The sequence below is a fragment of the Dendropsophus ebraccatus genome, chromosome 3 (genome assembly GCF_027789765.1).
Source record: "Dendropsophus ebraccatus isolate aDenEbr1 chromosome 3, aDenEbr1.pat, whole genome shotgun sequence".
In the NCBI taxonomy this organism is placed as follows: Eukaryota; Metazoa; Chordata; class Amphibia; order Anura; family Hylidae; genus Dendropsophus; species Dendropsophus ebraccatus.
The window spans coordinates 26,866,019-27,154,376 of record NC_091456.1 but is presented as its reverse complement, the minus strand read 5'-3'; positions in this window follow the sequence as shown (position 1 = coordinate 27,154,376).

The window sequence follows — 288,358 nt, the reverse complement described above, 5'->3', positions numbered from 1 at the left end:
TTTTACTGGCCAATTTTGAATACTTTCCTCTAATACCTGTGGGGCCAAAATGCTCATCCTACCCCAAGATGAATTCTTTTAGGGGTGTACTTTCCGAAATGGGGTGACTTTTGGGGGGATTCTATTCTGTAGACACTACAGGGGCACTACAAATGCACCTGGTGCTCAGAAACTTCTTCAGAAAAATCTGCAGAGAAAATGCTAATTGGCGCTCCTTCCCTTCTGAGCCCGGCTGTGTGCCCATACAGTGATTTATGCCCACATATGGGGTACCGTTCTACTCAGGAGACCCTGCGTTACAGATTTTGGGGTGAATTTTCTTTCCTGTTCCTCGTGAAATTGAGAAATTTCCAACTAAAGGAACATATTATTGGAAAAATTCGAGTTTTTCATTTTTACTGTCTACTTTTCAATACTTTCCTCTAATACCTGTGGGGTCAAAATGCTCACCACACACCAAGATGAATTCTTTGAGGGGTGCACTTTCCAAAATGGGGTGACTTATGGCGAGATTTTACTCTGCTGACACTACAAGGGCACTGCAAACCCACCTGGCGCTCAGAAACTTCTTCAGCAAAATCTGCATTGAAAAAGCTAATTGGCGCTTCTTCCCTTCTGAGCCCTGATGTGTGCCCATACAGTGGTTTATACCGACAAATGAGGTACCTTTTTACTCAGGAGAACCTGCGTTACAAATTTTGGGGTACTTTTTTTCTCTTGTTCCTCGGGAAATTGAGACATTTTAAACTAAACGAACATATTATTGGGAAAATTTGAGTTTTTCATTTTTACTGTCTACTTTTGAATACTTTCCTCTAATACCTGTGGGGTCAAAATGCTCACCACACCCCAAAATGAATTCTTTGAGGGGTGCACTTTCCAAAATGGGGTGACTTATGGCGAGATTTTACTCCGCTGGCACTACAGGGGCTCTGCAAACCCACCTGGCGCTCAGAAACTTCTTCAGCAAAATCTGCATTGAAAAAGCTAATTGGCGCTCCTTCCCTTCTGAGCCCCGCTGTGTGCCCATGCAGTGGTTTATGCTCACATATGAGGTACCGTTGTACTCATGAGAACCTGCGTTACAAATTTTGGGGTACTTTTTTCTCTTTTTCCTCGTGAAATTGAAAATTTTCAAACTAAAGGAACATATTATTGGAAAAAATTTGAGTTTTTCATTTTTACTGTCTAATTTTGAATACTTTCCTCTAACACCTGTGGGGTCAAATTGCTCATCCTACCCCAAGATGAATTCTTTGAGGGGTGTACTTTCCAAAATGGGGTGACTTATGGGGTTTTTTCTCTCTGCTGACACTACAGGGGCACTGCAAATGCACCTGGCGCTCGGAAACTTCTTCAGCAAAATCTGCAATGGAAAAACTAATTTGCGCTCCTTCCCTTCTGAGCCCTGCTGTGTGCCCATGCAGTGGTTTACGCCCACATATGGGGTACCGTAGTACTCAAGAGAACATGTGTTACAAATTTTGGGGTGCTTTTTCTCTCATGTTCCTTTTGAAAATGAGAAACTTTAATCTAAATGTATATATTATTGGAAAATTTAAATTTTTCATTTTTTTACAGCCTAATGGTGAATACTTTCCTCCAGCCCCTGTAGGGTTAAAATGCTCATTATACCCCTAGATTAATTCTTTAAGGTGTCTAGTTTCCAAAATGGGGTCACTTATGGGGGTTTCCAGTATACAAACCTCCTAAATCAACTTAAAATAAGAACTGGTCCCTAAAAAAAATCAGTTTTGGAAACTTTCACGAAAATGTGGTAATTTGCTGATACATTTCTAACCCCCGTAACACCCTAAAAAAGTAAAATATGTTTATGAAATGAAGCCAGAATAAAGAGGACATATCGGTAATGTGACTTAGTAACTAATTTATGTAATACAACTTTCTTTTTTTAGAAGCAGAGAATTTCAAAGTTCATAAAATGCTAATTTTTTCAATTGTTTAATAGTGACCAAATTTTGCCACTAATATAAAGTGCCATATGTGACGAAAAAAACAATCTCAGAATCGCTAGCATACGTTAAAGCATCACTGAGCTATAAGCGCATAAAGTGAGACAGGTCAGATTTTGAAAAATGAGCCTGGTCTTTTAGGTGCAAATAGGCTTGGTCTTGAAGGGGTTAATAGTAAAAACGGAGAAAGGACGATGAAAAAAGAAAGACTGTGTGTGAACAACAAAAAATAACGTCCGCTGTTTGTAATAGACATCCAAAAATAATTGACATGATCGTAATTTTTTCTTCTGCGCAGATAATGTCTGTTATCTTATACATTGTGTGCATTTGGACATTTGTGTGCATCCGCATTCTATTGACTTCAATGCATTGCAAACAGTTAAATGGTTAAAATCTTTTTAAATAGAAAAATTTGACGCCTTTTCTCATTTTTTTTATGTTGTGTGAACATAGCCTTATGGTAAATTTCTGCATACAGTACCTGAATTATTAATTTATAACAGCAGAATATATTAAAAGGGTGGTGTCACAAAGAAAACTAGGTTTATCCTTATACATTACATTAAATCAAACATATTTCAAATTTACTAGCATTTTTATTAAATGTACCATTTGAAAAATATAGACTCACAAATGTGTCTGCTTTGCTTGATAACTTGCTGCCCTTGGTTAAGGCCTGCCACTATCTTGGGCCACTCATGCTTAATCAAATCGCAGTCACATGATCTGTCCCATTAGTACTGTTTGTTGGTTTTCACTTCACATGCAAGCAAGTGGGATTGTGGGAAAGTGTCTGGACTGTTACATGGCAACAGCGGGGTCACAGTTCAGAGAAGAAACCAGGAAGAAATCATATGCATAGGGAGAAAGAATGGTCCAGTGATATAAGTTATTTAACTAAAAACAGCCCAATTGTTCCCCTTTACATATATGTATGTGGTACACATCTGATTATACCTTTTTTCCTTTGTGGCACCACCCCTTTAAGTCCACCGTCTTAAATTATTTTTGGATACATCATTATAATTAGTTCTTAATATTTCTAAGAAATATATATATATATATATATATATATATTTATTTTATTTGTTGAAATGTCCTGTTATGACATTCAGACAGTATGACACTGTCTACTTCATACAATGTAAAGGTTACAAGGACAATCAAGTCTGATACATTGCTGTTACAAAATTGAAGCAAATTGGGTAAGTAATTATATTTGTTCCCAAAAGAATATCTACTTACAGAGTCCCGCAAAATTCTGTAAGAAGAGATAACCAAAGTAGGTCAGAGTCAGTGAAAAATAACAATGGGATGCAAGTTTGTTTGGAATGCTGCACTGTCGAAGCAAATATTTCATCAATCATTTATAGACAACACTAAAGATTCCTTATGCTGAAATAAAACATTTCTGTACATACTCCATCTCAGGATATATCCAAATCCAATTATCTAGCAAAGGGAGCAAGTATATTTGATAATATCATTGGGTACAATCTAATTACAGCTCTAGAGCGAGTAGTGAAATATTCGAAACCTCGAAATTCGACAGGTGTTTTACTGCTGTCTATGAGGCGCAGAGTGCTAAAAAACTCAGAGGAACTTAATTTTTTTTTTTGTTCAACTATGGATACACAGGGGTATATACTTTATCTCAATATTTACGTGTGCCAACAGGAGCCAGGTGGTTTTACTGCTTTCAATGAGGCGCAGAGGGCAATCAACTACTGTGACAATTACTAACTAGGACAAAATAGTCAGACACAAGTCTATGCAAGACAATTATAAGCTGTGTGACTGCCTGTCTGTGTCACTATCTGATATGCTGCTAAACAGTCTATGCATGCTTAATGGAGGAAGCAGCTATATGCTGTCTGTGCCCTGTAGTAGCCCTGATAAGGGTGTTTATGGTCTCTCCTGCCTACAATCTTCTAAAATCCTCATTGTTCCTACTCCAAAAAAGCAGTGATTTTTTGAAAAAAAATGGCAGAACTGTAGCCAGGAGACAATACACAAATGAAAGTATAAGTCTTTTTGGGTGGCGACGGGCCTCCCAGGAGCTCTGGGCCCCGAGCTTCAGCCTGAAACAGACCTATTGTAATCCGCTACTGCTCCCCGCTCCATCCTCTCTCCCTCACTACCTTCAAGATGGCATCTGATGACAAGCAGGAAAAGCTAAGTTCTTATACTCTGGAGGTCACATGAGTAAGCCAGCCAATGAATGTAGAAGCTGTTGTTGCAATGCCAGCGTGCTCCTAGGGCCTGTCACACTCCACCTGCACAGTTATTGGATAGAAATAGGTGCCAGGGAAGGTGGGAGGAGAAACTAATTTTTACTGCATTTTCGGGGTATGCTCAATCTAAAACAAGTATTTCGAATACTCGATCGAGTACTACTCACTTATATCTATACAGGAAGAGTATTGTGATATTTTAATAAATCAGATAAGTCTAAAATAATTTCCAAAATGGGAAAGGGATCATTTCAACTTTTACTGGGGGAGGGGCTTTGTAGTATTTTTAAAAATCTCCTTGCTCTTTTTTTATACAATTTTTAGTCCACCCAGGGTACTGATAAAACAATCAATATATATATATATATATATATATATATATATATATATATATATATATATATATATATTTGTTTTATCAGTACCCTAGGTGGGCTAAAAAGTTTTATAAAAAAAAAGAACACAGAGGTTTTCAAAAATTTCTCTTTTTGTCTGTGTATATAAATATATATATATATATATATATATATATATATAGACAAAAAGATGAAGGTGCTGCTGCACCTCACACCGGCAGCTGGCCACACTTAAAAACCAATGCCAGGATGTTGCTATATAATGCGTAGGTCCCCTGGTTCACATGAGTCCCCACACAAACTCAACACTGTGTCGGTCAGCGACTGCCAACACTGGAAAGCGAGTGCAAGCAGGGAAGAGAGGCCATAGAATGGCCCTGCAACCTTAATGTCACAGGACCAAACCCCAAGGCCCCCCCCCCAAACCCAGTAGGCGCCGCCGGCAGAGAAAGTGGCCACCAAGCAGCACAAGTGTAAACATGGTCCTACTTCTCACCATTGCTCCTGAAGGTAGAATGGAAAGAATAGGAGGTACTTGCCATGTGTGCACAGGTGCTTCCTGCTAATTGGGGTCACATGAGTCTTACAAAGGAGGAATGCTAGTCACTCAGAAAAGGGAGACAAGTAAAATACGGACAAAAAGAGAAAGGAGCTGCTGCACCTCACACCCACGGCCACCAATGCCTCCCGGCCACACATAAAGACCTGCAAGTGGTACATGAGGCAATATGGTTTGATCAAATTATATACCAACATCCGGGCATTGATTTTTAAATGTAGCCAAGAGGCATTAGTGTCAGCCATAGGTGTGATAGTGTCAGCCATAGGTGTGAGGTGCAGCAGCTCTTTACTCTTTTTATATATATATATATCTCGAATAAAATGTAATTTTTAATATACAGCTGTAACTAAATTTATATAAATACTTTATACCCTTACTGACATTTGTCTAACCTCGAGCTGTTTGGCAATGTAACAAAATGACAGGCTTTTTAAACATACTAGACAATTTAGTATTACTATATTAATCTTTTTATATTAGAGGGAAAATAAATTCATATGATGTTTTGCGCATTGTTTTTATGTCGACAATAGAATTTGTTGGGCTGCAATAATCATCTTCTTATGTTCCTCTTGTCTTTTCCATGGTCCGTCAGAACTCATTCCACTGAAAAGAGCAAACGATGATATAAAGATTAGTTATTATTAACGACATATCAACCAAAAAATAAAAAAAAATCTGTTCTTCTAAATCTACTGAATAATGTATGATAGAATAGCTAGTGAAAAATCTAAAACTCAATAATAATAATAATAATAATAATAATAATAATAATAATAATATTTATTTGTATAGCCCCAACAGATTTCACAGCGCAACTCTGAATATTATTATTAAATGGCTTCATGGCAGCAGCAAATAATTGAAATATTTGCCTGTTTTCCCATAGTATGGACCTCATGGCTTTGGCCAAAAATAATGACTAGAATAGTGAGCAAATATTGAGTAAAATAACCCAGCTAAAGCATGCTACTTGCAATGTACAGTTTAATATAGAAAAATCACAGTGAGGAGTTTTTCTCACAAACACTACAGATGGCAGAAAATATCAGGCTGACTATAAATGTTCGGACAGTGAGCACAACCATCATATATGTTGAGAGGCTCAAGTCTAATATGTGTTCATTATACCAAACAGAAGATGTAGAGAATGTATTATCTGAGCTGAAATACTAAAGCAAACCAATTATAAGGTCACCTTCTGATCCAATGGGACAATAAAACCCTGGCTATTGCTGCACATTTAGTGTCTAATTTATCAGAAGTACATCAGCTCTATAAACCATAATCAATATTTCCCCAATGCAAGATAATGTCTTTGGACATTACACATTCATTACAGTAGTTCAGTGCATTTATATCTAAACACAAGGGAGGAGATTTATCAAACAAGGTGTAAAGTGAAACTGGCTTAGTTGCCCCTAGCAACCAATCAGATTCCACCTTTCCAAAAAGTCTGTGAGGAATTAAGGTGGAATTTGATTGGTTGCTAGGGGCAACTGAGCCAGTTTCACTTTACACCATGTAGTGATGAGCGAATACTATTCGATCGAATACATATTCGATCGAATAGTGATTGTTCGAATATTCGATATTCGTTCAAATCCCCCAGCTTCCGGTTTTACCATCCAAATGGTCAAATAGATTTTTTTCACTAATTGAATACTGGTTCCCATAGACTTTAATGGGATCGTATATATTCGCACGAATATTGAATATTCGAATATCTCACTATTCGCTCATCACTAACACCATGTTTGATAAATCTTCCCCAAGATGTGCAATGGGTCAAGTAAGGAGGTAACATCCCCATCAAGGTTTTACAGCAGGGATGGGGAACCTTCGGCCCTTGCAAAATGACAATTCCCATCATGCCTGGACAGCCAAAGCTAAAGCTTTGGCTGTCCAGGCATGATGGGAATTGTAGTTTTGCAACAGCTGGAGAGCCGAAGGTTCCCCATCCCTGTTTTACAGGAAGATTTCTATTCTGCATGAAAAGCAATAGAATCCTACCAGGTAGGCAGACAATGATCTCTAGTGTTAGGGTCCTATTACACGTCCTTATAAACTGTAAACAAACGCCGATTTTCTGAGCAATTACATGGGCCAACTATTGAGCAGCAAGGGCTGTACGGACATTGTTAGCGATTAATAATAAGCATAAAATAATAAAGCAATAACTCACCTTACCACATTCCAGGGTGTCCTCAGGCCTTTTCCGGTGTCTTTATAGGCCATCCCCAGGGTCTGCACCTCTACCTTCTCTGCAGGGACGATTCTGATGCCTGAGATGAAATCTGAAATGCGCCCCCCTTCACCCGATGCCCTTTTAACCCACCGCCACCCCCGCCCAAGCCTATTGAAAATCAAAAATAAGGCGTGTGTGCAGAAAATCTGCAGCTTAAAATAAAAGAGCTGCAGACAACAGGGAAGGCCTCCAAAGACATGTGGTAAGGGAAGTTTTTACTTTATCTTTTTATACTACAGTCAGCAGCCATTGGGCACGCATGGCTATTACACGTAGCGTTGCGTGCCCGATGATTTTAGGTCAGGACCTAAAGAAACGATCAGCCAATGATCGTTTCTTCTTTGGTTGATCGTTCTCTCTATTACACAATGCAATCTTTGAAAGGGAGGTGTCATCTATATTTTTTAATTGCTATTTACTTGATTTTCCTTATAAAAATTTGGCTTATTTAATAAATGTTGTAGTAGTAATCATTGCCATCTTTCCCCGGTTTTGGCCGAAGTACATACCAATAGACACAGAAAGCATTAAAAAAATGGTATATAAAACCATTTTGCCATCATTTTCCTTTAAATAAGTTAAATATACCTACTGTATAAACACTGGTGAGGTGGAATAATTTGCCAGTTGTAACTCTAACAGTATTTTTTAAATATTCATACGGTTTTATGTATTTGAGGGACCAGTGACCGTAATTCATAATCAAGTATAGTATTTATTTAGTTTTTTTTTTTTTTTTTACATCCAAAGAAATAAAAGTCAGTAACTACAACAGATGTCTTTCTATTTATAGCAGGTAGAAAAATAATGAGTTTCTCGAGGATTATAACTAATGAAGAATTCATGGAATAATCCATCACTTTATTTATTATGTTTTTGAATGGTAAATATTATTGGAATCCTGATTTTTGAATGCATTCATGTAAATGTTTATATAAACAGGTTATTTGTTACAGATATACAATGAATAAGCAATTGTCATTCATATATACATATAGGCTATGTTCACACAACGTTTTTTCAGCTCCGTTTAAAATTACGTCCATTATTTTGAGTCTAAAAGAACAGACGTCATTTAGCAGCCTGGCCTCCCCTTAGTGCAATGATTTGTGCAATGACGGCTGTTGGTACATTATTCGAGTTTGGGGTTACTGATTAAACTTTGGGTGTGGCTTAATTGAAAAGTCCATTGAATTTAATAGTAAAAACAGAGAACGAATGGTGGAAAAAGAAAAACTGTGTGTGAACAACTAATAAAAAACGTCTGCTCTTTGCAAAAGACGTCCGAAAATAATGATTATGTTCGTTATTTTGACGTCCGTGGTAAAAATATCCGTTATTCAATGCATTGTGTGCATTGGACGTCCGTCTTCCCATTGACTTCAATGCATTGCCATTGCAGTCAGTTAAATCGCGGCAAAAACGTACGTTATTTTAAATATCAAAATCATTCGCCTTTTCTCTATTTTGACGCTGTGTGAACATAGTCATATGAAGACGAAGGAAAATGTTTCCACAAACTGCTATATATAGTATGTGCTCTATGACTTTGTAATGTCTACACCTTTTACATTGGCATTGCAAAATTTTTTAAAAAATGTTTTGTGTTATAAAAGGCATAACTGGCTGAGGTCAGAAGGGATTAATGCATTTAAAGGGGTTACCCAAGATTAGATACAGAAACACCACTCTTGTCCTCAGATTGTGTTGAGTACTACCACTTAGTTCCACTGAACTACACCTCACATGGTAGAAAACGTTGGGAACCTCTGGGTTCAATAAATCTGTTATTGTAAAAGTCAGTTTGGTCTGAAGGTTCATAGGGCAGATTGATGAATTTTGCAAAAAAAAAAAAAAAAAAAAAGGAATATTTAATTTTATCAATGTTTCAAATACAAATGTGTGCGAATTTGTGTGTACTCTGGTGTTTTTTTTTTAACTGGTGTCAAAAAGTTATAAAAGCTTGTAATCTTTTATGTAAAAGTCTCAAGTCTTCGAGTACTTATCAGCTGCTGCATGCCCTGCATGAAGTGATATATTCTTTCCAGTCTGAGGCTATGTTCAGCTAAAATGAGGACCGTTATTTTGAGTCTAAAATAACGGATGTTTTTAGAAGCCTGGCATCCCCTTAGTGTAATGACGGGTGTTTGCACATTATTTCAGTTTGGGGTTACTAAATGCCCTTTGGTTGTGGCTTAATTGAAAAATCCATTGAATTTAATAGTAAAAACAGAGAAAAAACTGTGACAAAAGAAGAACTGTGTGTGAACTATTAATAAAAAACATCCGCCATTTGCAAAAAACGTCCAAAAATAATGTTCATGTTCATTATTTTGACACCCGCGGCAAAAACGTCAGTTTTTCAATGCATTGTGCGCATTGGACGTCCGTCTTCCCATTGACTACAATGCATAGCCATTTCAGTCAGGTAAATTGCAGCAAAAATTGAAGTTTTTTAAATAGCGAAATCGGGCATTTTTACTCCATTTTTGATGTTGTGTGAGCATAGCCTGACACAGTTCTCTCTGCTGCTACTTCTGTGACAGGAACCATCCAGAACAGGAAAAGTTTTCTATGGTGATCTTGCCCGGTAGCCTCCCCTCCGGGTTTTGTATATAGGGATTTACAGAGGGGAAGGGGCTGTGCTCTGTATAGCCCTGGGGCACAGCGCTAGATCAAAGCAAGGGATCAGTAACTGAAGGGCTTAGATAGCCCTGCAGTTCCCGACACAAGCTTTGGTGGCTGCAGAAAAGGCCTCCTCACCCCTTACTGCTGCCAGTCAAAAATATACATAAAAAGGGAAAATGTACATGAAAAGTATATATTTTTTTGTTTTAAATAATGTTATATTAAAAAGCAATATTCACTTACCTCGTGCATACATTCTCTTAAATTTCTAATGGAAGCCATATTGTTGTAATTGACCTGTCACATGAACGATCTGGTGAAGTGATACTGATAATTAGAGGATTCACAGAAGGGGGTGCACAAACAATATATAAAACCTAACGTTTAATAAATAACAATAAAATTATACCCCACTTAAACAGACCAATACACAACACGAAACAAAAAATAATCTGCAATCACTGTTATTAATGGTATACACCCAGAACCATAGGCTGTTGTCTAAATATTCTGTTTCAGCTATGGTTATGGGTTTCCTAATAACACCAGGGTAGAAGGATACATACGGGGTAGGGACCTTGTAACCCTAGTATGCCCTCACCGAGTGGTATGTATATACTACCCCTACTCGCACAGGGGGGAGCGGGGCACTCGCCCTAAGAAGGGCGACCCCTACCCTGGTCTACCCCTTGGTGAATCAACACCCTGTTATGCCCTAAAAGCAATAATGCTGGTCCCTTACCCTCCGACGCGTTTCCTCCAGGTGGCTGGATTTCTCAAGGAGGCAAGGTACAATACAGGGAATAGTTATGGCTGGGGCTTAACTGTTAAAGCAAGAAATACAAACACAGTATAAGTACACTCCATTCGTCATAAGCAGACTGGCAACAACATGTCTAGAAAGGGGTACACTCACCGGCTGCTGCAGTGGCAGGCAAGACCGTGATACACTCCGTGCAGGTGTGCACGCTGAGTGTGTGTCTAGGAGCAGTGGCTGCAGACATATGCAGTCCTGGTCCGGGGGGTGATATACGCCATTGCCGCGCGCTTCCGCCTACACGCGACGTCACTTCCGGTCATGTGACATGCCGCGTCGGTCAGCTGAGCGCAGCGGCATTGCCCTGGTTACGCTGTAAACAATGTAACAGCGTTCCTGGGTCAATGTAAACTGCTCAGATGAGGAGGATTAGTATAGTGGTTTAGATGCTGTATCAGTGCTCTATCGCTAATAATCACAGAAAAAAGGGGGGGAGAAGCTGAAGATGTAAATAGCGACCCACATCAGTACTGGAGGGCTATGCAGTTATATACATGCAGTGCATTATTTACAATATTTACAAAAACGGTAAGACAAACGGGATACTGTATATTGACCCCAAATCATGGTTTACAACGGGGGGGGGGGGGGATCACAGAAAACAAGCAAAGTTTAATTGTTCATTAAGCCCCATGTGAGCTGTGGTCTTCATCCTGAAGATCCATTCGCATTCCTTTTTAAGGATCAATTTGTCCCAGTCCCCTCCTCTCACTGAGGGCCGCACCAATTCCAGGCCCACAAATGACAGTCCTGTCACCCTGCCCATATGACATGCATTGATATGGCGGGCTATGGGTTTGTCTGTCTTGTTAATCACATCCCTCAGGTGTTCCCCTATCCTTCTACGGAATTCTCTCATCGTTTTACCGATGTATTCCATACCACACTCGCATGTGGCCTTATAGATCACCCCACGAGATCTGCAGTTAATGAAATTTCTTATTTCATACTCCTGTCCTGTGATATTGCTTTTGAACACTCGTGTGCGTTCCACGTGTTGGCATGCAATACACCCACTACATCGATGGCACCCTGGTTTTTGACGGGTTAGCCATGTTTGTCCTGTGTCGGGGGGAGTGAAGTGACTCTTGACCAGACGGTCCCTCAGGCTACGTCCCCTTCTGTATGTTACTTGGGGGGTTGTTCCTATTTTGTCCCTGAGGTCCGGGTCGAGTCTCAGTATGTCCCAGTGTTTTTGTAATATCTGTCTCACCTGTGTAGCTCCTGAATCATATGTTGATAATTAGAGGAGAGGGAATCTACAGTAGGAACGAAGCAAAGCACTTCATTCCTATCTGTATTCTGCTTATCAGGCTGCAGGCTTTGAAGTCTTCTCCGCTCCGGGCCGCTCCTCTCCAGGTGCTGGGATAAGATGGATCCAGTCCTGGGAATCTTTTCTCAGTTTCCCAGGACTGGATCCATCTTTTCCCAGCACCTGGGGTAGAGTGGCACGGAGTGGAGCAGACTACAAAGCCTGAAGCCTGATAAGCTGAATACAGATAGGATCAAAGCACTTTGTTTCGTTCCTACAGATTGGCTTATCTCTATTGGTAATGATTGAATCTGCCCCAATTTCTCTAAAGTCATTTTAAAGGGAAAAAAAAATAAGGCATGAATAGTGATGCATGGTGTACTATATTTTTCTAAATTCTCAAGAGACCCCAAAGAAATTCCTTTTCTCAAGTGTGAACATAACCTTTTCTGTTTAAAACTTACACGTCTGTAAGGCTGACATTCCAAAAAGAGAAGGTTAAAAAAAAATGAAATATGATTTGTTACTTAAAATTTTAATTGGTGATTTGAAAAAAAAAAAAAATTCTATTTCAATCTCTACTTTATGTCGATTTATTTTATTCTAACCAAAGATGTGAAGACAAAATAACACCTATTGTTTTCTGCACTTGAAAAATCATCTAGCTGCCTTTAAGCCGCTAAAAGCAAACACCGACTCGCAGTCACCACATTCAGAAAAAAGACATATAAAGGAAACAAAAAATCTAAATGGCATTTCTTACCGTTCAACCAGTATTGGGTTATTTGACATGGTGTTTCAAATGGATATTAAGTATCATTGATTGTGACCAAGATTTAATAGGAACAAAGGCTCAAGATAGAATGCCCAGGGTTATAAGACTTCTGATTAAAGTGGAGCCTTAGAATGTAGTGCTGTAATTTGTTATTCTGGTGCATCAACTCTTTTGTGAGGTTTTAAGGCCAGACAGCTCTTTCAAGGCTGTTGGCTGATTCATTCTAAGTAGGTTTTACCCTTGAGAATTTGTCTGTTTCGTATTGATTAATGTAGTGTCTTATACCTCCAGATTTTGTTCTGAAGAGAGTAGCTAGTTTCACAATTGGTCTTAATTACTGAGTTTATATGAAACAAAAAAATGCAGTTTACAGCAAGTAGGTGGCTGCAGTTCATTAAGAACAAAGGCTGATTTTCCTATTAACCTATAAAGCGGAATGCCTAGTAATTTAAATTAGACTTGATGTATACACAGTACCAATAGATACATCACTTATTACTCAGTGTTTACATTGTATTCTGTTTGCATTATAAATAAAAAAAAAAGCAAATTAAGGGAGTTTTCACTGTAATATAAAAAATAGAAAAAGTCACCTGTAGATTCCTTTAATTCATGGATGTGTCATCTTTAATGGTTGCTATTAGAGTTGAGTGAAGATTTTCTCACCAGTGGTTTTTTTTTTTCTTAGTGTTATCTAATCTGTCCTTCAGTTTTGATTACAGTGAAAAATTAATATATGAAATGCACATAAACATATGGATGAAAGTATGCATATTTATACTGGGGATGACAGTCTATTTATGATTCATCGGTGCGAGGAAAGAAGCAGAAGACAGATGTGTTGGCATCTAGGAAGAGCAAGTGTTATAACTAGACTAGTAGCTCATCTCCCTTGCCTTTTTGTGGGTGGTACAACTGCAGATGTTCATCCTTGGGTATCGGGTGGTTTGTTCTAGAAAGAGATGAGGGAAGCAGTAGAAATTTGTTTCGGGAGCTTCGTGAATTTGGGTCAAACTTGTTAAGATTCACAAATCAAATCTTAACGAATTTCATTAAAACAGCCAAAACTATAGTAGCTACAATACTGCGGCTATTGCAGAAGGGCAAATTTGTTAAAGCAGGTTGTTGTAAAAGTGTCAAAAATTGGAAAATCACAATTTAAACTAAATGTCAATCAGCCAGTCAATCATCCAATTTCCGCTATGGACAGCAGTTCAAGTTCAGTAATAAAACCCAACTTGTATAAAACAGAAGGAACGGAGAGCAAGCACTGATTATGTAAGGCACTTACTCAGTTCAGTAATGAACCCAAACTTGTATAACACAGCATGAGTGGAGTGCGACCACTGTTTATGTGAGTCGTACACTCAATTCACTGATCCCAGTATATCGGCATAACTAAATAGAAGTTTACAGTGCCCAGTGAGTAAATGATATGGACTGTGCTTTTACTGGTCCAAGTGAAATAGTATAGGCACCCAGTTACTTGGTAAACTGGACACTTGGTTGGCAGCTACAACAATCACCCACAATCTGCCCTCTTATCCTCTCCTCTCTATCCCTATATCACTCTGTTAGTCTCTCCTTGCTCTGCTCTAACTGCCTGCTGTCATCCTGCTCTCTCCTCCACACACAGCCGACTGGCCACCTCCATTACCAAACTGCCTTATATAGAGGGGGAGGGGGAGGTGCTGACATCACAGAGGGGTCTGCAGCTGACTGGACGGACGCAAGGCGCATGGTTAATCCCTTTTTTCCAGCCAGTAATGCTCCAGACAGCATGGGCTGCTGCCATTTTATTTTTTGTTTCTTTGCATTAATTCTCTTAACAAATGGGCATACAGTGAACCTCATTGAGAAGACTATTCAAGATTGCATTGAGAAGTAGCCTTCTATGGGGGTGGTCTACTAAGGGAACTAACAATCTAAAAAGGTTAAGTTGACAGGTTACAGCAAGAATGAAGAACCGTTGGAAGTCCAGGCAGGACAACACAGGATGCAATATGGGAAGATCCCTATCTCCTTCTCTACATAATGGTAACAATGGTAAACACAGGTAAGAGAATAATGTAATAAGTAAAATAACTGAATATTCAGTACAAATCCCTAGTAATAAACCATAAATGAAATGTAAACATGAAAATAATGCGCCAAAGTGCACAATAGAATCATAATAAATATGTACCGATAGTAAAAAAAAAAAAAAATTCTCACTGTTGCCCAAAATCCTAACCAGTTTATCCCCCAAAATAATGAAGGTATAAGAAAAAAAAGAGAGCGGTCCCAGGACACACAACCCTTCCCCACACGTTACAAACTACTTGGAAATGATGGTAAGAAACTTTCCTTTGATCCTCTTATCTTATACACAAACTAGACATATCAGCAGGTTAAAATCATCTAACTTGCTAATAGCTCCCTATAGCTCAGAGGGTGCTGAGGATGAAGGTATGCCTCTTACATTTAACCTCACCGGCATTCCTGGCAGTTTTAGTGTAGTCCTCTGTCCGGTAAGGTTGTTTGGAGCACTTCCCCACCCCTAGAGCAACCCCCAGCCATCCCACTCCACTGATAATCTTTAGTAGAGGCTGGCCAGCCGGCACTCTGAGGTTGGGGCAGTGCTCTAAATGGCCTTACTGGACAGAGGACTACATTAAAACTCTACGGTAATAGCTCAGAGGATGAAGGTAAGAAACACCTCCATCCTCTGTGCCCGTGCCCAATAGGGAACTAAAAGCATGGTAGATTCGTCTAACCTACTGATAGTTCCCCTTTCTCCCTGAAGCCTGCCTCTTTGGAATTAAACCTTCCAGACTTCCCTATTTTAAGTTGAAGCAGTATATATATTTTGGCAGCAAGAATACATGTTGCTTCATGTTGGAAGCAGTCCTCGTTGCATTTAAAGTGTTCGGGCAAATAAATAGTATAATGTTGTCTGAAAAGATTGCTGCTCTTATGGGTGATATGGTGGAAGCGGTCGAAAAAACCTGTGCACCATGGTATCAATCGGTCCATGAAGCGGACTTTTCTTATTACATAAAATCTAGATTGCTCTATGTTTTGAATCTTGTTTGGGTATCCTTTCCTATATGTGAGTTGTCACATTGCATTCTGCATACTTGACATCTGAAAATTGGCTTGTATGTTGTATACATTGCCATCTGTTGCAACTCAATAAAAAAAAATAATAATTTGCGAAGGTTCACTTACCTCTGTTGTGTACATTCTCTTAAATTTCTAATGGAATCTATGTTGTTGTAAAGGACCTGTCGCATAAAACATCTAGTTATACTGGTCATTGCCAGTAGGGGTGAATCTGCACTCTGGGGTTGAGGAAGTGCTCCAAATGGCCTTAGTGGACAGACAACTTAAGTATGGTAATGGTACAGAGGATGAAGGTAAGAGACACCCCCCATCCTCAGGGCCCAATGCCCAATAGGGAACTATAAGCAGGGTAGATTAGTCTAACATGCTGATAGTTCCCCTTTAAGGCTTTCTCTCTAAACTCCAAAAATATAATCATAAATTTCTGCAGATAAAAGTCTTGTCTCAACAGAGCTGTAAAACAAAATTGACAAGGCCTAAAAAAGAAAAAATTACAAGCTGATTAAATGAATTATCTCCTATATCTGTGAAGATCTCACATTCTTATAATGAATGAACGCTGCGTTTAAAGAGAAAATGAAATAACTGCAATTATATTTATGTTTTATGAAATGTATTCATTTAGTAACCAAATACCAAAATGTATATATTTTCATGAACAATATAGAAGAAAAAAACAAAAAAGAGTTAACTATATCAATTTCAAAAGCAACTGGTAGCATTATATTGCCCTGTCTATGTGTCTGTTACCAAATGCTTTTTACATTGATGCAATTGCTCTACAATATTGTCTTCCATTTTGATACATTTTGTATTTATTGGTTTTCCTTTCCAGCTCCAATGATATACACAGTAGACAGCACAAAGCAATTATTTCCCATTCTTTGTCAGATACATACAGAAAATACACTTGCATCCTGTCTCCTCAAACCCATCCTAGCCTTGGTTCAAGAAATCTATGCACTCTTTTCATTTAATGCCGTTGTCCTCAATCTATTTGTTAAATTAAATTAAACAACACGAGATAAGGGAGCGGATGACAAAGAGGACAAAGAAAGATACATTTGTTTCATCTATTCTCTATGTATTTTAGTTGACATAGATGGATAAATTTTTATATCTTCTTCTACATTAATAAAACAATGTACATCTAATTCCGTGTAAGCCGCAGCCCCAGTTCTGAAGCATTAGGCACATTCTCACAATCTGATATAATTACCTACTGTACATTTTTATACAAAAGACCACAGGATACTGAACTGCAAAAGGTTGTTCCTGTAACATACCATCTGTTATGACTGATAATGACCAATGCCTAGGGTGAAGTTATACCAGAGATTACGATTGGCCTTAAATTCCGTTCCTGGTTTATATATGTTCCTTGTTTTTGTCTTTGCTTCAGTTGACTGTTTCATGTTTTTCAGTTCTCCCTGCACTTACATTTGCCGCTGCCTTATTGCTAATTGTCTCTGATGGGCTTTGATGGACAGGTCTCCTCTCCTCTGTCCTTCTGTGTTTCTCTGCCTGGACTCATGAGCTTTTTGTCCAGGACTTAAGTTTCCCCTATAGGTATCTCTCTTCTTTCTTTCCAGTGCTCTTTTCCAGCGTAGTCCTGTTCAACCTGAGCTAGCATTTTGTCTTGCATTTAGTGTTTCTGTTTCCCTAATCTTTTGCCTGTTTAAAATACCATTCTCTGGCCTTATTCACACGTCCCATAAAATTGTCCATGGTCACAGATCTGCCACCATGGACAATTTTGTGCATTCACACCATCCGTGCTGTCACCCGTGCCGTAATCCTTGCCGCGAAAAAATAGGACAGGTCATAGTGTGGACGGCGGCACTGATGCCTCTCCCCGCTTCTGTTACTGGCTCCCCTCTCCCCCACTTCCATCTCCCACGCACCTGTCACTGGCTTCCATCTCCCCCACTCCTGTCACCCGCTCCCATCTCCCCTGCTTCTGTCACTTGATCCCATCTACCCCACTCCTGTCACTGGTCCCATCTCCCCTGCTCCCATCTCTCACCGCTCCTATCTGTCCTGCTCCCATCTCTACCCATTTTTGTCAGCCTCTCCATCATGCCCACGGACAATATCAGCGCCTCCTGATACCCAGCCCCATGCATCCAAATGGATGCAATTAACAGATGTCCAGTGTTTTTCACAGAGTAGATAAAATCCCGCTCCTTGAAAAACACTGGACATGTGAATGAGGCCTCTGTCTATCAGCTCCTGTACCTTGCTTTTTCCACCATTTATCTCGCTACCATCTCTGGCATTTGATCACTGCTTGTTTTGTCCACAGTTTATCTTGCTACTGGCTCCAGCTTTTTCCTCTAGTTGCCTGTTTCTTACTACCCGTTCTCTTTCTTGCCATGTACCTCGCTGCCTTCTTGGTTTTGACCTCTGCCTATTTTTTGTGACTACACCCTTATCTGCTGTATTGTACTAAGTTGCTTGTCTGGTATTGACCCTGACTAGTCTATTCCGTGTCTTTTGCCTGTGTTTTGTTTGTATTTTGTCTGTCCGTGTTTTGTCCTGTTTATCCACTTAGTTCAGAGCAGGGACTGATGCCCAGTTGTTTAGAACCTGCTCTGCAAGTAGGCATGGACAGCATGGGGGGGTGGGGGGGCGGGTGCTAGCCTTAGGGCCCATTTGTTCTATTTTATTTTCCCTGTGACCCTGACACCATCCCTTTGCTGGTTCAGTATCATATATACGCTGGTAACATCCAGTTATCAGTCCCTCCATCTTCTAACCTAATCCTGTCACCTACATCTGGAAGACACCTCAAGAATCCACAAATTTCTTATAGTTAAAAACAGCTAAAATTTTTGTTCTTTTGATGTAACTTTTAAAGCGAACCTGTCAGCACGGCCGCAGCCGGATCGACTGTGATTTCCTTTCTTCATCTGCAAGTTCAAGTCTCCATGGATACGTGCAAGCAACAAGACTGTAATGCTCGCGGCCCCCATTGTATCAGAATGGGGGTAGTGCTCATTACAGTCTTATTGCGTGTTTGTTTCCATGGAGACCCAAACTTTTGGATGAAGAGAGAGGAAATCACTGCTGATCCAGCAGCGGCCGTGCTGACAGGTACACTTTAACAACTTGGTATTCTATTCTCTAAATTCTCCCTTCTTCAGTCTATCATGAATGCAGCAGCTAAGCCTTTCTTCCTGCTCAGCCAATACGCTGATAGCCCACCTTTGAGAGTCTTCTGGTTGAAGATTCTACTTAGAATACAAGTTAAATTCCCAATTCTTATCCACAAAGCCCTCCACAGCATAACATCTTCCCACATATTCTCCCTCATTTCTGTCTACCATTTTACCCATGTCCTGGATTCTGCTAGTGATGTAACGCTAACATCTTCAATAATCCAAACATTTCAATCCCATTTAAGACTTTTATTGCGTTGAACCAGTTCTTTGCAGTTCAATATCCCAGATAATTTCCAACAACCACTATTGTATGTGTGAGATGGGGACTGTGTATAGTAATATGAGTAATATATGGCTTTAAAATAACATTCTGCAACTGACCACAAGATGTCGCTCTTTTGCAGTACACAGCCTGTGTTGTTAAGGCTATGTTGTTGTCAATGGAGACAAAGGAGCAGCCATTTTGAGAGGGCTGGCTGTAGTAGAGGCAGACTGAGACACCTGATGCCATCTATGTGAAGCATATATCTTCTGGGACCCCCCAACTGCTATGGAGAGCAGCTATACTAATCTGTGACTGGGTCCTGTTGAAAGGAATGTCTGTGGTTCACGGGAGGCACTAGCATGACAACTCTGCCACCTGACATAATGTATACAGTGCACTACTGCACCCAGCTTGCCCTCCACTACCCATCTGTTGCAGTCCATTGTGCTCACTAGTATAACTGCTAACTTATTTATATTGGGAGCCTTGTCTGCAGCTCCACTTAGGGCCAAGAAGGCAATGGAGGTCAATGTAAAGCTACAGAGGAGGCACAGTGAGGAGTATTGTCACATGGTCCTCCAGTCCTTAAGGCAGTCATGTATAGATGGATTCAGAGACTAGGACTGAATGGGTCAGATCTACAATTTTACTCAGAGTGGGGCTGCTATAGTTTTGTAAAGAACAAATCCAAATCAACCCCTTCAATATTGTTCATACTCCCTATGGCCCAGTTCACACTGAGCAAAAACATCAGAGTTTTTTCGGCGGAGATCCCGTGATCAATATCCTGCAGTGAGCTAATGAGAGGGTGCGCGTGTGTCTGCTTCCTCCCCACTCCGCCCAAAGAATTGACATGTCAATTCGTTGAGCAGAGAGCAGCGGGAGCGGATGCGCGCGCCCTCTCATTCACTCACTGAAGGACACTGATCACGGCGGGATTCTGCGGCAGAGAGCTTCCTCTGTTTTTTCTCAGTGTGAACTGAGCCTATCAGGGAAACTGTAAGCTAGGATAGAGAAACGCTAACAGTCAGGTGGTCTCACATTGGCAGACCTATGCTGTCCAAACATTTACTTGGTTGTTATATGCCAATTTCACAGTTTTCACCTGTATACTGAATGCTGGACGAACACATGTGATATACAAACACAAGGGCAATGTCAAAGTGGGGGAAAACATTCAATGTAATATATAGAACTCTTCTTTACTGTGCTCTTAAAGCGAATGTACCAGCAGTACATTCGCTTTAAAAATTTTTACATGGATAGAGTGGCACTGTGGCAGGGAAGCCGATGGGGCGGTCCTTTTTTTGAACCATGGCCTGATTCCTGCGTATGGCGCCTTTCTATTTCCGGGCACTGAAACACCGGAGATAGGCTGGGCCCACCCCCAGGGGGAGGAAACCCCCGCCCCTCAGACTAGAAAAAATACACCAGAGCAGCTGATAAGTACTAGATAACTTCAGATTTTAAATAGAAATTACAAATCTTTATAACTTTTTGACATGGGTTAGTTCAATGTATAGATAGATAGATAGATAGATAGATAGATAGATAGATAGATAGATAGATAGATAGATATTTTTCATGCTGGAATACTCCTTTAAGACCTCCATAAACCTTCATTCCGGCCAATTTTCTTTCATTTAGAGGGGGAAGCGTGTGAAAGACATGTATGTATGTGCAATCATTGTTTGGATTAGAAACCATTCAGTGTAACAAATTTGTTACTTGTGATTTGTGGAAATACTTCACATTACCATACACATAGGCACAATTACTTTGCTGTGTGAAACATGCTTTATTAACACACCTGCTATCTGTAGTCTTGAAGGAATACAATTTGGTCTGTTCAGTCATTGCATAAAGGGATAATTTATTATCTAATTTTCTTCAAGTAGATTTAAATTAAGTTAACCTGTTGACAGCTGTCACAGCAACACTTATGCCTAAGCTGGAAATAAATGTCATTGTATTGTGACTTGATACGGTTTCAGAAGACAAATTCACCGTGATTTCAACAACGCGGTGATTGTTTTTGAAGGATGTATTAAGGAGATGTTACTGATATATTCTTATTAGCTTTGGCCAAGGCAGCATTGCCATACGTTTGCCGTATTCTGAAATTTTAACTGAAACCCAAATTATGCATAGTGTACTGTATGATGAATGGATGGATGGAACAAAACTGAACAATGTAGTGTGGCCAATCATACAAATTTCTGACAGCAGTGTGCTGTGCTGTTTTAAAGGGGTTGTCCAGCAAAACTCTCCTTCTTTTAAATCAACTGATATCAGAAAGTTATATAGATTTGTAATTTACTTTCTATTAAAAAATCTCAAGTCTTCCCATACTTATTAGCTACTATATGTCCTGCAGGAAATGTTGTTTCATTTTCAGTCTGACGCAGTGCTCTCTGCTGACATCTCTGGCCGAAACAGGAACGGTCCAGAGCAGGAGAGGTTTTCTATGGGGATTCATAGAAAACCGAGACACAGTTCCTCTCTTGGCCAGAGATGTCAGCAGAGAGCACTGTCAGACTGAAAATAAAACAACATTTCCTGCAGGACATATAGTAGCTAATAAGTATGGAAAGACTTGAGATTTTTTTAATAGAAGTAAATTACAAATCTATATAACTTTCTGATATCAGTTGATTTGAGGAAAAAAAAAAAAAAGATTTTCGCTGGACAACCCCTTTAACATATCCAGTGTCTTTCACTTTTTGCTGTGTCTTCAATTGCAAAGGTGCCACAAATTGAAACCTATACTGTGTCTAGTTGTGGAGACCATATGTCAGGACGGGGCAAGTAGGGACATAGTAGGGCAAGTAGGGAGCCCTGACGTTGAACCCCCCAACTGTCCCTACCTACTTGCCTCAAACGGCCCTAGGCGGCCGTGGACAACCACATTGACGTTCCCTGTGCTGAATATGTGCACACAGAACAAGACAGACAAGCAAACACAAAATGGGATAGTCAAACAGGCCGGGTCAAAACCGTGTCAAATAGTCAGACGAGAGGTCAGATAAAAAGTCGAGCAAAAACAGAGGGATTAGGAACGAAAAAAAACAGCAGTGGGCACAGGGAAGCTGGGATCCATGTATTAACTGTATAGCCAGCAGAGAAGTGAGCAGCTAGCTGTTATTTATCCAGGATCAGAGGCTAGTTCCAGCAGCTGATTGGACCAGCCCTGATCCCAGCACCAAGTTCAGCTGAAACATTCAAATCCTGCAGAGCTCAGGTTAACTCCTACATTGTTTGATGGAAAGCAATCGGGTGTGTCAGAACAAACAAGGCCCAGTTCACACCAGGCTACCGCACATTCCTGACACCATACCTGCAAAAAGATATTGATAAAATAGAACGAGTCCAAAGATGTGCTACAAAATGGTGGAGGGTGACAGGCCTAAAACATATCAGGAAAGACTTAAGGATGTGAATCTGAATAGTCTGAAGGAAAGAAGGGAAAGTGGGGACATGATCGAAACCTTTAAAATGTTAATCGACTATATAAGGTTCAGGAGGGAGAGAAGTGTTTTTAATTAAGAAAAAAAAGAAACTGAACTCAAGAACAGGAGGACACAGTGAGAGCTTAGTTGGGGGAAAGATCAGAAGCAACATGAAAAAATATTACTGTACTGAAAGAGTAGTAGATGCTTGGTACAAACTTCCAGCATATGTGGGAGGTAAATCTACAATAACAAAATGTAAACCTGCCAAGGATAAACAAATATCCAGAGGGCAGACTAGATGGACCCTGTGGTCTTTTTCTGTCGACAATCTTCTAGGTTTCTAGTAGAAATGAGGGAAGCAAGATTATCTGCGACCCCACTGTCAATTCGCTTAGTTCAGCTATCAAATTCACAGTGATTCGTTAAATTCGATTCACTAAACATGTCGGCTGCACATGTTAGCCCACTGTACTGTCATTTGGCGGGAGCAAGGAATTATCCATAATCTCTTGCACCGTCCAATCAGCTGCAAACCCCACTGTGATGTCATCACCCCCTCTTTATAGGGTGATTGACTTCCTAGAGATGGCCAGTCGGCTGTGAATAGTGGAGAGTAGGTTGCAGCAGGAATTTAGAGCCGGGAAAGCTTTCCCTCCACTGCAAGTATGTAATCTCATGGAAAGTGACAGTGAAGGGATCCGCAACGGATTTCGCTGCGAACTTGCAGCGTGAAATCTGCTGCGGATACATTATGTGTGAACTCCCTCTCACAGATTATTTAGGACTGAATTAGTTGCTTGTTGCTATAGCTCCTTGTTCACTTTCTTTACTTATATGTATTACATGGCAATAGACAATTTCTTATACAGTGCAATATACATGTTAACAGGGATTCTTTGAAGCTTGACTGCAAGCAAGTTCTCATATCCTTTTCGAAAGACTAAAATTAAATGCCAGATCCTTCAGACGTCTTTTTATCGATCTCTCTCTCAATCAACTGTCTGAGGAAGCCATTTAAACTGCATGTCATTCAGAACAGACAGTCCTGACACACATCTGATTAAATAGTCAGGCTATGCAAAAAGATTATCAACTGTTTAATTGTTTCAATGTGAGATCATCAAACCAGTCCACCATTGAATCCACATGACCTTTGTTTCCTTAGTTTAAAATAAGATGAAAATACATTTTTTTATTTTCATTTTTTTACCCAAACATACTGTGCTTTTGCTTCATACATTTTATCTGGTTATTATATTAGGTAAGCATGTCTCTGGTAGAAAATAATGAGGCCAAATGGGAATGGAAAGGCCCTTAAAAAAAAGGAAAATAGTATTTTGCTGCAATAGTTTCAATTAGGCTAGCAGCGAAATCAAAGGCATGTTTCTTCGCGGTAGGTGGTAGTACTGTGTCAACTGGTGAACTGTCCACCAATATAAATATAAAAAGAAAAATATCACTTTATCATCCATTTGGCTGCTTCCAAAATACAAAGCTCTCATCTTGTATTTTTTTCAGATGCATAATAATTGTGTGCTCCCTGCGCTCCGCATTGTCTAGGGCTTTTAACAAAATAAAACCCACTGGTATTAAATAAAACAGGCACTTTGTTATAGAACTTTATTATAGAATTTACGTTCATGGCTTTTTGTCAGTGTTTCAATCAGATATAGAAGCATTTGCTTACGAGCTGTTAAATATGTTATTCACTTATAACAACTGTCTTCTAAAGCTATTTCACTGGCCGGGGTTTGAATGGACTAGAGTACCTCCAGCCCACCATAGGAAATCATTCTTGGGTTCCATTCATGAGCCCTATGTAATTTATTATACTTATCTACTTATACAAAATTTTTGGTTGAATACTTAAAAAAAATATGCTATTTAAGGGAACCAATCATTTACAAAATCACTATTAGGCTATGTTCACACTTGGTTTAGCAGCGTCCGTTGGATAGCAATGGACACTGTCAAACTGCCGTCCGCCGGGCTGCATTCGGCACGTTCTTTTTTTACAATTGACTTGCGGCACCTTTGGGTTCGCCCGCAAATCAACTTACCATTAACTTTGCCGCCGGCCAACTTTACACTGTGTGAACAGCTATTGTTTCCGAATGCTGTTCGGTTGTCAGTGTCTGAAAATAATAGGTAGGTACATCATTGAATCACTGGCGTTAAAATAATGATGTATGAAAAGAGTGGACAGCATGGCATTGACTTCAATACAATGCCGCCCCTGCAGTAAAGAATGGATGCTGATTCTGTTGCAATGAGCGTCCGTTCTTTAGTGAAAGAATGTAGTGTGGACATAACCTACAGCTAACAAACATTGCTAATACACCTAAGCACGCACGGCCCAAAACTATATCTGTTGCCTAGCTCCCTATCTATTATGCCCTGAAAATGTACTTTGATGAACTCCCAGCCTGTATGGAAATTTAGTTAAAGTAGGCTCCCTAGATCCTGGGACTGGCCAGGACTGTAATCACATCTCTCTGAGCGTGACTCACAGCACTGTGTAATCGTTGTGAGACACAGAGGCGGGCCTGGATTGGTATATCTCGGTCAATCAGGACCAGAGAGACGTGATTACATCACAAACCAACCCGAGGACCATGACTACTTTGGCTCCAGGGACTACCCAATGCCAACCTGAGCCTACTAGAGCGTGGGAGTTCATCAAAGTACGTTTTCAGGGCATAGTGAGCAAGGTCCCAGGCAACAGATATACATTTGGGCAGTGTGCGCTTAGGTGTATTAGCAATGTTTTCTAGCTTTAGAGCCCTATTACAAGGGCCGATTATCGTGCGAAAAATCGTTATATCGTTTGAATTTAGAAATTTGAAAATTGCAGACGTTTGAAAAATCGCTCTTATGTCGTTGATTGTTCATTTACATCTGAACCTAAAATTAATCGTTCGCTGTAATTCCACATTCGCTCAAGTTCCGCATTCGTTCACTAATTGTTCAGTGTAATTGCACATTGTTCATTGTTTTGCTGGGATCAGAAGGAATAAACGATCATAGTAACAATCGCAATAATGATAGTAGAAACTATCGTAACTAACGACCATCGTTCTGTGTAATATGGGAAACGATTTCAGGTTAACGATTTGCGATCATTTATCGTTAGTCATTAATTGTTAAAAATCGCTCTGTGTAATAGGACCCTTAGGCTTTGTTCGCACAACATACTATTTTTGAAAAGAGTGGCTTTTGTTTTCCATTAAAACAACGGCTATTCTTTTTATACTTCAATATATTGTGTGACAACATCGGCCATTGTTCCATTAACTTCAATGCATTTCATTGCAGTATGAAAAATTGTTTTAAATGGAAAACAATGGCCGTTCTTTCCAAAAATAGTACATTGTGTAAACATAACCTAATAGCAGTTTTGGACATGATTGGTTCCCTTTAAATCAAAGTATTTTTGGGATATTGCTTAGAATGTCCATAGTCCTGTTTAGAAACCAAGGTTATTTTATTTTCCATTGCTTTACCACTACTATTGAATCTGTTGTATAGTACATCAGAAATGCAGCAGATAAGGTAGAATGAACTTCTTATAAAATTCCTATTAGCTCAAGCTCAAAATTAATGTGGGAAATCACTTTCATGGTTCCTCATAATTCAGTGACAGTGACCTTCTCCTTACCTTTGCAGTAAGTCATTCACTCACAGCTTATATCTTACATCTGCTATAGTGTTTTTCGGTAAATTATGTGCCCTTTGGTAAGTCTACTTATAGAACTGCAATTTCATCTGTTTTTAAAAAAAATTAAATGTATTCTGAAATGTTTTATAGGCTCAACATGAAAATAACACAATCTAGCTAAAGCATACAGTTACACAGTTGGAGGAATGAAAGAGTGTACAGATTCTAGGTAGACTGACTTTAAATAAGTTACTAATGCCAGAGGCAAGTAAACATAGGGCCACATAGTGATATCTGAACTTTGACCTCCCAACTGTGCAAGAATTGGTTAATAAAATGAACCTCACAATTAGATTAGAATGTAACGTAAACTTGAAAAGGAATTGCATTAATATGGAAAGACGGCCCAGGTCTGCCCAGCGGGGCGCTATTAGACATCAGACAGAACCTTTCCTATATAATGGAGAGCCATGAGATAACACTCCATTCCTCAGATGTCCATAAACAAAGAAAGACACTAACATATCACACTAATCTTTAATATTCTCCTACATTCAGATGAATACACTGTGCGTTTGTCAATTGATAAGGAATTTAGCTTGACTGTCCTATGCAACAATTCGTAATGTTAACTAACTGGTCATGTCTCCAGAGGGGAATAGGTGAGGTGGGGTTGAATGTTATTGTTCTATGCGGAGGCAGAGAATAGGGTTTGTAGTTTTAATCCTCCTTTCCCCTTCTAAGCGGAAAAAATAAATAAATAGAATAAATAAAAAAAAATAAAGAAAATAATAATAGAAAAATACAGTTCAGCAACTTTTTTTTTTGGGGGGGGGGATTTTTTTGTTTTTACAATATGCGCTTTATGGTAAAACTGACACATTGGGGAACATTTATCAAGTCGGAACCTCCCACTCCCGCCTCCAAGTCTTCTCTCGTGCTGCACCAGTTCTCTGGAATGCCCTACCCAAAGAGCTCAGACTTATTCCCAACACCCACAGTTTCAAGCGTGCCCTGGAGACTCATCTCTTCAGGTGTGCTTATAAGATTCCCTAATCTCGACTCCCTCTCTGCTATCCCTTTTCCATCCTCTCTATAACCTCTTCAGTGCCATCTACATTGAACTTGCTACCTAAACTCAGAAAATGGCGTGTGACTGGCTCACCCAATCATCTAAAGGGACTTTGAGACTTTATGTACAATGACTGGAACATTAACAAATAAAGCACTTGTTGCCTCTTGTGTCACCCCCAGTCCTCCTAGTCTGTATGCTCTTGTGAAAAGGTATCTAATTCTGTATAATTTTTATTTTAATTTATTTATTGTATAATTTCATATAAATATAACCTGTATTGCACTTATATGTTTTTTAAAAAGTGCTGCGGAATCTGTTGGCACAACAGAAATAGATATAGATATAGTTGAATCTTCTAACCTGTGTTGGAGCTGTGGGGTTAAGCACAGCAATAACAGTTTGTTTTTTATAGTTACATATTGTAACATTAAGGAGCTGAAGGTAAAATAATATTTGTCTCAAGAATGGAGATCCTGATATCCTTGCTGACTGGATCTGCAGGGCACACATGCTATGTCTTAAAAAAGTAAAGACACGTCATTTGAATGATGTCAAGATAAACTACCCATATTGTAAATGGGAATTATTAATTAATTTATGTAGCATGACTATCTTACGGCTCTCTTTATTGGCTCCATAAAGAACAAATGGAGTGATAGTATGCACAAGCAGACTGTAGCTCCATTCAGCGGGAATTTCAGAGTGCCGGTTCTTAAGCAGCCCCAGCAGTTAGACACCCCCCTGCAATCTCTAAGTTATACCATATCCTGTGCATACTACGGATAGGGCATATCTACACCAGATAGTAATACCACTTTAATGCCCAATAAGGAAAAGCTAATAACTGATTTTTTTTTTGTTGTTGTTGTTAATTCCTTCATTTTTTTCCCTCAACACTTGAATTAAATAAAAAACGGTAGGGTGTCTTCATATACACATTGGATTTCTTGCTGCGAACTCGCAGCTAAATCCGTTGCGGATCCTTGCCCATGCATTTCAATGGGCTGACATACTCGCAGCAGGGGTTAACGGCGGTGAGTTTAACATACTTGCAACTGGATGACAATCCCGCGGCGAGTATGTCAGCCCAATGAAATGCATGGGCAAGGATCCGCAACGGATTTCGCTGCGAGAAACCCTTAAAGGTAATCTGTCAGCACCTAGGCTGGTCCCGAGGTGCTGACAGTGTAGTGAAGGTGTGTCCATAATTGTGTGTGGTACCTTTCTTGTAGCCAATCATGCCATACTTTTTTCATAATCTAGCCCGTAACTTGTGATCCAAGTTTTAAAGATGAATACTTCGGCACGCCTTAGCACGCCTCCTCCTCCTTCTTTTCATTGTATATTGATTCAAGGCCGGCCTCCTGTGTCCCGATTTTCAGGGGGGAATGCCAGTCTGCGCACTCCTGAGGCCGGATTCACGCATGCGCTGCAGTGCTGAGGAGCGCCGCAGGCGCACTAAGGGTACCAGCTGAGGGCTTTGCCTTCAGCCCTCAGCACGCCTGCGCCACTCCTCGGTGCTACAGCGCACGCATCAATCCGGCCTCAGGAAAGTGCAGACTGGCAGTTCCAGGGCGCATGCGTCCCTGAAGATTACGTCACCGGGACACAAGAGGCTGGTCCTGAATCCATATGCAACGAAAAGAAGGAGGAGGAGGCGTGGTAAGGCATGCCGAAGTGTGGCACAGTTGGCTACAAGAAAGGTACCACACACAATTATGGGCACACACCTTCACTACACTGTCAGCACCTCGGGACCAGTCCAGGTGCTGACAGATTCCCTTTAATCTGTTTCATAGATGTTTCAAGAAACCAGAATGTTCAACTCTATATACTCTCATTTAGCCTTACTGAAATCCATTTTAGAATTTACCTACCCTTTGAAGCTGATAAGATTTTTTTTTTTTTTTTTTTTTTTTTACAGGATAGGAATTTCAAAAGCCTTTGCTGTCATGTTGAGATACTCCGGGATAGTATTCCGTAAAACAAACAAACAAAAGGGGGAAAAAAAACTTGTTTTGTTCCCAAGATACAGTATGTGTAGTTGTAATAATAAACATAAGGAATTGAAGACTAACATTTCTTATTGGCTTTAAATGGGCACTCTCACTTTGAAAAAAATTTACTACAGTATGTTACATGGACATGTCAAAAGTTTTAATCATTTGGGGTCTATGTACTGAAGCAATCACCAGTACAGCTGTGAACTAAGATTCTCTCTCAGTTTCTTAGAAAATCTATGGAACCAGTCACCTAAACTGATTTGTGGTTGGTAACCCCTCAAGGTTTTCACTTGATTCACTAACCCATATATTAGTTTTGGGCACTTACCCTTTACCTTGGACTAAAAGATGGGGGGGTTATCTTTACCAATAATGTAACCATATTTGGACTGTGCGCCAGTGCCAGTAACCCGAACAAGCATTTAGAATAACATTTATGGAGAAACAATGGTATTGTAATAACATCCTTAATTAGAATAATTGGATTCCCTTTAAAGTTTTAGGCTATGTTCACATGCTATATAAGAACGCCGTTACGTGATCTGGCCAGGAACGCCGATGAGTTCTGATGAGGGCGCATCCGTGCATGCCCGCATCAGAACTCCCCACTGCACACCATGGAGCATGCGGCCCGAGCCGCTCACTCCATAATGTGCACTGACAGGGTTTTCTTTGTCCGCTATTCAATGATATATCAGTTTTCAACGGAGTGTATACCATGTGTATGCACTACGGCCGGGATTCCTTCAGCCTACAGCACTACGTAAGTTCCATACCAATCACGGCCGTTGCAACAACGGCCGTGATTAGTACGGAACTAATGTTGTGTGAACATGGCCTAATATGTTTCACAACAGAGTGTCTGCTTCACCTTAACTATGTAAGCCTGTATCTCATCTCTCAGTTTGTGTAAGGTTTAACTTTGTACAAAAGATAGACAACAGATAGATAGATAGATAGATAGATAGATAGATAATGTATGTAGACAGATTTCCCTCCATATGACTGAGATTAGTATGCATTATAAAGGTAAACTGTTCTATGTTTTCACAGTGATACTGTTTGAAATATCGAGGACCTTCAAACAGAATTGCACATTCATTGGTATGCTGCTTCTTTTTCTAAAATGTATCAATTATTTATCAAGTTCAAAATGCAGACCATGCATTCTACTGCATTTTAGATCGTGTCATATACACTAAGGTTTCAAAAATACTATTATTCTGAAACTGCTAGTTCTATTGCCAAGTCTGCAGTTATTAATGTGATCATACATGCATAAAATATTTTCCTCTGCTAATATAATTATTATTATTGTTATTATTATTATTAGAGGCTTAACCTGTTGGCAACATTGGATAATGTTAGATTAAATTAGCTGTAAATGTATATCACAAAGGGAAAGAAGATTGTATTAAAATAGAAAGACCCTGCTTTGCAGCAAGAGTATTGTATGAATAGGATAAAACAGCTGAGATTGGATGGAAGTCTGATCCCGGTAGTTGCAGGCAAGTGGCAGTTGTATGCAGGGGCGGGTCATAATGTGGGCGGTTCAGATGGCCGTCCCATGCCCGAGGCTTCTGGGGGGCTTACAGCTGTCCAAACTGCAAAAATCTGATCTTATCACTAGCTCACTAAAGGATCAAAGCATCCTATGGTGGGCCCACAAGTGATGTGCTGACAGGCGCTGCTGCAAAGAAAAAGCAATGTGGGAGGTGAGATGTTTTTTTTTCCCCATCATTTATTGTGATCAGGGGGGCACAGGGTGCCATCTGCTAAAGGGGGGACTACATAGGTGGGCATGTACTAAAAGGGGACTACACAGAGGGGCATGTACTAAAAGACACATGAAGCCTCGGGAGCACCTGTAAATCTAAAGACCCACACCTGTGGGAGCACTCCTAAATGTGCACTGCTACGGCTTTACTGAAAACCAAGTTTTGAAATGCTAGTCTGAGGCTATGTTCAGACATAATTAGCATTCAATTAGTGTCAATTAGCACTATTTTACAGTTTATTATAATTTGCAGTAAAATAGCAATAATTATGTTAAATGCATATTAAACATAATGTGTAAACCTAGACTTTAAAAAATTCCCCCATTAACCCCTAGACGACCCTGGACGTAGGGTTACGTCATGGAAGTCTGTCCCCAGACGACCCATGGCGTAACCTTACGTCCTGGGTGTTTTTCCCGCTATGAAGCGCGCTCCGGAGCGGAGCGCGCTTCATAGCAGGTGGGGGCCGGCTGCAATCAGCAGCCGGGACCTCACCGGTAATGACACGCTGCAGCGATCGCGCTGCCGCGTGTCATTAACCCCTTAAACGCCGCGATCGCGGCGTTTAAGTGACAGGGGGAGTCCCCTGTCACTTACCGATTGGGACCCCCGCAGTGTGACTGCGGGGGTCCCGATCGTTGAAACGGACTGCCGGAGGTCTCTCACCTGCCTCCGTGCAGTCCGATCGGCGATCTGCTACACTGAGCCTGCACAGGCAGGCTCAATGAGCAGATCGCCGATAACACTGATCAATGCTATGCCTATGGCATAGCATTCATCAGTGTAGAAATCAAAGTAATGTATGTAGAAGTCCCCCAAAGGGACTTCAAAAGTGTAAAAAAAAAAAGTTCAAAACACTAACACACTACCCCAAAACCCCTCCCCCAATAAAAGTCTAAATCACCCCCCTTTCCCATTATATAAATAAAACATATAAAAATGAATAAATAGATAAACATATAATATACCGTAGCGTGCGTAATTGTCCGATCTATTAAAATAGAACAAGCGTCATTGCGACCGGTAAACGGCGTAGACGAAAAGAGGGGAAAAAGTGCACGGATTACAGATTTTATGTTACATTATATATTAAAAAAAAATCAATAAAAAGTGATCAAAACGTCCTATCTTCACAAATATGGTATTAATAAAAACTAGAGATCATGGCGGAAAAAATGACACCCCATACAGCCCCGTAGGTGAAAAAATAAAACCGTTATAAGCGTCACAATAGGCCCATTTTATGAATATTTAATTGCCAAAAAAAAGGATTTCATAAAAAAAAAAATATATAACATTAGAGAATCTGTGTAACCTGCATATGGTTGTGTTCGGACTGACCTATAGAGTAATAGTATCATGTCGCTGTTACCATATAGTGCATTACGTAGACACAGGAACCCCCCAAACGTTACCATATTGCATTCTTTCTTACGATTTCACCTATTTATATCTTCATAAATAATATATTTGGAATTCCATCATACATGTTATGGTAAAATGAAAGACGCCATTACAAAGTACAACTATTCCTGTAAAAAACAAGCACTTACATGGCCTGTAGATAGAAAACTGAGAGTGCTAGAGCTCTTAGAAGGGGAGGAGGGAAAAACGAAAGCACTAAGATCAAAATTTGCGCGGTCCACTGGGTCATTTTGGGCCTGGTCCTCAAAGGGTTAATATTACTTTGTTGATGTTTTTTTTATTTGGAAGCTATGAATGAAGTCAGGCTACCTGTATTCTACTTTCTATCATCCGTATGTAAAACATCCTGACCCATTTACATACATGTGCTACTGCCAGACCTTACCAAAAGCTTTACTTTAGACCCCGTGTTCCTTTAAGACATAAGTCACAAACAAAACAAAGAAAAATAAGTAGAAAGTAACTTTTCTGGAAGTAAAAAGTATCTTGAAGGGATTTGAACAAATATAGTTTATGTTATATTTCTCTGGACTATTCTTGCTATAGTCTCAAGAGATATAATATAACTAATGCAATTCGGAGTTTTAGGAATCCATGACCCAGAGGGAAAAGAGATTTTTGAGATTTTAGACTTTTAGTGAAACAACCTTTATCTAAAACATAATTTAAAGTCTTACTACTGGTATTTGTCCTTTAACCCAAAAATATATATTAATTTTTTTTTTTTTTTTTTTTTTTTTACTCTACAAAAATTTGAAATGTTGAAGTAATAGACTATGTTCACACACCATCTTTTCTGGGCCTCTTGACGGACATCTTTTAAGGCATACGTCATTTTGAGGCTAAATAACAGCAAATATTTTACATTGACGGTCGTTATTTGTAGAATCGCAACCGTCATTATGAAATAAAGGCCATTATTTGGCCTCAAAATCACAGCCGTCTGTCTATCAGTAAAAAAAAAAAAATGATGGGGTGTAAAAATAGCCTTAGTTTATGTTTCCGATTTGGGATTTTAGTGCAAAATGACAGCCTGTTGATAACAGCTGCAAATAATGTTCATGATCATTATTTATGGCCATCATTATCAATAGATGGCCATCATTTTATGCAAAGATCCTGTAGTGGGAACAAAGCCATATAGTGTGAAATAAATATACCTTATATTTTCAATGGATTACACTGTGTGTTGTCTGTTTTTAGTTTATTTATTAAATAAATAAGAAAATAAATATTTGATACACTGCCGATTGCAAATTTTCCCACCTGAAAATAAGGTGTGTAATTTTTTATTGTAGGTACACTTCAACTGTTAGAGACAAAATCTTCTAGGAAACCACATTGTATGATATTTAAATCATTAATTTGCATTTTGTTGTATGAAATAGGTATTTGATCACCTACCAACCAGCAAGAATTATGGCTCTCACAGACCTGTTTTTCTTTAGGAAGCTCCTTCTACTTTGCACTCATTAACTGCACTTGTTTGAACTCAATATCTGTATAAATAAAATACCAATGCACACACTTCAACCTCTCCACCATGACCAAGACCTAAGAAATGTCTAAAGACACCATGGACAACATTGTAGACCTACACAAGGCTTGGATGGGCTACAGGATAATAGGCAAGCAGCTTGGTGAGAAGGCAACATTAATTAGAAAATGGTAGAAACACAAGATGACTATCAATCTTCATTGGTCTGTGGCTCCATGCAAGATCCCACCTCATTGGGTAAGGATGATTCTAAAAAAAAGGGTCCGGAATAAGTCCAGAACTACACTAGATGACCTGGTCAATGACTTGAAGAGTGCTGTGATCACAGTCTCAAAGATTACCATTAGTAACTAACTACACATGCAAGGTCACGCTAACACATATTATTCCCCTTTGAAGTTTACCATCAACAATCTGGATGATTAAGAGGAGGCATGTGAGAAAAATATGTGGTCAGATGTGACCAAAATACAACTTTTTGGTATTAACTCCAAGTTTAGAGGGAAAAGATGGATATGTACTACTGCAAAAACACAGTCCCAAACATGAAGCATGTGGGTGTAAACATCATACTTTAGGGGTGGCTTTTAGCATAGGGTTTAGAAAGACAGTACCATATTGAAGGGAGGATGGATGGACTATGTATTACTACGTAGATTTGGTAAACAGCCTCCTTCCCTTAGCAAGAACATTGAAGATGGTTCATGGCTGATTCTTCCAACATGACAATGATCCAAAACACACAGCCAGGGCAACTAAGGAGTGGCTCCATAAGTAGCATTTCAAGGCCTTGCTGGTCTAGAGGTCTGACCTCTAATTGCAAACAATGGTTTCTGTAGCAAATATTAAGTTATTTTTTTCTATTCAGTATGTCCAAACTTTCAAAATCTAATGTTATTTATAGAATTTGGTGAACACTATCCAAAAAAAACCATAGCAGAATTGCTGTTTTATTGTTTCCTTGACTCTACCTCGATGGAAAAATAAAACAGTCATGGCTCTTAGAAGGAGATGGCGGCAAATTAAAAGCAGGAAAACAAAGATTGCTACAGCATTTGCAGTTCATCACACACGCATTACTGTATTTAGGAAAGTAAATATTTTGTACGTTTTCACATGTAAGAGCCTTGGAATCTGAAGTACGTGCTTTTAACTCAACTAATTGATTTTAACCCTACACATTTTTGCATGTGTTTGTGTAGGTGCAATTGTCATTCTGCTGATGTTTTGTAACATGTACTGTAGCTCTGAGGTGAATGTCTTCATTTAGTACATTGTAATCAAGGACACTCCATTCTCTTACGTTACATCCAGTTCTAGAAAGATTGTGTGAATTATAAACTTAAATAAACTCTAAAAGTTGCCATTGATGAGTGTAAGGCAATTATTACATGGACAAACCCATGCCTTGATGAGTGTTGGTCAATTAATACAAGGGGCGAAACCATGCCTGATTGAGTGCTGATCAAGCAGATCGATGGATCTATAATTCTGTCCTTTACTTCTGTCATGTTGGCTGTACATCTCCTATTACATTGGGAGATGTGCAGCAAATGTTCTAGTCCAATCAAACAATAGATTTAGGAGTTGGCACTACCAATTTAGCCAAGCATATAGCATTGTATCATATTCACTCCGGTACATTCTAAATAGACGTTCTGTATATAGTGGTGCTCACTTTGGTGGTACAGTTTCACAGAATGCAAAGAAGTCCAAGGGGACTCCCTCATGGGTACAGAGTTTTTAAATATCAGAGACACCAACACCCAACAACAGCTGTTTCGCACATCTAAGCGTGCTTTTTCTGAGGTCTAGGTGCCATTCATTATTTAATCCTCCACCTGTTTCCCACATCGCGTTTTCTTAATATACAAATGATGTCACTTGCACTGGAGGTGGGCCCAGTGGCCCCAGTGCAAGGATATCTTCTCCCCTGAATGACGTCTGCCCTCTAAATGAAGTCCAGCCCCAGCCTGACTGTGCCTCAGCATGTCACCCAGGGAAAGGAAATTGGTGCACTGAGGGTGCTTTGTGCACTGGAAGTGGGTCCTGTGCCCCCAATGCCCCGATATCCCCTCCTCTGGGTTACGTGTGCCTTCTGAATGAAGTCCAGCCCCAGCCTGGCTCTGCCTGAGCGTGTGCACTGGAAGGGGGTCCAGTGCCCCCCGTGCACCGATATCCCCTCCTCTGGGTTACGCGTGCCTTCTGAATCAAGTCTGGCCCCAGCCTCTCTCAGCTTTAGCACGCCACCCAGGGGAGAAGAATCGGTGCACTGACGGCGCTGGGCCCACCTCCAGTGCACCAAGTGACCTCATTTGCATTTAAAAAAAAACTGTGGCACCCAGAAGGTCATATGAAAAGCTTAATGAGTTTAATAATAACTACTTAATAGGATATTGGTCAGATAAACAGATTTAGTGTTCACTCTTTATTAGTATTAAGCCTAATTACACTTTATTAATATTGAGCCTATTTAGTACTTTTTTGCAGTTAATTAATTTGCACAAAATTATAACATTATTGTATTATTATTGTGATTATGCATTTTATGTCATATGTCAGGTATGCAGAAATTTTATGTGAAAGATTCTTTTATTCTTTCATGTATTATTATAGAACTTTACATTGTTCAGCCCAATGTTTGCATTTGTGGCTTATTTTTTTCTGCCTGGGATTGCAAGTGACAGTTATAAGAGTCTTCTATCATGTTTCTTATCAGGAGTAGGTTACGTGGGAAGTGTTTAAGTGCCGTGCTACGAAATCATAGGTCAATGTCTAACTCTTCAAGGACAGAAATATGAACAATAGTAATAAATCCATTTTCAATTCTCAACAAGCAATTTACACTTGAATGCGGATGCTTATTGTTTACTGGGAAAATCGGGAAAGATAATGCAAATGAAGTATAAAATTGGCCCTCTCTCTAAAGAATACAACCTTAATTAGAATGCCCCTTTGGCTCAGTATTTGACAAGCTGAACGAATTGCTGATGACTAGGTGCTGATCCAGTTTCAAAGAATCTGTTTTGAAAGAGATGTGTGGGTGGCACAAATATTGTGTATGGAGCATCTGAGATTCAGAGATTGTTAATATAATTACATAACATTAGTTTTGCTTTTCTATTTGAAAATTGAAAAAAAAAAAGGATCTTACGAATTTAGAAATATGGTAATGATGATCAACACATAAAGAAGGGTATAGGTTACAAATCTCCTAACATTGTCTAATCTTTGATAAAAGCAAACAGCTGTCAAGAAACACACTTGAATGTGTGTCAAACAATAAACAGCTACGTTCTATTTAGAATGGTAGATACTGCGCATTCTGAAATGTTACATGTTTTGCGAACTGTCAGTAGTATTATTTTATATATAGCTCTGCTGCCTAGAAGAGAAAAGTAGTCTGTGTTGTATATGGAAGCTATATGGCAAATTAAATTAAAAAAAATAAAATAAAAATATCATATTCTTTATTTTATAAGGCACTAAGTTTACACTAAGGGAGAGATTTATCAGAGTGGTGTAAAGTAGAATTGTCTTAGTTGCCTCTAGCAACCAATCAGATTCCACCTTTCATTCATCACAGATTCTTTGAAAAATGAAAAGTGGAATCTGATTGGTTGCTAGGGGTAAATAAGACAATTCTACTTTACACCAGTTTGATAAGTCTCCCCCTAAGTTTTTTTTTCATGTTTTTTTTTTTCATCATTTTTTTTTTTCACACGTTTTTGCAAAACAAAAAAGGATGGGAAAACAGATGTGTTTGTGTGCAACTGTTTTGATCCGTTTTTCCATTGACTACCATCATTAAAAAAAAATCAAGATCAAAATGCATCCTTTTTTTAAACATATACAAAAATAAAGTCAACTAAATTTTTATGTGCGTTAAAAAAAACTGTGTTTTGATCCGTTTTTTTTTTCATAATGGAAGTCAAAGAAAAGACGGATCAAAATGGATGGACACAAATGCATCTGTTTTGCCATCCATTTTCCATGCTTTTTTTTTTGGGGGGGGGGGGAGAAAAAAACATAGGGGAGATTTATCAAACATGGTGTAGAGTGAAACTGGCTCAGTTGCCCCTAGCAACCTATCAGATTAAACCTTTCATTTTCCAAAGAGTCTGTGAGGAATGAAAGGGGGAATCTGATTGGTTGCTAGGGGCAACTGAGCCAATTTCACTTTACACCATGTTTGATAAATCTCCCCAATAGTGTGAACCCAGCCTTAGACAGCCTATCCACATTAAGTAAACTCGGTGGAACTCTGCGGCAGAGCTCTCCGCCGCGGAATCCTACTGGCCTCGGTGTATTGTAGACACGGTTGCCTGACAATGTACGACACCCTGACTGCTTCCCTTATGCTCAGGGAAAGTGCTGAAGTGTCCTGCAGGAGAGGAATCTGAGGGTCATGAGAAGCACCTCTACATTCCTGCATGTAAAAGCCCCATCTGAGAACTTACCCAGAACAGAGCTGGACATGTAGGACCTTCAGTGATGTCACAGTCATGAGATTAGTCAGACTGTTAAAGGTATTTTTTGGAACCTAAAAGTAATTTAACCTAGATAGGAGATATAAGCTAGAAATAGATCCTGCAACAGTGTCCACTTCCATATAATTAAGGCTATGTTCACATAACTTAGTTTTTAGACCAGAACCATTTGTACCATTGGACAGCTGCTTTTAATCCAAGATCTGTCCGGGGGTTCGTTTGGCAGGTTATTGTCCTAAAAAACAATTTTTAAACTTGCAGCCCTGTGTGACATTGCCGTGGCCTAAAAAAAGTTTGTTGTTGGATAATTACGGCAGTTAATAATTAGAAATGTCAATTTTGCTTCCTTCTGCTAAGCGAATTCCTGCCTATTCGTTTAGAAAATTTGCAAAAAAAAAAAGGCAGCCGCAAATGCTGTCTTGGAGGGAGAAATGGATTAACCATAAACCCTAGCGCCCGTCCAATCAGCTGCACCCAATCTGTGATGTCAGCCCCTCCCCCTCTATAGATGCATACTGGTTCTGAGGAAGGGATAGTCTTTTCCCGAAACATGTTAACCTCATGCTTTGTTTTGTAAATAAATCCTCTAATATCTTAACTATCGGAATCCTGTGATGGTCCTACGGTAGCAGCGCTGGAGTCACTGTACCTGTGTTTTTTATCACTTTCTCTGCATCACCCCTCTATATAAGGCGGTTCAGTAATGGCGGTGGCCAGTCGGCTGTGTGTTGAGGAGAGAGCAGGATGGCAGTAGGCAGTTATAGCAGAGCAGGAAGAGACAGACTGATATAGAGACAGAGAGGAGAGTAACAAAGCAAATTGAATGGTTGACTTGCTGATTGATATAAGAGTTTGACCGAAAGTTCGCGGAGCTCACAAAACCAATTTCCGGCTGCTTCGCTCATCTCTATTAATAATGATCATTATTTAGGACCGTGGTTATAAAATATCAACAATTGTTTTTAAAATGACGTCCCTTATTTTACCTTCTTGAATTTAACACACCGATAGATCGGCACCGTCATGGGGAAGCCATTGCCGCGGACCGTTTTCCAAACCGCGGCCTGGTTCCCGTGTACGGTGCCTTTCTATCCAGTGGTACCGGGCCATGCTGAGGCACTGGAGGTCGGCCAGCCCACCCCCAGTGGGAGGGAATTCCCTCCCCTCTATGACGCCGCTCAATTCTTCCGAACAGAGAGGCGCGGAAAGAAGAGGTGAGAGAGCCCTCCCATAGACTGCCTGTATGACACGGAGGCTGACTGCGTAGGTTAAGGGTCAGTTAACATGGAGTAAAACTGGCAGAATTTCGGGGTGGAACTCTCCACCGCAGAATTCCGCCAGTTTTATTCCATGTGAACTGGCCCTAAACCAACCCACAACCTCAGATAGAAAGTTATACCCTAGCTATGTTAACTCTTTAAATGCCAAGGTAACCTTGTAGATACTAAATCTTCAGCATGTGCTATCTGCATTAAAAAGAATGAGTCATTTTGTTGATTTTAATAGGTGTGGCAGAGAGACATTTGTTTTGATGTGTGGATTGGTTTTGATTATTTTTTTGCTTAATCATCAGATAGAAATGACAGCATAGGACTTGGCGGTCTAGATGCATATTGTTTCAGATTTACATAATTGACACCTTTGCGTTATGTTCCAGTATTTTCTAGTACATGCTGTGCATATTTTATCACATGGATACATTCTAAAACATAATTTTTTTGTTATAATGAGGGTAACAAATTACCAAAAAAAAAAAGTTCTTTCATCCATCATGAAAAAAGCAAAACAAAAAAACAAGTGCAGTATCATTTCACTATTTATTATAATTCATGATATGCAGTAATGTCTTTAATACACAAACATTTTGTAGCCTGCAGGAGATCAGTAACACAAGAAATCACTGAAAGGAACAAAGAGATTGCAAATATCAAAGGCATTTAACCTGGGCAATTACCTGATTACCTCACGTGTACAGGATCCGCAGCAGAATTTGATGGGTCCGCTTAATTTATCATTTGCAATATTGCAAATGATACTGCAATATCAGACAATATCATGGACATAGGTATGGTGACCTCCTTAGTGTCCTATATGATAATGTCCTCACTAGTAAAGGCCCAATTGTGCCTTTCTCCCACTTATTATGCTTATACTTTAATAACATTCACAAATAATTTGTGTCCCCATGTAACGCCTGGAGTAGTGGATCCACTGGACCGTCACCAGCGATGGCACTAACCTCACCAGGGAGCGGAGTCTAAGGGGCCGCTGGTTTTCACCAGAGCCCGCCGCAAGGCGGGATGGACTTGCTGCGGCAGGCGACCCCCAGGTCGCTACCCCTGGCTTGGTTGCTGGTGATGGCAGGCGAGGCGTGGCAGGAGCAGTAGGCAGGAGATGGTAGTGGCAGAGGTCTGTAGTCGTGACCGGAGGAGACAGGCTGAAGACAGGAGCAATAGAGTAACGGGGAAGCAGGAACCAGGAACAAGGACTAGGGACCAGGTAGTGGACAGGAATCAGGAACAACAGGGAGCTGGGCCAAACGCTATGGGAAGCATGTAGAGGCTCCAACGCCTGTAGTGGGGCAGGGCTGGAATTTATAGGGAGTGATTGTGCACATGGACCAATTAGGAGAGCACTGCCCCTTTAAATCTGAGACAGCCGGCGCGCGCGCGCCCTAGGAGGCGGGGACGCACGCGCCGGCCGGCACAGCGACGGACAGGAGCGTGGAGAGGTAAGGCGCCCCCCGGGGCCGAAGTGACAGCAGCGCCGGGTCCCTGCCTACGGACACCGGCTGCTGCATGGGGCAGTGGGGAGTCGCGGCGGCGGCCCGGAGCACGGGACACCGCCACGGCCGTGACACCCCACTCATTAATAATGCCCTTTGCGTCCCTTTGTAGTGGCCCCATACCCTTTTCTCCAATGTAGAAGTGATGCCCACTGAGCCCAAAAAGAATAGTAGTGCTGTATACAGCAATAATTCCCCATTTGTACCAGTAGTAATGCCCCCAAAGAATAATAATGTTCCATACATAAATAATGCCCTTCAGGGCCTCAATACAGTTAAAACGACGCTCTGTGTATTCACCGTGCCCTCCGTGCCGCTATACAGTAACAGTTCCTCATGTGCTACCATATTGTAATACTGTCTCTTATGCCTTCATTCAGTAACAGAGCCTTGTGCCCCCATATAGTAATAATTCCCCCTATCCCAATATAGTAATAATGTCACTTGTGCCACCATATAAAAATAATGCCTCCCGTGCCCCCATAAAGTAATAATGACCCCGTACTAATTATGCCCGATTTTTGTTTAGTTCAGGCTCTATCCCTCTCTTTAGGCTTGTGAGCAACAGGGACAGAATCCTGGGACAGGTGCAATGACATCATACAGCCAATGTAAGTATTGCATCTGGGCTAGTTGCAAGTTGCAAACATGAAGGGCCTGCAGCCTGTATATGAATGTTGGAGTGGAGAACTGACAGCTTCCACTCTTCCATTCTATTTCACTGCATCTGCGTTGAGAGGCGTCTTAATACCGAAAGTCTTAGATATAATGTAATTCAGATACTTTGTTTCTCTGCCTGCAGTTGCTTCTTCATATTAAGAATAAAATACTTATGTTCCAAGATAAAATTACATGTCCCCTATCCACAGAATGGGGGACAAGTAAGAGATTTTGGGGTCTCCAACCTCGGCCCTCGGGGTCTCCGTATCGGCCCGTATCAGAGTTGAATGCAGTATTTGTCTCTCTCCAGTGCCTCCATAAGGAATAAATGGAGCCACTGGAAAGAGCAGAGTACAGCATTCGGCTCTTGCCGACGTCTCCACAGAAATTAATAGAGCGACAGGTCACAAGCTGTACCCGCAGCTCTATTCAAAACAAATGGGTCATGGGCCGATACGGAGATCGACAGGGGGTATGGAGGTCAGATGCCACGCAATCTCTTACTTGTCCCCTAACTTGTGGATAGGGGAGGGACAAATTATATTTATCTTGGAATAACCCTTTAAGGAAAGCAAAGTATATAAAACTTAGAAAAATAACATTCATTTTTTTGTAAACACAGGAATGGCCAACACTGAGAGTACAGCTTTACATAATATCCTTTACAAACTAGTCTAGTAATTCAGGTGATATCAAGAGCAACAGTGAAATCCTCTAGCAAGTGCATTTAATGTAATTCACAACAATGCTCAGAACACTATCTATGTTTTCCTTCTAATGATAAAACATAAAGAAACTGTCTTGGTTGAAGATGAAAGAGCAACTTGAAAAAGCTGCTGCTCCTTCAAGAAGATTTGAGGTTTTTCTTAAAATATTTCTGACAAGGAGGATATGGTCACGTCTTTTTCAGTGTTCTGCTAGCAACACAAAGCTACATTGCTCACAGCACAAAGGAAGAAGGTGAAGGAGCACAAGTATCAGGGAAAGTTAAAATAATAAAAAAAAAAGTAAAATTCTCTTAGATCTAGCCTTTTTGTTGAGTGTGTGTGTGTGTGTGTGTGTGTGTGTATATTTCCTGGAATTAAAAATAAATGAAACTGATAAAGTCGATGGGAAATTCAGTCCTGTCCATAGGTAAAGAATCAAATAATTGTTTGCATTAAAGCAAAGAAAGATTTGCATACGGTTGTGAGGCTTCTAGGGTTAAAAAAACAAAAAAAACTTTAGGCTATGTTCACACTATGTAAAAACAATGGCTGTTTTTCATAACAATGGCCATTGTTGTGCAACAATGGCCATTGTTTCAAAAATAATGGCTGTTTTTTTGCACAATGGCCATTATTATGAAATACGGCCGTTGTTTTTACATAGTGGGAACATAGCCTTAGGCTGGTTTTAAACAGGCTTAAATTCTAGCAAAAACACACAAAAACACAACCAAAGCATTTTTTAAGCAAAAACGCTGCAGTCAGATGTCAGCTGTGAGTCAATGGAATTTTATGAGATGCCTTACGTTTTTCTCTCCTTTTTTTTGGCTCTGTGGAAGTTCTCCAATTTTTTTGGAGGCCAGAAAAACGCCTCCAAAAAATAAAGCTGTGTCTGGGAGCACCCTGAATATGTTATCGTCCCGTGTTTTGAGACTCGCAACCAAGGCACCACGGACTCTTGTTTTGAATATTTAAATTTTGGGGGCATTAATGGAGACTCTTGATTGAGTACTTCATTGGATTTTTTTACTGATCTCTTTGAGTTCAGTGATTACTGTGTTTTGTTGGTTGATTTGTTATTGCCCCAACTAGCCAGAATCCTACTCCACACTGACGAGGGGCAAATACCCCGAAACGGCTGTCTGTGGATAGATGCCTGCCTTGGCAAGCACTTGTCATGTCGCGATACTGAGTTGGACTTTGACACAAAAGGGGCCACCCTGTTGTTTCCCTATTTGTGTTTCTTGAGTTCAGTGATTACTGTGTTTTGATGGTGAGGGTTTGGCATTTCTTTCTGCAAACTGTAGCATTTTTCTCCAATAAAATTCAATGAATTTACTTTTTCTCAAAAACTTCAAAGGCAATAAATAAATAAAAAATAAAGCCATTCACACCGTATGTTAAAAACGCCCAGGAAAAAAAAGCCAAGATAATCTTTGGCAGTTTTTCTGTAATTTTTTTGTAATTTTTGGAGTCCAGAAAAACGCTACAATAAACTGTGTCTGGGAGCACCCTGAATATGTTATCTTCCAAAAGACAAAATAAACAAAACATCACCGCTCCTATCTTCAGGTTGGGTGTGGTAATGTAACTCTGCTCCATTCACTTTAATAGAACAGAGTTGCAATCAAACACACTCCCACCAAGTGGTGTTGTTTATGGTAAAGCAGGTTGTTTTTCTTTTTTTTTTATTAACCTTCTAGAATTAAGGAGCATAGTAAAATGTACAGGATATAAATTAGGTAACTTTTACGTTATCTGGACATGTATTGAATGGTTTATCCTGGTGATAACAAGTAACGTCAGAGAAGCTGAACCTACAGCAATCAACTGAAAAGAGAATATCATTGTTAGTCAGCTCCCCTATGAATTTAAGTTAAAAAGTATCTGCAAACAGCTTGTTCAGCTGATAATTGCTCCGTATTATAGAGCCTTTACATTGCTCATTTCTGCTATGTGAGTAGAACTATGCGCTGAAACACAGTAGAACCATATCATCTGGATTATATTTACATACAACTTAATAAACATATATAGTTTGGATGGGTCCCTCTTGGGGGTCTAAATACTATGTAAAGGCACAAAGGGACCTATCTACTAATTACAGAGTGACCTAACTACATTAATTTGGGCACAAAGGACCAATCTTCTATATTTGGGTTCAAAGGGACCTAACTACTGTATGTGGGCACAGAGTGATCAACTACTTCATGGGGGCAAAGAGTAACCTATCTACTATATGGGAGCACAAAGAAGTCTAGCTACTAGATGGGTCACAAAGAAGGTTTAATTACTATAAAGGGCATACATGGGAGCTTTTCTACTATATGTGAACATAGAGTAGGTCTGTCTGTTCGAGGGAACACAGGGGCTTAATTAATACATGGGGGCAGAAAGTGGGCACTGTTACTGTATGGAGCAATACAGATAAGAAATTTATATAGAGATGAGCATGGTGCTGGAGCAAAGAGCTTAATGTTCTATCCCCTATTAGTTCTGTTCTGAGGTCACTTCCACACCATGAGCCCCCACAGAACTTTTTACTCTGGTCTTCCACGAAGCATCCATTGTACAAAGCATTTAGGATCCTCCAACGTCAGCAGCTGGAAACCTTCAGTATATGCTGGGAGTTGTGGCTGCAAACACTGCAACTCTCAGCATTTGCTGATGGTCTACATCCAAGGATATGCTAGGATTTAAAGTACAAATGAACAGACAATTTTCTGATAACCACTGGCACTGTGGAAAGATGTTGTGACCTTCAGGGCTGGTGGTTGTGACCCACAGATTGCAGCCACCAAGAGCCTTTACACCAAAGCTTTTCAGCTCCAGTCCCGAGGTTCCTCGAACAGGTCATGTTTTGAAAATTTGAATAGAATAGGAATAATAGAAGAACAATATAAGTTACACTCATACCAAAAGGTGGTACTGAATGGTCATTTTATGTGGAATGCAAATATTGTCAAAGGAGAGCCAACTGGTATTCTTCATTTCCCTTTTCCATCCTCCCACAACTGCACACATGTGGAAGAGGTATGTTCCCCAAAACTTTTACATGATGTGGTACTAATGAAGAGTCTTCTTCTGTGTTGTTACTTAAAAAGAATCTGTCAGCACCTGGGCTAGTTTAGAGTAGGTGACTAGGGTTGAGCGAACTGGCCGAGGTTCGGGTACATATGAACCTGAACTCTCGGCTTCTGATTCCCGCTGTCTGCCCGCTTCGTAGAGAGGGTGGATACAGCCTGAGGACCGCCTAGAAAACTGGGATACAGCCTATGGCTATGGCTGTATCCCAGTTTTTCAGGCGGTCCTCAGGCTGTATCCACCCTCTGTTAAGAAAAAGAAGTCGGTAATCCAGCACTTAAAGCAGAGAGATTCTTTTATTTTTCCAATGCCAAATATACAAGCAGCACCTAAGTGCAGTGACCCCACAGGACGCGTTTCAAGCACATGTGCGCTCTTGATCAAGAGCGTGCATGCGCTTGAAACGCGTCCTGTGGGGTCACTGCACTTAGGTGCTGCTTGTATATTTGCCATTGGAAAAATAAAAGAATCTCTCTGCTTCAAGTGCTGGATTACCGACTTCTTTTTCTGAACTGTAGTATCACGCATTTGGCAGATGCGAATCCGGGGCACCAGAGAGTTCTTGGTCGGTGAGCTGACAATTACACTTTTTTTGTATCCACCCTCTCCACGGAGCGGGTAGACAGCGGGAAACACAAGCTGAGAGTTCAGGTTCATACGAACCCGAAACTCGGCCGGTTCACTCATCTCTAGTGGTAACAGTGTAGTGTAGATGTGTGTCCCCTAATGTAGATTTTCCACAATCTTGTCCAATACATTTGAAACGAGTGTCAAAGATGAGTAGCGGTGAGGTGTTTGTGTTGCACTTTTGCACGCCTCACCACTACTTTCTCCTTCCTGCTTCCTGGTGATGTCATCTTCAGGCGTGCATATGCTGTTGCTTGCCAGGGTCGCACACGCCCACTTGCCAGTTCACGTCTGTGCCCTGGATCTGCTCCAGACGACAAAATCGCACATGTGCCGTAGTGCGGAGGAGCGGTGCAGGCGTGCTCAGGGCATTGACTTGAAGCCCTCCAGGTGCCTCCACACTACGGCACATGCGTGATTCCAGTGTCATGAGCAGACAAATCCAGGGGGCAGACACGAACTGGCAAATGGGGGTGTGCGGCCCTTGCTAGCAACTGCGCATGTGCATCACACATCAATATGCATGACAAACAGGGAGGAGGACGTAGTGGTAAGGTAGGCCAAAGTGTTACACAAACACCTCACCGCTACTCCTATTTGACTCTCATTTCAAATGTATTGGGCAAGATTTTAGAAAAATCTACAGCATCGATGGCTTCAAGAAAGGCAACAAACATAATAGGGGACACACATCTACACTTCACTGTCACCACCTCGGGACCAGTCCAGTTGCTGACAGATTCCCTTTAAATTTTTCCATTTATAAGAAAAATGGAGATATTTTCACATGGTTAGCTATTGGATTAAATATATTAACATTAACATTGTATATTTTGTCACTGCTTTATAGCTAATGCAAACACAATTTCCTTGATTAAGAAAAAATGTTGCATAGTTTATTTTTATCTTTTACTTTTCACAATATTGAAGCTAAACTCACCCATCTAAGAGCAACATTTTAAAGGTCATTCCTTACTTACAATAGATACATATAAATATATAAAACAATCGGCATTTTAAGGCTATTAAAAAGAAAATTAATGCTTGCATATAAATGAGACTTTAAATTGGCATTGTTATCTATTTGTACCATAAGCATGACCTATTGGATGCATGGTGATAGAGATCGGGCAGTTTCCGGAGAGTTGTTCCTAGTATACGATATATATGAGAGGAATCGACAAAACACAATAACATAAAATAATAAATGATGTCTGAGTTCATGCAACTTTTCTGTCTGACTTATGTTGATCTTTTATTTATCTTCAACTTTTATCATCCTTTAGGCACTTAATGTTTCTTCTGCTTGAACCAAGGGCTGACGTAGATTGCCTCCAGGGTCTCTAGTGTTACATCAATTTAAGGTAACCTTTTAACATGAAAGGCAACTATGCAATCTAATGTTAAGGGAAGTTACAATAGGACGCCATGCTGTTTTGTCAGGAATAATTCCTGTATCAGACAAATGGATGTTTCCAAATACACTACTTACTAACTTTTTAACCTTGAAACTATGAACTGTGAATAAAAGACTCTTCCAGAAGGCACTTTACACTTAAAGTTTGCCTTGCAGTTTCAGCCATATAAGTACGGTTGTCAGTTTACCTTCGAGCTCCCCCCCCACCCCTTTGCATCACAGCTTCATCAAGAGCTGCTGCACCTCGTCGCTGAGGTTGTATGTGTGCTATCTGTGTGTACTACATATCTACCAGTTTCATACATGTTATTATTAGTGATGAGCAAACACGTTCCTAAATGTCCGTATGTTCGTACGAACATGACGCTAATTGTTCGTGTTAGCCGATCCCAAAACATTTCTTCGATGATTGGAATGGTTATAACGATAATTTTCGAACATATTCAAACTTGGGTACGTTTATCTTGCGATGTACTTTGCTTTGCACGTGATAATCTGTACACATGTGTGTATACTGAAATGTACGGTACGTTCGTTATTTGTTCATGAATGTTAAGCGAACCGTTCTGATTGGGATAAATTTTTATATGTTTGTGTTCAGGATCCGAACCGAACATTGGGATGCTCGAGTCGATCCGAACCCGAACTTTCGGCATTTGATTAGCGGTGGCTGCTGAAGTTGGATAAAGCCCTAAGGCTATTGGTCATTGGCTGTATCCATGTTTTCCAGGCAACCTTTAGAGCTTTATCCAAGTTCAGCAGCCCCAGCTAATCAAATACCGAACGTTCGGGTTCGGATCGACTCGAACCCGAACCCAGTTCGCTCATCTCTAGTTATTATTCGACTAGGATTGTACCTAGCTAAGGTCTGGAGCATTGTATGAGTATATTGTGCTCTGTAGCAGTGAGGCACGCCCTTAATTGCTTGGATGATGCATTTTTTATGTTTTTAAATGATTTTAATGATATAGCCACCATTATAAAGCAATTTTATATTTATCCTTGGTGTGCACTGTGAGTTATTATGTTCTAGTGTTTTATACTTATAGGGGGAGATTTATCAAAGGGTGTAAAATTAAGACTGGTGCAAACTGCCCACTGCAACCAATCACAGCTCAGCTTCCAGCTCTGGTGAAAGAAAAAAGGAGCTGTGATTGGTTTATGTGGCAAGTTTGCACCAGTCTAAATTTTACACCCTTTGATAATCTCCCCCCTAGTGTATTTATAGAGCATAGAATATGTACCCTGTTGTAATTACTTTATTGGTGGTGCCCACTTTCCTCTTAATCCATCATTAGGGGACGCCCCTCTCTGATGCAGCAGGCTTGTAGACTGAGAATCACGCCAACTGGGGCGTGATTTCGGCCACTTCTTTTGGCCCTGAGGACCGCCCTGATGCGGGGGATAACAGGAACGCTGACAAACAGCACTTTTATGGTTGGAAAGAGTACAAGCAATAGTATCCTATATTGATAAGTTATGTATTGTTTTCCAGGTGATTGGTTCCCCTTAAGTAAAAAACGTAATAAATTGTGGAATATATCATTGCCACCTGATTAAGCTTGATCCCTAATTTATGTGATGTAATATTGTGGGGCAACCATTATCACAACACCAGTGCCCATAGAGGAAGTGATCCAGTAGTATGACAACCCCAGAGCTACCAGACTAAGCCCTCTGGCCCTGGGCCAGCCATCCTCACAGACACAGTGCCAGAGAAAAACGGCTATCCCGCCGCACCTCACCAGTGTGAATAGATCACTAAGCTCACCTTTTCATGTCTTTCCAGTCAACAGAGTGAAGGAAGCTAGCTATTAACCCTTATAAAGTTCCTGGTAATGATAAAGGCCATGTACAGTAGGTGGACTGTTAGAACCAAAGCAAACGGAAAAATGAGGGGACTAATAAGTGGTGGTCGCCACTTAGCACTACTCAATGTAGGTTTGGGACCCAGCTAAATCAGATGGCTGTAAAGTGAAAAGAACCACATCAGCGTACAATATGTGGATGTGCAGCCATGTCTTTCCTTCTAAATTTTTGTGTACATGGACTGGCTAACCCTAGGCTCTTGCCATGCTGGTACATAATAATGAAAAGGCTTACATCTTGGTGCTGGAAAAGACTATGGATTTTTTTTTTATTAAAGGTATGCATTAAATCCTGATAAGCCCTGTCTAGCCATGGGCTTACTGTTATCCCTGTTTATCTGCTGACTTTCACTTTAATTCATTCATAGAGCATAGAAAGCTGTATCACTTGTATTGCTTCATACCTTGCATTGACTTTATTCTGTGAACTATGCAATAACAAGTGATGCAACTTTTTATTTTCATTGAATGGACTGTATTCGAGACTTTATTCTTGCTGAGCTCCACTATAAATCTTTAATAAGGTCCCAGTGAGCCCATTTTGTAAATGGTGGATGTAAGCATGCGGGCAATGTAGGCTTTTTGCAGAACTTTCAGTTTAGATTATATTGCAATTAATGTGTAGCTTTTCACTTTTTGGCTATGTTCCCACATAGCATTTTGGTCAGTATTTTTCAGCAAAAACAGGGAGTGAATTGAAAACACAGAAAGGCTATGTTCACACAGTGTTGAAATTCAAGCCATGGCAAATAATTCCATTTATTTTGAAACAATGACCATTGTTTTGAAATAACAGCAATTATTTGACATTAAATGACCGCCATCCACTCAATTTCAGCAGTGTGTGAACATAGCCATTCAGTGTTTTCAATCCACTCCTGGGTTTGGTTGAAAAATACTGACCGAAATATTAAGCAAAAATACAGTGTGGGGACATAGACTTGGAAAACATTCCTAAGGCCAAGACGACAAAATGTCTTTTTTTGGCCATTTGATGCATGTTGTTTTGGACAGCCGTCATTTTGCACCCAAATTACAGTCACTTTTTCAAACCAGGGGGCATTATTTTTTAAATAACATTCGTTGTTTTGAATTAACAAAAAAAATTGTGTGGTCGTTGCCTAATAGTGAACAGTAATAATTTTTTTTACGTTGTAAGGCTATGCTCACACTACGTAAAAGTACGGCCATTGTTGCAATCAGCAACAACGGCTGTACTTTGCATGTATATACACATTGCCTTTCCTTCTATGGGATTCCGGCCGGAGCTTATACACATTGTATATGCTCTGGCCGGGATCCCTTGCAGCGCCGCAAGGAACTGGCATGTCGTTTTTTTCAGTGAATAGCGGCCGTAGAAAACCATGTCAGTTCACACTATGACGCGAGCGGCTCTGGCATCAGCACGCGCCCGCATCAGATCTCTATAGCAGGAAAGATCATCTTTGCAGAGACCAGCCGTTCCATGACCCGGACGTGTCATGGAATGGCCGGTCCAATGCGCCGTGTGAACATGGCCTTATGCCACATTTCATTATCAACTACATTTAAAGCAAATGTACCATCAGGTACATTCACTTTAATTGAAGCCACGGATAGATCAGCGGCGGTGCAGGGAAGCCAGTCCCGCTGTCCAATTTTTTAACCATGGCCCGGTTTCTGTGTATGGCACCGTTCTATCCATAAGTCAGGGCTTAAGCACTGGAGGCGGTCCGGCCCGCCCTCAGTGTCGGAATCCTCCGCCCCTCTATGACCTGGCTCCGTTAGAATCAATGGAGCCGCATCATAGAGGGGCGGGGTATTCTGTCCACCGGAGGCCCGCCTCCAGTGCTTCAGCTCTGGCCCGTTACCCGCGGATAGAACAGCGCCACACACGGAAATCGGGCCATGGTTCAAAAAACGGACCGCGGGACCGGCTTCCCCTTGCCGGCGCCTATCTATCTGTGGGTCAAATTAAAGCAAATGTACCTGATGGTACATTGGCTTTAACCCCTTTGCTTTTTCCATTTTATGTTTAAAAAACTATAGCGCTTGGATTTTTTCACCTAAAGACTTATATGAGCAATTTTTTTTTGCAAAACCAATTGTACTTTGCAATGGCAGGGATTATTTTCTCATAAAATATGCTGCGAAAATCATTTGGGCTGTCAAATTAAAAAAAAAAAAACGAATTTGTTTTGATTTCGGGGAGTTTGGCATTTACGCCGTTCGCCCTATGGTATAACTGACTTGTTATGCATGTTCCTCAAGTTGTTACAATTACAATGATATGTAACATGTATAACTTATATATTATCTGATGGCCTGTAAAAAATTCAAACCATTGTTAACAAATATATGTTCCTTAAAATCGCTCCATTCCCAGGCTTATAGTGCTTTTATCCTTTGGTCTATGGGGCTGTGTGAGGTGTCATTTTTTGCGCCATGATGTGTTCTTTCTATCGGTGGCTTTATTGCGCATATACAACTTTTGATCACTTTTTATTACATTTTTTCTGGATATGATGCGACCAAAAATGCGCAATTGTGCACTTTGGATTTTTTTTTTTTTTGCGAGATCAGGAATGTGATAATTTAATAGTTCTGGCGATACCAAATATGTTTATTTATTTGTTTATTTATTAATTTATATTTATAAAATGGGAAAAGGGGGGTGATTTGGACTTTTATTAGGGGAGGGGATTTATAATAACAAAAACACTTTTTTACTTTTGACATAAACTAGAAGTCCCCCTGGAGGACTTGTATATACACAGCACTGATCTCTCATAGAGATCAATGCTGTGTATATACACAGCAAAGATTCATCAGATCGGTCATAGATTGCTTTGGCCTGCTGCACGTCATTGCGACGCTGAGGCCCGGCACTAGCAGAAGAATGGATCCGTCCCACTAGGCACCAGGGACGTGAGGTCTGAAGCCCTTCAATGCAGCTGTCAGGTTTGACAGCTGCATTGAAGTGCTTGATTAGCCGGCACGGCAACGGGACCCACGCCGGCTTATAGAGGCACTGCCCGGCTGCAGATTGCAGCCGGGAGCGGTGCCGTTCCGAGCGGGGTCCCGGCGGGACCCCGCTCTGAACACCCCCCGCGGCACCATGACGTACCAGGTAGGTCATGGGTCGCTATGGGGTTAAGGCTATGTTCTCATGCAGTTATATTTTAACTTTGTGTAAACATAGCCTTTCTGTGTTTTCAATCCACTCCTGGTTTTGATTGCAAAAATTTTTTATCACAATACTGAGCTAAAATACTGTGTGGGAACATAGCCTTAGGCTGGGTTCACACTACGTATATTTCAGTCAGTATTGTGGTCCTCATATTGCAACCAAAACCAGGAGTGGATTAAAAACACAGGCTCTGTGCGCACAATGTTGAAATTGAGTGGATGGCCGCCATATAACAGTAAATAACTGCCACTATTTCAATATAACAGCCGTTGTTTTAAAATAACAGCAAATATTTGCCATTAAATGGCGGCCATCCACTCAATTTCAGCATTGTGTGAACAGATCCTTTCTGTGTTTTTAATCCACTCCTGGTTTTGGTTGCAATATGAGGACCACAATACTGACTGAAATATACGTAGTGTGAACCCAGCCTCAGACTGTAAATACATTTTCTAATATTGGATTTAAAACTAACATCATGCTGAAATACAGTAGACCTATAATCTCATTTTTTTTCTTTACACATAAATGGTCATCCACTACAGTTAAGCTCCTATTTACCTTAATACTGCACATTAGAAGATGTGGCTCAATCTGTGTTTTCATTGAAAGTGGCCGAACACTTCTCCCATCAAGTCATTGACAAAGTGAAGATTAGAGTCCGTTTTTTACTTGGATTATTTCTGGTCTGTAGAGATAAAGAATGGTAAATCTATTGTCAGACAGGAGAGAAAATTAGGTAAAGTTTGCGATTATCCTATTCACCTGGCTGGGGCTTTCAGTAATCCATGCTTGCTTTAGAAATAGCCCCATGCAGACAAACAGAATAGATTTTCAATTTCAGAAATTTCCACAATACATCTGCTGTGTAGAAATATATCCATAGTAAAAGAGGTCATTTCAATAAATTGATCAATTTGGCAGTTTATTAAAGTTTTGCATATACTATAGGGCACGTTACCTTCTATCCTTAATGTCACTACAGAGAAAAATATCACAAAATAAGGGACAGGGAAGCCTTAGGCCTAGTTTACACAACGTAAAAATAATGGCAAAATATAGCTATATTTGGATAAATACGGCCTGAAATAAAGAATATGATAATTAATTCAGGCCGTATTCATTTAAATACGGCCCTATTTTATCCTTATTTTTTCGTTGTGCAAGCTAGGCCCTGATCTGAGAACCACTTTAAGCATATGGATTTTGGCAAGTCTCCAAAGGGTTAAACTGGTTATCCCACCATTATCTCCAAGTTATCTCCTATCCATAAGAAAGGGAAAACTAATCACAGAATAGAATAGAGGAGATCCCTGGATCAACGTATCACCTGAAATCTAATGACCAAAACTTGTAATATTATATTTTTGAAGAAAAGCATCCAGGCCTCCCTTCGACTCACCTGACGTGGCAGTGACTTCCATAGTCTCACTGCTCCTACAGTAAAGAATCCGCAGCGATGCTGATGGTGAAATCTTCTTTCCTCTAGAAGTAGATGAAGCCCCCTTGTCATGGTTACAGACCTAGAAGTAAAAAGACCACTACAAAGATCTCTATACTGTCCATTCATATTTTTGTACATTGTAATCAGATTGTCCCTAAGACCTCTTTTTTTCTAGTGTAAATAACCCCCAAGCTTGATAACCTGTCCTTGTACTGTAACCCACCCATTCCCTTAATGACCTTTGTACCTGCTCCAGTTCAGCTGTGTCCTTCTTATATACCGGTGCCCAAAACTGTACACAGTATTCCATGTGAAGTCTGATCAGTGATTTATAAAGAGGAAAAACTATGTTCTTATCTTTAGCATCTATGCCTCTTTTGATGCATCCCATTATTTTATTAGCCTTGGCAGCTGCCTGGCACTGATCACTAAAGTTGAGTTTACTGTCAACCAATACCCCCAGGTCCTTTTCCGAAGCAGTTTAACCAGCTGTTTGATACTTAAAATAACAACCGTTGTTCTCGATCTTCAATTATTTCCATTTAAGTCTATGGAAACAACAGCTGTTTGATCACACAATGCATAGAATAACGGCCGTTGTTTCCAGCGGCTGTCAATTCAATGTTCTGGGCCTTTATTGGCGTTAATTAGTTTATAACATCCGTTATTTTAAGTTGTTCAAACACAGAATTTTTTTTTTTGGGGGGGGGGGCCATACCTTTCACTGTCTTTTCAACAAAATTCAATTAACTTTTTAAAAAGAGCCACACCCAAAAGGGTGTTGAAAGTGGCCATCATTCAACATAAATTTATGTACCAACGGCCGTCATTGCTTAAAAAATGGACCATTATTTTGAGTATCAATTAATGGCTGTTGAAAATCGTTGTGTGAACATAGCTCAATGCTGAATATTGCTCTAATCTTCTATCCCACAAGGCCAGCATCTACTATTGCAAATCTAGTGAGTAGTCAATCTTTTACCCCTGTGATATGACATTCATCCATATCTTTCTTGATCTAAATAAGATGTGATGCCAAAAAGCATGAAAACATAAAATTCCACCAATTTCTTTTTTCAAATTCATTTGCTTAAAGAGTAAGACTTAATAATTAATTTTTACTAAAGATTTACTTAATTACTTATTGAGAGAATTTATCGAGACCAGCGTATCCATTCGCCGCTCTTACATAAAGGCCCACCTTCATGCCTTATGCTGGATTTACTAAGAGATGCATGCCTCTCAGTAAATCTGGTCAAGTCTAAGGCTGTCAGGCGGCAGTTGCAGAAGTCTACACTAGCTCTCAGGCATAAATCATGATAAATCAGGCATGGTAAGTGGTCAGGCCTTCTTCCTGCCTTACAAAGACCCCTAAGCTTCATCCACAAATAGATTTAAATATTATCTCTAACCTTGGATATGATTGAATTGGATTCCGCTGCGGGGAGCTCCGCTGCAGAGTTTCACCTGTTTTGCTCAGTGTGACAATACCCTTAAAGTGACTCTGTACCCACAATCTAACCCCCCCAAACCGCTTGTACCTTCGGATAGCTGCTTTTAATCCAAGATCTGTCCTGGGGTCCGTTCAGCAGGTGATGCAGTAATTGTCCAAAAAACTACTTTTAAACTGGCAGCCCCGTGCCCAATGGCCGGGGCTTAGACTGTGTATGCATTAGGCTGGCACTACCTCTCTGTCCCTCCTCCCCACCCTCCTCATCATTGGGAATGCTCCAGGCACATTGTCTGCTATTCCTCAGCTGTGTGAATACTGAACATGGACTGGATCGTTAAGGCACCTGTGCAATATTCAGACAGGAGAAAATGTTCCAGTGGCATTTCTAATGATGAAGAGGGTGGGGAGGAGGGATGAAGGGGTGGTGCAAAGTTAGGGCACAGATACTCCTGTTGGGCACGGGGCTGCAAGTTTAAAAGTTGTTTTTTAGGACAATAACTGCATCAACTGCCAAACCGACCCCACGATAGAACTTCGATTAAAAGCAGCTATCTGAAGATACAAGTGGTTCGGGGGGGTCAGATTGTGGGTACAGAGTCATTTTAAACAGCAATTCATTGTTTTCCACAATTGGGTTAGCTTTTTTACAACCTCTCCATTTTGAAACATTTTGAATTTGTACAATATCATAAATTTAAGGTTTGACACGGCTTGGCCTCATCCTTTATAAAAGGTTCAAAAAGACACTAGCGATATTTCCACTAGTATGTCAGGTATCATTAAACGGTAACAGGTAAAGCAAGTAAGAGGGTTTCTTTATATAAGATTACGGGGCCTAATTATCACTTTATCAATTTTTTTACACTTTTGCAAAAACTCACAGACCTTGCTTAAAATTTATCATTAGACTCACAGGCCTTGATGAATCTTTTTTGTGTGTTTGCACAATTGTTTTTGAGTGGTTTCTTTGGCTTAAAAATTGGCTAAAAACTGCGCCAGGGTCTAACTGTAGTGCAATTTTTTTTGTGCAAATAAAAAAAAAGCTCATGTTGAATCTGGCTAAAACTGAAAAAAAAGGTGTAGCCAGCGTGAAATGCTTAAAAATAGCGCAAACTGCTTTATAAATAAGAAGTCCGGCGTTTTCTAAAACCCAGCACCCTGCAGGGGGGGGGGGGGGGGGGGGAATTGATCACAATTGCTAACTTACCTCTCAATGTGCCTGTGGTGAGAGGCAGGACCAGCCGATCTCCAGTGTGTCCACGTCACGACCCAGCTAATGGACTGGCTGCTCAGCCAATCAGTGACTGGGGTGGGAAACAGCTCCAGTCACTGATTGACTGAGCGGCCAGTTCAGCAGCACACAACCCAGGGAAAGATTACTTCCAGAGGGTGCCCCTTAGCATTTGCCACTGCTGACTGCAGGCAAGAGGGGAGGTAACTTTGTAATTGTGATTATTTCCCCCCTCCCCGGGGTTTTAGAAACACCATACTTCTCCTTTAATTTTACACTCGGCACAAAAACACAAAATATGCCAGAATAATGGCACAAAAAGTATGATATATTAAATACATGAAACTTTGGTATGTTATAATTCCTATAGGATATACAATCCATCATTGACATATACAATACACGGATTTTAGTTCATTCTATTTTTGCTAATGTGAACTTGGGATTATAATTGCTGTTCACCATGTATCTTCTTGCTGATCTCCTATACTCCCCTAATAGAGAGCTATGTCCTGCAAGTGTTGATCTTTTCTTCTTTCATCTCCTGTTAGCATCCATGAGATGCTCAACGTCTCCAAGTGCTCAAACATTCTCTCAAGACTCACCTTTTAGACTTTGCACATTATCAAGAGTCCCCTATCACCTCATCCATGTGCACAATATTATAATTTGTTTTTCTATTTCCATTATGGCCAAGGTATTACTTTCATAAGTGCTTTCTCTTACTAAACCATTAAAACAGTTTGTAAGGGAAGCAAGCCTCAAATTTCGACTGTTTAATTTTCGTTAACGTTAGGCTACATGCAGATCAGGAAAAAAGTTATTTTACTAACCGAATTGAATTTTATTGAATAAAATATTCTTATAACTTCACACAGCTCCCATAGTCTCTAAATCATATTGCATATTATATTACAATTTCAGCTTTTCTCCCTGAATACATGACAACTCTGATGCTTGAGAAACATATTTATTTCTTCCATCTTTTTATGGCCTTTGTGGCTCTGAGGAGCTTTTTCCTATATTATATTTGTTCTCTCCTTTGATTAAATAAGATCCCTCACCTTACTTTTTCACACAAACCAAAGTATCAGCTTTTATAGACATTTTATATATTACAGTACTTAAAAAATAATTAACTCCTTCATGTCAGCCATATGGCTATATACATTCCAACTGCCCATGCCCTGTGCAGTTGGAAGGAATATATACTATGGAGGGGATTTTAATGTATGGGCAGTGCTCAATGTCTGCTTCAGTGTGAGCAGTGCTGCACTTTCCCATCTGCTGGTTCTCTCTACAAGTGCCAGCAGCCAGTACTCAATGACAGACACCAGTGATCACACTGTCTGCCATGAACCCCTTCAATGTTGTGATCTATAGCAATCATGGTTTTTAAATGTGTCATTGACAGGAGCTGAGGTTTTAAATCTTGGTCCCTGACAGACAGAGGTCTTTTACTTAACTCTGCACTGTCCAATAGGCAATCTCCTCCTAGAGTCTGCCTCAGGCAGACTCTATTGGTTAATCAATGGTACACAATAACATAACATTGACAAGTAAAAGCAATTACTGCTTAGAAATGTCCCCTGGGGGTACTTAAATGGTGTTAAAAATGTATATGTATATACATATTTTTTTAAAGTATTACAAAGCTTCTCCTCAATAAAAGTTACAATCACCCTGTAAATCACATTAGTAAAGGATAGATATGTCGACAGTGTGAAGAGAACTTTAATGTATGGGCAGTGCTCAATGCTTCAGTGTGAACAGTGCCACACTTTTCTGTCTGCTGGTTCTATCCACAAGTGCCAGCAGGCCATACTCAAGGAAAGACACCAGCAAACACACTGATATCTGCCATTAACCTCTTAAATGCTGCAATCTATAGCAATTGTGTAGTGTGCTGAATTCTCCAAACTACTCAAAAATAATGATATTGTTTGAACACCGTGAGCAGTGTAAACCAAAAGCAGAAAAAAAAAAAACATTTTGTATCAGGGAAAATAATGATAAAAATCTAAAATTCTTATCTACATCAACATTGTACCAATGAAAGGTATAGATTAGGGTGCAAAAAAATGAGCTCCCAAACAGTCCTGTAGGTTTAAAATAAAAGAGTTATAACTCTTGGAAAGCTAACAGGAGAGCACTACTTCAGTGTAACCTGGACATACAAGCAGCAATAGAAACATTCCAGGTGAAACCAACATACAATATTATGTCTGAAATAGTGTATAAGGAGCAGTACAGCGAAAACCCCATGTGTCACTTCTTTTAGCTAGGCGAAAAATTGTTCACTTTCTGTATAGTCCAAAAAAGGAAAAGTTTCGAGGCACCAAAGCCTCTTCCTTATGTTTACAGGACATGAGTCATGAGCTTAAAAGAGAAAGACCTCAGCACCTCAAAAAAACATTAATTTTTTAACAATAAAATGAAAGAGTTTAACAGAGTTTGTGATATTGGCACCAGGGAGATGACAATTTTATTCCTAGCACTGTGGATCCAAGTGTCTAAAGGAACCACAATGGTTTTCCATTAGTTTTCCAATTGCTTTGGAGTAGTATCGCATTTAAAAGAAAGGGCAGCTTTACTGCCATCTTTTTACATGCCTTTGGGGATAAATAGCAGTCTGCCTACCTGAGCACAACAATAAAAGTTGGGTATAAATGATTTATCTATTTCAATATCTGTTTCAAACATTCACCCTATGGGCGCTTTTTGGTATTTCTCTTGCCTGGTCTCTGATTCTCCATGTCAGACTAATAACACCTGTTCCTTTACAAAGTGATATAATCAGATACACAGCACCTTTTATCTTTGAGAGACTGGAAAAATCATTCTCCACTCTTGCTTCATATCTGAGGAATCCACAGCTTTTTGTGTGTCCATATTCTCGTAACGTAATGCCGTGGATCAAAAACACAGTGTGGCTTTCAAGAAGTAATAACTACTAGAAATAATAGAGGGAAAATTAACCAGAACAAAACTTAAGTATATTTTTTAATGTTTGGCAATAATTTCTGAATTTCTCCTAAAAACAAGGCAAAATTTCTATGGCACCAAAGAAATGAAATCTCTGTGAGCCACGCGTACAAGCATTGGTCAACTATAGTGTTAAGTCAGGTTTGGGGATTGATTGAAGTCATAATGAATGCTGAAATGTACTAACAATATTAATACATTATACTAGAATATGATTAGCAACAGGATCAATTCTATAGCAGGATAATGATCCCAAACACATTGCCGAAAAAATCAAGATAAACGTACCCACTATGTACCTACTACTTGTGTTGTTCATTTGAATCATGACAGCTGTCCCTAGGGTAAGGTACACCGTCTACCCCTGCTTGGGGAACCAACAGGTTTGTCACCCTAAAAAGGGCAGACCCTGCCCCACCCCACCCCTACACTCACCCTGTCCAGCTGCTTTCTACGCGTTTCATCCAATTGGAATCATCAGGGGAGAAAAAAGACGCTGGGTGTAAATTTTCACACACGAGAAAAATTGACTGACCTAAAAAGAAGAACGCTCTACAGCAGTGGCTGCACGTGGATACATGAGCGGAATGGCGCCTGGAGCTAGCAGCATATGCCTGTCCACATCCTATGCTCAACGAAGGAGATTTGAACGTACCGCTACATACTCCCGCCTACCTATTCCGCCCACATCCATATCATGCATTCCATTCTACATGAAGCCGGAGAGAGGGCGTACTCACACAAAAGGTGTGCGTTCTGTTGCTAGGCAACATACTGTGACACTAGCTAGAACAGAGAGTTCTAGGCAGATCAGCATGCTGAGAAGGATAATACTAACAGTCATTACATACACTTATCTGGTGTCACAATATAACCACCCCAACCACAATGTACACTATATACAATTAACACAGAAAGACGAATGCAGAACTGGCTGGCTAACAAGGCGCTTATGAGAACCACAGAAAACAAGCAAAACTAAGCTGCTCATTTAACCCCCTCGGCGTCACAGTCTTCATTCGAAAGATCCATTCAGATTCTTTCTGTAGGACGCCTGTCCCAATTGCCTCCTCGCTCAGGGGTCTGATTAATTCTAGACCCACAAACTTAAGACATGACACCTCTCCATTGTGTACGGTTTTAATATGGCATGATATGGGTTTATCTGCCCCATTAGAGACATCCCTCACATGCTCTCCAATACGTCGTTTAAACTCCCTGTTGGTCTTGCCAATATACTCCAATCCACAAATATATGTGGCTTTGTAAATGATCCCTTTTGATCTACAATTAATATAATCTCATATCTGTGTCCAATGATGTAACTGGTAACATGTTTAGTGATGTCCATAAATTTACATGCTATACAGCCCCTACATCTGTAATTTCCAACTGTTTTTCTAACCAACCAGATATCTGTTGCCCTGGGTGGGATAAAGTGACTCCTCACCCATCTGTCTCGTAAATTAAGACTTCTCCTATACGTGATCTGGGGCTTTTATGAGATCTTATCCCTAATATTAGGGTTTGGTTGGAGAATACTCCAATGTTTCTCAAGTATATGACATACTAGGGCAGTTAATAGAATCCCATGGCTTTAAATACCATTTCTGTGCTGATGTTATTCAAATCTACTGCTCTGGTCCAGACATCTTCTCTCGGCCAGGATTCCAGAGACTCTATTAGCTATAACTTCCTTTTTTTCCCCCTGCTTTCATAAACTTAACATGGACAAAACAGAATTAATAGTATTTCCCCATCTCCCCCCCCCTTTCACCCCCCTCTCTTACCACCTCTTGCTGCGAACACCTTAAAAACATTTCCTGAATCTGCAATTCTCAAATGGTCCTATCATATCCGACTTGGAAAACTAAAACATCCTTCTGGCTTTTAACTCAGTCTGCCCCTTTTTTGAAATGATAAACTTGATCAACATCTTTAAGCTTTCAAAATAATCAAAATGATCAACATCTTTAACCTTTTTCCCTCTTCTACAAACAATAAAAGCCTAGGTAATTCAATATTCTATGCATTTAACATGGTCATTCTACTCAACTATTATACAGTACTTATTCAGAGCTTTACTAATTAACTTCCTATTTTTTTTATTATTATCAGAACAGAGTTTATAGACATTCTTCAAAAGCAGACTAAATAGGGGACTAGAGTTCGCAATCCAAACGAAAAAGTCCATGTGAGGCACTCCGTCCCATAAAATCATATACCTTTATTAAATGCACACCAGTATAAAATCCACATAAATAGTGTATAAAGCAACGCGTTTCGACGCAACCTTCTTTATCACAGCATAACAGGTTATGCTGTGATAAAGACGGTTGTGTCGAAACGCGTTGCTTTATACACTATTTATGTGGATTTTATACTGGTGTGCAGTTAATAAAGGTATATGATTTTATGGGACGGAGTGCCTCACATGGACTTTTTCGTTTGGATTGCTGATGCTGACCTAGCAAGCTCCTAGGTGTAGAGTGCACCTCCCTGGATACCTTTGGAACACGGCTAGAACAGGTTTGCACATGTATGATCTCGCAGCACATAATTTTTGGTCGATGCGGTGAACTTTGCATTTTGTTAGGGGACTAGAGTTACCTGATATCAACGATTACTGTTTGACAACCCAGATCTCTGCTCCTTGGGTATACATAGAAAGCTGCTTGGACCTTGGGCCAAACTCTCTTCTAAAGGGGCTATTTATTATTAGAAAAGCCTAGATACTTTCTTACAAAAACAGCACCACACCGGTCCCCCAAACTAAGGATATTAGGGGTTATTATTGGAAGAATTTGCCATGTTTTTCTAAGCCTTAAAATCTCATTTAATGTCCATGTTATTTGCATGCTTTTTTTTATTAAACTTTAAATCCTTCCACGCTAAATACCACACGTTTGTTTCTCATCAAAGGAATACCTATTGATATAGAGATGTGTCATATTTTAACACATCTTGAAATGCAAAGCATGAGATTATATAGGCTCCTATTGGGGGGGGGGGAGTATACATGTGATGGATGCCCCTTGAGCCAACAGTCATCCATAGAGTTCCATGTTTAAAAAAACATTGTAAGGTTAACATGTTTTTTACTGGAGGACTGGGGCTAACAAGTTTTAGGCTATGTTGTTTTTATGAATACATCAGCCATTTTTTTCAATTTACACCACAGCCGTTCTTTTCATAATGCAATGATTTGCATAAATGTCAATGCAAACTACAGCCATTGTTTCATACAATGTATTGAACAGCAGCTGTTGTTCGCTATGGCTGTCAAAATAATGATCATGTCAATTATTTCCGACCGTTGTCCATAGACTTCAATGCAATTTTCAGTTAAAACAATGGCCATTTTTTATACTTTGTGTGAACATAGCCTTAATAAGAATGTATACATGTTTTGTTGAATAGTGAAAAAATTTATTTATTAATGTATTTAGTATTCTAAGAAATAAGAGCGCCTAATGAAATTTAAGCAAAGTTAACTCATCTTAGAAATCCTTATTCTAAACTTAGACATCTCAGACTGGAAACAGAAAGGCCTTATCCAGATTCTGCAGCTGTGCAAAAAACTCTCAGTTGATACAGTTCAATTCCCTTCATCACAGCTTCCTAATATCCTGCAAAGAATTTTATAATTATTTCCATATACTGTATGACAAATCCTTCACTCCTCTAACTTATTATCAATTGAAGCCAACTTAACGGTTCTTGAGGCTACATCCAGGCCTCTTTCTATGTCAAACGGTTTATTGAACTTACGTGACCTCACAGGAAGCAATAAAGATTTCTCAAAATGCATTGGTTTGCTATGTAACTCAAAAAGGAGATATTCCATGAAACTTATGTAATGTTCCTCTTTCACTGTTCTACCCACTACTACATAATAATGAAAACAATGATGAGATGAAATGCATTACAAAGAATCCTTAATATTTCCTGGCAATGCCCAAAACTGCTTTCTTTGTGTCCAACATTTTCTCCATAATACATAATATCACCAGGAACCCAGTTATGATTTCCTAACATTGGCATTATTAGACATTAGACATGGAAATAAAAAAGCTCTTATTCCTAAATGTAGATAACATTACATAAACATTGGCAAAATTCAGCAATTTTTTAGGAAATGATCAATTGTCCAATGTGGGGACTTTGACTTTTCCCCATGACTTTTCCCCTTTTATTCATAAAGGAGTAGTCCGTCAATTAGAATAAATAAATAAATAAATAAATAAATAAATGAGTTCCAAAGTTATACACATGTCTTACCATCAATCTTAGCGGGATGGGAAAATATTGGGGAAATGTCACAGTCTTGTTAAAAAGATGGCTGCAAATAAATAACATGATCTTAGCGGCCGTCTATTTAAAGGGGTACTCCGGCCTGGGGTATTTTTAAGCTATGGCAGGTGAGGGGGGTGATTATGGACGGCGGAGGTCACTTATCTCGCCGGTCCAGCGTGGGGTCTCCGATTGCGCCACCCGGTACACACATCCTGCAGCCTCTTCCTGGTGTGACCACCCCTCCCCGGCCATAGTTTGAAAATACCCCCTGGCTGGAGTACCCCTTTAACGAGAAGGCAGCATTCCTCTGATATGTTCCTAAAGTGGGAACAAACAGTATGTAGCTGCCCGGTTATCTTCCTTCCTGGTCTTCTTCCCAGTGAAAACATATAAAATTAGCTTGTCTAACAGATATGTAAAGTGTATGGCTAGCTTTACTCCTTTTTATTCTGGGGATATGGGGGGACAACCGTAACATATGTTTTGATATAAAGTTATGTTACACCCTCTACACATATAGAAAGCATGCTACGTAATTGTCAGTCATGTTAAAAATTCTAAATATTTATTATAATACTTGATAATAATGCACATAGAACTGAGCCTAAAACAATTCACTATAATTACAGTGTCCCATTGGGATCCCCATGGGGTCTGTAGAGCTTGGTCTAATACAGTTGAGGGAAACAAGATTTAGTCCGTCAACAACAAGCCTCTTTAGTGAGAGGCCATGCCGAGACCACTTTCTGTCGAGAGGTGAGAAAGTCAGCCTCTGTATGTGAGAAGCAAATGATTTTTTTCAGTGGAGAATAGCTGCTGACAGCTCAGGACTATGAGAGCTCCTGCTCAGAATCTGCTAAGATTTCCCTCCAAGGCATTCTCCTACCTAGCCCTGTTCTATAAGTGGGTGGAGAGTAGAAATGAGTATTCACCATTACATGCCAATAATGAGTTGTGCATCAGTGATTTGTTATACCACATTTGAGCTCTACCAGAATTCAGTTACTGCACTTTCCAGAAAGAAAACCAGACACTAGAGATATGAAGGGGTAGAGTAAAGTGGACCAGCTCTGAGTACTTTAGGAATACCAACATTTAAGGTTGAATCCTCCAGTGAAGAGACTGACCGTTTGTTCATATTAAAATCTTGAATCTTGTTTTTTCCAATAAAGGGAATGAGTTGTTGAAGTGTATAAATATGTTTGGCCTTAACCAGTACATGGAGAGTGCCTGGTAAAATAACATTGCCATAATCACTAGTGCTGCCTCTCTTTAACTCTGCCCACCTAGGAGAGAACAGGAGGACTAGTGAAAGACCTCAAGATATTGCAACCACTAAGAACTGCACCATGACCATTGAGGACTACTAGCTTAACCAACTCAGTATTTCCTACTCATCCTCCAGCCTTTGCACACTTTATCCCCTGGCTTCAACAAAAGATGCTGAGGTTACTTTCATTATAACAACAGGGCAAAATGGTATTCCCTACATGAAAAGTTGTTCCCTATCTACAGAATAACATAACACGGCAATCACTGAGCTCAGGGAGATAAGTGGAAAAAAAAAATCAATGAAGTACTCACTCAAGAGTCTCCGTTGCTAGATTGCTCCTTATAAATTTAAATATGCAAAAAATGGGTCATTGGAGAATCGGTTGCGAGTCTCAAAACACAGGAATAGCCAGTTATCCCTCCAGGGAAGAAAAACCTGTTGCCAAGAGGTGCCTCGCAGTGGGGAGAACACCAAGCCACCCTGATACGTAGCCCCTTAAGTCCCACTCAGTTGCAAGTATTGAGACAAAATAGTCAGTGTGGCCCCTTTTCTGTGAAATTCTAACTCAGTTGTGAGTATTGCAACATGACAAGGGTTTATCAAAGCCAGGCACCCATCCACAGACAGCTGTTTCAGGGTATTGCCTCTCGTCAGTGTGGAGCAGGATTCTGGCTAACGAGGGCAATGAAAAGTAGACAAACACAACAATCACTGAGCTCAGGGAGATCAGTGAAAAAAAATCTATAATGAAGTACTCACTCCTGAGTCTCCATTGATACATTGCGGGATGGATGGGAATCTCAATAATTGGACCCACACTGATCAGTTATCCAATATTCTGTAGATGGAATAAAACCTTTGATGTTGGACAAAATTCTACATACAAAGTTTTCTAGATAACTACTCACAAAGCACCATCCCTACATTGAAGTACACCATTCATCTATGACTTAGCCCCAGAGGCTCATTATATCAGAACACCAAAAGACTACACCATGCTGTGTAACATTATATTTTATAAATTTTTTTGCTCACTTTCTCGTTTTTATTACCTTACATTATTTCTGTGTTTAACCCTTAGAGGACCGGGCCAATTTAAATTTTTGCTTTTTCGTTTTTTCCTCCTTGTGCTTAAAAGGCCATAGCACTTGCATTTTTTCACCTAGAAACCCACATGTGCCCTTATCTTTTGTGTCACTAATTGTACTTTCCAAAGACAGGCTGAATTTTTTCATAAAGTACACTGCGAAAGTAGAAAAAAATTCAATGTGTGGTGAAAATGAAAAACAAACAAACATTTATTTTATTTGGAGGGTATTTTTTTTTTTTTACGCCATTCGCCCTGTTGTAAAACTGACATGTTATATATGTTCCTCAAGTCGTTACAATTACAATGATATGTAACATGTATAACTTTTATATTATGTGATGGCTTGTAAAAAATTCAAACCATTGTTAACAAAAATATGTTCCTTAAAATCGCTCCATTCCCATGCTTATAGCGCTTTTATCCTTTGGTTTATAGGGCTGTGTGAGGTGTCATTTTTTGATGCGATCAAAAATGCGCAGTTTTGCACTTTGTGATTTTTTTGCGCTTACGTCGTTTACCGTATGAGTTTGGGAATATGATTAATTAATAGTTCGGGCGATTACGCACTTACAAAACATGTTTATTTATTTATTTTTATTTATAGCATGGGAAAAGGTGGGTGATTCACACTTTTATTAGGGGAGGGGGCTTTTTACTAATAATAACACTTTTTTTTTTTACTTTTACACTTATACTAGAATCCCCCCCTGGGGGACTTCTAGTATAAGTTCACTGATCTCTCATTGAGTTCTATGCTGCATAGATATTGAGCATACTGTAGATCGATGAGATAGGCACTCAATTGCTTCCGGCTGCTGCAGCCGGAAGCAACCCAATGCCGAGCCGGGATCAGCGTCATTACGGCGCAGACCCTAGTCGGGACAAGACACAGGAATCGCTCCTCTGGGACACCGCCCCGAGGGGCGATCTCCGCCACTAGACACCAGGTAACGGCTGCATCAGGTAATCGGATGCAGATGTCATCTTTGACAGCTGCATCTGATTATCTAATTAGCGGGCATGGCGATCGGACCGCTACATGCAGAACCCGGGGCCGCGACGGTTCAGAGTGCGGCCACCGCGGTCCTGCTCTTGTCACCTGTGGGCGGCCCTGGACGTACGGATACTTCCAGGATTGCCTAAGGGTTAAAGCGACTCTGTACCCACAATCTGACCCCCCCCCCCCCCAAAACCACTTGTACCTTCGGATAGCTGCTTTTAATCCAGGATCTGTCCTGGGGTCCGTTTGGCAGGTGATGCAGTTATTGTCTTAAAAAACAACTTTAAGGGTCTGTCCACACGTACAGACTCGCAGCATAAATCTTGTTGCGAGTCTGGCAGGTCCTGGCAGTTCTCTGTCACTACATGTTACTGATTGGCTGGGCGGGAGAGCAGTACGCCGGGGCCCGTACAGCAAGGAGAGGTAATGAATACACACAGCAGAGCGGAAGCCGAAGGGGTTGAGTGGGTGGCAGAATTACATACTCGCAGCGGTCTTTTAGACAGCTGCGAGTATGTAGTGACAGGGAACTGTCAAGACCTGCCAGACTCGCAGCGAGATTTATGTGTGTGTGTGTGGACAGACCCTGAAACTGGCAGCCCCATGCCCAACGGCCGGGGCTTTGATTGTGTATGCATTAGGCTGGCACAACCTCTCTGTCCCTCCTCCCCGCCCTCCTCATCATTAAGAATGCTCCAGGCAGATTGTCTCCTATTCATCACCTGTGTCAGCACGGCACATTAGCTGGATCATTAAGGCCCCTGTGCAATGTTCAGACAGGAGAAAATGTTCCAGTGGCATTCCCAATGATGAAGAGGGTGGGGAGAAGTGACGGAGAAGTGGTGCAAAGTTAGGGCACAGATACTCTAAGCCACGGCCGTTGGCCACGGGGCTGCAAGTTTAAACATTTTTTTTAGGACAATAACTGTATCACCTGGTGAACGGACCCCAGGACAGATCTTGGATTAAAAGCAGCTATCCGAAGGTACAAGTGGTTTGGGGGGGTCAGATTGTGGGTAAAGAGTCGCTTTAAGTGTGTAACTTGTAAAAAAAATATAATAGAAAAATGTATTGTCGAATGAAAACAGGAAAAGTCTCTGACAATTTTTTCCTTAATAAAGAGAAGAGAATATTTTTCTCTAACTCAGGTTAGTAGCTTCAATTTACATATTCCCTGGTGAGATTTTCAACTGTGCTAAGAGGGTGATCACTCTTTATAGCCTTTGTTAAGGTTTCTGTAAATCATCCCCTCATCTGCTCACCAAGCCGACTGAGTCTATCTGACCTTAGCGAGGCTTCCTCACTGTGCTATTGTTACTGTAATATATTTTTCATTTGGTCTTTGAACATCAAGCATTTATTATTAAATGTCCAACAACTCACTTGGGAACGAATGCTAAATATCTTTATGTCATTAGACGCCTTGTTCTTTGTACATTTCTAATTAACTCTTTTTTTGTCATTTGATCATATCAACTTTAATGAAAAGAAACTTGCTCCCGGCTTTACAGATGGTATAGAAATGAAAAACGCAAGGACATAACTAGTGAGATCAAAGGTAATAAGTTGTGTCTTCATCCCTTTCAGCCAAGCACAGCTGGGCTGCTATTGTACATTTACAAGACCTCATATGCCAAAATACATCAATATCATAATATAACACTATTTGTATGTCATCCAATTGTTGATGAATTGCCTGTATTACTTGAGCCTGTTGCTTAGTCCTTTTCAGCCATACGCTGCATGACTTCTCTTGTGCCCCAGAAAACATTTATGTTCTGTGCTGTATTATTTCTGATATACCTTTTTCTACTTGCATTTTAAAGGAATGGTCACATAATAATGCACAATCTGTTCTTTTTTTTTTTTAGAATCTATTATCAAATTCGTCCCTGGAAACCTCTAATGATTTATTATGGTCTCTTCCCAAAGATCACATCACTGTTGTATTGCAAATAGCTCCTTACTAGGCATAAGCAAGAATGTTTGCATGTTTTGTTTTAAAATTATATTCTCACCTGTCCGCGCTCCCCTGGTGTCCTCTCCCGTGCTTCACTGCCTCCAGTCAGCTCAGCCAGAGACAGGACAGCTCCGCAGACAGTGATTGGCTGAGCGGGCTGTCATTCTCCAGACATGAGTGACAGCCTGTTTAGCTAATCCCTGGCTGTGGTCCTGTCCCATCTCAGTCATTAACTGATTGGCTTAGAGGGCTTTCACTCTCATCTCTGGAATGACAGGCTGCTCAGCCAATATGTGACTGACTTAGACAGGACTCTTCTCTGGAGAGTGACAGCCCACTCAGCCAGTCACCTGCTGCAGGGCTGTCCCGTCTCTTTCAGTAATTGGCTGAGCGAGCTGGCAGCATGGGGGCGCGAAAGAGGAACCCAGGGGAGTGCAGACAGATAAGTTGCGCACCAAAACTGCTTAATAAAAGCTAAATAATTGTTTAGTTTCTTAACCCCTTCATGCCAAAGGTCATTGATGCATGGATGTCCAGGTCAAATACAAGCAATGTTCCTCCTCGCCTTCTAAAAACCATAATGCTTTTATTTTTCCACCTACGGGGCTGGTTGGTTCGTCATTTTTTGTGTCATGATCTTTAATTTTTAAAGGTATCATATTAATGTAAAGGAAACATTTTGATTGCTTTTAAATTTTTTTCTGATATATAATTAAAAAAAAAAAAACAGCAATCCTTTTGGGTTGTTTTCTCTTTTCATTTACGCTGTTCACCATGTGGGAACAATATTGTTATATTTTAATAGATCAGACAATTCCACACGTTATGATATATATATATATATATATATATATATATATATATATATATATATATATATATTGTTTTATGTTTTTATTTGTATAATGGAAAAAAGGTGATTTAAATGTTTACAGGGGCTTTATTTTATAAGGGTTTTTCAAAAATATATTTTAAAACATAGAGTCTGCACAGATCGCTGATCCGACAAGCAGGTGTTTTACCTCCCCTCTTTCTGTGTAAGTTATTGAGCCATGCTGTGGGGGTCCAGATCAGTTAGGTGCTTATCCTGTCACTGATTTAAATGCCCTGATCGCTATGCATCGCAGCATTTAACAGTGTGCGGTACGCAGCCTGCATACATTAAAAGCTATTCACTGCAGGAACATATATATGTTTTTACTGCACGGGGTATGTGCAATAGGAATGTTTATATACAGATTGCTGGTGTGAAGGGGTTAAGTACTATTCGTTAAGGTTCGGTTAGCAAGTTTGCAAATTTAACGCCAAGAATTCACAAACCGAATTTTTCATAATTTCGCTTATCTCTAGTCTTTAAACTACTTCTACTTTACAGCAAGCACATCACCCGTACTGTAGGCTAATGGGTTAATTGTACTGTATACACTAGAATACACTAGCTTGAGCTTTTTATGAAAGCACCGTTTAATTTTTTTTTTTTTTTTAATATAAGAGTCCCAGGAAAAATAACCCTTGACTGTCATCTTAGTTTTCCAGAAGGGAATAAGTAACAGCTGGCTAATTAAGAACACAAAATTGTTGTCAGGCTTTCAAAAGCCACTTATAAAATAAATTATACATTGAGAAAACCCCAGGCAAATTTTCATAATCATGTTAAATGACCCTAGTAGCTCCATTTTACTGCCAGGGACATGAATTCTTTCATCCTGGTCCCTCAACTGTGGGTTTCAAGGGTGCTCTGTACACAATGAATCCTTAAACACACAGAGCACAACTAAACACAACTAAATGGAGGTATGTTACTGGGCTGTGCAAGTGAAAACCACAAGATTATTCTTCCTTTTCTGTCATTCTTCAATGCTATTGGCTACTGGCTGCACTTAAATGGTTTGTATGGGATTAGAAAAACCTGGCTGCTTTCTTTACAGAATCACATCTGCCCACAGATTATATAGTATCTGTTACTACTTGATCCTTTCACAATAATTTTTTTACTTTAGCTAATGGGGTCCTACGAGCTGAAGTCCCTATCTCTGCCCCCTGCCGCTCTTAGAAGCTTGTAACAGTGACAGGGGAGAAAGGGGAAGGGTAAAGCTTGAGGCCGCATGCCCAAGCCGGCCATACCTCCCTCCCTTCCCCGCCGGCCTCCATAGCCAGGACACCAGAAGACTAAGGCTTCCGGGGTCTGTGGCTACCATCGGGACTCTGCAATCACATCGCAGAGCCCCAATGGTTACCAGACAGAGATTTTTTCTTTATAAAGGGATACTTCTCTGTCTGAAGTCCTATAGATGCTGCTGATCAACACCACAGAGAAGCTTCTATATAATTAAATTTTTTTAAGTAGTATACCTATCTGGGACACTTTTCCACAGGATATGCCATGAGAGTCTCCTAGATGCAGGTCCCACCTTTGGAACACAAACCTATCTTCAGATTGAAGGCTTTTTTGGTCCCCTTCAGCCTATGTCTGGCCACTAGAGGTGGACAAAAAGCTGAAAACAGGCAAGTTATGCAATTTGCATATATCTGTGTATTGCGTAATCGCAAGGCCACAAGGCAACACAAGGACACAAGGCGGCACTTCTGCGTCTAGGGTGATGCTCGCAGTAAGAAAAAAATCCAACAGTATTGTAAAAGTTCATTCTCGGCACTCATCTTCATGCTTTATAAATTTTATTTTAGAAAAAAATCATCAGAAAAATATGTATACGGGCATTTCGGCGTCAAGCCAGTTGAGGAAGGCTTGACGCCGAAACGTCCTGTTGCCGTTGTACATATTTTTCTGATGATTTTTTCTACAATAAAATTTATGAAGCATGATGGTTAGTGCTGAGAATGAACTTTTATAAAGATGTAATTAAAAACACAAATCCCCTGTCGTTACTGGTTGTCACTTGGTGTTCTCAGTTGTACGACCATCTCAAATCGTGATCACCTACGAGATACCGAGTGGGAGATTTATCAAACATGGTGTAAAGTGAATCTGGCTCAGTTGCCCCTAGCAACCAATCAGATTCTACTTTTCATTCCTCACAGACTCTTTGGAAAATGAAAGGTGGAATCTGAGCCAGTTTCCCTTTGCACCATGTTGGATAAATTTTCCCCGTAGACTTAAAGTGTCACTGTCGTTATAAGTTTCAAAATATAAATTAACAGTAGATGTGAAATCAAGTTTGCAATATACATTCATTTTTGTTGTTGTTATCATGCTGTAAAACAAAGCTGAACTCACCAGAAATCCAGGTCCACTCTCCGGAAGGCAGATTTTTAGTCTTCTGCTGGTTGTTGGCTCAATGTGTCCATCAATCACATGACTGCCTTCTCTCTTTGAGCACTCAGATGGCCTGGGATACACAAGACTTCCTGTCTCTGACTCTGAGAAAAAAAAAAAGAGTCAGAAAACAGGAAGTGACAATATAACGACGGTGACAATTTGAGGGAGTACTGCTAATTATAGCCTCTTCAAGAAGCTAAAAGAGATATGCAGACACCAAAGGGTGAAATCCTGGAGAAAGGTGATGAAAACAGAAGCACTTAGATTTTCTCCCCTTATGATGTTGTACTCAGAGCACAACCTCTAAAAACTCTCTCAGTGAAGAAAATGATGGAGTTCGGAGCAGCCACAAGTTTCTAGGTTGCTGGGATCCTAAGCCACTGGGTCCCAGCAGGTAATGCAGAATGATGAGGTGTCGAGTCCCCGCAGTTGGCAGCGGTGGATGTTGATTAAACCTTTACAGGTGCTGGCCGATAGTAGATATAGGAAAAAGCCCAAAGCAGGTGCTTATAAAAACACATTTATTTGTCTCAAGGGACAAATAAATGTTTTTTTGTAGTACCTGCTTTGGACTTTGCCAACTGCGGAGACTCAACACCCCACCATTCTTCCTCATGTTTTTCATCTACATAAGGACATCAGGAATCACTGCTATCTACATGCCCTATGATCTTGAGACCTTTTTATAACGGCGGACACTCAAGATCATGAGGCAGGTTTATAGCAGTGCTTCCTCATGAGGTAGTTAATTCAACAAAACGTAGAGGAGGCTATAGTGACACTTACTTTTTTCAAAAAGTGTGGCTGTTTTCATAAGAAAATTGCAAGGATATCGGTCAAAATTTACTACTAAGTACTAACCTAAAGTACAGTGTGTCATTAAAAAACTCACTTGGATAATTTAAAGCATCATGGAGCTAATACTGCATAAAGTGAGACAGGATTTAAAAACTGTTGGGATCTGAACGTGATTACGGACCCAACAGTTGAGGATTGTGCCCGGCTAACATTGACAGCTGGGACCTGATGCAGATGGCACAGACATAGCTTTGGCACTTCCATATGCAGAAACGGGCCAGCAGGAAAGGGGTTAAGTTTTCTGCTATCACATGTCTAAGCACTGTAATACTGTAGGATATTCCTCTGTTTTTCTTTTCAGTTTCAATTATTGGAATGCTACACTGATAGGACAATGTAACCCTCAGGCATTTCTGAACTATTTCCTGCTATCCATTAATTTCTTAAGCTGGGAGAATGTTTAGGGAAATCTTCCTACCACCACTATTGATTAACTAAGCATTACGAACATTAAGTGAGTGGCAGATATCTATAGTACCCTTGTTCCTAACTATCTGTTATTTGGAAACTCAACTGAAATGGCATTGTGGTTTGCAGCCATGGGGTCTCAGTTTACATCCTATTAAGGGCAACAACTTCAAGGAGTGTGTATGTTCCTACTCGTGTTTGTTCAAATTTACTCCAGTTTCCTTCCACACTCCAAAAACATACTGATGAATTAAGATGGTGAGCCCCAATGGGGACAGGGACTAACTTGAGTGATGATGAGTTATGCAAAATTCTGCAAAATAAGTTGGTGCTGTATAATTAAAGGAATTATTAATGTTATTAAAGGAAATGTCAAATAGACACAGTAACCGGCACAGCAGTATACCTCTAGTCAGGGCCGTATTTGTCACTAGGCACCCGTGGTCCGGTGCCTAGGGAAGCGCCCTGGGGGGGGCGGCACCCGCAGGGAACACTTTTTTTATTATAAAAAAAAAACGTCCGTAGGCACCGGCCCATGGGTGCCTAGTCCGCGCCGGGGGGGGGGGGAGGTGTGACGGAGCGGCCGGGAGAAGGATGGGCTGGCAGGCTGGTTCCCTCCCCCCATGCAGCGCCGAGGTCCGAGATCCGGGGTCCGGGGTGCAGGGCTGGTGTTGAGCTTCCGGCACACACAGTGTGACAGAGGCCGGAAGCTCCCAGCTGCAGCCCCGCGGTCCCGGGTCTTCTCTCCTGCTCGGCGGCGCTCACGTGATGTGACGTCATCGCCTAGCAGGAGAGAAGATCCAGGAACGCGGGGCTGCAGCTGGGAGCTTCCGGCCTCTGTCACACTGTGTGTGCCGGAAGCTCAACACCAGCCCTGCACCCCGGACCCCGGACCTCGGACCTCGGCGCTGCATGGGGGGAGGGAACCAGCCTGCCTGCCCATCCTGCTCCCGGCCGCCCCGTCTCCCCCCGGCCCCCCTGCAGCCTCTCCCCTGCCCCCCCAGCCTCTCCGCCTCTCACCTGCCCCCCCAGCCTCTCACCTGCCCCCCCAGCCTCTCACCTGCCTCTCAGCCTCTCACCTGCCCCCCCAGCCTCTCACCTGCCCCTCAGCCTCTCACCTGCCCCCCCAGCCTCTCCCCTGCCCCCCAGCCTCTCCCCTGCCCCCCCAGCCTCTCCGCCTCTCACCTGCCCCCCAGCCTCTCCCCTGCCCCCCTGCAGCCCCTCCCCTGCCCCCCCAGCCTCTCCGCCTCTCACCTGCCCCCCCAGCCTCTCCCCTGCCCCCCCAGCCTCTCCGCCTCTCCCCTGCCCCCCCAGCCTCTCACCTGCCCCTCAGCCTCTCACCTGCCCCCCCAGCCTATCACCTGCCCCTCAGCCTCTCCGCCTCTCACCTGCCCCCCCAGCCTCTCACCTGCCCCTCAGCCTCTCACCTGCCCCCCCAGCCTCTCACCTGCCCCTCAGCCTCTCACCTGCCCCCCCAGCCTCTCCCCTGCCCCCCAGCCTCTCCCCTGCCCCCCAGCCTCTCCCCTGCCCCCCCCAGCCTCTCCGCCTCTCACCTGCCCCCCAGCCTCTCCCCTGCCCCCCTGCAGCCTCTCCCCTGCCCCCCCAGCCTCTCCGCCTCTCACCTGCCCCCCCAGCCTCTCCCCTGCCCCCCCAGCCTCTCCGCCTCTCCCATGCCCCCCCAGCCTCTCACCTGCCCCTCAGCCTCTCCCCTGCCCCCCCAGCCTATCACCTGCCCCTCAGCCTCTCCGCCTCTCACCTGCCCCCCCAGCCTCTCACCTGCCCCTCAACCTCTCACCTGCCCCCCAGCCTCTCACCTGCCCCCCAGCCTCTCACCTGCCCCCCCAGCCTCTCACCTGCCCCCCAGCCTCTCACCTGCCCCCCAGCCTCTCCACCTAACCATCAGCCTCTCACCTGCCCCTCAGCCTCTCACCTGCCCCTCAGCCTCTCACCTGCCCCCCCAGCCTCTCACCTGCCCCCCAGCCTCTCACCTGCCCCCCAGCCTCTCACCTGCCCCCCCAGCCTCTCACCTGCCCCCCCAGCCTCTCACCTGCCCCTCAGCCTCTCACCTGCCCCCCCCAGCCTCTCCCCTGCCCCCCAGCCTCTCCCCTGCTCCCCCAGCCTCTCCGCCTCTCACCTGCCCCCCAGCCTCTCCCCTGCCCCCCTGCAGCCTCTCCCCTGCCCCCCCAGCCTCTCCGCCTCTCACCTGCCCCCCCCAGCCTCTCCCCTGCCCCCCCAGCCTCTCCCCTGCCCCCCCAGCCTCTCCGCCTCTCCCCTGCCCCCCCAGCCTCTCACCTGCCCCTCAGCCTCTCACCTGCCCCCCAGCCTATCACCTGCCCCTCAGCCTCTCCGCCTCTCACCTGCCCCTCAGCCTCTCCCCTGCCCCCCTGCAGCCTCTCCCCTGCCCCCCCAGCCTCTCCACCTCTCCCCTGCCCCCCCAGCCTCTCACCTGCCCCTCAGCCTCTCACCTGCCCCCCCAGCCTCTCACCTGCCCCTCAGCCTCTCACCTGCCCCTCAGCCTCTCACCTGCCCCCCAGCCTCTCACCTGCCCCTCAGCCTCTCACCTGCCCCCAGCCTCTCACCTGCCCCCCCAGCCTCTCACCTGCCCCTCAGCCTCTCCCCTGCCCCCCTGCAGCCTCTCCCCTGCCCCCCCCAGCCTCTCCCCTGCCCCCCCAGCCTCTCCGCCTCTCACCTGCCCCTCAGCCTCTCACCTGCCCCCCAGCCTCTCCCCTGCCCCCCTGCAGCCCCTCCCCTGCCCCCCCAGCTTCTCCGCCTCTCACCTGCCCCCCAGCCTCTCCCCTGCCCCCCTGCAGCCTCTCCCCTGCCCCCCCAGCCTCTCCGCCTCTCACCTGCCCCCCAGCCTCTCCCCTGCCCCCCTGCCCCCCAGCCTCTCCCCTGCCCCCCTGCAGCCTCTCCCCTGCCCCCCCGCAGCCTCTCCCCTGCCCCCCAGCCTCTCCGCCTCTCACCTGCCCCCCCAGCCTCTCACCTGCCCCCCCAGCCTCTCACCTGCCCCTCAGCCTCTCACCTGCCCCCCAGCCTCTCACCTGCCCCCCAGCCTCTCCCCTGCCCCCCCAGACTCTCCCCCTAACCCTCAGCCTCTCCCCTGGTCCCCAGCCTCTCCCCTGGTCCCCAGCCTCTCCCCCCTGCATTCTCAGCCTCTCCCCTGCCCCCAGCCTCTCTCCCCTGCATTCTCAGCTGCTCCCCAGCCTCCCAGCCCCTTCCCCTGACCCACAGCTTCTCCCTCTGACCCCAGCCTCTCCCCCTGAATCCCAGCTTCTTCCCTGCCCCCCTACCGCTCCCCCTGACCCCCAGCCTCTCCCCCTGAGCCCCAGCCCCCCCTGAACCCCAGCTTCTCCCCTGCCACCCTAGCTGCCCCTCCCTGCTGGTCCCCTGCCCCCCAGCTGCTCTCCCTTTCCCCCAGCTGCTCTCTCTTTCCCCCAGCTGCCTCCCTTCCCCAGTCACCCCCAGTTGCCTCCCTTCCTCAGTCACCCCTAGCTGCCTCCCTTCCCCTGTCACCCCCAGCTGCCCCCCTTCCCCAGTCCCCCTGTCGCCCCAGCTGCCTCCCTTTCCCAGTCACCCCCAGCTGCCTCCCTTTCCCAGCCCCCCCCCAGCTGCCCTCCTGCCCCAGTCACCCCCAGCTGCCCCTGCAGACAAGTTGTGGTCGGAGAAGTCTTCATGATGCTGCGCCAGATGGAGAAGAAAGCAAAAAGTTAGCGACAGCAATTCGAGAAGACGTCACCTGTGAGTCATTAGTAACTGCACTGTAATCACTTCTATAGTGTGCAGAGCCTGTGTACCATTGGGGTCTATAAGGGTCAGTTTATTGTTTGCGGTAGTGTACTGACACAGCCCTGCGGTCACTACAGTACACTAGTGCAAACTTTTAAACTAGGACCCAACTACAAGAGCTGCAGGCACTACAACTCCCAGCATATCCTGAGGGCTGCAGACTGTCAGTACTTGCTGGGAGTTGTAGTGCCTGGAGCTGTTGTAGTTGGGTCCTAGGTGCATCATACACTGGATGCTTTGTGGCATATAAGAATACATAGATCTGTGGGGGCTCAGTGTGTGGAAGTGACCCCAGAACATCACTAATAGGGGATAGAACAACAACATCTCCCCCTACCATATTAGTGATGTTCTGGGGTCACGTCCCTGCACTGAGCCCCCACAGATCTATGTATTCTGATCTCCCGCAACGCCTCCAGGACCCAACTACAACAGCTGTAGGCACTACAACTCCCAGAACAGTCTGCAGCCCTCAGGATATGCTGGGAGTTGTAGTGCCTGCAGCTGCTGTAGTTGGGTCCTAGGTGCATCATACACTGGATGCTTTGTGGCATATAAGTATACATAGATCTGTAGGGGCTCAGTGTAGGGAAGTGACCCCAGAACATCACTAATAAGATATTGGGGGAGATGTTTTTGTTCTATCCCATATTAGTAATGTTCTGGGGTCGCTTCCCTGCACTGAGCCCCCACAGATCTCTTTATTCTTATATGCCACAAAGCATTCAGTGTATAGGACCCAACTACAACAGCTGCAGGCACTACAACTCCCAGCATGTACTGACAGTCTGCAGCCCTCAGGATATGCTGGGAGTTGTAGTAAAGTACAATCCTATGATAACTGCGGCTGTAGACAGATGTATTGCTGGACCCTCAGGGCTGATGGTTGTCACCCACAGATTGCAGCCACCAGGAGACTCTGCACACAGTGATTTATTACAGGGTTGTCCTCTCAGAGACTACAACTCCCAGCATACACTGAGAGCTGTATAAATGTAGGGATTTGTCACAGATACAGATGAATTCAGGAAAGGAGCGGGTCAGCATGTCGTGTCTCACTGGTTGTATATTGGTGGCTCCAGGTCCCCCAGTCCAACACTGGACAGAACCAGTCCCCCGGCCTCCTTCCTTCCTCCATCACGTCTGTTTGATGAGAACAGCGGGCATCAAGCAGAGCGGCACCCAAGTGCCAGGGTATATACCATGCATGTACAGTAACGGCGCGGCGGGGGGGGGGGGGTGAGGGGGGGCGCCTCTGCGTGCAAAGTGCCTAGGGCAGCATGAACTCTAAATACAGGCCTGCCTCTAGTTCCAGAGACTTGCTTTCAATAGCATGTGAGAGATCCACTTGTGCAGGTTATTGAGGGCTATTAACCCCTAGTGTTTTGCTCAGCCTTAGAAATATTCAACAGGTAGCTTAACCCCTTAATGACCGCTGGCGTATATTTACCTCGCCTGGGACCACGGCTATTACCGGCCGTGCCCGCTAATCAGAATTTTAAATGCAGCTGTCAAAGTTGACAGCTGCATTTAAAATGCTTGCTGTCCCACTCCCTGTCTGTAATGGCGCCGATCCCGGCTTGGCTGCAGCCGAAATGCAAACAGCAGAGATCATTGATTCTAATGGAGCCACATCACAGAGGGGACAGGGTTTCCTCCAACTGGGGGCAGGCCGGCCTGCCTCTAGTGCTTCAGCCAGTGATTGGTAATAGACTGCGGTTCCGAAAAGGCATGCGTCACTGGCTTTCCTGTGCCAGAGCCTTTCTATTCATGTGCAACACTTAAAGCGAATGTACCTTATGGTACATTTGCTTTAACTACTTTTTGGTAAAAAGTTAGGTAAATTTTGTAAAAAATTTTATGTTTCTTAATTTAGTAGAACATAACAAAAGCTGTACAAAGTTGGTAGAATTGTAATCTTCCAGAGTGGAGGGATACCTATGACATGTCAGTTTTACTGCATGATGTAGAGCTTAAAAACAAACCCCCTCCACATTTGTGGAATTTAACTTTACAAATATTTTTCTTTCCAGTTTTTGCATTATAAGTAAAATGTAAGGTGTTATTACAATTTACAAAACAATCTTCTAATGTGGACCTGTAGATGATTGAAAGTGATTGAACAGTTATGGCTCTTAAAAGGAAAAAAAAAAAACAAGAATGCAAAAATGAAAATCTGCCGGTCCTAAAGGGGGTTAAATATGAAGAAATATATATTTTTTTAAAATCTAATTTGCAAACTACTTATTCTTCCTAAAAATATATTAGATTTTTAAAATTATTTTTATTGAATTATCAGTAAATCAATAAAATATTCAATCAATATAAACAAATACATGTATCCTGCAGTGCTTATTCATAATACATTGCTTTATGGAACCAGTTAGCATAACCAGTTTGAATTGTAAATGCATGTTCACAATTACCACTAAAATGCATCTATAGGAAGGACCCTTTAATTGATAATAACATTGCTATAGGGTATTCCTCATGGGACTACTTTTGCATTTTGGTAATTGCAATGTATTGATTCTCTTTTATCATTACATTGACGGACTAAATAGGTACAGAGACGAAAAATTTCCTGTTCAATTCGGAAGGGGGGGGAATAACGTTCACTAAATGTAACCGTGGGATAAAGATCAACCCTCCTAAAGGGTAAAGATTAGAGATGAGCGAACCTCGAGAATGCTCAAGTCGATCCGAACCTGAACTTTCGGCATTTGGTTAGCGGTGGCTGCTGAACTTGGATAAAGCCCTAAGGCTATGTGGAAAACATGGATATAGTCATTGGCTGTATCCATGTTTTCCAGACAACCTTAGAGCTTTATCCAAGTTCAGCAGCCCCAGCTAATCAAATACCAAACGTTCGGGTTCGGATCGGCTCAAACCTGAACCCGGTTCGCTCATCTTTAGTAAAGATGATTTTACCATTACCATAGATGGTTTCTCTTCTCTAACTGCCACAGGATTATGTGAAGGTTGATTCCATTGAAAAAGTCTGGATGTCTACCCTGATAGACATAGCATTACAACCTTTTGGTATTTAATTGCTAAGATAGGCTGCTTATTGTTTGTACAAGATTTTGTCTTTTTTTTATGACACAGGATTTTTACCCCTTATGTCTGGCAATTTGCAATTGCTAGAGATGAGCAAATAGTGAAATGATCGAAAATTCGAAATTGTTTCGAATACCCCCACCATATTCGTATATTCGATCAAATATCGAATTCCATTATAGTCTCTGGGAGAAAAATACTCGGGACTTTGAAATCAATATTCGACCACTTGGAGGTCAGCAAGTCCAAAATGACACCTCAGGAAATGATGCCAAAACCTCTAGAATGCATCTGGGACACCAGGGGAAGCATGCCTGGGTGCATCTAACTTTTGGTGGTCCCTTCCTACTTAAGGGCCCTATTATACAGAAGAATTATAGTTTGCTAACTATTGGTTGCTAATCTTTCGCTGTAATTCCACATTCATTCGCTCAAGTTCTGCATTTGTTCACTACTCGTTCAGTGTAATTGCACATTGTTCATTGTTTTGCTGGGTTCAAATAATGTTAGTACTAACGACTATAGTTCTGTGTAATATGGTGAACGATTTCAGGTTAACGATAAACAATCTTGTTTGAAATCATTTATTATTTGTCGGTAAACGTTAAAAATCGCTTTGTCTAATAGGACCCTGCACACACTCTCAAAAACACCTTCTGAATCTCTGCTTTCTATACTTTTAGCCCTAACAAGGGATTTTGGGGGTCCCTCCCTACCTAACCTCCCCCAAAAGCTTTCGCTCCCTGGTATACAGTCTGTCCCTCTCTAGCTCCAACCAGCAAGTGACACAAATCTGAAATCACCTATGGCTGGTTACCAAGGGGCCTATGCCCTGAGCCGCCCATATTCCTAGCGGCGCCCACTCCATCTTCCAGACCCTAGGCCTGTGCAGTGGGTCTTTCAACTGTGAGCTTAAAAACTGTGCCTCCATGCCACCATGCAAGTAAAGAATACACAGGCTTTTTATGCTAATGTACATGTTTAAAATACTGACAAATTATGCTCATAAATAAATTTTTTCCTGTACTTCATAAATCCAAGTTACTTTGTGCATCTTATAAAGCATTATAACATCCCTCGATAATCGGATCACTATCAAGAAATGATGCAGTTTTCTGTAGTACAGGTTAATTCCAGAAGATGGCAACACCATGCCAGCATGGCCAAAAAAAGGGTAATCAATTAAACTTGGTAAACAAACAAAAAAAATCATAGCTAAGTAAAATATATAAATTCATTTATACATTGTACTTTGTTTTTCATACATAAGGGTATAAATAGCAGCAACTGTTATTATGAAAAAACTTATTTAAAAAAAAGGTGCGGAAAAAATCAAGATGATAAATGGTATTAATAGACAGCTGGTAAAAGGTTTTAGACAGAAATTAAAATAATTATTTAGTTTTCACATTTGGGTGTTTATTTGTCTTTTTTTATATGAATTTAAATTTGTCAAATAAAATGTCACTAAATAATCTTTCCAAGAACACTTTAGATCACAACTTCAGTGATGGATTTACATAGCATCTGTAATACAAGTATATATAAGTGGAACTAACAACACAGCACATTGCTTAATTATTAACTCCTTAAGGACCCATGACATACTGGTACTTCATGGCATCCCTAAGGGGGTAAAGAGCGGGCTCACAATGCACCACGCTGCCCCTGGCTGATATCAGCAGCCAGGGACTGATGCTATTAGCGTAGGTATGGGAGTACCAACTGTTGAGGCCAATTGGCAGGAAACTTACGTTGAGGTCGAAGTGGGAGGCTAGCGTTGGGTCGTTTAATCAAATACGGTTACCTTTTTTGTTGTCACAGGCTACATTGGTAAATATACCTGTGGGTATTATTGTGCTGCTCTTTATGCTGGTACATTTTGGGAGGCTTTATTGGCACTGTTACCCTATTTTTGTTATAGCGCTTACCTGGGAAGTTATTACAGTTAACATTTATACCTTTTTGTATTCATGCTCTTTTATTTGATTATGTTATAACTCTGTTTGTTTTTTATGCATTTTAATCTTTTTATGTTGAAAAGCATGTCTATAACAAAGTATTTGGATTTATACTGTATCTCTCATGTTGTGTAGAGTCTCATTTTGAGTGGGGGTTGTCATTAAAGCTTACATTTTAATTATCTACTTCAATTGTAGTTGACATGACATCCTTAAAGAGTACCTGTCATTAAAAATAACTTTTGACATGATTAGGGATGTCAAAATTGTTTGATCACATTGGGTCTCAATCCACAGCCGCTTTTTAATTTCATCAGCGTAGCCTCATGAACGTACATACAATAGTTAGAATTAGCTGATGGGGACATATAGGCAAGGGGTGGATAGCACTGTCACCGTGCTCTCTCTCTGGCTATATCTCCTGATCACAGCGCATCTCAGCAGTGAGACCCACTGCAATCAATAGCTTTTAAATTGGTGCTCAGCCTGAGACATAAATGTGCAGATCCAAAGAATCAGAATCAGAAATATGACAGCCAGGCCTTTTGCTAGCTAAGGAGGAGAGGGTTGGGAAAAATGGTAGAATGATCTGGAGATCATGTTTTACCTCACAAAGATGATGCCAGTGTCTGACCACGCACCCCTCCTCACATACACACACACAAACACACACAAAAAGTAGTTAGGAAGGTATACTGAAGCCTTAGCAACCAATATGATTACTACTTTCATTTTCAAAGGGAGCTGGAATCTGATTGGTTGCTAGGAGAGATGAGCAAATTTGCCGAAGTTTTGGTTTGTATGAACCTGAACTATCGGCTTCTTATTCCCGCTGTCTGCAGCCTCCGTAAACAGGGTGGATACAGCATAAGGACCGCCTGGAAAACTGGAAAAGCCAATGCCAATGTCTGTATCCCAGTTTTCCAGGCGATCCTTACGCTGTATCCACCCTGTTTACGGAGGCTGCGGAAGCCGATAATTCAGGTTCATACGAACCCGAACTTCGGCAAATTCGCTCATCTCTAGTTGATAGGGGTGGCTTCCTCAAAACAGACCAATAGAAATAAATGGTAGAATGTTCTGGAGATCACATTTTAACTCACAAAGATTATATCAATCTCTGACCTCACACCCCTTCTCACACACGCACACATACACACACACAAACACCCACACACCACACAAGCACACTAATGGTAGTTGGGACGGTATAATTACCACATCGACACTTTACACCATGGCATTGCCAGGTACGTTTTCTAGTGTACTATAAATACGGCTAAAAATCAATTTCACATAAACCCCACCTTTTTATACCAAAGCCATTCCCCTCATGCATAGAAGGTGTAAATGTGACTAAGATCCAGAAAAGTCCCACATTTTGGGGCAAAATGAAACTTGTGCCAAAGCTTGTCTTTTTTTACTTTGATAAATTCCTCTTAAAAGTTGTTTCTAATTTGGTTATTTAAACAATAAATAATTTTGATTTGTAATTTAGTATTTACAAACTGGTGAAACAAGTATTCTATGCTTTTTTTTTTGTTGTTGGTTGGTTGGTTGACTAGATAAATGAACAAACATTGTAGTACTGATAACTATTAACAATACATTTACAAACTTATTTTCCCTCACAGTTTGCATTATATGATTGGAATTCTCTAGCTGTTTATGTAAATGTAAACATTACAATAGAGCATACATCATTTAACTTAATTTCTATTGGTCCTTCAAAACAAAAATATAAATTCATGGCCTTTTTTTAAAGAATTTTTATTATGACATTACTATGCACTGAGTGTAGGCAAACGGACTGAAGCATAACTTGCAATCAGTTCCTTTTAATGAAAAATCCTCCAATTGGATTAATTTTGTAAGTACCTCGGGGTTCTGTTCGGGGTCTACTTCATTTTAATTTGTTTGGTAATTACCTGAAAGTAACAGCCTTTCAGTACTGACAATTAAATATAACAACTGAACCATATATGAATTGTCCTTGGTAAAAAAATGCATAATACATGCTTGGTTAAAAGTGAAAAGTGAAAAAGAGATGGTATAACCAATTTGACAAAAATGTATTGGGGAAAAAAATCACATAGAATCACAGAGAAAACTGATAATACTGAATACAGAAAACATGATATTTCAATTCCAAAACAGGAGTAAAGGGAAGTCAGTTTTAATATCATTTGTAGTAAGAAACACTGACCAAAAAGCCTGATAGCTTTGTGTTAACATTGAAAAAAATATATATTTTTTTTTTCTTTTTTGGTAATGTTTTTTTTTTTTTGTACTATATTTCATACCAAGCCATCAACACAGAAGGTAACCCTTCCATTAAGCCCAAATTTCTTGTATTTTGACTGAAAGAACAGCATAGGGATTATTCTGATTACCATTGGAGTCGGGAAGAAATTCTCTCCCTGTGATGGGGCAATTGTCATCTGCCTCATAGAGGTTTTTGCCTTCCTCTGGATTAACACAGTAGGGTTTCCCTAGGTTGCACCTGATGGACTCTTGTCTTCTTTCAACCTTATTGACTATGTTACTATGTTACTATAGCCTGTAGTCATACTTGTTCATAAAAAAAACTTGCAACCAAGAATACATGCGCAGAATAAATTAAACACCAACACTATAAATCTTGCTTAACTTCATACTGCAAAGTCCATCACAGAATGCCTTATACAGTACATTTTATAGTCATCTGTAGGGATGAGCGAACCGGCCGAAGTTCGGGTTCATATGAACCTGAACTATCGGCTTCTGATTCCTGCTGTCTGCCCACTCCGTGGAGAGGGTGGATACAGCCTGAGGACCGCCTAGAAAACTGGGATACAGCCTATGGCTATGGCTGTATCCCAGTTTTCCAGGCGGTCCTCAAGGTTGTATCCACCCTCGGCCGGTTCGCTCATCCCTAGTCATCTGGTTCATGTCATATCATTTTGTAGTGCCATTGCATTAGGCGCTCATTAGCATGTATAGTTAAATAAATAGATGCCCCTTAGGTAATCACTTAAACAGTTCCTTATTTCTGCTAGTTAGTGCAGGCTCCACTAATGGGGTAGGAAACTGTCAGTGTGTGGAGTCAGCATGGATTTTAGTGATCACAACTCCATTAACCGTAACTAACAAGAAAGTAACCTCCAAACCCCCTTCCCGAACCACCATGTCTGTTTTTGCAGGCTGGGGGAACGAATGAGAAAGAAATTAGTAATAAAAAAGTCTTGCATTGACCATTTTATTAAAAAGAATAGTCCTCTCGTCATTGACGTAGTCCACAGAATCTGAAGTGGTCCTCAGGACACTGATATCTAAAAAACAAAAAGAAAAGACACAAAAATGTTCCTTACAATATGCAGCATCTCTACAGATTAGAGGAGAATGGCTTAGTGCACAAAAAGGAGCCAAAGAGTGAAGACACTGGGGATGTGAGTTAACTCCCTCCCAAAATGGCACAGTTTGGCCCCCAGAAGGTTAAATGGGGAGGATATGCATTCTCACTTGACCTCTTGAAGGCCAGACTGCACAATCTGCCCCCATGCGATAAGTCAGGATTAGAGATGAGCGAACCGGGTTCGGGTTCGAGTCCATCCAAACCCGAACTTTCGGCATTTGATTAGCTAGGGCTGCTGAACTTGGATAAAGCTCTAAGGTTGTCTGGAAAACATGGATACAGCCAATGACTATATCCATGATTTCCACATAGCCTTAGGGCTTTATCCAAGTTCAGCAGCCACCGCTAACCAAAGTTTGGGTTCGAATGGACTCGAGCATGCTCGAGGTTCGCTCATCTCTAGTCAGGATGAATAGCATCCCTACATAACCCACTGGGTGCCAGACTGTGCCATTTTGGGAGGGAGTTAACTCACATCCCCAGTGTCTTCACTCTTCGACTCCTTATTCTGCAGTCAATCAGCTGCTAAGGCGGGATACTGCTAAAGCTGCTGATTTGCTGAGCAGAAACTATAGTAGTCTCAGCCAATCAGCAGCTGCATCTTTGTCAGCCACACATTGGCTCATTGCAGAACAAGGAGCCAAAGAGTGAAGATGTGGCCAAGAGATTCAGATGGTAAGTATAACCCCCCAAATGGAAAACAGTCTGACCCCCAGGAGGTTAATCCAGTCATTGTGCCTCTGCATGAACAATTTTCATGGATGACAATGCTCCAGCTCATCGAGGTTGCATTGTATTGGAGACTACCTTAAGTGAGGAAGTGTAAAAGGTGTAGTAAGTGTCGGAGGAAACTAAAATAGATAAAAGTAGAACAAACAAACTTTATGCAGATTTGGCTCTTGGTCAGATTTAAACCCTGGACCCCCAGGCTGCAAGACAACAGTGAAATGGCAGAACGCCAAGTGACCGAGAAACTCTGCACACTTTGAGTATATTACTATATTCCCATTTCCATCAAATACAGTAATGTTAAATTTTGTATCACTGCTTATTTGTACACCAAGTTGCAATTGGGTTATATTAGTGCCGACCAAGCAGTCTCCCATATAAAGCTTTGTATACTTCATTGAGGAAACATCCAGACTGATGACTAACCCTCATGACTTATGCTAAAAAGGTTCTACTGTACCTTCCCTATTTGTAATGAATGACGTTTTAATGTCTCTTACAGAATGCCCTAGCCAGAGTCAGCAGGGGGTTATCATAATAATTCCAATAAAGACTTAATTAACTTGACTTGCCAATGCAGTAAAGATTAAGAAGCAATTTGATTGTAGAGAAACAGATTTTCTGTTATAGAGTGATAGCTTCTCTACACAGTTTTTCAGCTTCGTATAAATTTTCACAAATACTAATTGCATCATAGCTAAAATATACACACACACACAGACACACACATATAGATAGATAGATAGATAGATAGATAGATAGATAGATAGATAGATAGATAGATAGATAGATAGAGATATATATATACAGCCTGTGGATTTGTCTTGAAGTAGGTCCGGAATGACATTATGTCGAATGAACAGTAACCAGACCAAATAATCAAACCTGTTTTCCCCTTTATTACTCCTCTTAAAAGGGGCATCATCCGGCAGGACTACTAGTTTATTTTCTTGGAATAATAATCCTATGATGTATATCTGTCGCTGCAGCCAATCATTGTCATTAGCAGTTATGTGCCATACATCGACGCTGAGGTCATTGCTGCAAAAAAAAAAAAAAAGAAAATACCCTATTTTCCTTAACTAACCAGATTCAAACTAAGTAGTAACAGCCTGAACCCACTTGAGCGGGAAGATCCATTTGCATTGGCCTCCCCAGTCTAATAATGCCAGCCTGTTACCACCCCTGACTCCTCCCAGTACACCTGTGGCAGTGGGTACTGGTGTAATAAGGGGTGGCTAGTGTTCTTTTTATGATCTAATGCCCCAGCTTCATAATGGATGCCATCTAGCAAACAATATCCACTATTAATCCACAAACAAACAGTTGCTACAAGTTGCTACAAGCCAGTGCTTAAGACAGCATAATTGGCTTGTGATAGTTTGGGCAGACAGTTTGAGCTACTGACAGTAAAATAGGGATTATAAGGAATCTCTAGTTTACTGTAAACACTGTGACATGGTTTGAGTGCAGTGTATCCAGCCTGGGAATCTAATCTACAGTACACCGTGCTACACAAGGTGCATAGGTGAGTTGTGTACAGACATTACAAACCCTTACTATACACCCAGTTCAGCTAAATGTACACATAGAGCTCCGCTTCTCTCTCACACACACACACACACACACACACACACACACACACACACACACACACACACACACACACACAGCAATGCCATACTAAACAAACCTGGTTCTATCCATACACATTAGTGCTGCACCTATAGTATGTGAAATGCATATGTATGATACCAACATCTGCTATATATATGCCCACCCAAAGATTTATTTTTAATACAGAAATGTTCCTGCTACTAGTACTAAGTAGTTGGGAGTCTGTGATTCCTTCCCTAGCATGTGACCAATCACATGTTGATGGCATCATGGAATGTCCTGCGGCTGTGAAGGACATGTGTCTTCTGGCTTGGTATTTTACATCTGGGTGTCCTTTTGCTGTTGTGGTCATTGCTGGGTCCTCCATCAGGCCAAATGAGTTTATTACTCAGGGTGGCAGCTCTGTAGAGTCTCTCAGGGGTGTCATGTTCTGTGAAGTGGCCATAAATTATACTGTCTGCTACACACTATTGACTTCATGGACCCCATGACATGCAAATGATAGCCGGACACAGACACAGAATACAAGTCAACACTGCAAATACTTTACTGGTATTGTTATTGTTAAGTGATACTACCCCATTATATGGAGAACAAGGCGTAATGGTAGGATGAATATAAAGAGGTTCACCATAAGTACTCACAATGTATTGACTCTTATATATGTCAAGCCCTTTAAAGACTTGTGTACTCTCTTGGAATTGGAAACTTTGAAACTTTTTCTGTCTTGTCCTTATCAAGGATAGAAGGTAGTGCTTAAACAGGGCAATTTATGGAAGTGTTGGGTTACGCATGCACTTATTATTACAAGCTGCTGATTTTTTTGTACACATGCTTTACTTATGATTTTAAATAGGCTGGGGGGTGGGGTGGGGGGGTAATGGGGTGGGGTGGGTGACACCATTTCAGGTTTCGCCTCTATCAGCAGAAAACCTAGAAACAGCCCTGGTCGAGGGAAGCTGGATACTAGGTACATTTTGCATCCAGCTTCCTCTCCTACCTGGCACTGAACTGAGTGCCCAGCAGGGGGAAAATGACTATACAGCTATGAATAGCTGCACAGTTCAATATGTTTTAGCCTTCCACTCAGTTATCTAATTACATTGTGGCAGTATTTCAATTGCCAACTGACACAGGACGCACTGAGACATATACATAGTAGATTCACATGTTGTGTTAACATTAAACAATAAACACTACGTGTAATAATAGAAGCTCAATATAGAATAAACATGGCCTATTTTTCCTTTCCTACCCTTTGAATTTAACTCCTTGAACAATTTATGATTTCTTAATGTATTTTGCTATTTGCTCTTCATTGTGCTTTTATAAAACAAATATTAGTCCTGCTAAGTTCAAACTAGATGCGATAGTATGCTGCTGCAGAATGCAGTGTTACGCATGCTAGTTAAGGGCACCTTGAAATAAGAAAACAAACAAAAATAAAAATCACCAACAGTGTCACTAACAAAGCACCCCAACATCATCACATCGCCTCTATGCATTAAATTGCAGATGATACAGTTATAATCCATTCACTCACATTTACTGCGTCTCACAAAGTTATGATGGTTAAAAACAAAAATCTCAACATTTGACTAAAAAACATATCAGTGTTAATTGAAAAACATTCCATTTGACTACCTAATGAAGCTGAGAGAATACCTAGAGTTACAAAAGCTGCCACGAAGGCAAAAGTGGGCTACTTTAAGGCTATGTTCACACATTTCACTGCTGTTTTTTTTTTTTTTGTGAACGTCATTATGGAGCCAAAACGTGTCCGGTTTAGGCAAATGCCGTCGAAAAAAAAAAGCCTGAAACAGTAAAATTTAAAACATATTCTGATTTGTGCCTCCCTATTTCATCTGTATTTCCATACACGAATGTGAACAAACACTAAGGCCATGTTCACAAGTTTTTTTGCTTGATTAGAAACCAGATACCTTTAAAACAGGCTACAGCATTTTGTTTTAATACCCATCAAAAAACATCTAAACAGGATGCAAAAAGTGTATAAAACTTGTTTTACTAATGTAATGGTGAACATGTTCAGATAAAAAGACAGGATTCAATGTATAAGCAAATAGTGTAAGATCCAAATATGATATTGTTACACATTGTTCTGAATACATATATATTTTAACAATTTGAATATAGAGAAAACAGTTATTTTTTTTAGGAAACAAAAATATGCTCTTATTTTATGTTGTCATGGAAAACTAGCATTTTTGTCATTGTAATGTTTAAAAACGTTGTAACTGAGCTCATTTTAAATGAAAGGGTAACTATAGTCTTTTAGGCTGGGTTCACACTACTTATAACACCGGCTGTTCTGGGACAGCCGGATGATCTTCGTATCTGGTGAATTCGGAAGGGGGCGCCTTCATGTGGGCCCGTATCCCAATTCACTGCTGCACACAAAGGAGCGTGCGATTGGAGCCGCATGCTCCATTGTGTAAACTGACATGTTCTGTGCGGTCGATATTCAATGAATAGCAGCCGCAGAAAACTGACATGTCAGGTTTTTGTGCGACCGGATGGAATCCTGACCAGAGCGTATACTATGGGGGACATTTATAAAACTTCCGCCAGAGGTGTACGCCAGGGAGAAGGTACAGATTCACCCCTTCTCCCTGGCGTATGCCTGCCGTAAGCCCTGCTCCCCCGAAGGGTGGGCTGGGAGAGCTTGGGGGGGCGTGACAAGGCGGGGAGGAGGTGGCCTCCTCCCACGCCTCATTTATCATGATTTACGCCTGCTCACAGGCGTAAATCATGATCCAAAATAACACCTGCTGGAAGCAGGTGTAGATGTAGTACGCCGGGCTCAGGTTTGGGCGCCCGGCTGGATTTACTAAGAGGCACATGCCGGGGAAAAGGGGGAGGGGTGTAGTATAAGACCAGCGTAAAAATAACTGCCACTGCGCTCCAGCTGTACTCCTGCCACGATCCCAATGCAGACATGCGCCTGATACAGATTCTTTCCAGCATCACAATCAACTGCTCTGCTGGAAGGAATCCTTATCTGGTGAATGCCTGCATCAGGAACGTGGCTGGAGCACAGTGGCAGATTTTTTGATAATGTATCCTGCAGCCCACTAAAGATTGTAGTTAGCCTTTCAGTGTGTGCATGGAATGGGCAGCATGGCATTGATTTAATTGAAAAACAGCGGCTGTTATTTTCCAAAAAAGTACATTGTGTGAACATACATACATCTGTAGCCTTAAAGCGACTCTGTACCCACAATCTGTTCTCCCCCAAACCGCTTGTACCATCATATAGCTGCTTTTAATCCAAGATCTGTCCTGGGGTCCGATCGGCAGGTGATGCAGTTATTGTCCTAAAAAACAACTTTTAAACTGGCAGCCCTGTACCCAACAGCCATGGTCTAGATTGTGTATGCATTAGGCTGTCCCTCCTCATCATTAGGACTGCGTCAGGCAGATTTTCTACTATTCATCACCTGTGTCAGCACGTCGTTAAGGCACCTGTATAGTTTTCACTGCAGAGAAATAGGAAAAATGGTGATGAGGGCGGGGAAGAGGGACGGAGGGGTGGTGCAAAGTTAGGGCACAGATACTCCAAGCCACGGCCATTTGCCACAGGGCTGCAAGTTGATTTTTAGGACAATAACTGCATCACCTGCCGAGCGGACCCCAGGACAGATCTAGGATTAAAAGCAGCTATCCGAAGGTACAAGTTGTTTGGGGGAAAGATTTTGGGTACAGAGTCGCTTTAATGCTATGAACATCTTTAACATTTATTTATTTTAGATTTTTACTTAATATGATGCAAAAAAAAAAAAAAGCAACAAAAAATCTGCTCATCCCTTGGCTTCCTGCTCTATTTTTGCAAATGACTTCCTGTGTGTTGTCCTTTCTCCAAGTAGCAGCTAAATGGTAGAAATGTTTTAATAAATAAGAAGGTATTACACAATTATTTTTAATTGTTCTTATTTTCACAATCATTCTTATTTTTGTTCATACATTTTTTATTATTATTATTATTATTATTATTATTATTATTATTATTTTTACTGGTGACATTTTCTCTGTAGTGTTTTAAAGTTTTTATTTTCTGTTATATTTCGGAAGTTACACCTGATTGTATTCTGCAATCCTGTACATCCATTATTTATTATTTATATTGACCTTTTGCTCTTATTCATATTTATGATTACAGAGGTATCTTGAGGACGAAACACTTTGTTATTTTTATCAATTTGTATTGGTTAGCAAAGGTAAAGCCATTATAGTTGTCTCAATCCTCCTGAGAAGTTTGTGAGCTGCACCCATAGCTGCTATTAGGATAGTTGTTTAACCCCTTAAGGAAATATCCAATTTCCATTTTTGCGCTTTCGTTTTTCTTCCTTGTGCTTAAAAGGCCATAGCACTTGCATTTTTTCACCTAGAGACCTACATGAGCCCTTATTTTTCAAGTCACTAATTGTACTTTGTAGAGACAGGCTTAATTGTTGCATAAAGTATACTGCAATAGCAGGAAAAAAAAAATTTAAAACTGACTTGTTGTGCATGTTCCTCAAGTTGTTACAAAATGTAACTTGTGTAACTTTTATTTTATTTGATGGCTTTTTAAAAAATTAAAACCTTTTTAAAAAAGTAAATGTTTCTTAAAATTGCTCTATTCCCATGCTTATAGAGCTTTCATTCTTTGGTCTATGGGGCCATGTGATTTTTGAGCCATGATCTGTACTTTCTATCGGTACCTTGATTGCGCATATGCAACTTTTTGATTGCTTTTTATCACATTTTTTTCTGGATTTGATACGACCAAAATGCACAATTTTGCACTTTGAATCTTTTTGGGCGCTAACTCCATTTACCGTGAGAGATCAGGAATGAAATAAATTAATAGTTTGGGCAATTACGTACACGGCAATACCAAATGTTTATTTATTTAATTTTATTTATACAATGGGAAAAGGGGGGGTGATTCAAACTTTTATTAAGGGAGGGGATTTTTTTTTTTACACACATACTAGAAGTCCCCCTGGGGGACTTCTAGTATTACTAGTCTGATCTCTTATTAATATCTTTGCAGTATAGATATACTGCATAAATCAATGAGATAGGCATTCTATTGCTCTCAGCTGCTGTAGCCGAAAGCAACAGAATGCCGGGCTGGGACCAGCGCCATTACATCGCATTACATCACCATTACATTACACTCCGACCCGGTAAAGATTCAGGGATCGCTCCTCTGTGAGGACACTTGGGGGGCTGGCAACTATTTGGGTACTACTGGGAGGGCTGGCTACTATTTTGGGCAATTTTGGTTGGTTTGGCTACTACATGGGGCAATATTGGGGGGCTTGGCTATTACATGGGTTGGGGTTTAATCATATCATATAGCTATTTATTATGTCATTTATCATAGTGTTCAGAGCTGGGAGATGCACACCAATGACAGTGCCAGGACCGCCGCATTCGCACTTCAATAATTATCTAGATTGGCTCATGACTTTGTCCAATTTTTTAAGTAGAGGGACATTTACTAAGCAGTCTAATGTGTGCAACTATTCTAATGGAGATTGGTGTGTATTTTGTTCCAATCTCTTTTGACTGATTTATTAACATGTAGCACTGCCATAGTAAATGTATCTAAGTAAAAAGACACAAAAAAGTCGCACAAAAAGTCACAAAAATTGCAAAGGGCATATTCACCTGGTACTGACCACACGTAAGCCTGCACCTGTTTTGTTTGGATAAATTGGGCGCTAATCCAGGATTATGCAAACTTTTGGGTGAATACTCAAAACAGGCAGATTAAAAAAAAAGTTTCATCTAAAAAATATTCGCCTGTCGAATACTGGTTCATAAATAGAACTTAGACTAAAACTGGACGAACAATCCAATTATTCACTTAAAAATAGACGCAAAGCCCTTGATAAATTACCCCCTTAGTACATAGACACTACAAACCAGATAATAGACCCGGCACTACTCCTCCACTGGATCCAAACTGACAAATGGACTCTATAGTGCTCACAGAGACCATCATTGACAGCAAGTGGTGCAAGGTTAAGGGTTCAAACCCACTTGCCGGATCTGCAGAGAGTCTCCTTGCTGCGTTTTTGCAGCGAGACTCGCTGCAGATCCCAGCCCTATAATTTCATTAGCAGAGAAACTCACAGCAGGGATGTACATCCCTGCTGCGATTTTGTCTGCAGCCCTCCCCAATAACCCCATAGCCGCCGGACATTATACATTACTGGGTCCCCGTTCCTGCTTGTTTCGGGGGTCCCGGTGTCTTCACGGCCCGCCCGGCCAATCAGTGTGCTGCAGCGGGGCAGCGCACTGATTGGCCGGGCGGAACGTGCCGGGAGCCGCCAAAGCAAGCAGGAGCCGGGATCAGGTAATGTATATCCTGCCCGCCCCCCTGCAGCCCCAATCGCCCCCAGCCCCTGGCCGCATGATCGCCCCCCGCACCCCCCCGCCGCACGATAGCCCCCCGCAGCCCCCGGCCGCACGATCGCCCCCCCGCAGCCCCCGGCCGCACGATCGCCCCCCCGCAGCCCCCGGCCGCACGATTGCCCCCCCGCAGCCCCCGGCCGCACGATCGCCCCCCCGCAACCCCCGACCGCACGAAATCCCCCAGCCCCGGGCCGCACGATCGCCCCCCGCAGCCCCGGACGCACGATCGCCACCTTCCCCCCAGCACTGATTGCTCCCCTGCAGCTCCGATCGCGCGGCCGGGGGCTGAGGGGGCGATTGTGCAGCCGGGGGCTGCGGGGAGCGATTGTGCGGCCGGGGGCTGCAGAGGGCGATCGTGTGGCCGGGGGCTGCGGGGGGCGATCAGTGCTGCTGAGGGGGTGATCGGGGCAGCGGGGGGGCGGCCAGACTATACATTACCAGGTCCCGAAGCAAGCAGGAGCGGGGACCCGGTAATGTATAATGTCCGGCGGCTGGGGGGTTAATGGGGCGGGTTGCAGACAAAATCGCAGCAGGGATGTACATGACAACAGTCACTTCAAAAAGTGAACAAGAAAAAACAGCACTCAACTGATAGCTGTAGCATCAATCTTTATTGGGGTGTCTTTGCAGGGGAAGGGAAGACAGGTAGCCAGTGGGTCCCACTAGCGACGACTGTTTCACGCATGATCACACTTCTTCTGGCTCACAATGCATAGAGTTGTCATAGTTCTTTTATAAAACTCTTTATATATTCATTCTAGGTTTTATTAGCCGGAGTTAAGAACTTGTTTGTGTAACAACCACAAATAACTTTGCAAACAGGAAAACTCTTTCAATATTCATCCACTTAGTATAAGCTGTTCCTTATGTTCATTATTCCAAATAATCTATTTCCTTGTAGATACTATTGCACTTTAGCAATAATTTCAATGAAATGAAACATTGTGACAAGATAATAGCCTTCTATTTCCCTATTTTCAGTGTTTTTTTCAGTGGGAGATCATTACCCTGTCACAACATTTCCTTGAAAATTACTTTTTTCTATTACATGAAATGATTTAAGGTTTGCAACAAGAATGTAAGTAAAATAATGATGCCAATAATAAAAAAAAAATTGAATAGCTCTAGGTCTCCACAGTCATCCCCCCCCCCAAAAAAAAAGGCCCAAAAAGAGTAAGCTATTCTCCGCTAATGAGATTTCCTGTGTATTCTGATGGCGCAAAAAGGCAATTTTGTCTTTTCATGTTTTGAGGGGTATATTAGAACTATTGTTTACCATATATTACAGATCAATGTGTCGATGATGTTTTGAAATTCTTTCCTGAAATAGGTCTCAATATTGCAACTTAGGGTTTTTGTTTTTTTTAGTATTAGTTTACTTTAATATAAGAAAAAAAATCATTTTAAGGCTATGTTCACACAACGTTTTCTTCAGCTCCATTTAAAATGCCGTCCGTTATTTTGAGTCTAAAATAACAGACGTTTTTCGAAGCCTGGCATCCCCTTAGTGCAATGACGGGCTTTTGCACATTATCTTAGTTTGGGGTTACTAATTGTCCTTTGGTTGTGGCTTAATTGAAAAATCCATTGAATTTAATAGTAAGAATGGAGAAAGAACAGTGACAGTAGAAGAACTGTGTGGGAACAACTAATACAAAACATCCGCTATTTGCAAACAACGTCTGAAAATAATGTTCATGATCAATATTTTGACATCCGCTGCAAAAACGTCCGTTTTTCAATGCATTGTGGGCATAGGACGTCCGTCTTCCCATTGACTTCAATGCAATTGCATTGAAGTCAGTTAAATTGCTGCAAAAACGGACGTTTTTTTAAATAGCGAAATCGCATGTTTTTTCTCCATTTTTGACGTTGTGTGAACATAGCCTAACATATACAAGAATAAAAGAGAAAAGCAGGCTCCTATATCTTTCTACTTACTTTCCCCAGCTGTAGGCTTTGAAAACACTGAGGTCTTAGTCTCCATTATATTGCTAAGCATAGTAGTCCTCTATAATCATTATTATGTCCTGATGTCAATAGAGTTGGGATTGTGGAAAGTCTTTGTGACAAGTTTTTTTTTTTTCTTTTAATGATATGTATGCTTTAAATCCCCACTGGCACTTAAAGTGAAGACAATTTCAAGTATCAAAGAGTCTCTTACTGGTCCATAGTGCTATGTCTTTTAGAAGTTATACCAACACACATGCTGCTATAGTCCTTCAATCTTTACATAGACATACAACAGGAATATACATAGTTAAAGAAACACCCATTTTTTGTTCCCCTTGGGGCATTTCGTTACCTTTGTAGGACATATTTTGATTATTGGTATGTTTCCTAGAAATGATGAACTTTGTTTCATAAGTACATATAGCATACAAGTGAAATAAAAATAATTTAATATAATAAAGGACACAATAAAGTCTATGGACCAATGCACACAACCATGGACGCCACTAACACTTAAACAACTGTCAACAAAGGGATTTGCTGAATATTTTTATTTTCTCACTAAAAGAGATAAATTTTAGCAAACAATGGAGAGGCGTGAGCACCTAGTTGAAAACGATATGATTGTGAAACAGTGATGCCTCCTTGAACGCGGCTTTGTGAGTGTCCTAGATCCCTGGCATAGTTATGCTCAGCCAATTGCGGCTGAGCAGCTTATGACGCGCTAGAGGGGATCCGGCATGAGGGAGGGCTGGAGCGGTCCGGCCTACTGAAGATGACGTCATCGTCCCAAGATCGCGGCCGGGGTAGACAGCGATTCCGTAAGTATAATGCACCACACTTCTGGGTCTAGCGTGGGTGGGGGGAAACATGGGGAAGGAGGCCATTTACTTAAATAACACAAATTACAAAGTTGTATAACTATAACTGTTGAATAAAACATTAAACAAAACATGGGAAGTGAAATCCCGTGGTATTGTATGCAATATAACACAATATTTCATGCGCGTATAATACAATGAAAAATGTCGATTTTCGCCACATTCGAACATTTTAGGATGGTAGAATTCTTACACCTCCCAGTAACTGTTCTTTATTTACTTCAGTATAGATGTTACATACAGATAATTAGAAGTGTAAATGGATTTATCAATTACTTGTTTCTCTGCATGTAGCCACCTCCTTGGTTCTCACAGTCTGCTGGATAATGTACCTGCCAATTCCAATTACACAAATGTTTTGCTGCCAAATCAGGGAACAAAGCTCTCGCTAATATGGACACTCTGAAACATTTCCTCTATACATGCCAGTGATTGAATCTTTATGGGCTCAAGAAATGTAAATTCAATCCTGAACAGGAATAACATCATAGCTGTTGGTAAGGAAACAATGCTAAATGAAAGGAAGTTAAAGCTATTTAAGTCTAAACACAAGGTGGGAAGCTGCTGTACTTGGCATAAGATTCTTTTTGTTTGTTTTTTTGTTTATTTATAGTGGCTTCATTATTGTCTTGTAGTTTCCGTATAGACATATAAGCTTATGTGTGTCCCATGCCACCATCTTAACCTCTGGCGATCTCATTCTTAGTTTGCTACCGGTTGATATTATATTCCCTGCAAACCTTTTAACCATTTTATTATGAACTGACTTACACTCATTAATGCATAATATTTAATAATAATGAAAAGTATATCAAAACTAGAGATGAGGAAAAGTTTGGTTGGCAGGTTCACCAAACTTTAATGTAAGGTTTGGGTTCCTGCCAAACCGAACTTTAACCAACCGCCACTTCCTATATTTACATGTCCCTCTAGGCCCTTCTTCTCCGGTCCTGTCCTGTCGTCTCCCTAAGACGAGTGACAGCCCGCTCAGCCAGTAAGAAGCTGATTAGGACAGCACAGCACCGCAGTCTGTGTTTGGCTTAGCAGGCTGTCACTCCTGAGACAAGTGTGACAGCCCACTCAGCCAATCAGGGGCTGCAGTGCTGCCCTATCCTAGTCAGCCTGTGATTGGCTGAGCAAGCTTTCACCACAGAAGACATGGATAAGGACCTTGGATATGTAAAAACATTTTTCTTTTTCTTTTTCTTTTTTTTTACATGAGTGGTGTGATTTGGCCAAACCCTTCTGAATGTTGCAGAGAATTCAGTTCGGTAGCAAACCAAATTTTTTGTAAAGTTCAAAACGAATCTTGGTTTGGCAGATTTGGTTAGCCAACCTCAAATCAATACTAGTGCATTTAAAACACCACATTGGAGAATAAGGCTAAATCTTTAAGAATTAAACCAACTTTACACTAGTATGATAGGGAAACAATATTAACGTCACCAAACTTTTGTTTCTGCCTCGATAAATCATAGTGTAGTAGTCTTATTTTGAATGGTATGAATACCCAAGACTATTTTTATAGAGAATCTGTTATCCAACTAGGATTTTTTTATATTTATTAAATTCAGTCCGAGCAGGAGTGTGCGGCATTTGATTAGAAGTGGTTGTAGATGTTGGATGCAGCCCTAGGGGGGGTACAAGAAAACATGGATACAGCTTATAGCTATGTTCCCACTTATTGGGCAATAGCAGCCAACTCGTTATATAGACGGCCGCTAATAATGATCATAATCATCCTGAATGGGAGCCTATGGCTGTATCCATGTTTTCCCTAAATTCCCAACTTCAGCATCCAACAGTATTGAAATGCAACACACATGGGTTCGGAAGAAGAACTCAAGAACTCAAAGTTTTCTCAACTCTTAACTATAAACTTACATTTACTTAAAATTGTTTGCATACAGTAAGACACCTCTAAAGAGACTTCAGTCTTTTGACCATAGGCATCATATGTGTTATAAACACAGTTACACATTTTAACATTTGCAAAATGTTACATTTAACCTTAATGTATAAAACCTTTCTGTTGTGTCTAATAACATGCTGCCACTGTCAAGTCAGCTTTCGGTTTCAAGATGTATGTCCCTGCAGTTCTATCTTGCATATGAAATCATTTATAAATAAGTCATGGTTAGACAAAATCCCTTACAAAGTTAAGCTTTGAAATTCAAAGAGCAGTCATAAGTCAGATCCAAAATCTGCACATGAACATTAAAGGCTTTAATCTTTTCCCAAACAGTACAAAGTGCACTTACTGATCCCATTTTACTTTAAGAAGAAGTAACAAATAAAGCAGACAAAAAGCACAAATTGACACGTGAAGTCCCACTGTAGAGAATACCTTGAGACTCCTTGTCTAACACATACGTCTACTTATACTTAGGGGATAGCAGGAAATAAACAGAATAATAGGAACCTTCATGCTAAAAGTTAAAATGTTAAATTAATTTTATAGTATTGAGAAACTTTTGAAATTGAGCATTTAACCCTTTAGATACAGTGGTCAATAATTAAAAAAAATATATATTTTTATTAGTATTTAGAACTGATGCAATCATGGTGACCTATAAAATACATACCATTTGTTATTTTTAACTCCTTCGCATCAGCCATATAGCTATATACCTTTCTATTGAAAACACCCTCTGCAGTAGGAATGAAAGGGGTTTCAATGTGTGTGTGGCTGCCAGTGAGACCACTGTACCAGGAGCCAGAGATACTGACAGGTAGCTGCCTGTTATTAACCCCTTAAATGTCATGATTTATAAAGATCTTGGCATTTAAGGGAGTCAGGAAAAGGAGAAGTATTTGTCATTAACTGATTAGGACCTCCGTAGGGTGACTGCGAGGGTCCCAAACTCTTTTCCTGACAGGCAGAGGTGTAATGCCTACCACCATCCTGTCAGATCAGGGATCTTCTCATAGAGCCTTTCTTAGGCAGAAGAGGCTTATGAGAAGAGTGGCGATAATACTGATCAATGCTATGCAATAGCATGGCATTGATCAGTATATGCAATCTAATTATTGCATATACACAGTAAGTCCCCTAAAATAACTCATTGGTACGCTGGTCTTATATAAGGCCCCGCTCCTTTTTCCCCAGCAGGATTAACTAAGAGGCGCACGCCTCTTAGTGAATCCGGCTGGCCGGGCACCCGAACCTGCACCTGGAGTACTAAATCTACACCTGCTTGAAGCAGGTGTAGATTTGGATCATAATTTACGCCTGCGAGCAGGCATAAATCATGATAAATTAGGTGCTGGATGAGGCCATGCCTTCTTCCCGCCTCGTCACGCCCCCCCTAAGCTCCCCCCAGCTCGTCCATCAGGTACAGTAGGCGTACACAGGGAGAAGGGGCGAATCTGCACCTTCTTGCTGGCGTACGCCTGGGCGGACGTTTCCTAAATGTACCCCATAAAGTTTAAAAGAAATGTTTTAAAAAATATTACAAAACCTCTCCCCAATAAAAGTTTTAATTACCCTCTGTCCCATTACACAAATAAAATATGTAAATAAATAAATAAACATATTTGATATTGTAGTGTGTGGATTGTCTGTTATATCAAAATATATAAATGTATATATTATATATTATTGGGTGGGGGAATGGTGTAAACAAAGATAATATATTATTATGTTCAAGGCTATGTTCACGTTTTTTTTTTTCCCAAATGGCCATCCTTTTGAAACCAAAAAAGGCTGTATTTTCATAATTAGGGCAATAAATAATAATCAAGCTCTTTATCTGCAGCCATAATTATCAAAATATGGCTGCATTTTCACCTCAAAATGACAGAAATCCAAAAATACCGCCACAATAAAGAAGCTTGTGTGAACATACCCTAAACAGTAAAACTTTTTTTGTAGAAAAAAAACTATAATTATTACCTTATTATAAAATTACCTTATTGTGACTTTTATAATTATTTTATTTTTCCATCTTTTCAAATAGGTTAATTTTTTGCATCATGATTAGAGATGGGCAAACCTCGAGCATGCTCGAATCCATCCGAACCCGAACTTTCGGCATTTGATTAGCGGTGGCTGCTGAAGTTGGATAAAGCCCTAAGGCTTTGTGAAAAACATGGATATAGTCATTGGCTGTATCCATATTTTCCAGACAACCTTAGAGCTTTATCCAAGTTCAGCAGCCGCCACTAGTCAAATGCCAATCGTTCGGGTTCGGATGGACTCGAATCTGAACCCGGTTCGCTTATCTCTAATCATGATCTATAGGCTTAAGTGGTATCATATTGGAGTAAATGGAGTAATTTTTTTCTGATATAGGCTGGGTTCACACACAGTATATTTGAGGCTGTATTTGTGAGGCTGTATAGCAACCAAAACCAGGAGTGGATTGAAAACACAGAAAGGCTATGTTCACATAATGTTGTAATTGAGTGGATGGCCGTCATTTAATGGCAAATTTTTGCTGTTATTTTAAAACAACGGCTGTTATATTGAAATGATGGCAGTTATTTACCGTTATATGACGGCCATCCACTCAATTTCAACATTGTGTGAACAGAGCCTTTCTGTGTTTTCAATCCACTCCTGGTTTTGGTTGCTATGAGGACCTGACTTGAGGACCAAATACTGCCTGAAGTATACAGTGTGTGAACCCAGCCTTATAATGTAAAAAATCATCAATCCTGGCCTCCCCCCCTCTTTATATAAAATTTTATTAGGCAATTGATCAGGACCCTCATAGGTTTTAATCGGACAGTAAATCCAACCTCTATAACCTTTTTTTTTTTTTTTTTTCCATATGTGACATTTTCAACTGCCTTTAGGTTCAAATGAGCCCACTTTGTTCCAGCCCAAATCACCCACTTCCAATGAAGTTGCAAAAACTCTTCTTTTTAGGATGCTGAAATGTAAAGCTTGGGACATAGGGGGGAATTTCTCATTACTACTCTGTGGAAGTGCAGAGTAGTAAAATTGTTCAAGATTTTTCCCCTGATCTACAGCACATCACAGAAAACTTTGTTTCGGGTTAAGAGGCAGCCCTTGTAGATTAGACCCCTTTTTAAAGTATATTTTGTATGATTTAATTCTAGATTTCAAACTCAAGATATATGAGACATGTTTTTATATCACAATTAGAGATGAGTGAACCAAATCTTCTGACCTGAGATTCATACTGAACTTTGCATTGAAGTTTGAGTTCATAAAGATGTCAGCCCCTCATCTTTAACCCTTTGAGGACCAGGCCCAAAATGACCCAGTGGACCGTGCAAATTTTGATCTTAGTGTTTCCATTTTTCCCTCCTCCCCTTCTAAGAGCTCCAGCACTCTCAGTTTTCTATCTACAGGGCCATGTAAGGGGTTATTTGTTACAGGAATAGTTGTACTGTGTAATGGCGTCATTCATTTTACCATAACATATATGATGGAATTCCAAATATATTATTTATGAAGATATAAATTGGTGAAATCGCAAAAAAGAATGCAATATGGTAACGTTTGGGGGGTTCCTGTGTCTACGTAATGCACTATATGGTAACAGCGACATGATACTATTACTCTATAGGTCAGTCCGAACACAACCATATGCAGGTTTACACAGATTCTCTAATGTTATATATTTTTTTAAATGAAATCCTTTTTTTTGGCAATTAATTATAAATAAAATGGGACTATTGTGATGCTTATAACGGTTTTATTTTTTCACCTACGGGGCTGTATGGGGTGTCATTTTTTCCGCCATGATCTCTAGTTTTTATTAATACCATATTTGTGAAGATCGGACGTTTTGATCACTTTTTATTAATTTTTTTTTATATATAATGTAACATAAAATAGGTAATGTGCGCACTTTTTCCCCTCTTTTCATGTACGCCGTTTACCGTTCGCAATGACGCTTGTTATATTTTAATATATCGGACAATTACGCACGCTACGGTATATTATATGTTTATTTGTTTATTTATTTCTATATGTTTTATTTATATAATGGGAAAGTGGGGTGATTTCAACTTTTATTGGGGGAGGGGTTTTGGGGTAGTGTGTTAGTGTTTTTAACTTTTTTTTTTTTTACACATTTGAAGTCCCTTTGGGGGACTTTTACATAGATTAGTTTGATTTCTACACTGATGAATGCTATGCCATAGGCATAGCATTGATCAGTGTTATCGGTGATCTGCTCATTGAGCCTGCCTGTGCAGGCTCAGTGTAGCAGATCGCCGATCGGACCGCACGGAGGCAGGTGAGAGACCTCCGGCGGCCCGTTTTACCGATCGGGACCCCCGCAGTGTGACAGGCGGTAAGTGACAGGGGACTCCCCCTGTCACTTACACTTAAACGCCGCGGTCACGCCGCGATTGCGGCGTTTAAGGAGTTAATGTCACGCGGCAGCGCTATCGCTGCAGCGTGTCATTACCGGTGAGGTCCCGGCTGCTGATTGCAGCCGGCCCCCACCTTCTATGAAGCGCTCTCCGCTCCGGAGCACGCTTCATAGCGGGAGAAACACCCAGGGCGTACAGTTACGCCCTAGGTCGTCTGGGGACAGACTTCCATGGCGTAACTATACGCCCTGGGTCGTCTAGGGGTTAAAAAAAAAAAAGTTGCGTTCACCTGGCCGCTGTCCCCTGGTGTCCTCCGAGTCTCCGGTGTCTCTAGTCGCCTCAAGCCCACTCATCCAATCACTGAGTGAGACAGGACAGCGCTAAAGCTCTGGCCAGTGATTGACTGAGCAGGCTGTCTCTTTTGTCTCAAGAGTGCCAGTCCGCTCAGCCAATCATTGGCTGCAAAGAAAAACAAGGGACAGCGCTTCATGGCACGGATCAGATGGACTAAAAGAGGTGAAGGGATAGAATATGGTAACCCTCACCTGATAGAGTTGTGCTGAACAGGAGGCACAACTCTCGGAATAGCATGAAAAGTATAAACCTGCGAACCGCAGCCACTCCCGAGCTCCACCAAATGAATAATGTTAAACTATAAAAGTTTGTTAAAAAGACCCTAGGGGTCTTTTTATTAAACTTTTATTGTTTTACATTATTCATCTGGTCACCATTAGTCAGACCTGCGCCTGGATCCCCGTTGTTGGAGTTTGATGTTGTTTTCCTCAATCATTGGCTGTGGTGCTGTCCTGTCTCAGTCAGTCAGTGATAGGCTGAACTTGTAATAACTTTCCTTCCGGAAAGCTTAGTTTATTTATAAGAAATTTTTTCTAGGGCAGGAATCACATTTCATTAGTAGAACCTAATTATTTTAAGAAAAAAACACCTCACTTTTCCTGGAACATTTTTGGGTTGTCTGCATCTGTATTTTTCTCCTAAACTTGCATGATTCTGCATTTAACATTTCAATGCCGGTGCATTATTGTAACATTGTTTTAACCGATCCTATATGATTGATCACCTGTGAAGCACAAAGAAACAGGCTGAGATGGGAGTGGTCGCCTTTATTGCTTTGTCATTTGTCACTTCACCTAAAACATATTAAACATGGGAAGACAAAGCACAGAATTCACTCTGAATTTACTCTGAATCCTCCTCTTCTGAGAGAATTCCAAACTGGAATAACCCCTTAGAAAGAGTCCACCCTAAAGGCCGTATTACATGGCACAATATTGAGGAGGAAGTAAGCACCAACCTGTCAGATCCGCACTCGGTTCTTCCTTGTTCCTCATTTGCTGCCTGTTCTCTTACATGCACGGAAAGAGAGTCGGGGGGGGGGGGGGGAGGGGGTCTGTGGAAAGTGGCTATCCAGGCAATCCTTAGATAGGTAGCCTATTAAAGTAAGCGGCGGTCTGCTTCTGTCCCTCCTATTACATGGAGCAACAAGTAGCAGACCGTTCCTGCATTAGTCGGACCATTTTAACATGTTTAAAGACGACAATCAGGCGACATTGTGCATGTTGACTCATTGTGGACTTTCGTGGTCATGTGCTCTTACACCAAACAATTATCAGCTGGAATGGCCGGTGATCGGCCAAGTATGAATGATAATGGTTTGGTGTAATAGGGCCTTTACACAGACGAGGTCATCAGCCTATTATCACAGAATTGATGGGCCTTTTTAAGCCTAGCAGATCGTTATCTCTATTCTGTACTAGTATCGAATAAGTCCTCATAACTAGGCTTGATCGAACAGCGGAAGAAGCATCGAACTTGAACCTAGCCGGACATTTTACATTTGATTCCTGATGCCTTCCTGGTCCGTGCGGAAGGAGGAGACATCCTGGGAACCGTTGGTATTCCAGGATTCAGCCTAGGTAATAGGCTGTATTTTGGAATTCCAGGCGGTCCTCGGGCAGTCTCCTCCTTCCACATGGACCGGGAAGGCATCAGCAATTAAATGCAGAAGGCCCGGCTAGGTTCGAGTTAAATCAAACCTAGCTTTTTCCGCTGCTTGATCAAGACTATTCATAACCAGTTATAGTTATATTCAAAACATACTCTATATACGTTTTTTTTTTTATCTTGCTACTGTGAATGTCTTTTTTTCTTACATATTTTTGCTTAGTAGTGGGGTCACCTCACAACCTCTAATAAGCTAGACTTTAATGTTAACATTTAAAAAGTCTAGAACAAATCCTCCATTGTTAGCAAGGCATGCAATTCTCCATGAGGTACTGGGAAGAGTCAGGTACTGTCAAGTCATGAGCCTAAAAATGAGGACTGGAGTCTTGGACGGCGGCCATCTGGTATTTTTAGGCTGGTGAGAATCAAATAAAAGTGCCTTTCCCACAGGTAGTACTAAGCTGTTGCAAGTTTTGGAAATAGGAGTGAGCCCTACTTTTTTTTAGCAGTATAATTATTATTTTAAATAAAAAATGTGTAAATTTTTTTAATCCTACCATATAACTAATAATAATGATAATATTAATACTAGAACCTGAAAAATTGCAATTGGCACTATTGGTTCTAATACTTTCTGTTTGTTGAAGTTATTTTCAGCTAAGAGTTTTTTTCTCTTTAGGAAAAAAAAAACATTTGGATTAGCCACTTAGTTTTTTATTCTCTCAACCATCACAAATACACATATTACCTGTTTACATGTCTGATATATCACTGATTTGAAGTATTATGAATTAGGTCAAGATCAGATTTACAAATTTCTTTTTGATCCTATACAGAATAACATTTATGAAAATTCTGTATCATTGAATTGTTCACACTACATTGTTATACTTACATTGCTATATTACACCACTGTAATAAATACAGCATGGAATTTATATATACTAGTGGAAAAAAGTAAATGAAAAGGTTAAATGTTCTATACATGTTTTGATATATGTCAACTTGCCTACTGTTTTAATATGCTCTTTGAAGTGTGTTTCACAATGTGTATGATGATGGATACAAACAAAAATGTTATACTGTGCAACTCATTTAAGAAAAACTGTCAGTGTCTTTAGTCTGGTCAGCAATACAACCAGTACAATGGAAAAAAAAACCCTGTCTAGACAATTTTTTATGTGTGAAGGGTAAGATCCTCTTAACAGGAATTTTACATTATTTTTAGTTGACAGCATTCTCTAATATTGAGGATACTGACTACGTATATACAGTACACTGAATTATAAAGCACATATATTATTGTTGGCATTATTAAAGTCCCTTCTTACAGTACATGTGGTTATACAGTGCTGTTAAAACAGACTAGCCTCCTTTAACACTTAGGCGACCCTGGATGTACCCGTACGTCAAGGGCCGCCTCCATGCGTTCAGACACTGAATCGCAGAGGTCCCGGGTGCCGATCGTAGTCCGGGACCGCAGCTATTAGCTGCGTGCCCACTAATACTTGATGCAGCCGTTCCCTGGTGTCTAGTGGGGAGGATCGCTCCTCCGGGACAATGTCCCGGAGGAGTGATTCACACATCCTACCCTGTCCGGGGTCAGCGCCGTAATGGCGCTCATCCCGGCTCGGCACTCGATTGCTTCCGGCTGCAGCAGCCGGAAGCAATCAATGTGCCTATCTAATCGATCTATGCTGCATCTCTATGCAGCAGAGATCTGTATGAGAGATCAGTGTACTTAAAAACAAAAATGCAAAAATCAAAATTGATCCGGTCTTTAAGGGGTTAAACAAAACGTTTTTCATTCAGGCATTTTCAATTAAAACGACTTGACTGTTTTAACCTCTTAAGGACCCATGTCGTACCGGTACGTCATGGATCACTGTCACTTAAGGACCCATGACGTACCGGTACGCGGGTCCTTTAAGAGGGCGCCGCAGACCGGCCGCATGCGATCGGGAGAGATGGCCTGCAGAAATACACTGCAGGCCATCTCTCCCTGTCGGCATGGGGGGTTGTTAACCCCCCCCATGCCGACGATCGCCGCTATTGGCTTATCAGTTCAGATCAGCCAATAGCGGTGATCGGAACCTTTCCGGGTCATCGGTGACCTGATGACCCGGAAAAAATGGCGGTCGGTGCTGTCCGAGGACGGCACCGACCGCCATTACTGTAAAAAGTAATGGTGGCCGGGTGCCACCGGCCTGATCGCCGTGAACGGCCGGCCGCTACCGGCCGGCCGTTCACGGCGATCAAAGTCCCCAAAAGTTATAAATACCTGCTCCGGACCCCTCAGCTAGGTAGCTGAGGGGTCCAGAGCAGGTATTCGTACATTACTCACCTGTCCCGGGGTCCTGATCGGCGTCTTCCGGGTTCGCGGCGTCCTCGTGGTCTCGTTCGGGTCTTTGGCTTCTTCTGTGACGTCACGTTCGGCTATTTTCGGCTCCAGCGTCGGGTTTTCGGGATTTTCCGCTCTGCTGCCCTCTAGCGGCTGATATGTGTAATACACTGATCAGCAGCTATAGGGATGTTCAGTATGTAATAAAGTTTTTTTTTTTGTTTTGTTTTTTTTTCTATTTTTTTTTTCTATTTTCCGCACCCTATCGCCGCTGAGTGTTGATCAGCATCGCACGAAAGTGCGCTGCTAATCAGCAACTCCTCCTTTTTGGCGTAGGGTGTTTTTTTTCTCTATCCTACTGCCACGGTCTGCTGATAAGTGCCGCACATAAGTGCTTCATTTATCAGCAACACCATTTTTGGAGTAGTTTTTTTTTTTTTATACTTACTGTAAAAAAACACGTAAAAAACACTACATTACACCACACTACACTGCATTGAATAAAGTTTGACACTACACCACTACATACCCCATATACTAGTCCCCGTATAAAGATGACCCCAAGGGTGTTTTCGGCGTCAGAGGGATACGTTATTATTGCCTCCGACACCGAAACAGCCAGTGAGGATAAATGGGGGGATCCTTCGTTCCTCCATTCATCCTCATCATCCAGTGACGTGTCTGGGGGTAGCGTAGCGTACGCTGCCCCCCAGACACGTCTTTTCCGCCAGTACCATCCCAATAAGAGATCACGGTATGGCGTAAAATTCTACTAACTCTGTGAGCGTACCTCAGGGTACTCTTACAGATTTAGGGTAGGTGCACACTGCGCAATGGCGAAGATAAACCTTTGTGCATTCCGCAGCTGGCACCCACCGGAGGACTGATGCAGGCGCGCGTCTCCACCCGTGTCATAGACTCCATGTTATGCACAGGCGGATTCCATCGTCCGTCCAAAGAATGAATACGTTGGACAGAGAGCGGAATCCGCCCGTGCATAGAATGGATGCGCGCCTGCATCAGTCCGCCGGTGGGTGCCAACTGCGGAATGCACGAAGGGTTATCCTTCGCCATTCCGCAGTGTGCACGTACCCTTAGAGTGTATGAAGGAAGGGACACCCGAATGCAGCCCCCAGATGCCCCCAGATGCCCCCCCCATCCTCGGAACAAGTGGGAAGATCGTCCGGGAACTGATCTTCCCACTGCTGGATAAAGGTTACCACCTGTACGGGGATAACTTTTATACCAGCACCCCCCTCTTCCGGTCCCTCGCTGCCTGAGCTACTGTAGCTTGCGGCACGATCCGAACATATTAGAAGTAGTAATAGGGCCCTAATATTTAGCAGCCATGGAGCGGACCCAGCACTTCTGGATGTGAGGGACCCCGTATCGCACCAGGACAACATTTTCCAGGTGACGTCCCCCACACTGGAGAACGGGAGACCCCAGAAGAAGTGCAGAGTGTGGTGTAACAGGGGGATCAGGAAGGACACCATTTTCCCGTGTGACACCTGTCCTGATCCCCCCGGCCTCTGCATACTGGATCGCTTCAAGGCGCACCACACGTCATTGGGGTTCTACATTATCTAAATTCTGTCCCTTATTCCTATTTCAGGGGTCACGTTGATCCAGGGATTATTCTGATCGCCATTATGGAGTCAGGAAGTAATTTTTTCCCAGTGATGAGGCTACTGTCGTGTGCCTCACGAGGGTTTTTTGCCTTCCTTTGGATCAACACAGGTTGAGTTTGATGGACACCTGTCATTTCCAACCTTATAAACTAATAATTGGCCTAATACCCCCAAATAAATTAGAATTGTCCCTTTTCCCCAGCTAAATAGGTATGGCCGCCATTCCCATTAGAGGATGCCATGATGCAATTACAAAGCCTCTGTGCGGCCAGGACAGTAGAAACCCCCCACAAGTGACCCCATTCTGGAAACTACACCCGATAAGGAATCTAACAAGGGCAGCGGGGATATGGCCCCCTGGTGACGGCCACATTTGGGACGTGAAAATGAAAAAAATTGTATTTTTTATTTTCACGGCACATGTTCTACACATGTGCCCGTCACCAAGGGGGTCCATATCCTCACTGAATCCTTAGTTAGATTCCTTATGGGGTGTAATTTCCAGAATGGGGAAACTTGTCGGGGGTTTCTACTGTCCTGGCAGCACAGGAGCTTTGTAATTGCGACGTGGCCTCCATCCTCCATTCAAGCCTCTAAATGGCACTCTGTCCCTTTGGTGGCTTGCCCTGTGCCCATATGGCACATTATGTCCACATGTGGGGTATTTTCGTACTCAGGGGAAATTACCCTACACGTTTTGTGTTCATTTTCTTTTTTAACCCCTTGAGGAAATGGAAAAAAATTTACTCTAAATAATTAATCTTGTCATGATTTTTTCATTTTCACAAGGGGCTAAAACGTAAAAAAAACACTAAATGTGTAGCGCAATTTCTCCTGAGTACGGAAATACCCCACATGTGGACATAAAGCGCCATGCAGGTGCAGGGTAAGCCTCCAAAGGGAAGGAGAGCCATTTGGTTTTTTGAGGCTGGATTTGGCTGGATTGGATTTCGAGGGGCCATGTTGCATTTAAAAGGCCATTGTGTTGCCAAGACAGTTGAAACCCCCCACAAGTGACCCCATTATGGAAACTACACCCCTCAAGGAATGTAACAAGGGGTGTAGTGAGCATATGGACCCCACTGGTTAGATTCCTTGAGGGGTGTAGTTTCCAGAATGGGGTCACTTGTGGGGGGTTTCCAGTGTTTTGGCAGCACGAGGGCTCTGTAAATGCGATGTGGCCCTTGAAATCCATTCCAGTGAAATCCAGCTTCCAAACGCTCCTTCCCTTTGGAGTCTCGTCCTGCGCCCGCTTGGCACTTTATCGCGCCACTTTATCGGGGTATTTCTGTACTCGGGAGAAACTGTGCTACACTTTTTGTGTCTTTTTTTTTTCCTTTTATCCCTTTGTAAAAATGAAAAATTGAAGGCTAGAACAACGTTTTAGTGTAAAAAATACTTTTGTCTTTTTTCACGCCACATTGTTCGGAAAATCTGTGAAGCACCTGTGGGGTCCAAATGCTCACCGCACCCCTTGTTACATTCCTTGAGGGGTTTAGTTTTCTAAATGGTGTCCCTTTAGGGGTGTTTCTTATGTTTTGGCACCCCAGAGCCTCTGCCAACCTGAAGTGGTACAGTCAGAAATGACCAAATATAATGGAGCCATTGAAATTCACTATGCGCTCCTTTATATCTGAGGCTTGTGGTTGCGTCAAATAGCGCAATAGGGCCACATATGGGGTATTTCTATAAACTGAAGAAACGGGGCAATAATTATTGGGGTGCATTTCTCTGGTAATAGGGTTATAATTATGAAAAATATTGGATTACAATAAAATCTCTGCACAGAAAATAAAAATTTTCAAATTTCTTACACACTTAGCTTTTATTTCTGTGACTCCCCTAAAGGGTTAAAAAACTTTCTGGATGTGCTTTTGCAGAGTTTGGGGGGTGCAGTTTCTGAAATGGGGTGCTTTGTGGGGCTTTCTAACACACAGTCCTCTCAAATACACTTTAACTTATAAACCTGAACAGGTCCCTAAAAATATCTGATTTTGAAATTTTACTGAAAATTTGGAAATTTGCTGCTAATGTTTTACGCTTTCTATTGTTTAAAAAAAATGAAAGATAGTTTAATAAATGCCGCCAACATAAAATAGACATGTTGCTAATGCTATTTAATATATAATTTATGTGATATAACCATTTTCTGTATAAGCAGAAAAGTTTTAAAGTTTGAAAAATGCATTTTTTCACAATTTTTCACGCTATTTTGTTTTTTTCATAAAGATTTGTTATAAGTATCGACTCCAATTTACTAGAAATGTGAAGTACAATATGTCACGAGAAAACATTCTCAGAATCAGCCGGATAGGTAAAAGCATCCCGAAGTTATTAATGAATAAAGTGACACTGGTCATATTCATAAAATTTACTCCGGTCCTTAAGGCCATTTCAGGCCCGGTCCTTAAGGGGTTAACTAAAGATTTTATGCCTTTAGGAAAATTTCACGCTGGGAAAGCTCCAACTTTTCTGCACATAGATCTAGAGGGACAAATTGTGCAGATTATAGTGAGGATTTTCCACAATAAATATAGGAGCAGGTACAGTATATTAATAAAAGAAAACAACAAATCAATGTATTTAAAATTTACAGTTGCAGAATTTTCTACAACATAATCTGCAATGCTATGGATTTTTACTTCCGTGTCAATGGGGAAAATCTACATTAAATCTGCAGCAGACCTGGAACATAAATCGACTTGCTATGAATATAAAATCTGCACCATAGGTCAATTTTATTGTGGATTTATGTGTAAAACGTCTCTGCAGCATGTGAAAGAGATTTCTTAAAATCTCATTTACAATACTGGTACTGTAATATGCTATGGATTTCCTGCATGCTTAATACCTTACAACCTATGAGAAACCCAGGAGTGACAACAGGGAGACTTGCTTTGTACAGTGGTTCAACAGCTTTTATACTAAATAGATTAGTACACATAAAGCTCCATAATCCAATCCCCCAGCCAGTATCTGTGTATGTTCAAACATGAATTGCATAAGGGTACAAGACACCTTAGTGAGAAGAGTGGAAAAATGACATTACAGAGAAGGTTAATCTTAGAGTGGGTGCTAAAAATAGTAAAGGAGGAGATACAGGATGGTGCAGCCTTATGGAGAGTCTTATGATTGAGCTTAAAGGGGTTATCCAGTGCTACAAAAACATGGCCACTTTTCCCCTTCTCTTGTGTCCAGTTCAGGTGTGGTTTGCAATTAAGCTCCGTTTACTTCAATGGAACTGAGTTTGAAACCACACCCAATCTGGAGACAAGAGAGGGGAAAAAGTCACAATTTTTTTTGTAGCGCCGGATAACCCCTTTAATATGTTTTCATCAGGCCAAAATGAGTGATATTTTTCCTTAAGGGGCGGTACCCTAAAGATATAAAGACGTTAGGGTATGGTGGCTCACTGGTTAGCACTATAGCCTTGCAGCACTGAGGTCATGGATTCAAATCCCACCAAGGGCAGCATCTGCAAAGAGCTTGTATGGGTGGGTATCCTCCGGGTACTCTGGTTTTCTCCCACACCCAAAACATACAGATAGGTAAATTTATATTGTGAGCCCTAATGGGGACAGGAACCAAAATTGACAAAAACTATGTAAAGTGCTGCCGAATCAGTTGGCGCTATAAAAAAAAAAAAAAAAAAAAAGGACTTAGGTGGACATTTACTAAGGACTCTAATGTGTGCAATTCTTCTAATTGGGATTGGTGAATATTTTGTTACAATATCTTGTGACTGATTTATTAAAATGTAGTACTGCCATAGTGAATTTATCTAAGTAAAAAGACGCAGAAAAAGTCGCAAATCTTGCACAAGCATATTCACCTGGTACTGAAAAGACGTAAGCCTGCACCTATTTGTGCAACTTTTGCAAATGATAAATTGGGCACTAATCCTGGATTATGCAAACTTTTGGGGGAATCCTCAACACAGGCAAATTAAAAAAAATTCACATCTAAAAAATATTTTCCAGTCGAACACTGGTTTGTAAATAGGACTTAAAATAGGTACACAGCTCTTCCCCCTTAGAGACTAGATATGAGCGAGTATTTGCTCGAGTATCGGGCTACTCGAAAGTACTAAATACTAAAGTGAGTATTGCATGGGGCTTCGATGCTTTTTAACAAAAAGCTTATTAAAAGGCTGTTTTTCCGCAGCCTTGGGCCATGTTCCCACAATGTAATACACATTGATTGATTAATACACAGCTTACACGCACTGCATTCTGAGGGAATCCCTGCCGGAGTGTATACACATAGTAAACGCTGCGGCCAGGATACCTAGTGGCTGGACAAAAAAATGACATGTCAGTTTTGTGCGACTGCTATTCATTGTGTTCAATGGTGAATTGGGATGCGGGCGCACATGGATGCGCCGGCATCTCAATTCAGCACAAATGAAGATCATCTGGCTGATATTGCATACCGGCGGGATAATCTTCACTAACACCGGCTTTTGTATGACCCGGCCGGGTCACAGAACAACCGGTGTTTCATGATGTGTGAACATGGCCTTAAAATTTACCTGTCAAGATCGGCCCTTCCGGATCAGCAGTAAGATTATCTGCTAATCCAGAAGGTCAGGTCTCCATGGATACCGATACGCAATCGGACAAAAATGCATTATAGTCTGACTGCATTTCCGTATCCATGGAGACCAGACCTTCCGTATCAGCAGAGGATCTCACTGCTAATCAGAAAGGTACACTTAGTGACAGGTACATTTTAAACTGTGTAAGGGGAGCATGGGAAAATTATACTTAACTGGAGTCTTCTATATGTCTTCACTATTGTCACTCGGTCAGTATGAAGCTGAGACAGGAGAACTTAATCCCCAGGGGGCCAGATTGTCGTGTTCATATCAAACAGACCCTACGCTCTATCGAGCGGGGGGGGGGGGGGGGGGACTGGTTAAATACTCTAATCTGCCATTGTTTTCAAAGGGACATTGAAAATTTATCGCCTCAAGCAACAAGTGCTCAATTATGTTGTTGCTATTAGAAACCATTCATGCTCCAATTGGGAATTTAGGTAAGAGAACTTGCAAATAGGTTCCCTTTTACCACCTTTTCAAGGTATTTTTCCCCTCAAGTCACTGCTTCACACCACCTAAGAGTTTTCAACAATGCCAATTCAAAGATCGCTCTAGAAGGGGGGAAAAGTGTGCAGTTTTAGGGCACTGACTGTTGAGAGCTAAATTTTATATAATAAAAATGCAATCATAGAGATAGAAGAAAGCTTAACACTAGTAATATCCTTAAAGTCAAAAGTGGGAGGGAATATGATCACTAAAACAAAAGATGAGCCTAGCGATTTCTTCTGTGATTGGTTCAAATATTGAAAGCGTGGGAGTGAAGGATATTGATGGTATTTAGGAATGGAAAACAGCTTCATTAAATGGGTATTCTCAGCTGCCAAACTTACTCCTCTTCGTGCTTGCTTTCACTTCTTGCTTTGGGTGGAGGGCAGGCACCTCCACAGTCATTGGCTATTTTGGCTAGCAGCACCTCTGCCCTGCACTTTGCTGTTCTGTGTTCACCTCAGCTGTGCTAAGTCCCATCCTGACAGCACTATGGGCTGGGAGTCGTCAGTGTGAAGATGGATTACTGCAGATAAGGTGGCTGGGCAGGGAGCCAACCAGTAATGATGCGTTTACACATAACGATTATCGTTCGAATTTTCGCATAAACAATCGCATTGGAGAGATAATCATACCGTGTAAACACAGCAAACGATCAAACAACGAGCCAGAAATCGTTCATTTTGATCTTTCAGCATGTTCTTAAATCGTCGTTCGTCGTTCGCTGAAAATTCGCAGATCGCTTCATGTAAACAGTCTTTCACCGATCTACCCTATGTAAAAAATAGGTTTAAGCGATCTTAAAAACGAGCGCAATAATGATTTTTCTTACGAATTTTCAAACAATTTTTCTAACGATTTATTCGTCTAAACGCTGATCATTATAAAAACCAAATTGTTGCTTCAAAATCGTTAACTGATCGATTGGGCGAATTATCGCTCCGTGTAAATGTAGCATAAGATATAGTTATTTTGATGAAAATACCACACAAAACATTCTGGGTGGTTCACAGGAGTCTATGTAAGCACATAATATATGAATACATTGCTCTGCCAGAAGTTTTCAACAGTTTCCATAAAAAAAAACAATTCTAATAATTAAAAAATATATATGTGTGTGTGTGTGTGTGTGTGTGTGTGTGTGTGTGTGTGTGTGTGTGTGTGTGTGTGTAAAAATATATGTTGTTTTTTACATAAACAAGTAATTGTGTTTGTCCTCCTGTTGGCCATTTTTCTGGCTCTATTTAAAATGTTTGTATATCCTGTAGACTTCATTTGCTTATCAATACAGTATATTGACAAAAGAAAAAAAAAACTTCTGAGTACCTTGCATAGTAGTGATAAAAGAATGAAAGTTCTAAGTCATTGATATTTTATAATGGTAACTGGAAAAAATGATGACAAATGTAAGCTTTCATAACTACCTTAGTCTTGTCCTCGAGCATGGTATAACACAATAACTGAAGGATCACATATTTACACAACAAAAAGGACATAGAATTAAACAAGTTAGAAAAGTGATGGAAAGGAGAAAAATGATGGTTCTGCTTCCATAACATATCTATTCCTGTGTCCTTTTGTATCAATATATTGACATTCTTTTGACTCATAATTTCTAAAGCCACCAGAAAATTCCTAATGACTCAATAGAACTCCGTTTGTGTCAGGACGGGGAAGGTAGGGGCAAGACACGAAAGTGAGCCCTGACGCTGAACCCACCAACTGTCCCTACCTACTTGCCTCTACCGGACCTAGGTGGCCGTGGACCACCGAAATGGCATTCCCTGTGCTGAATATGTGCACACAGAACAAGACAGAAAAACAAACACAAAATGGGATAGTCAAACAGGCAGGTTTCAAACCTAACTGGCAACGCAGTACAAAAACAAGTAACAATTGGATAGTCAAAAGTCAAAGCCAGAGGTCAGGTAACACAGTCGAGCAAGCAAAGGGAGTTAGGACGGGGATCGCAGGAGTAGACAAGGGGGAGCTGGGACCAGGGTAGTAACCTAATAGCAAGCACTGGGAGACTGCATCAGCTTTGTTTTATGCTGACCAGGAGCCCGGTCCGGATCCTCATATGACTGGTGCTCTGATCTCCCAAGCTCCATACAGGCAGAGGAATCTGTCAGTCAAGGAACATTGCTCAGCTGAAACAATCAAGGCCAGTAGTGAGCAGTGCAACCCTTGCACTGCCAGGATGCTGAAAGGAAAGCGGGTGTGTCAGACAAAAGATAAAACAAGCCCAGTTCACACCAGGCTTCAGTGCACGTTCTTGACAGTTTTATTGACCTTCTTAATAAACTAAACCTTAAAGCAACTCTGTACCCACAATGTGCCCCCCCCCCCTTCAAAAAAAAAGAAAAAAAATGCTTGTACCCTGTCCTGGGGTCCATTCGGCAGGTGATGCAGTTATTGTCTTAAAAAAACTTTTGAACTTTTAAACTTGCGGCCCTGTGTCAAACTGGCGTGGCCTAAAGTGTCTGTGTCCTAAGCATGCAACGCCTCTGTCCCTACTCCCCACCCTGTTCATCATTAGGAACACCCCTGGGCAGGATTTCTCCTATTCATCACTTGTCTAAACACTGCACGTGTGCCTTAATGATCCAGCTCATGTGTACCGCTTAGACAAGTGATGAATAGGAGAAATCTTCCTAGAGGCGTTCCTAATGGTGAAGAGGGCGGGGAGGAGGGACGGAGAGGTGGTGCATGGCTAGGGCATAGGCCACGCCAGTTTTGCACAGGGCTGCAAGTTTGAAGGTTGTTTTTTAGGACAATAAGTACATCACCTGCCAAACAGACCCAAGTACAGATCTTGGATTAAAAGTAGCTATTGGACGGTACAAGAGGTTTGGGGGGGCTGGGGGCAGATTGTGGGTACAGAGTCACTTTAAACAATTAAAGACACTATTACCTGTAAGATGTATACTGTATCCAAAAAAGAAATTACAGATATTTCTCCTCTGCATTCCACTTTCTGGTATTGGGTTTGGCATGACACTTTACTGTTTGGCAAATCACTGGCGGCAGCGTTGTGCTGCTTCAGACAGTGATTGGCTTAGTGGTAATTCCTTGTGCCAACCTTAAAACCAGGACATTTAGCACAGCAGAGACCAGGTGATGTGATAATTTTTTGTCTTGATGAAGAAAGATGGGGGCTTGATTTTTATGGAAAAACTTGTAACATAGTAACATAGTAACATAGTAAATAAGGTTGAAAGAAGACAAGAGTCCATCAGGTTCAACCTAGGAAAATCCTACTGTGTTGATCCAGGAAGGCGAAAAACCCCTATGGGGCAGAAGACAAACGCCCCACCACAGGGAGAAACTCCCCCCCCCCCCCCCCCCCCTCTTCCGACTGCAATGGCAACCAGAACAATCCCCGGATCAACGTATCACCAGAAATCTAATGCCCATAACTTGTAATATTATATTTTTCAAGAAAAGCATCCAGGCCTCCCTTGAACTTATTTACTGAATCAGCCATGACAACATCATGTGGCAGAGAGTTCCACAGTCTTACCGCTCGTACAGTAAAGAACCCGCGTCGATGCTGATGATGAAATCTTCTTTCCTCTAGACGTAGAGGATGCCCCCTTGTCATTGTTACAGACCTAGGAGTAAAAAGACCACTACAAAAATCTCTGTACTGTCCATTCATATATTTGTACATTGTGATCAGATCGCCCCTAAGACGTCTTTTTTCTAGCGTAAATAACCCCAAGCGTGATAACCTGTCCTGGTACTGTAACCCACCCATTCCCTTAATGACCTTTGTTGCCCTCCTCTGCACCCGCTCTAGGTCAGCTGTGTCCTTCTTATATACCGGTGCCCAAAACTGTACACAGTATTCCAAGTGTGGTCTGACCAGTGATTTATAAAGAGGCAAAACTATGTTCTCATCTTTAGCATCTATACCTCTTTTGATGCATCCCATTATTTTATTAGCCTTGGCAGCTGCTGCCTGGCACTGATCACTAAAGTTGAGTTTACTGTCCACCAATACCCCCAGGTCCTTTTCGGAAGTAGTTTTACCCAGTGTTTTATTATTTAGCACATAACTGTACTTATTATTTCTATGGCCCAAATGCATAACCTTACATTTATCCACATTAAACTTCATTTGCCATTTCTCGGCCCAAGCCTCTAGCTTCTCCAAATCCCTCTGTAATATGATATTATCCTCCTCTGTACTGATTACTTTACCCAGTTTAGTATCATCTGCAAAAATGGAGATTCTGCTCTGTAGCCCCTCTACAAGATCATTAATAAAAATATTAAAAAGAAGTGGACCCAACACTGACCCCTGTGGTACCCCACTAGTAACTAAAACCCAATCTGAATATGTTCCATCAATGACCACCCTCTGTTTTCTATCACACAACCAGTTACTTACCCATTTGCATACGTTTTCCCCGAGTCCCAGCATCCTCATTTTGTAGACCAACCTTTCATGCGGCACAGTATCAAATGCCTTTGAAAAGTCCAGATACACAACATCCACAGCCTCCCCCAGGTCCAGTCTATAACTTACCTCTTCATAGAAGCCGATCAGATTAGTCTGACAGGACCGATCCCTCATAAATCCATGCTGGTGCTGAGTCATAAGATTATTTTCATTAAGATACTCCAGTATAGCATCTCTTACAATCCCCTCAAATACTTTACCTACTATAGATGTTAGACTTACGGGCCTGTAGTTTCCAGGATCACTCCTTGACCCCTTCTTGAATATTGGTACCACATTAGCTATGCGCCAGTCCTGTGGAAGAATCCCTGTCGTAATAGAATCTTTAAATAATAGGAATAACGGTCTGTCTAACACAGTATTTAATTCTTGCAAAACTCTAGGATGGATACCTTCTGGGCCCGGTGACTTATGGATTTTAATATTTTTAAGGCGTTTCCCCACTTCTTGTTGTGTTAGGCAGGTGAGATTTATGGGAGGATTAACATTATCCCTAGTCATATCGTCTGTTATGGGATTCTCCTCTGTGAATACAGTAGAGAAGAATGTATTTAGTAGATTGGCCTTTTCCTCTTCCCCCTCCACCGTTACACCCAGATTATTTTTGAGGGGACCAACATTTTCGGTTTTAAGTCTTTTGTTATTTATATAGGTGAAGAACATTTTGGGATTTGTTTTACTTTCTTTGGCTATCCTTCTTTCTGTTGCTATTTTTGCTTCTTTTATTTGCGTTTTACACATTCTATTCTTCTGTCTATAGTTGCTCAATGCTTCCCCACTACCTTCTTGTTTTAGTTGTCTGAATGCTTGTTTCTTATCATTTATTGCACCCCTTACAGCTGTAGTTAACCACATTGGATTTCTCTTATTTCTACTACGTTTATTCCCATATGGTATGTGTCGTTCACACGATTTACACAGGATGCTCTTAAATATGTCCCATTTCTCTTGTGTACTTTTATTTCTGAAGGCATTGTCCCAGTCTATGTTCCCAAGGTCCTCTCTTAGTTTTTGGAAATTAGCCTTCCTGAAATTTAATGTTTTTGTAGCCCCTCTGCTAATCATTTTATTGAAGGATAATTGAAAACTTACTATGTTATGGTCACTATTACCTAGGTGACCCCCCACCTCTATTTTTGATATTCTGTCGGGCCTATTGGTTAAGATCAGGTCCAGAAGGGCCCCCCCTCTTGTTGGTTCCTCTACTAGTTGGGAAAGGTAATTATCTTTTACTATTTCCAAAAACACGCTTCCCTTCCTGGAGCTGCAGGTTTCTGCTTTCCAGTTGATATTTGGGTAGTTAAAGTCCCCCATAATAATGACTTCCCCCTGCTTCGCTGCCGCATCTATTTGTCTTATAAGAAGATTTTCTGATTCTTCCACTATACTTGGCGGTTTATAAATCACTCCTATAAGAATTTTATTATTCTTCGTCCCTCCCCTTATTTCTACCCAAAGAGACTCCACATTATCATCACATATATCCTCCCGCAGAATAGGCTTAAGGCATGATTTAACATATAGACAGACCCCTCCCCCTTTCTTATTTTTACGGTCATTTCTGAATAGACTATAACCCTGGATATTAACGGCCCAGTCATAGGTCTCATCCAGCCATGTCTCGCTTATCCCCACTATATCATATTTCTCTTCAACCATTATGAGTTCTAATTCCTCAGCTTTATTAGTGAGGCTTCGAGCATTAGTATACATACATTTAATATATTTGTCCATATTCCCTTTCCTTTTATCACTAGTGACTATTCTAACCCCTCCCGCCGCTCCACCCCCAGTTCCATAATCTAGGCCCAGCTCTCCATCTACTCTGTCTTTACTTACTATATTGTAGTTGCCCTCCCCCCCGGTCCCTAGTTTAAACACTCCTCCAACCTCTTAGCCATCTTCTCCCCCAGCACGGCTGCACCCTCCCCATTGAGATGCAGCCCGTCCCTACCGTAGAGCCTGTAACCGACCGAGAAGTCGGCCCAGTTCTCCATGAACCCAAACCCCTCTACCCTACACCAGCTCTTGAGCCACTTATTTACCTCCCTAATCTCCCGCTGTCTCTCAGGTGTGGCTCGTGGTACAGGTAATATTTCGGAAAATATCACCTTGGAGGTCCTAGTTTTAAGCTTCCTGCCTAAGTCCCTGAAATCATTTTTAAGGACCCGCCACCTACCTCTAACTTTATCATTGGTGCCAATGTGCACCATGACTGCTGGGTCATCGCCAGCCCCTCCCAGTAATCTGTCAGCCCGATCCGCGATGTGACGAACTCGAGCGCCAGGAAGGCAACACACTGTTCGACGATCCCGGTCTTTGTGACAGATTGCCCTGTCTGTCCCCCTAATAATTGAGTCCCCCACTACCAGTACCTGCCTGGCCTGCCCTGAACTCCTGTTTCCCACCTTACTGGAGCAGACACCCCCCTGGCTTTCAGAGGCAGTGTCCTGCTGCAGCAATGCCACCCCTGAATCAACATCCCCCTCATCCGCCAATTTGGCAAACTTGTTGGGGTGTGCCAGATCAGGACTGGCCTCCCTCACACTCTTCCCTCTACCCCTTTTTCTAACTGTGACCCAACTAGCTGCCTCTTCCTCCTGTACCTCCATGCTATCACACTCTCCCCCATCTACCCCTTGGAGTGCTTGCTCAGTCAGAAGCAGACCCCTTTCCAGTTTGCCAATGCATCTCAATCGTTGCAGCTGCTCATTTAGATCCAGGATCTGGGCTTCCAAACCAGCAACATGCACACATCTCCCACAATGGTATGCACCCTCGATCGGTTGATCAAGGATTGCATACATCGCACAAGATGTACATTGGGCCGCATTGTCAAACATGGCGCTCATTTATATGGGGATATTATGTATAAAGAAAGAAAAAACAAACAAGCAACAAAAGCAAACAATGTGTTCAAAAGCAAATAAACAATTTGTTTTCCTCTAAAACTCCCCGAATCTAAAGTCCCAGAATATTAAAGTCCCACACTTGAGACAAAAACACACTTTAGATCAAAAACTCGCACGCTCCAAAACTCGCTCACAATACAATATAGAAGTACTTAGCTTGCAGAGTTTGTTGCTTCTGGCTCCTGTGTTGTAGTTTTTATTGGTATTATTTTCTAGTTAAGAATTTACCATGCAGGATAAAAAAAATGGTACAATCCTATAGTTTCTGTTCTTCCAGACGTGGCAATTATTTTTTTTTTTAAAGAGGAATCCATTTCTTTTTTTTTTTTTGGGGGGGGGGGGGGGAGTGGGGTCAAGTAAGTCCAGTTAATAATTTGTTACTAGCATCTGATTGCTGATATAATACACTTCCATTGTAGTTCAGTGTATTATGCCTATCAGCATTCTGCTGACAGGCAATCTATACAGTTGTGCTCTGAAATCCTTGTATGCATAATGCATGCACAAAACTAAGCCTTTCCAACAACATTGGTTGTCCCCGACGCCCACCATAATACAATATGTCTTTTGATTATGTATGTGAATTTCATGTATATGAATTTGTTTGCTTTCTTTTTTACCTTTATTGTAGATTCTGTCTGATGTTCTAGTGATAATTTACACTCCTATCTATATTTCATGCTATGCACTGCATTACGAGGCATGTACTGTACAATATTACTGAATCTGTTGTATTTGTGTACCAATGACAACTTTTTTTTTTACATTATTAAAACTAAATTTCAAAATAAAGTCTAAGTAAAAAATAAATAAATAAATAAAAATATATTTATTTATTTTATATGTGAATTAAACTTAGTAACTTAATTACTATAGACCTACCATAAAAATGTTCATATACTTTACGCTAAAAATCACCGTACGAAAACAGAGGGAACTAGAAAACCTATTTTCCTGTATACATTTTAAGTGACTTGATTGATATACTTAAAATGCACTACTATCCTGCCTACTTTGAAATATTTACAAGTCATTTCATTTAAGCTTTACATTTTTTACTGCTAAATAAATGCTATTTCAGCTAAATCTGCTTAGGCGAACATCTGGTGGTTAGGTTATTAACTTTCATTTCTTTTCTATGAATCTACAATGCATGGTTATGCTATCATTCATCTAAAACAGGAGGCAGATTTGAATTATATCCCCTGAGACATCTTTACATTCTATAAAACTAAATAATTCATATATCATACTCTAAGGCACTTAGTTTTTTTTGTCTTTTAAATTGTTTTTGTTTTAGAAATTCAGAGATTATTGAGAAAGTGTGTTGGTTGTTTAGGTTAGCTAAGTCAAAATATATTGATATAATGCTATTTTTTATGGCTGGATAAATCTAGTCTACATTGGAATGAGAAACAAGAAAATGCTGTACAAATATGCCAATACTGTACATACCATTCAACATGGGTTCAAGACAGTCATTTTAAATGTTCAGCTCCATTGAAAAATAATTTTTGTGTGCTCATGGATCCACAATACCTTTGGAGAGAAACATTGCTGGATAAGGTCCTGTGTTTTCAGATATAAGCTGTGTTTTTAAAGGGGTACTCTGGGCAAATGTAAAGAATCCACCACTGCTCATGGTCCCTTACCCATTTCCTGGATCTCCTGGTCATGTGATCTCATGACTGGGCTCAGAAATGCCAACTTAGCTAGTCAGTGAGTGACGCAGGACATACCTGTCACGTGCCGTCTCGTCTCCGATCTTCAGTCTGCGAAGTTGTCTTTGGACGGCCGAGCCGAATCCCTCCGAGCTTCCTGAGTGCCGGCCGCCCTCTTCAGCATCATCAGATGCTCAGCCGCGATTGACTGAGCACAGTTATGCTCAGCCAATCACAGCAGAGGGCGGCCGGCACTCAGGACGGACAGTGGGATTCGGCCGAAGACAACATCGCTGACTGAAGATCGGAGACGAGTCGGCACGTGACAGGTATGTATAGCGCACCACACTTCCGGGTACACGGGCGGGGGTGGTGGGACACGGGGAAGGGGGCCATTCACAGACATAACATACATTACAAAGTTGTATAACTTTGTAATGTGTGTTATTCTGTGAATAATTGTTTACCGCCGCACTACCCCTTTAAGTTCACCAAAGACCATCTGGTAGATTCAGGAAAGGTATGGGAGGAGGGCATGAGGTCAGATGAGACCAAAATAGAACTTTTTGATGACTCCACTCATCATGTTTGGAGGAAAATGATGCATGAGTACAACCCCACGAACACAGTCCAAACTATGAAGCATGTTAGTGTAAACACCATACTTTGAGGATGCTTTTCTGAAAAGGGGAAATGACGACTGCACTGTATTGAAGAGAAGATGGATGGGGCCATGTATTGCAAGATTGTAGCCAACAACCAACTTTCATTAGTAAACATTGAAGCTAGGTTTTGGCTGGGTCTTCCAGCATTACAATGACCCGAGGCCCACAGCCAGGGCAACTAAGTAGTGGTTCCATAAGAAAAGTTTCAAGGTCCTGGAGTGGCCCAGCCAGACTCCTGACCTGAATCGAATAGAAAATCTTTGGAAGGAGCTGAAACTCAATGTTGCTCAATGACAGCCCTGAAATCTAAAAGATTGGAGAAGATCTGTATGGAGTAGTTGGACAAAACCCCTGCTGCAATGTGTGAAAACTTGGTCAGAAACTACGGGAAACATCTAATCTAAACTTAGTTTTCTGTACTAAATATTAAGTTCTGTTTTTCTTGTGCATCAAATACCTATTTTAATAAAATGCAAAATAATTATTTAAACATCAATCAATGTGATTTTCTGGAATTTATTTGTAAAATTGAAATGTACCTATGATAAAAATACAGAACTCTCTATTCTTTGTAGGTGGGAAAATTAGCAAAATTGACAGCGTTTCAAATAATTTTTTTCCCCTTACTGTATATCTTCATATGCCAATACTGTACATTTTATAAACACTTTTTGGCCCAAAGTATGTGCACACATGGCCCTCGATCCTTTATGAAATCACTGTATCTATCAAAATCATAGGTATTTTTACAACACCCTTCACTCTTCGGAAGCTAGTCACAAGATTTTAGATATCTGTGGGAATTTGTGTCCTGTTCATGTACACTGTATACCTTTATAGCTCTTAAGCTCATGGCCCAGTGGGAATATGTCTCTATGGTACAGTGTATTTTGTTTTGCGTGAATTAGGATTTTATGGCCACTTCAGATATAGTCATACACATTGCCAAAAGCTTCACCACTTACTTAAGAGAGACTGTACAGGAGTAAGGACTTCCTTTAACAGAGGCAACGGCGCCTATATATATTTTTTGGGGTACCCTATGCTATTTGTGTACCATGGAAAGTGCCAACACAAGCGCTGTGGTCTGTCATTTCTAGATTGGGATTGTTTCCCAACAATGCAATCTTAAGGTGCTGATCTGTTGTCAAGGCAGCCTGGACTAAATGTAGTAGATAAAGAAAAAATTTTTTTTAGAACAGATATGTAACGGTAAGTTGAATTTATTGGTGTCAAGATCTTGGAAGAATTTCTCCAGTTTTCTTTTGTTTGTTTTTTAGCTTCATCCCAAATCAGGATGATGTTAAGGTTATATTTTTGTCAAAGGACTAGGTGAATCCTCAGTTTTTGAAAAGGCATGCTTTTTCACCTATAAATGGCTCATGCATTTAAATGGGAACTATCAGCAGGTTTGACGAATCTAACCTGTTGATAGCCCCCTATTGCACACGAGGCACTGTAGATGAAGATACATTTCTTACCTTTATTCTCAGTGCTGTTCCCATGCAGTTTTAGGCTATGTTCACACTACGTAAAAGTACAGCCTTTTTGCCGATGGCAACAACGGCCATACTTTTACCGCGGTGTAACAATGCCTGTTAATCTATGGGATCCCGGCCCATAAGTTCACACAGTGAAGCGATCGGCTCGCTTCACTGTGGGCTATGGGAAGCTCTGATGCGGGCGCGTGCTGATGCGCCCGCATCAGAGCTCTGCGGCCGAAAGATCATTCAGCTGATACTTAAGTACCGGCCGAGATGATCCGGCCAGAGACCGGCCGTTCCGTGACCCGGCCGGGGTCACGGAACGGCCGGTCTCTTACGTAGTGTTAACATAGCCTTAATGTAGTCCTCTTCCTGTTAGGGCCATTTGGAGCACTGTCCTGCCCCAGGAGCGCCAATCCGCCCCCGGCCAGCCTGCCCCTTCTATTCATTATCATTGGAGTGGGCAAGCCAGGGGCAGGCCAGATTGGTGCTCTGAGGGAAGGACAGATCTCCAAACAGCCTTACCGGACAGAGGACTACATTGAAACTGCTCAGGAATTGAGCCAAGGATGAAGGTAAGAGACATACCTTCATCCTCAGCTCCCCGTGCACAATGGGGAGCCAATTAGGTTAGATTCATCTGACCTGCTCATAGTTCCCCTTTAATTGTTGCAAATAAAAGTTTACCACAATCAATAGCTTAGTGAGAGAAGGGGAGAAGAGGGGCGCTTCCTTGTGTAGTATGAGGGAGTCAGGTGTGTGGTAGTAGATGACTACAAGGATCCACTCACCTGGAGGAGTTGTGCAAGGTTAGGCACAACTCTATTGAAGGCAAATATGTACTCCGCAGCTATTCCAGGGCATCACCACCAGAGGTGGGAGAGAGATATGTAGAGAGTGTAACCAACTGATTACAGGTCCAGAGCAGGAACCCTGTGTAACTTGAATCAGCACAGAAGTACTGTAGTATGTACGTGGCGGTACAAGCCAACTTCGTATACTCACGGAAGATCTATTCCAACCACAGAGGGTGTAGTAAAATGAATACTTTTATTGCATTAAAAGTATTCGTTTTACTACACCCTCTGTGGTTGGAATAGATCTTCCGTGAGTATACGAAGTTGGCTTGTACCGCCACGTACATACTACAGTACTTCTGCGCTGATTCAAGTTACACGGGGTTCCTTCTCTGGTCCTGCAATCAGTTGGTTACACTCTCTACAAATCAATAGCTTAAGGACTGCTATTTGTTTCAATTGTTTAACCCTTTCCCGCATGAGGACGTAACTGTACGTCCTCGCGCGGGTGCGGGCGTTCAGAGCGGGGCCGCGCGGTGACCCAGCTCTGAACCGCCACGGTCCCGGGTGCCTCATGTAGCCAGGGGCCGCGGCTATTAGCGGGCATGGTCCGATCGCCGTGCCCGCTAATAAGGTAATCAGATGCAGCTGTCAAAGATGACAGCTGCATCCGATTACCGGATGCCGCACTTCCCTTGTGTCTAGTGGCAGTGGTCGCATCAAATCCAGAAAAATTATAATACAAATCGATTAAAAAGTCGCATATGTGCAATCAAGGTACCGCTAGAAAGAACACATCATGGCGCAAAAAATGACACCTGACACAGCCCCATAGACCAAAGGATAAAAGCGCTATAAGCCTGGGAATGGAGCGATTTTAAGGAACATACTGTATATTCGGTAACAATGGTTTGAATTTTTTACAGGCCATCAGATACAATAAAAGTTATACATGTTACATATTGTTGTAATCTTAATGACTTGAGAAACATATATAACATGTCAGTTTTTCCATAGGACACACGGCGTAAAAACGAAACTCCCCCAAAGAAAAAGAATTGTGGGTTTTTTTTCAATTTCACTGCGCATATAATTTTTTTCTGGTTTCGCAGCATATTTTATGCAAAAGTTCAGCCTGTCATTGCAAAGTACAATTAGTGACGCAAAAAATAAGGGCTAATGTGGGTCTGTAGGTGTAAAAATGCAAGTGCCATGCCAAGGAGGAAAAAATGAAAAAGCAAAAACGAAAATTAGCCTGGTCCTGAAGGAATTAAAGTATATATGTACTCTTAGGCTATGTTCACACTACCTATATTTGAGGCTGTATGTTTGAGGCTGTATAGCAACCAAAACAAGGAGTGGATTGAAAACACAGAAAGGCTATGTTCACATAATGTTGTAATTGAGTGGATGGCCGTCATTTAATGGCAAATATGTGCTGTTATCTTAAAACAACAAACAGCTGTTGTATTGAAATAATGGAAGTTATTTACCGTTATATGGCAGCCATCAACTCAATTTCAACATTGTGTGAACAGAGCCTTTCTGTGTTTTCAATCCACTCCTTGGTTGCAATATGAGGACCTGAAATGAGGACCAAATACAGCCTCAAATATACATGGTGTAAACCCAGCCTTAGGCTGCGTTCACACTACGTATATTTCAGTCAGTATATTTCAGTCAGTATTGCAACCAAAACCAGGAGTGGATTAAAAACACAAAAAGGATCTGTTCACACAATGTTGAAATTGAGTGGATGGCCGCCATATAATGGCAAATATTTGCTGTTATTTTAGAACAACGGCTGTTGTATTGAAATAATGGCAGTTATTTACTGTTATATGGCGGCCATCCACTCAATTTCAACATTGTGTGAACAGATCCTTTCTGTGTTTTTAATCCACTCCTGGTTTTGGTTGCAATACTGACTGAAATATACGTAGTGTGAACGCAGCCCCCAACACCAGAAGGGTGTTCCTCGGCATCCTTGACCAAAACCCTTTTAGTGGGCTGAACCTTTTTGCTAATTGAGTAACCAATAATAAAGTGATACAATCACTACTGTACATGAGATAAGTATACCGCTAGCTTGTGTGTTGTCCACTGGAACAGTATATAAGTTCTGTCCATTTCCTTGTTGTATTGTATACAGTTAAATAGTATATCTTAAAAAATACTAATTTGCCATTAAAGTGTTCTTCAGCTCTAATTATTTCTAGAAAATGTGACTAGTAAGCCTGGGATTAGGACTGACACAGTGTTATTTCAGCCAAGCTGCTTTTCCCAAGTTATGTTGTCAGCATATTGTCAATCTAGCTTTGAAAGATTTCACTTTTGCTTATTTCAGCTCATTATTATTAATTGGTATTCCTGTAACCAAAGTTTCCGGAGTCTTCAAAAAGTTTAGTCCTCTTATTCTGTGATCTACCTGCCAGGGCCTTAGCTTAAGGCTCATGGGCCTGGGTGCAAAACCTATGATTTCTACCCCTTTCTAGAGATGAGCGGCATCAGCGCTCTCTCATCATGCCTTTGATCCCAGCCGGATATTCCAGGGATTCCCTGGAATATCCTGGCCACATATTCCCGTGAGCGCAAGTAAGCGGCCGGGATGAAAGGCATGATGAGAGAGCGAACTGCTTTAGAACCAAAAGTCCGAGTAGTTCGCTCATCTTTACCCTTTTCATCACTAAGCTTTCAATATATGTAAATGCTCTACTAAAGATGAGCGAAAATGTTTGTTCAGTTATAAGTATAACCTGAAAATATTAGTATTATTTATTTCTGCTTTACACATATGGCTGAGAGTTTCCTTGAGTGCCGGATTGCTTTTTTCTAATCATTACATGTAAACACTAAAATGAAAATTGGCAAAATCCACTCTGTCCAAAACGTATTGTTTAATATGTTATTACATAAGGAAAGTTAGACAAATTCGTAATGTACATTATTTATGGGAAGTGCACATATAGTGCTAATTCCCTTAATTTAGTAGAACAGGCAGGCTTAAAAAAATTTAAAAAACCATGACATCACGAATCAGGTGTGATTCAAATGAAGTGTCCAGCAGGGGGCTCATTGTATGTAGAAGACTATACAGTGTATTGTCTATGAAATTCTATGAAGTGTATTTTCTATGAAAGACTATGTAGTTTAGTGTTAGTGAGATGATTTATTACAGTACACTATCCTTTTTTGATTTTTATGGAATACTTGGGAAACAAGGATGCTTGCATCTCTCTCTCTCTCTCCCTCCCTGTGCTGCCAATGAAAAGCGCTTACACCGGGACAGAGGCAGATGGATGGCACCGAGCAGGCAGGGAGAAGGGTGCCGTACATCTAACTACCTCCCCCCTTCCTCCCTGCACGTGCCATAGAACAGATACATGCTTTACTACTCCCCCATCATCTGCTCATACTATGTGCGCTCCTGACCTGTGCTTAGCCCGGAGGCCACTAGGCAGCGCGGGGAGGGAGGGGGGAAGATAGTTAGATGAATGGGCATCTTTATTCCTCCCTACCCGGTGCTGTGTGGGCTGAGCATGGGTCAGTAGCGCTCATAGTATGAGCAGATGATCGGGGAGTAGAACAGTAATATCTGGCCCACGGCACTTTGCAGAGAGGGAGGGGGTAGGTAGTTAGATGCATGGGCCCTCTCTCCCTCCTTGCTCTGTGCTGTCCGTCTCCCTCTCTGCTGGTGTAAGCGATCTTCATCGGCAGCACAGGGAGGGAGAGAGAGAAATGCAAGTGTCCTTGCTCCGCAAAGTTTTCCATAAAAATCAATAAAGGATAGTGTACTGTAACAAATCATCTCACTAACACTCGCATATGCGCAATCAAGGTACCGATAGAAAGAACACATCATGGCGCATAAAATGACACCTCACACAGCCCCATAGACCAAAGAATAAAAGCGCTATAATCCTGGGAATAGAGCGATTTTAAGGAACAAATACTTGTTAACAATGGTTTGAATTTTTTACAGGCCATCAGATACAATAAAAGTTATACATGTTATATATCGTTGTAATAGTAACGACTTGAGGAACATATATAACAAATCAATTTTACCCCAGGGCTAACGTTTTTTTTTTTTTCTGTTTTCGCAGTGTACTTTATGAAAAATAAGGGCTCATGTGGGTTTCTAGGTGAAAAAATGCAAGTGCTATAGCCTTTTAAGCACAAGGATGGAAAAAGGAAAATGCAAAAATTGAAATTGGCCCGGTCCTCTAAGGGTTAAAGGAGAAGTCTGTCAGGGAAGTAAAAAATCATTACTGCCAGGGATGGGGAGGGGAATAAAAAAAAGTTAGTCACCTGTCCTGCTGCCCACATAGAGCGGCGTCCTGCTTCTGAAACACAATGACTGTCTTCTGAGCTCGCCGGTAGATATGTCAAGACCCAGCTGATGGATGCCCCTCTCAACCAGTCAGTGACTGGGGCGGAACACCGCTGCAGTCACTGATTGGCTGAGCAGGCTAAATCTCACCAGTCTATGACGTACCCAGAACTGGGAAGAAGATGATAACTGGCAAGGTCTGAGAGCTCTGTGATGCGGCGCATCGTGGGCCAGAGGAGTGGTAAGCATATTTGCTTTTTCAATTTCCCCCCACCCCCTGCCCATTATGTATTCTGCAAACGTAAGGCAGATATATCATCAACTTTAACAAAAAATCTGTAGTTTACATTTGTAAAAATAATTTTAGCAAAGCTTTCTTACCAAGGTAGTGACACTGCATACCAGACCTCTATGATTGCTTTTTATGTGTTTGATTTAAATTTGTATGTTACATATATTTTAAATTGTAGATTGTAGCGATAAGAAAGTATCAAAGCAGAAGAGGGAATTAAACACCTTAAATCATTATCACTATGAAAACTGAGAAGCCCATGAAGAAGACTAATGTCTAAGCAACTGCTAGAATCTGCATTTTGCTGTAGTTTTGCTGTAGAATTTTAATAGAGATTATGTATCAAATAAATATCTGCTCATTAAACACATTCATCTTATTGATTCACATATCTTAATCCGCACAGTATCTGCAATTCCGGTGCTTATTAGGCACTATTGCTCATACAGCACAGGATAGCTAGGTTAGTAAGCACTAAGCAGTAAGAAACTAATTTTCCTACAGACATCAAACATTAAAACGCCATTGCACCATTTGATGAGAAAACTATTTTTTCTTTATTTCCACTTTTGTAGCTTTGTTGCCTATATTTGTCTGCGTAGGATGTAGTATACAAATATACAGAATACAGACTTTAATGCTCTGCACTGTACATGAACTGGTGGGGCTGTGCGTACAGTATGTAATACCAGGTGAGTATTGGCTGCTAAAAGCAGCCAGCACTCACCCCTAATGACTGGCATCAAGGCCCGGACTGGCCTTCCTGGAAGCTGGGGAATTTCCTCTGGGTCCCTGAGCCCACAAGTTTATGGTCCTCCCTGTTTAGGAGCTCACAGCCTAATATTAGCCCTTTCCTCACAGTATTGCTACATAAACTGCCTTCCTGTTTTGTTGGTCACTGCGTCCACACAGTAAACAGACACAGTGACCTAGATCAGTGTTTATCAACCCCCCCCCCCCCCACACACACACACACATTTAACAGAAAAAAGGGGGGGTGGGGAATGGCAGCACCTCTATGCCTCTGTTCACACTGTTTACACTGCAGTTTAATGTGGGGTGTGTGGCTACCTCCTGTTGGCTTGCACTCCACGCATGTCCCAAGGGTGCTATAAAAAGAGATTATTTGGATCCTATTTGCCCAGTTGTAGGCTTGTTCAGCCCAGGAGAGGTCATTGCTAGTGTGAAAATGCTATAGTAGGGACCATGTCTCTGGGACCCCTTAACGTGGTGATATTATACACTGTTTGATCAAATAGTTTGCTAAGATCCTTATTTTTTAATATCTACAGAGCAGGTTTGTATTGTGTGTACACTGGGGGGGGGGGGGGGGGGGGAGTATATACAGTAAGCGCTTGAACCTGTGGGTTGCTGTTGCACTTCTGTACTTAAGCCACATGCAGCGTGCAACCTGCAGTGTGAACAGAGGTAGAGATGCTGTATTTTTTTCTTTTTCTCTGATTGCAGATTAGTCCTCTTTAAGCAGTTTTAATCTGAAAGAAACACTCAAATATAGTTGAATCTCCTATCTAAGGTGTTTTGGAGCTGTGGTCCAGGGATAGCCTATAGCAATTTGTTTTCCTGGGTTCAATTCCCCTGGTTAAAATGAAATATAGTTTTCTTTTCTCATCATTGTATAAAAAAATAATTAAAACTGATTTGGACCTGATTGGGAATTCTTTGTAGTTTATAAAATGATATAATAATGTAAAAAAAGGAAAAAAATAGATAAATATATTTCATTTCCATCAGGGGAATCAAAAAACTGTTGCTGGTCTCTAGACAGGTGATTTACCCCTGGACCATAGCTCCAACACAGGTTAGGAAACTCCACTATATCAGATTGCAGATCAGTCCTCTGTTGGCAGATACTGACTGACAGCTGAGAGAGCAGTAGGCCAGGCAGCATTGATTATTCATGAACCCCTTAACGACGGATGACGTACATTTCCGCCATCTCATCATCGCTCTGAACTGCCGTGATCCCGTCTGCTACCAGGCTATTAACGGGAGCGACCGGTTGCTGCTAACGCTAATTACGACTGTTAAATGCAGCTGTCAAACATGACAGCTGCATTTAAAAGTCTTCTGTGTGCTTTCCCCGGGTGTCTAGTGGGGGGAACACCTTCCGTGATCGCGGAGGGGGGATCCCTTTATCTTACCGGCCCGAGCCTCAGCATCGGAATGTTGTGATCCCATCTTGGTATTCTATTGATCTGGTCTGCAGTGGTCATTGATTGGTGCTGTATAAAGCATACATCACTGATCTCTATGAGAGATCAGTGTAGTTATACAGTAATTAGAAGTAACCCTGGGGGACTTTTAATATAAGTTAAAAAGGGGGGGGGGGGTTATTAATAAAAAAAAATCCCCTCCCCTAATTAAAGTTTGAATCACCCCCCTTTTCCCATTTTATAAAAATAAATAAACATATTTGGTTTCTCCATGTGCGTAATCACCCGCACTATTAAATTATACCATTCCTGATCTTGCACAGTAAACGGCATCAGTGCGAAAACCCGCCAAAGTGCAAAATTGCGTGTTTTTGGTTGCATCAAATTCATAAAAAATTGTAATAAAAAGCGATCAATAAGTCAGATATACACAATCAAGGTACTGATAGAAAGTACAGATCATGGCGCAAAAAAAAAAACCTCCTCACACAGCCCCATTGACCAAAGGATAAAAGGGTTAGAGGCATGGTCATAGAGCGATTTTAAGCAATGTTTATTTTCTGTAAAAGGTTTTATTTTTTTAAAAGCCACCAAATAATATAAGTTATGCAAGTTCCATATCGTTTTAATCATACCAACTTGAGGAATATATATAACATTTCAGGGCGAACAGCGTAAAAATCCGCCCCAAATAAAATTAATTGCATTTTTCTTTTTTATTTTATCTCACTGCTCATATAATTTTTTTTTTCAGGTTTCGCAGCGTTTAAAATCCGCAGGTTTCGCATTGTATGCAAAAAGTAAGTCTGACATTGCAAAGTAAAATTAGTGGCGCAAAAAATAAGCGCTCATGTGGGTTTGTAGGTGAAAAAAAAGTGCTATGGCAAACGCAAAAACGAAAAGTGGCTCTGTCTTTACTGGGTCAAGAAGAGGAAGGAGAAAGGAATAGTGAGGTGTGGCAGAGTAAGGCACAAAAGCTGAGCCACAACTCTTCATTGACTCTTCATTACAGTAGGAGACCCAAGATAATCCACATGAATAATCCACTTCACAGACAAATTACCAAAAGGGAACATGCTCACAAGGGGACTGCCAACTACAGAACACTGCCAGCACCTTGGATAGGACCGAGGTGCTGATAAATTCCCTTTTAAATGGGCACTGACACTACAAATAATGTTTTACATGTCATCAGATTTAGCTGTGAAAAGATCGCAGTAGAGCCATGCACTCCACGGTTGACCATGCATTTCCATTATTTTTTTCTCATAGACTTACAGTACATTGAAAAAAAATGATGGACTGCACAGCCAGCCAGGTAGTGGATCAGACCCCCACAATCTCTCTGCAGCTTTATCTCCTGATCAGAGTGGGTCTCAGCTGTGAGATCCACTGCGTTCAATAACTTAAAGAGGTTTTCCGGTTATGAAAAAACTATGTTGAATCACCCCCCCCCCCCACACACACACACACACCCATGCAGACTAACAAATCATTCCATACATTTAATTACCGCATCTGTCTCCTTCCCCCAGTTTGTAGCATGCTGCTGCTTTTGAGCATGCTGCTTTCTGTTTTTTGGCTTTCTCACATAGAAAATTGTGTGAGAGTTGCTGACTCACTTCCCTTCCTGCTGATGTAAACAACTCCCTATCTGCAACATTGTAGCAACCTTGTAAGAAGGTAGAGATAATCATAGTAAGTTTATCCACAACTTGACCTTAGATTAACCCTCCTAGCTGTATAAAGAAGCTACAATGTTGTGGAGAAGAGGAGGTTGAGAGCAGAAACTGATTAAACAGCTCTCACATAGTTTTTTGTGACTTTAGCAAAATACATTATGTTCAAAACTGATGTAAGTAAACAGATAAGATAATTACATATATGGAATGAATTGTTAGTCTCCAGGTGAGGGGATGAATTATCATTTTACTTAAAGCCCCTATTACACGGGCCAATGGTAAGGAGCAAGCAAGCTGTCAGATCAGCGCTCGCTTGCTTCTCATTCCCCACTCGCTGCTGACGCTATTACACAAGCCAACAGTGAGCAAGTCAGAGTGGCGAGGGCCACGGGGGGCTGCAAGAGGGGCTCCTCAAATTAGATTGTCCAAAAAACAAATAGGATACAATGGTGATCTGCTGCTGATTGTTGCCTTTTAACAGGAGCTATTATTGCTTGGTGTAAAAGGGCCTTAAAGTGACTCTGTACTCACAATCTGCCCCCCCCCCCCCCCAAACCGCTTGTACCTTCAGATAGCTGCTTCCAAGATTTGTCCTGGAGTCCGTTCGGCAGATGATGCAGTTATTGTCCTAAAAAACAACTTTTAAATTTGCAGCCCTGTGCCGAACAAGCGTGGCCTAGAATGTGTATGCATTAGCCTCCCCGCCTTCCTCATCATTAGGAATGCTCCAGGCAGATTTTCTACTATTCATCACCTGTGTCAGCCTGGCACATGGGCTGGATTGTTAAGGCACCTGTGCAATGTTCAGACAGGAGAAAATGTTCTAGGGGCATTCCTAATGATTAAGAGGGTGGGGAGGAGGGACGGAGGGGTGGTGCAAAGTTAGGGCACAGATACTCCAAGCCACGGCTGTTTGACACAGGGCTACAAGTTTAAAAGTTGTTTTTTTGGACAATAACTGCATCACCTGCCGAACAGACCCCAGGACAGATCTTGGATTAAAAGCAGCTATCCGAAGATACAAGTGGTTTGGGGGGTCAGATCGTAGGTACAGAGTCGCTTTAACTGGATAACCCCTCTAAGTTATTAAATTAACTTAAATTTAATGTAGTATAAGGTATGCTTGAAACTTCTACTCTAAAGCTAGTATGTTTGTAAGAAAGCAAAATGTTATGTTTTAGAAAATCTATTTTTATATCATTGGTGATTATGACCCAAATTTATCAAGCTACCTAGAAACCCACATTGTTGGTATCTGGCACTTTTATAGACATATAGGACTAGATTTATCAAAGGCAGAATCCAAATAAATGGGGTCTCAGAAAGCAAAAAATATGACTTGCTCCATGGAATGCAGTACAGGCCTAGCTTCTGAAGCCGTGCTTGGCGATTCTAACACACTAAGCCTGTACAGACTCTTTATAGAGCTATAAATGTCTGTGCAATGCCTTACAGAAAATATGCCCATAGCTCTGCTATGCATATAGATTCTTATACCTACTAAAAACAAATATTAACTATCCGCCAGAGAGTCATCTGCATAATCTTCACTGATCACCACCATTATATACCCTAACCTTGACATTTGCTCAGTGCTTTCTGAAAAGCATCTTTTGAAAGTTTGCATTAAAAAAAAATCACAGCCTAGGAGGACTTTGAGAATATAATTAAATTTTTCGATGTAGACCTGTAACCTTCCAGATATAACAGCTATCTTATATACATGGTAAAAGGCCAAGCATTGAAATATTGATCTATATCATTCCGATATTACAGAACCTTTAGTTAAAAATATCTACAGATCTTTATGTCTTTTTTTAAACTGTTACTTAACTGATAAGCATTTTTTTTTCCCGTTACAACTTAACACTGCTTACTTTTTACTTTTCCACCTGATTCAGCAAAGACAAATAAGCAGAAAATAGTTTACTAATGGCAGGAAAAGGTCAAGTGGTGAAGCACATATGACAGGGGAGCTGATTAAACACTGATAATGGAGCAAAGATTTGGCAAAAGTATTGAGTCTTAGTAATTTCAAGAACATTATACCAAGCAGTTACCCTTAAAAAAGTTTAACAGGGCACATATTATAGGGGGGTATAAATCCCTGATATCATTGTGTATTCTTTGATCAGTGCTGTGGTCATTTATAAGTTCAGCCAGGCTCAGACTTGCCTACCAGGGAGTACTGCTGCACAGTCCTGTCACCCAGGTCACTCACTGCCTCTATATAGTAATTTGGGTTTTTAACAACAGAATGGAAGTAGACAAATGGATGGTTTTCAAAGACGCTCGCACCTCCAAGAAAAGCTGAGTCCAACAGAAAGTGAACAGCAATTATTTTATTGGTAAAATGAACAGCGCATTCGAAGGACTTATCGGTGCCCTCTTCATCAGGTTTTAGTTGCCGCTTTTTGTTTACACCATTCACTGTGCGGGAACAATATTGTTTTATTTTAATAGATCGGACAATTACACATGCTATGGTATATAATCTTAATTTTTATGTGTTTTATTTATAAAATGGGAAAGGGGGTGTGATTTGATTGGAGGAGGGGCAAAGGTGTTTTTTTTTTAACTTTTTACATTATTTTATTTTACACTTTTTAAGTCCCCTTAAGGGATTTTAATATTTTTACATTAAATTTTACACACTGAGTATTGCTATGCCATAGCATAGCATTGATCAGTGTTATCTGCAATCATTGCATAGAGCCTGCCTGTGACAGACTCTATACATTGATCGCCCATCTGACTGCTGGGAGGAAGGTAAGGGCCCCCGGGCAATCTGATACAATGATCGGAACCCGATCACACAGCGAAGTTCCTGTCACTGCATTAAGTGCCCTTAATTAACTGCCCCGTCATTAACAGTGAGGACCCTGCTGCATGTAGCAACCAGTACCCATGTGCTATAAAGTGAGCTAAGCTCCTGAGCTCATTTCAAAGTGCCGCCTGACCCACTGGTGTACCGGTACGTCATGGGTCCTTAAGTGACAGGATCCCATGACGTACTGGTGAGACTGGACCTGATCTTCTGTAAAGTATAGCCTTGTTTTACAGCATGATAACTGAAATAAATAAATAAATTGCAAACTTGCTTTATATCATATCTACTCTTGATTTAAATTTTTCAAGTTATACCGACAGTTACACTTCAAGTTGTGTTTTCCAGGACTCCTTAGGGCTTCTTCAGCCTTTAATTTGACAAACAATCAAACTCAAGCATGCTCAAGTTGTCCTCTTTTCTACTAAGAAACCTTTACCAGGAAGTTTATTTAAGTAAGTTTATTTATTTAAGTTTAAATAAGTTTATTTATCATGAAAGTGCAACCACTGTGCAGACTTTAGCGCAATAGGCTCCACATTTCTGGAGGAAATGTTATATGTTATCATTGTTTCTTAACAGATACATTTCCCTTAAAATGTTTTTAATATTCAGCAGCTCTATTCCAGCTATTTTTATTTTATAGACGAAATACAATTTAGAGCTACAGCACTCAGCACCCAAGAACCATTGTCATTTGCTGCAGATCGATACATAACTTAATGTGACCATATTTAACATACTAGAGCTTACTCAGGAATAATTTAATTTTGACTGGAATATGACTGCAACTTATTTTCTAAAGAAATCAGCATTGATTATTGCATTAAAAACAAATTTATGAAAGAAATTGATGTTAACCTGCATATAAGTAATTGTAATTCTTTCAGTAAATTACAAAGAGGAGAAACTATAAAAGTTAATATCGGTTTCTCCATTTATTTACTACTTAAGTCTAGACTAGAGGGAAATTATAATAGTGTTGAGATTTAAAAATCAAATGCAACCATGGGTAAAACAATACATTATGTTTTTAGCTTCTTTGATTAGTAAAATAGATTTTTTTTAAATTTCAAATTTGCTTTATCATTACCTTAATCTACTTTTTATATATATATTTTTTTCTGCTTGGTCTCTCTAAAGTAGACTACTTGACAAGAGAATACTTTTTGGGGGAGATTTATCAACAATTTATGCTTTTTTTTTTTTTTTTTTGAGTGAAAATGTCTCAAAATGTTGCGCACCTGCTTAGCTGCGTAAAATTTTGCGACATTTCACTGACTTTGGCTGATCATGCCTACTTCAGCTTATCATGTGCGACTATCTAAAATAGTCGCACATGTGTCGCAAACTCACTCCACACTACAGGTGGTGTATTTCACCACCTATAATATGGAGCCGGTATGCTCCGTGGGTCGGGTGCAGTGCACCCGGTCCACGGAGTGTAAAGGGTTAAGTAGTGATGCAGCAGCATCACTACTAACCCCCTCGGGATGTACAGTAAGGAGGGGTGCTTAGCACACCCCTCCTTGCAGTACAGGAGCTGGGAATCCCTTAATTAAGCCGGGATTCCCTGCCTACAGGGTTTCCCACCCAAAAGCAGAAAGCAGTCTGCTTCTCGGTGGGAAATGTAAAATCCCGGCACAGAAGTTACAGTCTGGCTCCCATGGGCTTAAGCCCTTGGGAGCCAGACTGTAACTCCCATGCCCATGCTAGAGGTCACCCAACTTTCCAAGTATCCTGTAAATTTAACCCTTACAGGATGCTGGGAAAGTTGGGTGACCTCCAGCATGGGAATGGGAGTAACAGTCTGGCTCCCAAGGACTTAACCCCCTGGGAGTCAGACTGTTCTGGCACTGCATCTGCACCAGCAAAGAAGGTGGTTAAGTGTCCACTTCCTTGCTGGAGCAGATGCACTGCCCTCTCCAATGGGGGGGGGGGGGTGAGAGGGGCTGGGGGGTTACCTGTTCTTGCTTCCTCGTCTGTCCTGGTAGGCTCCACCTCCATAACAGTAAGCCCCACCCCCCATTGCGGGCCGTTACGGAGGCGGGGCTTACCGGGACTGCAGGTAACTCCCAGCCCCTACCATCACCCTTCCCCCTCGGAGAGTGCACTGCACCGGCAAGGAAGGGGGTTAAATGCCCCTTCCTTGCTGGTGCAGTGCACTCTCCGTGGTGGTGGTGGGGTGATGGTAGGGGCTGGGAGTTACCTGCTGCTTCCTCGGCAGTCCCGGTAAGCCCCGCCCCTGGATCGACCTGCGATGGGGCTTACTGTCATGGAGGCGGAGCCTACCGGGTCAGCCGAGGTATCAGGAGCAGGTAACCCCCAGCCCCTATCATCCCCCCCATTGGAGATCGCACTGAATCTGCCCCAGGAAGGAAGGGGGCCTTTCCTTGCTGGTGCAGGTGCAGTGCCAGAACAGTCTGGTCCCCAGGGGGTTAAGTCTCTGGGAGCCACAATGTAACTCCCATTACGGTGCTGAAGGTCACCCAGCTTTCCCAGGATCCTGTAAGGGTTAACCTTACAGGATGCTGGGAAAGCTGGGTGATCTCCAGCTTGGGCATGGGAGTTACAGTCTAGCTCCCAGGGGGTTAACCCCTTACTTGTTGTTTGTTTTTGCTTGTGTTTTTTCTTTTTTTTTTTCCCAGATACCGGCATGCAGAGGATTGCAGCGGATTTGTTTGGACTACGTCGATGATCGGCGGAGTTTAACCCCTTAAGGACAGAGTCTGAAATGGCCTTAAGGACAGAGACAAATTTTATGAATTTGACCACTGTCACTTTATTCATTAATAACTTCGGGATGCTTTTTCCTATCTGGCTGATTCTGAGAGTGATTTCTCGTGACATATTGTACTTTACATTTCTGGTAAATTGTAGTCGATACTTATAACAAATCTTTATGAAAAAAACCAAAATAACGTGAAAAATTGAGAAAAAATGCATTTTTCCAACTTTGAAACTTTTTTGCTTATACAGAAAATGGTTATGCCACATAAATTATATATAAAATAGCATAAGCAACATGTATACTTTATGTTGGCGGCATTTATTAAACTATCTTTCATTTTTTTTAGAAAATAGAAAGCTTAAAACATAAGCAGCAAATTTCCAAATTTTCAGTAAAATTTCAAAATCAGATATTTTTAGGGACCTGGTCAGGTGGGTCAAAGTGTATTTGAGGGTCCTGTATGTGAGAAAGCCCCACAAAACACCCCATTTCAGAAACTGCAGCCCCCACACTCTGCAAAAGCACATCCAGAAAGTGTTTTAACCCTTTAGGGGAGTCACAGAAATAAAAGCTAAGTGTGTAAGAAATTTGGAAATTTTTATTTTCTGTGCAGGGATTTTATTGTAATCCAATATTTTTCATAATTATAAACCTATTACCAGAGAAATGCACCTCAATAATTATTGCCCCGTTTCTGCAGTTTATAGAAATACACCATATGTGGCCCTATTGCGCTATTTGACACAACCACAAGCCTCAGATACAAATGAGCGCCTAGTGAATTTCAACGCCTCTGTTATACTTCATCATTTTTGACTGTACCACTTCAGGTTGGCAGAGGCTCTTGGGTGCCAAAACATAAAAAACACCCCTAAAGGGACACCATTTAGAAAACTACACCCCTCAAGGAATGTAACAAGGGGTGCGGTGAGCATTTGGACCCCACAGGTGCTTCACAGATTTTCCGAACAATATGGCGTGAAAAAAGAAAAATTTATTTTTTAAACTAAAACGTTGTTCTAGCCTTCATTTTTCATTTTCACAATAGGATAAGAGGAAAAAAAATCACAAAACGTGTAGCGCAGTTTCTCCCGAGTACGGAAATACCCCACATGTGGACATAAAGCGCCAAGCGGGCGCAGCATGAGCGTCCAAAGGGAAGGAGCGCCAATTGGTTTTTGGAAGCTGGATTTCACTGGAATGGATTTTAAGGGCCTTGTAACATTTACAGAGCCCTTGTGCTGCCAAAACACTGTAAACCCCCCACAAGTGACCCCATTCTGGAAAAAACACCCCTCAAGGAATCTAACAAGGTGTGCAGTGAGCATATAGACCCCACTGGTGACGGGCACAAATGTGGAACAATGTGACGTGAAAGTGAAAAGTTTCATTTTTTCACTTTTACGGCACAAATGTGCCCGTCATCAAGGGGTCCATATCCTCATTGCACCCCTTGTTAGATTCCTTGAGGGGTGTAGTTTCCAGAATGGGTTCACTTGTGGGGGGTTTTCAGTGTTTTGGCAGCACGAGGGCTCTGTAATTGCGACATGGCGTTCATCATCCATTCTAGCCAAATCCAACCTCCAAAATCCAAATGGCGCTCCTTCCCTTCGGAGGCTTGCCCTGCACCCACATTGCGGTTTATGTCCACATGTGGGGTATTTACAGACTCGGGGAAAATTGCTCTACACATTTTGTGTTTTTTTTCTCTTTTAACCCCTTGTGAAAATGATAAATTCAAGGCTAAACCAACATTATAGTGTAAAAAATGTAATATTTCATTTTCACGCCACATTGTTCCACATTTGTGCCCGTCACCAGTGGGGTCCATATGCTCACTACACCCCTTGTTACATTCCTTGAGGGGTGTAGTTTCCATAATGGGGTCACTTGTGGGGCGTTTCAACTTTCTTGGCAACACAGGGGCCTTTTGAATGCAACATGGACCCTCGAAATCCATTCCAGCCAAATCCAGCCTCAAAAAACCAAATGGCGCTCCTTCCCTTTGGAAGCTTACCCTGCACCCTTTGGAAGCTTACCCTGCACTTTATGTCCACATGTGGGGTATTTTCATACTAAGGGGTAATTTCTCTACACATTTTTTTTTTTTTATCTTTTAGCCCCTTGTGAAAATGAAAAAATCAAGACAAGATCAATGATTTAGATTAAAAATTTTAAAAAAATTTACACTAAATGTTGGTCTAGCCTTGATTTTTTCCATTTCCACAAGGGGTTAAAAAAGAAAATAAATGCAAATCGTGTAGGGTAATTTCCCCTGAGTACGAAAATACCCCACATGTGGACATAATGTGCCATATGGGCACAGGGCAAGCCACCAAAGGGACAGAGCGTCATTTAGAGGCTGGAATGGAGGATGGAGGCCATGTCGCAATTACAAAGCTCCTGTGCTGCCAGGACAGTAGAAACCCCCCACAAGTGACCCCATTCTGGAAACTACACCCCATAAGGAATCTAACAAGGGGTGCACTGAGGATATGAACCCCACTGGTGACGGGCACTTATGTAGAACATGTGGTGTGAAAATAAAAAATAATTTTTTTTTCATTTTCACGGCACAAATGTGCCCGTCACCAGGGGGCCATATCCCCGCTGCCCCCCTTGTTAGATTCCTTATGCGGTGTAGTTTCCAGAATGGGGTCACTTGTGGGGGGGGGGTTCTACTGTCCTGGCTGCACAGAGGCTTTGTAATTGCAACATGGCATCCTCTAATGGGAATGGCGGCCATACCTATTTAGCTGGGGAAAAGGAACAATTATTAATTTATTTGGGGGTATTAGGCCAATTATTAGTTTATAAGGTTGAAAATGACAGGTGTCCATCAAATTCAACCTGTGTTGATCCAGAGGAAGGCAAAAAACCCTCATAAGGCAGACGACAGTAGCCTCCTCACAGGGAAAAAATTCCTTCCCAACTCCATAATGGCAATCAGAATAATCCCCAGATCAAAGTGACCCCTGAAATAGGAATAAGGGACAGAATTTAGAAAATGTAGAACCCCAATGATGTGTGGTATGCCTTGAAGCGATCCTATGTGCAGAGGCCGGGGTGATCAGGACAGGTGTCATACTGAAAAATGGTGTCCTTCCTGATCCCCCTGTTCCGCCACACTCTGCACTTCTTCTGGGGTCTCCCGTTCTCCAGTGTGGGGGACGTAACCTGGAAAATGTTGTCCTGGTGCGATACGGGGTCCTTCATATCCAGAAGCGCTGGGTCCGCTCCATGGCTGCAAAATATTAGGGCTTTATTACAGCTTCTGATATTTTCGGACTGTGCCGCAAGCTACAGTAGCTCAGGCAGCGACGGACCAGAAGAGGGGGTGCTGGTATAAAAGTTATCCCCGTACAGGTGGTAACCTTTATCCAGCAGTGGGAAGATCAGTTCCCAAACGATCTTCCCACTAACTCAGAGGATTGGGGGGAGGGGCCATCTGGGGGCTGGATTCGGCTGTCCCTTCCTTCATACACTCTAAGGGTACATGCACACTGCGGAATGGAGAAGAATAACCCTTTGTGCATTCCGCAGCTGGCACCCACCGGCAGACTGATGCGGGCGGGCGTCTCCACACATGTCTCCATTCTATGTACAGGCGGATTCCGCTCTCCGTCCAACGTATTCATTCTTTGGATGGACGATGGAATCCGCCCGTGCATAGAATGGAGTCTATGACACGGGTGGAGATGCACGCCTGCATCTGTCCACCGGTGGGTGCCAGATGCGGATTGCACAAAGGGTTATCCTTCACCATTCCACAGTGTGCTCGTACCCGAAATCTGTAAGTGTAGCCTGAGGTACTCTCACAGAGTTTGTAGAATTTCACGCCATACCGTCATCTCTTATTGGGACGGTACTGGCGGAAAAGGCATGTCTGGGGGGCAGTGTACGCTACGCTACCCCCAAACAGTAAGTACAGTAAGTATAAAAAAAAACAACTACGCCAAAAATGGTGTTGCTGTTAAATGCCGCACTTATGTGCAGCCCTTATCAGCAGACCGTGGCGGTAGGACATAGGAAAAAAAACACCCTACGCCAATGCTGATCAACACTCAGCGGCGATAGGGTGCGGAAAATAGAAAAAAAAAAAAACTTTTGCTACATGCTGAACATCCCTGTAGCTGCTGATAAGTGTATTACACATATCAGCCGCTAGAGGGCAGCAGAGCGCAAAATCCGGAAAAAGACGACGCTGGAGCCGAAAAAGCCGAAAGGGACCCCACGGAAGAAGCCGAAGACCCGACGAGGACGCCACGAACCTGGAAGACACCAATCGGCACCCCGGGACAGGTGAGTAATGTACAAATACCTGCTCTGGACCCCTCAGCTACCTAGCTGAGGGGTCCAGAGCAGGTATTTATTACTTTTGACCTTGATTGTCGTGCCACCGGCCCGATAATAATAATAATAATAATATTTATTTGTATAGCGCCAACAGATTCCGCAGCGTGAACGGCCGGCCAGTACCGGTCGGCGGTTCACAGCGATCGGGCTAGTGGCACCATGACCACCATTACTTTTTACAGTAATGGCAGTCTGTGCCGTCCTTGGACAGCACCAACCGCCATTTTTTTCTGAGTCATCGGGTCACCGATGACCCGGAAAGGTGCCGATCGCCGCTATTGGCTGATCTGAATTGATCAGCCAATAGCGGCGATCGTCAGCACGGGGGATGTTAACCACCCCTCGTGCCGAGAAGCTAGGATGGCCTGCTATGATTTATAGCAGGCCATCTTCCCCATTGCCTGGGCTTTAACGCAACAGGGCGTAAATGTATGCATACATTTACGCCCTGTCGCGTTAAAGCCCAGGCAACGGGGGCGTAAATGTACGCCCGATGTCGTTAAGGGGTTAATGTTAAATAAAATGGTCAACGAGGGGTGTGGGGGTGTTTTTATTTGAATAAAAAAAAAAATCTGGGTGTGTTGTATTTTCTTTCATTACTTTATAGACTTAGTAGTGGAAGCTGTCTGATAGATGGAATCCATTACTAATTCAGGGCTTAGCGTTAGCCGGTATAAAATGGCTAACACTAACCCCCCATTATTACCCCAGTACTCAATGCCACCAGGGGTACTGGGAAGAGCCAGGAGCCAATGGTCCCGGAGCGTCAAAATTGGCGGCTGCTGTTGCTTGGTTTTTAACCCGGCTGGTTATGAAAATAGGGGGGACCTTTTTGTGTTTTTTTTTTATTATTATTTATTTATTTTAGGGAAAAAAATGCATTGGATCCCCTCTTTTCCATAACCAGCCGGGTTAAAAACCAAACAACAGCAGCCTGGTAACACCAGGGTGGGAAAGGCCATTGGTTTAGGCCCTCCCCAGCCTAAATATTACCAACCTGCTGCCGCCCAGTCCAGGAGCGCCAATTTTGACGCTTCGGGACCACTGGCATCCGGCTCTTCCCAGTACCGCTGGTGGCATTGGGTACTGGGGTGATAATGGGGGGGTTAGTGTTAGCCATTTTATACCGGCTAACACTAAGCCCTGACTTAGTAATGGATTCCGTCTATCAGACAGCTTCCACTACTAAGTCTGTAAAGTAATGAGAGAAAACACAACACACCTAGAATTTTTTTTTATTCAAATAAAAACACCCCCACACCCCTCGTTGACCATTTTATTAAACAGTAAAGCCCGCTGGTCATCGACGTAGTCCAAACGAATCCAACGTAATCCTCTGCATGCCAGTATCTGAAAAAGAAAGGGAGAAGAAAATGCTCATTACCTAGAAGGCGAACCAGGGCCAATGAGACTATTTAGAGACAATTCTGAGACCATTTAGAGAATATTCTGAGACTATTTAGAGACAATTCTGAGACATTTCTGAGTCAAACAAATCAGCACTACAGAAAATAGACCAGGCTTATCCCTGATAGTAAATTGCATATTAAATAGGCCGGTCTATTCTTGCCAAAGCAGAAATAGACCACATGTAGAAAAATCCCCTGTTGATAAATCTCCCCCTTTATCTATAGTATGTAGCTTAAAGTGCCATTGTCATCTAATAAAAAAAAAAAAAAAACTTTTGACATGTCTTATTTTTTATTCAGACCACTACACCTAAGCTCAGACTTCCTACTGTGTCTTAACAAAATAGAAACAAAATAGAAATATGTCTATGGGGCTTTATATAAAGTATATATCTAAATGCTGTTCACATTGTTAACAGCTCAAGTAAGATGGGTGCCCTTATTATAGAATAGAGGGGGTCCTTCTAAGGACATTTATCTATTTATGGAAAATGGCTACATTTAACCCCTAGATGACCTAGGAGGTACTTGTACACCCTGGCCGCCTGTCACTAGAAGACCCTGGGCATACAGGTACGTCTTGGGTTATGAAGCGCACTCCGAAGCAGAGTGCTCTTAATAGCAGGTGGTGCTATAGCAGGTGGTGCCACAGGCAGGCTCAATGAGCAGAGCGCCTGTTACACTGATCAATGCTATGCCCAAGTCATAGCATTGTACAGTGTATGCAAGCTATTGATTGCATGTAAAAATGCCCCAAGGGAACTTAAAGTGTGTAAAAAAGTTATTTAAAAAAAAAAAAATAAATACCCCAAAGCTCCTCCCCCCCAATAAAAGTTAAAATCACCCCCATATCCAATAGTATAAATAAAACATAAAAATAAATAGATAAAAAAAAATTACATCGCCATGCCGTATGGTGAACAGCGTAAACAAAAATAGGGAAAAAAGCACCAGGATTACCAATTTTTTTGTTACATTATATACATAAAAAAATATATTATAAAAAGTGATCAAAATGTCCGATCTACACAAAAATGGTATTAATATAAACTAGAGATTGTGGCGCAAAAAATGACATCCCAAACAGGTAAATATATAGGTAAAAAACTAAAACCGTTATGGGAGTGTCAGGACCAGTCGCACCAAACAAACAGAGACAGTGAGCCCTAAGCTAAGCCCCACCCACTGTCCCTGCCTACTTGCCACTATCTGCCCTAAAGGTGGCAGCGGGCAACTGGGCGGCGGTCCCTGGCCTATATTAGTGAAACAAAAAGACAATACAACACATACAAACACAAGGTCGACAGTCCGGGTAATAACAGGCGGGCAGCAAAGGTACAGAATCACTAAAACAAAGAGAAGTCAAAAGTCAGGCAAATGATCAGGGGCAGGCAGCAAGCAGAGATGGTCAGAATACAAAGCAAGGGACAGAAAACAAGAGGTAACACAGATAAATCCAGGCAGAGCTGGAATGCAGGACAGGAAGCTGTACTGAATAACCAGCAAAGAACTGGGATACTGAGAATGACTTATAGTGAACTAGAGCCCGGTCCAGAATCCCATTGGAGCAACCTCCTGACTGCAGAGCAAACACAGCTGATAACAAGGAAACTGACTGGCTACAAGATCCCTCAATCACAGAGAAACCAGAGCAAGAAAGCTTCACTCTGAACCTGCCAGAGAGGTACACAGGTGGACATGGGTGTGGTGGAAGCATTCTAATCACCACCCAGCAAGGGCCTGAATAAAACAGTGTTCAGACCAGGTTCAGACATAAATGAAATACGAACATAAAAGTATAGAATCATGGCCAAAAGCGCAGTCTCGGTCGTATCTTACGAACTGAGGACTGCGCCAAGGTCCCAACAGGAACATTCATGACAAGGAGTCACAATAGGGCCATTTAATTAATAATGAATTGCAAAAAAAAGGATTTAATTAAAAAAAAAAAAACACGTTAAAAAATCTGTGTAAATTTGCATATGGCTGTGTTCGAACTGACGTATAGAATAATGGTATCATGTCACTTTTACAAAGTACACCTGTTCCTGTAAAAAATAAGTCCTTACATGGCCCTGTAGATAGAAAAATTAAAGTGATAGAGCTCTTAGAAGGGGAGGAGAAAAAAAACAAAAACGCAAACATGAATTTTGTCGCGGTCCACTGGGTCATATTGGGCTTGTTCTTCAAAGGGTTAAAGAATGCATTACATACATAGCAAGTATGATACCAATATTCTGACGCTGAATTTTTTGTCAACCTGTCTATAATGCTAACCAAAGAGCTGCTATAACTATATAAAGTGTACCTATCATATTTAAAAAAATAAAGAAAATCTTGACATAGGGACATGTCAAAAGTTTGTATTGGTGTGTGTGTGTGTGTGTGGGGGGGGGGGGGGGTCCGAATGCTAAAACCCATCATTGATCGCTAGAGCAAAGAGGCAGTCACGATCAGTAATATGCGCTCTGACCCTTCGCTCTCACTGCTAAAGTAGCAGTAGGTAGAATTATAATAGTAAGCTACAGATAGATAGATGCAATTGCCAGAAGTTCCATAGACTGCCACCCACTGCTACTTTACCAATGAGAGCAGAGTAGAAGGGGCAGGGTGTGTTCTGCAAAGTCCTTCTGCCCCTTCATTATAGTGATCGGCAGGGGTCCCACCACCTGGACCCCACTGATACAAACCTCTGAAATATCTCTATAACATGTCAGAAGTTGGTTAAATGATAGGTAAACCTTAACCCCTTCCCGCAAATTCTGATCACCGTTTAAACAGGGATGACACAGGAGCTGCACCTGTGTCAGTGATAGCGATATTCCTGTAATCAGACAAATGTAAAGTAAAGTCTCTATGGAGGGAAAATAAAATAAAGTGAAAAAAAAAAAAAAACCATACACAAAAAAATATTAATAAATTAAAAATCACATGTAGCCCCCAATACAATAATAAATCTTGAAAAAATTTAAATAAAAAATATACTCATATTTAGTATCGTGCGTAATGACGCTGACAATAAATTTATTACATAATTAAACATGTATGGTGACCGCAGAAAATTTAAAATGATAAAAATGCTAATTTTGTCATTTTTTCATGAAAAAAAAGCATTTTTCACAAAAGAAATTTTTTGTGTATAAGCCAAAATTTACCACTAACCTAAAGTACAATATGTTTTAAAAAAACAATCTCAGAATCAGAAAGAAAAGTTATAGCATCACGTAGCTATAACCGCATAAAGTGAGACAGGTTGGATTTTAAAAAACGGGCTCTGGTCCTGCAGGCCAGATAAAAAAGTCCCATAAAATTTTTTGCAAATGTTTGTGTACAAGACCAGCTACACATAGACTGATGTGGTATTTGTCCACTACCTTAAGTTTTAGAGCAGTAAGGGGTACCCCAGAGCCTGTCTATAGGGGCAAGTCTAAGTCGACTTTTTCAATGTTTACATTTTTTAGCTAAGAGTGTATCAGGATTCGTTCTGTCAGTGAAGAAATGACACCAGACAGCTGTCCGACTGCTTGCCATTCCTTTATATATATAAAAGAAAATAATACATTATGTCAGCCCTACATCATTGTTTTTGTGAAGTCCTGGCTTCAGCATAATAAAAGCAACATGCGCTGTCTTCAATATTTCTTCTCATCACTTCATCTTAAAACATTAGGCCAGGATGCATAACCACACAATGTCCGTTGCTGACACCTATCAACTGGTATCAGAAAGTTATATAGATTTATAAATTATTCTATAAAAAAAAAAACTTAAGCCTACCAGTACTTATCCGATGCTGTATGCCCTGCAGGAAGGGGTGTATTCTTTCCAGTCTGACACAGTGCTCTCTGCTGCCACCTTTGTCCATGTCAAGAACTGTCTAGAGCAGGGAAGATTTTTTTTTTTATTAGGTGTTGTTAGAGCTCTGGACAATTCCTAATGGGGTTAGATGTTGTAACAGGGAGCACTGTTTCATAGTGGAAAGAATACATCACTTAATATGTTTGTCTAGTGTTTAAAGGACAGATTAACCCCTTTGTGCACCACGATGTACAGTTGCATTGTGGTGCCAGTAAGGGGGGTATAGAGAGGAAATGGAGTGATCCTCTGTGACAGCTACTTGATCATTTAAATGCAACTGTAAAAACTGACAAGGCCATTTAAATGGCTTTCTATACCTGTTATTGTGGTCCAGTGAATAGATTGTCTCCCCACAGCGAGACTGTGGGTAGCTGATTCATTCTACAGGCAGCAAAGATCCTCTGCTATGCTTCCTGGGCTGCCTGTAATTGGAGATTGTAAGAGGCTGCCTACAGCAGCCCCTAACTATTGAGTGCAGATTCCATGGATCATATACATATGTACTGCATTGATCCCTATAAGCAAGCATGGTATTGCTCTTAGTAGATCCCTGGGGGCGGGGGCTGGGCAAGTGTGTTCATCTCGCCTTTCCTATTTTTATAAATAAAATGTCAGACTAACACAGACACAACCAGACAGTGGGCCCTATCTGAACCACCCACTGTCCCTGCCTAATTGCCTCAGCCGACCCTAGGCGGTCGCGGACAACCACAGAGACGTTCACTGCGCTATATACGTGATACACAAAACAATACGGACAGACGAACACAATAAGGAATAGTAAACCAGGCCGGGTCAAACCACACAGGCAACGCAGTACAAAATCAGTAATCCAAAAGAGTAATCACAAGTCAGGCAGGAGGTCAGAAAAACAAGTCGAGCAGTAGGAGGGATAGGACGGGGAGTGCAGGAATATACAAGGGAGAGCTGGGACCAGGGATACACCTAATTAGCCAGCACTGGGACTCTGCTTTGCTTTTATGCTGACCAAGAGCCCGGTCTGGATCCTTATTGGACGGGCGTTCTGATCTTCCAGGTACAGACAGGCAGAGAAACCTGTCAATCACAGCAACAACACAGGTGTAAAATCAAGACCAGGAGCTTCTCAGCTTAACTCCTGCATAGCCGGAAGCTGAGAAGCAATCGGGTGTGGCACACAAAGGCAAAACACCAGGTCCAGTTCACACAGGCTACTGCAGATTCCTGACATAAAAAATCTAAAAAAATAAGAAAACATATTTGCTAGCACCATATGGGGAGATGTACTGCTAAATTGCATGGTAGTTGGTGAAAGTACGAAAACCCGCCAAAGTGCAAAATTTTTTGGGTCACATTACATCCCACAAAAACTAAAAATAAAAAGTGATCAAAATGTTAAAAATAAGCAATAAACATGAGCAGATAGTAAAATATTCGAAAATTTTAAATTCGATTTGAACAGCCCCTGGCTGGTTATGAAAATAGGGGGAACCCTACTCGTGTTTTTTTTTTTATATATAAATAAATAATTTGAAAAAAACGCGAAGGTTTCCCCCTATTTTCATAACCAGCCGGGTTAAAAACCAAGCAACAGCAGCCTGGTAACACCAGGGTGGGAAGAGCCATTGGTTTAGGCCGTCCCCACAGCCTAAATATTACCAGCCTGCTGCCGCCCGGTCCAGGAGCGCCAATTTTGACGCTCCGGGACCACTGGCACCCTGCTCTTCCCAGTACCCCTGGTGGCATTGGGTACTGGGGTAATAATGGGGGATTAATGTTAGCCATTTTATACCGGCTTACACTAGGCCCCGAATTAGTAATGGATTCCGTCTATTAGACAGCTTCCACTACTAAGTCTATAAAGTAAAGAAATAAAGACAAGACACAAGTTAAATTTTTTTTTTTATTCAAATAAAAACACCCCACACCCCTCATCGACTATTTTATTTTAAAAAAAAAATCCAAACAACCGCTGATCATCGACGTAGTCCACCGTATCCGACGTAATCCACAGGATACCGATATCTGAAAAACAAAAAGGGAGAAACACACAAAAAAACACACAAACAGGAGCACAACACCAATCATTGTGAGCGGTGTTGTGCACCTTACAGTATGCAGCATCTTTACCGAACGCTGCTTACAGTCTGGCCCCAAGGGGTTAAGGGAGGATGCATTGCATCCCCCTTAACCCCTTGGGGGCCAGACTGATGTCAGACTGCACCCATACCAGCAAGGAAGGGGTTAAATGACCCCCCTTCCTTGCTGGGATGGGTGTAGTGCTGGGGAGGGGGTGGGGAGAGCTGTATACTCACCCTCTGATGTCCGATGTTGTTTTTTTGCTGGTCAGCAGCACAATGAAGTCATTGTGCTGCGAACCCGCTCATTATATGTGCGCTCATCCGATCAGCTGATCAGCTGAGCGCACATATGATTCAAAATGTTTCTTCTAATAATGCTATTGTGATAGCATAATTAGAAGAAACATTTGAGGTTTTAATTAAAGTAAAGTATTAATTATGACAGAAAACTCTATTGCCGGCAATATGAATTAACGGCTTTAATAGAGTTTCCTGTAATAATTAATATTTAATTAATAAAACACATTTGTAATAAAATTAGTTTCGTTGTTCAATAATTTAATTTAAATGAATCCATACTTGTGCAATTAAATATACTGTAAAAAATAAATATATATATAAAATAACAGTATATTAAATTGCACAATGATGGATTCGTTTTAATTAAATTATTGAACAATGAAAGTGACTTTATTACAACAAAAATGTGTTTTATTAATTAAATATATTAACCATTAGAGGAGTCGGCATTATTGCAGAGGATCGCTAACCCCGTAATGCCGATTCCTGTAATACTGTTTCCCTGCTTTCCCAGATGCATTCCAGAGGTGTTTGCATCACTTTCTAAAGATGTCTTGGATGTCTTTGATTTTATTTGTTATTGTTATCTTAACCATATTTGTTACAAACTTTCCCAAAGTTCGGTTCGGTGACGAACCAAACTTTTTGCAAAGTTCGTAACGAATCTGGTTCGTTACGGTTCGTTCATCCCTAATTTGTATATTCGATCAAATATCGAATCCCATTATAGTCTATGGGAAAAAAATACTCAGGACTTTGAAATCAATATTCGACCACTTGGAGATAACCAAGTCCACAATGACACCTCAGGAAATGATGCAAACACCTCTGGATTGCATCTGGGACACCAGGTGAAGCATGCCTGGGTGCATATTACTTTGGGGGCCCCTTCTACCCAAGGGCCCTATTACACGTGATGATTATCCTTTGCTTACTATTGTTTGCTAATTGTTCTCTAATTGTTCGCTAATTGTTCGCTGTGATTCCACATTCATTTGCTAAAGCTCTGCACTACTTGATCGTAACTAACGACTATAGTTTTGTGTAATGTGGTGAATGTTTTCAGGTTAACGATAAACAATCTTGTTTGCAATCGTTTGTCGATAAACATTCAATATTGCTTAGTCTAATAGAACCCTGAACACACTGTCTCAAAACATCTTCTAAATCTCTGCTTCATATAATTTTAACCCTATCAAGGGCTTTTGGGGGTCCCTTCCTACCTAACTTCACCTAAAAGCTAATTCTTCATAGTTTACAGTCTGTCCCTCTCTAGCTCCAACCAGCAAGTGACACAAATCTGAAATCACCTATTCGTATACTCAGGAGGTGACCTAGTTTAGCCAGCCAATCACAGTTTTTTTTTTAAGTCCTGCCTATTCCTAGTGCCTGTGCCTCCCCCTGCATGTTTATTGGCTGGAAAAAAGCACCAGGGGTGGGGGCGTGGCGAACTGCCGATGAGAGCGGCAGCATAAACCAGGAGCTCCTGACCACGCAGCTCCATCAGCCGGCCTAACACTTGCTACACCCCGCAAAACTCCCCTCAGCTTATGGGGGGGAGATCCAGGAGGACCCCCAGAACCTCCGTTCCCGGCGGCAGATCGGGCCAGCGTGTGGGCTCTCTTACCCCATACCTCACAAGGCGGACGTCTGCGGCGAGAGGGCTGCGGCCTGCGTCCCCGGTCCGTGTGCGGAGGTCTCCCGGTGTGGACCCCCGGGTTCCGATCCGTCCCCGGAGTCTGCCGCCGGTCGGCCCGCTGCCTTCCCTTGGTGCCGAGGGGTGTGAGATCCAGCAGAGAACGGGTCAGAAGCAGAGGCCTTCCTCACCACGTGGTGCGACGCCATCTTGCCCGCCGGACTGCAGCGACAGAGGAGGTGGTGAGTCAGCTTCTGAGCTGCTGAGTGCTCCCTCTCCTGCCCGGGGACTTGTTATTCAGGGCCTGACTGCAGAGCCCTGTGCATCGGCCACATCTATACACCGGGGGGACCTTTACTTACCGGACTCCGGAGCCTTAAAGGGCCAGCAGTCTATTTTGCCGTACATGATGGAGGCGGCGCCTAAGCCCCCACGTGGGGATAAATATAAGCCTGATGGTCCCCAGTCCTCCCCCAAAGCCCAAAAAGCTCTCCCAGACCCCGCATTTACGGATCAGTCACAAGACTCTTCTTGGCTTCATGCGGATTATGATTCAGATACTTCTGGCAGGGGTCCCTCTTCCCAGCAGGATGTCCATGATTTAATATCACAGCTACCCACTAAAAGGGACTTCCAGTCACTACTTTCTGAGGTTAAGGAGGCCCTCAGGGTGGAACTCACAGCGGTTAGAAAGGATATCCGCCATATCAATTCCAGGGTAGAGGCACTTGAGGAAGAGCATGATTCCACGCGGGTCTACATTGGTCATTTGCAATCCACTGTTGGCACGCAGGCGGCCGCTTTAGAGGATATGCAGCGTCATCTTGAAGATTTAGACAACAGGGGGCGCCGCAACAATATTAGAATAAGGGGGCTCCCTGAGGCAACACAGGACAGAGACTTGGCGGACACGCTGGAGGGTCTCTTCAACACCATCTTAGGAGAACCCTCCACTAATAAGATCAAATTTGATAGGGCACATAGAGCTCTCAAGCCCAAGCCCTCCAACGGAACCCCAAGAGATGTTATTTGCTGCCTGCATGATTACACGGTCAAAGAGGCAATTATGGCAAAAGCACGCTCCCTAAGGGACTTGGATTTTGATGGCGCAGCTCTCCAAATATTCCCTGACCTGTCATGGATAACCCTACAAAAGCGCCGCCTGTTACGCCCTCTCCTGACGACCTTGAGGGATTGTGATGCCACCTACAGATGGAACTTTCCTTTTGCCTTATCGGCCAGACGGGATGGTCGTGCTGCAGTACTTCGTAATCTCGCTGACCTCCCCAAGTTTTGTGACACCCTGGATATTCCTATGCCAAAGATCTCCGACTGGACTACTGCCCCCCCTCCGCCACCTCCGCCACCTGTGTGGCAGTCTGCTAACCGGAAGAGGAGTCGCCAGAAGTCCGCCGGCTCGGGCTCCCCCTCTACTCGAGCCTCTGATCTCCCACCTTGATTATTAGTGGACTGGGGGATTCACCTCCTGCCCCTCATTACTTAGTTATTTTATGCTACTTCTGAATGTTATTTCACTGAGTTAGGCCTATATATGTTTTGTTCTTATGCTTAGTTAGCTGCGTGGTTGGGTTCTGTGTACGCATCTGTTTATGTGTATTTTTCAGCTCTGTTGGTGCTTCCTATGTACCCCCTGGGGCTTCGGTTCTTTACATATGGGGTGGCTAGATTTTGAGAGTATTTTTTGTTTGCTCTTGCTGGCTACCTCTTGCCCCTATCCTGGCTTCTTAGGCCAGAAGGTCGAGTCGTGTCCAATGCCGATTCAAGTCTATTGTATGTGTAGTATTTTTGTCTATTTTGTGTTTATGTTTCCCTCCCCTTCTTTTCCTGTTTTTGTTCTCCCTAGGTTTATTAATCGCACACTACTCTGGGTACCTGTGGGCCAAGCGGTAAGGACTCACCTACGAGTTCTCTTGGTGGGGGTAAGATGCTACATTGGTATTGATTCCTTGATTAGATATCCCAATAGTTAGATGTGTTACTCTGAATGTCAAGGGGCTTAACTCCAATGTAAAACGCAAACTTGTTCTGAGGGAACTCCGCACCTTAAAAACAGATGTGGCCTTCCTTCAGGAAACACATTTTGACCATGACGCCACCTTTGCCTTTGCTCGCCATTCTTTCCCTACTGTGATCTCTGCCTCCAGTGGGACCAAAACTGCTGGGGTAGCTATCCTCCTCTCTCGCTCCTGTCCTTTTCAGCTTTCTTCCTCTTTCTCAGACCCAGGGGGTAGGTTTGTGATAGTAGAGGGATCCATGGAGGGTAGACAAATTGTACTTTGCAATATCTATGCTCCCAATAGACGACAGATACCCTTCCTCCGCAGGGTGTTGATCAAGTTGTCCGCTTATCCACACCTACCTAAGCTCCTGGGGGGAGATTTTAACCTCTCCTTCTCGGATGTCTTGGATAGACACTCGGTGTCGAATCACCCTACCCCTGTGGAACAATTTAGGCTTTCCACGGAGTTTCGCAAACTAATTCGTAGACATAATCTATACGATTTGTGGCGAATTGATCACCCTGCGGAGAGGGAATACACTTTTTATTCTCATCCCCACAAGCTTCATTCCAGGATCGATTACTTTTTTGGAAATGTCCCTATGGTGCGCCTTTTACATAGCTCATCTATTTACCCCATTTCGTGGTCCGACCATGGTCCTGTGGGAGTTTGTCTTAAAAGTCTACAGACGCCAACCCGCCACTGTCATTGGCGCTTGAATGAAAATTTACTAAAGTATCAGATTACTAGGGATTCTATCAAAACATGTATAGTAAATTACTTTCAGGAGAATGAGAACTCTGTACAGTCGGAGTCCCTCTTGTGGGAGGCGCATAAAGCCGTTATCAGGGGCCATTGCATCGCGCTAAGTTCACGCCAAAAGAAAGACTCACAGGCGCAGATCGCTGCCGCCACCCAAGAGGTCCTCACTCTGGAACGTTCCTTGGCTCATTGCTCTTCCCTGCGTACCCTGAGGAGACTGGTGGCAGCCAGAGCGCGTCTTAAGGACCTATCTCTGTTGAAGGTAGAGAAGCTTCTTCTCTTTTCTAAACAGAGATTCTATGAACATGGCAACAAAGCACATACGTTGCTGGCCAACATGCTTAATAACCGTTCCGCTGCCCAGTCCCCGCAGGCACTCAAAGATACCGATGGGACGTTGAGATTTCATCCCACTGATATTTCTTCTATCTTTCTCCGCTACTACAAAAAACTGTACTCTTTGCCCTCTACTCTGCCGTCTGATCCTGAGGCCTGTACTAAACGTATTACAGATTTTCTCAAAGATTGCAATTTACCATCCCTGTCTTCTGAGGCAGTGGAAGCGCTGAACTCGCCCATTACGGACGAAGAGCTCGCCGAAGTGCTTAAGCTCCTCCCTACAGGTAGGGCCCCGGGGCCAGATGGCTTTACCTACTTGTATTACAAGACCTTCTCTTCTGAACTGTCTCCTAAACTGATCTCTATGTTCAACTCTTTTCTCCAAGGGGAGCCCCTCCTGTCCTCTCTATCCCATTCGTATGTCACTCTTATTCCTAAGCCGGGTAAGGACCCAGTGGATTGTGCGAACTATCGACCCATTTCCCTACTGAACTCAGATTTCAAATTATTTACAAAAATCTTGGCTACTAGACTGGGATATTGGTTACCATCTGTAATTAATGCTGACCAAGTGGGATTTGTTCTGGGCCGACAGGGTGGGGACAACACCAGGAGAGCAGTTGATTTGATTGATGCCGTGAACCAGCAGAAAGAGAGTGCCCTGTTGCTTAGTCTAGACGCCGAAAAGGCATTTGATCGCCTGGGATGGCCATTTATGTTTGAGACACTGAAATGTTTTGGCATCGGGGGGCCCTTTCTGGCTGCTGTTCAGGCACTGTATTCCCGACCCACAGGAGCGATTAAACTTCCACATATGATTTCTGCCACTTTCCCGATAATGAATGGCACCCGCCAGGGCTGCCCCCTATCCCCTTTATTATTTGTCATGTGTATTGAACCCCTGGCGGCTGCCATTCGGAATGCCCCAGACATTAGGGGGGTATCGGTCAGGGGAAAAGAATTTAAAGTTATGTTATTTGCAGATGATATTCTCCTCACCCTGTCGAACCCCATAACTACCCTTCCTAATTTACATAGTCTTCTCAACACCTTTGGAGTGCTGTCGGGATATAAAATTAACACCTCAAAATCGGAAGCTATGCCACTAAACCTCCCTCCCCCCCTGGTCATGCAGCTTCAGTCTGTTTATAAATTTAAGTGGAACATGAAAGCTATTAAATATTTAGGAATCCGCCTTACGTCCACTTACCGAGACTTGTATTCGGCGAACTTCCCCACCCTCTTCCAGGAACTACGGAGTCTTCTCTCTAAATGGGCGTCCCACTTTATTTCCCTATTGGGGCGAATAGCCGCGGTGAAAATGTCTCTGCTGCCTAAATTACTGTACTTTTTTGAGACTCTCCCGGTACGTGTGCCTCTTAAGGAGCTCAAATCCCTTCAGAAGCTTATCTTCCGTTTTATATGGGCTGCCAAGAGACACCGCATCCCTAAATCAGTGATGTTAAGCAGTAAATCTCTGGGGGGATTGGCAGTTCCAAATTTGCTTTATTATTACTGGGCGGCCCATTTGAGACAGATTCCGGCGTGGTCCCGATATCTTGCATACAAAAAATGGACGGAAATCGAAAAAATTTGGTTAGCACCTTTCCACCCGAACTCCTTTCTCTGGCATGCTTCTCCTCCTTCCTCCTCTCACATGAACCTGCTAGGCCCTATTCGTTTCACACTACATATATGGTCTTCCTGTGCTAGTAAATTTGGGCTGTCCTCTAAAGCCTCTCCCCTACATTCCTTTCTACTCTTTCCTGACTTCCCTCCTGGCCTGCAATCGCAGATAGTGCGTACATGGGGCTCTAAGACATTATTTCAGTTTGCGGACATTGTAGACCCCATATCACGAACTCTTCTCCCATGGGACCGACTCATGGACCGTTCGGAACTCCCCCGATCGGAATACTTCACTTATGTCCGGCTGAGACATTTTATGATCTCATGTCTGGGCACTGACACAGTCTCTAAGCCCTCGGCCTTTGAACAACTAGCTAGAAGGGGTACCTCCACGGCGGGACTTATCTCTGATATATATCGTATTCTCGTGAGTCCCGTAGACGGCTCTCTAGTCAAACATACATACATGGCTAAGTGGGAGGCTTACATAGGTAGGGAACTACCGCCTGAGTGTTGGGGTGTCATCTGGGAAAGAGCAGCTAAATCCTCTATCTGTGCAACGTATAGGGAGGCGCACTACAAGGTGTTGATGTTGTGGTACCACACCCCGGAATTGTTACATAAGCTTAACAACTCTATCTCTGCGATGTGCTGGAGGTGTATGGTGACTGTGGGATCATTGTATCACATCTTCTGGGAGTGCTCTCTCATCCGTCAGTTTTGGGTAGACGTATGTGGTTTGGCATCAGCTGTCTTACAGGTAACTATCCCCAGAGACCCGGCGGTATGCCTCCTTAACCTATTTCCCAAAACTCTTAGAAAAAAACAAACTAAATTCCTACTGGTGGTGTTTACAGCGGCCAAATCCCTGATTGCCAGAGCGTGGAAGAAAACCTCTCCCCCGACTCTTAGCTGTCTCAGGCTGAAGATAAAAGAATTACGTGGGCTAGAAAAAATGACCGCGTCTCTTAATAATACTATGGAGATATTTGAATCCACCTGGGCCTCATGGGACTCATATGACACCCATGCCGTATCTATGCGTACCTAAACCTAGGATCACCCTTCCCTCCCTGTCTTTCCCTATTGGGTCTATTGTCTATGTCATGTTGTGTTCTGTGTGTCTTCCCTTGTTTTGTTTTGTTTGGGTGGTTTATGTGAAAATATACCATTCTGACTTCTCTTGTTGATACTGTCTATATGCCACTGATACAATTGATGTTCTCTGTCTGTCCGTTTACGGATAAGGCCTTGGACTTTAAAGGACTTTAGATAATGTGACTTCTTCTTAAAGTGGCTTGGTACATGTGGTGGATTTTCACTCTGTGTATGCTATATATGCAACTGTACACTGTCTGTCTTTTGTCGTGGAAAAAACAAATATATTGGAAAAATCAATAAAAAATTACAATTTAAAAAAAAAAAAAAAGCACCAGGGGTGTGGGAACAAATATTTGAACGGAAATGAATAGCTTAAATAGCGTAGTACTGTATTCGAACGAATAGCTATTCGATCGAATACTATTCGCTCATCACTAAAAAACAAGCAAGGTACCAATAAAAACTACAGATTATGACACAATAAATAATGCCTCACACAGCCCTATAACAAAACAAAAATGCCTTATAAGAGTCAGAATAGAACAATTTTAAAAACATTTATTTTATTTTAAATGGTTTAAATTTTTTAAAGTGTTATTAAAATAAAATAAAACTTATATACATTGTCTATCATTGTAATTGTACTTGACAGACTTGAGGGACATGGATAGCATACATGTTTTACCACATGACAAACAATGTAAACATGAAACCCACCTAAATTTGAAAAAAAAAAAAAAAAATCTCATCCCATAAACAGTTGAAAAATGTAATGCCATCCAAAGCTAAAGATATCCTGTATGTCATTTTTATCTATTTATTATTATTATTTGTACAAATAATGCAAGAATATTGCTTTTATATTAAGTTATTTTACAATAAATTAAGATGTTTCCATTCAAAACAAGCTATGTTCCATTGATTTTTGATAGTTTTGATCATATTAAGTAAGCTAATGTTTCCACTAAAATGTCATATTCTTCCTTTGAAGTTCTTTTTATCCTCTTAGAATTTTTGGTCAACAGACAAATGCTGAAAAAAACAAAAAAAAAACAATAAAGAAAAACAGATTTTTCTAGGGCTGCAGAGACCCTAGACATTCCACCACCATCTTTCCTGCTGTAAACACAATAAATAAGGTAAACACAACATTTCTTTCTCCTTGAATGGGGATCACATGTCCAGGTCAAATTTTCCATTTCTAAAATGCTCTTCTTTAAACAGTAATATCATTGGAACTGCTTTGCATATCATAACTAGACATGAGCAACGCAGCCAGAAATTCATTTCGCAAGCTTCACAAATTTTGGGTCAAATTTGTTAATATTCACAAATCGGATCTTAAAGAGAACCTATCACCTAAAACTCACTGTCCCTATTATCAAAGTTCATTTTTCCCTGTCTATTTATGAAGATACAGGCTGCCTTTGCAGTCTCTATCTTATACTTTACCCAATCCTGTTTTTTGGTGCAGCAAGGCCGGGCATCTACAACTGGAACGCAAGTGACGTAATCAAGATGGAGGTGCTCGGTTTGGTTCTCTTTAACCCTTAGAGGACCCGGCCAATGTCAATTTTTGCGCCATGAAGTGTTCTTTCTATCGGTACCTTGATTGCGCATAAGCGACTTTTTGATCGCTTTTTAATACAATTTTTCTGGATTTGATGCGACCAAAAATGCGCAATTTTGCACTTTGAAATTTTTTTTGCGCTTACGTCATTTACCGTGCGAGATCGGGAATGTGATAAATTAATAGTTCAGGCGATTACGCATGCGGCGATACCAAACATGTTTATTTATTTATTTATTTTTATTTGTAACATGGGAAAAGGGGGGTGATTCTGACTTTTATTAGGGAAGGGGACTTTTTATTAATAATAACACTTTTATTTTTACTTTTACACTTATACTAGAAGCCCCCCTGGGGGACTTCTAGTATTAGTGCACTGATCTCTCATTGAGATCTATGCTGCATAGATATGCAGCATAGATCGATGAGATAGGCACATCGATTGCTTCCGGCTGCCGGAAGCAATCGAGTGCCGAGTCGGGATTAGCGCCATTACGGAGCTGACCCCAGACGGGGTAAGATGTGTGGATCGCTCAGATGTGTGGATCGAGGAGTGATCCTCCCTACTAGACACCAGGGAACGGCTGCATCAAGTAATCGGATGCAGCTGTCAACTTTGACAGCTGCATCCGATTACTTTATTAGCAGCCACGGTGATAGGACTGTGCCCGCTAATGGCCACGGTCCCGGGCTACGATTGGCACCTGGGACTGCAGTGGTTTAGAGCGCGGCCGCCGCGCGGCCCTGCTCTGAACGCATGGAGGCGGCCCTGGACGTACGGGTATATCCAGGGTCGCCTAGGGGTTAACAAATTTCAATAAAACAGCCAAACCATAGTAGCTAAAGTACTGGGACTATTACAGATGGGTGGATTTGTTAACGCATGTTCCTGTAAAAGTGTAAAAAATTGGAAAATGACAATGTTAAGAAAATGTCTGTCAGCCAGTCAATCATTCAATCTAATGAAACACAACTTGAATAACACAGAAGGAGTGGAGTGCAACCACTGATTATGTAAGACGCACGCTCCATTCATTGATCCCAGTAAATTGGTATAATTCCATAGGGGTTTACAGTGACCAGAGCTCAGTAAGTAAATAATATGGACTGTGTCTTCACTGGTCCCATTGAATTCCTATAGGCACTCAGTTACTTGGTACACTGGACACGTGGTTGGCAGCTACAACAAACAATCACCCACAATCAGCCCTCCTTTCCTCTCCTCTCTGTCCCTAAATCTCTCTGTTAAAGCAATAGAAGACAACGATCAGCCGACACGAAAGATGTAGGCTGATTGTTGCCTATCGTTGTCTTTCAACATGTTGAAAAATAAACGACTATGATAGCATTGATCTGCTGCCATTGCTCCATGGAATAGGAGTGGCGGCAGCAGACCACTGCTATGTTCTATGGACTGTGTGGATGATCTAGCAATCACCCAGGCAGCCCCCACCCCCCCCTGCAGCTTCCTGCAGAACCCCTGCTCTTACCTGCTCAGTGCCGAAGTGTTTAATAGTTCCAGCAGCGAACGGGGAATGAGCAGCAAACAATCGCTGACAGTGCTTGTTTGCTCCTATCCATCGTCCCATGTAATAGGGGATTTGGTCTCTCCCTGCACTGCTCTAACTGCCTGCTGCCACCCTGTTGTTTCCCTATTTATGTTCCAATACTCGCAACCGAGTGGGACTTAAGGGGCTATTTATCAGGGCGGTGTGGTGCTCTCCCCATCATGGAGGCACCCCGTGGCAACAGGCTAGAGATATCTGGCTATCCCGAGTTTTGAGACTCGCAACCGAGGCTCCACAGACTCTTGTTTTGCATATCTAACTGCCTTCTGCCATTCTGCTCTCTAACCACTAACTAACTGCCTTATATAGAGGGGGGGGGAATGCTGACATCACCCACAATCATTCCTCCTATCCTCTCCTCTCTGTCCCTGTATCACTCTGTTAGTCTCTCCCTGCTCTGCTCTAACTGTCTGCTGCCATCCTGCTCTCTCCTCCTCACACAGCTGACTGGCCACCTCTGTTAACGAACCTCCTTATATAGAGGGTGAGGGGGTAGTGCTGACATTACAGATGGGCCTGCAGCGGATTGGACCGGCGCTAGGGAATCCCTTTCTCCCGCTAAGTGGTGCTTCAGACAGCATGTGCAGCCGCCATTTTGCTTTTTGTTAATTTCCTCCACAAATTGACTGGAATCTGCTTTGCAGTACAACTCGAACTGACGGCCCAATTTGCAGCAAATTTTGATTCCTTTCCCTTCTCTGCTGGTAGCTTTCATGTCTCATCTGGTGTGTCTGAATTATGTGCCCTGGTTCTGCTGGTTTTTGCTATTGGGCCAGCATGCTTACTACTGTCAGAGCTTTCCATGCCACTCTTACTATAGCCTCTATGATGTCATTACCCATTTAAGGTTACTTACTGTTAATATGCCTCCTCCATGCTATTCCATTTCCAAGATTTAATTTTTTTTTTTGAAATATTTGTTAAGCAGCAATGTAACAGTTTCAGTAAACAAACCTGACGTACCTATGTCTATAGATGTATATTCAATACAACAAGTAGTTTAGGAAAATATCTAAATAAATATTAGAGATGAGCTAACCGGTTCGCCCGGTATGGCATCCGGTTCAGATTTTCCCAAAAATCCGAGTCCGATCGTATTCGGATTTTTGTAATCCACTCTGATTTTTTTTTTCTTGCTTTCTAAAATGGCAGCCTCCATTATAGAAAGCAGGAAGTGTTCCGGGCGGGAAAAGCGCTTTCCCATGATGCCCGGAACACATCCAATCAGCAGGGATCTTGTACTAGCCCACCCCCCTGTGTGAAGTCGGTATTGCTTTAAAAGGAGCGGTCACATGACCGCACCACGCAGTGTGGAGAGGGAGAGAGAGAGAGAGAAGAAGCAAGCTGCTGTTGTTGTGGTGTACTACAGACAACTGAGAAGATATTGTGGGAAAGGAAAGGAAAGATTAAGAAAGCGGAGAGGAGAAACATCTAGTAATTGAGAGAGAAATATAAAGAGGGCGAAAGATAGATAAATTGGGCATTGGAAAAGGGTGCACGGAACCAAAACGTGCAGTACAGATATACAAGTCCTATACTTCTGATAGTGTGTATATCACATCCATCTTATCCTGAGAACCAAAAATACCTGGTTCAGGTGTATAGCATTATATCCTAAAAAAATGCTATATATATATATATATATATATATATATATATATATATATATATATACATACACCCAATTTCCATACTTGACCCTTCTGATTGAAAGTGTGTATATCACATCCGTCTTATCCTGAGAGACTAAAATACCTGGTTCAGGTGTATAGCATTGTATCTTAAGAAAAGTGCATGTTGACTACTGTTGCTCCTGCCTGGTCTCCATGTTGGCTACTGCTGATCCTGCCTGCCCTCCATTTGACTAGTTGACTACTGCTGATCCTGCCTGGCCTCCATGTTGGCTACTGCTCATCCTGCCTGCCCACCATGTTGACTACTGTTGCTCCTGCCTGGTCTCCATGTTGGCTACTGCTGCTCCTGCCTGTCCTCCATGTTGGCTACTGCTGCTCCTGCCTGGCCTCCGTGTTGACTACTGCTGCTCCTTTACTGGCCTCAAATGACTATTGCTGGACCTCCACTGGCCTCCATTGACTACTGCTGCTCCTTCACTGCATTTGTGACCTTTTTCCTGCATAGACCCTGTAATGGTGAATTTCCTGCATAGACTCTGTAATGGTGAGTTTCCTGCATAGACCCTGTAATGGGGAATATTGAAGTCTAGAAAAAAAAATTGACTTTGAGACATCGAAAAGATAATGATGTTACTGACATGTAGAGCCCTAAATTCAACCAAATACACTACCCTCGTATCATAAAGAGGCTTTAAACTATGAAATACGAAGAAATACAAAATTCGGTCGGACCGAACTTGCCGAAAAAATCAGAAAAGTCCGGTAGGACCGAACTTTTGAAAAGTTTGCTCATCTCTAATAAATATATATACATAACACTATCAGTTAGCGCACCTGACTGATCTATGTTCATAGAACAAAGCATTGTTAGGCTATATTCACACATAGTATAAGACCGTCCTTTGCATAGCAACGGACAGTGTTATACTGCCGGAAGTTAACCGCGTTTGGCTTGTTCCTGCAGCTGATACCGCTGCATCAGCCACAGGAATGTTATCTATATATACTATTGAATTGCGGGCACTGTTAGGTATGCCCGCAATTCAATTAACCATTGACTACATTGTAACATTTGTCCGCCAACTGTATTTTACATTGTGTGAACAACTATTGTTTCCAGACGGTGAAATAATAGTCATGTTTATTTTTTTAATGCCTGTTCTAAAGAACGGACGTTAAAATGATGATGTCGGCACATAGCGGACGGCATTGCATTAAATTCAGTGCAATACCATTGCTGCAAAAAAGATTGGACACTGATTTCATTGCAATCAATGTTCATTCTTTTCTGAAAAATAACGTGGTGTGAACTTAGCCTTACAGAGCTTAGAAGTACAGTGCTGCACACACCAGCGTTGTATCCTATGTACACACTATGTATCCTGTGGGTATACACTAAATTGGTACATATGTGCTAAGCACAAATTTTTAATGGATGAGAAAATAAGCATACATCTGATACAGAATGCAGAAACTAAGCATATGGCTAATAAAGTCTTTGCATATAAAGGTCAGGAAACGCTGCTGTAAGCTGCTAATCACTTTATGTATTAAAGACTTTTTCAAGGTCCTGTATAGTATACACAATGCACTGGAAGCAGTAAATGGAGCTACCCCTAGCCAGTATCCAAAAGAACATCTCTTCATGCCACAAGTAAAAAGAAGTACAGAAGTACAGTACCACCTTCTAATACATAGAGGCGCTACTAGACAGCCAATCAATGTATGCACCTTAACCCCTTAAGGACCGGGCATGAAATGGCCTTAAGGACCGAGGCAAATTTTATGAATATGACCTGTGTCACTTTATTCATTAATAACTTCGGGATGCTTTTACCTATCCGGCTGATTCTAAGATTGTTTTCTCGTGACATATGGTACTTTACATTTCTGGTAAATTGGAGTCGATACTTATAACGAATCTTTATGAAAAAAACCCAAATAATGTGAAAAATTGTGAAAAAATGCATTTTTCCAACTTTGAAACTCTTCTGCTTATACAGAAAATGGTTATGCCACATAAATTATATATTAAATAGCATTAGCAACATGTCTACGTTATGTTGGCAGCATTTTTTAAACTATCTTTCATTTTTTTTAGACAATAGAAAGCTTAAAACATTAGCAGCAAATTTCCAAATTTTCAGTAAAATTTCAAAATCAGATATTTTTAGGGACCTGTTCAAGTGTATTTGAGGGGACTGTATGTTAGAAAGCCCCACAAAGCCCCCCATTTCAGAAACTGCACCCCCCAAACTCTGCAAAAGCACACCCAGAAAGTTTTTTAACCCTTTAAGGGAATCACAGAAAAAAGAAATTTGAAAATTTTAATTTTCTGTGCAGAGATTTTCTTGCAATCCAATATCTTTCATAATTGTAAACCTATTACCAGAGAAATGTACCCCAATATTGATTGCCCCGTTTCTGCAGTTTATAGAGATACCCCATATGTGGCCCTAATGTGCTATTTGACGCAACCACAAGCCTCAGATATAAAGGAGCGCCTAGTGAATTTCAACGTCTCCCATTATATTTGGTCATTTTTGACCGTAACACTTCAGGTTGGCAGAGGCTCTGGGGTGCCAAAACCTAAAAAACACCCCTAAAGGGACACTATTTTGAAAACTGCACCCCTCAAGGAATGTAACAAGGGGTGCGGTGAGCATTTGAACCCCACAGATGCTTCACAGATTTTCAGAACAATGTGGCGTGAAAAAATAAAAATTTATTTTTTATATTGAAATGTTCTAGCCTAATTTTTCATTTCCACAAAGGGATAAAAGGGGGAAAAAAAAACACAAAACATGTAGCACAGTTTCTCCTGAGTACGGAAATACCCCACATGTGGACATAAAGCGCCAAGCGGGCGCAAGACGACCCTCCAAAGGGAAGGAGCGCCAATTGGCTTTTGGAAGCTGAATTTCACTGGAAAGGATTTCAAGGGCCATGTCGCATTTACAGAGCCCTCGTGCTGCCAAAACACTGTAAACCCCCCACACGTGACCCCATTCTGGAAACTACACCCCTTAAGGAATCTAACAAGGGGTGCAGTGAGCATATGGACCCCACTGGTGACAGGCACAGATGTGGAACAATGTTACATAGTTACATAGTTACATAGTTAATACGGTTGAAAAAAGACACATGTCCATCAAGTTCAACCAAGGAGGGGATGGATACAGGGAAGGGGGGAGGGGTGATAGGTTCAAATGTGACGTGAAAGTGAAAAATTTCATTTTTTCACTTTCAAGGCACAAATGGGGCTGTCATCAAGGGGTCCATATCCTCACTGCACCCCTTGTTAGATTCCTTGAGGGGTGTAATTTCCAGAATGGGGTCACTTGTGGGGATTTTACAGTGTTTTGGCAGCACGAGGGCTCTGTAAATGCGACATGGCGTTCATAATCCATTCTGGCCAAATCCAGCCTCCAAAATCCAAATGGCGCTCCTTCCCTTCGGAGGCTTGCTCTGGGCCCACATGGCACTTTATGTCCACATGTGGGGTATTTACGGACTCAGAGGAAATTGCTCTACACATTTTGTGTTTTTTTTCTCTTTTAACCCCTTGTGAAAATGAAAAATTCAAGGCTAAACCAACATTATAGTGTAAAAAATGTAATATTTCATTTTAACGCCACATTGTTCCACATTTGTGCCCGTCACCACTGGGGTCCATATGCTCACTACACCCCTTGTTACATTCTTTGTGGGGTGTAGTTTCCATAATGGGGTCACTTGTGGGGGCTTTTACTGCCTTGGCAGCACAGAGAGTTTTTAAATGCAACATGGCCCTCGAAATCCATTCTACCCAAATCCAGCCCCAAAAAGCTAAATGGCGCTCCTTCCCATTGGAGGCTTGTCTTGCGGTCGCATAGCGCCTTAAGTCCAAATGTGGGGTATTTCTGTACTCGGGGGAAATTTCTCTACATGTTTTGTTTTGTTTCTTCTCTTTTAACCCCTTGTGCAAATGAGAAACGTCAAAACTAGATCAATGATGTTGTGTAAAAATTTTATTTTTTTACCCTTAAACATTGGCCTAGCCGTGAATTTTTCATTTTCACAAGGGTTTAAAAGAGAAAAAAAAAAACACAAAACGTGTAGAGCAGTTTGTCCGGAGTACGGAAATACCCCACATGTGCACATAAAGCGCCATACGGGTGCAGGGTAAGCCTCCGAAGGGAAGGAGCGCCATTTGGATTTTGGAGGCTGGATTTGGCCAGAATGGATTATGAACGCCATGTCGCATTTACAATGACCCTATGCTGCCAGGACAGTGGTAAACCCCCACAAGTGACCCCATTCTGGAAAATACACCCCTCAAGGAATCTAATAAGGGGTGCAAAGAGCATATGGACCCCACTGGTGACGGGCACAAATGTGGAACAATGTGACGTGAAAGTGACAAATTTCATTTTTTCATTTTCACAGCACAAATGTGCCCGTCATCAAGGGGTCCATATGCTCACTATACCCCTTATTAGATTCCTCGAGGGGTGTAGTTTCCAGAATGGGGTCACTTCTGGGGGGGTTTTCAATGTCTTGGCAACACAGGGCCTTTGTAAATGCGACATGGCATTCACCATCCATTCTACCCAAATGGCGCTCCTTCCCTTCGGAGGCTTACCCTGCACCTGCCTGGCGCTTTATGTCCACATGTGGGGTATTTCCGTACTCAGGGGAAATTTTTCTACACATTTCGTGTTTATTTATCTTTTAACCCCTTGTGAAAATGAAAAAATAAAGACTAGATCAATGATTTAGTGTAAAAATGTAATTTTTTTTTACACTAAATGTTGGTCTAGCCTTGATTTTTTCATTTCCACAAGGGGTTAAAAGAGAAAATAAACACAAAACGTGTAGGGTAATTTCCCCTGAGTACGAAAATACCCCACATGTGGACATAATGTGCCATATGGGAACAGGGCAAGCCACCAAATGGTCAGAGTGCCATTTAGAGGCTGGAATGGAGGACGAAGGCCATGTCGGGTTCGCAAAGTGCCCATGCTGCCAAAACATTGGAAAACCCCCACAAGTTACCACATTATGGAAACTACACCCCTCAAGGAATGTAACAAGGGGTATAGTGAGCATATGGACCTGACTGGTGACGGGCACAAATGTGGAACAATGTGCTGTGAAAATGAAAAATTTAATTTTTTACACTAAAACGTTGGTGTAACTTTGAATTTTTATGTTCACAAGGGGTTAAAAGAAAAAATAAACCACTACTCATGTAGAGCAATTTCCCTCGATTACAAGAGTACCCCACATGGGGACACAAAGTGCAAAGTCACCGCACGCAAAGCCTCCAAAGGGAAGGAGCGTAATTTGGATTTTGGAAGCTGGATTTGGCCAGAATGGAGGACTAAGGACTCTCAGAGCCCCCGTGCTGCCAAAACAGAGGAAACCCCCCACAAGTGACCCCAACGAACTTAGGAATCTGGGGTCTTGTGGGGCTTCCTGGGGCAGCTCCCTGGGGGCTTGTCATCACTAAATGGTGATAACAATGAGGACGAAGAGGAAGGAAGAAGGAACGAGGGATCTTCCTCTTCTCCCTTACTGGTTGTCTCAGTATCGGAGGCAATCCAGGCGAATGCCTCCTCAGCCAAGAACAACCTGTGGCCATTTTTTTGTTATTTTTTCTTTAGGATGCCTTCACACACACCGGATCCGCACACTGCGGATCCAGCGTCAGTGCATCCCTATGAGAATACATACACGCAGCAGGAATGACATCCCGCTGCCTATATGTAAGTTAACGCCTGCTGGCCGGAGCATACTTTACCTTCTCCCTCCTCCGGCTTGCTTCGGGGCTCCCGGTGTCTGCTCATCCCGCGCAGCCAATCAGTGAGCTGCCCCGCCGCAGCTACTGATTGGCTGAGCGAGACGTCCTGCTGAGAACCCCCGAAGCAAACCAGAGCGGGGAGGAGGTGATGTATGCTCCGGCCGGCAAGGGGTTAACTTACATACACGCAGCGGGATGTCATTCCTGCTGCGTGTATGTATTCTCATAGGGATGCGAACTTCGCTGCAAATCCGCAGCGTGAAATCCCCTGTGGATCCGGTGTGTGTGAAGGCATCCTTAGAGGGTTGTGTAAGTGTTATGCTTTTACACGTGTAAGTGTTAGTGTTTTATGTACTGTTTTTACATTTTATTTGTGTGTTTTTTAGGAGGGGAGGGTGGCAGCGGAGAGGGTAAGAGGAGAGGGTGGCAGGACGGAGGGGAGAGGAGAGAGGTTAAGAGGAGAGGGTGGCAGGGGAGGGGAGAGGGGCGGCAGGATGGAGGGGAGAGGGAAAAGAGAGGGGCGGCAGGACAGAGGGGAGAGGGTGAGAGGAGAGGGGCGGCAGGACAGAGGGGAGAGGGTGAGAGGAGAGGGGCGGCAGGACAGAGGGGAGAGGGTGAGAGGAGAGGGGCGGCAAGACAGAGGGGAGAGGGTGAGAGGAGAGGGGCGGCAGGACAGAGGGGAGAGGGTGAGAGGAGAGGGGCGGCAGGACAGAGGGGAGAGGGTTAGAGGAGAGGGGCGGCAGGACAGAGGGGAGAGGGTTAGAGGAGAGGGGCGGCAGGACAGAGGGGAGAGGGTTAGAGGAGAGGGGCGGCAGGACAGAGGGGAGAGGGTGAGAGGAGAGGGGCGGCAGGACAGAGGTGAAAGGGTGAGAGGAGAGGGTGGCAGGACAGAGGGGAGAGGGTGAAGGGAGAGGGTGGCATGACAGAGGGTGGAAGGAAAGGGGAGAGGGTGGAAGAAGAGAGTGGCAGAAGAGGGAAGAGGGTAAGAGGAGGGTGGCAGCAGGACGGAGGGGAGGGTGGCGGCAGGATGCAGGGGAGGGTGGCGGCCGGATGGAGGGGAGGGTGGCTATTAGGACGCGGGGGGGGGGGGCTGGCAGGATGCGGGGGGGCTGGCAGGATGCAGGGGGGGCTGGCAGGACACGTGGGGGCTGGCAGGACACGGGGGGGCTGGCAGGACAGAGGACACAGGAGAGGGCTGCAGGACAGAGGACACAGGAGAGGGCTGGCAGGACACGGGGGGGGCTGCAGGACGGATGGGGGGCTGGCAGGACACAGGGGAGGGATGGCGGAACACAGGGGGACTGTCAGAACACAGGGGGGGCTGGCAGATCACAGGGGGGGCTGGCAGAACACAGGGGGGGGGCTGGCAGAACACGGGGGGCTGGCAGAACACAGGGGGACTGGCAGAACACAGGGGGACTGGCAGAACACAGGGGGACTGGCAGAACACAGGGGGACTGGCAGAACACGGGGGGGTCTGGCAGAACACGGGGGCTGACAGAACACAGGGGGGGCTGGCAGAACACAGGGGGGGGCTGGCAGAACACAGGGGGGGCTGGCAGAACACAGGGGGGGCTGTCAGGACAGAGGACGCAGGACAGAGGACACAGGGGGGGCTGTCAGGACACAGGGGGGCTGGCAGGAGGAGGAAGAGGAGGGCGACGGAGGGTAGGAAGAACAGGGAGATCAGCTGTCCTGATCTCTCTGTTACCGGAGGCGGGGCGGCGCCGGCGGTAGCTCGGGGGGAGGAGGCACCCGGCGCCCTCCAGGACCGCGCCGGGTGCATGCGGCTCCCATCATCTCCTTCTCTGCTGCTGATTATCAGCAAGCAGAGAAAGTGATGATGGGAGTAGAAGTGTGGATCGCCCGTGATTGGCCGGCCGGATCAACGGGCAGGTGATGCCCGGTCACAGCTGTGATTGGTGCTGTCTCTGACAGCACCAATCACAGCTCTTTGACGGGGTCCGGTCCTGGAAATCCAGCAAATTGCTGTGATTGGCCGATGCGAAGTCATCCGCCAATCACAGCGATCGTCGTCACGGGGGGCAGGGAAACTGCCCCCTACGTGACACAGGAACATGGCTGCTGATAGAATCAGCAGCCATCTTCACCGGAGCGCCGCGCGATTTCGCGCGGCACCCGTTTAAAGGGCCCGCGTACCGGTACGTCATGGGTCCTTAAGAGGTTAAAGTGTCACTGCCGTTTAAATTTTTGGCAGAAATCAATAGTGCAGGTGATTTTAAGAAACTTTGTAATTGGGTTTATTAGACAAAACATGCCTTTTTATCATGAAAAAGCAGTTTGAAGCTCTCCCTCCTGTCTTCATTGTTCTCAATGGAGAGGGGAGGGGTGGAAGTTCGATGAGGCAGCAAAACAGGACAACAAAGAGTTATTTTACAGCTACATCACCAGGCTATGTCCTCTGACCTCTGAATACTGCTCTCACACAGCTCCCGCTGTGTAATCCTTTGTTCTTGGCTCTCTTCTGCCGGCTAATCTCCCTCCTTCCTCCTCCCCCCTCCCTTCTCCATAGAACAGATAGGGCCCAACTGATGTAAAACAGTCGAGATTTCCTGATAATGAGCAGAGGATGAGAGAGAGGAGGGGAGGGGGGACCTGGGAAAAGTCTTTTTGAATGCAGATAATGGCATATTTGCCTAATAAACCCAATGTTAGGAACCGGACAGCAGGACAAGACAAACAGTGAGCCCTAAGCTCAGCCCCGCCCACTGTCCTCTACCTATTTGCCACGATCTGCCCTAAAATGGCGGCGAGCAACTGGGCGTCAGTCCCTGCACTGGCTAGGTGGGACACAAGGACAAGACAAACAGACAAAACACAATAACGAATGGTCAACAGTCCGGGTCACAACAAACGGGCAGCAAAAGTACAAAATCACAATCCGAAGGCAAAGTCAATATACAGGCAGTATGGTCAGGGGCAGGCAGCAAACAAGAATGGTCAGAAAGGCAAAGCAGGGTCAGAATCAACAGAGCAAGAATAGCAAACACAGAACCAGGCAGAGACAAGCTCAATATCCGGCAAGGCACAGGCAGAAGCTGAATTCTAAAATAGGACACCAGGAACCAAGTCCAGAAGATGATAGGAGGGACCAGCTGTCAATCACTGAGGCAAAGGCAGGTTAACTGTTACATGACCAGAGCAAACTTAGAAGCACAGACACGGGTGGGGCAGGGAAAACAGAAGGAATAAGACACAGTTCAGACAGGGTAAAAACAAAGGCAAACAAAACACAGAATAAATGGAATATTATGGCCAAAATCGCAGTCTCGGTCGTACCTTACGCACAGAGGACTGCGCCAAAGTTCCATTCATGACAGTACCCCCCCTTTTATGAGGGGCCACCGGACCCTCATTAGACGTAGCAGGAGTGGGTGGAAAATTACCTCTTACAACACATGTTTGAATGTCACTGGAGATGTCACTGTCAGTCTCCCACTCATCAGCGCAAGCATCCAGGTGACTAACTAAAGGTTCACTGACAGGCTCGATATCACCAATTATGCTACTGGCATCAGACACAGACTCAGCTTCCATGTTGCAATTATTCAAAATTACAGTGTCATTTTTGGCTGGACACATAGATTTCACACTAGGTTTAGCAGAGCAACAATGTATACCCACACCACTTTGAGGTACCTGTGCGCCCAGGTGACTCTCCTGGTTGTCACCTGGACGCTGACGTTCTGGCCGCAGGGGACGCTTGGGACAGTGGCAAATGAAGTGTCCGTCATCACCGCAGTAGAAACAGAGTCCATATAATCTCCGGTGTTCACGTCTGGTCCTGATGCCTATAACTCCCAACTGCATGGGTTCATCCTCGATGTAATCAGAGGGAAGGACAGATTTTTTCAAAGACAGAGATGGAGAGACAGAAGGTTTAGAAACGTCAGGACCTGCTTTCTCCCCTTGCCTATCCCTGAGCCTGCGGTCTATACGAATAGCCAAATTCATGGCCTGCTTTAGGGTGGAAGGATCTGGGTGTCCTGTCCAGGCATCCTTAATGCCATCAGACAACCCCTGCTTAAATTGGCATCTAAGCGCAGGATCGTTCCATCCGGATGGAACGCACCACTGGCGGAACTCGGCACAATACTCCTCCACTGGTCGCTTGCCCTGTCTCAAAACTGTCAACTGCCTCTCAGCTGCTGCTGCCCTGTCAGGGTCATCATACAGCAATTCCAATGCGGAGAAAAACTGATCCACAGAAGACAATTCAATGGCATCTGGAGGCAAAGAAAAGGCCCACTCCTGCGGAGGTCCTTGTAAGAGTGACATAATAATGCCCACTCTCTGGCTCTCATCCCCAGAGGACCGGGGACAAAGTCTGAAAAACAACTTACATCCCTCTCTGAAGATCCGAAAGGCCCTTCTCTCGCCCTTGAACCTATCAGGAAGCTGCACTGGAGGTTCTGGGGGAACAGCAGCAGATAGCATAGCATTTTGGCCCAGGAAAGACTCTACCTGCTGCACCCGTTGCGTAAGGTCCAGAACAAGCTGGTTGAGACTTTGGATTTGCTCAACCAGAGCTTTCATGGGGTCCATAGCAAGGTGGAGAGAGAGAAGAGAAAGAAAAAAAAAAGTAAGGCCGGATATTCTGTTAGGAACCGGACAGCAGGACAAGACAAACAGTGAGCCCTAAGCTCAGCCCCGCCCACTGTCCTCTACCTATTTGCCACGATCCGCCCTAAAATGGCGGCGAGCAACTGGGCGTCAGTCCCTGCACTGGCTAGGTGGGACACAAGGACAAGACAAACAGACAAAACACAATAACGAATGGTCAACAGTCCGGGTCACAACAAACGGGCAGCAAAAGTACAAAATCACAATCCGAAGGCAAAGTCAATATACAGGCAGTATGGTCAGGGGCAGGCAGCAAACAAGAATGGTCAGAAAGGCAAAGCAGGGTCAGAATCAACAGAGCAAGAATAGCAAACACAGAACCAGGCAGAGACAAGCTCAATATCCGGCAAGGCACAGGCAGAAGCTGAATTCTAAAATAGGACACCAGGAACCAAGTCCAGAAGATGATAGGAGGGACCAGCTGTCAATCACTGAGGCAAAGGCAGGTTAACTGTTACATGACCAGAGCAAACTTAGAAGCACAGACACGGGTGGGGCAGGGAAAACAATTAGCAGACCAGAAGGAATAAGACACAGTTCAGACAGGGTAAAAACAAAGGCAAACAAAACACAGAATAAATGGAATATTATGGCCAAAATCGCAGTCTCGGTCGTACCTTACGCACAGAGGACTGCGCCAAAGTTCCATTCATGACACCCAATTACAAAGTTTCTTAAAATCGCCTTGACTATTGATTTCTGCTCAGTATTTGGTGTTAAATGATGGCCATCCACTAAATTTCAACAGTGTGAGAACATAGCCTTTCTGTGTTTTCAATCCACTCCTGGTTTTCGTTGAAAAATACTGACCAAAATACTGAGCAAAAATATTGTGTGGGAACATAGCCTGATAATATAGAGATTTTGTGAAATACCAAATCAAAGCTTCAGCCTTGTGGAAGGTCAAAGGGTGCTCAATAACCTGGCTGCAGATTAAGTAACCAAGTAGACCAGAAGAAAACAAATTCTCTTGGAAGGATTATAGACTCCAAAAATTTCCAGGCAATATAAGCAGTGCGCTGGTAGGAGTTTTATTTGTGTTTATACAGTGACAATAGATTTAACTCTTAGGTTGCACTCTTCCATTGCAACCATTCTATTTTTTATTCCTCTGTAAAGGTTATATTGTTGGCTATTATAGCTTTATTTTTAGTAAGCTTGGTAGCAGAAGGTAATGCACGTGTCATTTTTGAGTTGATTCATTACTGTTGTTACCTTTCTCCTGAATGCGAGGCATAATCATTATGAAATATAGAATACATCACGTTGAGACTTCTTAAGAGAAAATCTGAACATGAAACCTCTCGCTTTAAAACTCAGCTACATTTAAAATCTATATTGTATTTTCATGGTTGCAACATGTTGTGTTCTCAATAAAATTACTAATTGGTAAAATTGTGAGGAGGGCTTCCAAAAAGTGTTAGTCATAAAAACATTCCACACTATATGAGGTCAACTTTTGAGACCTTTTGTTCCATTAGCTCATGTTACATTTATGCATTTTGAAGACTCACTAATAGGCTTAATACAGAAATGAAAAAGTAACTGTATTTCTTATTGAGGTGCAGGAAGTCTAAAGTATGCTTGAAGTATATGTTAACCTAGTGGGATCGGTCCGGTCAGACTCATCTGATCCACCTCTACAAAAAGGTCAGTTGTAGATTAGACCTAAGAATGTTGTTTATCTGGACTTTTCAAAGGCATTTGCTACTGTGCCACGTGTAAGGTTGGTCCACAAAATGAGGATGCTGGGACTAGGGCAAGATGTATGTAAATGGGTAAGTAACTGGCTGGTTATTAAAGGAACATACTTAGTTCGGGTTACAGTTACAAGTGGGTTGCCGCAGGGGTCAGTATTGGGTCCATTTCTTTTTAATATGTTTTGTTAATGACCTTTTAGAGGGGCTATAGAGTAGAATTTTAATATTTGCAGATGACACTAAACTGGGGAGGATAATATTATATTACAGAGGGATTTGGGGAAGCTGGAGGCTTGGGCAGAAAAATGGCAAATGACTGTCAATGTGGATAAATGTAAAGTTATGCACTTGGGCAATAGAAATAATATGTGAAATTGTGTGCTAAATAATAAAACACTGGGACCTGGGGACAGTTAACTTAACTTTAATGATCTGTGCCAACGCTATTAAAATCATGAGATGCATCAAAAGATGCTAAAGATAAGATCATAGTTTTACCTCTGTATAAATCATTAGCCAGCCCACACATTGAAAATGGTGTACACTTTTGGACCCCTGTACATAGGAAGCGCTGTGCCACTCTGCACCAAGTGATGGGAAAAGCTGGATCCAGTCCTGGGAAACTTCTCCTAGTTCCCCAGGACTGAAACCAGCTTTTTCACGCATCTGCGCTCCGCTTCATTATTACTATAAACTTGCTCATCTCTCATTGACACTGCATTACAAATTGGCTCCCTTTACTTTGGAGGAACTAAGTTGCAATATCACAAACAAACTGCAGAGAATGAAATCCCTGCAGTCACTGACTGGCTGAGGGAGCTTCTCCCACTGGGTCATGATGACACCAGAATGCGGAAGAAAGTGGAGCCCAGAGGCAGTCAGTGAGCTTGAGAAACAGCTCTGCAAGGGCACTGGGATTGGTAAGCAGAGCTTCTTTATTATGTTCCTGCACCACCTTGTCTGCAGCAGATTTTTTATTTTGGCATACTTCTCCTTTAAGCGCTTTATTTTATCACCCATACATAATAATAGTTTTAATACACTGGTTGTATGTATAATAGACCTAACTGATTATTCACTGATTAAAGGAAACCAGAAACCACCAAATTCTCCGCAGCTATAAATACAGTTAATAGAGCTAGTAGCACTTTTTTTAAACATACTTAATAATTAACTATGTTGGTAGTCCTCACCAGCAAAGTAGTCAGCTCTGGTAGGAGGTATTTACACCTCTCATGGGCATGATTCTCATTGTAGGAGCCAACAGCATCAGGCCAGGTTGACACTATGTAAAAACAAAGGCCGTATTTTATAACAACAGTTGTTTCACAACAACGGCCTTTGTTATGAAATACGGCCGTTGTTTTTACATAGTGTCAACCTGGCCTCACAGAGGGGCCATCCTCGCCAAAGGGTGACTATTTTGCCACTGAAGACCGCCCATATGCCTAGTTAAGTGTAATTTACATAAGCTATGGGAGATGCCTGAAGTTCATGTTCAGGGGATTTGTGTGATGCTGATAGCCTTCACTTATGTGTATGTTTGCATACATTGTAATTATAGCTGTAGAGATTATTTGATGGTGATTGGTTCCCTTTAAGACAAACAAAACTTACTAGAATGCCACAAATCAGAAGGATAAACTTAGTTTTCCCTATAGCTGACTGTCAACTTCTTTAGATTGAGGGTGCACTTACAGACTTTTTGTCTGTCATTTTTTCAGACTAAAGAAAAAAGCCAATGTGGCGCACAGCTTTTTTTTTTTCATGCCTTCTAGCATTTTTGACTTTATGTGTGGATGATCTTTTTTTGTGGTTTCCCTCTGGGAAGGATTATCTGGCTAGTCCTGTGTTTCGAGACTCTGAAATGGGACTCCATAGGCTCTCTTTTTTGCATGTTCATGTTTCACAGGGAGAAATGCACGTAGGATTTCACTGCGTTAAGCGCTTTAACTAGCAGCCGGCAGTGTTATCTTTGGCTGGTCTCCTGAGATCAATGATCTGTTTCTCTTATGGCTTTACTAGGCATTGCTTACACCTAGCCAGAATCCTGATCTACACTGATGAGAGGCAACACCCCGAAACAGCTGTCCATGGATGGATACCTGGCCTCAATTTTTCCCTTGTCATTACACTGACTTATAGGGCCACTTAATTTTGTGGTTTTGGTGGTTTCCCTACAGGAACCACTTCTTGGCTGGCTAGTCCTGTGTGTTCCATAAGTGAAAAAAATTAAAATCTAACAAGAAGAAACCAATGTGACTGTGCCCTTATACATGTTTTGGGGTCTTCACATTACCTTGGAAGCTTATTTTCTTCTTTCTTTGTTTACACAGCATATTTTTATAGCCCTGTTTGGTTATTTACCTACACTCATATATTATACTATGTAAAACTGCATTGCTTTATGTATTTTGCTCGGAATGAAATAAAGCTCAAATCATACTAGACATAAACAATGCTTGGTGATTTATGGGTCTATCCATTGTGCATTAAAGTTAAGAAAAACATCTCTCATTACACCAGTGTTATTTAAATTGATGCTAGTAATTCTCCATTCATTTTTTTTTTTCCAAGGAAGCAATTAAAGAACCTTTCAATGCTAATTCTCCCCTTTGGATAGAATTTGTCATATAAAGTCTGTCTTTTATAGCACTAGGTTTTTATTGGCATAAACAAACAGCAGAAACAGTATTATAAGTCAATAGACTTGTATAATATTGGAAGGCTGTATAATATTGCTCACTGGAATTTCCTTGCAGAAAATAAAACCATGCAATTGAAACGCATATTAAGGAACGGGAAGACTTCTGTTTCGCCGTATCAGCAGTCTAAAAGATCAGGACTTGATCAGAGCGTGTTCTTTGCAGCTGTAATTAGGGAAGAGCTTTAAGGTCAGCAGCACTGAAGTATTCATAAATCTCTGCCACACAAGGCATACCTGTCTTCTTATAAATTTAGTAAGACATCAACCTTGGAGCATCTTGCAACAATTTTAGTTGTACAGGGAAAAGAACTGACGGTGTTCTCCAGCCTTTCGAATTAATCTAACAATAAGGTGAGCAGGAAATCACCTTTTAAATGAGAATTTGTTGGATATTAATTTTTTATTTATTTTTTATTAAAAAACAAAAGAAAGAACTGCTGTAGGTAGAGAATAACATGTAATATGCTGCACAGCCCTTGTAGGTTTATATTACAGGGTAGTAGATAACGCCAGAAGGCAACATGCAGTATCAGGCTATGTTCACACAATGTATATTTTCATATTTGTCGATTGCATCAACGACCGTAGTTAATACGAGAAAATACGTTGGCCAAATGTCTATGGGATCCCGGCCGGAGCACATACACATAGTATACGCTCCGGCCTAGATCCCTAGCGGCGCCGCAAACAACTGACATGTTAGTTTTCTGCGGCCGCTATTCAGTGAATATCGGCCGTAAAAAAAACATGTCAGTGCACACTATGAACCGAGTGGCTCCGGCCGCAAGCTTCATAGCATACAGTGGGGAGTTCTGATACCCTTGTGTGAAAATGGCCTACAAAATATTTTTTATCCGTGAACATTTTATGTTGTTTTTAACCCCTGTAACATTTTTTTTTTTTGCACCGTGTAGTATTATCTATTTGTTGCGTTTCTCACTCATACTCCTCTATTTTATTAAAAACTAAGTGACACCTATACTGTAGCTCAAGTGCAACACATATAACATACAGTACATATGGAGGACTTTGGGTGAGTCAAAGTGCAAAAGTTCTAAATGTATATGAAAGAAAATTAAAATGGTTTGACAAATGAAGGCTTTTCTGTGTCAGGCTCAGGATTTATTCCTTATTACATGACATCAATATATGGCGTTGCAGCTTTCAGTCTAACCTTTGAGACGTTAGATAAATAGTATCAGTAAAATGCCTCCCAGATGGCTGAACTGACACAATAAGTATAAGTTGATTCTATATTAAAGTTGTATGCCATAAGTATGAAGCTTCCCTATTAACGCAATATATAAATCAATAAAAGAAACCTCTTGGGTATTTATTTGAGGTTATAAAAGGTATAGAGACATTCCGAATGTGACCTGTCTCTGCCCCAAGTTGGAGATTACTTTCTGTGTGTATTTCATAGAATGACTGGAGTGAATTAGCTGATGACCTGTGATCTCTGTGTTCAGGACACAGTAATTCTCTATTAGAAATAACGCTGATGGTTGCACGCCAAGGTCAGTTAAAAACCCTGGAGAGCTAATAATCTCCCTGAAAAGCTATTAGACCTTCAGACAAACTGAACAATATAAGTTGCGAAAGTGAGTCTGGATATCAGCCAACTTTTCTACAGTGCCAGTGGTCAGTACTGAAGATTGATGTGGGCAAAATTAAATCTACTAAAAGAAAAAATGTAAATGTTACTACACTAAAATAAAATGCAAAATATAGTTTGATTCTGGATATTGCAATCCTTAATTGGTTTGGAAAAAGGGCGATAGGGAGATATATAATTATTAATTTATAATATATTATATATTTATTTACTTTATTTTATTTTATTTATATATTTATTGTAAAGTGAAACCTTACAATCGTTGTTTGTTCCGGGATCACTCGTTTATCAAAGCAAATTTTCCTATAAGAAATAATTGAATTGCAGAAGATTAATTTCACAACCACAACAATAAAGAATGCGACTCTATCAATAAAGAACACTGTGAAGAAGGGGTTAATCCATTAACTCTCCCTCAACACACCTCCCCAGGTGGCTGCAAACCTGCCTGTGCTGGTACCTGCTGGTACTAGTGCCGGCTGCCTGGATAAGCTATCTGTGACGAGGTTAATACAGGCATCAGAGGTAAACAGTGGTCATACACTATCTAGCACCACGTGTAGGTAAGATGGTGGCAATAAGTATGCTATAGTGGTGAGAAATGTCCAGATGACGTCTTGGGGAATTGAGTCACTCACTGACTGGATTACGCCTGAACACTCAAGTAGGAGGGTGCCGCTGCCTCATTTAGTCCTCCGGCAGCAGGGAGAGGAGATAAGGCCAAACTGCTCGCTTCCACAGGAGGATCTCCACAGTCCTACAATGTCCCTGACATGGATGGGTACTGCAGAAGGGTCAGAAGGCATCCGATCACCATCAGAGTTTATCAGGTAACAGTAGGTTAAAATTAGAGGGCTCTCTACCCAGTACAGTATCAGGATGGGGCACAAAGGGCTCGCATTATGAAATCTTGCTCGTTTTACCGAGTTCTGACTTTTTAAAAATTATTAGCTTGTCTTGCAAAACACTTTGACACCAAGAAGTTACTTGTAATCCAAGGTTTCACTGTATATTTGTAGGGGGGGGGAGAGTAAACCAAATTACATTGTGTAGTATGTGCATCACATTTCTTTGGACATTCATTTATTACAAGATGATTGCAGTTATTTTAATGCAGTTCATGTTACTAGCAATCAGCTTAACATTTTACCATGCGCTAGAGTAGCAAAAACAAGATGCAAGATAATTCCCAAACAGCTAAATCATAGGAGATTTAGTTTACACATTAAGATCCATAAATGCAATGTCAAACCATGCAGTTTGTCCTCGTATAACCTCACTATTTAAAAAAAAAAAATTATTACAAAACTTGGCTTTAAGAAAAAGGAAGAAAAAGTCCCAAGGGTCCCAGTTGGAGGTTTATTAAGAAGAGAGAGAGATATGTCAGCTAAACATTTTTGTTTTTGTCAGTAAAATATACCAGACAATCTGAAAGCTTGAAAAATATTGTGAAAATTAGAATAGTTATATGATTGTAGATAAAGACTACTGTGAAAAAGTTTTGTATCGTCCAAAGTCCATGTTTTATTAACCCCTAGGTGACCTAAGGCGTACAGGTACGTCCTTTGCTATGAAGCTTGCTTAGGAGCGGAGCACGCTTCATAGCAGGTGGGGGTCAGCTGCAGTGAGCAGCCCGGCCCTCACCGTTAATGACAGGCTGCAGCAATCGCGCTGCAGCATGTCAATAACCCCTTAAACGGTGTTTAAGTGTAAATGACAGGGGCAGTCCCCTTACCGATCGGTGACTGCGGGGGTCCCGATTGCTGTATCAGACCACTGGAGGTCTCTTACCTTCCTCTGTGCGGTCCCATCGGCTTTCTGCTCATTGAGTCTGCCACAGGCAGGCTCAATGAGCAGAAAGCCTTTAAAGTGACTGTACCACCAGGTCCAGGCTGAAGCACTGGAGGCGGGCCGACCCACCCCCAGTGGGAAGAAACCCCAGCCCCTCCATGACGTGACTCCATTAAAATCAATGGAACCCTATCATAGAGGGGCTAGGGTTTCCTCCTACTAAGGGTGGGTCAGCCCGCCTCCAGTGCTGCAGCCTGGGCCTGGCGGTACAGTCACTTTAACACTGATCAATGCTATGCCTATGTCATAGCATTCTACAGTGTCTGCACTCTAATGATTGCAGGTAAGAGTCCCCCAGGGGGACTTAAAATGTGTAAAAAAAAATGTAAACATGTTTTTATAAATACCACAAAGCCCCTCACCCGATAAAAGTTAAAATCACCCCCCCCCCTTTCCCATAATGTAAATAAAAATATCAATTGAAGTGTGCCTACGATAAAAATTACAGACCTCTCCATTCTTTGTAGGTGGGCAAACTTGCAAAATCACCAAATACTTATTTCCGCACTGTAGTAACCCAGCACAGCCACTATAGAAGGTACGGAGCTGTCTCTGGAGCTCTCTTTACTGTGTCAGACTAAAAACATATCAGGAAAGACTTAAAGCGACCCTGTACCCACAATCTGACTCCTCCAAACTGCTTGTACCTTCGGATAGCTGCTTTTAATCTAAGATCTGTCCTGGGGCCCTTTCAGCAGATGATGCAGTTATTGTCCTAAAAAAACAAGTTTTAAACTTCCTGTATCAAATTGGCGTGACATAGAGTGTCTGTGCCCTAGGCTTGCACTGCCTCTCTGTCCCTCCACCCTGCCCTCTTCATCATTAGGAATGCTCCAAGGTAGCATTTCTCCTATTCACCTGTGTGAACACTGCACATGTGTTGTATCGTTAAGGCACCTGGGCAGTTTTCAGACAGGTGATGAATAGTAGAAATGCTGTCTGGGGCATTCCTAATGGTGAGGAGGGTGCGAGGAGGGACGGAGAGGCAGTGCAGGCCTAAGGCATATATACTCTAGGTCATGCCAATTTGACACAGGGCTGGAAGTTTAAAAGTTGTTTTTAAGGGTAAATTCACACGGGCAGATCCGCAGCAGATTTCATGCTGCGAATTCGCAGCGGATCGATCCCCTGTGAATTCCAATGCAATTACAAACTCGCAGCGGGATTGTCATCGTGCCAGTTTGTAAGTGCCGGCCGCATTAACCCCCGCTGCCTAGGATGATACATTACTGGCACCACGATACAGCCGCGTCTGAGGCTCCTGGCTCCCAAAGGTCCCACGCAGCCAATCAGCGACTGTGGCGGGCCGTGCACTGATGTGCGTGACCTCCGGGAGCCAGGAGCCTCGAGCCTCAGATGCCGCCGGATCGTGGTGCCGGTAATGTATCATCCTGGGCGGCGGGGGGTTAATGCGGCCAGCACTTACATACTGGCAGCGGGATGACATTCCCGCTGAGAGTATGTAATTGCATTGGAATTCACAGGAGATTGATCCACTTCCGACTTAGCTGCGAATTCGCAGCGTTAAATCCACTGTGGATCTGCCCGTGTGAATTTACCCTTAGGACAATAACTGCATCACCTGCCGAACAGAGCCCAGGACAGATCTTGGATTAAGAGCAGCTATCCGAAGGTACAAGCGGTTTGGGGGAGATGGGGGGCAGATTGTGGGTACAGAGTCGCTTTAAGGATTTGAATCTGCATAGACTGGAGGAAAGACGAGAAAGGGGGTACATGATCGAAACCTTTAAGTGTGTTGAAGGACTAAATAAAGTTCAAGCGGAAAGTGATTTTTTAGGAAAAAAAACGACAACTCAATAACAAGAGGACACAGTGAGAGGTTACTCGTGAGAAAATATTACTTTACCAGAAGAGTAGTAGATGCTTGGAACAAACTTCCAGCAGATTTGGTTGGTAAATCTAGAATAGAACTTAAATATGCCTGGGATTGATTTGTATCTCTCCTAAGATGATAACAAGGAAAATACTAGACTAGATAAACCAAGTTTCTATGTGTCTTTGTTTCTATTGCAGGCACTGCAAGTCTGACAAACAGCTGCTTGGTGTGGTACTTGATGTTAGCAGCCACCAATCTGATATTGATAGCCTATCCTAATGATTAGCCATCAATAAAACAAAAATGTCCCAGAAAAAACTTTTTTTAGCTCAAGTAGAGTGAAAAAAATGGGATGAAAAAAAAAAAAAATGGTAGCCTTTTTTATCGAGTGGCAGCAGCAGTCCACATGAATGCATGTAACTGAATGGATTGCTTTGTATTTTAGCTGTAGCTCCTTAGTGAAAATAAATTAGCTGAGATACAAAAAGTATGTTATATAGACCTTAATCATACACTTCCGAGATGAATGCAGAGGAATAGTACAAAGCAGAGTTCTAAGTGACAGTGCCCTAGCATTGTTATCCCACAGGAAATACAAGTATTTATTAAAAAAAAGATGTCAGAAGAGCCAAAAGGTGCTCTTTAATCCAGTGATTCACACATGTTTTATTTCTACAAGGTATGTTCTTTATCTTTTTCTTCTTCATGGAGACCAGACTTCTGTGACTACTTCTATTAACAACTTTATAGCTCTTCCTCATGGCGGCTGCAGGCAGCCAAAATGTTATTATTTTTTAATGACCATGGGAAGGGAAAGCTGTTATCATTATAGATATATATCATAAAATATTATATCAACAACACTGATTGGTAACTCTAGTTATAGAACATGTCATACGTTATCCTGACACAGTTTATGAATGGCACAGGGCTTGTTCAATGACATGCAAAACAGGAGTCCGTGGAGCCTCGGTTGCGAGTCTCAAAACACGGGATAGCCAGATATCTCTAGCTTTTTGCCACGGGGTGCCTCCATGATAGGGAGAGCACCACACCACCCTGATAAATAGCCCCTTAAGTCCCACTCGGTTGTGAGTATTGGAACATAAATAGGGAAACACCAGGGTGGCCCCTTTTTGTCAATGTCTAACTCAAGTCTCCTTGAGTTCAGTGAAAACTGTGTTTTGTTGGATGATTTGCTATTGCCCCAACTAGCCAGAATCCTACTCCACACTGACGAGGGGCAAAAACCCCGAAACAGCTGTCTGTGGATGGAAGCCTGCCTTGGCAAGCCCTTGTCATGATCGCAATACTCGCACCTTGAGTTAGACATTGACAAAAAGGGGCCACCCTGGTGTTTCCCTATTTATGTTCCAATACTCACAACCAAGTGGGACTTAAGGGGCTATTTATCAGGGTGGTGTGGTGCTCTCCCTATCATGGAGGCACCCCGTGGCAACAGGCTAGAGATATCTGGCTATCCCGTGTTTTGAGACTCGCAACCGAGGCTCCACGGACTCCTGTTTTGCATATTTAAATTTTGGGGGGCATCAGTGGAGACTCTTGATTGAGTACTTCATTGGAATTTTTTTCACTGTTCTCCTTGAGTTCAGTGATAACTGTGTTTTCTTGTTCAATGACATCACTGCCCGTGTGTGTGTGGAGGGGCACTCTGTTGTCATTATTTATTGGGACACTCTAATGGCACTGTTAATGGATACTATTTGGATGACATGAGGGTTGTATCCAGTGCAGAATTTACATTGCAAATATTTCCAAAGTACAGTGCTGCTTACAGAAACTTAAAGGGGTTGTCCAGCAAAAAAAAATGTTTTCTTTCAAATCAATCTGGTTTCAGAAAGTTATATAGATTTGAAATTTACTTCTATTTAATACATTTCAAGTCTTTCCAAATTTATCAGCAGCTGTATGTCCTGCAGGAAGTGGTGTATTCTCTCCAGTCTGACACAGTGCTCTCTGCTGCCACCTCTGTCCATGTCAGGAACTGTCCAGAGCAGGAGCAAATCCCCATAGAAAACCTACTATTTGTCCCACAGGAAGTGGTGTATTCTTTTCAGTCTGACAAAGTGCTCTCCACTATCACCCCTGTCTGAGACAGGAACACAGAGCAGTAGGAAACCCTCATAGAAAACCTCTCCTACTCTGGACAGTTCCCGTCTTGGACAGAGATGTCAGCAGAGAGCACTATGTCAGACTGGAAAGAATACACCACTTCCTGCAGGACATACAGCAGCTGATTAGTATGGGAAGACTTTCTGAAACCAATTGATTTGAAACTAAAAGATTTTCACTTGATAACCCCTTTAAAACTACCTGAAAGTAATTTCTAAATGAAAAGCCTGACAAAATAAAAAATCTGGTGCAGGGAAGGGCAAGAGGGAACATAAAGAACGCTTATCCCTGTGCCCCCCATATTACCGATCCCAGACCCCCTTCCAGCTTGCATTGTATTGTCATTTGTAACTGAAACATCAGTTTTCCAATAGTAAAGTAATGGAAGAAAATGTCATTGCAGTATTGGAAACTGAAGGGTAATGTAACTCCATGGTGTGGTTTTACCCTTAAGGGGGAAGTCCAGTGAAAATTTAAAAAAATCTGTTGCAAGGGGGGGGGGGGGGTATTATTTAAAGGGGTTATCCAGTGCTACATGGCCACTTTCTCCCTGAGACAGCATAACTCTTGTCAATTAAGGTGCGGTTTGCAATTAAGTTCCAGTCACTTCAATGGAAATGAGTTACAAAACCCCACCCAAAACTGGAGACAAGAGAGGGGCTGTCTCAGGAAAAACGTGGCCATTTTTGTGTAGCGCTTTTGTGTAACCCCTTTAAGAATGTATGCTTACCTTTCCCCATGCCCCCACATTGCTGCATCACCGCTCTCAGATTTCCCCCCATTTCCCCTAGATTCCTGGTAGGTCATGAAACTACCAGAGTCGGATGATGGATTGCCCGCTTAGCCAGTGAGTGATTGGGGAGGGACATTGATGCAGTTGCTGACTGGCTGAGGCGGCAATCCTTCATCTGGCTCAAGTAATTTCCCCATGAGTCATGATGTATCAGGAATCCAGGGGAAAATGGCATCTGGCAGCACATCTGAGAGCGATGATGCGGCAATGTGCGGGCAAGGGGGTAAGCCTACATTTTCCTCTTTTCTTGCACCAGATTTTTTATTTTCTCTGGACTTTTCTTTTAAGTCTATGTTCACACGCTGTATGAGACCGGCTGTATGAGACTGGGTCACGGAACGGCTGGTCTCAGAAAAGATCATCCCGGCTGGTACTGCAGTACTTGCCGGATGATCTTTAGCAACGCTGAGTTCTGATGCATCTGTGCGCGCCCGTATCAGAACTCTTCACTGCACACTATGAAGCGGTGGCCGGAGCCGTACGCTCCATAGTGTGCACTGACAAGGTTTTCTGCGGCTGCTATTCATTTACTAGCGGCCACAGAAAACTGACATGTCAGTTTTCTACGGCGCCGCTAAAGCCTACAGCACAACGTAAGTACCACAGAAATCGCGGCCGTTGTAATAACGCCCGTGATTACCACGGAACTTACGTTGTGTGAACATAGCCTAAGGGTGAAAACACAACATGGAGTTATGTTACACTTTTCAATACTTTTTTTCAAAATTTTCTTCCATTACTTTCTATTGAAAAGTGACGTGATCCACTTACAAACTGCAATACAATGCAACTGCAATACAGCCTGATCATGTGGTTTTACTTTCAAAACAATGACCATCATTTAATGGCAAATAATGGACATTGTTTTAAACCAAGGGCAGGTATTATTTAAATAACGACCATTGTTATAAAATAATGGCCGTTATTTGCCATTAAATGACGTCCGTCCAATAAAAACATCCATTATTTTGAAGGTGTGTGAACATAGCCTAAACGTGAGATACAAGTTGAACTGACTGACATGTATGAGGCTCCTGTTTTCCATATTCTATACTAGATTAGCTCTTAAATTCCGTAACTATAACTTAATTAATTCCTTACGTAGCAGCCACAGTGAAACTTAAACATTTCACTATGCAAATTTCTTAAACTTTCTTTATAAATGTCATGTATTCCCTGGTTGCCAGCATAATGGATTGTTTCTATTTAGCCCCTGTACTATATAGCGTACGTTTTCTTGGAAGATAGTGAGATGGCCCATTTCTGTCATGGCTATTTTCTTGTAAGATGCCATTTTCATAGTTGAATGGGATTCACTGGTGATTCCTGCCATTTAGTTTACAGTGTCCATGTAACGTCAAGGGGGGAGATTTATCAAACATGGTGTAAAGTGATACTGGCCCAGTTGCCCCTAGCAACCAATCAGATTCCACCTTTCATTTTCCAAAGAGTCTGTGAGGAATGTAAGGTGGAATCTGATTGGTTGCTGGGGGCAACTGAGCCAGTTTCACTTTACACCATTTTAGATAAATCTCCCCCCATAGTCTGTGAAGATATAGATAACAGTATATTGATTTTAAAGAAATGGTCTTGACAGGTTCAATTTATTAAGTGGGTACATATCTTTATGGTTGCAACACAGTAGGTGGCACTATAACTTAAATGTGATAGTCTAGGTTTACACTATGGGATTTTGCAGACATCGTTTAAGACGGCTGTCAAAAAGACGTCCAATATTTGCTAATGATGGCCGTCTATAATGATCATGACTGCCACAAAATCCCATAGTGTAAACTTAGTCATGCCCTCGAAATGAACTGTGGCCCTACTTGACGTAACACACACTACGTGGGTCAACCCTCCAGGTATACTTAGGCTTCAGGACAGCCATCTTAAGACTCTACAAGCCATCACCTATTTAGGCCCTAGCAATCATTCTTACCAGATAATAGTTGGTCTAAACTTAAAGGGATAGTTTATCAAAATTTTTCTTTCAAATCAACTGGTCTCAGCAGGTGCCAGAAATTTGTAATTTTCTATAAAAAAAAAAAAATCTCAAATCTTCCAGTACTTAGCAGCTGCTGTATATCCTGAAGGAAGTGGTGTATTCTTTCCAGTCTTTACAGTGCTCTCTGCTGCCACCTCTGTCCGAGACAGGAACTGGTCCAGAGCAGAAGCAAACCCCATAGAAAACTTCTCCTGCTCTCCAGACTGGAAAGGATACCACTTCCTGCAGGACATTCAGTGGCTGATAAGTACTGGAAGACTTAAGATTTTTTAATAGCAGTAAATTACAAATTTATGGCACTTTCTGGCACCAGTTGATTTAAAAGATTTTTTTTTTCTTTGTAAACTACGCCTTCACCTGCCCCAGACTTATCTGTCAGCATGATACACCTTCATAAATCTGGCACATTTGAAGTCTTTCTACCTAAGTTTGCACTGACTAAGAATTGGACAGTCTGATGCTGCGTTTACACGAAACGATAATTGGCCCGATCGTACGATTAACGATGTCAGAGTAACGATTTTTTTTTTCATAATGATCAGCGTTTAGACGGTATGATATATCGTACGGAAAGTTCGTTTTGGGATCGTTTTGCGATCGCGTAAGTCTATTTCGCACATAGGAAAAATCGGTGAACGACTGTTTACACGGAACGATATGCGAATTTTTTGCAATTTTAGAACATGTTGTAAGATCAAAATGAACGATTTCTCGTTCGTCATTTGATCGTTCGCTGCGTTTACACGTACGATTATCATTCAAATTCGATCGTTATCGTGCAAATTCGCACGATAATCGTTCCGTGTAAACGCAGCATTAGTTAATCTGGGCCTGTGTGTACTAGCAATTGCGATACTTAGTGGTAAAAGAAAGATTACTGTCCCCATCCCCCCCCCCCCACCACACACACACACACACACACACTGGGACACAGTAATTTCATCCATGAAAATATGTTGTAGTAGCAGACAGTTTATTTAAAATGATTATTTCTGACCTGCTGACCCAGACAACCTTCAGTGTCAAGTGAACTTAATAGACACCTTATAATTAGGTAGCAAGAATCTGCCACTTGTACAATGGCTTTTCCCATAATAACAGCTAAACACAGTAGAGTCTTTTCTGACAAGGAGCTTATCTTGGGGAAAGGGGTCAGAATGGTCTGCTGTTTCTTGTATATTCTTTCCATCATTTAGGGTCTCTTCACATATTCAGGTTTTTACTATTGAATACAAAACCAGGAGCAGGTTGGAAAAATTTCGACTTCTCCTCCATTAACCTCTTATTGGCTAGGTCATTAAAGCGGTTATCCAGCGCTACAAAAACATGGCCACTTTCTTTCAGAGACAGGACCACTCTTGTCTTCAGTTTGGGTATAGGTTTTGCAATTCCGTTGCATTAAAGTGAGTGGAGCTTAATTGCAAGCCACACCTCAACTGGAGACAGAGTGGTGCTGTTTCTAGAAGAAAGTGGGTGTGTTTCTGCACTGCTGGATAACCCCTTTAAGGCCTCATTTACATGTCCAGTGTTTTTCAAGGAGCGTGGTTTTGTCTTCTCCGTGAAAAACACTATGTTTATTGATTGCAGTGCTGGTGTTGTCTGCGGGCGGAATGGGGGGCTGACAGGAGCCAGTGAGAGACGGGAGCGAGGGAGATGGGAGACGGTGTAAGAAGGGAGTGGGGGGAGATGGGAGCCGGTGTAAGAAGGGAGTGGGGGGGGATGGGAGCTGGTGAAAGATGAGAGTTGGGGAGATGGGAGCTGGTGTGAGACAAGAGCGGGGTAGATGGGAGGCAGTGTGAGATGGGAGCGAGGGAGATTGGAGCCAGTGACAAGAGGGGGGGAGATGGGAGCTGGTGACAAGGGGGGAGATGGGAGCTGGTGACAAGAGGGGGGAGATGGGAGTCGGTGACAAGAGGGAGGGAGATGGGAGCAAGTGACAACAGGGTGGGAGATAGGAGCCTGTGACAAGAGGGAGGGAGATGGGAGCAGGTGACAAGAGGGTGGGAGATGGGAGCCAGTGACAAGAGGGGGGAGATGGGAGATAGTGACAAGAGGGGGGAGATGGGAGCTGGTGACAAGAGGGGGGAGATGGGAGATAGTGACAAGAGGGGGGAGATGGGAGCTGGTGACAGGAGGGGGGGAGATGGGAGATAGTGACAAGAGGGGGGAGATGGGAGCTGGTGGCAAGAGGGAGGGAGATGGGAGCCAGTGACAAGAGGGGGAAGATGGGAGCCAGTGGGAGACAAGAGCGGGGCAGATGGGAGCTGGTGTGAGATGGGAGCGAGGGAGATGGGAGTGGGTGACAAGGGGGGGGGGAGATGGAAGCCGGTGACAAGAGGGAGGGAGATGGGAGTGGGTGACAAGAGGGTGGGAGATGGGAGCCGATGACAAGAGGGGGGGGAGATGGAATATGGTGACAAAGGGGGGGATAGGAGCCGGTGATAAGGGGGGGGGAGATGGGAGCCGGTGACAAGGGGGGGGGAGATGGGAGCTGGTAACAAGAGGGTGGGAGATGGAAGATGACTATGACCTTTCCTATTTTTTCGCGGCAAGGATGATGGCACGGATGACGGCACGGGTGATTGAATGCACACATAGGATTTAATCGGCCCTTAAGTTGTCCAATCTGCAACCACAGAAAATTTTTAAGGGATGTGTGAATAAGGCCAAAGGCTCAGAATGATTGACAGGGAAAGGGGTTAAATTCAATCCTGGCTTAGGATTTAATTGTAAAAAAAATATTTGAACACGCCCTTATTCTTACAAGAAATGTTATTGCTATTTCAAATAACAAGAATAACAAACATTACAGCGAGGATTGTAAACAAAATTAGGACCATATGGGATTTCATCAGTCATGTTTCTGGAACTAGGACAAATAATTGATGCTTCAACCCTTCAATCAGAAATGACATTTAAGTATATCCCATAAAAATAGAAGAATAAATAAATAGACCAGAATTGTTTTACATAACAATGTTGTTAGATTGTCCCGGCCTAATACACTTCCTATTTGGAGCAGAAATGTAAAAGTCTGCTATTCATATGTGGAATAAAGTGAAAGCACATGAAAGGTTTGTGGAGTGGTTTGAGTGGGTGGATGAGGCATGAATAAAATGAGGAATAACTTATAGCTGTATCTTAATTTGAGCTTGCTGCTGACTCGTGCAGTAGAGCAAAGCGCCACAGTATACTGGTTTCCTACTATAAAATAAAGATAAATAATGAATATTGTAGTCATGGCTTTTATGCAAATTAATATTGCACATAATGTGAACTGTATTCGAAATCAGCTTGCATACATTTAATAAATTGAATGTCTATATATAAAGCACTGAGTCTTATTCCTGAAGTTCACTACTAATTCATTAAAGCAAATGTATATTGAATGTGATGGTCTTCACAAATGGTGGTCACTGGTTCTAATTGCATGGACTGTATACATACTAAATCACCAAGTATTTTTCTCTATTTATTATAATGGATTAAAAGAAGAAATACACCAAGTAATTAATAATTCTATAAAACTACCAGAGCCTTATTGGGCCTATTATGCTAACTGATGATGGGTCTTTTATAAAAGAAGAGCTATCTAGCGGAGAGCAACTTATTAAAAGGATACTCCAGCAAATAATCTTTTTCTGGTTTCAGAAAATTATATAGATATGTAGTTTGCTTCTGTGTTTGTTTTTTATTTTCTCTGCTTGAGAAATACACTTCCCTCCTCTGATACATTTTCATTGATGTGTTAAGAGGTCCTGAAGTTTACCTTAGTTTTATCTACCTGAAGTTTGCCTTAGGTCTCAAACAGGCTGTAAAATATTTGGAGCGAGAAATCCGCAGGAGTCTCTACAGAGATCTGTATTAAAGGCTGAGGCGTACTCTGAGACCCTCATCTGACACCCTCATTCTCCCTTATATTGGCTGCCTTTCTGTTGTCCTACCAAAAGATAATTAAAAAAATGTTTTCAAAGTTTGTGTCTGACACCATTCATTTTATTCCCCACTACAGTTTATCCACAGTTCATCCACATACTAGATTTTCTAATATAGCTCCATATTTAAATTTTTTCACTACTCCTTCTTTTATTGTATGTAAAGATTAAAACCTCTTAATGACACCAGATAAATGCATAGTTTAACATATTGTTTCCATGTCACATATTGCTGAACGGATCCCTCTGTGGAAGGAACACAAATTCCATCTGTTAGGAGACGTTTTCTAAACTATAGTAATTTTCTATGAAATAGATAAGTTGCATTATGATCTTGGATCTGTGAGCTCACCGAAGATGGCTGATAAGCGTACAGTAAAGTCCCAGAAGAAGGATAGTATAGCAATAAATATTTGTTCTCTGTAGCTTGCTGCTCGGCTGATTATTTTTCAGGTGGAGCAGCTGTATGTTCCTGCTGAAACCTGCAGGCAGATATTACATCTTCTTTTTTTTATGCTGATAATCTGTCTATGAGTACAGAAAGAAGAAATCATTCGCAGCTTTATCACTTTCCTTTTGGAGCAAAAAAAATATATATTATCTGCTACTCATGGATTTTGCTTCACTTTGCAGCTTTCTAAATATTTTTTTTCCCGGTTTATCGAAGACAACTTTATAGACATTCAGAGCAGTAGTGCCTTTTGTTTTTGTTTTTTTATTTTCTTTTGATCGGATGTCAATATTATCAGTGTAAGATTCTTTTGCCAAGAACACTGGGGATTACTTGAAAGCAATGTAAACAGAAAAATGGAGGAATAGCCTATACTAAGGGCCACATGTATCATCCGGCGAATGGATGATTTTCGGCGGAAAGTGCCGATTTGCGTCTTTTTTTAAGCAAAAATGGCGGATTTGCGAATAAAATATTCGCAAATCGGCACTTTCCGCCGAGTACGCCAGGGGGCGGAAAGGGGGCGGAAAAGGGGCGGAGAGTGGGCGGAACGGAGGGCGCGGACTCAGAGTCCGCGCCATTTATCATCCGTTCCGCCAAAATGTACGCCGAAAACCTACTCCAGTCCTCAGCTGGCGTAGGTTTTCGGCGGTGCGCAACGGCGCGCACGGGATTTATGTAGAGGCAGTCCGCCTCTACATAAATCTCCGTAGCGCCGGAGCTGCGGGGGCATTTTTACGTCCGGCGTAAAAAACGCCGGACTTAATAAATGCCTCCCTAAGTGTTTTTTGTCTGTATTTTATATCCAGAATTAGACTGCTCTAAGAGATCTTTAAGACAGTCCAATTTAAACAGATACAACTGTTTGGAGTAGTAAGGGTCCCTATACAGTGGTCCCTCATGACCAAAACTCTATGGAAAACTAGTAATTGGTACTTGAGCCCACAAAATGTCATTAAAAAAATAAGGAAAAAAAAAAATCAAGATTCAGGCTATGTGCACACTACGTGAAAGACCGGCTGTCAGTCTCTGCAAAGATCATCCCGGCTGGTACTGCAGTACTGGCCGGATTATCTTTCTGGTTGCAGAGTTCTGATTCGGGCGGATCAGTGTGCGCCCGCATCAGAACTCCCCATAGCACACAACGAAGCAAGCGGTGGGAGCCGTTCGCTTCATTGGGTGAACTGATAGGTCTTTCTGCGGCCGCAATTCAGTGAATTGCGGACGCAGGAAAAACTGACATGTCAGTTCTTTGCGGCGCCGCAAGAGATCCCGGCCGGAGCGTATACTATGTGTATACGCTCCGCCCGGGATCCCATAGAAGAATAGGCATTACTGTATCACTATATTTACATGCTGGTACAGATATGCCTGTCCTTACTGTTCCTTTAGTTAAAAGGAATCTGTTTTTAATTCATGTTCCAAACTTCTGACGATGTTAGATAGCTGTCAGTTCAAGAAGATTATATATATATATATATATATATATATATATATATATAATTTCTTTCCAGATCTTTAGTGCTCATAGCCTACTGAGAAAGCATTCCAAGTCTGTTATTCCATTTCTGTGTACCAGTTCCCTTGCTTTGTCTCCTGACTCCGCCTGCTGCCTAACTTGCCTGTCCCTAACCTTGCACCTGCCTCTCAACTCTGTACTTCGCTTCACCTGAGCCACCTACACAAGAAAGTTGTGCCAGGGGTAGTTACCTGGGGGTCGCCTGCCTCAGCAAGCCCATCTTGCCTTGCGGCAAGCTCTGGCAAAGACCAGCGGCTTCTTAGACTCTGCTCCCTGGCGTAACTTAATACCATCACTTGGGCAGGTACAGCGGAATAGAATAAAAGGAGATCATATGAATGCAGACACAGTAAAAACTTGTCACAATTTTCCATGGAAGCACAGATATATATATGAAAGGTACCATGTGTTTTCTTGACCTAACAGCCATCTAACAGTTTCAGCAGTATGGAAGGTGAATTGAGCACTCAAAATGCTTCATTTACATAATAATAGTTGAGAGAGACCCATAGACTTAGACAGTGTTTACACTCAATAAGAAAGTGCCCAGAGATCATGTTGTTGTGAAAGGCTGGTAAAGTTTCCATACATTAGTCTGTACTCTATCATTAACTGTACATCCATAATTCACTGCTAAATTCCTTGACATACCCATACACATGAATATTTGTCCCACTGGCTGAGCAGACAACACCTGTCACGACCCTGGTCCCTGCTCAGACCAGGAAGCGGGCACCAGAGCTGGATTGGGGGAGGTAAGAGCATGTTATTTCTTTCATCCTCCCCTTCCCTAGCACTTGTTAAAAAAATGGGTCTAGTCGGACTTCCCCTTTAACAAAAATAAAAGCTTTGAAAAAGAAAAAGAAAAGACAGAAAAACAACATTCATCCCTATATTTTAATCAGAAAATTACCTATTTGAATTCACAACCATGGGGTTAATAGAATAATAAATTAAAATTCTCAACTAAACTGCAATCAAAGAAGAAACATAACAAAATAGTTATCCCCTCTTTGTTGCATTTTAATTTTTTTTTATTTCACATAGTCTGGCAATCATCCAATACAGTATACTCCGTTTTCACAGAGAACATTGTTTAAATTAACAAGTGTTCCAGAAGATTCAACTTGTCTTGATGGATGCTCTCCAGATTTTTGTGACATTCTAATATTTATAGTGTTTGAGAACCAAAATAACTTTTCAGAAGAGTCTATCAGTTAAAATGACGTTTTGTTTTCAATTTATATGTATGTGATGGCTTTGACATGACTCATGTACTTTTAATGTCCAAAACATTTTTGTGAATAGTTAAAAATTCAAATTTGCCAAATAATTAAAATTTAGCAAAATTTTGATTAGTTAACAAAGCTAATTTTATGTAAACTCACTAGCAAAAGTAGCAAAAAAAATGTGTCCTCTTCCCTGTGCTCAGCCATGTGCTCAGTCAGTCACTGAGGGACAGTACCACGACTAGTGATTGACTAAGCAAACTGTCCCTCTTGTGTCTTGAGAGTGACAGCATGCTCAACAAAACACTGGCTGCGGTGCTGTCCCTTAGTCAGTGATTGGATGAGCACACAGCTGTAGACAGGTAAGAGGACACGAGAGGAGCACGGACAACATGTATAGACCTGTTGAGTTCGGTTCCCAAAGTTCACAAATTTTGCAGTAAAAACTTGCTAACATTCACTCATTGTGTATATATATATATATATTCTTTACATATCTTTTTTTTTTATTCAAGGAGATCATATGAATGCAGACATAGTAAAAACTTGTCACAATTTTCCAATTTCCTCACTTCATGCAGAAGTTTAGGTCTCCATGGATACATGTCATTATCTTATCTGTCTCCTTACCCCTGCTTTGTGCTGAAGACACAGAAAATGGTATAAGAGGTGTTCTCTCTGTCTCCCTCTCCCTCCCGAGACAGCTCATGTAAACAGTGTTCCTGGCCGACAAATTTTGCAATCTTTAATGTGGGTGAGTTATTCTAAAGTCAAGTTACTTCTTAACCCTCCTGGGTTCACAAAGAGCAAACATAGTGCAGACTCAGATGGCCAGGGACAATGTTTACATGAGCCATCTCACAAAGGAGGGGGAAGCAAGGAGAGATGGAGAGAACAGCTCTTATACAGTTTTCTTTGTCTTCAGCACAAACCAGCCGGCTCAGAATGGGAGAAAGAAGACATATATGCTAATGACCTGTATAAAATGAATTGTTAATATCCAGGAGGGGGAATGATTCAATATGTATTTTACTTGAGTAGAATAGCCCTTTAAGGCAACGTTTTTATCCCAGAATAACCCTTTAAGTTAAAGTTGGGAGTCATCATGGTGACAGCTCACAAGCAGTATTCTTCTCTTAAAATGAAGCAAAATATGCCATGTTTTATCTTTTCTTAGACAATACCCCCGTAGAGAAAAAAAAAACATGAGTGTAATATACAATTGATCATAAATCAAATGTCTATTAGTACTAAATTATTGTTGTTATGAATATATTTTTATATAGATTTCCCAAAAGTAATGCATATATGTAGTCTGCAACATTCATTGTAACCATATTTACATATCTTAATCTAATAGCGTTATCCTATAAATACTGTTATTTTAACAGAAGCAGAAAGTTATTCTACTTCAGCAATACATATGGTACCTTAACTAAAATTAGACTGAGCTACTGAGTCATTCCGATACTTGCTGAAAGAGAGAGCATTGAACATTACAAAAAGAGCAAAGTATTGCATATGATTAAAAATTGCAATTATTAATGCCATGCTAAGCAAAGTACCCAGTGGAGTAGAAAGCCTGTAAAATGTGCAAAGCTAGTATGATGTAGATAAATGTGAATAATAGCTAATAACATATCGGCAGTGATTTATTTAAAATTTACACAATTTCTCATAGTGTTTATATAGGCAGACAGTGTTCCGTTCTATTGAAGGCAAATATACACCCAAATTATCAAAAATTGTGTACTCGCAGACAGCTTCTGAAAAACTCTATGCACACGTCCTTTTGTTCTTTTCTGTTCAATTCCTTCCCATCCCTCCTCCCTGTTCTTTATATTTGACAGTGCATGTTATTCCAGCACAAATGACTCCTGAAACTACTTGGATGAACACAGAAGGAGAAGCCAGATATGAATACCTTTATGAAAGCCAACGTGTGTGTTGCTGTTCAGGTTCCGTTGGTGCGGATCTCCACTGGCAGCCATCACTTGATGCTCGGTGCCAACTGACCACAAACCCATGAGAGTAGGGGTACTATGATTGTGCGTATCGATATGTCAGCTTGATTCTGCATAATTAACACTGGTACACAATCCCATGCTGGGGTATTGAAGGTTGTTGCGCTACCCTGTCCCTAATACTACACCGCTACGGCATGCCTAGCTCAGCGATTTAGTATATGTTCTTTAAGGTTCCCCCTCAGAGGTACTGGTCACAGTGCCTATCCAGCTGCAATGTCAAATTAAAATTCCATGCCTATCCTGACGTGTTTTGTCAGTAATTTCTGCTTTTTCACATTGCCGATCACTCTGGAAAAGTCAGAGATTGCTACAAAACAGACTACACAGATTCAAATTCCTGAGACTCAAAGTCTTTCCTGAAATGTTTTATGACTGACACCCATTTTTGTAGCCCATCTTTGGACTCATTCTATTTTATGTCCATCTTCACAGTAGCATGGACACTACCTGGTTACATGACTTACCATGTGATCTGGTAAGATGTTATACTCTACCAATATGGCTGCCGTCCAAGTTCCATTTGTGCATAAACTGTTTCAACATGTACCAACTGCAGCAACAGAACTAGAAACCATTTAATTTCGATTAAATGATGAGCTGATTTTTTTTAGTGCTTATCTTCTCTACATAACACAGATGAGGGAACAGACTTTTTCACCTGCACCGGTCTTCACGCTAGTCTTCGGCACTTGCCAAATGCTCTGACCCCAAAGAATTCTGGGTCCACCGACTTGACCAGTGGCAAGATCAGGCCCAGTTCCCCTTGGGGTTTTTGTCTTATCCAGCCTCAAATGTTACATTGGGTAAGTGTTCAGTGCTGAAGGCAATTTTTTTTACTGTACGGTATTGATGACCAAACAGGTTTGTAAATGTTCGTATGAACATGACCCTAATTGTTTGTGTTCGCCGATCATGATCAATCTGTTCGATGGTCAGAATAAATAAATAAAAACACAGGTGCCTAATGTCAAATACAGCCCGGGCTTTACTTAGTTCTTTATTTAGACCAAAAGCTTTAGAGATGACAAGGGTTTTCTGGCCCTTCTGTAAGCAACTTACCTGCCGCGGATCCAGCGGCGTCCTCCTCTGCCTCGGCCCCGTCTGACGGCGCTAGGACACAGCGCCGCATCAGCCGCCGGAGCCGCGTGATGTCACGGAGACCCGACGGCGTCCTTGACAACCAGGAACGCCGCTGCTCCGTGTTCTGGCGGGCTACCACCCAGCTCTCACAGCTTAGTGCGGTCACACTCAGGCTGAAGGGCAGATCGCTCTGCCGTTCAGCCTGCAGTGTCTCAGCTGCACCAGGTTTGGATTCAGGAGGCCGGACCAATGAGAGGCTGACCTGGGCTCCTGATTCGGTATAAAGTACAGCCAGTATCAGATTCCTTTGCTGGCTATTAGAGTGTTCTAGTCCCAGCTCCCCTGATCCCTGTCCTGCCTACCCTGCCCTGTCCTATCCGCTGTTTTTACGTTGTTTCCTGACCTTCTGCCTGTTACCGACTTCCCGCTTGCCTTCCAATTTTGTACTTCACTGCCCGTGTGTTGCTGACTTGGCTTGTTTACTTCACTCTAATGTGTTTGTTAGTCTGTCTTCATTTTATGTTTACACTTACACCAGTATAGGGACCGGCACCGTGGTTGTCCGCGACCGTTTAGGGTCGTTGCGGCAAGCAGGCAGGGTCAGAGGGTGGGTCTAGCTTTAGGGGCCGCTGTCTCGTGTTGTCTCTGCCTTCCCGAGTCTTACACCTTCCTTGTCTGCCCATTGGACCAGTTTCAAAGGTTAACAATTGCAATGGAAGTTCCAGGAGTGTGTACAACTTTCACTCAAATGCTCAGTTTTAGGCTATGTTCACACGCTGTCATTTTGCAGCCATCTTTTCGGACGGCCATCATTTTGATGGCAATATATTATTGTCTTTTGCCATCAAAATGACCGCTGCAAAACCACGGTGTATGAACTGTAGCCTTAAAGTGTCACTTTTGTTATAACTTTTAAAGTCTAGTAGATTTGATATAATGCAAGTTTGCAATATACATTCATAATTTTTTTTTAGTGGTTATCCTGCTGTAAAACTAAGCTGTACTTGCCAGAAATCCAGGTCCAGTCTCCTGAAGGCAGATTTTTAGACTTGTGCTGGTTGAATAAAAGAAACTAAACACAGGAATTGCGGCCAGTACAGAGAGTCACGGCTCAATGTGTCCATCAGTCACATGACTATCTTCTCTCTGTGAGCGCTCAGATGGCCTGGGATACACAGGACTTCTTGATTCTGACTCTTTGGGGGGAAAAAAAAGAGTCAGAACACTGAAAGTACCTTGTTTTCCATGATAATCCATGATAACAAAAAAAAAAAAAATAATAATAATAATAATAGATGTATATTGCAAACTTGCTTTATTTCACATTTACAGTTGATTTGAATTTTGAAAGTTTAAACGACAAGTCACTTTAATAAAATACAAATAAAAGAGCTGAATACTTATTAGGGAATTTCCTTCCTATATTGGAAAATATTCTGCAGGTGTTCACCTCTCCACTGCTGGCATCATGTTATTTGATCCTGGTCGCCTATTCAGTTACAGTACCTCATTTACTGGTGTTATCTCTTATTTTAGGCTAGCCTATCATAATGTACCAGTATCGTGTATGTGAGCAGGAGTGGTAGATATGTGGTGGATAGTACTCACTCACCAACGTGTCCTGGACAGACAGAGCTTGAAATATTATTAGAATGACAACGTGGTTGACAGTAAGTTGCAGTAAAACTTAGCTTTTATTCAGTGTTGTAAAATCTGTGGTATAATTGGACAAACAATACAAGTAATTCCACAATGTTCTCTGTGGATGATAAAAGATACTTGAGCCTAAGCTCAAATAAGTCCCTGCCTGTAAACTACTGTGGACTGCCTGGTGTGGGCATCCCCAAGGCCAGGCGGGAGTATCCCTACATACCCTCAATGGAAGATGTGTTGTGGGGGTATATAGGTGTGTGACCTCAGAGGTTATAGTGTTTGGTTCAGTAATCAACAAATGAGAAGTACTATAGAATGTCACAGGATGATGGACATCTATTATGGTAAACCCAACAGTGTGTAGAGTTTATGTTGACTTTGTTTCCGACGTGTTTCCCCCAGTCGGTTGTGCTGGGTTCTTCAGGGAAATGGTGGGTCAAACGTAGGATTCACTGACAGCGTCAGGGGTAGAATCGGTCACTGTAGGTAATTCCGATGTTGTGTCCCTGGTAGATAGATGTACTACAAAGTTGGCTTAGTGCATGAGGATCATGGATGTACCACGGTAGTTGCTGTGTACCGTAGAACCCTTGATGTACAATCATTTGCGATAGATTACTATGTCTCTCAGACTGGATGTCTATGGGGGTTGGTCAGAAAAACAGTAGGCGTGGTTGTATAGATATCAATCACTATATGTGCAATATCTTGTGTCTGTGGTGTCAATCCCCAGGATAGGTAGAGGCATTAGGGGGTAAGATGAGCCCTTTTTTATATTGCTTTGTCCACATAGGAAGATATAAGCATGCCTCCAAGTCTCCAAGAGATGCAGAGTAGACCTGGGGGGGGGGGGGGGGGGGTCCTAGATGCTGTCTCAATCCCTCCTAGATATATCTATGTAGAAGGGGAGACACCCGGAACCTATCCGGTTTTGTCAATTGAGACCGTGCATTATGGCCTCTGGTTCTGAGGTGAATTGGTGCAGGGGTACACCAATCATAATGTATAAAAAAAAGGGACCTCTACAGAAACCAGAAATGTCACCTTATTATTAGGCCAGTGTGCTCAACGTGAAAATTGCATGATTTCAGAATTTTCCTTTTATAGGTACAGTATACAGTAAAATATATATATATATATATATATATATATATATATATATATAAATAACATATGCTCAGCTATTCTTCATGTTTCAGAACAAAACTTGTACACACATATGGACATTCGATCTTGTTTATTCTAAATCTAGTACCTTAATGCAATTTTTCAAATCTTCTGTTCTTTTCTATTTTCAAAACAATATACCTTTATTTTGAAAGTGTTTTCTTTGCAGAAAAAAATCAAGAAGTGAAGTTCAAAAAGAACGGCATCATCCCAGGCTCCCACGGGTACAAGCTGTCACTGAATGCCTAATGAACAGCTTTTTTTCATGTGCAGGGATGAATCAGTTTCATTTCTCAAATTATAAACATAACTTCCTACTATTTTTATGCAAAGACAACTTATGTTATTCTCTCCAGTAAAGAGGAGTGCAGACAAATGATAAGCATAAATCAGCTCTCTAATCATTGTCCCGTGGAGGGAACGCTCGTAACTGAATGGCTGCTGAGCTTTGTACAATTTTTCATTGGCAAACTATTGTTTTCTCCTTATTTCTCCCAGATACTTGTACACAACAGACTTCTCCTGAACGGAGTGACAGCAATCTTTTCTAAGCATAGCAATGAAGTGTTCACATATGTGACCAATCACCATGTCTTATGATAACATATGCTACATCTGTCACTTTCTGTCATATGGTGAGCATCTGTGAATCAGTTGAGGCTTCATTACTATGGCTTTTGGAGAAATGGGAAAGAGCAACAATTTCCACAAATGATAGTAGACCAGTAGTTGGCCACATTGTATTCATTGTAACAGTAGTTTGAGATGACAAATGACTGTATTATTAAACAATATAAAAATGTAGCCTGTCCGCCCTGCAAGGTTCAGATTGGATTGGTACTATAAGTCTTGGAAAATCAGTATTAAAGGGGAACTATCAACAGGTTTATCGACTCTAGCTTGCTCATAGCCCCCGATTGCAAAGGAGGTGCAGAGGATGAAGGTAAGCCTCTTACCTTCATCTTCAGCACCGTTCCAGTGCAGTTTGTATTTACTCCTTACATAGTAACATAGTAACATAGTAAATAAGGTTGAAAGAAGACAAGAGTCCATCAGGTTCAACCTAGGGAAACCCTACTGTGTTGATCCAGGGAAGGCAAAAACCCCTGAGGCAGACAACAAATGCCCCACCACAGGAAGAAAACTCCCTCCCGACTCCAATGGCAACCAGAATAATCCCTGGATCAACGTATCACGGGAAATCTAATGCCCATAACTTGTAATATTATATTGTTCAAGAAAAGCATCCAGGCCTCCCTTGAACTTATTTAATGAATCGGCCATGACAACATCATGTGGCAGAGGGTTCCACAGTCTTACCGCTCGTACAGTAGAGAACCCGCGTCGATGCTGATGATAAAATCTTCTTTCCTCTAGACGTAGAGGATGCCCCCTAGTCATGGTTACAGACCTAGGAGTAAAAAGATCACTAAAAAGATCTCTGTACTGTCCATTCATATATTTGTACATTGTGATCAGATCGCCCCTAAGACGTCTTTTTTCCAGCGTAAATAACCCCAAGCGTGATAATCTGTCCTGGTACTGTAACCCACCCATTCCCTTAATGACCTTTGTTGCCCTCCTCTGCACCCGCTCCAGTTCAGCTGTGTCCTTCTTTTATACCGGTGCCCAAAACTGTACACAGTATTCCATGTGTGGTCTGACCAGTGATTTATAAAGAGGCAAAACTATGTTCTCATCTTTAGCATCTATACCTCTTTTGATGCATCCCATTATTTTATTAGCCTTGGCAGCTGCTGCCTGGCACTGATCACTAAAGCTGAGTTTACTGTCCACCAATACTCCCAGGTCCTTTTCGGAAGTAGTTTTACCCAGTGTTTTATTATTTAGCACATAACTGTACTTATTATTTCTATGGCCCAAGTGCATAACCTTACATTTATCCACATTAAACTTCATTTGCCATTTCACCGCCCAAGCCTCTAGCTTCTCCAAATCTCTCTGTAATATGATATTATCCTCCTCTGTACTGATTACTTTACCCAGTTTAGTATCATCTGCAAAAATTGAGATTCTACTCTGTAGCCCCTCAACAAGATCATTAATAAAAATATTAAAAAGAAGTGGACCCAACACTGACCCCTGTGGTACCCCACTAGTAACTAAAACCCAATCTGAATAAGTTCCATCAATGACCACCCTCTGTTTTCTATCACACAACCAGTTACTTACCCATTTGCATACGTTTCCCCCGAGTCCCAGCATCCTCATTTTGTAGACCAACCTTTCATGCGGCACAGTATCAAATGCCTTTGGAAAGTCCAGATATACAACATCAATAGCCTCCCTCAGGTCCAATCTATAACTTACCTCTTCATAGAAGCCGATCAGATTAGTCTGACAGGACCGACCCCTCATAAATCTATGCTGGTGCTGCGTCATAAGATTATTTTCATTAAGATACACCAGTATAGTATCTCTTACAAACCCCTCAAATACTTTACCTACTATAGATGTTAGACTTACGGGCCTGTAGTTTCCAGGATCACTCTTTGACCCCTTCTTGAATATTGGTACCACATTAGCTATGCGCCAGTCCTGTGGAACAATCCCTGTCGTAATAGAATCTTTAAATATTAGGAATAACGGTCTGTCTAACACAGTATTTAATTCTTGCAAAACTCTAGGATGGATACCTTCTGGGCCCGGTGACTTATGGATTTTAATGTTTTTAAGGCGTCTCCCCACTTCTTGTTGTGTTAGGCAGGTGAGATTTATGGGAGGATTTATATTATCCCTAATCATGTCGTCTCTTATGGGATTCTCCTCTGTGAATAAAGTAGAGAAAAATGTATTTAATAGATTGGCCTTTTCCTCTTCCCCCTCCACCATTACACCCAGATTATTTTTGAGGGGACCAACATTTTCGGTTTTTAAGTCTTTTGTTGTTTATATAGGTGAAGAACATTTTGGGATTCGTTTTACTTTCCGTGGCTATCCTTCTTTCTGTTGCTATTTTTGCTTCTTTTATTTGCTTTTTACACATTCTATTCTTCTGTCTATAGTTGCTCAATGCTTCCCCACTACCTTCTTGTTTTAGTAGTCTGAATGCTTGTTTCTTATCATTGTCTGATAAGACTGTTAGGAGCACTGTCCTTCCACCATAGTGCCAATCCAACCCACCCTCACCTGGCCAGCCGCTTTGTTGATAATCATTAATAGGTGAAGGCCGGCAAGGGGAGGAGTGGCACTATGGGGGTGGGGAAGTGCTCATAACAGTGCTCTGGTGCTTTAAAGAGAACCAATCACGGAAGATTTTTTTTTTTTTTATTCCTTAATTCTATTTAAATTACTTTTTTATTAATATTTGTAAATAGAATTAAGGAATTTTCTGTCCGCGTTTTTAATTTATTCATGTCTCTCTTCACTGTCACGCGCCGGCTCTTTTCAAAAGAGCCGGCGCGTGACAGGAAGCTCCCGGCATGCAGAGCGGCAGGAAGAGCTCCCATGAGCCTTTGCCCGCCGCTCTGTAAATACACAGCGATCTCGCGCTATACAGCGCGAGATCGCTGTGTATATCTGTCCTAATTAAACCTATTAGTTTTCTCATGAAGATACAGACTGCATTTGCAGTCTGTATCTTATACTTTACCTAATCCTATGTAGCAGTGTAGTAAGCCGGGCGCCATCTTGATGACTGGAACGCACCGCTGGAACGCAAATGACGTCATCAAGATGGCGCCCGGCATTACTGCACCGCTACATAGGAGTAGGTAAAGTATAAGATACAGACTGCAAAGGCAGTCTGTATCTCCATAAGGTCTACTTATAAAGATACAGACTGCCTTTGCAGTCTGTATCTTATACTTTACCTACTCCTTTGTAGCGGTGCAGTAATGCCGGGCGCCATCTTGATGACGTCATTTGCGTTCCAGCGGTGCGTTCCAGTCATCAAGATGGCGCCCGGCTCACTACACTGCTACATAGGATTAGGTAAAGTATAAGATACAGACTGCACAGGCAGTCTGTATCTTTATAAGTAGACCTTATGGAGATACAGACTGCCTTTGCAGTCTGTATCTTATACTTTACCTAATCCTGTATAGCGGTGCAGTATTCCCGGGCACCGCCATCTTCATGACGTCAGTTGCGTTCCACTGCTGGAACGCACCGCTGGAACGCAAGTGACGTCATCAAGATGGCGGCGCCCAGCAATACTCTTACTACTATACAGGATTGGGTACAGTATAAGATACAGACTGTAAATGCAGTCTGTATCTTCAGGAATAGACTTAGGGAGAGAGAAACTTTTATTATAGGGACAGTTAATTTTAGGTGATTGGTTCTCTTTAAACAGTCTTATCGGACTGAGGAGTAAAAGACTAACAGTACAGAAATTATGCAAAGGATGAAAATAAGAGACATACCATCCTCCTCCTCGGCACCTTCTGTGCAATAGAGAGCTATAAGCAGGTTAGATTCGTCTAACCTGCTGATAGTTCCCCTTTGAATCACTGTTAGGGATGAGCAAACCAAACCGTTATGAACCAGATTCGTTACGAACTGTGCAAAAAGTTCGGTACCAAACCAAACTTTGAGATAGTTCGTTACATATCTGTTTAAAATAACAGCGACACGAAACTGTACTTTTTTCACAGAATACACCAGGATACAAGGGATTATTACTCCTATAATTCCTTGTATCCTGGTTTTCTGTGAAAATCAAGATGTGTGACGTCACCACACAGCACCAGGAAGTGCTTGAATGCGCCAGCAGCTTGTCAGTGTGTTGCCAGACTTCACAGAGAGAGGAGCTCCGTATCAGATAGAGAGGGAAAAAGATACAGATAGCCAAACAACTAGATAGATACAGGGAGAGAGAGAAGGAATAGAAAGTGTTAGTGAGAGAAGCAGGAGACAGGAAGAGAAAAAAAAACAAATAGCAAGATCAAGGGAAAGCTAGATATAGAAGATAAAGTGATAGATAGGGAAAGAGGCTGAGAAATCAAGAGATAGGTAAAGATAGGGAGAGATCGGCATCTAAATAAAAAAATAGTGAGATCTAGGGAAAGATAGGGAGAGAAAAAAAAGTGAGAAAAGAGTCAGGACCGTTAGCTTTGAACCAGCTCCTATCCCGTGACTGAGAGTACACAGTACACGTTGCTGCTCTGCTGGGTGGCGTCAACCCCGTTTAGCCGCACCAAAAAAAGCTTCTTTCTCATAAGCTGTTATAGGTGAAGTAACCTATAGCAGCAAAACTTGTTGAAGCCCTCCATAGAGTGTGATGCTAAGTCAGCGCCCCACAAAACCTGTCCATTTCTGCTCTGCTGGGTGCCGTCAACCCCGTTTAGCCTCACCAAAAAAAGCTTCTTTCTCATAAGCTGTTATAGGTGAAGTAACCTATAGCAGCAAAACTTGTTGAAGCCCTCCATAGAGTGTGACGCTAAGTCAGCGCCCCACAAAACTTGTCTCATCTCAACAATACTGGCCTGGGTGCAATCAAGTGCTGCCTCCTCCTCCTGCTCCTAAACTTGTCTCTTCTCAACTATACTGGCCTGGGTGCAAACAAGTGCTGCCTCCTACTGCTCCTCAACTTGTCTCCTCCCAACTTTACTGGCCTGGGTGCAATCAAGTGCTGCCTCCTCCTGCTCCTCAACTTGTCTCTTCTCAACTATACTAGTCTGTGTACAATCAAGTGCTGCCTCCTCCTGCTCCTCAACTTGTCTCTTCACAATTATACTGTCCTGGGTGCAATCAAGTGCTGCCTCCTCCAGCTCCTCAACTTGTCTCTTCTCAACTATACTTCTCTGGGTGCAATCAAGTGCTGCCGCCTCCTCCTACTCAACTTTTTTTTATTATTATTATTATTTTTCTTTATTTTTTATTCACAATTTTTTTTTCACTAATTTTGCACTTTGATTTTTTTCCACTTTTTTCATTGTAGTAGCAACTGCAACTAAACAAAACTATACCCTATCAGACTCCCACTATTGTAGCTGCAATTATTCAGCTGTTATAGCAAGGTTCGTTTTAGGTTCGGTTCGTACGAATCTGAACTTCACAAAAGTTTGCCGGATCGAACCGAACCGAACTTTTCAAAAGTTCGCTCATCCCTAATCACTGTACTACCCTGTCAATAGGACAGCAAACAGATTATTCTGGGTCAGGTCTCCAATTGGGGAGTTTAATTTGTTCGTCCAAATACTTAGAGCTTATGAAGTTCATTTTGCAGTCTTTATTCCACATTCCCAAATTTGGTGTCTGTTGTGTGTTGGGAAATCTGGTATAAGGTCTAAAAAGCATACGCCTTCAGCCCTAAGGATTTGGATGAACAAGTCCTTATCTCCCCAGTTGGAGACCTGACCTGGAATAAACTTCTTGCCAATTGACAGGTTAGTACAACGGTTTAGTACCTACTGTATATGCTTTGTAGTACAGTTCTAATCTGAACCTGAATAAGAGAACCTTGTGCCTTCTCCCTGGCGTACGCCCCTGCCCTTTGTAAATGTCCCCCTAGGAGTAAAAATAATTCTTAAAAGCAATTCCACTCATAAATGCAAATGTACCATTATGAATATATATATATATATATATATATATATATATATATATATATTTTTACCTTGTTGGCATCAGCGCGAGGATCCTGCATTTTTCAAAGCACTGCCAGATTCCTGCACTTGGTGCCGTTTTCTACTTGTACACCAGCCCTGCTCTATGCACTAGAGGCGGACCCGGAGCCTCCAGTGTAATGATATTCCCTCCCCTCGGTGAGACAGGCATTCTTGATTTCTAGTAGAGGTGTCTCACCCAGGGGAGGGGGATATTGCTACACTGGGTGCACTGGGCCCCCTTTCAGTGAATAGAGAGGGCCGAAGCACAGGATGACAATGGCATTTTGAAAAAAAAAAACAAACAAAAAAAACCAATAACATCTGGATCCCAGTGCCAGTGCTGACAAGTGGTAGTGGTGGTGGGGGGTGGTGGGGTGGTGATAATTATTCCTAATGGTACTTTCACTTTAAGAAATTCTCAATGTGTACTGTGCTTCTATAGGTTAAGTCTAAAGCTTGCAAAGGTGTGGGGAAGATAAATCATCATTTCCTTAGTAAAATAATTATTGAAGCACTAATTATTCATTTGGTAGCCTTTTCACCCTATTTTTTTATGTAGGTTATTTCTTCCTATCAGCTCCTATAAGTGTGTCATCTAGAAATGTCAGAAGACTTTAATTGGTGTTGATTTAGCACAAAGCAGGCTGCCAACATGTGAGCAAATTAAGGTTGGGCAAGCAAATATATTCTAAACAAATATGGAATAGAACAAAAATGATACATTTTACTTACATGGGACCAGGTAAAAAAATATATATATATATTTTATTTCATTTGTTGTACAGGAAGTATAATATAGGAAGAGAGTTATGCCTACCTCTTCTGTTTTCCGTCGCTCTACTTCCTCCCTCTGATCGTCTCTGGTGATAACTTTCAAGTCGTTAAGTTGTAAAGGCATATAATATTGTCACTGTCAAAATAACAGGATTTTATAATTTTATTAGAAGTTATAGGAGTACTCGGAAGACAAAAAAATATACTTTTTAATATATTAAATTAACATTTTTACGTTGTAATATATCTTTGGTTAAAAAAAAAAGTTTATTTTTTAGTTTACATACTCACTTTTGTTGACTGGCAGCAGTAAGCAACCACACCTTTCAAACCCCCCACCCCCGCTGCCATCAACGTTTGTGTCAAGGACTGCAGGGCTATCTAACCCTGCAGTTTACAGTCCTCTACTCTGTTCTAGTGCTGCCAAACAGTGCTATACAGAACAGGGTCTCATTTCCTCTATGTACTGTACATTCTTTTATACAATACATAGAGATGAGCGAACCGGTTCGGCCGGTATGGGATCAGGTTCGGATTTTTCAAAAAATCCAAGTCCAATTGGATTCGGATTTTCGGAAATCCGCTCCGATTTTTTTTTCTTGCTTTCTAAAATGGCAGCCGCCATTCTAGAAAGCAGAAAGTGTTACGGGCGGGAAATGCGCTTTCCCATGATGCCCGGAACACATCCAATCAGCAGGGATCTTGCACTAGCCCACCCCCTGTGTGACGTCGGTATTGCTTTAAGAGGAGCGGTCACATGACCGCACCACGCAGTGTGTAGAGAGAGAAAGAGAGAGAGAGAGGAAGAACACTGTCAGCGGTGCACAGAGCTAGTCATTGACAAAACGCTGCTGGTGCTGCTGTTGTGTACTACAGACTACTGAGAAGATATTGTAGAAAAGGAAGGGAAATATTAGGAAAGTGGAGAGGAGAAACATCTAGTGATTGAGAGAGAAATATAGAGAGGGCGAAAGATAGATTAGGCATAGGACAGCAAAGGGTGCACGGAACAAAAATGTGCTGTACAGATATACAAGTCCTATACTTCTGATCCTGAGAAACGAAAATACCTGGTGCAGCTGTATAGCACAAAAGTCTTTAAAAAAGTGCTCTCTCTCTCTCTCTCTCTCTCTCTCTCTCTCTCTCTCTCTCTCTCTCTATATATATATATATATATATATATATATATATATATATATATATAGAGCACTTTTTTTTAAGACTTTTGTGCTATACACCTGCACCAGGTATTTTTGTCTATCAGGATAAGACGGATGTGATATACACACTATCAGAAGGGTCCAAGTATAGAAATTGTATATACATCCGTCTTATCCTGAGAGGCAAAAATACCTGGTGCAGGTGTATAGCACAAAAGTCTTAAAAAAAGTGCTACATATATAGACAATTTCAATACTTGTTCTAAATATTACAAGTCCTATATATATATATACATATATATATATATATATGTGTATATATATATATATATATATATATATATATATATATATATATATGTATGTTCAAGTCCTATATATTACAGAAAATACTGTTCTCATCTACCAAGTGTAGAAATCAGAATTTGAATATTAAGTCATGGCACAGCGGCAGCAGGAAACCTCACAAAGGTTTTCAGGCAGAGGGCAGGGCAGAGAGTTTGGCTCAAGGGGCAGAAGAGGAAGTAGCGTAGGAAGACGGTCCAGTTGCAGGCCTGAGCTTCCTTTGTCATACCAGGGTCGTGTCTACACGTCTAATTCCACAGTCCTGGAGTGGCTGGCTCACACTTCGACGTCCACAAGGATGAGTAGTGAGACAACCAGCCAGGTATCTGTGGGTACCTCGGACACGACCCTGACTTGGCACGCAGCAATTCCCCCACGTCCTCCATCTGACATCCTCAGCAACATCCTGCTAACTTTTGACCCGCCGCCTGCAAGGGAACTGTTGGCGTCTATGAGCAGCCAACTGCTCTTTGATGATGATGAGCACGTGGGGGAAGAGACAGGGGACAATCAAGTGCAGGGCATAGCTGTCGGAGGCAATATCAGAGCAGACCAATGTTAGGCCTGGCAGGAGAGCAGTAGGCAGTACACGAGAGAGGGCTGGGCAGGAGCCTGATGAGGATGATAGCATCATTCTAGAACAGAATGATGCTACATCGGATGTTACATGGGATCCATGGCAGGATTTGGCTTATTCAACGGATTCGTCAACCGGGAATCCGTCCGCAGCAGGCCCGCCACAACTAAAAAGCAGACAGGCAGCAGTAGTCAACTAACAAGTCGGAAGCGTAGCCGGGACAAGCAGATGACCACTGGGGAAACCTCCTCCACTGCAGGTCCTAGTATCGGCAGCGCCCGCCCATCCTCGCAGCCTGTCAGTACTAGACTCTACACCTCGCCTGTGTGGCAGTTTTTAAAAAAGTGCCCGGAGGTTACCTATGTGGTCATCTGTCGCCTGTGCATTGAGGGAGGAAAGAGTTGCCATCCTGGCACCAGCACCATGGCTGCCCATATGAAGCACCACCACCTTTCCGCCTGGGAGAAACGGGGTGATAGTGGGTCACAGCAGGCCCAGGCAGAGTCACGGTAAACAGCAGCAGGAAGCAGCAGTAGTCAGGGGGGCCTTTCACAGGGTCAGACCTCCTCTGTGGAAGGGAGTGTGGCTTCACTTCTTTCATCGGCTGGTGGCCCCTGTGTTGCTAGCAGTAGGCAGCCTGGCATCATGGAGTCCCTATACCGGAGGCAGACATTTGCACCCAGCAATCCCGCAGCAGTCAAGCTGAACACCCACCTGGCCAATTTGCTGGTGCTCCAGGCACTGCCGTTTAAAGTTGTCAACTCGGCACCTTTCAGTGAACTGATGTCTCGTGCGGAGCCACGGTGGAAGTAGTCGACACTACTTTTCCAACACAGCTATCCCGGCCATGTATAGCTATGTTCGCGAAAAGGTTGCTGACTCGCTGAGCCATTCAGTGAGCAGACATGCACATTTAACCACAGACATCTGGAGCTGTAATTACGGGCAAGGGCAGTATATGTCAATTACTGCTCAGTAGGTAAATGTAATATGGCCAGCGGACCCCAGCAACTTGGCCAGGGAAGGGCCATGACACCACCCCATTGTCACAGCAAGGTTCCTGTGTCACGGTCCTCCTCCACCTCCTCCAGTAGGTCCAAAACCTCCTCAACCGCCAGTGTTCCTCCCTTGTACCACTTGGGTGTAGCACGGAGGAGTCACGCTGTGCTGCATCTGGCCTGGCTGGGTGAAAGGAGACTCACAGAAGAAGAGCTGCACCGCCTGCTCAAGACGGAACTCCTCTCGTGGCTGACTGCACGCCATCTTAAAGTTGGGACGGTGGTGAGTGACAATGGGAGCAACATTCTCTCCGCGCTGCATCGAGGAGGTATGAGGCACGCCCCGTGTATGGCACGATTTAAATCTAATAGTTACACACTTTCTAAAGTTTTCATCCCATTTACAGACTGTGCTGTCAATGGCTCGAAAGCTGTGTAAACATTTCAGCCATTCACTGGCATCCATGTTGACTACTGGTGTGCCTGCCCTTGCCTCCTTGTTGGCTACTGCTGGGCCTTAACTGGCATCCCTGTTGACTACTGGTGTTCCTGCCCTTGCCTTCTTGTTGGCTACTGCTGGGCCTTAACTGGCATCCAGGTTGATTACTGGTGTGCCTGCCCTTGCCTCCATGTTGGCTACTGCTGGGCCTTAACTGCATCCCGGTTGACTACTGGTGTGCCTGCCCTTGCCTTCTTGTTGGCTACTGCTGGGCCTTAACTGGCATTCAGGTTTACTACTGGTGTGCCTGCCCTTGCCTCCATGTTGACTACTGCTGGGCCTTAACTGGCATCCATGTTGACTACTGCTGGGCCTTAACTGGTATCCATGTTGACTACTTCTGTGCCTGGATTTTCCTCCATGTTGGCTATTTCTGAGCCTTAACTGGCATCCATGTTGACTACTGGTGTGCCTGTCCTTGCCTCCATGTTGGCTACTGCTGGGCCTTAACTGGCATCCAGGTTGACTACTGGTGTGCCTGCCCTTGCCTCCTTAATGGCTATTGCTGGGCCTTAACTGGCATCCAGGTTGACTACTGGTGTGCCTGCCCTTGCCTCTTTGTTGGCTACTGCTGGGCCTTAACTGGCATCCCTGTGGACTACTGGTGTGCTTGCCCTTGCCTCCTTGTTGGCTACTGCTGGGCCTTAACTGGCATCCAGGTTGACTACTAGCGTTCCTGCCCTTGCCTCCTTGTTGGCTACTGCTGGACCTTAACTGGCATCCATGTTGAATACTGGTGTGCCTGCCCTTGCCTTCTTGTTGGCGACTGCTGGGCCTTAACTGGCATCCAGGTTGACTACTGGTGTTCCTGCCCTTGCCTCCATGTTGACTACTGCTGGGCCTTAACTGGCATCCATGTTGACTACTGCTGCTCCTTTGCTGGCCTTAAATGACTATTGCTGGACCTCCACTGGTCTCCAATGGCTACTGCTGCTCCTTCACTGCATTTGTGACCTTTTTCCTGCATAGACCCTGTAATGGTGAATTTCCTGCATAGTCCCTGTTTTGGTGATTATTGAAGTCTAAAAAAAAATGACTTTAAGATATTGAAAAGATAACAATGTTACTGACATGTAGATCTCCAAATTCAACCAAATACACTATCATATAGATGCTTTAAACTATGAAATCCGAAGAAATCTGAAATCCGGTTAAACCGAACTTTCCGAAAAAATCCGGAAATCTGGAACTTTAAAAAAATTCGCTCATCTCTAACACTACATGGGGGGAGTGGGAAGGGGCGTTGTATCAGGCAGTCTCTGCACAGTGAGCGTGATTGCTAGTAAAACTCACTGTGCCAGAGGCTAGATTAGTAAAGTAATATATTTTTATTAAAGCAATGTGTTAGAAAAAAAAAAAAGTTTATAGATAATGATCAAATAACTTACATATAATACTAATGTGTGAGACATTTACAAAGGCTGTAAAAGCTTTACAGTGTAATTCATATCTAATGCATGCCAAGGTATTTAGTATTACACTATTCAGTACATTCCTGTGCTGTGCCTCTGTTTCTTTCCATATTTTTAAGTATAGGTCTAATACTAGGCTGTAAAGTTCATAAAACCTTTTAAAAAGATCGATGTGTCAAATCTCTGTTTTAGTGCAAGATATTTTTTTAAGGCTGCCGAGCAACTTCTATTAGATGTAGTCTTAGAACTATCACTGTGACATTTTATTTAGTCCATATGGTTTTTACTCAGCAGGATATGTTGAAAGTAGTCAATAGATATAACTGTTTATATCTTAAAAAAAAAAAAAAAAAAACGATCTTATATTTAACTAGAAGTTGACAACTATAAGGGCCACATTTATCATCCGGCGGACGAATGATTTTTGGCGGAAAGTGCCGATTTGCGTATTATTTTATACGCAAATGGCCGATTTGCGAATAAAATAATCGCAAATCGGCACTTTCCGCCGAGTACGCCAGGGGGCGGAAAGGGGGCGGAAAGTAGGCGGGAAGTGGGCGGAACGGAGGGCGCGGGATTTATCATCCGTTCCGCCCAAATGTACGCCGAAAACCTACTCCAGTCCTCAGCTGGCGTAGGTTTTCGGCGGTGCGCACCGGCGCGCACAGGATTTATGTACAGGCAGTCCGCCTCTACATAAATCCCCGTACCGCCGGAGCTGTGGGGGCATTTTTAAGTCCGGCGTAAAAAACGCCGGACTTAATAAATGCCTCCCTAAGAGTCTGATGAAGTGTAAATATTTACTAGCAGTATGTATTTGTTATGTTGCTATACATTTAACATAATAGCATATTGACGCCTATGCTACGAAAGGGGTAACATCAAGAAGACAAAGTATACCTAGCTGAGCTATGCTATTTGCTCGATATATTATAGGAAAGGGTATCACATTGTGAAATCACATTGTAAAACAAGAGAATAAATAAAGAAATCAACCAACATCAAAGAATAAGCTAAACTGCTTTAGTTATGTAGGAACGTTTCTGAAAATTCAACATACCCTTCAAAGTTTTTGTCCCTGCACATACATCCAACAAAGTCATTGAACAATGAGAAAATATTTTACTGGAGGATATTTAGAGAGCCATCTAAATTGTCACAAATTAATTTAAGAAGTGCGGGAAAGTAATAAACAACGTAAACTTACCTATGCTCTTGTTCCGTAGCGAAACTCTCGGGTCTCGCTGACAGGCGTCAGATGTCATTTTCGTCTGGAATACGGCTAACTCCCACACTCAGCTCTCCCAGCTGCAACATCATGGCTTGACTAAGCGATTGCCTGCTCAGTCAGTAATTGTCTGGGGGGGGGCAATCACTCAACCGGGTATATGATGTAGCTGGAAGAGTTGTAGGAAACCGGCATCTGTCAGCTGAACCCAGGAGCGGCACTACAGGGCATGCGGACAGGTACGTTTACTTTGGTTATCATTTTCCTGCACCCCCGCCTTCCTCCTTTTGAATTTTACAGGACTATAAGGCATTTATAAATTTATATTACTATTTGTAATAAATGGGCGGTAGCAGGGCATGTCTGAGCACTTAGCTACATCCAGTCCTGTCTTTCTCTAAATGTCTAAAATTGAGTGCAGCATTAGGTTAACTTGTTTAGAGAGGGAGCACACTGGGTAGAGCTATGTTCACATTGCAGGCACAGCTATGTCATTCTCTGCTGCTGCTTAGCTGTGTACGGCGAGTAGCAGGACATGTATAACTGTGCATGCTTGAATGTACCCAGTACTGATGAGCGAATACTGTTTGATCGAATAGATATTCGATCCAATAGTAAGGTATTCGATCTATCGAATATTATCGAATAGTTTGCCGAATATTCGATAAATATTCGTTATGCGTTTAAATCCCCCAGCTTCCGGTCGAGTGGATGTTTTTCAGTAGTCGAATGCTTGTTCCCATTGACTGTAATTTGATTGGGTGATATTCGTACGAATAAAGAATATTCGAATATTTCACTATTCGCTCATCACTAGTACCCAGTGCTATTTCTCTCTAAACAAGTTCACCCAATGATAAACCGATTGCTCTCTGTCTCTAGCATCAGGTACAGTATTAGGAGAGAGATCACATTATACAACTGAGTGCACAATGCAGCTCTGCCTCTACACAACTATTATTTATAGACTTCAGCAGCAGCCAGAGCACTCATCAATTGTAAACTCTTGTGAGAAGGACCCTCACCCCTCAAGTTTGACTTGATGATTACGTTTAGCTCTGTAATGTCTAATTTTGTGTTTATGTTAGACAAATCTAACCTGCTGATAGCCCCCTATAGTGTCTGGGACGCTGAGGAGAAAGGTATGTGTCTTACCCCCCTCCTCCTCGGCATGGGTGCCATGCTGTTAGTCAGCATAATCTTTGGCCATAAGCACTGCCCTACCGCACAAGGTTATCCGGAGGGATGACACTTTGGGGACGGCAGTGCTCCTAACAGTGCTCCAGCCGATGATTACGCCAAATAACAGCACAGGACCGGCACACAGGAGGAAGGTAAGAGATATACCTTCCTCCTTGGCATCTCCCGTGCAGTAGGGTTCCATCCGCAGGTTAGGTTCATCAACTAACCTGCTTATAATTCCCCTTCAAGCAGATGGCCTGGAGTATCGCTATTTGACAACTATTCATTCACAATCAGTGACAATGACAACTAGTTTCCAAGATTCATGAAGTTGGATCCCACTAATTAAAGTGCACCAGTCGCAACATTTTTTTTTTTTTAAGAAATCAACAGGGGTTGTGATTGCAAGCAGTTCTGCAATATACTTGCTTTTTTTTTACATTTTCCATGTTTAAATCAATGTTATACACCTGTCAAACAGCAGTAAAAAAAAAAAAAAAAAAAACCAAACACAGGAAGTCCCAGTCATTTAAGCGCTGACACAAGGAATGACACCTGTTCATCATGTAGGTTGTATTTCAACTGGGGGCAATTAACTTGGGCTAACAACTGCCCTTTTACTTTTAAATAAGGCCCCCTTTACACGTCCGGAAAATCTGTCTGGATTTCCTATCAGGAAATCCGGACGGATTTCCGGACTCATAGGCTAACATTAGACACGGACACCCTTCCGGATTTTTCCGGAAAATAGGACCGGATTTTTTTAGATCCTGTCCTATTTTCGTCCAGAAATCCGGCACGGATGCCCCCATAGGGGCGTCAGTCCCTGCACTCAAATAAGTGCAAAACACAGACAAGACACAGTACAGGCGAACAAGGTACAGTGACAGTAGACAAGGCAAAGTCACAAAAGATAAACTGAGGACAAGCCAAGGAACACTAAGGACTAAGCGAGGAACACTGAACCAAAAGACAAAGAAAGGCAAGAAACAAGCAAAGGGATCAGGAAACCAGTAATACAAACAATAGGGCAAACCGCTGGATCAAGCTGAACAGACTAGCTGGACAAAGATATCAAGAGCACAGAGTGAAGGGAGAGACCAAGCTACTGTATAAGGGAACTGATGTCCTGGACTCCAAGCTGATAGGTAGAGCAGGAGAAACATACAAGAGAATCACAAAAAGCCAGAGGTCAGGAGACCTGTCAATCAGAACACATCAGAGACAATTAGTAAATAGACCACAGCAAGGAAAGAGCAGGGAGAACTCAGAAAACATGAACTGGATCACAGATGAGCAAAGAATATAACAAAACCAGGCACGGACTTAATGCCAAAAGCGCAGGGAGGCACTGATGATTTTTCTAAGTATATTTCTTACATTTTATTTAATTCTATTTGTTAAACAAAGACTGTTACTTTTTAGAGGTCAAAGTTAAATTTAAAATGATTATGCATTTCAACAATTTATGAAAACACATTAAAGTTGCCTTTGGAAATGTGTTTATAATGGTATTGTAATGCATTATTGCTAACAAACATTTGTTCATAACTTGGTGTTCAAAAGACATTAAGATGATTTGTATATCATCTTCTCATTAAATCATTTGAAATATATTTTCAATAGCGTGATTATTTTCATCTGCTAACAAACAATATAACTAAAGAAAATAAAATATTGATTTAATGAACCAGAATTACAATTCAATGACCCTACATTTATTTTAGTGACCATTATTATATTATTAGATAGTTTAATATACTTATTAACTTCTTTTAGAGTTGTAAAGTTAATTTTTCTTCAGCTTCAAGTACTAAATGAGAAAAAAAATAAATGAATATTTTATATGAAATGATACATCACGAGATATAAGATAAAATACTGTTCAGAGACCGTATTCCCAGCCATGGGCAGCTTCCTGCTGGCAGCCACTAGAGTTCTGAAGTGTCTCTATTTCCGAGACGCTCAAGTGTATGATATCATTCATGAGTGTGTGCATCCCAGAGGAAGAGACATTCATTGCCTCTAGTGGCTGCTGACGGAAAGATGCCTCTGTCCTAGAAGAGATAAAGAGAAAATTCTGTTGGGGTGACAGGGTGAGTATGTTCTGTGCTTTTATTTTTTAACTTGGTGATATGACCCAGGGAAAAACTGCCTACTTGGGATATCTAAATGGAGACGCATCAACATGGAGAAGGGGCTATCTACAGGGGCAATCTATCTAATGGGGACTATATACTTGGGGACAAAGACTATTGAGGTCTATCTACAGGGGGACACAACTCTCAATAGGTAATTTCCCCCAAAAGGTAGCCCCCAGTAGGCAGTATACCCCTGTAGATAGCCCCCAGTAGGCAGTGTCTCCCAGTAGATTAGTAACGCTGCCTCCTCGGGGACACTACAGGGAAGAATTGCCTATTGAGTCAATCTACTGGGCACACTGCCTACTAGAGTCTAACTACAAAATAAAACTGCATATTAGGGACTATATAGTTATCTCACATAAAAATTAACATAAATTTAATACCAAAGCCACTAGCAATGCAAAAGATCAACAATGTTGAAATCCAACATATCCAATCCTTTTAATTCTAAGCATTGAGCATTGGCCATAGGTTAATTTCCATGAGATAGGTCACTGTCTTGGAGAGACCTGAAGATGTCTGTCTACCAACATTCTTCTTTCAGTTCAGGTTCAACCTGAAAAAGCTTGAGAGGATCTGCAAAGAAGAATGTAAAAAATGGTAAACCCCAAATTCAGGTGTAGAAACCTTGTGGCATCATACCTAAGAAGATAGGAGGCTGGAATAATTTCATAATTTTAAATACAGGGCTTGAATACTTATATCAATTAAACTTTCTTAAATAAATTATCAATGGTTCCTAAGGGTCCTATTACACTGAGCGATTTTTAACGATTAACGACTAACAACGATCGCAAACGAGATTGTTTATCGTTAACCTGAAATCGTTCACCATATTACACAGAACGATAATCGTTAGTTACGATCGTTAATACGATCATTATTGAGGTAGTTACTATGATCGTTTATTCCTCCTGATCCCAGAAAAACAATGGACAATGTGCAGTTACACTGAACGATTAGTGAAAAACGCGGAACTTGAGCGAATTACGGAATTACAGCGAACGATTGGCAAGCGATTAATGATAATTTTAGGTTCAGATCTAAATCAACGATCGACATACGAATGATTTTTCGATCGTTTCCTGCAATTACACAGAACGATTATCGTTTAAATTTGAACGATTTTAATGATTTTTCGCACGATAATCATCCCGTGCAATAGGGCCCTAACTTTCTGCTTTTATCACTATCTGGTATTGGGTGAAGAATGATGGAAGGGAAGTTTGTTTGTGAAAAACGTGAAAGGGTTTGATGACTTTCCGAACATATTGTAATAGGAAATACATAATAATATACCTCCCATTTTTCTATGTTTGCCATGTATAGTACGGGTGAGAAACCAGGGTTGATTTATTCCTCTCGGCCTCATGGTTTAATCAATATAGCATCCGCAATCAGACCGCTAACTGATTTCCCTAGTCAAATTCATTATAATAGGAGTCAAATTTATTGGCATACTTCCATTTCTGCAATAGATTTTTGAAGGTACTATACAAGGTCATGAATGTGATAAGCAGGACATCCCTAACTAAAATAGAGCCCTTTATGCATTCTCATGTAAATGCCAAATAATATAGTTATGTAATGATTTTATGGTCTCCAAAGAGAATTGCTATGCGCTTTATGTAAAGCTCTTCAGTTGTTGTTCATTGGTTGTCCTTTTTGCACAGCAGTATGGAGAGCAAGAATTCATAGATGTTGGCTCGCATGCCAATATAGTTTATAGTTTAAAGAGACTCTGTCAGCAGGTTTAGGTCCTATCTCAGGGCAGCATAAATTAGTGACAGAGAAGCCAAACAGAATGATGTATCACTTACATTTTTAGTATTCGGAATAACATGGATAATAAGTAGACCTCTCCATTATGTGCATGAGCTCAGTAGCCCTGGATATTTATGAGAAGCAGAAAACTCCACCCACTAGCTGCTGATTGGCAGCTGCTGAGCGAGGGGAAGGGATGGGGCAAGAATCCTATTTTCCCACATATTAGGAGAACAGCTGAACAAAATGATGTAAGTAATACACCGATTTGTTCAGCATTTCTGTCACTAGTTTATGCTGCCCTCATTTAAGGCACCATTCACCTAGTTAAAGATTCCCTTTAAAAATATATATAACCAAAAGATATAAACTGGGTTGTCTGGATAGCCATAGAGTGCATCCACACAGCAGTTGTAACATAAACTGTTACAACGCTATAACTGTCAGAAAGTAATACAGATTTGTAATTTACTTCTATTTAAAAAGCTCAAGTCTTCCAATACTTATCTGCTACTGTATGTCCTGCATGAAGTGGTGTATCATTTCCAGTCTGACACATTGCTCTCTGCTACCATCTCTGTCTATATCAGGAACTGTGGAGGGCAGTAGCAAATCTTCATAGAAAACCTTTCCTGCTCTGGACAGTTCCTGTCTCGGACAGAGGTGGCAGCAGAGAGCACTGTGTCAGACTGAAAAGAATACACCACTTCCTGTAGAGCATACAGCAGCTGATAAGTACTGAAAGGCTTGATATTTTTTTAAATAGAAGTAAATTGCAAATCTATACAACTTTCTGACACCAGTTGATTTGAAATAAATAAATATATCACTGGATTTCCCCTTTACATATGTTTAGTGTTTATTTACACCTGTACAGTATATTGATTCTCACCTAATGAATTAGTAGAAACCACTACTACAGTATGTATAATAGCAATAATAATAAAAATCATTTTAATAAATATGATTATAGAAATGACTAATTGAATATATTCATGTAATACTAGATGGTAAATGGTAAATTCACTGTTAGTGCTTATACAAAGCCAATCTAAGACAAAGAAAAAATATTTGATATTCTCATGAATATACAGAAACCTAATTTCAGTATATATATTGCTTGGCACATTATTACCTTTAGTACTAAATTATTGTCCGTTATTCATAAGTGCATATGATTTAGGTGTAGTAAAGTTATGAAATAATGATTATCATGAGTTAAAGACTTTACCTCGTAATAAACAATAATGCAGGAATAGGGTAAGGATGGGCATTGAGACAGCAAATTAAACATAACTTTTAAAGGGCAAAATCCATCTCATTTACAAGTGCTTTAACCTCCAAATGGTTTTTTTTAATGCAGATATTAAAAGTCCTACAATGCTGATCAGAAACAGTTTTATGAGCGCCGGACTGATGCACAGAATGAAGAAATAGTCTGAAACACCCAGAGAAGCTCTTCCTGCTTCATAGATCAAGTTAAGGTTTGGCATTTATGAGTGTTCTAAGGTTGTAAATTCTGGAGGGATATGTTAAGGACGAAACTTCTGTCTTTAAGTAGGAGTCTGGGTGTTTAAACCGACAATAGAAACAGTCTTCTTGTTTTCTATTAAATCCTGTTTTCATATTTTCAATGCCATCAGTTTTTACATTTCGCAGGAAGCTTTTAAACACAATTAATGTGTTTGTTCTCAGGCCTTGAAGAAACTTTTAATTTTTCTTCCCTGTTATAACAGGTACAATAACATTTTCTTCTAATACTCTTATAAATATTAAAAATGAATCTGTTGATTAAGCTGAGTGTATTAATAAACAAATATGATAAGTCTATATGTGAAATGATGAACTCATAATGCTTTTACTTTGATACTGAATGTTATTTTTCTCAATATTTAAAATGTACTTTGGTAAATATTGATTTTTCTAAACATTCATTTGAAACAACAGTGTCTCCTTTCCCTTATACTACTCAGGAGAGGCTCTTGTTTCCCTGCCCATTGGCCAGGTGATCACTGTATGAGGTCAGTGATAGGTGGGGTTACAGATGAGGTGTTACAGCTTGCCTGGCAAGAGAAGAGGCAGAGATCATATGATCTCTGTCTCAGAAGGAAGGGAGAGGACAGAGGAGACAGACTGGACCAGGAAGTGAGGATTTTCAGCAGCTCCAGGGTGTAAATCAGGATGTGCTGCGGACAAACGGCATAATTCATGTAATAGAAACCTATTACAAAAAAAATCTTAGATTATGGGTGAAGTTCCCCTTTAACCCCTTAACGACAAAGGGCTTATATTTACGCCTTCTTGCCGGGAAGGGCGTTAAGAGCGGGGCCGCGCGGTGACCCCGCTCTGAACCGCAGTGGTCCCGGGTGCTGCTTGTAGCCCGGGACCGCAGGTATTAGCGGGCACGGTCCGATCGCCGTGCCCGCTAATAGAGTAATCACATGCAGCTGTCAAACATGACAGCTGCATCCGATTACCGGATTCAGCTTATCCCTGGTATCTAGTGGCGGAGATCGCTCCCCCGGGACGTTATCCCGGAGGAGCGATCTCCTTGTCTGAAGCCAGCCGGGGACCGCTCGAAGATGGCGCCGTCTCCGGCTCGGCACTCGTTTACTTCCGGCTGCAGCAGCCGGAAGTAAACGAGTGCCTATCTCATAAATCTCTGCAGCATATCTATGCTGCAGAGATCTGTATGAGAGATCAAAGCACTTATACTAGAAGTCCCCCAGGGGGAATAACCCTAACCCCAGGGGGGAATAACCCTAACCCCAGGGGGGCTTCTAGTATAAGTGTAAAAGTAAAAAAAAAAGTGTTGTTGTCAATAAAAAGCCCCCTCCCCTAATAAAAGTCAGAATCACCCCCCTTTTCCCAGGTTATAAATAAAAGTAAACAAATAAATAAATAAATAAATAAACATGTTTGGTATCACTGCATGCGTAATCGCCCGAACTATTAATTAATTACATTCCTGATCTTGCACGGTAAACGGCGTCAGCGCAAAAAAATCCCAAAGTGCAAAATTGCGCATTTTTGGTCGCATCAAATCCAGAAAAATTGTAATAAAAAGCAATCAAAAAGTCTTATATGCGCAATCAAGGTACCGATAGAAAGTAAACATCATGGCGCAAAAATGACACCTCACACAGCCCCATAGACCAAAGGATAAAAGCGATATAAGCCTGGGAATGGAGCGGTTTTAAGTGACATACAGTATTTTTTACAGGCCATCAGATACAATATAAGTTATACATGTTACATATTGTTGTAATTGTAACAACTTGATGAACATATATAACAAGTCAGTTTTACCCCAGGGCGAATGGCGTAAAAACACATTTCCCCCAAATAAACAAAATGCGTTTTTTTTTTTCAATTTCACCAAACATTTTTTCTTTTCTGGTTTCGCAGTGTACTTTATGCAAAAATACAGCCAGTCATTGCAAAGTACAATTAGTGACGCAAAAAATAAGGGCTCATGTGGGTTTCTAGGTGGAAAAATGCAAGTGCTATGGCCTTTTAAGCACAAGGAGGAAAAAACGAAAACACAAAAATCTAAATTGGCTCTGTCTTTAAGGGGTTACGCTGTAGCCACAGTTCTAATAGAGCTAAACTATAAAGTAATCAAGCACTGGAGGAAAAAAAAAGAAGGCACAACTATACCTTAATTGTCTTGATCAGTGGATGTCCAAGGTATCAGACTGGTGCCACAATTCAAAACATTCTTAAAAATCCATAGCATTCTAAAATTTAAAATAAAAATCCTTTTAAGGCTATAGTATGCATAACTAATAATGGAACCTAGTCAGAATCTTAAAGGATCACATTGTATGCAATGGAAGTTATCAATGCAATGGTTTGCATATAACAACTATACCTACATAGAATATCAAATACCCAAAATCAACAATAGTCAATATTAGCATGAAAAATCTTAAAAACAAGACTTGGTGAGGCAGGAGGCCATACTACTGGGGTAATGTCTATGGAAATAAAGTTGTGGTGCATTAATTCAAGTAAACATTTCATCCCTGCAGCAATCTTGCATGTAATAAAGTGCTTAACGCCCCAAACATCAAATGCATCATATGCTGAACTAGTTATAAAATATATTGTTGCACAGATACACAAACACGGTTTGTACAATCTGTTGTTCCAGAGTAATGACCCCCACTTCACACTCCAATGCTGTTTTGCTCCTGCTGTGATCAATAGATATAGCCAGATGCAAGGTTGGGATTAAAGTGCTACTTTATATATTGTAAACTAAATGGGTCTCAACCGTTGCGATCTTTAAAGTGGTACTCCAACATCAGGCACAAAAATAAACAGATGCATATAGCATTGCTTACTTGTCTGCCCCGGTTCTGAAAATGCCAAAATCGATTTGTTTTTGGCTTTGTTTTTTGGTTCCTTAAGCAATTGCTGTGTACTACCACTCCCAGAATGCATTGCTGTCCCTCAGATCTATGTAACAGTCCTCCTACCCTGCCTACTCCCTTACCACAGCACATCAGTGAGGTTGCAGCACTTGCTGCATTTCCTCCCTGTCTACTCTGTAGCATCCTTCAGCAAAAGGCTGCATGCTGTAAACATACCTAACTTTCCCTAAGTTGGAGGAGCTGGTTAGAGATGTAGAGATGTTGAGGCTACAGCTCAGAGACAATATCCAGCCGAGCCTCCTGTGACATCAGAGGATGATGCGTTGTCTACGGAGAGAGGGAAGAGCCTGGGAACTATAGACAATAAACATTCTGTTGTTTTTTCTATTTTTATATATATAAGATCCAGTTTAACCCCTTAGAGACCAAGCCTGTTTGGGCCTTAACCCCTTAACGACATCGGGCGTATATTTACGCCCTGATGCCGGTAAGGACGATCAGAGCGGGGCCGCGCGGCGACCCCGCTCTGAACCGCGGCGGTCCCGGGTGCCGCTTGTAGCCCGGGACCGTAGGTATTAGCGGGCATGGTCCGATTGCCGTGCCCGCTAATACAGTAATCAGATGCAGCTGTCAAACATGACAGCTGCATCCGATTACCGGATTCAGCTGTTCCATGGTGTCTAGTGGTGGAGATCGCTCCCCCGGGATGTTATCCCAGAGGAGCGATCTCCGTTTCTGAAGCCGGCCAGGGACCGCTCCAAGATGGCGCCGTCCCCGTCTCGGCACTCGTTTACTTCCGGCTGCAGCAGCGAGAAGTAAACGAGTGCCTATCTCATGGATCTCTGCAGCATATTTATGCTGCAGAGATCTCTATGAGAGATCAAAGCACTTATACTAGAAGTCCCCTAGGGGGGCTTCTAGTATAAGTGTTAAGCCCCTATTCCACGGGTCGTTTAAAGGAGCAATATCGTTCGTATTCGGCCGATATCGGCCGCTACGAACGATATTCGTCCCGTGGAATAAAGTGCAACGATCAGCCGACATCGTTCATGTCGGCTGATCGTTGCAGTCGCTTGTTTTTTTTTTGTTGAAAAACAAGCGACTGATATAGCAGCGATCTGCTACCGTCGCTCTGTTGAATAGGAGCGTCGGCAGCAGATGCTGCTATATCCTATGGGCTGCCCGGACGATCAGCGATCCTCCGAGCAGCCCCTCCCGCACTCACCCGCTCGCTGCAGCCGCGTTGAATAGCGGCGGCAGCGAGCGGGGAACGAGGAGCAAACGAGCGCTAATAGCGCTCGTTTGCTCCTCCAAACTACTCTTAGAATAGGGGTATAAGAGTAAAAAAAAAAGTGTTAATAGTAAAAAGCCCCCTCCCCTAATAAAAGTCTGAATCACCCCCCTTTTCCCAGGTTATAAATAAAAGTAAATAAATAACTAAATAAACAAACATGTTTGCTATCGCCGCGTGCGTAATCACCCGAACTATTAATTAATCACATTCCTGATCTCGTACGGTAAATGGCGTCAGCGCAAAAAAAATCCCAAAGTGCAAAATTGCACATTTTAGTCGCATCAAATCCAGAAAAATTGTAATAAAAAGCGATCAAAAAGTCATATATGTGCAATCAAGGTACCGATAGAAAGAACACATCATGGCACAAAAAATGACACCTCACACAGCCCCATAGACCAAAGGATAAAAGCGCTATAAGACTGGGAATGGAGCGATTTTAAGTGACGTATATTTGTTGACAATGGTTTAAATTTTTTACAGGCCATCAGATACAATATTATTAACAATACAAGTTATACATGTTACATATCATTTTAATCGTAACGACTTGAGGAACATATATAACAAGTCAGTTTTACCCCAGGGTGAATGGCGTAAAAACACATTTCCCCCAAATAAACAAAATGCTTTTTTTTTTTCAATTTCACCACACTTTGAATTTTTTTCTGGTTTCGCAGTGTACTTTATGCAAAAATTCAGCCTGTCATTGCAAAGTACAATTAGTGACGCAAAAAAATAAGTGCTCAAGTGGGTTTCTAGGTGGAAAAATGCAAGTGCTATGGCCTTTTAAGCACAAGGAGGAAAAAACTATAACGCAAAAATCGAAATTGGCTCTGTCCTTAAGGGGTTAATGACTAGGCTCATTTTTCAAAATCTGACCTGTCTCACTTTATGCGCTTATAGCTCAGTGATGCTTTAACGTATGCTTGGGATTCTGAGATAGTTTTTTCGTAACATATGGTACTTTATGTTAGTGGCAAAATTTTGTCACTGTCTTGTGTGTTTTTTGTGAAAAACATCAAAATATAATGAAAAATTTGAAAATTTAGCACTTTACGGACTTTGAAATTCTTTGCTTCTAAAAAAAACAAAAGGCACATGACAAAAATTAGTTAGTAAGTCACATTATCAATATGTCCTCTTTATTCTGGCTTCATTTCGTAAACATATTTCACTTTTTTAGGGTGTTACGGGGCTTAGAAATGTATCAGCAAATTATCAAATTTTCATGAAATTTCCAAAACTGATTTTTTTGGAAACTAGACACGTTAAAGAATTAATCTAGGTTTATAATGAGCATTTTAACCCTACAGTGGCTGAAGAAAAGTATTCACAATTAGGCCGGAAAAAAATGGAAAATAGAAATTTTCCAATAATATATTTGTTAAGATTAAAGTATCTAATTTTCAAAATAAACATGAGAGAAAATGCACCCCAAATTTTGTAACGCAGGTTCTCCTGAGTACAATGGTACCCCATATGTGGGCGTAAACCACTGTATGGGCACACAGCGGGGCTCAGAAGGGAAGGAGCGCCTATTAGCATTTCCAGTTCAGATTTTGCTGAAGAAGTTTCTGAGCGCCAGGTGCGTTTGCAGAGCCCCTGTAGTGTCAGCAGAATAGAAACCCCCAAAAGTCACCCCATTTTGGAAAGTACACCCCTCAAAGAATAAATCTTGGGGTGTGGTGACCATTTTGACCCCACAGGTATTAGAGGAAAGTATTCAAAAGAAGACAGTAAAAATGAAAAAATGGAATTTTTCCAATAACATGTTTGTTTAGTTTGAAATTTCTCAATTTCACGAGGAACAGGGGAGAAAACTCACCCCAAAATATGTAACGTAGGTTCTCCTGAGTAGAACGGTTCCCCATATGTGGGCATAAACCACTGTGTGGGCACACAGCGGGGCTCAGAAGGGAAGGAGCCTCAATTAGCATTTCCAGTTCAGATTTTGCTGAGGAAGTTTCTGAGCGCCAGGTGCGTTTGCAGTGCCCCTGTAGTGTCAGCAGAATAACCCCCTCCAAAAGTCACCCCATTTAGGAAAGTGCACCCCTCAAAAAATACATCTTGGGGTGTGGTGACCATTTTGACCCCACAGGTATTAGAGGAAAGTATTCAAAAGAAGACAGTAAAAATGAAAAAATTAAATTTTTCCAATAACATGTTTGTTTAGTTTGAAATTTCTCAATTTAACGAGGAACAGGGGAGAAAACTCACCTCAATATATGTAATGCAGGTTCTCCTGAGTAGAACGGTACCCCATATGTGGGCGTAAACCACTGTATGGGCACACAGCGGGGCTCAGAAGGGAAGGAGCGCCAATTAGCATTTCCAGTTCAGATTTTGCTGACGAAGTTTCTGAGCGCCAGGTGCGTTTGCAGTGCCCCTGTAGTGTCAGCAGAATAACCCCCCTCCAAAAGTCACCCCATTTAGGAAAGTGCACCCCTCAAAGAATACATCTTGGGATGTGGTGACCATTTTGACCCCACAGGTATTAGAGGAAAGTATTCAAAAGAAGACAGTAAAAATGAAAAAAATTAATTTTTTCAATAACATGTTTGTTTAGTTTGAAATTTCTCAATTTCACGAGGAACAGGTTGTATGGGGTGGTTATGGGGTGTTTACTGGCTATATGGGGTGGTTTTGGACAATCTTGGGGTGTTTACTGGCTATCTAGGGGTGGTTACTGGCTATCTGGGGTGGTGATGGGCAATCTGGGGTGTTCACTGGCTATCTGGGGTGGTGACGGGCAATCTGGGGGTGTTCACTGACTATCTGGGGTTGCAATGGGCAATCTGGGGTGGTGACGGGAAATCTGGGGTGGTGACGGGCAATCTGGGCTGGTTGTGAGCAATCTGGGGTGGTTGCGAGCAATCTAGGGTGGTTACAGGCAATTTGGGGTAGTTACAGGCAGTCTGTGGCAATCTGGGGTGGTTACGGGCAATCTGTGGTGGTTACAGGCTGTCTGGAATGGTTATGGGCTATCTGGGGGGGATACGGGCAATCTGGGGAGATTACGGGCAATCTGGGGAGATTACAGGCAATCTGGGGAGATTACGGGCAATCTGGGGTAGTGAAAGGCAATCTGCGGTAGTGAAAGGCAATCTGGGGTAGTGACAGGCAATCTGGGGTAGTGACAGGCAATCTGGGGTAGTGACGGGCAATCTGGGGTGGTGGCGGGCAATCTGGGGTGGTTATGGGCTGTCTGGGATGGTTATGGGCTATCTGGGGTGAATATGGGCAATCTGGGGTGGATACGGGCAATCTGGGGAGATTACGGACAATCTGGGGAGATTACAGGCAATCTAGGGTGGTTACAGGCAATCTGGGGGGGTTACGGGCAATCTGGGGTTGTGACGGGCAATCTGGGGTGGTTACAGGTAATCTGGGGTGGTTACAGGTAATCTGGGGTGGTTACAAGTAATCCAAGGTGGTTACGGGTAATCCAGGGCACTTGACTTTGGTGACAGGCGTAAAAAAGCGCCGGCACCATTTGGAACAAGCGATCAGTGGTATATAGTATATACCGCTGATCACTTGTACTGGGACCACACCGGGTGGTCACCGATCATTGCCCCATGCTCTCCGCCACCTCCGGTGGTGGAGAGAATGAAGCTTTGATCATTTTCAGGAATCCATCACTGTGAACAGAGTCTGTTCACAGAGATGGCGGCGGCCATCTTGGATCAGATGGCCGCCCTGGGAGGGGAGGGTAAGTGACCAGGTCACTAGGGTTAATTCTGGGGACAGGGGGGGACATGTTCTCATCTCCTCTCACTGTGGATTCACGGTGAGAAGAGATGAAAGCGTTCAGCTGCGCTGGCAATGTCTGTTACCGGTGGCCGCCGTTATACTGGTAATAACGACGGTCGCCGGTGAGGGGACTGGCTGGGACTGACCCCACACTCTGCGGGCATTACTGGCGCCGCTGCACTATTCTACACCATCGCCATAAAGAGCTGATGGCAGCAGAATAGAGCCTATTACTGATCGCCGTAAAAATCCGTATCGGCGGTAACTAATAACATAATACATATATTCTCTGGGTCGGTACGGTTACGGCGATACCACATTTGTATAGGTTTTTTTAACTATTATCACTTTGGCGCAATCAAAACTATCTTCCTAGCAAAAACCCACAAAAACTGTCGCTGCATTGCAAGATCCATAGCGTTCTCATCTTTTGCGCGACAGAGCTGGTTTTGGGCTTATAAAACTTGGTATCAATAGAAACTACAGATCTTCCCGCAAAAAATATGTATATGACTTTTTGATCTCTTTTCTGACGTATTTTCTAAAGTGGATTGATAAAATACAGCTATTCTGGTACTGTTTTTTTTATTTTTTTTTACAGCGTGTGTCGTGCGATATAATTATTGATATAGTTTTATAGATTGGGTCGTTTCGGACGTGGCAATACCAAATATGTATATGATTTGTGTTTTTGATCACTTTTATGTCACGTTTTATTGGGTATAGGGAATGTAATGCATCTTTATTATTGGGGGGGGGGGGCTGGGGGGGGCTGTGTTGTGTTTGGTGCACACTTTTTTTCACTTTTTTTTACTTTTACACTAGTGTACATTACTGTACACTAGTGTAAAATTCTTTGATCACTGATACAATACATTGCAGTACCTAATGTACTGCAATGTATTGCATCATGCCTCATGCTGACAGGCAATAGCCACGGCCACCCCTATCAGCATCAGGCATCTCCATGGTGACCCCGGGGACCTTCATTAGGACCCCGAGATCACCATGGAGACATCGGGACCCCGGACGGCGCCGCGGGACATCACGATCACGTAAGTGGACCTCCGCTCCGGGCAGTTACAGGAGGGTGTTAGCGGTCACACTGACCGCTGATCACCCGTCCTGCTGCCGCCGCCGGGCGGTAATTTATTCCGATGCGCCCGCCGTTAAAAGGCGTACGCATCGGAATAAAGCCCATTAGTGGCCGCCGTGAATATGCGTGCGGCGGTCACTAAGGGGTTAAGAGCCATAAAAGCCCTGTATAACACTGCTAGGTCACCCAGGAATATATCTAAATAATTTTAACCCCTTAGCGTCCCATGACGTATCTAGTACGTCATGGTGACGCAGAGGGAGCTCAGAGAGGGGTCCCGTCAGGACCCTGCTCTGAACAGAGCCACTCCTTGCTGCTGGCTGCACCCGGGGAGCACCTATATTAGCCGACGCAGGTTCCGGCTAATTAAGCATCTAAATGCAGCTGTCAAACCTGACAGCTGCATTTAGATGCTGTGCTCCGCACAGCCCTGGTTTCTAGTGGGTCAGATCCATTCTTCTGGCCGGGCCGGACCTCAGCTTCGCAATGACGCTGATACCGGCTTGGCAATATAATGATCTGGTCTGCAGCAGGCCAGAGCAATATATCACTGATCTCATGGATCATTGCTGTGTATATACACAGCATTGATCTCTATGAGAGATTAGTGCGGTGTATATACAATTCCCCCAGCGGGACTTCTTGTTAATGTAAAAAAAAAAAGTAAATTTTTTTTTTATTAATTAAAAATCCCCTCCCCTAATAAAAGTCCAAATCACCCCCCTTTTCCCCTTTTATAAATAAATAAACAAATAAACATATTTGGTATCCCCGCGTGTATAATCGCCCGCATTATTAAATGATGACATTCCTGATCTCACACGGTAAATGGCGTAAGCGCCAAAAATTCTAAAGTGTAAAATTGTGCATTTTTGGTCAGATCAAATCCAGAAAAAAAATTAATAAAAAGTGATCAAAAAGTCGCATATACGCAAACAAGGTAATGATTGAAAGTACAGATAATAGCGCAAAAAATGACACCTCACACAGCCCCATAGATGAAAAAAGAAGCATTATAACGATGGGAATAGGGAAATTTTAAACACATTTAGTCTTTTTTAAGAGGTTTTAATTTTTTAAAAGCCATCAAACAAAATAAAAGTTATACATGTTACATATCATTGTAATCATAATGATGTGAGGAATATAGATGTCAGTTTTACCATAGGGAGAACGGCGTAAACTCCCTGAAATGAAAACAAATTCCTTTTTTTTTCAATTTGACAGTGCAAATGATTTTTTTTCCAGTTTTGCAGCAAATTTTATGGGAAAATAAAGTCAGTCATTGCAAAGTTAGATTGGTGTCGCAAAAAATAAGGGCTCAAATGGGTCTCTAGGTGAAAAAATGCAAGCGCTATGGACTTTTAAACATAAAGTGTAAAAAGCAAAAGCGCAAAAATGAAAATTGGTTAAGCTGTTTTTTTTTGTTTTTTTTAAAGCGTACCTTCCATGAAGTACGCTGACCCAATTGGCGTGAAATCCATTCTGCTACCATAAGTTCAAGTATCCATAGATATGGACAGGATCAGCGACAGGATCAAGAACTGCGTCAAGATTTGCATTGTAGAAACTTCAAAAGTTAGATACAATACTATATTTGAACTTGTATATTTGAACCATAAGTCTACCACAAGCAAAAGGGGCACACTTGAATTTGCAATGAAACAGACTGTGCAGAAGTGACATAAACCCTTGTATGCACTGATTTTCCATAACAATTAGTGTACACTTAAAAGGGAAATAAAACATGCCACACTACACTTACAATGAAACAGATTTTGTAACAACAGGTGTAGTAGATCCGCTGAACCGCTGCTAGTGATGGCTTAAGCCGCACCAGGCAGTGGAGTCTTAAGGGCCGCCAGTCTTTATCATTGCCCACCACAAGGCGGGTTGGGCTTGCTGTGGCAGGCGACAGTCAGGTTGCTACCTTTGGCTTGGCTTGCTAGCAGCAGTGGGCGCACTTAGGCAGGTAGGCAGGCAGGAACACAGCAGGACTCTGGAACCAGGACAGCAGTCATGGGCTGAAATCACAGACGGCAGGAACCATGGGCTGGAACAATGGGAAGGAGTTACAGGCAAGCTGGAACCACACGCTATGGGAAGCATGCAGAGGCTCCAACACTAGGGTCAGGGCAGGGCTGGAATTTATAAGGAGATGTTTAGTTCACATAACCAATTAGGGACATAATGTCCCTTTAAATTCAGAACAGTTGGCTCATGCATGTCGCCCATAAGGCACCTGTGGTATCCAAAGAGATGGTGGCGCCAGGCCCCTTCTTGCCACAGCCATTAAAGATTTTGCACTGACAGAATGATGCAGAAAATATGACTTTACTGAAAGAGTAGTAGATGCTTGGAAAAAACTTCCAGCAGTAGAAGGTAAATCTACAATAACTGAATGTAAACCTGCCTAGAATAAACATCTATCCTCACATAATAAGAAAGGAAATACTAAGATGGCAGACTAGATGGACCAAGTGTTTTTTTTCTGTCGCCAATCTTCTATGTTTCTTTTTGGAATACTGATCGAGTCTGCAGGAGGCAAATGCCTGGTGAGTGTTTTTTATCTTGTGTTGTACCAACTGTAAAGTGATACAGGTAGTATCCCAGCATAATAGCTTGCCACTTTGCCAGTCACTAGGTCCAAAATGGGGCATGGCCTCCTAAAAGTGAGCATGACTTCTTAAGATGTGTCAACAGGCTTCAATATTGCACTAGACTTCTGGCACAACACATACCGTATTTTCTGGTGTATAAAATGACTGGACGTATAAGACAACCCCCAAATTTTCCAGTTAAAATATAGAGTTTGGGATATGCTTGCTGTATAGGACTACCCCTCTTCCAATGCACACCAAATTAATAAAAATCATCAGGTTGCAGCAAGATCTGAGAGACAGAGAAGGAGGTTGAGTAAGACCGGTAGGATACAAGGGCGGCTAGACAGATGAAAGAGGTGTGTTGGGGGGCGTGGCTTAGCTATGGCGGCGTGAAGAAGCACTCCTGAGGAGCTCCGTCCATAGCAGTGCAGACCGACACCTCTCCTGACCCCATACCTCTCCCTGGGATGCCCGGATCCCGCAAACGTCCTCCCCTCAAGCCGCCCGGTAAGCACCAGCGCTCCCAGACCCTCCGGAGCAGCTTGCTCCGCTTCCGCAGCTCCTCCAGTCCCGGGACGCAGCACGGCCTGAACCCTGTCATGGCGCCGACGCTGCAGAGACAAGGCGCGCGCCTCTCCTCCTCACCTCAACGGGACGACTCCACGGGTGAGCGCTGCATACTGGGATCCCCGCAACGGGTCCCCGCCACTTCTCCGCCGCCCTCCTGGGCCGGAAGCGCAGAGGCCACGGTCTCGGCGGCGGCACTGATGGGAGCCATGGATGTGGGGAGTCGGCCCCCCGGTGCGGCCGCCATTTTGGGCACCACATGCCACGCGCCCTCACCCCCTCCTTCTTACTCAGGGGGCCCGGTCATCTCGGTCCACTATTTGCCAGCGGTAAGGGACGTCCAGAATGATCCCCAAGGGGCAGTATCCACACATTCCATGCAGGGGGAGCTGCATGGCCTGAGGGAATTACTACAGGCATTGCCCACTAAGGAGGATATCCTCACCATAGTGCACCGCATTGAAGCTGCACAGCAGCAAGCAATAGACTCTGTGAGGGGAGAGGTTGAACTGCTTGCTTCTAGAACATCTGTTACAGAAACGGCCACTACAGCTCTGGAATCCAGAGTGGCAATGCTAGAACAGGAAGCTGCTGTGAACCGCCGCCATTTGCAAACGGTTGCTCTGCGCCTTGATGACCAAGAGAACAGAGGCAGGAGAAACAATATTCGCATAAAAGGTCTGCCCGAACTGTCTACTGCTGATAATCTTGTTGTGAGAGTGACTGCTCTTTTCAATTTGCTTACAAATAGGCCGGAGGAGGCCACCTTTAAGATAGACAGAGTGCATAGAGTGGCCAGATTGTTCCAGAATGCGAATGCCCCCCCTAGGGATATCCTGTGTCGTCTCCATTACTATACAGATAAAGAACGGATCCTCCAAGCTGTGAGGGACTCTGCACGGATTGACTTTGAGGGAACAGAGGTACACCTATACCCTGATGTCTCAGCGCGGACCCTGTACATGCGGAGGCTGCTCCAGCCGCTACTTGCAAAAATTAAGGAAGTGGGCGCCTCATACAGATGGGGTCACCCTTTTCATCTCATTATCAGAAAAGACTCCTCCACGTTCCTGCTCCGTCACCCGGATGATCTGTCCGAGCTCTTCACCTTCCTGAACATCCCACCGATCGCGATCCCTGATTGGTTGTCGTTGGGACACCAGGAATCATCTTCAGCAATGTCCCAGAGGAGGAGACCTCCCCGCAGAGCCCCACTAGCGGAAACTACGCCGAGTGAACCTGACCCGCCACGAGCGGACCTGTCTCTACCCTTCCCGATGGAGGCCTAAGGGAGCCCATTAGGATGTCTACTGCCGCCGGGGCGCTGAAAGGTTCCGGAGTTCCAGATTTCTGAGACTATGCAAACCCTGTTAAGCACTCATGCCCTTGCGGAATCCAATAATGCAACCTCTCCTGCACTGATCCTCCGTTAATAGTTATGGCTAGCCCTGCCTTAATGACCAGGGACTGGAGACTCTGGGCTAAGTGCGGGCAGGGTCCTGTTTTCTGTTTTCTTTGTTACCTCTGAGGTACCGAGTGCGTTTTGCTTTTTATGCATGCTATGGGGGTCGTTGATGCCCCCCACTTCACCTATCCCCCCACCCACATCCCCATCCCCCCCCCCCCACCTCCCCATCCCTCTACCCCCCCCCCCCCCACCTCCCTATCCCTCTACCCCCCCTCCCTAAACTCCTACACCCCACCGGGTCCTCCCTCACCCCCCCCTTCCCCTCCTCCCTCCCATTATGGGGTCTGACCATAGCCATCACTGTTGATTTAGGTCTGTGCTGCCGTGGGGAGCTTCTCTCCTCCATGGTTTTATACTTTCTCCTTGTTTTTTTTTGAGGTGGGCCGTTCTAACCCACGTGCACTTCGGTGCTAAGTTCTTCATTTGTGTTCACTGTCCCGTTCAGTGTTGTTGGTGTTCGTCCATTTGTTGTCTGTCTGTATATCTCTTCCGCTTCTTACTTTTCCCCCTTCCCCCACCTTCGCTTCTACCTCCCTCCCCCCCACCCCCCCCTCGCTTCTTCCCTTTCCTGGGGCGAGTGTGCAGGAGGACGTGAACTGGCCATGGCGTCTGCTTCACAATCGGAATTTCTGGTGGGGACCTTGAATGTGAAAGGTCTTAATGACCCAGGTAAAAGGTCCATCTTACTTAGCTTCCTGAAGGCACAGCGTGTACAGGTCGCCTTACTTCAGGAGACTCATATTAAGGCTAACTCTTTATTCAATCTCTCTAACAGGTGGTTCCCGTATGCCTACCATAGTCACACTGATGATTCCAAAGCACGGGGCGTGAGCATTTTGATATCCCGCTCCCTTCCCTGGGAGTTCCTTGATTCTCGCTGTGATGGGGAAGGCAGGCTTCTGATGGTGAAAGGTAAAATTGCCTCGTCCATCTACACCTTAGTGTCAATATACCTGCCTAACACCGGTCAGGATTCAGTGCTGAAACGCTTTTTGGAGCTGGTGGAGGACTTCTCAGAGGGGGTGACTGTCATGGGGGGCGACTTTAACGTAGCTTTAGATCCAAAGACAGACACTTCCACGGGTCACTCTCATCTGCCTGCGGCGGTGGTTAAGAGGGTTAACGCATCATTACATGCCCATCAGTACATAGACACGTGGAGAACACTACATCCTCGTGACAAAGACTTCACCTTTTACTCTCCGGTCAGAGACATGTACTCCCGACTAGACTACTGCTTTCTCCATCATAGGGACCTGCATCTCCTTACAGGAGCGAGAATAGGGTCTATCACCTTTTCTGACCATGCGATGGCCACGGTGGAGCTTTCTCTCCCCCAACCCGTCCCTCGTCAATGGAATTGGAAACTGAATACCTCGCTCCTTTCTGACGTAGCGGCCCGGGAGGATCTTAAGAAGTCCCTAACCGACTATTTCACGACAAATGCTTCAGACGACATCTCCCCAGGGATCCTGTGGGAGGCTCATAAATGCGTAGCCAGGGGCATTTTGATTAAACACGGTTCTAGACTCAAAAAGGACCATGCCGCTAAGACCTTGCAGCTCTTGGGAAGGGTGGAGGAGCTGGAAACTTTGCATAAACGCACTCCTACGGAAGACACCAGGGTGACTTTATTGCAAACCCGCGATCTTCTGAGAGCACACCTTACTAAGAATGCCCGGTCTAAACTGGCTAAATGCAGGCGCCACTTTTACGAACACGGTAATAAATGCGGGCGCTCACTAGCTAGGGCGCTCCGGACACAACATCAACAGTCCTATATCCCGTTCGTCCAAACGGGCCCGACTACACGGGCTAACACACCAGGGGCAATAGCGGCGGCTTTTAAACAGTTTTATGCCACCTTGTACTCTGTGGACACAGACAATCCGGCGACGCTGGACACGACGTTCCGTGACAAAATCCGTCGATATATTACACAATCGGGAATGCCCGCGCTGTCGGCGGGGGATGTTGAGGCCCTGGAGGCGCCAATTTCAGCTGGGGAGTTAGCACTGGCGATCAAATCCACACAAACTGGCAAATCCCCGGGTCCGGATGGGTTTGGTCTGACATATTATAAGACGTTCCAGGAAGAGCTGTCCCCACACTTCCTGGCCGCTTATAATTCCATCTCACGGGGGGCCTCCCTGCCGAGTGACTCCACACGCGCTCATGTGGTGGTCATACCCAAGCCAGGGAAGGATAGTACCCTTTGCTCTAACTATAGACCAATATCGTTACTTAATGTAGATCTTAAACTATTTGCCAAGATACTTGCCTCACGATTGGTGGCCCTCCTGGACCGTATCATTCACCCAGACCAAGCGGGCTTTATGCCTGGTAGAGAGGCGCGCGACAACACCATGAAGGCCATTAACCTGATTCATAAAGCCAACCTGTCTAGCTCGCCGCTAATGCTGCTCTCAACAGACGCAGAAAAGGCTTTCGATAGGGTTAACTGGTCCTTCATGGTGGAAACATTGAAGTTTATTGGTCTGGGCCCCTCCTTCCTGGCTTGGGTCATGTCCTTATATGCCTCACCAAGCGCACAAGTCAAAGCGAACGGCATCCTCTCGGAAGGCTTTCCGATTCGGAACGGCACTCGTCAGGGGTGCCCTCTGTCTCCCCCGATTTTTATTTTAACCTTGGAGCCATTTTTGTGTCATGTCAGGGCAAACCCAAATGTCAATGGGATGACGATACGGAGGACGCAGTATAAAATAGCGGCCTATGCCGATGATCTGTTATTCTTCATTACCGACCCCCTCATTGCATTGCCAAATTTAATGAGAGAGTTCGCCACCTATGCCAGACTTTCTAATTTTAAAATAAACTTCACCAAATCGGAGGCATTGAACATCTCCTTGCCTATGGAGATGGTCAATCGCCTCCGTTCTTCTTTCAGTTTTTCTTGGTCTGCTGAGGCTATCAAATACCTAGGTATTTATGTGGCCGCCGACCTCAGTACCCTGTATCAACGTAACTATCTGCCGTTGCTGAATGCCGTCAAGGCTGACTGCACTCGCTGGGTGAAAGGACTCCACACGTGGTTTGGGCGTTGCGCCATTTATAAAATGAATATTCTACCCAGACTCTTGTTCTTGCTCCAGTGCCTCCCCATCCGCATCCCGACAGCCTTTTTCCGTTCCATATCCTCCATCCAAACTAAATTTATTTGGGGTGGCAAACCAGCGCGCATCCGGAAATCATTACTCACATGCCCAAAGGAACGTGGAGGGATTGGACTGCCTGACATTAAAAAGTACTACCTGGCCACTCAGTTATCACATGTTGTAGACTGGTGTAGGAATAGCAGCAGGAAACCGTGGGTGGCGATAGAACAATCGTACACGGGCTTGCCACTGAATAGTGTAGCGTGGCTACCGGTGGAACGCCTTAATGATCTTAAATATCATCCCACCATTGGCCCAGCGTTGGCGACTTGCTCAGATAGGACGCTTAGACAAGCTTTCCTGCCACCCATTTCCAGCATGACCCCCATTTTGGGGAATCCCGACTTCACCCCCTGCCTGACGGACAAGGTATTCCGAGACTGGATAGTGGCTGGGAACCATAGAGCCAAGTTTTATATACAGAATGGAGACTGGCTCTCTGCGGAAACCCTACTAGCGCTGACGGAACCGTGTGCCTTGGGACATTGGAGGGTAATGCAACTGAGACATTATCTGCTATCTCTGCCCCAGGCAACCCAATTCACCCGTGCACTCACGGATTTTGAGGAGCTCTGCAACTCCCAGGAACCGCTCAGACACACCCTTTCTGTTGTATACCAGTTACTACAGGCCAGTCCGGAGGAGACCCCACCACCCTATCTCCTTAAATGGGAAGCCGATCTGGGAATTAATCTTACTGAGGCCCAGAGATCGGGAATTTTCTATCTGACGCACAAGTCCTCCATCAGCTCCAAATTTCAGGAAGCTAACTACAAACTCCTCTCGCGGTGGTACAGAGTACCGTCCAAACTACACTCCCTTATCCCCCAGGTTGACCCTAACTGCTGGAGATGTGGGGAGGCTGAGGGGACATTCCTACATGTGTTCTGGGAATGCCCACGCTTGCTTGACTTTTGGTCAGTTGTAATTGAAACCATCAAGAAGGTGACCGGCCTGTCCATGCGTTTGGGTCCGGCCCTGTTCTTACTCCACCACAGCGAGATCCCTCTAAAGGCATACAAACATTCTTTGCTGAGTTACTTAGTAATGGCGGCCAGAGCATGTATTCCTCTCTGTTGGAAACAACGTTCCCCTCCCTCCCCTTCGCTCTGGGTCGCCAAAGTAAATGACGTAATGTGGATGGAAGATCTCACTGCAGAACTTCATTCCAAAAATAAAAACTTCCACTCCACTTGGGCTCCTTGGGCTACCTTCCAGGAGACGGATGCCTATAGAGATCTCCTGCGTACTGCTGATGCCTCCCGGACGGGACCTTTACCTGAGGTAAGATGAAACTGAGTGTTCATACACCTGCTGACACACGCTGGCCCCCATCTCTCCCTTTCCCCCCCTCCCCCCCCCCCCCCTCCCTCCCCTCCTCTTCTGTCCTGTGTCCTTATATGTTTATGCGTTCCTTTCGCACATCTGATGTTACAATGTAGTCCTATGTTTGTTTTGTGTTTTTGTGATGGTTTATGTTTGATAAAGTGAAAAGGTCGAGCTGGACAGGCGGGGTGTCCTCCCGCAGTTGGTTGGAGATCTTTTCCTGATTTTCTGTACGTTTAAGTGTGTCTTGTGGCCGGATTGTGGCTACATGCTAACTCCTGATGACATTTATTTGATGTTGATGTTTTTCTCCTCCGGCATGTGTGGCTGGATACTGTCATGCCTTGTTCCTTGCTTGGTTGAAAATAAAGAATTTAAAAAAAAAAAAAAGAAAGAGGTGTGTTTTTTAGGGCACAGCGCCCTTCTACCGCATCTCTTTTTTTCATACCCTGGACGCCTGCAACTCCCTTTTCAAATGCCCGCCCCCCCCCCCCCCATGCGGCGACCGCAGATTCTCCAGTCCTGTTCCAAAGTTTTTCAGCACCCACCCTACAAGATGACACCCAACATATAAGACGACCCCTGACTTTTACGCAAGAAAATACTGTAGTTGGTCTAAATTTAGACTAGAGGGTCAGCAGATTCATCAAACAACATGAGACACTTTGAGAAGTCTAGTGCGTTCTTAGACTGTCTAGTCTAAATTTACATCATCTAAGAATTAAATGAATTATTAATATTCACATTCAAACCAACTCACGTTCATCCAGAATAATTAGAGTAAGAATTTCTATCAGTAGTAAAAAATAATTCTAAGCAGACTTTTTTTCCTGCTTTTGAATAAATATTAAGAACAGAAATCCATCATGTGTAAGACATACCTCGGGCAAACCCCCCCCCCCCTCCTTCCAGAAGGAAAAAATGATATTGTATTACTAATATGTATTAGTCATCTTGATATTTGCCGGGAATGTTTACCCTTTGAAAAGAAAGCTGACAAAAATATGTCTCTAATTAATTTCCAATGACCTTGCAATATTGAGGTTATTGTCAGGTCTCTGTCGCGCGGAAAGTTATTAGAAAAGAAGCCAAGGATTTCAAATGAATGTACAAAACACATGAAAATAACATTATTTTTCACACCTTGCAGTTATTTTTTTTCCCTACAAAAACTAATTTTCAACAGCTTCTTTTACGGAGTGCTTTTAAGACCATCTGTGATAAGCATCAGTTTTATAAGTGCTCTGAAAGGCAACAGAATAAAAACAAAATCCTCGGAATTTCAGAATTACTCCCCACTTACACATAGATCAAGCTGAGCACTGGCATTTATGTGTATATGATCCTATAAATTCTGGTAAGAGAAAACCTGAACTGGGATTCAATACCAAATCATCCCTCTTCTGAGGTCTAAACCCAATGAAATGTTTATCACTAAAAATGAAATATCTTGGCTATTTACATAGTAATGTATTAAATAAAATATTTTACAAGAGATTTCATTTATTTTTTTTTATTCTGAATATTTAACTCTTTACGTTCTTGCCTATTTGGCGCCTTAAGGACCAAGCATTTTTTTTTATAGTCATGTTCCAAGTTCCATAACTTTTTTTATTTACATATCAATGCGCCTTGAGTTGTATTTTTCTGGCATCACTTTGGGAATTTTCAAATCCCTTACTGTAATGATAGAACCCAGTTCTGTCATTGTAATAGAGGCATCAAAGGGGCTTCTGTTGCAATAAACTGAGTTCTGTCATTGCAGTAATAGATTTAAGTATGCCAGCAACTCAGGAGAGCTTTTGATAGTGGTAGGTGAGATGGCAGTCGGCAGAGGTTGTGGCAGTGCTTCTCTTGTAATAACATAACCTGAAAAGCACTGCTGCAATCTCTGCCCACCTTGCCCTCTCCTGTCCCCTCCCTCTCCTTCTGGCTTCCGTAGCCAGGACATTCGAGGCATCAGTGAGGCCTTCTGTGTCCATAGCTACCATTGGGACTCTGAGATTGCTTTGCAGAGCCCCAGCTGAAACAAGGGATATTTCTCCCTCTGTTCCCCTATAGATGATGTTGTCACACTGATAGCAACATCTATAGGTTTACTGTCAACACCAGATCATGGCTGACAGTTGCGGTGCTGACAGTTGCACTTAGTGTTTGACTATAATTGACAGCTGGGAACTACTACAGATGGCAGGGACACAGCCATAGGCTGTATCCATGTTTTCCAAGATTCCCTGGGGCTGCATCCAACTTCCTTTGCCAACAGTATTCAAATACTGAATGATCAGACTCAAGCATTGAGGATTCTCCAGTGAGCCCCCAGCTTTAGAACCTGCACATTGACTGACATGTTGTTTCGTACTGGCTCTTCATTGGTGGGCCCCCAGGATCATTTCCTCTGGTGGGCCCCAGATACCTTAGTCCGACACTGGACTCAAGCATGCTTTGGTTGTGCTTATCTCTATTGACCACACATCATCTATTTACATAGGGCATAGTATGGCTAATACCACTAATAGAGTGTTTGCTCATTTGTTGGATGTTTGATGGCCCTTGCACATGGACGAATTATCGGAATAAGACTTCATGCAACTGCTTAGTTGGCTTGCTTTAGGTCAATTGTTTTGCACTAACTTTTAGCACACTGTAAGCTACACCTTCTTGTCACACTGTAAGCCACACCCATTCCCTGTCATGTCCAGTCCAGAACACTCAATAAATTTGGTACACATCTGAGTTCTACCTCTTAAAGTTACTAATGCATTGCAATCTTTTCAGATTATTGAGTTTGCACCTTCTGCACTATATTAACTCCTTAGAGACCCATGGCGTACCTGGTTGCAGAATCGCCTGAACTATTAAATTATCACATTATTGATCCTGCATGGTAAACAGCCACAGGGAGATTTATCAAACTGGTATAAAATAGAATTGTCTTAGAGACCCCTAGCAACCAATCAGATTCTACTTTTCATTTTCCAAGGAATCTGTAAAGAGTAAAAAAGTGGAATCTGATTGGTTGCTAGGGACAACTGAGCCAGTTCTACTTTAACACCCCTTTGATAAATCTCCCCTGCAGTGTCTTGATCTGACAGTGACAGGAGTGCAGAAGTATGGTTGTAAGTCCCAAGTAAGTCCCACCAATAACATTGAGGACCTGGCTGCTCATAGCAGCCATTCTTCACCCTCTATGAAGTGAGCTCAGCTCCTGAGCTCGCTTCATAGAGCCTCCTGACTTTCTGGCCTACTGACATGTCATGGGTCCTTAAGTGACAGGGTCTCATGACCTACCAGTATGGCATGGGTCCTTAAGGGGTTAAAAAAAAACCCTTACAAAAAAATTGTATGCTACATATTAGCATTATCAAGAAACACAATAACCAGTCTCTTTTATATGTTTAAAAAAAGTCCAAAGAAATAAAAAGTATCTATAACATATAAACATAACAACCACTACTAAAACATCTAAAAATAATAACACTCTCAAGGCTTCATGTAAAGTCACTTTTTACTGTACACTTTTCAATCTAAAAAACAATGCTGACATATTAGTCTACAAGAAATTAAAATAAAGAAAAAGAAAAACAGAAAAAAATTGTTCCCCTAAAGCCTGTCTCTCAAGCAGTTTAATTGAAAAAAAAAAAAATGCCATTTCCAAAGAAACTTTCAGTTCTGACACTAAATCTAAAATGTGAGTTTTCATAAAGCATAACCTTCTTCACCTGTCGCTTTCAATCCAACAGTGTTGGCAGATACTCAGAGCACTCAGCAAAATTATGAAACAAGCCTGAAATCATAATTGCAAGAATAATTCTATGGATCTAAACAGAAAGTTGTTCTGAATGAGATCCACGCCGCCTAGAATTAACAATACTGGGTCAGCAGGGACAATTACTGAAAAGAACTTACCAAGCCAGATAAGAGCCTCTAACCAGCACCTATATAATTCCAGGGCAGGGCAGTCTCAGAGTTTAACTAAGGCTTGTTTCACACTATGTTTTTGCAATCATTTTTTTCATCCATTTTTTGCAAAAAAAAAAAAAACAGATGGAAAAATGGATGCATTTGTGTGCATCAATTTTAATTTATTTTTTTCATTGACTACCATTATAAAAAAAAAATGTATCAAAACGCATCCTTTTTTTAACGTACAGAAAAACTTAGCTGACCTTATTTTTTTGTACGTTTGTGCATTTTGATCCGTATTTTTTTATAATGGATGTCAATGGAAAAACGGATCAAAGCGCATGCACACAAATGCATCCGTTTTTCTATCAGTCTTTTCATCTTTGCATAAACGGATGAAAAAAGCGGATTGCAAAAACGCAGTATTTTCTGTTTGTTTTTTTTATTATTATAACAGTGACACTTTAAAGGAAAAGGTTGATGGCGATGTTAGCATTATGAACAACTACCTTTACCACCGAAGAACGACAGCAGGGTAATCGGGAGTAAATAAATGGCTCAAGAACTGGTTTAGGAAGGAGGGGTTTTGGTTCCTGAGCCAGCTTAGCTGTTAGTTGCAGGTTGTACAGAAGGAACAGCCTGAAAGTAGGGATGGTCCGAACCCTCGGCAATGATTCCCGCTGTCTGCCCGCTCCGTGGAGCGGGCGGATCCAGCGGGTGGACCGCCTGAAAAACTGGGATACAGCCATAGCCATAGGCTGTATCCCAGTTTTCAGGGCGTTACTTCCGTTGGATCCGCCCGCTCTGCGGAGCAAGCAGACAGATAGATCCTGCTGCCGAGCGTTCAGGTTCATACGAACCCAAACCTCTGCAGGTTCGGACCATCCCTACCTGAAAGGAATAGGAGTAATTGTGCTTCAGGATTCAATTAGGGATCATATAGAGAGCAATGTGCTAAGTTATTAAGGATAAATACAAATGTAAAAGGAGGAAATAAATAACAAAGGAAAGCATGTGATCAGGGTGTTTTGGGCCTTTGTGACCAAAAGAAAAATTTCACCTTTTTGAAATGCTGAATTCTAAGTCTTTGTTCAAACAATGTCATTTTTTGGCATTATTTTGGACATTGTGAAAAGAACGGACGCATTTTCACCTTGGAATGACCAGCTATCCGAAAATATGGAACCCAGAGTTGGAACCCAGCCTAACAAGCATTTTTCTGAACTTGCAGCATGGGCTGCTTGAAGGGGTTATCTGGGTAACAAAAACAATACTCTAAACGATTCCCTTTCCCAATACCACCCTATGTCTAATATACATGTATCTTGCACCTTTTCTCTGTTTTTTAAATAATTTTTATCCCCTTTGTAAGTGTAAAATCCTTTACTCTCGGTCCACTCTGACCACGCTCAGCTCCCTCTTCCCCCTCCCTTTGTAGACACAGGACATGTGATCTCCTCTCTGGGGGTCGGGTTAGCTGTCTATTGACTGGTAACTCGATCTCCATGCACCTGTGCTGCTTCAATAAACTTAAATGTGTCCCTGAGCCTGGGTTCCTGTAATATGAAAAGTTATAGTTCTATCTCTGCTTGCTGTCAGTAATGCAGGCCTATGTGCCTGGTTTTGTGTCCCAGCTCTACTCTGATTTACTCTGATTTACAGTCAGCAAGCAGAGATCTAAACCTACAATACACCCCCCAGCAAACAGATAACGTTATGCAGCACATAGCTACACTATGCACACATCAGCTCTGCTACATCAGCAGCTAGTATGGAATACATATGGGGTGATGTAATGCAAAAGCTATGAAAAAACAGTTCTGTGTTTACTGCGCAATAGTAATGACATCAGTGGGCAGGAAAGAAAGCTAAGGGGGCATGTACGCAAATGGACCACTCAGGGAAATGCATGATGGGAAATGTAGTTTACTATCTTAGTTTTAGATCGGCTTTTAGAAAAACCTGTAACTCAGAAATAACTGCAGCAGCTAGAAAGACAAGAGATGGCTCAAAATACTCAGGGGGACTTGGTGAGTAAGACCAACTAGCATTTCATTTTTTGCTCTTAAATGGATAACCCCTTCAACATAGCATTTAATACATACTTACTTACTGTGGGATGTAGCACATTTATTTCAAAATGAATTTATTTCCTAAAGCAGCTTTATATATATATATATATATAGCTTTACTATTGCAACGAAAAAGCAAATACAAGCAGAAGTTGTTGCACCTGGTGTTAAAAGGAAATAGACATTACCCAATTACAACCAGAATTTGTTTTCAGTCTTCTTTCTGTAAATGTTAAGTAAAATATGGACATATGTTATTCTGCACAAAGAGACTGTTTCAATATTTATTAGTATAATTTTGAGTTACCATATTGCTTGTTTTACCAAAACATAACTAAGTCATCCACACATACCCCTCAAAAACATCTGCCGGATATTTCTGTATTATGTTTGTTAATGGCGAAAATACTTCTAGTATAAAAGTTAAAAGACATATTAATTTGTACGCATTTGTAGACCGTTATAGCTTTTTAACTGAACTTGGCTTATTCCACCTTCACGAGAGGAAGAGTTAAATGCAGTGGCTTTATTAAATATATAACACACTTTTATATTATATTCATAATACTTTGCACATTTATCAGTGGAACTGTTAAGATATACAGTAAGTAAAGATAACACCGTATAAGGTTGTGTTTACACATATGCATTTGGAACTCCCCTATTTCTCCCCTAATAGCAGCACAATGCTGATGGGATATATAGGAGGAGTGGTTTGCTGTCCGTTTGCAATGTAAGCCAAAAGTATATGAGTAAGCACTACTTTATAATACGGTGATGATTTATAGCTTATTGATAAAAGATTGCTATTAGATGTCAAGCATCCCAAAATGCTTAAAGTGAATGTACCATCAATACATTTGCTTTAAGTTTTTCACATGGATAGAATAGCATCGGCTCGAGGAAGTCGGTTCCACTGTCTTTTTTTTTAAATTGCGGCCCGGTTCTTGTGTATGGCGCGGTTCTATTCCTGGGCACTGGCCGGGGATGAAGCACTGGTTTGCTCCCATTGGGAGCTGGCTGGCTCGCCTTCAGTGCTTGACCCCAGACAGTGCCTGGAAATAGAACTCACTGTACACAGGAATAGGACCACGATTCATTCCATTCTATCCATGTGAAAAACTTAAAGCAAATGTACTGATGGTACACTCTCTTCAGGTACGATCAGGTACATCGTTTTAAGATTTTTACTTCAATAGACTGCCGCCAGCTGGGATGCCAGTGCCGAGCTTCTCTTTTTGAGAGTGTACCATCAATACAAATGCTTTAGGTTTTTCACATGGATAGAACAGCGCCGTCATGAGGAAGCTGGTGCCACTGTCCCTTTTTTAACAACTTCCCAGTTCCTGTGTATGGCACCGGCCTTTAGTCTTTGTATAGTGATAAAATAATATTTAAGAACAGTACAGTCATGGCCAAAAGTTTTAAGAATGACACAAATATTATATTTTCACATGATCTGCTGCCCTCTTGTTTTTATGTGTGTTTGTCAGATGTTTTTATCTCATACAGAAATATAATTGCAATCATATTATGAGTAACAAAAGCTTATACTGACAGTTAGAATAAGTTAATGCAGCAAGTCAATATTTGCAGTGTTGACCCTTCTTCTTCAGGACCTCTGCAATTCTCCCTGGCTGCTCTCAATCAACTTCTGGACCAAATCCTGACTGATAGCAGTCCATTCTTGCACAATCAATGCTCGCATTTTGTCAGAATTTGTTGGTTTTTGTTTGTTTACCCGTCTCTTGATGATTGACCACAAATTCTCAATGAGAATAAGATCTGGGGAGTTTCCAGGCCATGGACCCAAAATCTTTATGTTTTGTTCCCTGAGCCATTTATTTATTACCTTTGCTTTATGGCAAGGTGCTCCATCATGCCGGAAAAGACATTGTTGATCGCCAAACTGCTCTTGGACGGTTGGGAGAAGTTGCTCTTGGAGGACATTCTGGTACCATTCTTTATTCAGGACTGTGTTTTTAGGCAAGACTGTGAGAGAGCCGATTCCCTTGGCAACCCCACACATGAATGGTTTCAGGATGCTTTACAGTTGGCATGAGACAAGACTGGTGGTAGCGCTCACCTCGTCTTCTCTGAATAAGCTGTTTTCCAAATGTCCCCAAAAAATCGGAAAGGGGATTCATCAGAGAAAATGACTTTACCCCAGTCCTCAGCAGTCCACTCCCTGTACCTTTTGCAGAATATCAGTCTGTCCCTGATTTTTTTTCTGGAGAGAAGTGGCTTCTTTGCTGCCCTCCTTCAGACCAGACTTTGCTCCAAGAGTCTCTGCCTCACAGTGCACAGTGCAGATGCACTCACACCTGCCTGCTGCCATTCCTGAGCAAGCTCTGCACTGCTGGTAGCCCGATCCCGCAGCTGAAACACTTTTAAGAGAGGGTCCTGGCGCTTGCTGGTCTTTCTTGGGCACCCTGGAGCCTTTTTGGCAACAATGGAACCTCTCTCCTTAAAGTTCTTGATGATGCAATAGATTGTTGACTGAGGTGCAATCTTTCTAGCTGCAATACTCTTCCCTGTTAGACCATTTTTGTGCAGTGCAATGATAACTGCACATGTTTCTTAGGAGATAACCATGGTTAACAGAAGAGAAACAATGATGCCAAGCACCAGCCTCCAGTGGTGTCATTCTTACTTAATCATGACAGATTGATCTCCCGCCCTGTCCTCATCAACACCAACACCTGTGTTAATGGAGCAATCACTTAAACGATGTTAGCTGGTTCTTTTAAGGTTGGGCTGCAATGATGTTGAAATGTGTTTTGGGGGATAAAGTTCATTTTCTAGGCAAATATTCACTTTGCAAGTAATTGCTGTTAAGCTGATCACTCTTTATGGAGTATATGCAAATGGCCATTTTAAAAACTGAAGCAGTAGACTTTGTAAACATTAATATTTGTATCATTCTCAAAACTTTTGCCCATGACTGTATATTTCATTGTATTGAGCTTATATGAGGTAGTCCTCTAGGTATTTTTTGCACCTTGATTCTGAAAATGAAAAATATGGGCACAAGACCCAATTTTGCACATAATCTGAACATATGCTAAGTAAGCTCACACTTTGTGCAAAATCTTTTGCACCAAAACATAGCTTGTGCAAAAAAAAATTGTACAATTTTGCCACTTTGTGGCACTCCATTATCTTCACATTTTTCCCTGCATAGAGGTGCTCTTGGCCCATTTATTATAAGTGGTGTCACAGTGAAATAAGTTAAACTTTAAATGGAGAGATTGAGCCAAGACAATTTTTCTATTGCAAAAAAAAAAACTTAGCTATGCCTGTGACTCCAAGGATGAAATTCTTCTCCTTGAAAATTGATAAGTTGACAATAAACATAGATCTCTGAGCATGAGATGAAATAGATGCTACAATAATCCCTTTGTTCCGATATAGGGATTTTTACACATGGCTCATGTATTGCAAAGGGAAACCTTTTGCTTAGATTCACACACTTTGTTTTGAAAAGTCAAGGACCTAGCTTTATCTGGTGGTGGCAAAAGAATAGGAACTGACTGTATTGTACAGTGTGAAGCATCTGCCTCTTTCAATCCAACAATAAAGGCTACATTCTTAGAGGTGGCCAGTCTCTATATACTTAAATCTTGTTAGACTTTATTCATAAATAGAGATGAGTGAGCAGTGAGCACCAATATACTCGAACGCTCATTACTTATGTTGTGTATTTTTTAATACTCGAGTTCCCAATTTGAGTAATGAGGCCATTGAAATCAATAGGAGATTTGAGTATTTAACAAGCCCCCCCCCCCCTAGTTAGAAGAGCGGAGAGTACCTGGTTAACCGGAAAATAACAGTCTGGCGCCCAGGAGTCTGATTGGCTGATCTGCGATTGTAAAGACAGCAGAAGGTAGCTCCAGTTAGTATAACCTCTCCCCCATGTGGTTTAAATTGTCACAATGGGACCCTCCAGTGCAGAGATCTTCTCCTAATCCGGAAGGTCAGGTCTCCATGGATTTGGAGACACAGTAAGACAATATCCATATTTGGAGATGCGACCTTCCGGATTAGCAGAAGATCTCTTTACTGATTCAGAAGGTCAGATCATGACAGTTTAACTTTATTAAGACTGTGGAAGTGCATTATGCATTTCCACAGCCTTAAGAGAGAACCAATCATGGAAGAAAGTTAAAAAAAAAAATTATTCCCTAATTAGATGTAAATCGTAATTTTATTGACATTTGTAAATATAATTCATTATTTTTATTGTCACGTTTTTTAATTATTCCCTTTTCACTTTCCTGTCTCGAGCCGGCTCTTTTCAAAAGAGCCAGCGCGAGACAGGAAACTCCCGTCATGCAGAGCGTCAGGAAAGGTTCCCATGATCCTTTTCCCGCCGCTCCGTTAATACACAGTGATCTCGCGCTATACAGCGCAAGATCGCTGTGTATTATCTAAAGTCCTTCTCTAATCTATTTATGAAGATACAGACTGCCTCTGCAGTCTGTATCTTTATACTTTACCTATCCTCTTCATCGGTGCAGCAAGGCCGGCGCCGCCATCTTGATTACATCACTTGCGTTCCAGCGGTGGAACGCAAGGCCCGTAATCAAGATAGCGGCGCCCGGCCTTGCGGCACTGAATCAGAGGATAGGTAAAGTATAAAGATACAGACTGCAAATGCAGTCTGTATCTTCATGAAGTCTATCTATGAAGATACAGACTGCATTTTCAGAGGCTGGGTTGACACACAGTATATTTCAGGCAGTATTTGGTCCTCATGTCAGGTCCTCATAGCAACCAAAACCAGGAGTGGATTGAAAACTCAGAAAGGATCTGTTCACATAATGTAGAAATTGAGTGGATGACCGCCATTTAATGACAAATATTTGCTGTTATCTTAAAACAATGGCTGTTGTATTGAAATAATGGCAATTATTTACTGTTATATGGCGGCCATTCACTCAATTTCAACATTGTGTGAACAGATCCTTTCTGTGTTTTTAGTCCACTCCTGGTTTTGGTTGCTATGAGGACCTGACATGAGGACTAAATACTGCCTGAAATATACTGTGTGTGAACCCAGTAAGTCTGTATCTTTATACTTTACCCGATCCTCTGTTCCCTGGCTGTTCCAGCGGCGGCGGCATCTTGATGACGTCACGCTGGAACGCACCACTGGAACGCACGTGACGTCATCAAGATGGAGGCGCCCACTGGAACAGCCAGGGAACAGAGGATTGGGTAAAGTATAAAGATACAGACTGCAAATGCAGTCTGTATCTTCATGAATAGAGTTAGGGAGAGATGTACTTTCATAATAGGAACAGTTACATTCAGGTGATTGGTTCTCTTTAAAGCTTGTTGAAAGGATGATTTTTTTGTACACAAGCATCCGAGCAGCATGCAGCCCGTGTATCGAGTACGTTCGAGTAGCCCAAAACTCTCACAAATACCATACTCGATAGAGCATGCTCGCTCATCTCTATTCGAAATCCTAGGAGGAATATTATAATCACAGTGGATTCATATTTCTCTAGTTCCATACAGAGCTGATGAGCTCTTAGATCCTGGAACCAGGCCCGCTTCTGCCATGAGGCAGGCTGAGGCTTCCGCCTCAGGCGGCAGCTCTTGGGGTCCTGCAGGGGGCGGCAGAACCTTCCCTGACACCAGTGGCGTCTGCGTCTGGCATTTGCACTCCGGGGCTGGGTCCAGCTCCCCCCAGCTCAGCCCCTTTACAATCACATCCATTTAGCAGACGTGCCATGCGCAGGCACATCTGTTACAGCACACTTCTGATGGCTGACGTCACTTTTCCGACGCACCTCAGAGGAGCCGGAAGGGGAAGGAGAAGGAGATGAGGGAAGCCAGGCCCCAGAAGAAGGAAGACACAGCTGAGGAGAAGAGTAAGTGTTCTTTAATTTATCATTGTGTCCACTTGGAGGCTGCACAGTGAGCGGGTGGGCAGGGGGGATGCTGCAGAGTGGCAATGGCGCCCCCCACCCCCACCCAAGCACAGCATGGCCTAGCTCCGCTCACCCCTCCTGCCCCACAGAGACAGTGTCTCACTGTGGCCTCTCAGACCAGCACGATCCGTACCCCTCCTTCACCCCCTGCCTCTCTGCCTTACCTCACAGACAGGGTCTCAGTACGGCTGCAGCGTTTCCTGGACCCTGTGCTGGAGCGACCATGCCAGAGCCTGTCAGAGTACTTAACCCCTTCATGTACTGCAGTGTGTAAGTCACACAGACTTCACTTACAGGCTGCAGCACAAAGGGTTAAAGAGCTTCAGAGAATTAGAGGTCTGCTTCTTCACTTGTACAGTGATAACCCCTGACCTCCGATCTCCAGCTGCCAGTAGGTAGAAAAATGTGCGGGCTCCGTGCAGAGGTCAGGGGTCACCAGTGCAGCGCAGTGAAGACCTCTCCTTCTCTTATGCCCTTTAATTATATTTGTGCTGCAGCCTGTAAGTGAAGTTTTTGTCACTTACACCCTGCAGTACATAGGAGGTTCATACACTGGTTCTTTATAAAGTAGGAGGCTTATGTGGTTCTGCAGCAGCTGAGGTGTATGATGAGGTTCTGCAGCAGCTGAGGTGTATGATGAGGTTCTGCAGCAGCTGAGGTGTATAATGAGGTTCTGCAGCAGCTGAGGTGTATGATGAGGTTCTGCAGCAGCTGAGGTGTATGATGAGGTTCTGCAGCAGCTGAGGTGTATTATGAGGTTCTGCAGAACATCATAATACACAATGAGAAAATAAGTTTATCGACGTGTGAATAGTTGCTACACAATTGATTCTAGCATGGGGGGGGGGGGGGGGTGTCGCCATTTTAATTTTCGCCTCAGGCAGCAGAAAAGCTAGAATCGGCCCTGTCTGGAACACAGTACGAACATGATTTTGATGTTTTATTTTCCTGCAGAATTAGAAAAAAATTGTATTATAACCAGATATGTGACCTTAAATTGATCTAGCCAGACTTCGAAAATGTTTCTTTTCACTGCATATTCTAATGGGGACCAAATTATATGCTTCTCAGACATCTAATTTAGTGAAAATCTCTACTTGACAAACTCTATCCAGCAACTTAGGAATCAGCACAAGGTAATGGTTTTTGACTATGGATTTAATTCTCTATATTCAAGACAAAGACCTTTCTTCTTAGCAAAACATAATCATTTAGTAATTTAGGAGATTTAGGAGAAACACAGCCCACAGTGCAAAAAATAACACACATCTCCATTGTAAAAAAAAAAATTCAATTAAAAAACGTTAGGGTCAGAATGGGCGTAAAAAGAAAAATCCCCAAAAAATTGGTACCATTACCAGCGCTGTCACTGCCAGAAAATCCAATTCACCAGGCGGATGAAGAAAAACTTGTTTATTTAGTTGCACAACGTTAACATGTTTCGGGAGAGTATCCTCCCTTCCTCAGAACCAAAGTGCACTATGCACTATTTTCTGGCAGTGAAAGCGCTAATGGTACCAATTTTTTTTTCTTTTTACTCTTGTTTACACACGCCCCCCCCCCCCCTTGGAGCATCCTGTTTAGAGGTACCACCAGCTTTTGCAGTCCTGTGAATCCAGCTAGCAAGCGAGAGACCCCGGCTTGGATATATAACCTAATTAGGGTGATACGCTACTAGATCAAGTGGCTTTCAGGTGAGCACAATACCACCCCTACACTCTCCACGTTTGCCTCTGGTATCATACACGGCACCTGTGCCTCTTTTTGTCTTTATTTCAGGTCAGAATGGGTCATTTTCAAGTTGTTTTTTTTTAATTAATAGAAAGCTATCAGCAGACTCGTGCATACTTACTATCGCATATTCCAGCCTAGCTGCTTACGCATATGCATAAGTAGGCATGAGCATCAGAGCTGGTTTGGGGGCTGGATGATACTCTGGAGGGCCGAGGAACGCCCCCCCAGTGAGCGATTTACATTTTATGCTAGAATTGAAAATCACGAAAATGGCGGGCACTTAAGAGCGCAAAAAGAATTGTAACGGCAAGAGAATTTCAGCGTCTACCAGGAATTTATGCACGAACCTCTTGATAGTTTTCCTTTAAAGAGGTTGGCCACTTTAAAGTATAATAGTTCAGTGTACAGCATGTACTCCTCCATGTTGCCCATTTTATGGACAGACTCACCACAGAGCAGGGCAGCACAGCCTGGAGGAGGGGAGGCTGCTTTTAGCTCTATGAGGTACACAGGGAGCTGCTGTCAGTATATACAGTGAGTACACTTACTAGAACTATACACTGAACAATTTTACTATAAAGTGGCCAACTCCAGTTTTTAGTAAAACTGAAAGCTATTAATTTTTTATTTTTTTTTTATCCTACTGACTGAATACAGAACACTTTTACCACATAGTGATTGGGGGGGGGGGGTGTAAAAATGAAGCCTCACTCCCACCCCCAATCTGAATTTATTTTTAGGACATAAAAGAAACATAACTAAAAGACACACTTTGTTGCACCAATCTTTATGTTTTTACTATAGGGTTAGGGATCCTCTAACCTGCATCTCGGTGTGCATGCAGTTCTGGAGAGTTAAATGTTAAGTAAAATATGGACATATGTTATTCTGCACAAAGAGACTGTTTCAATATTTATTAGTACAATTTTGAGTTACCATATTGCTTGTTTTACCAAAACATAACTAAGTCATCCACATATACCCCTCAAAAACATCTGCCGGATATTTCTGTATTATGTTTGTTAATGGCGAAAATACTTCTAGTATAAAAGTTAAAAGACATATTAATTTGTACGCATTTGTAGACCGTTATAGCTTTTTAACTGAACTTGGCTTATTCCACCTTCACGAGAGGAAGAGTTAAATGCAGTGGCTTTATTAAATATATAACACACTTTTATATTATATTCATAATACTTTGCACATTTATCAGTGGAACTGTTAGATATACAGTAAGTAAAGATAACACCGTATAAGGTTGTGTTTACACATATGCATTTGGAACTCCCCTATTTCTCCCCTAATAGCAGCACAATGCTGATGGGATATATAGGAGGAGTGGTTTGCTGTCCGTTTGCAATGTAAGCCAAAAGTATATGAGTAAGCACTACTTTATAGTAATGGTAATGATAATACAATGATGATTTATAGCTTATTGATAAAAGATTGCTATTAGATGTCAAGCATCCCAAAATGCTTAAAGTGAATGTACCATCAATACATTTGCTTTAAGTTTTTCACATGGATAGAACAGCATCGGCTCAAGGAAGTCGGTTCCACTGTCTTTTTTTTAAATCGCGGCCCGGTTCTTGTGTATGGCGCGGTTCTATTCCTGGGCACTGGCCAGGGATGAAGCAATGGTTTGCTCCCACTGGAAGCTGGCTGGCTCGCCTTCAGTGCTTGACCCCAGACAGTGCCTGGAAATAGAACTCACCGTACACGGGAATAGGACCACGATTCATTCCATTCTATCCATGTGAAAAACTTAAAGCAAATCTACTGATGGTATACTCTCTTCAGGTACGATCAGGTACATCGTTTTAAGATTTTTACATCAATAGACTGCCGCCAGCTGGGATGCCAGTGCCGAGCTTCTCTTTTTGAGAGTGTACCATCAATACAATTGCTTTAGGTTTTTCACATGGATAGAACAGCGCCGTCATGAGGAAGCTGGTGCCACTGTCCCTTTTTTAACAACTTCCCGGTTCCCATGTATGGCACCGGCCTTTAGTCTTTGTATAGTGATAAAATAATATTTAAGAACAGTACAGTCATGGCCAAAAGTTTTAAGAATGACACAAATATTATATTTTCACATGATCTGCTGCCCTCTTGTTTTTATGTGTGTTTGTCAGATGTTTTTATCTCATACAGAAATACAATTGCAATCATATTATGAGTAACAAAAGCTTATACTGACAGTTAGAATGAGTTAATGCAGCAAGTCAATATTTGCAGTGTTGACCCTTCTTCTTCAGGACCTCTGCAATTCTCCCTGGCTGCTCTCAATCAACTTCTGGACCAAATCCTGACTGATTGCAGTCCATTCTTGCACAATCAATGCTCGCATTTTGTCAGAATTTGTTGTTTTTTGTTTGTTTACCCGTCTCTTGATGATTGACCACAAATTCTCAATGGGAATAAGATCTGGGGAGTTTCCAGGCCATGGACCCAAAAACTTTGTTTTGTTCCCTGAACCATTTATTTATTACCTTTGCTTTATGGCAAGGTGCTCCATCATGCTGGAAAAGACATTGTTGATCGCCAAACTGCTCTTGGACGGTTGGGAGAAGTTGCTCTTGGAGGACATTCTGGTACCATTCTTTATTCAGGACTGTGTTTTTAGGCAAGACTGTGAGAGAGCCGATTCCCTTGGCTGAGAAGCAACCCCACACATGAATGGTTTCAGGATGCTTTACAGTTGGCATGAGACAAGACTGGTGGTAGCGCTCACCTCGTCTTCTCCGAATAAGCTGTTTTCCAAATGTCCCAAAAAAATCGGAAAGGGGATTCATCAGAGAAAATGACTTTACCCCAGTCCTCAGCAGTCCACTCCCTGTACCTTTTGCAGAATATCAGTCTGTCCCTGATTTTTTTTCTGGAGAGAAGTGGATCCTTTGCTGCCCTCCTTCAGACCAGACCTTGCTCCAAGAGTCTCTGCCTCACAGTGCACAGTGCAGATGCACTCACACCTGCCTGCTGCCATTCCTGAGCAAGCTCTGCACTGCTGGTAGCCCGATCCCGCAGCTGAAACACTTTTAAGAGAGGGTCCTGGCGCTTGCTGGTCTTTCTTGGGCACCCTGGAGCCTTTTTGGCAACAATGGAACCTCTCTCCTTGAAGTTCTTGATGATGCGATAGATTGTTGACTGAGGTGCAATCTTTCTAGCTGCAATACTCTTCCCTGTTAGACCATTTTTGGGCAGTGCAATGATAACTGCACATGTTTCTTAAGAGATAACCATGGTTAACTGAAGAGAAACAATGATGCCAAGCACCAGCCTCCAGTGGTGTCATTCTTACTTAATCATGACAGATTGATCTCATCAACACCAACACCTGTGTTAATGGAGCAATCACTTAAACGATGTTAGCTGGTTCTTTTAAGGTTGGGCTGCAATGATGTTGAAATGTGTTTTGGGGGATAAAGTTCATTTTCTAGGCAAATATTCACTTTGCAAGTAATTGCTGTTAAGCTGATTACTCTTTATGGAGTATATGCAAATGGCCATTTTAAAAACTGAAGCAGTAGACTTTGTAAACATTAATATTTGTATCATTCTCAAAACTTTTGCCCATGACTGTATATTCCGTTGTATTGAGCTTATATGAGGTAGTCCTCTAGGTATTTTTTGCGCCTTGATTCTGAAAATGAAAAATTTGGGCACAAGACCCAATTTTGCACATAATCTGAACATATGCTGTGTAAGCTCACACTTTGTGCAAAATCTTTTGCACCAAAACTTAGCTTGTGCAAAAAAAATTGTACAATTTTGCCACTTTGTGAAACTCCATTATCTTCACAGTTTTCCCTGCATAGAGGTGCTCTTGGCCCATTTATTATAAGTGGTGTCACAGTGAAATAAGTTAAACTTTAAATGGAGAGATTGAGACAAGACAATTTTTCTATTGCAAAAAAAAAAAACTTAGCTATGCCTGTGACTCCAAGGATGAAATTCTTCTCCTTGAAAATTGATAAATTGACAATAAACATAGATCTCTGAGCATGAGATGAAATAGATGCTACAATAATCCCTTTGTTTCGATATAGGGATTTTTACACATGGCTCATGTATTGCAAAGGGAAACCTTTTGCTTAGATTCACACACTTTGTTTTGAAAAGTCAAGGACCTAGCTTTATCTGGTGGTGGCAAAAGAATAGGAACTGACTGTATTGTACAGTGTGAAGCATCTGCCTCTTTCAATCCAACAATAAAGGCTACATTCTTAGAGGTGGCCAGTCTCTATATACTTAAATCTTGTTAGACCTTATTCATAAATAGAGATGAGTGAGCAGTGAGCACCAATATACTCGAACGCTCATTACTTATGTTGTGTATTTTTTAATACTCGAGTTCCCAATTTGAGTAATGAGGCCATTGAAATCAATAGGAGATTTGAGTAATTAACAAGCCCCCCCCCCCCTAGTTAGAAGAGCGGAGAGTACCTGGTTAACCAGAAAATAACAGTCTGGCCCCCAGATTGGCTGATCTGCAATTGTAAAGACAGCAGAAGGTAGCTCCAGTTAGTATAACCTCTCCCCCCATGTGGTTTAAATTGTCCCAATGGGACCCTCCAGTGCAGAGATCTTCTCCTAATCCGGAAGGTCAGGTCTCCATGGATTTGGAGACACAGTAAGACAATATCCATGGAGACGCGACCTTCCGGATTAGCAGAGGATCTCTTTACTGATTCAGAAGGTCAGATCATGACAGTTTAACTTTATTAAGACTGTGGAAGTGCATTATGCATTTCCACAGCCTTAAGAGAGAACCAATCATGGAAGAAAGTTAAAAAAAAAAAATTATTCCCTTATTAGATGTAAATTGTAATTTTATTGACATTTGTAAATATAATTCATTATTTTTATTGTCACGTTTTTTAATTATTCCCTTTTTACTTTCCTTTCTCGAGCCGGCTCTTTTCAAAAGAGCCGGCGCGAGACAGGAAACTCCCGTCATGCAGAGCGTCAGGAAAGGTTCCCATGATCCTTTGCCCGCCGCTCCGTTAATACACAGTGATCTTGCGCTATACAGCGCAAGATCGCTGTGTATTATCTAAAGTCCTTCTCTAATCTATTTATGAAGATACAGACTGCCCGGCCTTCCGGCACTGAATCAGAGGATAGGTAAAGTATAAAGATACAGACTGCAAATGCAGTCTGTATCCTCATGAAGTCTATCTATGAAGATACAGACTGCATTTGCAGTCTGTATCTTTATACTTTACCCGATCTTCTGTTCCCTGGCTGTTCTGGCGGCGGCGCCATCTTGATGACGTCACGCTGGAACGCACCACTGGAACGCAAGTGACGTCATCAAGATGGAGGTGCCCACTGGAACAGCCAGGGAACAGAGGATTGGGTAAAGTATAAAGATACAGACTGCAAATGCAGTCTGTATCTTCATGAATAGAGTTAGGGAGAGATATACTTTCATAATAGGAACAGTTACATTTAGGTGATTGGTTCTCTTTAAAGCTTGTTGAAAGGATGATTTTTTTGTACACAAGCATCCGAGCAGCATGCAGCCCGTGTATCGAGTACGTTCGAGTAGCCCAAAACTCTCACAAATACCATACTCGATAGAGCATGCTCGCTCATCTCTATTCGAAATCCTAGGAGGAATATTATAATCACAGTGGATTCATATTTCTCTAGTTCCATACAGAGCTGATGAGCTCTTAGATCCTGGAACACAGTACGAACATGATTTTGATGTTTTATTTTCCTGCAGAATTAGAAAAAAATTTATTATAACCAGATATGTGACCTTAAATTGATCTAGCCAGACTTCGAAAATGTTTCTTTTCACTGCATATTCTAATGGGGACCAAATTATATGCTTCTCAGACATCTAATTTAGTGAAAATCTCTACTTGACAAACTCTATCCAGCAACTTAGGAATCAGCACAAGGTAATGGTTTTTGACTATGGATTTAATTCTCTATATTCAAGACAAAGACCTTTCTTCTTAGCAAAACACAATCATTTAGTAATTTAGGAGATACTCCCTAATCCCTTATCGTTTCTATGATAAATTCTGGGAGGAGTGGACTTCAAGGGGAAAAGACAGTCCTGTCAGGATGGTATCTCTGCAGAGCATTATGCGCCCCTCTGCTCGTGCTGTTCGGCCGAGAAGGCACTGATTTTCTTGTATCCTGTTTCTGTGTTTTGTTTTGCTGTGTGTGAACTCTGGTTTATTGCTTACCTGGGTTGGGAGACACACCCGACTTCACCTGCTGAGTTCTGTCTGGCCTTGTCATGGTTAATCTGTGTTTTGGTTCTGCTGCGACTGACAGGTCTTCCTGCCAGTGGATCTGTTTTGTTCTCACAGGGGATGGTCCAATTATGTTCTGGATCAGAACCCTGGCCTCCTATATAACTACCTCAGTCTTGGATATCATTGCTGGTTATTGACTTAGTGACGGTCCTCTGGGGATGAGAGCCAGAGAGTGGGCATAGTTATGTCACTCTTACAAGGACCTCCGCAGGAGTGGGCCTTTTCTTTGCCTCCAGATGCCACTGAATTGTCTTCTGTAGATTCGTTTTTCTCTGCATTGGAGTTACTCTATGATGACCCTGACAGGGCAGCAGCAGCTGAGAGGCAGTTGACAGTTTTGAGACAGGGCAAGCGACCGGTGGAGGAGTATTGTGCAGAGTTCCGCCAGTGGTGCGTTCCATCCGGATGGAATGATCCAGTGCTTAGATGCAAATTTAAGCAGGGGTTATCTGATGACATTAAAGATGCCTGGACAGGATATCCAGATCCTTCCACCCTAAAGCAGGCCATGAATTTGGCTATTCGCATAGACCGTAGACTCCGTGACAGACATAGGGAAAAAGTAGGCTCTGACCCTTCTAAGACCTCTGTCCCCTGCTCTGTCAAACACTCTGTTGTTATCCCTGATATTCATGAGGACGAGCCCATGCAGCTGGAACTATTGGACGCCAGGACCAGGCGAGAACACCGGAGACACAACGGTCTGTGCTATTACTGTGGTGACAGTGGCCATTACATCAGTTTCTGCCACAAGCGTCCCAAGCGGCAAGAGAACCAGCACCCAGATCATCAGTGTTCAGGTGACTCCCAGGAAAGTCACTTGGGCGCACAGGTACCCTCCGGCGAAATAAACATTGCTAGTTCTACTGTAACTGATTTGCCTGTATCTGATGCCAATTTATCATGTTCTTCTGCTCGTCCTGTCAGTAAGCCTGTTCTCCATGCCATGGACTCTTCTTCTGATGAGTGGGAGTCAGATGGCAATCTTCTAAGTGAAGTTGAGTCCTGTGAGGGTCCTGAGGCCCCTCGTAAAAGGGGGGGTACTGTCAGGATGGTATCTCTGCAGAGCATTATGCGTCCCTCTGCTCGTGCTGTTCGGCCGAGAAGGCACTGATTTTCTTGTATCCTGTTTCTGTGTTTTGTTTTGCTGTGTGTGAACTCTGGTTTATTGCTCACCTGGGTTGGGAGACACACCCGACTTCACCTGCTGAGTTCTGTCTGGCCTTGTCATGGTTAATCTGTGTTTTGGTTCTGCTGTGACTGACAGGTCTTCCTGCCAATGGATCTGTTTTGTTCTCAGCTGTCTGTGCTTGGAGATCAGGGGGATGGTCCAATTATGTTCTGGATCAGAACCCTGGCCTCCTATATAACTACCTCAGTCTTGGATATCATGGCTGGTTATTGACTTAGTCTCTGCCTGCTTGTGGATTCTGTTTCTTTGCATCTCCTGACTACTGCTTTGTGTTCTGACTATCCTTGCTAGCTGCCTGCCCCTGACCATATCGCTTGTTTGTTGACTCTGATTATAGGATTGTGATTTTGTACTGTGCTGCCTGATTGTTGTGACCCGGACTGTCGACTATTCTTATTGTGTTTTGTCTGTCTGTCTTGTCTTTGTGTCCCACCTAGCCAGTGCAGGGACTGCCGCCCAGTTGCTCGCCGCCATCTTAGGGCGGATTGTGGCAAGTAGGTAGAGGACAGTGGGCGGGGCTGAGCTTAGGGCTCACTATCTCTGTGTGTCTGGTGTCACCGGTTCCTGACAAGTCCTTTGTTTCCCAGTTAATTGTGAGGACTTGACTGGGTGACCTTGTGATGCTTATGTAAAATATGACAAAACACAGCCCACAGTGCAAAAAATAACACACATCTCCATTGTAAAAAAAAAATTCAATTAAAAAACGTTAGGGTCAGAATGGGAGTAAAAAGAAAAATCCCCCAAAAATGGGTACCATTACCAGCGCTGTCACTGCCAGAAAATCCAATTCACCAGGCGGATGAAGAAAAACTTTTATATTTAGTTGCACAACGTTAACATGTTTCGGGAGAGTATCCTCCCTTCCTCAGAACCAAAGTGCACTATGCACTATTTTCTGGCAGTGACAGCGCTAATGGTACCAATTTTTTTTTTTTTTTTTTATTCTTGTTTACACACGCCCCCCCCCCCCCCCCCCCTTGGAGCATCCTGTTTAGAGGTACCACCAGCTTTTGCAGTCCTGTGAATCCAGCTAGCAAGCGAGAGACCCCGGCTTGGATATATACCCTAATTAGGGTGATACGCTACTAGATCAAGTGGCTTTCAGGTGAGCACAATACCACCCCTACACTCTCCACGTTTGCCTCTGGTATCACACGAGGCGCCTGTGCCTCTTTTTGTCTTTATTTCAGGGTCAGAATGGGTCATTTTCAAGTTGTTGTTTTTTTAATTAATAGAAAGCTATCAGCAGACTCGTGCATACTTACTATCGCATATTCCAGCCTAGCTGCTTACGCATATGCATAAGTGGGCATGAGCATCAGAGCTGGTTTGGGGGCTGGATGATACTCTGGAGGGCCAAGGAACGCCCCCCCAGTGAGCGATTTGCATTTTATGCTAGAATTGAAAATCACGAAAATGGTGGGCACTTAAGAGCGCAAAAAGAATTGTAACGGCAAGAGAAGTTGAGAGTCTACCAGGAATTTATGCACGAACCTCTTGATAGTTTTCCTTTAAAGAGGTTGGCCACTTTAAAGTATAGTAGTTCAGTGTACAGCATGTACTCCTCCATTTCGGCCATTTTATGGACAGACTCACCACAGAGCAGGGCAGCACAGCCTGGAGGAGGGGAGGCTGCTTTTAGCTCTATGAGGTACACAGGGAGCTGCTGTCAGTATATACAGTGAGTACACTTACTAGAACTATACTCTGAACAATTTTACTATAAAGTGGCCAACTCCAGTTTTTAGTAAAACTGAAAGCTATTCATTTTTTTTTTTAATCCTACTGACTGAATACAGAACACCTGTCACTTTTACCACATAGTGATCGGTGTAAAAATGAAGCCTCACTCCCACCCCCAATCTGAATCTATTTTTAGGACATAAAAGAAACATAACTAAAAGACACACTTTGTTGCACCAATCTTTATGTTTTTACTATAGGGTTAGGGATCCTCTAACCTGCATCTCGGTGTGCATGCAGTTCTGGAGAGTTACTTAAGCATAGAATTGTTTTAACAAAATAGTTTCTAAGCATTTTAGATAGGTCACCGATTTCTGAGGGAACTGAGAGTATTCTTTATAATTTATATTCAGTATATATTATTCCTTCCAATATACATATTTGCTGCAGAACTTCATTTTGAAGAAAAAAAAGAATCAGCGGTGCTATGTCAGTGCCTGACTGAAGAAGATGAACCACTCATTATGAAGTCCTGAGGCGATGCCAGCGTAGTAGTACAGCGCCAAACGTAGTACAGTATTGGTCATGTGGTAGGAGCCCTAATGCCCCCCACTCATAACTAGCTAAAATGGTCAGACATAGTGCCGTAGTGTCCAGATGTACTATTGCATCTCACATGACTTGCCCCACATTCATTATGGGTTTTAGAAACTTTTTGGATACTTTGCTGACTGGTAAAACAAAAAGAGACATATGGGGAGATTTATCAAACATGGTGTAAAGTGAAACTGGCTCAGTTGCCCCTAGCAACCAATCAGATTCCACCTTTCATTCCTCACAGACTCTTTCCACAATTAAAGGTGGAATCTGATTGGTTTGTAGGGTCAACTGAGCCAGTTGACTTTACACTATGTTTGATAAATCTCCCCTGTAGTCTCTGCAAAAGAAGTGTGCACATTTGAAGACTTTCCCTTTAAGCTTGTACTGTCTGAGAAAGAGACAGGTTTAGTAAATCACTCAGTGTCAGCCATAGAAGCGTCACATATAGTAGTATCAGCCAGTCCTATACCTACTATACTATTTCAGCACAGTACTCCTATATATAAAAGAAAAAAGCTAGTTACTCACATATAACCAAGACTGGTCTAATGATATTTGTTTCCCTGTTTAATACCTTCTGTAGATACCTCTCTCTTGTTTCATGCACTGTTACAATGGTACAGTGCAAAAAGAAATATACCATACCCTGATGCTTCACAATTCCAGACTATAGAGCGGCATCACCACCACCATACACTGCTAAGGTATTACACTGAGCATTGCTTATGTAGGAGCCACACAGTCCACAAATTGTGCCACAAGGTAGTACCTCCATACAGTCAATAATACCAGTATTTGAGTTTGAATATCAACTACATATACAAAATATTCTAATAATAGTGCTGTATAGTTTCTAAATAATATTATTATAAAACAACTGATATTTAAAAAACAGTGGTGGTTACAACCTCTATGACCATTGGTGGCATCACCATAGGTAACCCCTGCATGTAAATTCTACTTCTTATTCTTAAAAGAAAACTAGCACTAGGTTAGCCCATAAAAAACTAAAGGCACACCGTGATAGTACTTGTGATACTGATGGTAGTAATCCTCTTTATTTTTCAAGAAATACCCCCAGCGCACCAAACAGGCTGGTTACCATATTACTTTCAATCCAAATACCTCCAAAACAATGCAACCAATTAAAAAAAGAAGAGTAGTACTGTCATAAGCATCACAAGTACTATCACTGCATGTCTGTCAGTTAAGGCCCTATTAGGGTCCATTTACACAGAAAGATTATCTGACAGATTATCTGCCAAAGATTTGAAGCCAAAGCCAGAAACAGACTATAAACAGAGATCAGGTCATAAAGAAAAGCCTGAGATTTCTTCTCTTTTAAAATCCATTCCTGTCTTTGGCTTCAGATCTTTTGCAGATAATCTGTCAGATAATCTTTCTGTGTAAATGGACACTAAGACATTATTGGTCTCACTTGGCCAATTACTGGCAGTTCAGGCCATAAATTGATTAAAGTAATAGCACATGTTGAGGATGAGGCTGGTCTTTTACCATGTTGAAAAAAAACGATTTGTGCAGCGATGCGCAGCCCAAACAATCTAAGGATTGTTCGGGTGGCCCCTCACGTTGCTTCGCACTCAATGTCTGTGTTTCTAATAGCATAAGCAATGAATGAGAAGGAAGCGAGTGATGAACTGACCGGTCGGCGCTCACGTCCCCCGGAAATATTAGGCCTTGTAATACAGCCTTTAGTATGGGCCTACCTAGTATTAATTTCCCTTTAAATGATGTACGCTGCTTCTGCTGCTAATAATGGTTAGCAATGCTAATTTATATGTGATTCATTAAGATATTATTAACCTACTTGTCAACAGAGAAACCTCTGCAATTGCAATAAAAATAAGTCTTACCTTTACTTTCTTCTTTTTCTTCTTCATATTTTGACTCTCCATTTTCAACTTTATCTTGAAAACCAAGAAGCACTTATAGAGCGCTTTTGTATAAAGATATAATTTATTCATATGCATAAACAAGTCATCTTACTATTCACTAATGCTGTAAACAAGGACACACTGCATGAACTCATTTATCTTCATGAAAGACTAGGGGAAATGGCATAATTGTTGTTTTTGTATGCTGAATCCTATTGCTGTAAAAGTGCAGCACAGGAAACCCAAGAATAAAGTGACACAATAATAGAGATATGGTATTATACTGTGGGTTATGTCACTCTCTACAAAAGCAAAGAACAGTCAGATAACAATGATAAAGAATTATACATATCCTGTATTATGTATCACTGTTGGTGATCGGGCGCCAAGATGGCAGCTCCTTAACTCTGAGCACAACAGCAAAAATTTCCTAGACAACTAAACAAAGTGACTGTCATCATAGAAAACTTTTGACATGTCATAGTTTTGAAGGGTCTTGGTCTGAGTGTTCAGACCCATACCGACTTTGACAAAATCCGGGAGAAGACCAGGCTAAGCGTGGTACTCTCCTGGCTCTGTGTCATGTGATCAGTCGGGCTCATAATTTAAGTCTATGGAGCCTGATTAATTATGCTGACACAGAGCAGAGAGCGAACACACTGCAGTACACTCCTCTCGCCGCTCGTTCTAATGGCCCAGTACCTCAACTACAACCTCTACATCTTACCAAAACAATTGGGTGGCAACACTACTTTATGATGTACGCTGGATTAAACCCATTGCTGAAGCATACCTAGATTGTATGGGACATATCATCCTTAAAAAAAGGTTTCACTGTTAAAAAAATTAGTAAAACATTAGAAAAGTTGTATAAACATGCATATCGCTGTATTCAGACTGACCTATGGAATAAAGATAACGTGTCAGTTTTACTGTAAAATGCATTACATAAACACGGAAATCCCCACAAATTTTCCGGGATTGCATTTTGTTTCCAATTTCAACCCATGAATAATATTTTGGGGGGTTTTGTCATTCATTTTACGGCAGATTGAAAGGTGCCATTAGAAAGTACACCTGTTCCTGAAAAAAAACAAGCCCTTACATGGCCCTGTAGATGGGAAAGTAAAAGGCAAAGAGGGAAAAACGAAAATACAAAAATAAAAATAGGCCTCGTCCTTAAGGGGTTAAAGATGATAGATTAGCAGGTGATAGACTGCCATTTCAGCGCTTGATAGAGGAGCCCATATTACAGTTTGGAAAAAAGCTATTGGTACAAAAACAGAAATGTAGCAGTAAATCCAGTTACATGGTCAGAACATCACACCACTGAACTCTCATTAAACTTTCCAATTGTAAAATAAACAAAATCAAGGTCCAATAAAACATAGGAGTCTTAAAATATTATCTTCCCAAGATATTACAACCAACTTTGTTTTTTTTGGAAAGACCTAAGGTGCCCATACACCTTGAACAGCTTTGTTCAGCCAAAAACTTTGTCACCGGATCCCCCTATATACATGAATGCTTGGTCAAGAATTCATGTGTTTTAAATGGGGAGAGGAGCTACTGCCAGACAGTTCTGGTGGTGGCTTATCACTTCAAGAACAAAAGCGTCAAAGTTGAAATCAAATATAATCTTTCTTACCTGCCAACAAAATCCATTGAAGAAGAGTCAGGAGACTTCAATTAGTAAGCTAGTCCTACAAAAAAGGCTTTACAGGATTCTAAGATGCGTCCAAACACAATAGCTAGATGAAAAAACATACTTTACTGTTATAATAAAATAACAAATACAAAGTCAAAGCAAGGGGTTGTACAAATACAAAGGCAAAGCAAGGGTTTTACAAAGAAGATATAATAACCTATGAATACAGATAACGGCTGTCTGGGGGGGAGGCCTTCTGTTAGATGGATATTCAACACACACTAGGAGAGAAATTATAAACTTTGCCTATTGTAATTGTACTGACTTGAAGAACATAGTAAAACTTTATAGTAAAATTGCTCTGTCAGGGCCCCTGGGGAACAAAGAGACACAGGACAAGTAAGCCCTATGGCTAGCACCCCCCACGCTGTCCCTACCTACTTGCAGAGCAAGTCCTAACTGACCCCCCACAATTGGGTGGCAGTCTCTGCTCTCAAATAAGTGCAAAACACAGACAAAATACAGGACACAAAATAAATAGCACAAATGGCCAAGGAGAATACCAGACAAGCAAAGGACATGAAAGCCAGAGATAGTAACAGAAAGGGCAAACAAGGTACAATGACAGTAGACAAGGCAAAGTCACCAAGACACACAGAAGAACAGAACCAAGAAGGCAGCGAGGAACAGTGGATCAAATGGACCGAATGGAGGATGAAAGCCAGAGATGCAACAAGGTAAACAGAGAACCAAAAGACAGAGATAGTAGCAAGATGAGCAGAGGACAAAGAGAGGCACACTGAGGACTAAGCGAGGAACAATGAGGACTAAACAAGGAGTGGAACAAAAAGAAAAAGGCTGGTAAAAAACAGGCCAGGGTCAAGAAACCAGGAATACAGACTAAAAGGACTAAGAGCACAGACTGACAAGAGAGAGATGCCTATAAAGGAGACCAAGTCCCGAACACAAAGCTCGTAGGTTAAGCAGGAGAAACACAGAAAGCCAGTGGTGAAGAGACCTGTCCATCAGAACACAGCAGAGACAATCATGAGAATACCACAGCAAAGGAAAGAGCAGGGAGAATTAAGAAACATACAACGGATCACAAAAGACAACAGCAAAGAACATAATAAAACCAGGAACGGACTTAAGGCCAAAATTGCAGTCTTGGGCGCAGAGGTCGAATCTTCGCCACAGAGGGGGGCAGTGATGCCTTTTCAGGCACGATCATGACATGCTCAGTGTAAAGTATTTGTAAGTGTACTCATTGTATATACTGACAGCAACTCCCTCTATGTCTCATACAGCTAAAATCAGGTTCCCATCCTCCAGGCTGTGCTGTCCTGCTCTGTGGTGAGTCTGTCCATAAGATGACCGACATGGAGGAGCATGTGATCACCTAGTGTCCACCACTGAAGCTGTATATGCCTATGGAGGACACTGGAGGTGGGGCATGGTCTCATGCCCCTCCATGTCAGCCATCTTATGGACGGACTCACCACAGAGCAGGGCACCACAGCCCGGAGGAGGGAAGTTAAATTTTAGCTCTATATAGTACACAGGGAGCTGCTGTCATATAGGCCTGTAGGTGAAAAAATGCAAGCGCTTTTCCAGCTGGAGGAGGAAAAAACAAAAGGACAAAAAAGAAAGGTGGTGAAGGAGGGAAGGGATTAAAGGGAACCTGTCACCCCCCGTGCAGGCTCCCGACCCCCCGTTAGAGCCCCCTATACTTACCTAATCCCACCGGGTCCCGCTTCTGGAGATGGTCGGGTGATGAAGATCTCAGCCGCTGCAGCCCGGCGCGCGCGCTGAGAGATGAGTCCAACACTCATAGAGAATGACGGAGCGCTGGACTCTCCTGTCATTCTCTATGGGTGTTGGACTCATCTCTCAGCGCGCGCGCCGGGCTGCAGCGGCTGAGATCTTCATCACCCGACCACCTCCAGAAGCGGGACCCGGCGGGATTAGGTAAGTATAGGGGGCTCTAACGGGGGGTCGGGAGCCTGTCACCCCGGCACGGGGGGTGACAGGTTCCCTATAATGTCCTTATATAGTTCTTGAGAGGTCATGGCTGTTACAGACCTCACAATCCCTTATATAGCTGATGAGCAGCCCTAGCCATAGGTGATAGAATTCTGCCACCACTAGAGAGAGCTTAGGAGTTTATTGTATACTGTTTATTTGCTGAACTCAATAATAAAAGTTCTAGAATTTTATCACTGAACTTTATGACTATACTGGGGATTTAAAGGTTTGTATCAAAGAATTTTTTGCTATAAAAATATATATATTGGGCGTCATACAGTTATAGTTTTAGGCTATGTTCACACTACCTAAAATAAAGGCCGTTGTTTTCAACGGCCGTTATTTTGAGGCCAATTTTGATTTCTAGTATGATTATAAACGGGATGAAACAGGTCATTTACTTTAAATACTGCGCCCAGCCCGAGAAACCATCAAAATCAAGTTTAATTCGGCAGATATAAGTTTTACGTTCGCAGCCGCATTGAAATCCACGGCCGTTGTTGCAGTATTACCGGACGGAAATAATTGACCTGTTCATTTCTCACGGGGCCGTATAAACACCGGCCGTTTTCTGATACGTAGTGTTAATTCAACGGCCGTAGTTACATTGCATTGCAGTCATTATAGGGAACCTCAAAACAACGGTGCGGACTACGGCCGTTATTTTACGTAGTGTGAACATAGCCTTAAAATGTAAATAAATAAATAAAAAGAAGGCATAATTTAAATGGCCGATTTTCTTTAATACATGACATGTCAACCTATTTGTGGTATACATTTCTTTTAATTTTGCATGTTAAGGCTATGTTCACACTACGTAAAACTACGTAGTAGTTGCGGGGTGGAACAATGCCTTAGTTTCAATGGGATCACGGCCGGAGCGTATACACATCGTATATGCTCCGGCCGGGAACCCGTGCGGCTCTGCAAATAACTAACATGTCATGCTGTAGGAAACCCTGTCAGTTCACACTATGAAGCGAGCGGCTCCGGCCGCTTGCTCCATAGTGTACAGAGAAAAAGCTCTGATGCGGGCACGCGCTGATGCTCCGGCATCAGAGCTCTGCGGCCGGACAGATCATCCAGCCGGTACAGCCGGGCAGAGACCGGCTGTTCCGTGACCTGGCCAGGGTTTACGGAACGGTGTGTGAACATAGCCTAAAATTGCAAACAAAAATAAAGTGAGGAAAAAGTAATTAATTAAACTTCGAAGCGAAAAAGTAGAAAATTTGTATAAAATACAACATCTTATATAAGTTTTATCTGGTTCTACATTGCAATTCAAGTAACTGCTATGCGGTCAAATATCATATACAATTTCCAAAGAGCTAAATGAAAATTTCTGATCTCTACTAATGTTTTATCTAGCATCTCAACTGAATATTGCAAATGTTAATTACGCCATCATTTCTTCAGTTAAACTTAACTGAGGTGACTGAAGTGTGACCTGATGGTTTTAAAATCTTAATCATATAAATTTTAAAGGTGTAATTGGTATAAAGATTTTCCAAATTATTATCACTTGCGAGTCTACAGTTGGAATATAATTATCAACCTGAATATTAACTCTTACTTGTACTTGTAAAAATGCTGGAAAAGAAATTTACAAGTAAATATGTTCACTAATCTGAGAAGTATTCCCATTGCCTAAACTTTTGTCAGACGATGGGAAATGACTTGCATTAGCAAAATTGCAGTCTTTTGAAGTTTGGCCCCTCTTTCTCACTGTCATGCTGACAGCGGTTGCCTAGGATCCCGACCACCACTATCAGCTAAGACAACAGTAGCAGGGCAGTGACGGGACTGGTGGTTAAGAGCAGGTAACTATATTTTCACTTACTTTATGTCTTCTTCAGACATTCCACGTCTCCAGATGTGTAATGCCAAAGGGGCACAGCAGAGCCAAGCTCATTCGATGCAGCTTAGCCCTGTCCTCCTCGAACCTGGAAGTGAGAGCGAGACATGGCAGGGCCAAGCAGAAAACGGAGAGATGAGGCCATTTAACCTTTTTGACACCCCCCCCCCCCAAAAAAAAAAAAAAAAAGATATTTGGATTAAGTTTTTTTCCTCCTTAGTAGATTTGATCGAACCTCGGAAAATCCTAGGTTAGATCGAACTCGAACACTCACGAACCTGCCGCATTTGATTGCTGATTCCTTTCTGGTCTGTAGGTAATAAGCTGAATACCGGAATTCCAGGCGGTACCTGGGAAGTTCAAATTCGGCAGGTTCGTGAATGTTCGAGTTCGCACCTAGGATTTCCTGAGGTTCGATCAACTCTACTCCCTTGTTTCTAAAACCCACTATGTTTTTATTTCTCAACTCAAAGAGTCATTTTAGGGCTTTTTTTTTTGTAGGACAATTTGTGTTCAACATATTGTAGATCAAGAAAATGCATATGGCATTACCTTTGATCCAGCACTTTGCTGCTTCAGTCCATCAGCAGAGCCACTGAACCACCAATGACAGCTATCAAAACTGTTAAGATGCGGCGATCGCTATTGTTCATATTTATAATGAGTGATCATTACCAGTGGGTTCCAATATAATTTTTTTTTTCAATTTAAATATTACAAGACTACAAGATGCCCTAAATACTTCAAGACAAAGTCTGTTCACACACTACATTTTTTATGCAAAATTAACTTGTGCAAAAAATGGCTTGGATTTTTTTTTTATTGTTTGTTACTCGCTAGCTGGAAATACTGGCCAAAAAGTATATTATATAGCCTGAGTATGATAATGATGATGATGATAATAAATTAATAACAATAATAATTACATTTGTTGCAGCCTTTGAATCCAATTGGACACAGGTCTCCAATATCAATAATGAAATTTGTGGAGACAACAATTTAGCTTCCCTATTTATATGTAGCCTCCTATTTGTGTCTATTTTTCTATTTTTATGAAAATGTCACTGCCTCCTAAAAGACTACCTCCTAAGGCTGAGTTCACATGTTGCAGTTTCCACGGAGTTCTGTCACAGTACACCATGGAACTTTACAAGTTTAACGTGACAAGCCTTAGCAACAGCAGCATTCTCCTCTGCTGTGCGTCATGCTCATCCTTGGGCTGCTCGTGTCTTCCAGCCTCTTCTTCCTCCTTCTGCTGCAGTCAGAGGTGTAGCCCCCCCCCCCCCACACACACACACACACCATCCTCGACACCCGAAATACAAACTTCTTTAGCATTAGGAGCTGTAACTGCACACTGGAAGAACAGAGAGAAGGTGCAGGGAGCTGAGAGCAGGAACAGACCCAGGATGCAGAGGGCCCCAGTGTAAAAAGTGTGCTTGGGCCCCCATAACCTAATTGTACCACCACCCTCCTGCTTTAAAGGCGCACACTCCGAGACAAATGACATGTTCACCCAGGTATCTAGGTCCTGGATTTCCAGGAGGTCCCTACAGTACAGCACAGTCATCAGGGTGCACTGGAAGACTCTCTGGTGGGCCTGGTGTCTGTGCTGTACTGCAGTCTGAGGGGATTCCAGTGTGGAACTGATGCTGGGGACACTCAAACAACCAATGAGAAGCAACATGCTGATCCTGTCCCATCCTGCACTGATCTGTATCAGTGACCACAACTGCCTTGTGAAAAACAACTACAACTCGCAGGGTGCCCTACACTTATGGAGTTCTCAGGGTATTCTGGGAGTTGTAGTTTCTGAGGGGGGAACCTCTTGAGTTCTCTGTTCATACGTACTTCAACTCCCAGCATATCTTGAGAGGTTCAGGCCATTAGTAAATGTTGGGAGTTGTAGTGTTTGCAGCTGTTGTTAGTTGGAGGGTCCTAGGTGCATTGTACACTGACTACATTATGGAAGATCAGAATACATAAGGGGAATTTATCATTTGTGGCGCTGACATACACCAGAGAGAAGGTGTAGGTTCCGACAGGCATGCACCTCCTACTGAATCCAACAGTGTGCATAGGGATGGGGCTTTATGTAGGACCACTGTACAGGTACACTAGTCTTGTTAAATTCCCCTGAGATGTTCTGTAAAGGCTCAGTGTGTGGAGGTGACCCCAAAACCCCAGGGCATAGAACAAAAATAAAATATTAACATATTATCACTGGGACCTGCGGTTCCATGCACGTCCCGCTCGGCCAATCAGTGCGCTGCCCCACCGCAGCACACTGATTGGCTGAGCGGGACGTGAAGACACCGGGAGCCCCGAAGCAAGCAGGAGCGGGGACTCAGTGATGTATAGTCCCATGTATCCTTACCCATGACTTTTCATCAGATTACACTTTTTGCCTGAACCTTGTCTATACTCCATGCCTCTCCTCGTATACTCGTTCTGATCCCTGGTGCCTTGCATCAACTGTCTGGTTCATGGGAACCAGCTGCTGCCCACACTAGGACCACACTTTTGGAGGACCCTGGTGTCTTCTAGCCGCAGAAGTCTAGCTTACAAATCCTGGAGCGGGACAAAGGGTGAAGACCCGGAGGGCATCGAGATTCCGCTTCCTGGTGTGTCCCAAAGCCAAAGCGGTTGAAGAGCATAACAGGTCCACACTTACAGTCTGTTACAATAAGACAGTACTGCAATGACACGGCAGTGCAACTACAACGTGTAAACACAGCCTAATAGTCTCCTGTTTGTCTTTCTATTCTGATCAGCCCCATAATTTTCCCTCTTAAGAGTGTGTTCACACTTTCAGATTCTTAATTATTACTTATTGGATAAAAAGTCAGGAATGGACTTCAAAAGAGGTGATGTCTCAGCCTTTTCTTTCTCTGTGTCCTCCATTTGTAAACTATTCCTGACTTTGAATTCAAATCTTGCAATTAAAAATCGGAATGCCTGAACACAGCTTTACCCACAATGCAATTTAATTAAATTTCATGTTCATTTTCATAAATACGAAATGACAAATTGGAATAAACATGTTCTTTAATTCCAGTACACTGTAATTGAAAAGTAAAATTTTATCCATACAAATCGCTGAAATTATTCTCTCATTTATATATGTATATGAAAAAAAAAAAAAAAACAGTTAAACATCTTGCAACTGAAGATCATGTCTTGTAGCTTCGGAATGTGTTTCTTGTGACCATAATTCACAATGTGCCATATTTGAGGTTTCAAGAGCAGGGGTTGCATCACATTTATGCGGTTTCCCCTGATAACTAGCAAGTGACAAGTAATGTCACTTGCTAATTAACGTGTAACCACAGGAGCATCGCAGCCCAGTGCAGCGCTCCGTATGACATCCGGCATCATCTGGACGATGATTTGTGCTTCATCTGTATATCTTATGTGGGAAAATAAAATAAAATATAATTTTACTTTAAATCACCACATTCCAGTCCAAACAAGACTGTAAGTAAAATCTTCAGAGCTACAATTTTATTTTTTTATTATTATTATTTTTATTATTATTATTTCACTAGATTTTTTGGTTTCATACAGCATTTTATTAAGTCTTCCAAAGATAAAAGGATTGTACAGATAGTATGAATAACCTCAAATTAATATTGAAGTTATAATATACAGTGGTGCCTTGGATTACGAGCATAATTCGTTCCGGGACCGCACTTGTAATCCAAATCTCCTCTTAAACCAAAGCAAATTTTCCCATAAGAAATCACTGACATGCAGTCAATTGGTTCCACACTCCTAAAATAATGATTTTTTTTGTTTGTTTCTTTGTTCTGAATATCATGTAAAACGAATGAAACAAACATTTAGATATTATGAGTTACTATAATGTATAGCAATCAGCATGTGGAGTATAATGTATAGTAACTGCATAAGAATAAAAAAAAAAGTTTGTAGATACAGGATGGAACTGCAGATCCCCATAATGCAGTAGCCTAGTACAACAGGCTAGAATAGAGAAGCAGGGCTGCTGTCAGAGGTCTGTGTGGTCACATGACAGCAATGGAGCAATGGACAGCAAAGGATGGACCAATTGGGATGTGAGAATCGCAGAGCTGTGCAGGAGGACAGTGACAGAAACTTTTCTATACAGCAGTGTGAATGGCTGAGGGTAAGTGCAGGCATATTGTAGCAGGAATGGAGAGGATATGGGCACATAAATGCAGGACTGTCTGTCCGGTGCAAGAGGGGTTACAGCTATGAAGAGATTACCTCCACAGTCCGGTCCCCTGATGATAGCCCCAGCCTGAAGTGGATCTGCTATGATTTGGAAGGTGAGGGAGACTTCCTGGGTCAGAGTACAGTGCTGTAGAACCCACTTTGCAGACCATCCCCTTCCCCACTTGCCCTCCCACCCAGTACAAGGAGCTCTTAAACCAAGTTACACTTTAGAAAAACTGTGAACTGTAGGATGCCAACACCTAGCACTGGAAATATACAATGATAGTGGTCAGTGTTGGACTGGCCCACCAGAGGACCAGAGAATCCTCCGGTGGGCCCCCAACTTTAGAATCTTCACTAACACTGACTGACATGTTATTTCTCACTGGTTCTTCACTGGTGGGCCCCCAGGATCATTTCCTCTGGTGGGCCCCAGATACCCCAGTCCAATGTTAAGAGTAGTGGTAATTGTTGCTTGGTAACTGCAGACCAGAACCTATTGAAATGAATGGGAGAAAATCAGCAGTTACCCAGCACCATCACTACACTACAAACAATGTATAGAGCAGAGGTTTCCAGCTCTCATACATTTTTCATTTATGGTGTCCTGGCAGTGTTGATCAACCTATCACAGGGTTGCAAGGTTTAACCTTTGAATAGGCAATAATTAGTTTTTTGTTTTGTCTTTGTACAGATCACCTTACAGCAGCCTTCTCTTATCACCATAGACAAAACTGGAAGTTTCAGCTTAGTTTTAGCCCCAGTGTTTAGAATGAAAACTTCAAGATCTCAGGATTATTTTATAATATGATAAAGTAAACATGTTATGTGCAATAAACAGGTGTAACGCCTACAAAAATTTCCTTTTTGCTAGATGTAACACCCTGAGACTTCTTTCTGTGGAGCTACATCAAGGACTGGACCCCTAGCCACAGGATCTGAATGACCTGAGACCATGTCTCACTAAAAGAGTAAAGTCCATATCCGAGGATATGCTGCCGCCCAATTGGACAGAACTGGGCCACCACCAAGACATCTGCCATTAGAACAATTGCAATATACAGATAAAACTTAGGTAAACGGTCCCCCCAAATTTATTAGTCTAAAGCAGACTGAGAAATCTGGGCCACTGACTATTCCTGTTAACCCCTTGATGCTCAAAAACAATACAAAAATTCACAGTACGCCCACACCAGCCACCTGCCGTGTGATACTACAGATTTGGTATCAAATAATTGGATGAGGCTGAAAAGTTCATGCAAAAATAAAAACAGTAACAGCATCTAGGCATTATAAGGAGCAAATATAAAGTGCGTTGTTCCATCATGGCGTATAAACAGGGACGTTTCAACCTACATGGTATTTTTCAAGCTGGAAAAAGACCATGTGGGTTGAAATGTTGCCGTTTTTAATCCATGATAGAATAAAGCACTTTCTTTTTTCACCTTACAACAGCTGGATGCTGTTACCGTTTCCATTTTTGTAACCCCTTGATGCTGTAATATTGCACCATCCTTTTTGAATCACCCTGTATACTGTTTAATGTTTGTATGTGTTAAAAGTGTAAGAAAATAGGAGCAGAAGTTTTATCTAATGGCGCGAGGCTTGCAAAGAACAGATGTGTTCACAGGATCAAGAATAAAATAAATCTGAGAAGAGGAAAGTTGTCCTATTTTACTGAAGCTTAAAATTTAAAGTAGATTTTGTACAAGAGCTTTGCCTACATTTTTAAGACTTCTATTAATCAGCATCTGTTTGCTAAAAGAGCAAAAGAAGGGATAACTAAAATGTTATCAAAATGAGAAAAGTACCTCATGTTGTCCATGGTTTGTCCACATTCCAAGAAGCCATCTGCACCCATTCTTCAAACCACTTCAATGCCGACTACAGTATCACATTGAGTTTAGAAGGAGGCCATCCCTACACCAACATTTCCTCTGGTAGAGGCCAATTATAGCGTTCCATGGCAAATGTGGAACGTCTGCTGAGATGATGACTTCTTGATTTATAATCTGGTGTTGCAGAACCCTTTCTTTCTCATCCTCTCAAACTCAAATGTGTATTGAGTGCTTTTAACTATTATGTACCCACATCCTTTGCAACCTACTACATCTTATGTAAAAAAAAAAAAACCTTCAATATACATCTTCTTTACTCTATAACATTTTCCCTCTCTCCCATCCTGTCCTATTGTGTTTATTTTCCTTACTATGATTTATAGCTGCTTTATGTTTTTTTTTGTTGTTGAATTGAACAGTAGTTATTTTCCTTTTCCACCATTAAGAATAAAACCTCTACAAGGATTTTTCCCTGCCTCCTCCATCAACCTACTATCCCTTGAACAACAGAAATAATTTCAGTACTAATACGCTGTCTGACTTTTAATTCCCTGTATAACTCTAGAAGAGTCTGTACCTCTCTTACTAAATTTTCACATTTTAGTAACTCAGTAAAAATAAACTGGATTTCCTACTATTCATCTGCCTAGATATCTAGTATTCCCATTCCAATATATTTTCTCTTTCCACACATACATAGTATATTTATGTTTTATGGGTATTATTAACCCTTTCATGAGGCAGACAATTTTCATTTTTGCACTTTAGTTTTTTTCCTCCTCGTGTTTGAAAAGCCATGGCTCTTTCATTTCTTAGTCATCTACAGACCAATATAATGTCTTTCTTGTGACACCAATTTTACTTTTTAAGAATACTCCTTATTTTTCATGATCTGTAGTTTCTATTGGTACCACAGTTGCATATATGTGACTTTTAATCACTTTTTATTCACTTTTCGGGGGAATGTGATGTGACCAAAAACCAACAATTCTGACCTTTTGCATTTACACTGTTTATTGTGCTAAAACAGGAATACAATCATTTAAGAGTTCAGGTGATTCTACATGTGATACCAGATATGTTTGTTCTTTGTTACATTTTGTTAGTTGAATAATATGAAAAGGGGGATAATTTAAACTTATGGTATAGATTTATTTATACAATAAAAACATTTTTACACACTTTTGTAGTCCCCCTAGGGGACCTCTATAAGCAATATCTTGATTGCTCATAAAAATCAATGCAGTCATCCATCATTTCTGCACACTATTGCTTAGGCCTGCTAGAGACAGGCTGAAACAATCGCTGATGCAGGGCAACCCAGGTGGCCTCACAGCTGCAGGGAGCCGATCCGGAAAACTTAACACCAATTAACGTATGTTTAAGGAGAACTCCAAGCATAATGTAAAAAGTAAGGGTGGGCAGGGGCCAGTGGTAACATAATAAAGAAGCTTAACTTACTTGTCCCCATGCCCACGCACAGTCACATTCACGGTCCCCTGCTGGCATCCTGTAGCTTTTGGTCCTGTAATGTCACGACCCAGTTTAGAAATGTCCACTCAGCCAATCAGTGACTGAGGTGGGACACTGCACTTACTGACTGGCTGAGTCGGGAGTTCCTACCAGGTCATAACAACAGAGAAAGACAGGAGAAACTGTAGGTCAGAAAACAGCATGACTGCTGGGGCATGGAAATTGGTAAGTATGGTGTTTTTATTATGTTACCGCCACCCCTTGCCCTTTCTGGATTTTAACTTTTCACCAGAATTTTTCTTTAAGGTATGTTCACACGTACCGCATCTGCAGCAGATTTCAACTAAATAACTGAACACAGCATCAAATCTGTACCACCAAATCTGCTGCGGTTCCTGTACGTGTGAACTCACCCTTAAGGCGATTTAACTACCACTGTCAGTTTTGACAGCTGCGTCTTAATGGTTAAATTTGCCAACAGTTCTGACCGCTCTGTGTCAGCTATTGCAGCAGCCCTCAACTTCTGAAAGCAGCCGGGAGCCACCAGGAATAGAGGGGAGCTGTGAGCCCTCTCTATACCCCTTTACTAGCAACGTAGGGGTGTGGGCAAGGGTTGATTTCATCTGTATACAACACATTAAATGCATAAATAAATAAATTTAAAAAAATGTCAGGATGCATGATATCAGAACAAGGTATTATGATTGGCACATCAACTGTATTCATACTTATTTCTATATTTTAAGCAGTTTATACAGATAAATAAAGCACTATATATTATAAATAAAGCACAAATTATTCACATCACTATTCCAGACCCATTATTATACCTTATAAACTAATACACAATTGAATTAGCAGTAGAGATGCATGCCCTCCTTACCAGTTATAATGGTTGTAAAAATACTTGCCATTATAAATCTGACAACTTGAATTGACAAATAATAGCAACCAATGAAAAAAACATATGTCAGCCTCAAACACATTGATAAAAACAGATGCTGATTATGGTAGGTTCTTAACATAAGTTAGCAAAAGCCTTTTCGAAATCTGCTTTTAGCTTTAATGCTTTTAAATGGAAGTAGAGTTTTCAGTTTTAAACTTTCCCATGTGTGGGATCTTGTAAAGTATTAGACATCTGTTTGCTAGTGAGGTTTGCTTGGAGCCATACATGCATATGTGTAAATAAATATATCCGTAATTATAAATAATAGCAGCAATAATTACATAACATTAATATAGTGCTGAGTTGTTGTTTAAGGCTGGGTTCACACACAGTATATTTCAGTCAGTATTTGGTCAGTATTTTGCAACCAGGAGTGGATTGAAAACACAGAAAGGCTCTGTTCACACAATGGTGAAATTGAGTGGATGGACGTCATATAACGGTAAATAACTGCCATTATTTCAATATTTGCCATTAAATGGCGGCCATCCACTCAACTTCAACATTGTATGAACAGATCCTTTCTGTGTTTCTAATCCACTCCTGGTTGAGGTTGCAAAATACTGACCAAATACTGGCTGAAATATACTGTGTGTGAACCCAGCCTAAAGGGGTACTCCAAGCAGGGGTCTTTTTGAGATATGCCCACGGAGGGGTTGATTGAAAATAAGAAAGGACTATTATCTTCCTGGTTCCCATACTGCCCTCACTATCTTAATGCTCCATCCCGCTGTGCAGCCGCTTCCAAGTCAAGGGGCTGTGACATTGCAGGCCCCTCAGCCAATCTGTAGCTGCAATGGTGTCCCCCACCTTAGTGGCTGATCAGCCACACAACGGGATGGTGCGGGAAGGTGAGTGATAAGGGAGCAAGGAAGGTAAGTGTGCTTTATTACTGTCAAGTAACCCATTACAGGGCATATCTCAAAAAAGGTCCTTTCCTGGAGTACCTCTTTAACCACTTTATGTCAGCCATACGGCTATATACTTTCCTGCTGCTGATGCCAGGTGCAGAAGAAACGTATATAAATGTTAATGACTGTGAAGGGGTTTGAATGTCTGCAGGGCCCTGCACACATTAGTGTCCCCAGAGTCGGGCATAATGACAGGCAGCTGTGGTCACACAGCTCCCTGTCATTACCCCTTAAACGCCACGATGGATAGCGATGCATATTGATCACGGCATTTAAGGAAGTCAGTTACCTGTAACTGACTGATCGGGACCCCCGATCACTTACACTAACAGGCAGGGGTAAGCCACTTACCTCCGTCCTGTTGAATCAACAATCTATGCATAGAGTCTGCTCTCCATGTTTTCTGAAGAATTCATGTTTACTATGGTGCAAGCAATTCTAAAAAATCCCAATACAGCCTATAACATTGCAATTTTTTTGATGGGGGATTCCTTCTGCAGCCTCTTGATCTTCAATCTAAATTTGAGCTACCCTATGCTGATGAGTTTGTGAGTTTTTTTGATCTCCTAGTGAAACACTAATCATCCACTACTGATGTGTCCTCTCTGAACTTTCCTACAGTTCAATTCTTCTCATTATCTTCTACATTCTATGAAGCCTTAATTTCCATGACATGCATTGCTAACAAGTCACATCATATTCTCCTCTGAGAAGGGGATTTTATCATGAATATTTTAATCCTGGTGGGTGTTATATCTTTTGCTGAATAGGCTGTGGACATTAAGGACCCCCCCCCCCCCCCCATAGGTTATTTACCCCTTCAAGACAGAACCCATTGATGCACGGAAGTCCGGGTTAAATTAATGCAATGTTCCTCCTCACCTTCTAAGAGCCAAAGCGCTTTTATTTTTCCACCTACGGGGCTGTCTATCTAATATCTATATATAATAATAATAATAATAATAATAATAATAATAATAATAATAATAATTATATCTAATTTTTAAAAAAATCAGCAATCCTGTGTTTTTTTTTTCTTTTTCGTTTACGCCGTTCACCATGCCGGAACAATAATGTTATATTTTAATAGATTGGACAATTCCGCATGCTACGATATAAAATATGTTTATTTATTTATTTTACATATTTTTATAATGGGCAAGGAGGTATATTAAACTTTTATTGGGAGGGGGGTTTATAAGGGGTTTTTCGTAGTTTTTAAAACTTTTTTATTACAGTTTTTTTAACACTTGTTTTCCCTGTAAATCATGCAATCATTAAATTGCATATACTGATCTATGCTATGCCATAGCAAAGCATAGGTCAGTGTTATCTGCAATCTACAGTATACATAGAGCCTGCCTAAGAGCAGACTCTATGCATGGATGGTCCATCCAACAGGACCGAGGTAAGTGGCTTACCCCCCGCCCGTTGGGTCCCGATATCATTCAGTCACAGGAGCTTGTCCTATCACTGAGTACCTTAAACCCTGTTATCGTTATAGATCATGGCGTACAAGGGGTTTATGACAAGCAGATGCTTGTCATTATGCTGGGCTCCCGGGACACTGATGTGTGCGGGCAGCTCTCACTGCAGTGGTGCCGCACACATCGAACCCCTCTCACATCAGGAATGTATATATACTGTACATTCCTATTGCACGGGGTATGTGCAGTAGGAATGTATATCTACATATTGCTGACGTGAAGGGATTACTAGAGTATTTCATAACTTTTATATGCTCAATGTCCAAGAATGGCAACTCTATTCCTATATACACATGTTAGCCAGAATAGATAGCAGCTAAAGAGAGCTTTTGTTTCCTTGAAAGGGACTTGATTTACATGGACAGTCAATCTAACAATGTTAATAATACTTTACCATGTAGCGTCTTCGGGTAAATTAACTATTGATTGTGGGGATTCCCATACAGATTACAGTTGAAGTCTGAGAGTCCTAGCAGCGGGAAACAATTGACCAGCTTTTTACCTGGACAGACACCTTTTTAACGAAAATTATTTGAAAGGCAAAGTACAACAGTCATGTCACCTTCTTTAACCCCATGATCACTGCTCCACATTAATTAATGGGCTGAAGTACCAATCCTTGTGCCCACTCTGCTCACACATGCACACAAAGCTGTCAGCAGGTTGGGGATGCCACAGTGATACCCCTATACTGTGATAGGAACTTAGAAAACTTAGAAATAATTTCTCTTTCACAAAAAAAAACCCTGAGGCCAGCAGTCATATTGAGCCCTGTGCTCCGAAATGCAGACCTTCAAAGCTGACAGCTGCATCTAAATAGTCCTTGGCCCCCTGTCCCTGGTGTCTAGTGGGGGGATCCCACATATTTGGTATCACGGCGTACATATTAAATTATCACATTCTTGATCTTGCACGGTAAACCGCAAAGTGCAAAGTTCAAAAACGGGCCAAAGTGAAAAATTGTGTATTTTTGTTTACATCAAATCCAGAAAATTTTAAAAAAAGACATCAAAAAGTTGCATATATGCAAACAAGGTACCGAAAGAAAGAACAGATCGTTACGCAAAAAAATACACCTAAAACAGCCCAATAGACCCAAGAAAAAAAGCGTTATAAGGATGGGAATAGAGCAATTTTAAACATTTAGTTTTTTTAAAAGGTTTTAATTTTTTAAAAGCTATCAAATAAAATAGAAGTTACATATTGTTGTAATCGTACTGACTTGTGGAACATAGGTAACATGTCAAATTTACCATAGGCCGAATGTCATAAACACGAAAACCCTCAAAATAAAAGTAATTGCACCTTTTTTTTTAATTTAATTGAACATATAATTTTTTTCTGGTTTTGCAGCATATTTTATATAAAAATTAAGTCTGTATTTGCAAAGTATATTTGGTGTCACAAAAAATAAGGGCACATATGGGTCTGTAGGTGAAAAATATGCAGGCACAGTGGCCCTTTAAACACGAGGAGGAAAAAACCAAAGCGCAAACATGAAAACTGGCTCTGTCCTTAAAGGGTTAATGATCACTAATAATAATGATATAATGCGCTGTTACTATGAGCGAACATGCTCATTCAAGCTCACTACTCGGAAGTACTCGATACTTGACCAGGTACCACGTGGTGCTCGAGTAAAAATGATAGTCTCCTCTTCGCATGTTTGGCAGCTTTAATTAGCCAATAAACATGCAGGAAAGGGGTGGGAAGATCCTGCTATGTCACAGCCATGTTGACTGCCAGCATAGCACTGATTGGCTAGCCACATCAGGTGACCTGGGTGTATATAGACCCAGGTCTCTTGATGCTCGATTCACTTGCAGTCTGTTAGCTGACAAGGAGAGTGCTGGAGCAAGCACAGAGCAAGTGTAGGGCTTAGTGTGGTTAGTCAGGCAGGCGATTAGTTTAAAAAACTCCCAATAGTACTTTTCAGGACTAGTAGTCTGTCAGTGTGACAAAAAAAAAACCCTGTTCCATTTATGCAGGGACAGAGAAAGTGGAGGGCTTAGTGTGATAAAAAAAAAAATATCCAATAATCCTTTTCAGGACTAGTCATATTCCATACAATGTACCAGTATTATATGGAATAGTGATACTGGTATTCACCTAGTATCCTGTGCTTCGCTCCAATACTGTTAATAGACAAGGGTCTAGATCAGGGCCACTCCCTTCTGTTTAGCGGATATATGTCACTACAAAAAGGTATTCCAACATATAGTATGTGCCATGTCTTTATAGCAGAAGCCATGCCAGGACGTGTTGCTGGAGTAATGCCAGGAGGTGCTGTGGGAGTAGCTTTGTGGCCCCTGACTAGGCACCAATAGTTTGATTGATTCTGAGCACAGCTCTTATGTAGTCCTGCAGCACAGGCTGGTCTGCAATATCTCCTCCTCTGTTCCAAAAGTCCCTTTTATACAGCGGCCAGGGAGTCATAGAGGTATCCATGCATGGCCCCCCTGCTGTGCCTATAGGCGGATTATAATGAGGGCAATCTGGGCAACCGCCCAGGGCCCTGAGCTCCAGGGGGGCCCAGGGAGATTGCCCCCATTATAATACCTCTGCTGTTGTCAGGATCAGCAGCGCTAGCAGCAGTACAGTTGCAATACTATGGGATTAGGATACCAACCAGGGGCCTGAAAACCACATGACAGTCACATGACTGGGCCTCCCCCAATCAATTGCAGGCGGGTCATGTGATCGTCAGCATGTTGGAAGAGAAGAACTGCTCCATCAGTCAAGCACTGTCTTCAGGCCTCTCTCCTGGACCTCAAGTGCACAAACTGCCACCAGCACCCCAGTAATACACTGACTGCCACCAGGACCCCAGTAATACACAGACTGACCCTGGCCAGCTAAGTTAACTGTCTTTTTAGTAAAGCTGTCTTCACTTACTCTGCTTCAGTGAAGACGGCTTCTCTCTCAGCAGCAACAACACATGAGCGGGCCTGGGAGATCACAGTGTTAGCTTTATATCATGCAGGCAGTCTGTCCCAGCAAGTCAGGAGTTAATTGACCCCTTCATTGCTGGGCGATGTGCATCGAAGCTCCCATTCTGATCTCCCCAGCGCCGGAACTCCGGAGGTCACATCCCACTGCAGAGCAAGGAGATGGCACCATCAGGGTAATAAGAATTGGAGCTTAGATGCAGACAGCCCAGCAATGAAGGGGTAAATTAACCCCTTTGGTTGCTGGGCCAGGCTGTTGGCATGTAACATTCACATTGTGATCTCCCTGCTAGCACTCTCTTTCCTCTGCAGATCAGACTGTGAGCTGGATGACCTGGGAACCTAGTGAACAGAGCTGCAAATAAACACTACAGGGATATATATATATATATATATATATATATATATATATATATATATATATATATATATATGCAACTGGGTCAGGTATCTGCAGCTGTAGCAAGACTATCACTCCCATCATGTTCTGGAGGTGAAAGCATGATGGGAGTGGTAGTCTTACTACAGCTACAGATTACTTTATGGTTGTACTAGTAGTTACAGGGATGTATGTGTAATGAAGTCAGGTATCTGCAGCAAGATTACAGCTACCATCATGTTCTGAAAGTGAAGGCATGACTGAAGTTGTAGTCTTGCTACAGCTATAGATATATTAGTTGGAGATAGTCAAAGAATAATGTCAAAGTGCTGGATTTACATGACCTTAAAGTTTTTTTTATGATATTTACCTTGGCCACTATTTCCCTACCGTGTCTGCTTTTAACTAGTCCTGCTTAGAGATGAGCAAGCCTGGCTTAAGTTCAGGTTTGTCCAAAACCAAATCATTGGCATTTGAATCCCGCTGTCTGCCTGCTCTGTGGGGAAGGTGGAGACAGCCCCAGTCTCACCTGGAAAACATGGATACAGCCTAGACTGTCTCCACCTTCCCCACAGACTGGAAAAGACAGCAAGAATTAAATACCGACTGTTCAGGTCTGTACGAACCCCAAACCTCAATCTGGCTCGATCATCTCTAGTCTTGCTGCCGGCCTGTGTCCCTGATGAGCTTTGCTATAATCATTAGTGAGAATGGGAAAGAGTGTGTCAGAGCTCTGATTGGTCCTTCTTAAAGGGTCCCTTCCAGCTGGTTTTGGGTGGATTGTTAGAAGTGAGTGGGGATGTGTTTTGCAGGGAGTGCACAATTTCTGAAATGCCGGGCCCCATGGTACCCCCAATCTGCCCCTGGCTGTGCCAGTTCAATTTCTGTGATGTTTCCATCACTTTCTGAAATTTTCAGGTGCACCTGACCCCTCGGTCAAATAGGAGGACCCTCAGTCAAATAGGAGTCTCCTACTGACTTTAATGCGGTTCCTTACTCAAATCGAGCACTCAGGTATTTGAAAATACTTGACTCAAGTAACCAGCATTCAAGCATTTTAGCATTCGATCATTCTAGCTGTTACCATTAGATCACTTTTATCTTTGATTTGTATATGGAGACAGTAGGGAACAGATA